Source organism: Monodelphis domestica, chromosome 3 (genome assembly GCF_027887165.1).
Source record: "Monodelphis domestica isolate mMonDom1 chromosome 3, mMonDom1.pri, whole genome shotgun sequence".
Lineage (NCBI taxonomy): Eukaryota > Metazoa > Chordata > Mammalia > Didelphimorphia > Didelphidae > Monodelphis > Monodelphis domestica.
The window spans coordinates 79,275,601-79,524,202 of NC_077229.1; the positions used below are offsets into that span (position 1 = coordinate 79,275,601).

At 40.8% G+C, this 248,602-nt stretch overlaps 2 protein-coding genes and 1 pseudogene across 6 annotated transcripts; 2 read left to right on the forward strand and 1 right to left on the reverse strand.

The window, feature by feature from the left end:
* Positions 1-2,360: 2,360 nt before the first annotated feature.
* CBARP (CACN subunit beta associated regulatory protein) lies at positions 2,361-7,096 on the forward strand. The gene is given in 2 exon segments (XM_056822247.1): positions 2,361-3,768; positions 3,770-7,096. Coding segments are annotated over 2 exon segments (1,713 nt in total). The 5' UTR covers positions 2,361-3,718; the 3' UTR covers positions 5,433-7,096.
* A 5,062-nt stretch (positions 7,097-12,158) lies between these two features.
* On the reverse strand, positions 12,159-181,003 carry STK11 (serine/threonine kinase 11). 5 transcript variants are annotated; one of them, XR_465843.3, is made up of 10 exons: positions 179,535-181,003; positions 117,517-117,600; positions 97,975-98,064; positions 94,663-94,795; positions 94,379-94,515; positions 89,801-89,928; positions 70,030-70,087; positions 50,617-50,810; positions 47,249-47,485; positions 43,874-44,757 (listed from the first exon to the last, which is right to left on the reverse strand). XR_465843.3 is itself a non-coding variant. In XM_056822248.1 (9 exons), the coding sequence occupies exons 1-9, from the start codon at positions 179,822-179,824 to the stop codon at positions 12,341-12,343; spliced, it is 1,197 nt and encodes a 398-aa protein (XP_056678226.1). In that variant the 5' UTR covers positions 179,825-181,003; the 3' UTR covers positions 12,159-12,340. The 5 variants fall into 5 exon arrangements, 4 of the variants coding, with proteins under 4 accessions (XP_056678226.1, XP_007489431.1, XP_007489432.1 ...); XM_056822248.1 differs by lacking the exons at positions 43,874-44,757; positions 47,249-47,485 and adding an exon at positions 12,159-12,423; XM_007489369.3 differs by lacking the exons at positions 43,874-44,757; positions 47,249-47,485 and adding an exon at positions 40,206-40,401.
* On the forward strand, positions 134,021-134,372 carry LOC130458260 (28S ribosomal protein S6, mitochondrial-like; annotated as a pseudogene).
* Positions 181,004-248,602: the final 67,599 nt, after the last annotated feature.

A 248,602-nucleotide genomic window follows, 5' to 3' on the forward strand; every position in this document is an offset into this window, starting at 1 on the left:
TGGGGGAGGGGCTTCTCCACCGCCCTGTGGCCTTCCTCTTGAGGTTCTCCCCCCATGCTTTTGGGGTTGGCCCCTTGATCTGGGGAGCTCGGGGGCTGCCTCTGCTAACGCCTCTCTGCCAGGGACCCTTGAGCCGCCTGAGGTGGAGAAGGATGTGTCTGAGGCTGCCTTTGCACCCTGCTCCTGCTCCCCCTGAAGCCTGGGCAGCACCTGGCTCCCCAAGTCTGGCCTCTGCCGATGGCTCCCTCGAGCCTGTCCTGTCCGGCTGGGCCCTTCCAGCTCTGGCTGACCTCTGGCCCAGGGGGGGGGTGCCCTCTGCCCACTGACTCCTCAGCAGGCCCTGGTCAGGGCTGCAGGCCGGGCTCCCCAGTGGCTGGCTAGGATGGGCCTGTCAGCGGGGCAGGACCCCCATCCTCCGCCTCTGAGGATTTAGAGCTGGAAGGGGTCCCGGGAACCCTGGTTCTGGCAAGCGGGCAGCCTCGGGCGAGGGGTGTGAGTGCCTGTGACAGGGCGGCGGGCAGGGCCCTCACAAACAAGGAGGGCGGCCGTCAGCGGAGCTGCTCAGGCAAGGCTCAGGTCCTGGCACTACTTTGCAGGAGGGGCGACATCCCACCGGGGGCTGGCGGGCGGCTGTCTCTGTGCCTCCCCCACACCGGGTCCAAGCAGGCATCTACACTGGCGCCCCCTTCCTCTCCCTGCAGGCTCTCCCAAGCGCCACCAATTTCAGCGGCAGAGGGCGGCGAGCGAGAGCATGGAGCAGGAGGACCGGAGACCCCCACCAGACGGACATCATCCAGTACATCGCCCGCACGGACGCCGCGGCGGCCTTCCCGCCCCCGGCCGGCCCCACCAGCCCTCCACCCGCTCTCGGCAGGTATTCTTCAGTAGATAAGAGGTGACGGTTGTTGGATGTGGGGGGGACCCCTATGGGAAACCCTGGCTCCCGCGAGGAGGAAAGGAGGGGTGTTTCCCACATCACTGACACTTGCGCTGTTTCTCCAGGAACAGGCTGGCTGGCTTCCAGGGGGTGTGGGGGGAGGGGGGGGTCCGGTGCAAAACGAGGACGCTGGACGAGCCCAAGGGGGGTGCTTCCCCCCTGGGGTCTGTGAAGTGTCTGAAAAAGATGGATCACCCTACTTTGACCCCACTTTCTTTTCTAATCCTGCGTACTGTATGTATTTAAAAACCTCATTGCAGGGGCCGCTGGGCGGCTCAGAGAGCCGGGCCCAGAGATGGGAGGTCCCGGCTCCAGTCTGCCGCAGGACACGGCCCAGCTGTGTGGGCCCTGGGCAAGTCACTGAACCCCACTGCCTAGCCCTGCCCATATCCACGTCCACTATAGAGTCTAAGGCAGAAGGCGAGGGTGGTAGAATAGAAACAAGCGTATTCTGAGAAGAGGCCCATCACCGGCTACCCCTAAAGGCGTAAGAGTCCCTGCCCGTCCTGCCGCTCCAGGATCCGTGCGGCCCTGTGCTGGGCACGTGGGAGAGCCTTCTCCCACCTCCTGTCTCAGGGTGGGGTCGGCAGGCCCCCCTAAAGTAACACAGGGACCTCGATTCCGTCCCAGCCTAGGCTGGCAGGGCCTTGGGGTGGGAAGCCCGAAGGAAGAAGGGCCTGGCTGCACCCCGCCTTGCAGGCAGGCCTGGGCCCCTCCAGTCTGACACAGCTGGGGGAGGACGCTGCCCGCCTCCACAGAGCCAGGGGAGCCCGGACTCTGCTCACTGTAGCAGGCCCTCCTTGGACGGGCACGAGGGATGGCGGTTCTGGGGCTGGAAGAGCCCTCGAAGGCCACTTGGCTCCCTCCTTTTACACGTGGGGAACCTGCCAGGGCCACTCATGGGCTTTCCTCCTGGGGGGGGCGGGCCTCGCTCTCCCTGCTGCACATCCCTGCGCCCTCCTCCCCCTGCCGCTTCCCGCCTGGATCTTCTCCGGGACGATGGCCGCAGCCTCTTCCCCGGCTCCTTTAAGTTTCTTCCCTCAAATTCATCTGCACCGGGCTGGGAGTCATTCTCTCACAGCACAGAGGGCCAGCTCCCGGCCAGCCCTGGTGGGGCATCTTGCTCCCCAGAGGCCCCTCCGTCTCCGGAAGGCTCATTGCCTTCCACTGGAGCAGCATCTCCCACACAGAGCCTCTCTCCCTCTTCCTGCCTGGGCTCCACTTTGTAGCCAGTGGCCTGAGGCCTCCCCCAGCCTGGCCCAGACCTCCCTCCGGTCATCCCTGGGTGCTGGGGCCTTCCGGGACCTGAATGGGAAGCCTGGCTTGAGGGCTGGCCCTGAGCCAGGGGAGTCCCGGACAAACCACCAAGAAGGGTCTGCCTGGGCTCCCTGCCTTCTGGGGGTCTGGATGACCACTCCCAGTAGAACTGGCCTCCTTGGTCACCCTCCGTGCTTTATTGTATGCATGAAATACAGTATTCTGAGGGGGCTCCAGAGGCTTGGCCAGCTCGCCTAGGGGCGAGGCCACCCCAACAGGGCTGCTTTACTCCTGCCCCGGCTTGCTTGTCCGGGAGGATGAGAGTAAGGGTACACACTGGGCTGTGTGATCCCCGGGGAGTGGCCCTGAACGACCCTCCTTCTGCATGGGGGAAAGCACAGGCCAGAAAGGGGAAGGGACTTGCCCAGGGTCACCTCGCCTTGGATAGGCAGCTGCTGCCTCTCCTCCTGGGGTCTCCTCGTGCTTCTCTCCCTCAAAGCAATCAGAACTGTAGCCCTCCCAGGGTTTGCTGCTTTGTAAAAAGACCACTTGCTTCTGGGAGCGATAGGGGAGGCCCAGGATGTTGGACTGAATCAAATCCTGCTTTAGACTAGAGCAAAGGAGCCCCACTTCTCTGTAGCCTAGTTTGCCGGCTCCTCTGAAAGGGGCAGAATGACAGGCCTGGGCTCCCAGGCTTGTCTGGGGATCAAAGAGACACAAATGTACAGCGTTTTGCCAATCTTTGAAGGGGGCTACAGGCTGGGATGGAGCCCAGGTGACGCTTAGTGGCAGGGGAAAGCTGAACCTGCGGGGAGAATCATCGTCTCTAGGCCGGCCCCTAGGCTCGGGCTGTTTTCATATGTATATGCGTGTGTATAGGAATGGGCGAGGTGGGGAGGGGAGGGGAGCTGGGTCTGTTTCCAGGTCTGTAAAATGAAGGGGGTGTAACCGCCCCGTGACCCCGCGGGCTCTCCCACCCCAGACTTGGCAGGTGGTTAACAGAGGGATCCAGTGGCTGGCGGGAGTGTAAAAGGAGGCTCAGGAATGGCCATGGCTCGGCCCAGGCCCCGTCTGCAAAGGACTTGGGCGTCTCTAAAGTTTCTCAGGACTAAGGACGGCAGTCTGTATTTGAAAGGCCCCCTTAGGGGGTTTCCTAAGGCTCTAAGATGGAAGGTGCCTCCCATCTGTCAGATGGGGATGCCGAGGCTCCAAAAGATGGGGCGATTTAGAGAATGAGTGGTAGGTGGAGCACCGGTGCCCAGGTAAGGAGCGTGGGGCGGGGGGAGGGGAGCCGCGAACCGTGTGAGCGGAGGAGGTCCGATGACCCTACCTGGCTAGCAGCACCTCTAACAGCCTGGGCTATATTGCAGGCTAGAGCCCCCGGACGTGCCGGGGACAGCAGCAGCAGCAGCAGCGGCGGGAGCCGCCGGAGGAGTCCCCGAGTCCCCCAAGAAAGAAGCAGCAGCAGCAGCAGCAGCAACGGGGTTGAGGCAGCAGCAACAGCAGCAGCAGCAGCAGCAGGCCATGTATCGGGACATCTGGAGCCTGCGGGCCTCTCTGGAGCTGTACGCAGCGGGCGTCCGACCAGAGCAGCGGCAACGACCAGGACTCGGGTCCGGAGCGGGGACAGCGCGGGCTCCGCTGGGGCCGGCCCCGGGGGGGGGCCTCCCGCCGCCTCACGAGCCTGGGCGAGACGGAAGCGGAACGGGAGACGGAGGCGGAGGCGCAGACGGATCGGCCCGGGCCCGGGCCCGGGGAAGGGGGTGAAGCGGGTCCCCGGAAACTGCTGCAGATGGACAGGCGGCTACGCGTCCATCGAAGGTCCCGGACGTGGCCGGCGACGACGCTACCCCCGGCCACGGCGTCCGAGAAGCGCTTCTGCTTCACGAGCGCATGGGCGCACAGGCACCGTGTTCGACAGCTTCGAGGCCGCGCTGGCGGCGGCCGAGGCAGAGGCCCGGGCCGGGCCCGAGGCCGAGCCCCAGGCGGAGGCCGAGCCGGAGGCCGAGGTGGAGGCGCTGCGTGGGGCGCAGGGGCTGCTGTTGCTGCGGGCTTGGCCCCCGCACGGGCAGCTGCTGCTCCCGGCCCCCGCCGCCGCCGCCGCCGCCGCCGCCGGCAGCCCCCGGCCCCTCCGTGGCCGCAGCTCCCGCCTGCCGCCCTCCGCCGCCTCCTCGCCACCTCCGTCTCCTCCTCCAGCGCCGCCATCCCCGCCGCTGCTGCCGTCGTTCCCGGGCCCGGGCCCGGTTCAGTTCCGGCCCCGGCTCCGGCCCCGGCCTCGGATCCGTCCTGGCCCCGCTGCCCCGGCGCGACTACAGCATCGACGAGAAGACCGACGCGCTCTTCCACGAGTTCGTGCGCCATGACCCACAGTTCGACGAGGGCCCGAGGCCGCGCCACCGCCTCCCGGGCTCACGCGCGCAAGCAGTGGCAGAGGACGCGGCAGCACAGCGACCCCGGCGCCCGAGCCGCGCCCCCGAACGCCCTGCCGCCGCTGCAGCCGCCGCCGGGGCCACCCGTCTCTCCTGCAGCCGCAGCCCGCGCCCCACGTGGGCCGCTGCGCACGAGCGTACCCCGCGCGCCCCCTTGCGGCGCGGAGACAGCGGCCCCCCCGGATGCCCGCGCTTTCCACAGCCCACTGCCCCGAATCGTGAGCTCCGGCGACGAGGAGGCGGCCGACGAGCCGGGCCCAGGCCCGGGGTCCGCTCCCAGGCCCAGGCCGCGCGCGCTCGCGCTCCCCGCCCCGCGCCGCCGGCCTGCGCCGATACAGGCCATAGCCGAGGAGGAGCCCGACGCCCCTGGGGGCCCTGACCTGCTGTTGGTGGATAAGGTGACTGCGGGCCTCGAGGACCGGCTCTTCCCGGGTTGGAGGACGGAGGCCCGGGGACGGCACCGAGCCCCATGCCCACGGCCCTACCCCGGCCGCGGCCAGCACTGTCGTGGTGGCAAGCGGCCGCTCCCACGTCCCCGGACCCCAGCCCCGTCTAGCGGGCACGAGGACGGAGCAGGGGCATCCGCCCCACGGGCCGGACCTGCCGGGCTCCGGATCCTAGTGGCCTGGGCCCCACGGGGTGCAAACCCTCGGCCCACGCGGGCCCCTTCCCGCCCGGCCCCCCGCGGCGCTGGTGGCAAAGGGGGAGGGGCGCGGGCTGGCCCCTCCAGGCCATACGGCAGGCGGAGCTGGACGGGCGAGGCCCGATCACGGCAGGTGTCCAGGGCACAGCCCGACCCACAGGCCTAACGGAACTGGACCGATGCGGCCCGGCCCCCCGAGGCCAAAAGTTTACCTCACAGCGTGTTCCCGGTGTAGCTGCCCCCACCGCCCTCCTAACAGCTCCATTTGCTTTTATTGGGTTTTGGGACGAGCAATAACGGCCTTTTAAATCCCCGTCCCCCCTCCGCCCCCATTGTTTCGTGGGGTCGGGGAAGCCCCCCACCCCTGCCCCCCATCGCTGCTGTTGCTGCTGGGACTGACCCCAGCGCCAACCCCAGCCCAGAACCTGTCCCACCGGGGCTGTGAGGACTGGTCCTGGAGCTGCTTGTTGCTGCTAACCCTCCCCCAATCCTAAGAGCACCCTCCCAGACGAATCAGCCCCGAGGCCTCCTCTAGAGCTAAGGCGCCCCTCCCTGACTTTTCTAGTCCAAAGGGCCCCGTCACAGACCGGCATGTCTCCCTGCTCCTGGCAGAACGTCTTTGCCAGCTGTTACAGCCCCACCCTCTTCTCCCCATGCCCCCCTCCTCCCCAGCTGCTGTGCCAATTCTGCGCCTCTTTGCCAAAATGGAATTAGAATGTCAGAGCTAGAAGGGTACCTGGAGGTCTCAAGTCTAGCCCCACCATCGCCTCCGGTACAGGGGAGGAAACCCAAAGTCACCCGGCTAGCCAGGGGGCAGAGCCAGGACCCCCCATGGCCGGGTGTGGGAAGGGAAGGCCTTGTCAAAGGCTCCCTCTGCCTGCCTCGGGGCCCCACAGCACCTTCACTGGCTGAGCTAGAAGGGCCAGACTGGCCCCCCAGCCCTTTCTTAGAGGACCACTGGCCTGGCCCCAGAGAAGAACCCAAGGGGCTCTGTTCTGGCCAGTTGGGATCAACTGCTTCTTTCTCACTCACTAACCCGAAAACAGTCCAAGGAAAAAGGTCCTCCTGGCGGGACAGGACCTGCTGCTGCTGCTTCTCTTTCCTCACCAAACTGGTCTGAAGGGTCTGCCCTCATAGCCCACCCTTAGGGACTGGGGGTGGGGGGGTCACTTGCCTGACCGCCAGTGCCAATCTTGGGCTCCAGTGGCCTATTTGTTGGAGGGTCTCGTAATCCTCTGCCCCCTACCCGAATTGAATGAACAAAGTTATTTTTTGTTGTTGTGTTAAGTTATTATTTATTGCTTCCTAATCGCCCCTCCTCCCTTCCCTGGTGTAGCCAGCCAGGTTTGTGTTTTTCATGGGAAGAAAAAAAAAACCCAACAAAAAAAATTGTAAACCTGTTGTTATCTGTAAGACTCCTCTGCTTTTGTGGGGTGAGGAGGGACCCTGTCCCATCTAACTCCTCTCCCTGGGGATGTCCTCCACTCACTCTGCCTGGGGGCCCCCCCTTCCTTCTCCTGCTTCAATTTCTGCATGTGAACAGACATTTCGCAGGGCCCCATTTTGTTTCTTCTTCCTCTTTAACTGTTTGTGAGTCTCCGTTGTTCAAAGCACTTGAAAAATAATCTCTGTTCGTTTTTTAAAACTCGAGTAAACAGACGGAGGTTAAGAGTTTTTCTAAGCTTTAGTGCCTGGCAGCCCACAACCTGGCTGCCTGAAGTTCCATTCTGCCCTCCCCCCTGCCCCAAGTGCTCTGGGCCCAATTTGTGTACGTCGAATGCTGGAATTTTTTTCAATTGAGTTTATTAAAAAAGATCACTATACACTGTTCCCCGGGGTTGTTGCTTCTGTGTTCCACAGGTCATGGGGAGAAGGGGCAGGAGGAGAGTGGGGCTGTCGGGGCTGGCGTTGCCCTGGGTGGCACAGCAAAGACATGGAGACAGGACCTGGAGGAAGGCCTTCCCCAGCTGGTGTTTCTTCTTTGATAGGCCTGAGAGCCCGAAGCTCATCTGGCCCAAACGCCTTTATTCAGAGGGGAAGGAGGCTCGTCCTACTCGGAGCAGGGAAGCCAGTTGCCCCCCCCCCCATTGTCTGACTCCAGTGAGTGCTAAAGAACGGAAGTAGTTTTATGAGGTCAGCAGTTAACTCCTATCAGGTGAAACGCTTGGGGGGTGGAGAAAGAGAGTTCTAGAGCTCAGGTCCTAGTAACAAGAACTCTGCTTAGGGATGCTTGGAGAATTTGGGCAGCAGGTGGTTAGGGGCCTAGAGGAAATGCCTCTTTGGTCTTTTGGTAATCTGTCCCTAATTAGGGTTCAGGAGGGAGGACATCATAAGGTCCCTCTTAATCCCAGAAGGGAGCCCTTCCATTGACAGGGAGCTCACTTTCGCTGAAGCAGCTGTCTTCCATTCGATGTTGGAAAAACCTTCCTCATATAAAATGGAAACAAGCTTCCCCTGTCACTTCCTCCCGTGAATCCTGATTTTGCTCTCAGGGCCAAACAAAGCAGTAGGCTTGTTCCTGAGGACCCCAAAGAGATAAAGATCCTTACCTAAACCACCTCCCCACCCCAGTTCTCCCATTCAACTCCCATGAGGCACAGCCTTCTCTAGAAGTGGAGAGGCCTCTGGGTCTCCAACACCCACCTGGTGCCACCCAAGGATGATCAAGACCCTCAGTAAAGGGGGGGGGGAGGGTCATACAACTAGATGAAGAGGAAATCGAAAAAGACCCGGAGGCTCTGCTGGGTGGTCTCCTTAAGGCCCCGTTGTGAGGGATACACTGGGAAAAAGTCTTGTCCTGATGCGGTTCACAGCCTTGGCGAGCTGGAGGGCTCTTAGGACACGGAGTGCAACGGTGAGGCCCAACCAATCGTTCTACAGATGGGAAAACAAGCCAGAGATACGGAGGGACTTGTCCAAGGTCACATTGCAAGGAAGTAGCAAAGTCACGCTGAGAACCCAGGTTTTGTAACTTCCTGCTCAAGGCTCTTTTGTGCCGTAAGAACTTGGGAGATAGAAGATAGGAGAAGGCTAGTAATGGTGAGTCTGCCCCACAATAACCCCTTCCAAGAATTCCCAGACAGCGCCGAGGACCATAGCTCAAATCCACCTCTTTGTTTTATTTTCTTTAAAAAAAAAAAAAAAGGGTAGCCATTCAAAATCTCCCTCTTGAGCCCTGTACAGCATGCAGCGCAGTTTGTTTGTTTGAATAGGAGAGGTTCATTTCTTTAATACCTGTTTCTCTTTTGTGATTTGTTTAAACACCACAATGTGTGGGAGAATCTAATATATCGCAAAGTAAAAACAAAAAATAAGGGGGAAAAATAGATACCAGTAGTTTAAAACATAAAGTGCATTATGATGGCTTTGCACAGAAGTTGTCCACCTTTGGAAGGGCGGGGCAGGCGAGCACTCACTGGACAGCTGGTCTTGGCTGGTAGGAAGAAAATAGGATGGACGGGCAGAGAGAAGAGCCATCTCTTCTCTGCTCTCCTCCCACAGTTCCTTCCTGACGCTTCTCCTCCCATCCACCTTGGGGAAGGGGGGAGCAGGACAGGAGGAAGACACTGAATTGGGGGGTGGGATTGATTGGCAAAAGGCGCGTTCCAGCAGAAGGGTGTGTGTTGGGGGGGGGGGTGCAGCTGGGAGAGGGGAACATCTGGAAAGGCCTGTGTCCAGGTCCCATCTGCCCTCCTCTCGGGCTCCCGAACAACCTGCAGCTCGTCCTCTCCTCCGAGTCTGAGAACTGATTTGGGTCGGAGTGGAGGTTTCATTTGCCGGGGGAGGGGGGGGTCAGGTGAAGAAATGGGGTGCGTCCATGGTGAGAAGAGACACAGGAGCGCAGAATGGCCTGGGATGCTTCAATGGCCCACGGAGCCACAACACAGGATGCTGAGGGAGAGAGGAGCAGAGGTTACGATGGCTCTGGGAGGAGACGGCACAACCAGAGCTCCCCAAATCCTCACAGGGCAGGGAGAACACAACCAGCCAACCTCAGGGGGCCGCATCAGTGTGCTCATCATCATCCTTGGCCCAGCGGGAGGGAACTGAGACCTGGAGAAAAGGTCAAAGGACTCCTGAATTTCCTTTACCTTAGAAGGGAGCAGTGATGTCAGCCTCCACCAGAAATGGGGGCATCAATCTGCGTAAGGATCCTGCGGAACCTTCCTGTTGATTCAGTTTTAAAATACTACTATGTTCCTTTTCAGCTATGTAGTTTGGACTAGAAGGCCAGTGAACGACCACATGACTTTCAATTCTGTAATTCTGAAAGCCTGGGAGGATAAAGGATTTAGGGATTAGAGAAGAAAGGAAAAGTCAGTTCTGGGCTAGATCTGGGTGTGAAAACCAGCGAGTCACTCAACCTCCTAGGGCCTCAGTTTCCCCAACTGTAAAGTAAGGGGGCTGGATTCAGTGGTCTCTCAATTCTCAGGATTTAGGGGTGGAAGGGACCTTCAGAGATCACCTCACCTAAATTCTTTCCCATTTGCAGACTAGAAAACGGGAGAGCTCTGGGGAGGAAGGAGACGGTGCCACAGGAGTGAGGGACCAGGGACAGCTGGGACTGCTCTTGGCTACGTGGGAGCATGCACAGCTCCCCCCAAAACCTCAGCTCCCTTTAGGAGTAGCCCCAAGCCCAGCCCCGCCTCTCTCCGAAGGAGCAAGGATGAGAGAAAAGGAAATAGAGCAGGCTGGCGATGGAGATGGGGGCATCTGATCCCAGGTTCCTGCTGACATCTTTGACTGCCTTAGGGGGTGACCTCACTGCAGCTCCATGAATTAAACATGAAATCCTTCAGCTCACAAGGGGCCCTCCTCACTGAAATGGAGTGGGAGATGCATGGGGGTGGGAGGAGGGCTGGGGGGGGGGGGTGCTCTGGCACTTTCCCATCCTACCTATCTGGTTCTGATTCCAGAAGATAAGAGCTGCTAAGCTCTGGGAGGCTGTTGAGTAGGGAGGAGGCGGATGCTGGAAGAGAGAGGCCAGGGGGCCTGGGGACGAGGAGGAGGGATGAGTCCACTGATACACGGATGGAGGACGTGCTCTGAAGCATGAGTACCGTGCCTTCCTGCCCAGCAAGGGAGAAAAGAGGGGGCTAAGGGTTCTGGTGTGGGACCATCAGCTGGAAATGTGACCGGGAGCACCTCAGAGGGAACAGAATCTCAGGCTTTCTGGGGAGATGGCAAGGGGTTGGGGGTGAGGCAGGACTCTGAGAAGCCCCTGGGCTCCCTGCTTCCTGGAGAAGGTAGTGTGAGCCCCATTCCCAGAACCTCAATACAGAAGATTCCCTTTGAACGGCTGCTAGAGCTTTTGTCAAAAGACAGACACAGGTTTTCTGGCACCTTTCAGCTGGCTATATTGCCAAACCAGAAAACCTACTTCCTGGGATTTAGAAGATTAGGAAGGGGCAAAATCCAGGTCATATGGGGCCCTTTTGCAAGTCTCTTCTCCTCAATAGGAAGGGGTAAAAAAGGGCCTCCAACTCTGGCTTGAAGAGCCATTACCTAAATTTCAGCTATTATGGGGAGAGAGAGAAAGAGGGAGACAGAGAGAGAGAAAGAGAGAGGGAGAGGGAGAGAAAGGGAGAGAGAGAGAGAGAGAGGGAGAGACAGAGGCAGAGAAAGAGAGAGAGGGAGAGGCAGAGAGAGACAGAGAGACAGAGAGAGACAGAGAAGAGAGAGAGAGAGAGAGAAGAGAGAGAGAGGGAGAGGAGAGAGAGAGAGGGAGAGAGACAGAGGCAGAGAGGAGACAGAGAGAGAAAGAGAGAGAGAGAGAGAGAGAGAGGGGGGAGAGAGAGGAGAGGAGAGAGAGAGAGAGAGGAGAGAGAGAGAGAGAGAGAGAGAGAGAGAGAGAGAGAGGAGAGAGACAGAGGCAGAGAGAGACAGAGAGAGGAGAAAGAGAGAGAGAGAGGAGAGAGGGAGAGAAGGAGAGAGAGAGAGAGGAAGAGAGAGGGAGGGGGAGGAGGGGGAAGAGAGAGAGAGAGAGGAGAGAGAGAGAGGGAAAGAGGGAGAGAAATACTGAGATAGAGGAGTGGGAGGGAAAGGAAAAAAGAGAGAGGAGATGGGAGGAGGAAGAGAGAAGAGGGAAGAGAGGGGGAGACTGAGGAGGGAGGGAGACAGAGGGCAGAGGGACCCTGCAGAAGACATTCAGAATCAGATATGGAGATGAGACCCGAGAACAGAGAATTCTAGAGCTGGGAGGGCCCTTATGCCCAGACTGTCAGACTGCTCATTCAGGGCTCTTTCCTCTCCAGGCTGCCTCCTTTTGGGGGCTGGGTCACGATCGCTTTTACAGTCTGAGGGGTGGGGGAAACCGGGCATGTCGGTGGCCATTGTCCAGGATGAGTCAGCCAGGCCCCTGCTGCTGGGACAGAGGAGGAGCAGGCAGAGGCAGCAGTAAACACTCGGGCTGTGATTAGATGCCTGGTACTCTGTCATCCACCCCCAGGCTCCCACCCACGCAGCTAGGCACAGTCATCGTCAATGGGTACAAAAGCAACTCCTGGACTGGGGGGGGGGTACCAATATCTTCCAGTTCTGGCTTCCCTGCTGGGAGCTGACAGCCCTCCCCAAGCACGGAGGATGGGAGCAAGCCAAAGGGCAGCTAAGCTGTCTGCTGGTGGATGGGCACCCCCTCCTGGGCAGCAGATCCACCTCCAGTCCTTTCTAGGCTGACACAAGCCAGCCCTCTCTGGTATCTTCCAGGTCCTAAGACCATTTCCCCTTCTAACCGACCTCTCTCTCCAGCAAGTGTTACTTGTCCATCCCCTCCAAAGGGACGCCTGCAGGGCTACTCCCAGGACGGGGGCTGCAGGAGGACCAGGCGGGCTCCGTGCCAGGAGGGGTCAGAGTGTCCGGGGAGCTGCGCAGACCCTCCCAGGAGAGAGTCGGGGCCGCCCGACTCACCTTTCCAGCCCCAGCCCAGGGGTGGGGGAAGGTCACTGCTGCTTGCAAGCTGATAGCCGGCGGATCTTGCTGCTGGCGGAGCAGGCCTTGCGGGAGGGGTTGGAGGAGGCGCCTGACCCTCCGCTCAGCTTTGGCTTTGGTGCTCAGCTGTGCCGTCTCGGTGCCGTTTCATGCACACCATCTTGGGGGGACCCCCGGCCGCCTCGGTTCTGACCATTTTGTCCAGCCATCCTCCTCCTCGGGGACCTGTCCTGGGAAGGGAAGAGGGAAGGGTGAGGACGACGGCGAGGCTTCTCCTAACAAGAAAGGCTGGGTCGGAGAGAGGGAGCTGGCTGCGAATCCTGCCTGGGCCATCTAACAAGAGATCGGGGCAATTCTCCAGGGAGGCCGAGTTACCTCATCTGAAAAATGGGACTCATGGTGCCTAGGTGCTCTGCCAGGGCTGTTATGGGAAGCTAATGAGATCATGAGTCTGAGGCGCTTTGTGGTTACCCTCAACTTCAGCTATCCTCGTTACCGAGGAGGAGGTGCCTGGGGCTGAGGAATGCTGAATGCAAGAAGAGGAAAGTATCACATCACCCGATGGGAGACGGAAGGAGTATCTGCCAGAGGGGGCTCGGAAGCAGGGGCGGCCTAAGAGACTTAGGGTCAGGGGAGACCCGACGCTGAGCAATCTCACATGGATTTCATTTTTATATTTCACATCAGTCCTTAGTTTCCTGCTTCCACTAAGTCCTTCCTCTTGACAAAGAAAGGAAACACGTATTATTAATTAATCTGTCAGGCACTGTGTCAAAGCACTCTACAAATATATTATTCCCATTTTACAGTAGAGGAAATGGAGTCAGATTGGGGGTGAGTGACTCGCCCAGGGTCCCATGGCTAATAAGAGTGGATTATCTGAGCTCATTGTTGATTGTTGTTCTGTTTTTCTTAGTCATATCAGACTCCCACAGCTAGGATGTATGTGAGGCTGGGTTGAACCCAGGGCTCTATCTACCGTGACACTCTGGCTGCCTGAGAAAAGCTGTAAATGGAGAGGGGATGCACTTGAGGGCTCTGTGAAGTCCTTTCCCCAACCTTGGATTACTGCCTAGGATTTGGGCAAGGCCAACAAGCATACCGATCCTATCTGATGCTGTGCCTTCCTTCCCCCCTCTGTGGGGTCTCCATCTCCAGAAAGGGGAGGAAGGTGGGTTCCTTATTAGTTCTGACAACAGACTATTATTTTTTTAAATAATTCAACCGCTTCCCTTATCTGCAAAATGGGAAATAATAATAGCACCTCCCTCCCTGACTGGCTGGGAGGCTCACATGAGATCACCTTTAAAGCATTATTACACCAATGCTAGCTGTTGGGTTGTTATTGCTCAGATTCTCCCCGTCTTCCATTACATTCACGTGCCACCGTTTGGTCCAGTCATTCCCCCATCAGTGGCCTGGTTTTGTTTCCAGCTTGTTTTTTTCTCTCACAGAGCCCTGCTCTGACCTCATCCACTTGCACGGATTCAATGATCATCCCTCAGATTTCTTTGTCTGGACCTGACCTCTCTCCTGACCTCCAGGCCCCCAGCTCCAGCTGCCTATTGGACATCTTGACCTCAACATGACCAAAATAGAACTTGCCTGATTTTATTGTCCAAACTCGGCCTCTCAATGACTGGTCAGTGGCCTGCTCCAAACCTAGGAGACAGCCTGGATTCCCCGATGTCTTTCACCCAAACATACACCAGTTGTGGCCAAGCCCTTTTGATTTTACCTTCATGACATCTTTTCTTCCATTCACAAGGCCACGTCCCTGATGCAGAGCCTTGACCGCATTGCCCCCTCCTACTTGGCACAAGTCTCTGACTCCAGACTATCTACCGATTCCCTAAAGTGCAGGGCTGACCAGGAGGGTACCTGGCACAGTCAGGTGCTTCATGAATGCTTATTGACCGATGGATGTCACTCCCTTACTTAACAAACATCAGTGGCTCCCTAGTATCACATCCAATCTTCTAATTGGCTTTGAAATTCTTCATAACCTCCCCTGCCCTTCATCTCTCTGGTCGTCTCACATTTAACATCCCTCCCTGAAAAACGCCTGGGATCAAATACAAAATCCTCTGTCTGTGGTCAAAGCTCCTTGCAACCAGCCCTTCCTACCTTTCTAGTCTTCTTACACCCCACTTCATATCCTTTCACTGATCCACAGACACTGACCTCCTGGCTGTTCCTCTCAGAGGACTCTCCAGCTCATGCTCCGGGTACTTTCACTGGCTGTCCCTCATGCTCCCAAACTCTCTCTCCCCATCATATTCCCATCCCTGGATTCCTTGAAGTCCCACCTAAAATCCCACCTTGGACAGGAAGCTCTTCCCAATCCCTCTTAAATCTAGTGCCTTCCCTCTATGGATTATTTCCAATTTACCCTGTCAAGAGGCAGCCGTGGCTCAGTGGTTTGAGCACTGGGCATGGAGTCAGGAAAACCTGGTTTAAACCTAGTTTCAGAAGCTTCCTAACTGTGTGACTTTGGGCAAGTCACTTAACCTCTGGCTGACCGACAAAAGGATCCAATGGACCTATTAGAGAAGAAATTGCCAAGAAAACCACCTGGATGGCTATGGTGCATGGGGATCATCAAGAGTTGGACACAACTGGAAAAAAAAAGTAACTTGTTCATAACTAGCTGTTTGCATGTTGTCTCCCCCATCAGACTGGGAGCTTTTGGGGAGCAGGACCTGGTTTTTTTTTGCCTTTCTTTCACCCCAGGGGCTTAGCATAGAGCCTCTGCTCCCCCACTGCTTATACGTATGTATGTACCTGCTTGGGCAGGTTCCTTGAACTTCCTGTGCCTCAGTTTCCTCATCTATAAAATGAGGGGGTTGGACTGGATCACTTTTCAGGGTTTTACCAGATCTAAATCTATGGCCCTCATTTCTCCATTTTGCCCAGTCCCTGTTGCCCTGATGCATTAGGGATGCAGCTCCTGGGTAAAAGCAACAAATACACAGCTAACAGCAGTGGGTTCTCACCCTCACTGCCTCTCTCCATGCCAAAGCCCTCTTCCATCTTCCCATCTCCAAGGAAGTGTCACAACGGCATTCTGAAGATGTGCGGCATGAGGGGACACCTAGGAGTTCAGTGACTCTCCTAAGGTCACACCACTACATTTACACCTCCAATGCTTTTTTGACACATGTATTCTTTATTTTTTTTTTGGTGCAGTTTTCTCTGGTTACTTTCCCTATCGCAGAAATCATTCATTTGTTTTATTCATCCATTTAACTAGCATTAGCTGAAGATACAAATTTAGACACCCAGGAAGTAAAGCAATTAGCTACGCCTGAACTCCTGGGGTGTTGGGGTGAGACTAGATTTAGATAGAGGGAGATAAGAAAAGATCAGAACTCAGGGGAGGGGGATAAAAAAAATCATAAAATGGATACAAAAGAGCCAAAGATTTTGGAGAAATGGGATCAAGAACCTTGGTAGGTAGGTGCTATTATGATTCCTGTTTTATTAGTTGCAGAAACTGAGGCAGAGGTGAAGTGACTTGCCCCAGGGAACACGGATAGGAAGTGTCTGAGCCAAGATTTGAAATGAGGTCTAGCCTTGGGCCACTGGTCTCTGGGGGCCAGTTTGAAGCCTGGGGCCAGGAAGTACAGGGGAAGTGAGGCCCAGGGTTTCTGGACTCAAGGAGGGACAGGAAGAGATGATTTTTCTCTGCTGGTAGCCTCAGACCCCTGTGACTCTGCCCCCAGGCAATTTTAAGTTTTAGAAGCATGTCATGAATTTCAAAAGCATGTCAAGCTCCCCAGGTCCTTCAGGAGTGAGTCACTAAGAGCCCCAGGGGAGCTCAGGCAGCAGGGGGAGCCCATCTGTGACATCCTGAGATTTTCAGTGACGATCACTGTCCCTGGGATCGAGCCTCCCACTGGAGAATGATGGCCCCCCCTGCCTGGCACCAGCCTGCTCAGAGAGCAGGGCAAACACAAGAGAGGAGAGGGTACATTGATGGACTGCCTTATGCGACTAACCTCCCAAAGACTACCCAGTCTAGGATTTTGTATCCAACAGGGCCAGTACACAGTGGCAATTTATATAGTGGAGGGACAGGACCAATGACTTGGCTAAAAGCCCCCCAATTTAGGGAGACTCTCTCAGATATACAACGTTTCCTTGCAACCTGGATACAGCTGCAAGGGGAGAAATACAAAACGTAAATAGTCAGAGTGGGGGACTCGAGTACACTGTGTGACCCTCAACACGTCTCTGGGCCTCATCTTTTCATCTACAAAAAGAGGATGTTTGATCTGAAGACCTCAAAGGTCCCCCTTCCAGTTCTAAGCCTGCAGTTCAAAGAATAAACCCTCATTCCTCACATCTCGAGTTAACCACTCCAGGCCTTCTGTAAAAGAAGAATCAGACTTAGCAGACCTGCTTGCAAGGTTTTTGGTGCAAACCATGCTTTGTGCTTCAAACAATTAATCAGCATGTATTAAATGACTGCTGTATGCCAAGGCTTTGGCTACAGAAAAAGACTAAAGGGAAACAATTCTTGCCCTCAAAGAATTTACATGTACTATGTAAGAGGGGAGTTATTCTTACCACTTCTGTAGCAGCACTTTGAGAGCTACTGCAGCATACTGGCTGTGTGTAGGTTCTTAACCCCCAATATGCCAGGCAACTTTCAAAGACTAAGTTGTGTTGGAATTGGGAAATTAGGAGGGAATTCTTCACCTGGAAGTTTCCTACATGGGGGGGAGGGAGAGAGGGAGAGAGGGAGAGGGGGGAGAGGGAGAGAGAGAGAGAGAGAGAGAAAGAGAGAGAGAGAGAAAGAGAGAGAGGAGAGAGAGAGAGAAGGAGGGAGGGAGGGAGAGAGAGAGAGAGGAAAGAGAGATGAGAGGAAAGAGAGAGAGAGAAAGAGAGGAAAGAGAGAGAGAGAGAAAGAGAGAGGAAAAGAGAGAGAGAGAGGGAGGAGGGAGAGAGAGAGAGAGAGAGAGAGAGAGAGAGAGAGAGAGAGAGAGAGAGAGAGGAAAGAGAGAGAGAGAGAAAGAGAGAGAGAGGAAAGAGAGAGAGAGAGAAAGAGAGAGAGAGGAAAGAGAGAGAGAGAGAGAGAGAGAGAGAGAGAGAGAGAGGGAGAGGGAGAGGGAGAGAGGAGAGAGAGAGAGAGAGAGAGAGACAGAGAGAGAGAGAGACAGAGAGAGAGAGAGACAGAGAGAGAGGGAGACAGAGAGAGAGGGAGACAGAGACAGAGAGAGAGGGAGAGGGAGGGAGGGGAGGGAGGGGAGGGAGAGAGAGAGAGAGAGAGAGAGAGAGAGAGAGAGAGAGAGAGAGAGAGAGAGAGAGAGAGAGAGAGAGAGAGAGAGAGAGAGAGAGAGAGAGAGAGAGAGAGAGGAGAGAGGAGAGAGGGAGAAGGAGAGAGAATATGTGTGTGGTTACTATTATTTTGTTAAATATTTCCATTTAATCTGGCTGGGGTCATGGTCAGGGGTGTTTGACAACTCTGCCCTTCATAGGCACCACAGATCCAATCCCTATTCTTATTATGGTGACCATTTTACTGATGAAGATGATGCAGTTAAAATGGGATCACAGAACATAGAATTGCAGCTAGAAGGGACCTTAGAACAAGGAATATCAGGGCTGGGAGAACCCTAAGAACCCAGTGTTGGAGTGAGAAGGGCTCTTGGGACACAGAATATCAATGCTGGGAGGATCCTTAGAATAGACAATGTCAGAGCTGAGAGAGTGCTTGGGACAGAGAATGTCAGGGCTGGAAGGGCTGGCTCTTAGAACAGAATGTCAGGAATGGAGGGACCTGTTGGGATCATCTAGCTCAACTCCTTGAAGCTAAGAGGGAAAACAAGAATGAGGAATTGAGTTTATGGAGCCTGTCGGTGGCTTGGGTGATATCCTGAGAATTCTGGATTTTTTACTTTTAGCTCAGACCTTCCAGGCTACATTACTTCTTCTCAAATCTCAATTTCATTTGGCAAAGATGAGCCATGACTTCGCTCCCTGATGAGGTGCCGTTGACCAGGATTTAGTAGGGCCTTGGTGACAGTCTTGACTCTGCCACTAATTTATTACATGACTTTGAGAAAAGTTTCTTCTCTTTAGGCTTCAGTTTTCCCACTTAACTATTTAAAGAAAGGGGATTCAGATTTGATATAAATGGTTCTTTTCAGTTCTTATATTCTTTGATTCAGGATAGTAAAAGAAGACTAGAGCAAAGAATATGCAACTCTGGCTTGAAGCTAGGCTCAAATGCTCACTGCTTTCATGAATTCATTCACCCATCACAGAAGGAAGGAAATGAACATTTATTAAGTGCCTACTATGTGCCAGGCACTGTGGTTATCTCTTTACAAATAACTCATTTGACCCTCACAACTAGTCTAGGAGAGAGATGCTATTATTATCCCTATATTACAGTTGAGGAAACCAAGAGAGATTAAATAGTTTGCCTGGAGGTACCCAGCTAGTAAGTATCTGAGAGTGGATTTGAACCCAGATCTTCCTGATTCTTGACTCTTCCAGCACTCTTCATCATCTAAATTACCTTGGAGTCACATGGAATTAAAAGATCACAAAGTCCAGCCCTTTTTTGACATTATGAAACTTCCTCAGGCATTCATGCAATCACCAAACATGTATTAAGCACTGAGTATGTGCCAAGCAATGAAGTTTAGAAAATGTGCCCAGGAGGCAAATATTTAGCTGCAAATGAGTCTGTGGGGCTCTGGATGGCAGATTAGGAGTAAGGAAGAATGAGGTCCCTAGACTGAGATTGAGACAAGGTTAGGAAAAAAAACAAAAAAAAAACCAGAAACAGAGGCCCAGGGGGTAAAATGATTTGTCCCAGGCCACAGACAGGCCGAATAGCCAAGCTGGCATTCAGATTCAGCCACCTGTGTTGAAATGCAGAGTCCTTTCCAAGATACCTGCTATCCTCTGTGCTCAGCTGAGCAAGGTGTGTGTGTGTGTGAACCTCGGAGCTAGCTAAGGAAGCTGGTGGATTCTGTCACACAAGACAAGCCCCCCCCCCCCTCCAGCGCCCCGTGACTGTCACTCACACACGTGCCAAGAGGGAGTGATAGTCACCCCCCTCAGCACCCACCTCTAGTCATGTGACAAGCTGGCGTTAGTCACGGTAGAGCTTTTGGGGAGGGGAGGCCCCTTCTTCAGACCCACTGCTCAGGGCTCAGGGGCCCCTTTCTCCCGGGGCAGGAAGAGAAGCATCATTTGTGCTCAAGACTGGCCCACAGGCTAAGAGGGCAAGGTATGGGCTGCTAGTCTGTGCAGGCAACATTGCCTAATTTGGTAAAAACCGAGGCAAGTAACATTCTCTCTATACTGTCACCTCAGGAGGTTATAGGAAGACGGCTTGCTTCAGAAGCTGGTGAATGGAGGGAGGGGACCCCGCCAGACCAGTTTCCCTACCCTCTAAATTTCAGCCAGGATATATATATATATATACACACACACAGCCAAATCACACTGATTCTACTAGACCTTCGTTTTCCCATCGATTAAATGGGACAGTAACCCTTGCACCATCTTCTTCCCAGGGGGCATTGAGCTATTATTATTCCTATTCTTGCCTTGGAGACCCTAGTCGTACCATTTACTTCTCTCTGTTCATCTCAAACCTACCAACTCTTCAAGGCCTGGCTCTATTTCTATTCCCCTCCGTTTCCCAGACCACTCAAAGGATATGAATAGGCAAGAAAGAAGAAAAAGAAAAAAACCCAAGCTCTCAACATTTCTCTGAAGAAATGCCTCAAATGGCTAATAATTAGAGAAATGCAAATTAAAACAATTTTGAGGTTTTACTTCACACCCATCAGATTGGCAAGGATGATAAAAAAGGAAAATGACAATTGTTGGAGGGGCTGTGGGAGGATAGGTACATTACTACACTGCTAGGGAGCTGCAAATTGATCCAATAATTCTACAAAACAATTTGCATAAGAAGTTTTTAAACTGGGATACTTTTTTGACCTCTTAATATCATTTTACCAGGCTTCAAAGAGATCAAAGAAAGAGGAAAAGGGACCACAGGCACACAAAAAATATATATAGCGCCTCTTCTTGTTATCACAACAAACTGGAAACTAAGGAAGTTCCCATCAAACGGGGAATGGCAAAACACCTTAAAAAAGGGTGAAGAGATGGAGATGAAGAGAAACATGGGAAGACTGACATACAGCTGGGTCCTGATTATTGTGATGAATGAATCTTTGAAGTGGTCACATGCTTTTAAACTAGAGTTATTTGAAATGATAATGTGAAGTGCGGTACTGGTTCCAGCCCAAATGAAACATACACATTTCAAATCTGAATAATTCAACTGAGTCAGGAGATATTGTTCAGGTCACACTAATTGGAGACTGATGAAGAGTGAAGGATGCAAAGTGGAGAGACCCATTTCCCCAATGACAGAGCATTGTAGAGAAAAAGACCTTTGAAAGAATTATGAACCCTGATCAACCCAATAGTCAGTCATGACTTCAGAGGAGCAGTGATGAAGCTGGCCACTTGCTCACTTCCTGACACCGAAATGGGATTATATTTTTGGATATAGACAATGTGGGATTTTGATTTCCTTGGCTATGCATGATGTGTGTATATACACACACTCACACAATATATATACATTTATGTATATTATTAGCATCTATGCAGTGCTTTAAAGTTCACAAAAAACTGCATAATGTTATCTCACTGGATTCTCCCATCATCTCTGGGGGATGGGTATTATTTTACAGATGAGTAAAATGAGGCAAATGGAGATTATGTGACTTGCTCAGGGTCACACAGCTAATAAATGTTTGAGGCAGGATCTGAATTTAGGATTTCCTGACCCCCTGCTCATTGCTCTACCCACTGTGTTACCTAGCTGCCTACAAGTATTTTATCTCTACTTACCTACCTACCTACCGATGATATATATAACCACACATACCTATATACAAATAAATACGCACATATGTGTTTTATGTATGAATATATTTGTATAGACATATACAGTAGCTTTTTTGGGGGTGTGGAGGTAAAAGAGAGAAGGGGGCAGGATTAGATTTGCAAAAAAAAGAAAGAAAAGGGCACTGAAGCATTTAAAACTCTACAGAAGAGACAGAAGGAAGGTCAGAACAAATCTCAGAGAAGCAGGAGTGTTCTGGAAGTGACATGCTGCTGAATTTATGATATACAGGTTGTCCCAAATGTCTCAGGGACATTCTAGGCTTTAATAGACCAAAACTACACTATGACTTTTGGCACAGCCTGTACTTAAAGGGAAAAGCAAGCTCTGTAAGAACTTTGTTTTCATATCCAGTCCCCTTTATTCTACTTTGTATGGGGAAATGCTCATTTTATTTGGTGTGTGTTAAGTTCAGTATTAAAAAAAAGAAAAAACAGCATAGTATTCTCTGACCACTGCAATTCTCAGTGGTATCTCCCTCCTGGGGACTCCAGGCACTCCTAGTTAATTGGTATAATAAATGCATGAGCCAATGTCTCCATTCCTCCTCTGCCTGCCTTCCAGGGCTACTATGAGAGCTAAGAGAATACATTGTACCTTCTGCTCTATGGCTGCCGCCACCTTCCACCTACTCTGTACTTATCTCGTGTGAACTGATTTACTTGTGTCCTCTCCCTCCCTGGAATGTAAGCTCCTTGAAGACAGAGGTTGTTTCTGCTTTTTCTTTTTAGTGCTGTGTCTGGCTTCCAGCAAGGACTTAATAAATTCTTGCTAATTGATGTAGTTTCAAAAACCAAAACCCAATGCCACTTGTTTATTTTTAACATTCCATTCCAAAAATTGTTTTTGAGTTCCAAATTCTCTCCCTCCCTCCTGCCCCTCCCTTCTCCACTAGGAAGGCAAGCGATAGATCAAAAATATGTGTGCAATCATGGAAAAAATATATTTCCACATTAGTCCTATCATAAAAAACCCCAAGAAAAATAAAGTGAGAATAATTTGTCCTGCGAGTTCATCAGTTCTTTCTCTGGAGGTGGATTGCCTTTTTCTTGTTGAATGATTTATAAAGTATTCTCTAAACCACGAAGTGCTCTAAGCATAGGAGGTGTCCTCGTCCGTGAATCAATCTATACTCACTAATTAAGCCTGTTATGTGCTAGGCGCTGAGCTAGGGACTCCCTTCCAAGGGAAATACAGTCATCTCCCAAGTCTTTGACCTAAGGGACTAGACTTGAGTCTGGCAAAGTTATAGCTAGGAGGCTGTTAGAAGGTGCTGCCTTCTGGTGGCTATCAGGCCCTGTAGATGCTACACCCTCACTCCTAGATACTCTGTGATCATGCACATATGGGGTTCTATCTTGGTGGAGGCAGCCCAGGCTCATCAATGGGCTCTTTTTAGCCTAATTCACCCCGGGAGGCAACATGGAGTTAGAGATTGCCTGACCTTGTCACTGTCACCAGTATTTCTCCAGTCTAGATCATGCTCACTGGTGGATAGCCCTGCCCAGGATGTAGTGATCTAGAATGTCCTCCTTTCCTCTGGACACAGCAAGGGCCCTCTATGCTGGTGGTCCATGAATTTGTATATTGGTAAATATTTTGATAACTGTATTTCAATATAATTGGTTTTCTTTGCAATCCTATTTATTTTATGCATTTAAGAACATGATTTTGAGAGGGAAGGAAACAAGCATTTATTAAGCACCTATTCTGTACCAGGCATTGTGCTAAGCAACTTACAAATATTATCTTGTTTGATCCTCATAACAACTGTATAGTTAGAATTTTGAACCCTTGGACTTCATCCCCCAGAAGTCCTTCAGTATTTCCCAGAATCCCTCTCCTCTCTCCACCACATGGTCATGTTTGTTTGTATACAGTTTGGGGGCTCCTCCCTCTTGCTTTCTTTTCCATGTGGGAGGTTGGTGAGCTCTCTCTGTTTCTCTAGCCTTTTATTTTCCTTTTGTTTCAAGATAAATATAATCTTATAAATATAATACGTGGAGTATTGGATATTAATTTTTAAAATTTACACAACCCTATAAGGTAGGTGCTATTATTATTCTCATTGTACAGTTGAGGAAACTAAGGCAAATAGCTATTAGTTTGAATGTGTCTCCAGGGTCAAGATACAAAAGACTTCTTGCTGAGGCCTCTCCAAAAGATGGTGAGCCCAGATGACAAGAGTCCCCACTTTACAGTGCCACCGAAGTGGAATCTTTGCTGTGTGGATTGCTATGGCCTTCAGGTCTGTGCTTTGTGATGGAATGGACAGAATCCTTGTGGCTGGAGGCAGGTTTTCAAGATCCTGGTGGACACTTTAGGATCTGAGGGTCAGGTAATTTAAATTATAAAACAGTATAAGAATTGAGAGGTTGGTGCAGCATAGATGCAGAGAGGGATGGATGGCCTCCGAGTCCTGCTTCTGACACATGCTAGCTGTGAGATCAGGGCCAAAGTTATCCAGTCTCTCTAATCTGGGCTTCTTTTTTTTGGCTCTTTCCAATTTGCCAATTTTCCTTAATTGCCAAATCCATCAGTCTTTTCTCACTTCTTTATTCTCTCTGTACTGTCACTGTCTTCTCCCTGATATTCTCTTCTCTCTCCTAGGTCTCCCCCTACTCGTCTGCTCATTCTTTTGTCTCCTCTCCTAGATCTTCACCCATGTTGTCCCCACTAACTGGAGTGTGTCCCCCATTGGGGAGTGTCCTGGGTTCTCACTCTAATCTTAAGTGATCTCATCAGCTCCCTATGGGTTCAATTATTCTCTCTGTGCAAATGACTGCTAGACCTAAATATCCAGTGCTATGGCTGTCCTGAGTATCTGTCCAAATCGTCTATCAGATATTTCAAAATGGATGTCCTGTAGTCAACTCAAACTCACTGATCCCAAAATAGAACTCATTATCTTTCCTCTCTTTTCAACTTCCTATTACAGTGGGGTGTGTGCTATCATCCTTCCAGTCACTCAGGCTCACAACCGTGGTGTCACCCCAACTCCTCATGCCCATTTCCCCCCACATACCCTATCAATTGTTAAATCTTTTTTTCTGCTTTCCCAGCATTTCCCTTATATGTTCCCTTCTATCAGCTCCTACAACTATCACTCTAATTCAGGCTCTCATCATCTCTTTCCCAGACTAAGGTCTTCTTATCTCAGGTCTTCTTGCAGCCCATTCTTTCCCCTTCTACTCCCACCTAACTCAAAATATAGGTATGAAAATGTCACTGTCCTACTCAGTAAAATTCCATGGCTTTTTATTACTTCAAGAATCAAATAGAAAGAGTCCTTAATTTGGCCATTAAAACTCTTCTTGCCTCGGTCTCTTCCAACCTTTTGGATCTTCTTCTACTTGATTCTCTTCCAAAGAATTCTAAAATTCAGCCATATCGGTTAATTTGATGTTCCTCCCTCTCTCCTGCCTCCATGCCTGCCTAAATGCTAGGATTCCTCACCTCCACTTCTTAGCTTCCTTTGAAATTAAGCTCAAAGCCCTTTTGAGGTCTTTTCCAGTTTGCCCTCCTGCTACAGATTTTGTCTTTAAGGTTATTTCATTTACTCTGTAAGTCTCTGGTGTGTACCGATTTACATGCATGTTGTTTCCCCCCATTAGAATATATAAGCTCCTTGTGGGAGGGACTATTTTTGCCTTTTTTTTTATCCTCATTACTTAGAAGACTATATTGTTTGGTTGGGCCCAACTCTCCATTATCTCATTTGAGGTTTTCTTGGCCAAGAAACTAGATTGATTTGTCATCTGCACTTTATCCACTGGTTGGACTGGATGGCCTTTGAGGTCCCTTGCAGCTCCTAAATCTGTGATCCTATGATTGCAGTGGGTTGAAATGTGAGTGGGTGTTGGGGAAGTGGCAAGTAAACAACTGTTTCCAGATGTCTGGCAGCGCAGGGGAAGACAGAGAAGGCACGGTGTCTTATCCATGACAAGTGTTTCATCAAGGATGGTCGAGTTGCTATTAGGTGGAACAACAATGTGAAGCTTGCTGAATTATGGCAAACTGGTCGTGTTGCTAAAAATAACGGCTGGACATTTCTGAAGTCCCTCGAGGTCTGCATTCTTTGACTGGGTCCTGAGAATAAGCAGGGACTGTTATCATCATCCTGATTTAACAGGTGAGGAGACTGCTCAGAGAGGCTGAGGGAGGCCTAGGACCCCAAAGATAACTGAAGCAGGGTTCGAACCTATGCAAATCTAGCTCCTCAGGACAAAGGAGATGGGGAGGAGGAAGGGCTAGAAGATTGAAGATGTATTTGAGAGTGTGCAAGATTCACTTGGGGAAGACTCGAGACTGTGATCAAAGGGAGTTTGTTTTGGTCTCAGCCCTCTTAATGACTAAGTGGGGGAGGATGGGGTCTCTATTAAGGAAAAAGGGGGAAAAAAACTCACAATGGTGGAGTGTTAATAAAACATGAAAGGGCCTTCTTGGCTCTGCCATCCAGTGATCTAAAGACCCTTTCAGCTCTGCCATCCTGGGTTCTAAAGGCCTTCTTGGCCCTGCCATCCCGGGGTTTAAGGATCCTCCCAGCTCTGCCATTCTAATGGTCCCCTTCACTCTATAATTTATGAATTATCATTGCTGCCACACTTCTGGACCTTTCAATGTAATTACCCCATGTAGCTTCTTTCACTAACACCTGAGTTTCCAGCCCTGCACTTACTCCTCAGTTTAAGCAAAGGCACAAGTAAACTAATGATTTGTGAGCTTTCTATTTCCTAAACCTCCTAATTTTAGTGCCTCTGGGTAGTGCAATTCATCTTTTGCAATATGATCTGCCTTCCAAAGCAAGAGAATCATTGTGGAGATAGAGCTGGGGGTGGGCCATGGGGAGGACAGAAGGGGGCTAAACCGCAATACCAGAGTCTCTACAGCCTGCTCTTCGGTAGCATGAATGTTCACCCCAGACATAATTGGGGCAGCAGTCCTAAACAAGCCATTTGAAGACTCAACTGCACATCATACCTTACACATCCCTAACTTATCAGGCCAGGGAACTCTGAGCAAATTTGCCTTCCCTCTAGCTTCAATTTTCTTATCTACACAATGGGTAGAATGAATGCTATGTCCCCAGGGCAGACTAACCTAGGGATGCTTACTGTAACTTCAGTAAAATGGGTTCCCAACTGTTCTTGGCAACTTATTACAGGGTGACCCACATGAGACATGCTGAGGTTTTCCAGATTATCGTTAACCACACTTTGATAACAGTTTTGGGTTTGCAACATCCTTTTCTTTTCCCATTATATAGGATTTATTTTTTATTTCTAAACCCTTGCTTTCCATCTTAGGATTTATTTTTTATTTTTAAACCCGTGCTTTCCATCTTAGAATCAATACTGTGTATTGGTTCTAAGCAGAAGTCTGAGGATTAAGCAACTTACCCAGAGTTACATAGCCAGGAAGTATCTGAGGGCCACATTTGAACCCAGGATTTCTCATCTTTAGGCATGGCTCTCTATCTACTGAGCCACTGAGCTGTCACTCCTTCCCCCCATATGATTACTAAAAGTATGACCTATGTGTGATTTTGGGTGAATTACCTCCCTGGGTTTCAGTTTCTTTATCTGTAAAACCAAAAATCTGATCACCTTTAAGTTCCCTTCTATGCTCTTATTAGTATCACTATCTCCATTTTATGGATGAGGAAACTGAGGCTTATAGAAGAGACTTGTCCAAGGTAATGGCTAAATCTCTAAATCCCTTTCGGCCTCAGTAATTCATCACTCTGCTCAATGTCAGCTTTGGGATTCACTAAAGGAAAAACAACAACAAGACACCTATAGATAGAGCTACAGATCTATACAGATACCATCCATTACCTACCCCACAAGATTATTGTGAGCCAAATCTATTTTTTTTTTAATTGCAAGGGACTCCAGAAATAGGGGCTTTTATGATGACGCTGATGCCAGGAATCTTTTCTGAGAAAGGAAACAGGAGGAAAGAAGCGAGAGAAGAGCCAGTTTCATCGGCTCAGCCCTCTCTGGTGAGAGCAGACCAGGCTTGATTAACGAAAACATAGAATTTAACACTGAAAATAGGCTTTTTGCACCCGTCACTGCAGCCCACACTGGAGCCTGTGACCCATTGTGCCTCATCTATTAAAATCCCCATTATCCTGCCTCTCCATTAAGGGCTGCATATTGCTAAAGACCAGCAGCCCACACCCGACACTGCCGAGGCTGCCTGGGGCCTCGCTGCTGCTCAGGGACAGACGTCAGTTTCGGGGGGCCCCCCCTTTCTTTCTCCCCAGTCACCCCGCTCGAAGATTCTATCCCCTTTCAACACAAAAGCTGTTCAAAATAGGACCTCTTCTTACATAAAGGACTTCAAAACGGCCTGATTCACCAGCTTCAAAGCACACGTCTTGCTTGCACGTAAGGGATCGTCGGCTATAAAAAGCCACCTTAGTAAATACTCGACACCCTTTATTTTTAGTTTCAGGCTTTTTAATGCGCCCCATCTTCCTACTCTCCCCTGCCTCCCCTCCCAAACACCGGATCCAAGCACGAGTCAGGGAAAGAGAAGGAAAAGATGCAATACCTGGACGCTTTTGTTTTGTTTTTTTGTTTTCAATGTGGTGGGGCAGCCTGCCTGCTTGGGGGAACTGCAGGGTGAGAAAGGAGACCCTCTCCTATGTAGACAGAGGCCTAGAGAGGAAGAAGGGGCCTGCAGAAGAGCCAGGCTTGAGAGCAGGGGTTCCTCGATCCCCGGGCCGGTGACCTCCTGAACTCTGCCCCAGGCACAGGGCTCTGTTCATGTTCCATTTACAGGGTAGGAGATGACTGGGAGAAGCAGGCCTGGGATCTTGGGACAGATACGGAGTTTCCCAGATCTCTGGGCTCCAAGGCCAACTTTTCCAGAAATGGAGACGGAAGAGAAGTTCCTTGGCCAAGACATAGGTCGAATCAGTTCCAGAGCTGGGGCTCAAGCCCAGGCCTAGACAGAATCACCGAAGGCTGGGACTCATAGAGACCTGTGAGAGCATCAAGGCTAACCCTCTCGTGTTAGAGATGAGGGATCCAAGGCCCACAGAGCCACACATGGCCAAGGGCAGGACTCGAGTCTCCCCAAGGCCAGAAAACATTCCTCCCTGAGAAGGCTTTGATGCTTCCAGTCACCTCAAATTTCAGGAGGTCTTCCCTGCCCCATGTCAGGGAAACTTAACTCTTTGCTTCCTTTTCTCTGGTGTGGTGGGCTCCCACCCTGGGGTCTGGGCAATTCAGGCCAACCATCCCTTCTATCCAATAGGTGAATCTTCTAGTGCCATCCTTTCTGAAGCATCACTCCTTTAAAAAAAAAAAAAGAACCCCTCTCCCCAATCTTCTGGCTTAATAGCAATTCTAGGACAGAAGAGCAAGAAAGGCTAAGCGATGGGGGTGGGGGGGTGGGGGTGGGTAAGTGACTTGCCCAAGGTCACACAGATAGGAAGGATCTGAGGTCACATTTGAACCCAGCCCTTTTTGACTCCAGGCCTGATGGTCTGTCCAGTGTGCTACTGAGCTGCTTCAGTATCACTTCTTAATATAGTACTCGTGACAAATGATCTCTATACAAATACCTCCAGTGACAGGGAACTCACTACCATCTTAAATGTCCTTTCAGACTGAGTACTTTATACCTCAGATCATGGACTACAATTTAAATGTAAGGAATAAAACAAAGCTGGACACCGCCTGATTGTAATGATCAAGCATGGCCCTGAAGAAGAGATGAGAAGATGCATGTGTCTCTTCTTTGGGGAGGTGATGGACTAGGGGTGCAGAATATTGCATACACTGTCAGAACAGACGTGGTCAGGGTTGTAAAACTGGTGAAAATATTTCTCTCTCTGGGGAGGGGACAAAGAAGGAATGTATTTGGAAATGGAGATAATGGAAAATAAGTTATTTGTGAGAATTTAAAAAAAAGTTCAGAATAAACTAAAAGTTCATGTAAGTGCACATCTGTATATATAAGCTTCCTCCACACTGATGATCTGCTCCTCACTGGGGCAAGGAGATGACCCTCAAAGGATAGAGTCCAGCCTGGAGTTAAGAGGACCTGGGTTTGAATATGGTCTCGGACACTTCCTAGCTGGGGAATCTTGGACAAGTCACGTTAACTCCAATGGCCTCCTAGCCCTTACTGCTCTTCCTCCTTGGAACCAATACTTGTATTGATTCCAAGACAGAAGGGTTAAAAATTTAAAAAATTCTGCCGCAGAGTGGATAGAGTGCCAGACCTAGGGATAGAACCTGGATTCAAATCTGGCCTCAGATACTTCCTAACTGTGTGACCCTGGGCAAGTCACTTGACCTCCATTTGCCTAGTCTTGACCACTCTTCTGCCTTGGAACCAATACACAGTATTGATTCTACTGCAGAAGGTAAGGGTTAAAGAAAAAGAAAAAAAGCACATACTGGAAACACAAGGGTCTGGCAGGTCCTACCAAGCTGGATGTCTCCTTATTGGGATTCGCCTAGCTAAAAATAACCATGGTGCCTTGCAGTTTACCAAATGTTTTTGCTCCATACTCAAAACTCTGTGCCACACACAGGGCCAGGATTATGGTTCCTTTCCAAATGTAGGGACAAGGTTCAGAGAGGTTGGCATGGTGCCCAAGGTCACAGAGTAATTAAAGGCCAGTGCTTGGGTTCCTCCCCCCAGGGGCCCCCTCCAGTGCTTCCCGACACCCCGTGAAATTCATCCAGAGCACCTCATGAACCCCCTCCAACCTCTTGCCGAGGTACATGCGTGGGGGCTGTAATCTGTGTTGTTGACGACATATCCACCCAGAAGAAATCATGGAGGCTTGAAATATTAAATACACACACAGAGCTCCCACCTCTGCCTGTGACTCACTCCCTATTCTCACTGCTCAATTGATCAAAACCATTTGCAAGTTATTTTAATGGAATCTTTTCCTGCTGGAAGCCTGCAGGGCTGAGCAGCTCCAGCGCTGCTGGGGGGCTGGCTGAGGAGGGAGGATAAGCAATTCCCGCAGCAAGGTGCCCCTTAATTTTGGTTTATTCACCAAATCGCGAGGCACCCCTGACAGTCTGTTCTTCTTCCCTGGGAGGAGAGGCTGAATCATTAATATTCCCCTCCCCACACGGCTCCTAAGGCCTCTGACAAATGGGCTCTTCTTCCCCAGGAGGGAGGTGTGGCAGCAGTTCCTCTTTTTTATAAAGGATCTGTTTGGCTCAATGACTGGTCTGGGTACCGATGACCGCACCACTGGCCAGCCCTCCACTCCAACTCCAATCTTGGGGGGTCCTGCTTTACTTAACTACTATTACTACTGGTTGGTATGGTAGCACTTTAAGCTTTGCAAAGTAATTTACATTCTCTCATTTCACCTTCCCAACAGCCCTGGGGGCAGATGCTATTATCATCCCCATTGTACTGATGAAAAAACTGAGAGGCAGGGGTTAGATGATTTGGTCAGGGTCTATACCTGTGTCTGAGGCCAGATTTGAACTCGTATCTTCCTGCTTTTAGGCCCAGCATTTTATCTATTGTGTCAGGCATGATATGGATTAAGGAAATCCCAGTGCCTCAATTTCTCCAGCTGTTTTATAAGACCTCTCTTACAGCAGCTGTAAGACAGCAGGAGGCAAATATTCTATCCCAGTTTACTAGTAAATAAAATGGAGACTCAGGTGAGGCTAAATGACTCAAAGTCAATGGACAGAGGTTCAAAGTCTACTCTCCTTTGATGCCCGCTAGACAACTAGATTAACCTTGGCCAGTCTCAGGCCCTCATTATAAAATGAAGGATTTCAACACTAGGGCCTCTGAGGTTCCGTTCAGCCCTAGATCTTAGAGGAGATGATTTAAAGCTAGAAAAGTCCTCAAAGAACACTCAGTCTAATTCCTTCATTTAAAAAAAAAATAGAACCAGAAGCTTGTACCTGGAGAAGAGAAAACATACCTCCTCTGTTTGCAGAAGGAGGGGAAAACTGCCTATACTGAGTCTTGATTGATATGTTAATTCACTTTAATAAAGCACGTTCCCACTCGTTTTTAGTCTTTGTTATACCTGAAGGCTCTTCCAGTTGGGGAAGGATATATTGTTGAATTATGAGAAGAAAGCAAAAAAGATGAGATGAAGAAAATGATGACAAAGAAGAAGAATCTTAAACGAGAATGCTCGGTTGAATCCAGTAAGACAAGAGATAACGGGGATAAACTGAAAGTCTTACCTATTGGTTTAAAAAATCAGCTTCTCAACTAAATTCCAGATGGGAGAGGCATGAAGATAGCAGTAGTCTGAGAAAGAACTTTTGGTGGACTGCAAATTCAATGACCCAACAGTATGACAGGAGAACCAAGAAAAATGCTAATGCAATTTATGGCTGCATTAAGAAAAGCACAGGGACAGGAGATCCTGAGTTCCAATTTGACCTCAGACAATTCCTGGCTGTATAACCCTGGCAAATCACTTAATCCCCATTGCCTAGCTCTTATTGCTCTTCTGCCGTGGAAGCTAAAGATTTTAAAAAAAGAAAGAAAAATCTAGAGCATCGGATTAGAGAAACGAGAGTCTTGCTGCATTCTGCTTTGGTCAGATCTCATCTGGAATCATGCATTCAGTTCTGGGTGTCACATTTTAGGGACACCACTGAGAAGCTGGGGGCTACCTCCCAACCAGAAAGGTGAAGAACTTCAAGATCATGTCCTTATGAATCCTGGCTAGAGGAACAAGCAAAGGGAAAAGCATGCATTTAAAATGTCATATGGAAGAAGGCCAGGGATTGGTCTGTTGGGCCCAAAGTGAAACAGGGACACCTCAGGAAAAGATGCATTCCTTCTCTCTGAAGGTCTTCTTGAGCCTGAATAAGCTCATGACGGGATCAGCTAGTAGAGCTAGAAGAGACCTTCAAAGCCACTGGAACCTAACCCTCCTTTTGTAGATGAATAAACTGGGCTTGGAAGGTGTGAAGGGATTTGCCCAAGTTCTCACACTCCTCTCTGGTCATGCCCTCCCCAACCCGGTGATTCTGGACCTGCCCAGCCCCTCCATCATGTTCTTCATGGCCCATTCTGAACCCATTCACCCCTTCCACTGTGTTCTGAGGAGTGTCCACTCCAGAGGCAACAAACTTGCTTTTATCTTTGACTTTTTTTTCCCTTTCCTTCCCCTCATTTTTCTGATTCTAAGACCTGATTCTCTCCTGATAACAGGCTTCCTGGCTGCACTTTTACTCACTCTCCCCAACTCTGGTTAGAGTTGGGATGTTCCTTGTGCCCTATTTTGATTTCCAGCTTCTCTCCCTACTACCATCACTCAATAAACCCTCCTCCTCGAGTCTCAATCATCAGCCACTCATACTCTCATCTCTAAGTTTTCGGGACACCAGCCACTCTTTGTTCCTCCTATCTGACCTCTCCTTTGGCTTCTTTGCTGCATCTTTAGCCTGGTCACTGTTATCCAGTGACACCACCTTCTGTTTTTTTTTTAATTCTTTTTATTTTTTAACTATTATTTTCTGCCTTAGAATCAATATTATGTCTTGGTTCCAAGGCAGAAGAATAGAAAGGGCTAGGCAATGAGGGTTAAGTGATTTGCCCAGGGTCACACAGCTGGGAAGTATCAGAGGTCACATTTGAATCCAGGACCTTGATTTCTACCCACTACCCAGCTGCCCCTGTCCTCTGTTTTTCCTAAGTGAGGGACATTTCCTGTGGCTGTCCTTCATGCCCAGAATGCTCTCCCTTCTCATTTCTGCCCCCTAGTTTCCCTGGCTTCTTTCAAGTCCTAATTAAAATCCCACCTTCTAAAGGAAGCCTTCACAATCCCTCTTTTCTCTTTTTTAAACCTTTACTTTCCATCTTAGAATCAATATACAATGTAAAGAGCAGTAGAGCCAGGCAATGGGGGTTAAGTAGCTTGCCCAGGATGACACAGCTAAGAAGTGTCTGAGGTCGGGTTTGAACCCCAGACTTCCAGTCTCTAGGCCTCATCCTGCTCTATTATCTCCAATTTAAGTGGTATATAGCTTATTTGTACATATTGTTTGTCTATTCTATTAGACTATGAGCTCCTTGGAAGCAGGGTTTCTTCTTTTGCTTTTTTGTATCCCCAAAACTTAGCACAGTACCTGGCACATAGTAGGTACTTAATAAATGCTTCCTGACAGCTGTTGTCCACCAGCCCCAAGGCTACTCCTCTTCTTCCTTCAATGAATTCAGGGCCAGGCTCACAGTCTTTCTTTCCTCAGTTATGCCAACCTTGTGCCAGGCATTGTATTGAGTGCTTTTTACAAATATGACCTCATCTGATTTTTTACAACTCTGTAAAGGAGATGCTACTACTATCTCTGTTTTAAAGTTGAGGAAATGAAGACAAATGATGTGCCCAGGGTCACCCAGCTAGTAATTATCTGAGGTCAGTTTTGAACTCTTAGCCCAATGCTTTGTCCACTGCAAAGCCAGCTGCCTCTCATAGTGACACTCCTTCAAATACCTTAACCCGGAGTTTCTCAACTTATTTCATGTGAGCTATTTCTCTACCCTAATTCAGCCACGCACAAAGATGGTCACAGTCTTGCTATGCAATCAGTCGCAAATGTACTACTTCCATGTTCATGAATGCTGAAATTCCTTTAGCTGATCACAATCTATCATCATTCCACCTCTCTCTGCCTTGCAACTCTAAACCCTATTCTTGCAGCTTACCAGGACTCCCGAGGTCTCCGCCAGGCCACTGCCCTCACACTAGTTTTACTTTCTTTCTTTTCTCCATCTTGACCCCTGGGTGAACCAGCTCAATTCTACACTTTCCTCTTCAGGCCCTTGTCCCTTTATGTGGTGTCCATCCTGCCTTCAATCACTCCCACCACTTGCTGTTTCATTCCTGCACACACTGCTGAAGGAAACTGGAGAAAAGTCCCACAACCGTTCTGACAGGGTCCACTATAAATTTAAATTGCATTAACTTTCACTGGGCCCTGGCTGTGGCAAGCCAACCTATTTTTACCTTCCTAATTAACTCACTATCTCACTCGACACAGCTGGCTCTTCCAAACTTTTCCATCCATCCTCAAACCTCCCATGGTTCCCCCTTCTTCTACCCTCTTAGTCAAGAATCTTGACTCATATTTTCCTTGAAAAAAAAAAAAAATTAGGGGTCACTCTGAAAGCTCCCTCCTCTCCCATCCCTCAAGCACCCTGTTACAATCTCCATTACTCTTGTGTCACATGATGAGCCGGCCCATTTCTATGTACAACTGATCGTATTCCATCGTCTTTTCTCCAGCAGACTATTTCCTCGATTATCACATGGGAGCTAATCTTCAATCTCTCTCTCGGCTGCTTTCTTACTGCCTATAAACTTGCTCGAGTCTACATTTTCCTAAAAAAAAAAAAAAACAAAAACAAAAAAAAACTCCAACCCTCTCCTGTTCCATCCACTGCCTGTTGCTTTTGCCTTCCATCTCCTCTCCTTTTTGTGTCTAAACCCCTTAGGAGGCCCTCCTCATCAGGTGCCTCTATTCACTCTTTTAACATTCTACAGCCTGGCTTCTCCCATGCAACTGAAAAGTGCTCTCTCCAGTTACTAAAACCTTTTAATTGCCACATTCAGTGGCCTTTTATCAGTCCTCATACTCTTACTCTGCAGCCTCTGGCCATGCCAATCACCATCTTCTCTTTGCTACTCTCTTCTCTCTCCCTACAGCTGTTTCTTCTGTCTCCTTTGCTAGATCTTCTTCCAGCTGGATTCATTAGTTCATTCTCCCACCCCTTACCCTCCCTTACTTTCCATCTTAGAAAAGCTCTAAGAGAGAAGAGGAAGTTCTAGGCAATCGGGGTTAAGTGACTTGTTAGAAAGCATCTGAGGTCCTATTTGAACACAGGTCCTTCAGACTCCAGGCCTGATGCCCCATCGCTACTCCCAATCATACCCTTTAAAAAAGTAACGGTCCCTCAGAATCCTGTCCAGTCCCCTGAACTCATAACCAAGGTGTCGTCCTTGTCTCCCCCCTCTTTCGACCCTCATAACCAATTTGTTGCCAAGACCTCTTGATTTTACTTTTATAAATCTCTCCAACATTATCCCTGCTCACTACTACCTCAGCAGGACTTCAACACCTAGTGCTGAGATTAGTCGAACAATCTGTTTATTCATCTCCCTGCCATGGTTCTAATTCAATCCATTTTCTGCAAAGCTGGTGAAATGATATTCCTAAAGTGCAGGTCCGACCATGTCACTTCTCTCTGCTCCATTCAATAAATTCCAGTGGTTCTTGATTTCTTCCAGAATCAAAGATAAAATCCTTTGTAAGCTGTCCCCCAAGTCTTTCCAGTCTTCTTATATCCTACCCCAATCTGCAAATCCTGTGATCCTTGTGCTTTTCTGAACAAAACACTCCACATCTCCTGACTCAGGACATTTTATCTGGCTAGCTCTATAGGTAGATGCTCTCTCTCCTTGGAATGTCTTCCTAGGTTTCTTCAGACCTCAGTTAAAGTTTTTATGAGGTCTTTCCCCATTCCCCTTCATTTTAGTACCTTTCCTCTGTTGACTATTTCTAATCTGTCCTATTTATAGCTTGTTTTGACACAGTCATTCACCATTAGACTGTGACCTTTTTGAGAGTAGGCTGTCTTTCGTTTTTCTTTGCATTTCTAGCATTTAGCACAGTGCTAAATAAATGTTTATTACCTGACTGACTGATAGCCAAGATTAAGGAAATGGTAACATAGCACTTAGCTACCACCCTTGATGATTTCAATTCACTGGTACAGAAAAAAATGGCAGATGTGATGGCTGAGCTACTACTGATAATATGCAAAACAGGAGAGGCACCACAATACTGAAAAAAGGCAAATATCCTAATTTTCAAAAAGAAAACAGATTCTACAAATTATAGGCCTCTGACTTTGATTCCTGGGAAAATTCTTGAAAGAATAATTAAAAAAAAGAACACCTTTACCTTCTGTCTTAGTATCAATTCTAAAACAGAATATCTAGAGCTAGGCACTCAGGATTAAGTGACTTGACCAGGGTCACACAGCTAAAATGGATTTGAGGTCATTTGAACCCAGTGCCTACTTGTTCCAGGTTTTGCACTTTATTCACTATGCTACAAGCCTGCCCCTTGAAAGGATCATTAAAAATATGGTTGCTGAAAGTGAAGAGATAATTTCTAAGATTCAACATGGTTTATGAATAAACATACCAGACTAATTGAATTTCCTTTTTTAACTAAGGATTTTAAAAAATTATTTACCAGGATTGGTCAGTATTAGATGAAAATGCCATCAATATGGTTTACTTAGATTTTAGCAAAGCTTTTGATAGAGTATCTTATCATTTATCGGCTAGGTAGTACTATATAGAGTATTGGATCTGGAGCCAGAAAGTCCCAAGTTCAGATATGAACTCTGATACTAGCTGTGTAACCCTGGACAAATCCCTTAACCTCTATCTACCTTAGTTTCTTCATCTGCAAAAAATTGGATAACAGTATCAACCTCCCAAAGTTGTTGGATCAAATTCTGTATTTTAAAGCATTTTTCAAATCTCAAAGGCACTATATAAACATCAGCTATTATTACAATACTGTACTTGTGGTCAGCTGTGGATTTGGTGATAATACAGAACAGGTTGGTTATCCAAACTCAAAGAGGAGTTTTTCATGGGTCAGTGTGGCAGGAGGCCTCCTAGGAAATGCTCTAGAGTAAATTTTGGCTAACTATGCCCCAATGCCTATTCCTGTGCGGCTTGTGACTTAAGAAACAAAAACAGGTAGGCAGGTAGGGGCTGGATTGGAGGGCAGGTAGTGGGTTGGATTTAGCTTACAGCCCAGACTAGTTTATAATCTCCAGATTGACATTATTATCAATGGCCTGGATAAAGGCATAGAAGGCTTCCTCATTAAATGTGCAGAGGACACAAAGCTGGAAGGCACAAAGGGCAAAGAATAAACATCTACATAGAACTTATTATGTGCCAAGCACTGTGTGAAGCACTTTTCAAATATTATCTCATTTGATAACACAATGGATGACAAAATTAGGATCTCGAAGGGTCCTAACAGACATGGGTACTGGGCTGAAGCTAGCAAGTTGAAATTCAAATAGGATAAATATAATGGCTAGCACTTTTAAGTTTTGAAAAGCACATTACATAGTACCCAAATCCATCATCTTGTACTTGGGTACAAAACACTCAACTCCCTAAATACAGGATGAGGGGGGCACAAATACACAGCAGTTGTCCAGAAAAGAATCAGAGGGTTTAATGGACCACAAGGTCAGTATGAGTCAGCAGGGTGACTGATGTGTTGGCCAAAAAAAGCTAATGCAGTCTTGGGAGGCTAATGCAACATTAGGAGTGGCATGGCTTCCAGGAATAGGGAAGTAACACTCTTACACTCTGTCCTTTTCAGACCTCAGACGAGTGTATTCAGTTTTGGATATGATGAATTAAAAAGGGGCACTGAAAAGTTGGGTTGTCTTTTGAAGAGAAACTAGGATGATGAAGGACTCCAAGTTCATTCCATATGAGGAATGGTTAAAGGAACTGTATGTGCTCACCCTGGCAATGACTCAGAATGAACACAATAGCTGTGTTCAAGTATTTGAAGAGCTGTTACGTGGAAAAGTCTAGACTAGCTCTGTTGGCCCCAAAGGGAAACAACCAGGAACAGTGAAGTAGAAAACAGGTCTATTTCATCTGGTTATCAGGAAAAACTTCTTAGTACTCAGAAGGGTCCCAAAGTGAAATGGGCTGCCTTAAGAGGAAATGGGTTAACCATCCTTGGAAATCTTCAGCCTTACTAGCCACTTGGGAGGTATATTTTAGTGGAGATTTTTTCAGATATAGGTTGGACTAGATAGATGCTGAGGTTTCTTCCAAGTCTCAAACTCTGAAATTCTCTAATTTTGGGAGGTGGAATGGACCTTAGCAACCATATAGTCCAGTCCAATCCAGAAAAATCCAATCCAAATCCAGAAAAAGGATTTCTATAACAACAGAAGTCCACCACCAGGCTTTGTTTCAAGACCTCTAAAATGACAGGGAACCTGTTACCTCCTGAGGTAACTCCTCTCTCCAGTTTTGAATAGTTCTAAATTTTAGGAAATTTTCTTTAATATCAAATCCAAATTTGCAATTTTTTTCTACTCTGGGGCCTATTTAGGCCAAATCCTTTTTCTATACTATAGGTATTCTAATATGTGAACATAGCTATCATTTTATCTTCTCTAAGCTCGAGTCTTTCTGTCAATTTTCACATGACATGGGATATTCTGTCCATTAATGGTTGCTTTGAAATGGACAAGCTCCAGAATAATAATGTTTTAAACTAGTGTCCCAAACTGAACATTATCCTCTAGATGTGGTCCAACAAGAGCAGAGATCTACATAAAAAAGGTTTTGAAAACTTCAAATTCAGTGGTTTAAAAAATTTTTTATTAAAAAAAAAAATTAAAACCCATACCTTCTTAGAATCACTCTAAGATAGAAGAATGGCAAGGACTAGGTAATTGGGGTCAAGTGACTTGACTAGCCATATAAGCCAAGAAGTGTCTGAGGCCCCAGATTTGAAGCCCAGGCCTGGTACTGTGTGTGTTTATTTCACAGGTAGGTGTAGACGGTCTCCAGCTCTTGAGATCCTATGTGAGTTCTTGAGTAGAGAATGAGTTGTCAGCAAATTGCAGTGGAGAGAGTCTCATGGGCCTATGGCTGTTTTATTCAGTACTATTATCAATAATATGAATGAATGTCCATGATGCATTGTTTACAAAATTTCAAACAAACTGTATGTGTATGAAGTGTTAATATGCAATATGAGAATGTCAATATTTTTTTTTAAAAATTAAGAATATTCTGGGCTGAAATTTGATAGGAATAATTGTAAAATTCTAGATTTGTGTTGAAATAATCAATTACACAGGTATGGGCCAAGGAAAGGTATGTTTTAGTTGACTTCAACTTCAATGAGTGAATAATGTTAACTGGCAGCCAAGAAAAGCTAAAAGGATCTTAGACTATATGAAGAAACATAAAAAGGAGAGAAGTAATCATCTTTAATCCATTGTGATTAGGTCACACCTGGAATACTATGTTCCATTTTAGATATGGCATTTTAGGAAAAAATTGAAGAATGTCAGAAGATGGTAATCATGATACTGAGAGAACTGAGACTGTGTCATAGAAGGATTAGATGAAGGAATTAGGGATGCTAGGGAAAAATGAGAATTATCCCAAAGTAGAATGTGTTGGATTGGGAAGACTTTTTTTTTCTTGCCCGAGTCTTCAAGTGGGAGTTTGATAACATTTGTAAGGGATATCATTCTTATTCAAAAAGATAACTTCTCCCCTTTGGATCTGAGATTCAGGTACTCCTGACAAATGGCCCTTTCTTTGGTCTTTGCCAGAAGGCCTCTAACAAGTTACTCAATAGATGTAATCTATTCCTCTTCTCTTCACTGATATGGTTAAGTTCTGACCAGACTATTGTAATAGCTTCCCAATCTCTATGCTTCCCGTTTCTCCTCTCTCTATTCTACAGTGGTGAAATTGTTATTTGTAAATAAAATATCCGACAATAGTCACTCCCTTGATCAAGTGTCTCCAGGAGCTTCCCACTGCTGCTAGAATACACATTCTAGTTGGCAACATATAGATCTACCCTTTCTAGTCTTCATGCCTTCTCCATTTCTATCAAGCTGGCCTTCACAATTTTGGGTAAGGCCTCTCCTAAATTTAGAAAGCACTCCCTCTTAATCTCTTCCTTTTAGAATCTTGGATCATCCTTTCATAGCATGTCAGGTGCCACTTCCAACATCAAGGTTCTCCGGAAGCCTCCCGTTGTTAAAATTGCTTTTAACATTTGCATTTATTTATGAACATATTATAGCCTTCCCAACAGATAAGCTCCATGAGGGCAAGAACAGACTATATTTTTATAATTTGTATCTCCAGAGCCTACCATGGTGCATTCATGTAGTAAAGACTTAATAGGATAGCTCCAAAGGTTGGGTGCTCTTTCTTTTCACTGATCCTTTATCTATTTCCTTGAAACATCTCTCCCCCTACCCCTACCCCACTTGTTCAGACTACCAGGTCCTATCCCAAAACAAGTCTAATTCCTTTTTATCATGACAGTTCTTCAAACATCTGAAGACAATAATCATTGTAGCTTCCCTCTCCCTTCATGTTAAATATTCCAAGTTCCTTTAAATCAGTCTTAGAAAAATTTGAGTACTCAGTCCTGGATGTCTTCCTCTAGGCTTGCTCTGCCTGTTACCAGAGTAAAGAAAAAGGAACAATGAATAGAAGGTACAGGAAGCAGAGATCAGCTTAGAGGTTATGCACTGCCTAAAAGTGATATTACCTTATGGTCAAAAAAATTTAGAGCTGGGACAGTAGAGGCCAGGTATTCTCCTCTCATTTTACAGATAAGGAAAACAAGGCCAGAGGTTAGGGTTACACAGTTATCAAGTATCTGAGATGAGATTTATACTCAGGTCTTAACTCCAACTCTAGCATCCTACATACCATACTGGCTCTCACAACCCACACTTTGAAAGGGAGTGGCTTAAATGGTTCAAATAGAGGTTGGAAGTCTGCTAGTGTCTGCTAGGAGTTGGATTTGAGGATCTCTTAAGTCCTTAGATGGTGTTTCTATGCCAAATCTCATATAATCAATTCTCAATTACCTGTATTCAGGGAAGAGAAGAGTAATAAAGATATTCTGCAAATGATGCCTACTGGGCTGAAGGAAGCATTAGAGGATGCTGGAAAGTGAATTTACATTCCTAATTGTATTTTACTTAGGCTAATAGAATTATTTTATATTTCCTAAGCATTTCCCAAGAATTCTGGATGGAATTAGGGGGAAGCCAATCTGGTATTAAAAAATCTGTCACAGATATAATGCATGAACAGAAAGCTGAGGATTACTGTGTGTGAAGTAAAAAGCAAGTATTGTCATCTTTGTTTCTCCCTGACCAGTTTATATTTTAGGTTCTCTTGGCACAAATTTTACAAAGTTCCCTCACCTGTATTTCCTTTAATCCTCATAAGGCAGGCATTATTTACCCCAATTTGTATATGAGGAAAATGGAATTAGAAGGTAAACTTCTTGAGGATGAGAACAACTGTGGTTAGGGTTAGGGTTAATGTTAGTTTGTATGAGGGAGGAAAGGTTAATCTTTTTTTTTGTTTGTTTATGGGATTTTCTTGATGCCCACTTAGTTAATGAATTAGAATCATAGAACTTATAACTTGACAGAACCTTAGAACATCTAGGCCCATGTTGTCAAACCTATGGCACTCATGCCATGGAGGGCTGCTCCTTTCCCCATCTCCATCACAGCCAAGGACATTTTTTCCACATCACCAATCCCTCTGCTCAGCAGCCCAATGAGTGTGTTTCCTTCCTACCCTGGCTGAGATAAGGGGGTGGCTCACATGTGGTATGAGGATTGCAGTTTGGACACTGGTCTCTAAAAGGTTCGCCATCATTGATCTAGATTAACCCTCTCATTTTACACAGGTCATGCGTGTTAGTAATTTGACCGAAGTGAGGTGTACAGCAGAGATCTGAATTCAGGTACTTGAGCTTCAAATCCAGTGTTTCTTCTACTATCATTCTCTTGTTTTCTTAATGCCTTTTATTTTCTCATCACAGTTTCTGGATGTTCTCTACACTCTTGCTCATTAAGAGAGCCTTTTACTTTAGTAAACAAAACACATTGTGATAGCATATGCCACATTATGTTCCCACAGCTCCCTCCCCGCCTCCCCAGATTAAGGGAGGACATATATATTTCCTCAGGGCCAGAAGTAGTCATTAAATATAGTGTACAGGTTTCAGTGATTTTCCCATTTATGTTGTGGGAACCATTGTGTAAATAATTTTTCTGGTTCTACCTTTACCCTATATTATTTCACAGACATCATTCCATGTTTCTCCAATTCCTCATACTTGTCATTTCCACTTGAGAGCAGATGCTTTTTTTTGCCATTATTTGTTGCCTCAGCACTCAAACAATCTCTGGCCCATAGTAGATGCTTAATAAATGCTACCCGATTAATTTCTTACAGTGCAGTAATTCTACCAAATTAAAATACCAGTATTTGTTCAGCCTTTCCTCAAAAGAAAGACACCTGCTCTTTTAACAGTTTTGAGGCTATCACAAAAAGTGTTACTCTGAGCATTTTGTTACAATGGAGACCTTTCTTTGACTTTTTGGGGCATGTTCCCAGTAATGACATCTCTGGGACACAGGGATAAAACTTAAATAATCCATGAATAAAGGGCTTCAAAAACCAAAGCAACATGGACTTTAGAATGTCTTGCAGAAATTGGGTGAAAGGCAAAACTGGGAAGTGACATTCTTCACATGATTCAAAATTGTTGGACCGATTCCTAATTCCACCAACCATGTATTAGTGTGCCCGACTTCCTACAGTGCTCCAACACTGACTATTTCTGTTTTTTTTTGTCATCTTTGCCAAATTTGCTAGGTGTGAAGTAAAACTTCAGAGTTGCTTTAATTGTGTGCTGCCTAATTAAAACAGAGGTTTTCCAACGTCATTGGGACTACTTCCACTGTAGCATGCTGCTTTTTCAATTTTATAGTATCAAGGATTTTCTCCTCCCACACTGTTTTCCCCTTTCTGCCCTTCTAACTGGCAGCTGATTAGCTCCAAAGTTAACACAGTTAGGGAGCAAAGGGACTTGAACCAAAGGGCACATCATCATTGCCACCAACTCAGTACAGGTCGTTTTAGATGGGATCTAGTCATATTATAGTATCTAAAGGAGTTAGTAGACAGAGGATTCCAAACCCCAAAGCAACATGGACAAGCATGAATGGCCTGCAGAAATTAGGGAAAAGAAGAATTTTGTAATGGAAGCCCAAAGCTTCTACTTCAGGGAAAGATAAGCTATCTAATTAATCTTCCTCCAAAGAACTTATCCTACAATATGCTGTGGACAAATGTAACTGATAAAATTTAGGGCAGAGGGGGCAGCTGGGTAGCTCAGTGGATTAAGAGCCAGCCCTAGAGACGGGAGGTCCTGGGTTCAAATCTGGCCTCAGACACTTCCCAGCTGTGTGACCCTGGGCAAGTCGCTTGACCCCCATTGCCTAGCCCTTGCCACTCTTCTGCCTTGGAGCCAATACTCAGTATTGACTCCAAGACGGAAGGTAAGGGTTTAAAAAAAAAATTTAGGGCAGAGAATCATAACACTTAAAACTAGAACCTCAGTGATCACTGAATTCTTGAAGCCCTCTTTAAAGAAGGGGAATATATTGCCCAAAAGAGATGATCTGCTCAAGTTCCTACAGGGTAAATAGCAGGGCCAGGAATCAAATCCAAGCTCCCTAACACTAGATTTAGTGATCATGTTAAGTGTAGAGACTGCTTGAGAACAATTGAAAATCCCATACATGTGCTCAAATCTTCGTTCTGATTTTGTAGTCAAACAACCCTTGGATCTACTATTTGGCTACCCAAACTGGGATATGGCTAGAAGAGGCTCACCAAGACTCCAGCCACATTCACCTCCTGAGTCAGCAAATAGGTGTCACACTTAACAAATCAATCTTTCCAACTGGCTGGGGAAAGGAGAGGACTGGTTTACTGAATTTTTTTAAAACCACATGACCAGACAAAACTGAGTTTTCCAACCCTACAAAACTGAGGATAAAACCTTGAAAACAAAGTAGGAGGCACAGATTAACCAGACAGTTTCCACTAATCTCATTATAGAGCAAAGCTGGTGTTCTGCTTTTTATTTTTTTCATTTTTATTTTTTTTGGGGGGGGGTGGGGGTGGTGTTGTGAAGTTGTGAAGAGAAATGATGATGATGATGATGATTACTCCAAATGATTAGTCTGGAAATCACCGAGGGTTAGAGAACCAAGCTGCCCAGGATCTTAGGATTTAGATCCAGAAAGGTATCTTTGTTCCTCATGCTAAGGCCAGGAGGGAAAAGTGATTTCCTGTGGGAAGTCAGGGAGAGCTTAACTGTTTGTATGCTGTCCCCTTCATCCGGATGCCCTCTTCGAAAGCAGTGACTATGTTTTTGCCTTTCTTTGTGCCTCTTGCACTTAGCCCAGTGTCTGGCATGTGGTGAGAGCTAAATGCTTGTAGACTTACAAACTTGACACCTCAACTGGTTCATCTCCTCTGGTCTTGTTTACCTCTGAGGGGTTTTGGTTATCACAGTAGAAAATGGTGGGCAGAGAGGAAGAATATCCAGACCAAAGAATTGGGTTTGTTTCTTTCCCCATCCCATTCCCCAAAAGCTCAGGAAGAAAGCAACAGAGGAAAGAGTAGATTCAGAGAAGACAGGGGTTCCATGGGCAACTGGAACCAAGATTCTAACTCCATATCTTTCCCTTATAACATGGTGTCTCTTGTGTCTCCAGTTTGCAGAAGAGCATAAAAGCTAAAAAATGTCTCTAATTTTTCTCCTCTCATCCCTGTGGTAAGGGGGGTGAGGGTAGGAAAGGCAGCATGAAAATGATACTTAGGAGTTCCAAACATCCTTTCCATTTCCTATATGCCTGCCCCTCCTTCCTGTGGAATTTCTGTTTTGCTCTTTCAAATCAACACTCCTCAGTCTTGTTTTTCACAAATCTAGAGCAGAGAAAAAACAATCACATAATAAGAAAACTTCTTTTGGGGGATAGGGAAAGAAAAAAGCCTGAGTGGATTCTTCCTGTCACTGGTCTCACTTTCTCTGGGTTGTCAACTTTCTGTGAAAGGATCACACCCTCCTATAATCTGTTTCTATATCTATATATCCCCCCTGCTGCTTCTTTCTTTCTTTCTTTCTTTCTTTCTTTCTTTCTTTCTTTCTTTCTTTCTTTCTTTCTTTCTTTCTTTCTTTCTTAACCCTTACCTGCCATCTTAGAGTTAATACAGTTCCAAGGCAGAAGGGCAGTAAGGGCAAGGCAATGGGGATTAAGTGACTTGTCCAGGTCATGCAGCTAGAAAATATTTGAGGTCACAACTGAACCCAAGACTTCTTCCTTTCTATAGCTGGCTCTCAATCCACTGAGCCTACTGCACTAACCCTACTGCTTTTTTACAAGACAAATCCATCAGGAGTTACTGTAGGGACTTTAGGTCTGCTATTGAGGGTTGTCTTGTCTAGGTTGGACTAGATGATCTCCTAAGTCCCTTCTAGCTTTCAGATTCTATGGCACAGGGAAGCATAACACTACCTTTGGAGAAATGCTAAGACTTTAAATGGTATTTGGATAGAAAGGGGGAAGGGCCCAAGATAGAGCAAGAAGTAACACTGGCCATCTGCTACTAGTTCACAGATATATAGTCAGTTCTGCTGTAATACTGTATTATGCAAAATCGAACAATAAAACCATAATGCGTATAGGGTGAGATGGAATTTAGAGTCACAAAGCTCAAAAAAACAACAACAACAACAACAACAACAACAATGACATATTAAAAACAAAGATAGGAACCTAATAAAGATTCAGTAGCACAGTTTCAGACATGTGGGAAAGAAATCCTTCAATACTACAACAAACAATGGCCCAGTCTGCAGTCTTGGGCTATGATGCCCCTCTAGCTGCACAACTGAGGGGCCTCCAGGTGGAAGTAGGTAGGAATGGTACAGACCAACTCTCTCGATACATAGCTTCAATTGCACCAGCAAACATACAAGATGGCATTTTCTACCCTGGAAAAGACCTAACGTTTATCTACAGATGTGGGAAGGGCTTATGAGTTATTGTGAAATGATGGCATTTTCTGTATTCTCAGTGTTTCCTGTTGAAGAAATCATGTAGAAATAAATTCAAAATTTGTGTGATACTTCAAATTTTCCTCAACCACATTGGGGCAAATTCACATTTCTGAAACATGAGCAACCGCAGAATTGACTGTTATCTCACAATTTCTATATTTTCAAGTTGCATTTTCTGTTTTCCTTCACTTCACTACTAAATCACAACATTAAGAATGAGAAGGAAAAAGCCTGGAAATAGAGGTCCAGAATAAGGACAGGCCTTACCCAAGGTTGCCTAGCTAGTAAGCACCACAATCAAAATCCAAACTAGGGTTATTTGTAAAATCTTTCATAAAAAGTATAACCTTTGACTCAGGTGAGATAAAGCAAAGGTTTCTGTCTAGACTTAGGCTAAAGAAGAAGAATCAGCAACTAGTCCAGAGTCTAGGGTCACAACAGTTGTAAAAATGGAGAGAGAAGGGCCACTAACCTAAAAGACTATTAGAGAGTGAAGAAATATCAAGAACAGTGACTGGGGCCATGAGTGTGTCCCTATTTTTGCCTGTTTCTTAAGGGTTTAGTTTTAACTTCAACTCTGAGGAGCCAATGTGGTACCTACCTAATGAGCTTGATCTCTGGGGTCTTAAGGGTGGATGTGCCAATCATTTGTCTCCAGACACAGAATGGTGTATACTTTTTATACTACTGAATTGAAGAAACCATTATAGAGCCCCCACCTCCCCCATAATGTATAATGTAAATATTACTGTAAGTAGCTGTAATAAACACTGTAAACAGCCCAGATCACAGGAGTCCATGGTAAGGTAGGAAAGGGAATAAGAAGCCAAACTCAGATTGGATGTCGGTATTATAGGGAAATGGCCATCTCTGGGAACCTTGACTCTGGTTGGGATGGTGTCACTCAGGCAATTTTCTTCTTTGTTAAAAAGAACAAAATCCAAGCAGCCTAAAGTGAAGCTCTCATTTGTCATCCTCCCTGGCATTATGGGGAATGCTGTTCCTAGTCCATTCCTCAAAACATTGAAATATTGACTGTCAACAAAAATACCACTGTCCTCAGACTGTAGCAATCATAAACTTATCTTAAAGAGGGACTAAGGATAGTAAGACAAAAAAGAAAAAGAACAACTGTAGGCTTTCAACCTATTGCCTGAAGTGCTTTTTGAGAAGCTTCTGGCGTCTGGTCAATCAACCTGGCCAGCATTCTTACTTGAGTGACTGACTGGTCTATTTAAAACAAAAACAAAAAAGATACCCAACAAAATTTGAAAAGAAAAAGTGGTGTCACTATGGAAAGAAATCCTTATATCAGTTGGCAGATGGGGGTCAATAGAACAGAAGACCTTTCCCCACCCATAGACGTTCCGCTTGCTCGGTGACACTCGAACCCCGGGCTGACCACACGGCACAAGCTGCTCTCCCCAACTACAGGGCTTCCACGGTAGCTTGTGCAACTATGCTAAGCCTTTGCCTCCTCTCTCATTAGACTGTCGTCTGGTGGCTGAGCTTCCTCTCGAGAAAATTCTGATTGTTCACTCTTCTGTTCTGTTCTCGCCTCTCTAAGCCCTGTCTCAGAGGTCTCCTCGTCACCTAGGAAATGCACAGGGAAGCAAACAGGACAGGTTGGTTAGAAAGGAAATGGTTTTGCCAGGCAGTGGCATGATGGGCCCTGAGCCAAGACCTCTGGGGCCATCTGCTTCAGGCTGTTACCTGTGGCTTCTGATGAACAGGAGGTAAAGGGGGAAAGATGAGACTTAATCATCTTTTCACTTCTCTGTGCTCCTATCCTGAGCTTTCAGGATACTATGGGCTTGGCTCCAATCCACCTGTTTATAGTAGTATTCTTTTCTAATGTTTCAGGGACGAGGATATATTCCTGCAGGAGCAGGAAGAGAGGGAAAGCAGGTGGTTTGAATAATTCAGCTTTTAGCCAGAGAAAGGTATTAAATGGATTTGAATGACCCCTTGGGGAAGGTTTAAACTTATTTCTCACTACTGAGTCTCCCTACCAATTACAATGAGCTACCCAAAATAGCAATCATCTTATCCAAACTTCAAATGGTTATGCTCCACTCCATTTTTTTTTATCTATCATAAGGGATTTTTCCTATCTTTCCTCTTTTTAAAAAATATTTAATTCAATGCCTATTTCGCCAGCTACCAGTTTAGAACTTGATGCATTTTCTTCATCAATAGCGTTGGAAATCAAGACCACTGTTTCTCAGAGAGGCAGAATTCTAGCATTTAAGTTTAAAAGTATGTTAGTGAGCCACATAGATTCCAAGGTCTTACCCAGGCATACCAGATCTTACTCTATAAAGATCCAGAGAACAATTTGAGGAAAAGAACTGAGTTGCTGCAGAGCAAAACTGTAGTCTAATTGAAATCTGAGAAGACTTTAAAAGACTCATAATTTATTTCATCAGTATGGAGACTCTCCCTGCTAAGGCAGAGTCTGAAGCTTAGTGAGCTGGTTCCATGAATCCCTATGACCAGCCATTGTGTGTGGGTCAACCCATCAGCCTCCTCAATGACCAACACAGTCTGTTGCTACATTCATATTGGGTAGGACATGACAAAGCTTATGTGTTCTTCTAGAACCTAGGTTCCACTCCATATTTCGGTGAGCCATCGAAGAAGACTCTATCTAAGCCTCTAGAAAATTCAGGACACAGTTATCACGACAACAACTACTCTGAATGATGTCTTCCGAGGACCTGCCTAAATAGAGAACAACATCAGCAGGCTGGCCTCAGAGTAATTTTTTCACTTTAGTCCTCAAAAACCTATTCCCAAATTAAAGAGAATTATAATCTGTGTTGGTAATACAAAATTTCAAGGGATTCTGTATTTCCTGTGATAAATACAGAGACTCTTGAAATATTGTAGAGAATTATGAAGATATTATGAAGTGGTCTTGGGTACTTGTAGGTCAGGTTAGTGAAGTACAAGCTTTGGAAGGAGATGAGCAAGGCTCTGGATCTAGTCCAGAGATAGGTGGTATGACTGCCATGTTAGGTCAGAATTTCTTCATCACATTGGGCAAAAGGTGCTGAATTCTCTGACCCTAGAAATTCAGCAACCATACCTATTGCCTTTTAAGGTTTATTAAGTACTTTGTGCATTACCACTCTGGGAAAAGGAGAGAGTGAGGAATCAAAGGACCTACCCAATAGGCACACTAGCTGAGTGACCTCAAGTAAATAATTTAATTTCCCTGGGCCTCAGTTTCTTCATTTCCAAAATAAAAGGGTTGTACTAGATCAGTGCTGGCAAACCTTTTAGAGACAGAGTGCTGGGCCCTGTCCCCGCCCCCCACACCCCGAGTATCATACTCCTTCCCACCTTACCCCACAAAGGGGAGGGAGAAAGTGCTCTCACTGGGCTACTGGGCCTCTCCCTCTCTCCCCTCCCTTAGGTCACAGGGGCTTCCTGGGTGGAACTGTCCAGAAATCAACATTGTGCCTTCTATTTGTCTAGAAACAGCATCTGGGTCTGGGAAAGCCACACCACTACAAAGTGGCTCATCACCCTATTTTCAAGAATTCTCCCAAATCTGTGAGACTAAGAAGGAAGAGAAATAGTGATTAAATTCCAAAAAGAAACTCTTGGGATGGTTTTTCTAGAGCTGCAAATTCTTCTTCACTATTTATTACTAAGGGAGGGAAATGACTAGTTGTAAGGAAACAGTTCTAGAATAAGGTTGGTGATCTATGAATGATCAGTTCTGGGTAAGGCAGTTGATAAGTTAGTAGTCGTCTGACATATAAGTTCATTCCCATCTTCCCCATGATCCTATGATCCTTACCTATCAGAGAGAATTCAAATGAGGAGAGGGGAAGATTTGTTTGCTTGACTGTGTGTGTGCATACATGAAAATGAATGTATGTGTATTTTTTATGAAAAGTGGTGAGAAAATGTCTTGAGAGAGGAAATTCTACAAAAACTAAAGAGAGCTTGACTAAAAGCCAACCAGAAAACTATCCAGATGACTAAAAAGATAATTACAATTTCTTATGAACATGGCAGGTGCTCTCTACATAGTAAAGGCAAACTTGGCTTCATGCCTGAGTCAGACTGGCAAACTGGCTGAGGAACGAAGTGTACGGAACAACTGGATCCCTTAGGAGTCAACAATGTCTGGCAAACCCCTCTTGGACAAAAGGTCTTCTCTGACTGCATTAGCTGTTAGGGGAACCATGAGGGGAAAGAGTATGATCCATCTGTCCTGAAGGTGTCCTGTACCCAAAATAGGAATGTCAATGAGATGGAGGCCTAAAGACTCTCTAGTCTACCAGTTACTAACTAGAAGAGTTGCTTCACCCTGGGCAACTACAAAAGCAGGGGGTGACTACTTAAAAATGGTGAGTATTATTGATAATGATAATGAACAATCAGGCATATTGATACTGTGCTTACTGTTTATAGAATACTTTACATCTATTATCTTATTTGTGCCTCACTAGATAGAGCTTTGATAGGAAGGTATGCAGAACCTGTTATCCCACTTTCATAGAATAGGAAACCCAAACACAAAGAGAGAGCTTAAACACCTTGCCCAAGGTTGTAACTTGGGAAATAGCAGTGAGGACTGGAACCAAGTCAGCTGTCTAACTCCAAATCAAGTGCTCTTCCTGCCACAACACAGTTTCCATTCTGAAATCCTTCCCAATGATCTTTCTGGACTGATTTTGGAGCTTTCTTCCCAATACCCAACTTACCTGGTACTGTAAAATCCTGAGTATAGATGATGTCATCCTCAATGTCAAAGAGGTCATCGTCCTCTTCCTCATTGTAGCCATGCAGATCCTCCAGATAAGGCACCACTGTCATACTTCGCCACCTGTCCTTGGTTTCCGGGCTGGGAGGAATGGGAACCAGGGCCTCTGCCTGGGGGTGTTTCTTACGAAACCAGCTGCAAGAGCCCAAGAAATGATCAATTTTGGTAAAATTGGTGGGGTGGCCATGACCCCCATCTAATCCCGCCTTTTTTAGAGTTGCTGGTGTAGACTGCCTCTGTGTGCTTTTGATGATTTTCAACTGCCCTGTCTCCTATTATTCTGGCTTTTAGTCAAGGGAAAGAAAGAATTCCTGCTCTCGTCTCTTCCTTAGCAGGCTGATGTTTAAACACCAAAAAGCCCCAGTTTTCAAAGCCCTGCCTGATAATCAGAACCAATAAATAAAATACCTGACTCCTGGGCATCTGGAAATCAGGTGCCCATTCTATTTCTGTTATTGACGAATGAGGTAGAAGCTAAGGGCCACTGTAGTCCACCTAGGACAGTACAAGCAAACAGGCAAAGAATCAGATGCTTGTGAACTTAGCTTTTTAAAGTTCTAAATCAGAAGGGTTCAACTGTGAGACTCTATAAAAGTCATTGAACCTCATGGGCTCCCAGCTCTTTATCTTTGCGCGCGCGCACAAGATTCCATATACCAAATGTAGGTTCCTATACTGAGGTTCCTAAGTTACTTAACATGGATCACTCTTAAAACATCTTAATTTACAGAGAGCCTCACTGAAGCTAAATGAAATTTTATAAGTAAAATTCAATAGGAACAGACCAATGGAAGGGAAGAGCCAGCAAAAGAGGAACTTTACTTCAAGCCTCCCCATTCTGGAGCAGCTGGGTTTCGGTAAGACACTAAGATATAACTATTAAGCAACTGAGAAAGGGCCACCAGGTTACCCTGGAATGAGGCACAAGGGACATGAGTCAATAGGACCTGGGATAGAGCCCTAGCATCAATACTTCCCAGCTGTGTGACCATGGGCAAGGCTCTTAAAAACTTAGTAGCTTTATCAGTAAAACAGATATAATACTGGCACTACTTCATACTGTTATTGTGTGGAAAGCCCTCTGTAAATCATAAAGATTTCTTGAAATGGAAGCTATTATTAGGGTGAATGCCTAAAGCAACTCTCCAAATGTGTATGTTCAGGGGCAGTGCAGTTTCTTATAACAATGAAATCACAGGTCCCTCTCTACTCCCCAGACTAGGAGGAATTTTTTCCTATATTTTAGTAGACAGTTAATTGGGTTCTTCTGTTAAGTCTTTCCTCTGTCCACTATAGTGGACATTTGTAACACTGAAATGTGATAGCAGTCAAAAAGACTATGTAATTACCATCTCTATGCTGACTTCTCAAATCTGCCTAGCTTTCCCCCAAACTCTGCTTACTTTTAGTCTCCAATCTCCAACTGGATAATCCACCCAAAGTGGATGTCTGGTGGATTTCCATATATCCAAAACTGAATTCAATATATTCTTTTCCCCAAACCCTTCCCTCTTCCCACTTTCCCTATTACTGTAGAATGCAATCTCATCCTCCCTAAGGTTTGAAATCTAGGGGTCATTCTGGGATCTTTACTATCATTTCACTGCCTTCCCCTTTGTAGTATCTCTCCTTTATGCCTCCTTCTCTCCCCTGATGAGGCAACCACTCTGGTGCAGGTCTTCATCACATGAAGCCTGGGATATTACAATAGTCTGCTGTGGGACAGCCTCTCCGCACTCTATTTCATTCCCCCATCAAAGTGGTTTTCTCTAAAGTGCAAATCTGACCACATCACTCCCCAACTCAGTAAACTCCAGTAACTCCCTATCATCTCCAAGATCAAATACACAATTTTCTATTTAGCATTCAGAGCTCTACAACTTAGCTCCCCGCCTAACCTTTCCAGGCTTCTCATATTTTCCTCTCTGCTATATACTATTTGATCCAGGGACATAAGCCTCCTGGCTGTTTTAATGTGTAAGAAAATTTTTTTTGTTGTTTTTGTTGTTTGTAAACCCTTACCTACAATACTATGTATTGGTTCCAAGGCAGAAGAGTGGTAAGGGCTAGGCAACTGGGGTTAAGTGACTTGCCCAGGGTCACACAGATGGTAAGTGTCTGAGACCAGATTTGAACCCAGAACCTCCCATCTCTAGGCCTGGCTCTCAAATCCACTGAACTACCCAGCTGCCCTTCCCCACCCCCGGGGCTCTGGGTATTTTTTATGACTGTCTTCATGACTGGAATATTCTCCATACTCATCTATGCCCCATGGTTTCCTCTGAATGCCAACTAAAATCCCACCTTCTACATGAAGTCTTGTCCAACCTCTCTTAATTCTAGTACTTTTCCCTTTGTTATTTTTCATGCATATTTGTTTACTTATGGTCCCCTCCATTAGACTGTGAGCTCTTTGAGGGTAGAGACAGTCTTTTTTCTTTTTGTATCCTCAGCTCTTAGTATACAGTAGATGCTTAATGTTTATTGACTGACAAATGAGGACAGAATGAGGCCACACTGAGTCAAGATCTCTCTGTGTGCATCACTTTAATACAGACACTATAGTATAGGAAAAGGAGACTCAGGGTCAGGGGACCTAAATTTCAATCCTAGCTCCAGTATTTAATAGCCATATGACCGTAAGCAAATCATTAATCTTCTCTAAGGTTGAGTTTTTTTTTTTTTTTTAAATATATTTTATTTGGTCATTTCCAAGCATTATTCGTTAAAGACATAGATCATTTTCTTTTCCTCCCCCCCCCACCCCCCATAGCCGACGCGTAAGTCCACTGGGCATTAGATGTTTTCTTGATTTGAACCCATTGCTTTGTTGATAGTATTTGCATTAGAGTGTTCATTTAGAGTCTATCCTCTGTCATGTCCCCAAGGTTGAGTTTTTTTAAATGTAAGATAGGACTAATACTACATATACGTTTTCTCTCACAAGACCACTGTGAGAGAGAAAGGCATGATAGAAAGGAGAGTTGTTGCAATTTTCTGAATTTAAACTGAGTCACTGAGCAGTCATGCCTGACTGTCCATTAAGTAAAATGTTTTTTCTTCTGCATAGTCACACCTGACTGGATAGTGCTAGTTGCTTTATTCTTTGTCCTCAACCCTCCCTGACCTCCCATAGAACACCCCTATTTAACAGCATTATATGTTATGTGATTCTAATTTTCCATCTGTCCAGCTAAAGATTTGAACACTATGGGGTTTTTTAAACACCTTTCACATTACAATCAATATTATGTATTAGTTCCAAGGTAGAAGAGTGATAAGGGCTAGGCAATGGGGATGAAGTGACTTGTCCAGCGTCACACAGCTGGAAAATGTCTGAGGCCAGATTTGAACATAGGACCTGGCTCTCAATCCATTGAGCTCCTCAGCTGCCCCTAGGTTTTTAATCAGATCAAGTCTGATGGTTTTTGCACAGGTTAGTCTCTCCCCAAGGCCAAAGAGAAGTACCTCTTCTACAATATCCAATGTTTGCTCCACCTGTCCTTTTAGGTTTAGCTACTGGTAACCAAAGGGCTACAAGAAGAACTTCCAGCTTGTAGGGTCTAATTTTAGGGCCTCCTAGAATTGTCTAAAATGTCCAAAAAACACTGAACTGTGAGTTGGGTGGAGTCTGAGTCTGGTTTCTCCTGTTAGGCTCTGCCACTGGTAGCTGTGTGTTTCAGCAAATTGTTCTGTTCCCTTACTCTATCAAATAAGAATAATATAACAACATGCCTATTCTACCAACCTGTCCAGAACTGCTGATTTAATAGGGAATGAAAAGATATCGAACAGAGTGATATGTTAATTACAATATTAAGTAATGGAAAGAAGTAGATAGTCAAAAGCCAGAGTTTCAGAGTTGTAAGGGACTTTAGAGCTCATCTAGCCCAACTTCTACCTTAATAAGCATTTTGAATAGGTGATCAGTCAGTCAATAAACATTTATTAAGCATGTGCCAGGCACAGCACTAAGTGCTGGGAATACAAAAGACAGTCTCTGATCTCAAAGGAGGTCACAATCCAATGGAGACAATATGCAAATAGCTATGTCCAAACAAAATGGAGATAATTAACCAAAGGAAGGCAACAGAATCAAAGGGAAGGAAGGAGAGAAGTCTAGTCTAAGGGATAGAAGAGATAGCCAGGGAAAATGTCAGGGGGCAGGAGATAATGTTTTATTTAAGGAACAGCAAGGAGGCCAATGTCAATGGATGCAAGATTATGGGAGGAAAGGAGGATATTATATTATGAAAGAGTTTTGAACATCATACAGAGGATTTTATATTTCATCCTGGGGGTGATAGGGAGTCTCTGGAATTTAGTGGGCAGGAGGGAGAGAAAGAGAAGGGGAGATGGAGACAGAGACATAGAAACATAGCATGAGTATGTTGGGGCAGGATGACTTGGTCAGATCTCCAATTTAAGATCACTTAATGAATTGAATGGAGAATGGAGGGGGAGAAACTTGTCCAGGTAGGTCAACCAGAAGGCTACTACAATATTTCAGGCACAAGGTGATGAAAGCCTGGATCAGGACGGTGTCAGTGTTAAAAGAAAGAAGGGAACATACTAGAGAAATGTTATGAAGGTAAAATCGAAAGATCTTGGCAACAGATTGGCTATGGGAAATGAGAGTGTATAGTTGAGGATGAAACCTAGATTATAGATTTGGGAGACTGGGAAGATGGTGATACCTTAACAGCAATAAGGAAGATCGGAAAGAGGGAGGATTATGGGGTTAGGATAATTTTGGACATGTTGAGTTTAAGATGTCTAGAGATATCTATATGTCTAAAGGTATCCAAAAAGGTAGTTGGAGGGGGCAGTGAGGTAGCTCAGTGGATAAGAGAGACAGTTCTAGAAATAGGAGGTCCTGGGTTCAAAATCAATCTCAGATACTTCCTAGCTATGTGACCCTGGGCAAATCACTTAATCTAAATTGCTTAGTACTTACCATTATTCTTTTTAAAAACTCTTACCTTCAGCCTTAGAATTAATACTTTGTATTGGTTCCAAGGCAGAAGAGTGATAAAGGCTAGGCAATGGGGTTAAGTGACTTGCCCAAGGTCACATAGCTAGAAAGTGTCTAAGGCAAGATATGAACCAAGGACCTCCCATCTCTAGACATGGCTCTCTATCCATTGAACCACCAAACTGTCCCTCCTTACCATTCTTTTGCCTTGGAACCAATATTTAGTGTTGATTTAAAGATGGAAAGGTTAGGGTTAAAAAAAAAAAAAGAGCTCATTGGTAACTTTGGAGTGATTTTAGTGGAACAAAGGATTTAAGAAGATCATATAGAGTTGAACTAATTCACCAAGGAGTGAAGATGGGGAAGGGAAGATGTATAGTGTTGGGTTGATGCCCTGGGAAAGAAGTGAAGGGCTGAGAGACTAATACAATATAGACAAAAAATAGGGTTTCTCATTGCAAGGCAGAAAAAGTGGTGGAATCGTAATAGATATAGATTGTGATGAGAATTTTAGAGTTCATGAACCTGGAAGCCATTAATTTGTGGGTGATGGCAAGAACAAGTGTATACTACCTTCATGTCTGGCTGAATTGAAGTAAGAGAAATAGGTCATTTGAAATGAGTAAGTTAAATAACTGAAATTAAGGTGTTTGAGGAGTTTCGATATGCATGAAGTCCCCTCAATGGAGGAAAAGGACTTAAAATGACGAGCCTTTCCTTGGCACAAGTAATTAATGGGGGAATTAACTCTTCAGAGGGAACTTGTTTCCAGGAAGCTCTGTTAAGTTCTCTCTTCTACTGGAGATATTATTGAGATGCCTTCCATCATTACCTTCCCTTTCACCTGTCTCACAAAGAGTTGACCCTTCTTGCCAAGGCAAAATCCACCTGTACAACTGAGCCTATTCCTCTTATCCAGCACATTTCCTCTTCTTCCAGCCTTGCTCTCTGGCTAATCTCGCCAAATTCTGGCTGCTTCTCTACTGCCTGAAAAACATGGCTCTGTCTTCTCCAATCTCAAACCACCCTTGTTTGACCCATTCATCCCTGCTAGTGATCATGTTATCTCTCTACACCCTTTCTTGGCTCAATCTGAGAAGTACGCTTCCAATTGTGCCTCGACTTCTCCTAATTCTCTATTGTCTGGTTTCTGATATCATTCAATCGGAACTGATCTCTCCAAAATGACTAACAATCTCTTAATTGACAAATTAAATAGCCTTTTTAATTTTTTTAATCCTTAGCCTTCTTAAACTCTCTGCAGCTGGACACTAGTGATCATCTTCTTCTCAGATCTCCAACTGCCCTTCTCAGACATCTCAAACTGGATGTCTGATAGATGCATTAAATTCAGGGTTCAAAAGGAATTCATTATCTTTCCACCTAAATTCATTCCATCCTGCTCCTCACCAGATTTCCTATTACTGTAAAGGGCCCCATCCCCATCCTCAGATTTGCAAACTATGAGTCATCCTGGACTCCTCACTTTCTCTCACACCTCATATTCAAGCTATTACTGAAGGCAGTAGATTTCACCTTTGTACTATCTCCTCTGACATTGCCACTCCTATAGTGCAGGTCCTCCATCACGTCATGCTTGGATTATTGCAATAGCTTTTTGGTGGGTCTGCCCACCTGAAATTTCTCTTCAATTCATCCTCCATTTATTTACCAGTGATTTTCGTAAAATGTAGGTATGACCATGTCCTTCCTCATCTCAATAAACTTCAATGTTTCCCTTTTGTCTTCAGGATCAAGTCCAGAATTCTCTGCTTTGGTGTTCAAGGGTTATCCTGCTCCTACCTTTCCAATCTTTCCTCACCTTCCACTGAGGGCCACCTTCTCCTCACTGTGGTCCAGTGACACTGGCCTCCTTCATGCCTAGAATACTCTTCCTCTCTTCCTTCTGCCTTCCCCAGTTTCCTTTAAGTCCCAGCTAAAATCTTACCTTTCCCAACCCTACTTAATTCCAATGTCTTGCCTCTTTATTGTCTATAACTTGTTAATCAATATTTGTTTGTTTTTCTTTCCTATTAGACTATAAGCTACTCGAGGGAAGGGACTCTCTTTTGCCCCTTTTTGCAGTCCTAGTGTTTGGTATGACACCTGGCACATAACAGGTGCTTAATAAAGGTTTAGTGACTGATATGTTCAAGGTTTTTTCCTCCTAGTTCTCTCACCTTTCTGATCTTTAAGTCTCTGCAATATCTTCATTCAAGACTCACTTGCTAATAGTGATTTATATTATCCACCAAGGCTCTACTCTTCATCTCTTTTCTCTACTCCCTATATACTACTTGACTTGGTGATCTCATTAGCTTCCAATCATTTCTATAAAGATGATTCTCAGATCTATATATCTAGTCTTAACTTTTCTTCTTCAACAGCCTAATAGACATCTTGAATTGAAGAATCCTTAGACATATTAATCCCAACATGTCAAAAACTAAATTGTCTTTCCCCTAGAACAATTTTTTTCCCTAATCTAACATGGTTTTATTAAAAACACACACACACACACACACACACACACACACACACACACCCAAAAAACTTATGTTCTCTCTTAGAACTGATGATCCATCTCCTAAATCTGAGATTTTTTACTGGCTTTTCTTCACGACTGGAATGCTCTCCCTCCTCTTTTGACTTCTGGTCCCAAATAAAATCCTAACTTCTATAGAAATCCTTCATGGATTTTGATGACCAAAGGCCAACCCTCCTGTGGCTGCTCTCCATTCACTTCAGAATGAAATAATAAAGATGATGTGTCAGACTGCTAGTCTTGGAGGCAAGAAAACCTGGGTTCATATCCTGCCTCAGATGTTATTAGCTATATGGTCTTCAGTAACTAACCTAACCCAAGGCTCTGTTTCCTCATCTGTGAAATGGGAATAGTAACAACACCTTTCTCACAGAGAGGTGGTATTATCACATAACATAAGTAAAATGCTCCACACACTTTAAAACATTATAGAAACATAAGTAATGACTATTATTGCTTGTCAATTTGTTGAGTATCCTTCCCCCAGCATAAATGCCATTTCCCTTTCCTATCAACCTGTGCCCATATGTTCCAAGGATCAGGAACAATGAGCAAAATCTTGTTCTCTCATTCATAATTCAAGTTCTTTTTGTTAGAATGGTAGGTAATGACAACCTTTCTGATGATGTAACTAGGGTTGTTTTAATGCAAGTACCAGTGGGAATTTCTCTTTTACATTCAAGGTTTCAATGGAACTCATTGGATATGGTTACCACTGTTTCCAATATCAAGATTTGTTGTGTTATTTCAGGAAGACAGAAGTTAAAGTTTGGCATTCCTTCAGTATATGTTATAACTTCTAAGTACTGGAAAAATGATCAAGGAGGTAAGGGCACTGGCTAGATTCAGAGTTCAGATTACTGACTTTTATCTACTATAATCAGAGATCCACAATGTCTGACTAAAAGAAACCTCAGAAACTGTCTAGTATTGGGATTCCTAACTTGGGGTCTATGTGAATGTAAAAAAAAATTTTATAACCGTATTGTTTAATATAATTGGTTTCTTTTGTAATCTTATATGTTTTATCTCATGCATTTCAAAACATCATTAGAAAGGGGAAATGACCAGCTTATACAAAAATATTTATAGCAACTTTTTTTTTTGTGGTGACAAAGAATTAGAAATTAAGGGGATATATCAATTAGACAATAGTTGATCAAGTGGTGGTATATGATTGTGTTGGATCACTATTGTACTACAGGAAATGACAATGGTTGTTGGTTCAGAAAAACCTACAATGACTTACATTAACTCATTATGCAAAGTGCAGGAATTAGAACCCGGGGAACATTGGATACAGTAGCAACAATATTGTAAGAATGAACAACTGTAGGGGGCAGCTGGGTGGTTCAGTGGACTGAGAGCCAGGCCTAGAGATGGGAGGTTCTGGGTTCAAATCTGATCTCAGACACTTACCATCTGTGTCAGTGTGGGCAAGTCACTTAACCCCCACTGCCTAGCTCTTACCACTCTTCTGCCTTAGAACCAAGACAGTATTGATTCTAATGTGGAAGGTTATGAGTTTAAAAAAAAAAGATCAATTGTGAAAGACTTAAGCTACTCTGATCAAGACACTGATCCAAGATAATTCCGAAGGATCCATGATGGAAAAGTGCTATCTACCTACAGAGAGAGAACTAATGAACTTTGAATGCATATGGAAGCATATTTTTAAACTTTATTTTTTTGTTTGTGTTTTCTTCTGCAACACGGTTAATATGAAAATGTTTTGCACGACCTCACATTTATAATCAAAATAAAATTGGTTGCCTTCTCAAATAAAAGGGAGGGGAGGCTGGGAGAGAATTTGGAAATTTAAATTAAAAAAAAATGTTTGCTTTTAAAAATTTTTACTTGTAGTTGAGAAATAGCTAATGAAATAGAAACAAACAAATATCATTAGAATTTCATGGACTTCACCAGATGACCAAAGAGGTCCATGCCACAAAACTATTAAGAAGCTCTTGATCTAGTCCAACTTCTAATTTTATTGAGGAAGAAATGAAACTTTAGTGTGTTGGCCCCAGAATTGGACCAGCACTGCAGTTACTTGATTTGGAGTGAAGAGCTCTTGCCATTCTAATAAGCAGTCTCTATCATTTACTTTCCTCACTCACTGAGATGCTAGTAGTTCAAAGTATTTCCATCTTTATTTGTACAGTTAGATAGAAGACCTGGGTTTCAATTCTAGCTCTAATAGAGGGTGACTATAGGTAAGGAACATCTTTATAGAGCAGAAAGGGATCTTAGAGATGGACTAGTCCAAGGCCTCACCTTATTATTTTTTTTAAACCCTTACCTTCTGTCTTAGTGTCAGTTCTAAGACAGAAGAGCTGCAAGGGCTAGCCAACTGAAGTTAAGTGACTTGACCAGAGCTAGTCAGAGGCCATATCTGAACTCAAGACAAAGGCCTTCACCTTAAAGATGCAGATATGACACTGAGGTCCAAAGGACTTTATTGACTTATCAAGGTCAGAGAGTACCAGGAGAGCCAGGATTTGAACATGAGCCTTCTAAATCCAAATCTAATAATATTTCAATGATAGCATACTTTCAATTTCCTTCTGAATCTCAGTTTTTATATTTGTAAAATGGGGATAATAATCCCTACATGTAATTCCTAGTTATTGAAAGGAAAAGGTTTTGAAAATAGAAATTTCAAATTAGTATCTGTGTAATTCCCCTGGCCCTGAAGCCCTAAAAAGAGGAAAAGCACAATTTTTTTCCTTTTAAAAATTTCATGCCATTTCTTCCTTTTTAGAAATAATGAGTGAAGCTGATTACAGGAATGGAGGACTTCTGGAAAGAGACTCCCAGGGAACCAGTAAAGGACAGGGAACCTAGGATATGGGAGCAGACCCTATTTCTCTGGCTTACCCTCTTGTCTGATTTAAGCAGGCCAGTTAATACAGAGCCATCTGGGCTGTTGAAACCATTCATTCATGTCCTCTTCTGGGAGAGCTCAAATATTTCCATATGTATTTATGTTAATGAAGATAGCACTGACTGAGAGGGAGATTTAATTAACTATAAAGAGGCCAGTAGGAGGGATATTCTCAAGACCAAAAGAAGAGATTCAAATGCTTGGAATCTATACTGTTATTTACTGGGAAGCTTCATGCTGGCCTACAGCACCAGTGACCTAAACCAAACTGTGAACTCAGTGTCAGGGGAAAGCTTCTTAGAGCCTATGGATTTTGAGGGCGATAAAATGTGAATCCCACATTGCTATGACCTATCCTCAGGGAATCTTCTCTGAACAAATCAACTCTCCTGTCCTTCCCAGGCAGGCCTCTGGAGAAAAAAAAAAGGGAGCATAGCCTGTTTCCTTTTGTATTTGCCTTTCTGCTTAACAGGCTTGCTTATCAGCTCACCTAGAAACCATGGTACCTTGCTGGATACCATGGTGACAGGTACCATAGAAACGAGGCCTGTGGTTCACTCAAAAAGGAGACAGTACATTAGCATTCACTCAAGTGAATCAGGAAAAAATGGTCAGTTAAGAGTTTGTCTATTCTCAACCACCAGTCCTCAATGGAAGACAGCCTCTGAAGAGCATAGGGTAGGTATTTCCAGTAGTTTATTTTTTTGTCTACAAGGGCCATTAGCTTCTTGGAGACTAGACACAGGCTGTTAGTGGTTCCATAGGAAAGCTGAGCTCTGGAGGAGGCAAAGTTCCCTTAGGTCATTTCCATCAGTTTAGCCAGAATCCAAAGTTAATAGTTAAGGCATAGCCCTTCTCTACCAAAGTAATTGTAGGGGGTGCTGGGAAGGAAGAGGATTTTTACATCAGTCCCTAGGAGGTAATCATTTTCTGCCCCAGAGCTTATATTTGTTTTCTTGCTAAAAGTGTTTTAAAGAAGTCACAGTGACAAAATGATAATATTCTGTCTCCTAAGTTTTCAATGGTGAACATTGCTGAAGTCAAAGCTTACACAAAATTCACTACAATCAGGGCTGGTGGGATTTGAAGAGTAGATGTCAAAAGGACTTGAACAGCAGGTGAGGGAGAACGAAGGAGGAAAAGAGATGCTCCAAAGAATACTCATATGAATTTCATTTTTGAAAAAAAAAAGTAGTCATATTATACAGGAAATAGAGCCATCTTAACCTTCAAACCCTCACCTATCACAAGGCTTTGCAGCAAGCTGTAGAAGCAACTAAGTTAGGAAGAAATTTCAGAATGCCATTGGTAGAAGGCCCCTTAAAACACATTCAATGTTCAGTGGGCCATTAGAACATAGAAAATCAGAGCTGGAAGGGCTCCTGCATCATCTAAATAGATCAAGATCTTTATTTTACAGAGAAAATAAAGCTCAGATTAGAAACTGACTTTCACATATCTCTAGTAGATCGATTAGAATCCCCTGTCTCTTGACTATACTTATCCCCCACTATATTTTCCAGTAAGTATTAAAGTGACTATACTAAAATTAACCCTTTAGCTACTGAGCTGGGTAGGTAGAAAGAAATGGAAAATAAGACTATATAATGGTGGGTAGGAAGGTGTTACACACAGGCCCCAAACTCCTACTACTCCATAGAGCCAATTAAATGAAATGGTACCCAGTCAGACTGGTGGCTCAACAAAACCATAGGGTATCTTTGTTCAAAGAGTCATAGGAACTGAAAAACCTTCCAGATGACAAGAAATGAAATCTTGCCAGGGAGGCAGGAATGGCAAGAGAAATCAGCATTTAATAAGCACTTTTCATCTGGCAGCTCATACAATTATTATAAATCAAACCCATATTCTTTTTAACATCAGAACTTCTCTATTCCTTTCAAGTCATACTTGCTCCTACTCTACAGCAAAGAAACTCACTACAGAAGCAGTGCTTGGAGCCCCTGGTACTTCCAAGTGGGACAAGGAATATTAATCTAGCAATCTTGCAGAAAGCAGACCTTTAGCTGTGTACAAAACTGAACCCTTAATAAATAATGGAGGTTCCTAGCTCTCTGTGAGTCAACTAAGATTTTGTCTTCATAGTTCCAGGTTAACCGAACTAACCTGGCTATATGTAGAGATCCTGAATAGTACTTTTACTTCAACTCCTCATCCCCCAACATGCTCCCTTCATGGTCTTCTTAAGCAAAGACTCTAAGTCCCTGGATTATAAGTAAGATCAAACAAAGGCTACTGTTCACCCATCCTTTGGCCCTTTGCCGCTCCCACCATCATTAGCCTCAGCTGTTAGGAGGTAAATCCTCCATCATCACAACTTCAGCAACTGCTTTCCAGCTGCTCTCTCAGCAGTACCTACTCCAAGATCATAGACAAAACTCATTTACCAAAGAGCATAGTTTGTGAGCAGGTTGAAGGGTCAATATTTAAGGATAAAACCCCGCCCCTCCTCTGGGCCCAAACAGGGAAATCAGATCTAAGAGGCAAAAAGAAAAGGGCAAAGATGACAGATTTGGAACTGAAAGGGCCCTTAGAGATCATTCTACTTCCTTTCTTATCGAACAAATGAAGAGTTGAAGGTCAGAGAAGTGATTTGCCCAAGGTCAGCCAACATCATATCTGGCACTAGAAGTCTTGGTTAGATCAGTATTGTTTCCTCCAAGAACACCTGGCATAGGATCCCAGACTAGCAGAAATAATCTGATAGAGAGGGGGAGGGGTTCATCTCTGGTTTCAGGTGATTACAGGATTGTAGGTGGAGCATGGGTAGCCAAAAGGCTTTGGAAAGAGCCCAGCAATTACTAAGATCTGGAAACCTTACTGGGTCATTCCCTCCCCCAGCTTAATGTGAACAAGCAGCACAGGCCTGCCTGCCCATGACTGAGAAAATGAAGGGGACACAAAGGCAAGACTGGAAACAGAGACTGATGGTGGATCTTGCCTCACTCTCATCACTTTCACAATATAAACAAAATAAAGAATTTTATTTGGCAAATGAAAACTGGGCATCTAAGCTTTTTCCCCCCCTAAGCAGCCCATTTCAAACAAAACCACTAAATGATTCTTTGAGCTAAAGCAGCATTGTCTAGACCAGTTAAGCTTGCCTAATCAAAAATTCTAAAAGCTAAAATGATTATCCACTATAGAATCATGGGTAATTTACCTTTTCCTTAAAAGGAGCAAGCTGCCCAATGTTTGGTCTATCTGCCAACCAGATTACCCCAACTGCCTCACAGAGGGAATTTCACTCTCTAAAGCTGCCAATTTAGAGGAGCAAGGGGGAGTAGAGGATCTGAGGACTGTGATCAACGACAGTCATAGATGTAAGGAGCCCATCTTGCTTCCCTGACAAGGGTTCAAGGTCTTACTTCCCTCTTTGAGAACTGATGCATAAGAGAACAGGAGTTTAGTGAAGGAGGCAGGGCAAAAGCATGAGACCCTTGACATTCACAGCAGCCAAATCAGTTTTGAGACTGAGGGAGGAAAGAGAGTCCTTGAAGCCCAGGTCAGGAGGCAGGGCTACTTTCCTGAGCACCTCAGCCTCTAAAGGAGATGTTCTGGTAGGAAAAGCAGTTTCTGCAGTAGCAGCAGCTGTGCCCAGTGAAGGGGAAAGAGATCCTGTCCTTCCAAATGTGTGAGGTTTCCAGTCCCTGGGGCCAGCAGTTCTGTTTGCACTCTTCTACAAGCTCTGCCTACATGTAGAGTCCCTAGGGCCTTGGCTGGGAAATGTTGATGCAAATTTTTTTTTGCCATCAGGCAGGAGAAAAGAGATGTTGGAATCAGAGTCACAGACTTTTTTCTCCTGGTAAATAAGATGGATAACAAACTTTAATACTTGAAAATGTGAATCAAATAATTTTAATTCCACCTGCCAGATTCACCCCCTTCCCCTCCCTAACCACTAACTAGCTACAAACTCAGTGGGTCTCACATTGATGTTCTAGAGGAAGCCTAGAGGCTGGGGATCAGGTGAAAAGAACTGAGGATGTTTTAGCCTGAAGAGAAAACTGGTCGGGAGGGAGTGTCACAATCACTGTCTTCCAGGATATTAAGAGCTGCCATATGGAAGGAATTATACTGATTCCACTCAGCCCTGGTGGAGCAATTGTTTCAGGGAGTCAGATTTAAGCTCAATATACGAGAAAATAATCAGAACCCCAACAACAAGGAAATAGGCTGCCTGGAGGGGTAGTGAGCTCCCAATCCCTGAATGTTTTTCAGCAGAAGCTGGATGATCACTTTTCAGGAATGAAAGAGAATTTCTGTTCAAGGATGGGCTGGTGATGCTGCCCTCAGAGGAGTCTTCCAAATTTGAGATTCTAAAACTCTGGGGATTGCCAGAGTGCAGTGGAAAGAAAACAATTGGAATCAAAGGACTTAAGCTTTAATCCCATCTATGTTTAAGTGCCCAGCTCCTTATTACCTACATGACCTATGGTAAAACACAACCCCCTCACCCCCAGTCTCACTTTTCTTGGGTATTGGACTAAATTGCTTCAAAGGCCCCTCACAGCTCTGTATTATGATTTTAAATTATCTTACCTTAATGGAGAAAATGAAAGGAAAAGGAGGAGGTATAAATACTTATTTCCTTTGTTCATAGTCTCTTAGGTTAATTAGACAGAATTTTAAAAATAAACTTCAGGGTCATTTAGTCCAAATGCCTCATTTAAATAGGAAGAAACTGTTGCAGATAGATGAAGTGACTTGAGCCAGAATTTGAATCCAGGCTCTTAGATGCCAAAATCCAGTCCACTTTCTCTAAGGGATCACATTGCTTTACAACCACCCTATCTCTCCGCAGGCTGTCCTGGCTCCCCTGGAGACAGTGATTGGTCCTATCAATGTTCAAAGGACAAAAGAAAATGGGAAGAACAGCAAAGCTGAGAATTTGAAGAGGAGATCTTCAAACAAGACAATGATTTAGGGTTGGACTAAAGCCACTGGTTTTAATAGTGACATGCTCTAAAATTGTGTAAACTATTTAAAACTGAAGCCAGATCAAAAAAGGGGAAGGAGAGAAGAGACTGGGTCAACAGGGGATGAGTACTTAGGGGGATGGCTTCCAAAGAAATTAAGAAGCCGAATTAATTCCTCAAGGGAAACCTCAAAACTCTAGGGGCAAATATAATTCCCCACTCCAGGAAAAGCAATAAGCTCTTTCCATATGTCACTCCCAGACCATACTAGAAGCCTTGCTTTAGGGCATGGTAGCTCACTGAACCAGCTTCTGAGAGCCATTAGGTTCTGGATTCCATAAATCATTAGGCCTGGATTCCATCTGAGGTTCTGCTGCTAGCAACCAGGATGACCTTGGCATTTAACTTCTCTAGGTCTCCATTTTTCTTAAGGGAAGATCTGACCAGGGTTTTCCCCAATTCACTCAATCCTAGGGGCTTCCTCTGGCCTGTGGAATCAAATAAAAACTCTTTTATTTAGTTTTCAAATTCTTTCCCCCCTTTCCCATCTTCCCCACTGCCACAAACAGCCTGGTTGGTCTCTCCAACAATCAGGGATCCTGACTTTAATGCAGCCCCAGCTTTGCCCCTTTCTCAAAGCACTCCCACCTTTGCCTTTGCACTAACTGGCTAAGATGCTGGAAATTTCCTCTTTCCACTGGCCCACCTCACAGAGAGTGTGATCCTTTCCTTTTAGATGCAAATCAAACATCATCTTCTACGTGAAGCCTATTTTAACTTGCCTCCTCCCCCATCAATTGCGAAGGCCTGACATCCAACACCTGCACATATTGAACTACTTTGTATATATGTGTATTGATTCATTTTATATTTATGTTGTATAGACTTTGTTATATATGGACTTTATTGTCTCTCCTATTAGAATGTAGGTTCCTTGAACAGGGATTCATTCTTGTATCCCCAGCACCTACAACAATGTCTTACACATAGAAGGTACTTAATAAATACTTGCACTGATTTCCTTATCTATAAAATGAAAAGATTAAACTAGATCCAAGGTTCTTAGCTTTTTTGTGTGTTATGGATTCTTCTGAAAATCTGGTGAAGTTTATGGATTCCTTTGTCAGAATATTGTTTTGAAATGGATAAAACAAAGACTAAAAAAAAGGACACAATTATATTGTAAGATAGTTATAAAATAGCTTCCCAGATCTCTGGTTAGAGACTAGATGATCTTTAAGGCCCATTTCAGCTCTCCGTCTTATCTTATGAATGTGAGCCTATAATTCAATTTGATAAATATCTTGAATGAAGAAGGCAAAGTGAAGGGGATATAAACAGCTTTCCATTCTTCTGGGGGAGAAGGGGCCGGGACACATATATACATATATATAGGTAAGGAAATATAAGATGATTTTGAGAAGGCAGCAAGGACAACAATAGAGTTTACTACCAAAGGCAGCATGTATGCTGGGGCAGTTAGTAAGCATTTATTAAGTACCTACTATGTGACAGGCCCTGAGCTAAGTGCTCAGGATACCAAGAAAGGCAACAGAGTCCCTGCCCTCCAGGGGTTTACAGTCTTATGGGAGACACAAGTAAACAGCGCTTATGAAGAAATTATATACAGAATAAAAAGGAAATAATTAACAGAAGAAAGGCACTAGAATTAGGAAGTGTTGGAGAAAGGCTTCCTATAGAAGATAGGATTTTAACTGAGACTTGAAGCCAGGAAAGGTAGTAGGTGGAGATGAGGAAGGAGGATATTCCAGGGATATAAGTCAAGGCTCAGAAGCACATTGTGGAATGCTAAATCTAGGGAATAACAAATCAGTTGATCTGTTTGAACACAGTTAATGAAGATGGGTAAAATGAAATGCCTAGAAAGGTAGGCTGTAGCCTATTGATGAAAGGCTTTAGATGCCAAATTGGGCAGTTTTTAGTTTATGATAGTGGTAGCAGATATTTAGGGAACAATTCTGAAAAGGGGAGTGACATGGTGACATATGTAGAGAATGGATTGGAGAGAGAAGTTAGAAGCAAGGTAACCAGTTAGGGGGAGAACTTGACCAAAAAAAATGGCTAAAGATCTGAACTAGTACACTGGTCATTCAAACTGAGGGAAGAGATCATGTGCAAGTAGAAATTGCAATCTGGCAATGGATTTAATTTAGGGATGTGGGAGAGGGAAGAGCTCTGGATGATTCATTCATAAGCTGTGAACCTCACTGACCAGAAAGGTGGTATTTGAAATAGAAACCAGGATCTCTGGAGGAAAGCTGGGTCTTCCACTGTTATAGTCTAAGGAGAGGGACAGAGTGGGGAAGGGTGAATAAGGAATTCCATTTTAGACATGTTGAATTTGAGATGCTAATGGAAGACCCAAATAGATAACGGCAAAATAAGAGCTCATGATGTTAGGGCTGTCTTTACAGATTTTGAAGTCATCTGCTAAAAGATGATAACTGAAATCACCAGAACTGATGAGATCACCAAGAGACATAACAGAAAGATCTTCCAGAAGGAGAGTTTAGGGAACATCTAAGGTCAGGAGGAAGATATGAAAGGGGATCCAGGATCCAATTAAGAAAGCTAAGGGATAAATAGGATGTGAATGAGGAAAGATCTGTGTTGGATCAGTAATATAACCTTTGAAATATCCTACTGTAATCTACTTTTCCCTAGCTATTAGTTTTGACTGACTTTGTGTTAAAGAGCAACTGGTAATTCAGTATCTTAGTACAAGTTTCCCTTCCTATTTAAACAATCCTCTCCTGATTTTTTGTTTATTTTGAAATTAAAACTCTCCTTTCCCCCCAATGACCACTAAACATAGAATGGGAAATGTTAGAACAAATCCAATCACCTGGTGATCCATATCCAAAACATGTATAAAACCATATTATTTCCATCCTATAGGATCTGGGAAATCCCAAGACTTTGGCTTGATTTTATTCTTAGCTGTGTGGCCTTAGATAAGCCACACCATTCCTCTCACCCTGGACTCTGCCTGTTAACTCCAGGGGCCAGAGAGATGATCACTCTAGGTTCTTGACTTGGTTAATTTGTGCCTGCTATATCTTCCACATTTCAAATTCCCAGGGTCTCAAGATGTGGAAGGGGCAGGTCCCTCAACAGAGATCCCCTCTAAAACATTTTTAAGAAGTGGGGGGGGGGGTCATTTTGCTTTCCCCTGAAACTCTTTTGTGACTAATAATCTGCCACTACCTAGGCCAAACCATTACCCTCCTGGGGGCTTGCTTTCCTTGGCAGGCAGTTTTTCACTGAAGCTCAAACTATTGCTCTGCAATGTCTACTTATTGCTCCACGCTCTATGCTGGCAGTCTCTTCCAGCTATAATACTGTATGATTTACGTCCTGGGCTAAAGTCCCAGATAAATCACTCATTAGCTGAATGACCTTGGGCAAGTCATATTCCATCCCAACCCTCCCACCCTGAGCTTAAGTTAAGTTTCCACATCAGTAAAGTAGGGTCACTACTTATGTTAGCTTCTTTACAAAGTTGATATAAAGATGAAGTGAGATATATATTCCATAAAGTACCTTTTAAACATCAAGTGACATAGAGATGTTAGTTGTGATATTTCCATTTGACATTTTCTGATTAGAAATTTAAAATACCTAGTAGAAAGCCCCAAATATATAAAACAAAAAATGTAAGGAAGAAGGGTAAGAGTGGGGATGACATACATACATATACATATATATATGTGTATATATATATATATATATACACACACACATACATATAAAATCTGAAGGTACTATTAAGAGAAGCAGAAAACTGACTAAGGGACTTCTTTTTTTTTTTTAAACCCTTACCTTCTGTCTTGGAGTCAATACTGTGTATTGGTATTGGCTCCAAGGCAGAAGAGTGGTAAGGGCTAGGCAATGGGGGTCAAGTGACTAAGGGACTTCTACATGTACATGGTCAATTACCAAGTAGAGGAGCCTAGGAGAAAGCTCAAATTTGTAGGAACACTCACTTGTGCTGCCGTATCTGCTGTATTGAAAATCTCTTGGATGGTTCATATTCAAGCATGCCTGGAAATGGGGGAAAAAACCATTAAGTTGTAAGTCTGAAGCGAAGAGAAAAGAACCCCAAATATGCTATCCTTTCCCCTTATCAACCCCCCAAAGTACTACCACTCCTGTTCTGATGAGGCACCCCAGCAATTAGAAAAGGCAGCATTTCATAGTGAAAGGGTCCTGGGAAAGGAGTCCAGAGAACTGAGACTTTGCATGATACCCGGCAGATTATTTAACCCCTTAAAGGACCAGAGTCATTATCTATCAAGGAGTTTCATTCCCAACTTCACAGGGGTCTTATGAGGATAAAATGATAGAATTTACAGGAAATGCTCAAAAATTGTGGCAGGATCTAAAAACTTATGGTGTAAAAGTTGCCTTGCTCTCTCTTTCCAAGTAACTGATCCTGATTTTCCCAGTTTTTAGTCCTCTCCCTATTTGCTATGCATTTGATTTTCAGTATCTCCTGTATTCCTTCAGGAATATGTCTTCCTCGAGCAGATTTAGAGGCAGACGGGACTTTAGAGGCCATTTAGTTCATTTATAAATGAGGAAACTGAAGCCCAGAGGGATAAAGGACTTTCCTAAAGTCAAATGGGCTGCCAGAGTTTCAAGGACCTAAGGCTCCCTTTGATTCCCAAACTTGGGCTTTTCACACTACATTATGCTTCCTCTCAAATGGATATTACTACTTTCTACTGATAGAATATAAGCTCCTTGAGGGCAAAAACTTTGATATTTATTTTATAACTTTTTAAATCTACATGCTAGATACCATGCTAGGGCCTAGTACAGTGTCTGGCAAACAGAAGGCACTTAATAAAACTTCATTAATTGTTCACTAATTAATGGGTTGATTTAGCCAAAGAGGCTCATCATCAGAAGGCTGGCCACAGTGATTCTGGAATTGTATTATAAGATGTGAAAAGATAGAGGAATGAGCTTATAGATCTTTGAGGGCGGATATGATCATTTTCCTCATAATTTTGTCTTAAACTCAAGAAGTCCTAATCTACCTGGCTTTTGAGCTCACAGGTAAGAACTAACATGCTAGTTGAAGTATACAGAAACTTGGGTCTCTGACTTCTTGCCACCTGAGGGACACACCTATGCAACATATGAATTAAACTCAATTCAGTTCATCAAACATTTATTGATATCTACTATGTACCAGGCTCCACTGTAGAGAACACTAATAAGATTACAACACACATTCATTCCAACTTTCATGAAGTTAATAATCAAGGTACCCCTTACTGATGGCCTGGAAGACAAGAGGTCCCATGGGAATTTCCAAACTGTATGACTGAAAATCTGTTACCCTAAAAAATAACTACATATCCCAAGACCCCACTGACATCCTGTCATTACATACTTCCTGTAGACAGAGGATAAATGGTGTGGGCTTTGGAGGCTCCCTCTTTCTGATGTAGAATCAGCATTGATGGTGGTGAGTGGGGGTGACTAAAAAATGAGTAACCAGCCATGGGCATATGGTCTTTATTTTGTATCTTCTTTATTCCTTGATTTCTAATGATCATTAATAAATCTCTTAAAATATATTATTGAGATTTAATTTTAACTTTTACATTGATGGCAACCACTAGTCAGAGAACCTCTCAAATTTTTAAGATAGCCCAGATAAAATTTTTTAAGCCACATTTCTCCTGCCAAGGCTTTTTGCCCACCCCACCCACCCTCCCAAACTCCAATTCTCTTTGGAGCTTCTTCGTTTTTCTTTTACTACTTTTTGCCTGGTTGCTTGCTCTCCCTCCTGGCTGGGCTATTTTTATGGGGAGGACTCTTGGTGAAAAAGAAATAAACTGCTTCCCTCCTCCAACTGCTTGAGTCCTTCGTTCCTTGTTCTGCCTAGCTACTGACTCTGGCATTGCTGATACTGATTCTTCCTGATCTTCTGGACCCAGATCGATCACCTGGTCCCAGTTCTTGGCCTCCAGAAATCCTCCTCCTGATATCCAGCTCTGATCCTAAATTGGCCTCTGCCCTGACTGCCATTGCTGCCCCTGCTGGGCTGATTGCTGACACTGAGAAGCTAGAAGTCCTTGGAGTCATTCCTCAGGGCAGATGGTAAAAAAAAAACAACTAGGGTGTCTTTTTCCTTAGGCAATGATTGGCCTTCTAACTCCCTCTGGGGAAACTAGCATTTTACCTCAGGGGGGACGGGAGAAGGAAGAGAACAAACAGGAAATTGATTACAATCATGGTGTATTCTATGAAAGAGCACTGCACTACCTATTTCAAACAGCTTCTTGCTTTAGGATGTTTTTTCTTTCTACCACTGATCCTTTCAATTATCGTGCCTGAGATTCAGGAGAGAAATTCATCCCCCTACAACCCTTTGCCATTTGGGCCTGCCCAGTTTGAGATTCTTAAAACCCATGTTCTCCCCCACTATAGGAAATCCCACAGTGCTGACAATAGGGATCTGAATTTTAGAAAATTCAAGATTCCTTTTTTTTTTTAAATGAAAGTCTGTATCTTATTGTATTTTGCTGATTATTTTGTTTAAGATTTGATTTTTTTTTGTTTGAAGTTAATATATTAAATGTATTTTATACTGTTCTGTTACACTGAATCATTTTAATCTACTGTGTTTTAACTATATTAGATATATTCTGTTACCTTTCTGACTACTTATGACTATTGAACAAAATATTGTAAAAGCCCATAAATAGCCTTCCCCCCCCCCCCCATTTTGAATTTGTTAATTGTCACATAGATGATGGATGAACTCAACCTGGCTAACAACCTTTAGAGAATTTAATAAGCTAAGAATTTAATTGTAATGTTATGGGGTCTTCAGAAAAAATTTTAATTAACTAGTGGTTTCTGAATGGATGAGTTTTTTTATATTTATATTTTAAAGAATGTTGTATTAAAGGTAGAGAAACAAAGAAATGTTCCTATCAAGGTATTTCTATGAAGCTGGAAGCCAAAAAAGAGCTCCAGCAAAATTCTTCAGTTTAATTTACTTCCACCAGAACAATCTAGATTTCTTGGTGATGTTCTAAATCCAAATAAGTTTTACTTTGTTTAAAAATATACTTGCCAAGATTGAAAGATTTGCTACATCTGTAAAAATTGTGACAACTATCCATCAGTTCACAGGGTTTGATTTTTTTTTTTGGTCATACAGCAACTTATATGAAATATGATAGTGGGTTTGTTTGCTATTGTCATTAAATGGGCTGTTATAATTTTGGGTATTTTGATACTTTTTGAATGTGCATTACATGTTATACTATTGTTCTTTATAAAAAACTGTTACTTTGTGAAAATCATTTGCTTATATTTACAGTGGATCATGGTCAGGTTTGAAGAGGAAATGGATCTCATTTTTGGTGAGAAACCTTTATATTTTACATTTCCTTAGCTGACAGAGTGTCAATGATTGTAAGCTATATATTTTTGGTTTTTAAAACTCTTTTATTATTGTTTTTGCTTGCATGTGCAATATACTATTTAAGTTTCTTCTTTCCATTTTGTATTTGAAGCACATGTCACCAGCATTGAAATTTCCTTTAACTTTTTAGATTTTGCAGTAATATAAATTTAAAATATATTTGCTATAATGTCAATGCATGCCCCAAAAGCTTGAGACTATAAAAATGATGCCACTGTTTAAAAAAGAATTATGGGACTTCACTTAATGATTCTGTCTGGTTCCAGGACAAGAGAATACACAAAGAGCCATTGCACAGTGCCAAAGAAACACAAAGCTAAACTGCATAGTGCCAATCGAGCACAAGGTTGAAGAGACCAACCAATTCTGGTGGGATTGATGTAATTTTGACCCAAGATAAGAGGACTTGAACTTATTTGGGGTTCGAGGTTGTGGATGTTTAATATGTATTAAAGGCAGGTCTTCCTTGTCCCACATTCTACCAAGTATCTCAAATTTGGCTCCTACCTGGCGTCTATAATCTAGTCCCTTTTCTGTCTTTCACAGTGTGGCAAACTTTCTATAGTCCTGGCTACTGATTGGGTAAATGCATAATTGCTTAAATCATTTTAATTGGGCCCTGATTCAAGGACCTGTTATGGATTTATTTTTCCTTTACTTAGAATTTTTACACATAAGAAAGACTTTGATAGTCTATATTTCATCCAAGACTTATTTTTTTAATTTGGATTTTTAAAAAATATTTTTTTATTTCTCTTGCCAATTGATTCATATACCTCATAACTCAGCCATGCATCCCTAAGTGATCCCTGTGTTTTTCAACATCCTCTTAAGGAGGGGAATGTATTATTATTATTATTTTAAATTGCAAATTTTAAATTCTTTTTTAGAGTAATTTTAGGTTAAGAATCATGGTACCTCTCCAAATCCAGAAAATGAACTCTTCTTAGAAGGCACAATGAAGGTGCCTCCACAGACCACAAGCTACATCAAGAAGATCCAGAATGAACTTTGGGTGTGGTTGATTGAACTGAAGGTTGATTGAACATTTAATTTGAATGTATACTCTTATGCCAAAAGTGGACTTCCCCCAACTGGGTTTTTGTCAATGTGCCTAGCAATTATTGGTTTCGTTCTCTTTTCCTTTTCTCCTCAAATTATTGCAATTTCAAAGTTGGTATGTTTACAAGACCCACTGGAGAGACTAATCTTCTGTGAGTCTCAGGGGGGAATGTATGATTGAAAACCTGTTACCCTAAAAAAGAACCACATATCCCAAGTGCCCACTGACTTCCTATCATTACATACTTCCTGTAAACAGAGGATAAAGGGCATGGGCTTTGGAGGCTCCCTCTCTCTGATGTAGAATCAGTATTGATGGTGGTGAGTGGGGGTGACTAAAAAATGAGTAACCAGCCATGGGCACATGGTCTTTATTTTGTATCTTCTTTATTCCTTGATTTCTAATGATCATTAATAAATTTCTTAAAATATATTATAGAGATTTAATTTTAACTTTTGTAAAAAAGACATTTACTAGGTGTGTCCTCAGGTAACTGACTTGCCATATCTCAGCCTTAGTTTCCCCAACTGTAAAAGGAGGACGATAATAACACCTAAGAAGTTTGGTTTTTTTTGCTGAAGTTCAAATAATATGTGTAAAGTGCTTTGCAAACCTTAAAGCAATATATCAGCTATTATTATTATTAATACTTTGGACTTGAGAGTAGGGGAGACCTGGGTTGACACATTTCAGACATCATGTGACCCAAGGCAAATAATTTAATATATATCTGCTCAATTTCCTCATCCATAGGGGGATTCAATTTGATAGATTCTAAAGTCTCTTCCAGATCTTTGTTTTATCAGTCAAAATTTTATCTTATCAGATATATTTTGGCTCAGTGGATAGAATGCCAGGCTTAGAGATGGGAGTTCCAGAGTTCAGATCCTGGGTTCAAATCTGGCCTGACACTTCCTAGTTGTGTGGCCCTGGACAAGTCACTTAACCTCCATTGTGTAGTCCTTACTGCTCTTATGCCTTGGAATCAATACACAGTAATGATTTTAAGATGGAAGGTAAGGCTTAAAAAAAATGGGTCAACAAATATTGAGTAAGCATCAGTTTTGTGTCAAGTACTTTGATGGATGCTAGGAATACAAAGACAAAAGTAAAACAACCCCTACCCTCATGGAGCTTACAGTTTGTTGAGGATGTATGTACAGTCAAGACAGCTAAGGTAATTTGTTAGGGAAGTCACTATAATAGGAAGTAGAATGGGGAGGAAGATCAAATAAGGTTTCATGTAGAAGGAGTTCACCCAAAGGGCAAATCCTGCCATTAGCTCTTGGGACATTCAACCACAAGCAGCAGGCTAAATTAGTGTCCCATAACTGGACCACTAATGGAGAAGGTGATGTTTGAACTGAACATTTATCTCATGTCAGGAACCCTGGATTTGAGTTCTGGCTCAGCTATTTAAACAGCTGTATGACTTTGCATAAGTAACCTTTTGGGCTTGAGTTTTCTCTTCCGACAGAAAGGGATAATACCTTTGAGGGTCCCATAGTTTACCTCTACTTAACAATCAGCTATTGAATCCTCCAACGAAGCTACCTTGCTATTGTTTCCCATGGCTGCCACGATTCTCCCCACCTAAACCTTTACATATACCCTAAACCTCAAGAAACTCTGCCTTTAGTCCCTGAGAAGCTAATCTACTTATCTCTGGAATACTTGTCATGGGAATCCAACCCATTTATTCTTGTCTGAGTTGAGAGTAATCTACCTCACTGTGTCTACTAGTTGGTTCTAGACATCACCTCAGCATCCCAAGCAGATGTCTACCTAGGCCTTCTTGTCATCTAGTCTGCCATCAGCAGACTCTTCCTGCTTTCCACTTCTTCTGAATGTATTTTCCTGTCCTGTCAACTCACCAACTGACTCCCCAGACCAACACTTTTATATATGGTCTTTTTAAAAAAGACGTTTATACCTAGGTTTAGCATGTGGTAAGTTTTTAAGAAATGTTTGCTGACTAATAAATGCTTTTTAATTTATTCATTCATTAACTGTGAGAAATGCACTTTTGTAAACCTTAAAGTTGCTTGAGAAATGCATGTTCTCATTATTTTTAAAGTATACTGTATCACAAATATAGCCAAAGTACAAACTCCTCTCCCACAACAAGCTAGTTAAAGGGCAGAGTCTAGCTTTCCTCATCTCCTGCACTCTCTAGCTGTATGAATATTGAAAAATTGTCCTGCATCCATTCCTCTTATCTTTCTATTCATTCTTTCTTGATGACTGCATTAGCTCCCATGGGTTTCATTACCATCTCTATGCAGAGGGCTCCTACATCTACAGATCCAGTCCTTGTTTCTCTCCTGAACTCTCAGGCCTACTTGGCCTACTGCCTCTTGGACATATTGAATTAAATGTATGATAGTCAGCTTAAAATGAACAGGTTTAAAACAGATATCATCTTTTCTCTTTCCCAAATCACTCCCTTCTGAAATTTTCTATTTCTAAGAAGGGTGCCATCATAAAAACAACTAAATAAGGGTACCACAATCCTTCTAGTCACCTGGATTCACAACCCTGGAGTAATCCTTAAAAAGCTTTCATTTGTCCTTACTCTACACATCCAAGAAGTTGCTAAGTTTTATGCCATTCTACCTCCACAATTCTCCCAACCCACTCACACAGCCACACCCTACTACTTTAGGCTTTCATCACTATTCTTCACCCAAATACCACTAGTCTATCAAAAGTGCCTGATATCTAATCTAGCATCCACACAGCTGGATGGTCTGAGTCTGCCACTTTTCTGTTCAAAAAAGCTCCAATGCTTCTCTTTTCTCCTTGGAAGAAAATACAAACTCTTTTCTTTGGCTTTTAAAATGCTTTATAATAGGGGAAGTAGGTTTTTTTTTGTTTTTGTTTTATTTTAGAGGCCTTAACCTTCCATCTTAGAATCAATACTGTGTATTGATTCTAAGGCAGAAGAATGGTAAGGGCTATGCAATGGGGGTTAAGTGACTTGCCCATGGTCACACAGCTAGGAAGTGTCTGAGGCCAGATTTGAACCCAGGATCTCCTATCTCTGGGACTGGCTCTCAATCCACTGAGTCACCCAGCTGACCCCTGGGAGTAAGTATTTATTAAGCTTCTTCAGTGTGGCAGGCATTGTGCTAACTGCCTTACAAAATATTATCCTCATTGGACCCTCACAACAATTAGATGCCTTCTTTTCCACCACTTTCAGGTGAGGAAACTGAGATAAATAGAGGTTAAGTGACTTGCCCAGGATCATATAGGCAATATCTGAAGCTGAATTTGAACTCAGATTGTCCTGATTGCACCAATGGTCAGTGCACTTAGCCCCCTAGTGGTCTCCAATAAGACACAATTTCAAGCTTACCTTTCCAGACATACATTATTCAGCTTCACACACTTTAGATTGCAGGCCTACTTGGCGCTATCTTCACACTTTACATCCCATTTCCATCTCTATACTTTTCCACGGGGTCCATTCTTCTTCCCTTACTCCCTTCAACCTCAGAATACCAAACACCATTTTCTATATAAGGCCTTTCTTGAGACTGGGGAAGGTAAAGGGTCTCCTGAACAAATTACCTTTCATTTTCTTTGAATATGTTTTATATTTATATATCATTTCTCCACACACACACCCTTCCTTGAAGTCAGTGACTATTTGGACTTTGTAGTTCCCGAACCTAGCACAGTACTTGGTACACAGTAGGTGCTTACTAAATGCTCCTTTACTGAGTGATATAGGCAGATAGCTCTCTAGGAAAGAAAACAATTATCTTTTAAGAAAACAGTTATTTGTTGTCCCTCCATCTCCCTCAAAATAAGCCTATGCTTTTCTGACCCTTATCATAAGTATATGAAGCAAATCCTGCTGCTCCAAGGCATCCTGGGGAAGGGCTGAAGAGTGGCCCTGGGGCAAAAGTACCAAGCTCCAGTACACTGTCTTGGCCAGACTTCTCAGTATTCAGAGGAGCACCAGAGAGGAAGGAAATGTCCTCCTCATCCCTGTCTCAATGTCTGTATGACATTTGGCCACCATCACTGCTACCTCCTTCAAGGACTGACAAAGCCAACAGCAAAACAGGATCAGAGGTAGGTTGAGGGACTTCAGAAACCAAGAAGAAAACAATATGCCTTATTCTTGAATGATTCTCACTGATAGCAAAGCAAGTGACTAAAGGAATATGAGTAGTTTTTAATATAAACTACAAAGGAGTAGAACTGCCTCACGGGCAAAACAACCCTTGTTTCATCTGGACTGCCTTACCCACCCAATACTAAAAGCCAGAGGAGGCCTGAGAAACAGGATGCCAGAGACATGAGAGATAATACTCCTTCTAAAGATGAAGGAAGTGAAACACAGAAAAGTGAAGGGGCTTCAATATGTCAAAGAGTACTTCAAAGGACAGAGACAAGTAGGACAACTTGGAAAGGAATGTTTTTTTTTTTAAACCTTTACTTTCTGCCTTAGAATAGATACTAAGTTTCAGTTCCAAAGCAGAACACCAATAAGGCTAGGCCCATGATGGTGAACCTATATAGCACATGTGCCAGAGTGTTCTCTGTGGGTATGTCCACCATCCCCCATAGAATTTGTTACTAGAAAGGCAGAGACTTGGGGAGAGCTGCTCCCCTCCCCCTCTCCACTGTGCCTGATGACATTTTCCCATATCCCCCACCCCTCTGCCCAATAGCCCAATGGGAGCACATGGGGTGGGGGGGAAGGTTGGTGGCTCACAAACAGCAGAGTTGGAAGGAGGGGCAGAGAGCTTGGGCTACTCTTCTCCTCCTCTTCATCTATGCTAAGGACATTTTTTTTCACTTCACCTGACCCTGTGCCCAGCAGCCCAATAGGAGTGTTTTTTCCCTCCCTTATGTGGGGGTGGGAGGCAGGACAGGGTACATGCAGCACTTGGTTGGGGGGAGGGGCTAGCAAATATTCCTTCCTGATGATCCCCTTTAGGAATTCAAATTAAAAACCATCTTTGATAGTAGTAACTGTAATTGTGATATTAAGTCAAATTTGACACACCACTTGGTAAATGTTTACCTTCTTGGAAGTAACATATGTTGTTCAACTTATTATGAATGTATAAAATATATAAAACTTTTTGTTTTAAGTAAGTTCTACAAAATAAGAATTCTTTTAAAGCTCTCTTTAAAGAACATAAAAATCTTTTTTGTCTGTTCTATTTTATATCTGGAAATGTTCATTTTGGGTATGTTTGTGAACTTTAGTATTTTAGCAAATTAAATTAAGAAAAGAAGACAGATGACTTGCACTCAGTCCCAAAGGATGTGAGTAGTAGATCTGGTCTAGAGCCAGACATTCAACAAGGTCCTTTCTAAGTGCTTCTCAGACCTCTCTCAAGGCTTCCATCAAAGGAACAGACAGTCAATCTCCACTACCCACCCCCAATTTGTCTGATCACCTGCTTTACATATCTCATCCATCATTTGTGCTTCCAAATGCAATTCCTGAAGACATTACCAGAACATGAGGCAGAGGAGCTGGGTAAAGAGGACACATTTCTGAATTTTATAAGAGATTAATAACACCAGCTATGTATAGATCTGGTATGCAGAGGAAAGTCATTGTTCTCAGACAATGTAAAACAATTGCTGAACAAAGCAAAGAGATGCAGCCCCCAAAGTTGAAATTTTTAGTGGCATTGGTGATTAAAGGGGAAAGTTATAGGTACCAATTGAGCAGAATGCTTAAACTGCCTGGCAAGAGATTAAACAACTCCAGGAAATTGAAATACCATACATGAGACATTAGTAGAAGAGAGCACACTGCCAGGGAGCAGAAACAGAACTGAGAAGAAATAGAATCTTGTGGCAAGGGCACCAGGGTGTCAACAAGGAGACCCAGGTCTGTAGGTTGACTCTCATATTTGCTATGCTAAATGTGAGCAGCAGCTGTTCTTGGAGATTCACCTGCCCCATGAGTCAAATGTAAGATAATATTTGTATGACAGACTTTAAAGAATTGTTGGAAGAAAATACTATGTACTCTTCAAAGCACTGAAGAATCATGAATTACTGGACCCTATGCAGAGGCTAGGGAATAAGGCAAATAAAATCATCCCTGCCCTCAAAGGGCTTACAATCTACTGGATGGGGTTGGGGGGGGGGGAACACCATGTATACATATGAGTGAATATTAAATATAGTATGTGCTACATGCTTAATCAAAAATTTTGAAGGAATTTAAGTGACTTGCCTAGGTCATAAAATTAGATAACAGCAAAGCTGATATTCAAACCCAGGTTCTGATTCCAGATCCAGGATACTTTTCGCTATACTTTGTTGAGTTCTCTCTATTATCTGTGGTTTCTTCAGTGTGGTTATTATTTCCACTGATGCAATTTATTGTTCTACTACAATGCAGCAGACAGTTATTATGGCTAAAAAATTAATTGCCCTATTATCAGTTTGTCATGAGCCTCTCTGAAACGTGTTAGATTGGTCCTTAGACAACATAGAATCTATCATTGGGTCCATATTCAAAGCCTTTCCATCTTCAGAGACCCAGCCACAACTTGCACTCCACTGGCATGGCCTTCAAAACCAAGTGTCACTGAGTCTCAACATAACAATATATCAGACTAAGTCCTATATATATATATATATATATATATATATGGGGGGGAGGGAGGGAAGTGTGTGCGTGCTATTAAAGGAGACAATGCAATTTTTGGTGTAAAAATAACTATTGCAGAGTTCTGTCCTAACAGAAGATAAATCTTCCACCTATCCTGAAGTGCTTCTAAAGAAACCTGACTTAACTGTGAATTTCTGAAGGAAAAATCCAGGAATAACTGGTTTCTGTTGACATGCTCCCCCCAGTTAGGCACCAGAAATGTTGATGATTGCAGTTCTCTGCTCCATTTCTTCTGAGGTTACTGCTACTACTACTACAACTACAACTACTACTACTACTATTAATATAAGGGAGGTGAGAGGGGAAATGTTTTTCTTCTCTTTTCTCAACAGTAGGATCAGTTATGAAGCTTCTCAGTCCCTTTCACTACAGAACTTTTTTTTATAAATACAAATCGGCAGCTTGCCTCCTTGAGAGAATGAGGGCAGTAGGATTTTAAAACAAGTGGGGGAAGCTAGGTGGCTCAGGAGATAGAGAGCCAGGTCTACAGATGGGAGGTCCTAGGTTCAAATCTAGCCTCAGACACTTTCCAGCTGTGTGACCCTGGGCAAGTCACTTAACTCCCTTTGCCTAAGCCCTTACCACTCTTCTGCCTTGGAACTAATACACAGTATTCATTCCAAGATGGAAGGTAAGGGTTTAAAAAAAAAAGAAAAGAAATGATACTTAGTATTGACTCCAAAACTGAAGGCAAAGGTTAAAAAAGAAAGAGAGCTGGGGAAGACTCTTTAAAAGAATGAAAAACCTAGCATTAGATGAAAGGAAATATGGAAGGGGGACAGGAAGAGAAGAGCAGAGGGAAAATGCAAAGAGAGAAGTGAATAATAATAACAAAAAGTTTTAAAAAGCATCACTGAAAGGCCCATTCTAGGCCTTTTTTGCAATCATTCATAGGCTAGGCCAGCTGTCAATAAAATGATTAGACAGTAAGATAGTGCTAGTATAATGAATGGGTCACTGAAAATTTTTCTCAGAAACTGGGCTAGTGGCCCATAGCACCACTAGAAAGAGGGGAGTCAGACTTCCTTTGTCATATCAGGGAACTTTCCCCTCCCCCTTTTATTCAGAATTTAAAATCCAAATAGGCATTTCCATATATACAGAATAGCAGAAAAAAGAATTGTACACACAACTGCAGATCTCTTATTATTTCAAGGTTGCTTTTCTTTGTTTCACCCATTTCCAAGAACAATTTTGGGAATATGCACTTCATGTTACTCCAAATTACATCAAATACAAAGCACAAGAAAGTCAGGGCACAGTTGAATTTTACTGAGTCCCCTTTTTGAGCCATGCTTCTTGACATCAGAGACCAGAGCCTATAGATATTTCCTTCCTTAAAAGTCCAGAATCTTATTCATTATCAGCTTCTGCTTGGTCTCTGCTTTTCATGGCTGCAGGAAAGGAGTTGAAAGATGGAAAGGAATAAAATAGGTAAGTAGAAGATGAAGAAGATAATCCATGTCTAAGAGGAATCCTGAAAGTTTTAGGGGCTCAAGCCATAGCTTTAGATCATCCAATCTTAAGACAAAAGGAGGCCCATCCAACTCTCAGTTCTTTATCAACACAGTCCTTCAAATGTAGTTTTCAAAAGTGTTTTCTGGAATCTCAGCCTAGTGTGCAGCAGCCATCAACCAGTGGCTTGGAGAATATTTCAGGATTCAACTTTTAGTGAAGAGGTTGATATGAGAAGGGAAGGGAGCCCTTCTGTCTCAGAACTGGTTCAGACACAAAATAAGAAGCAAGGGGCTTAAGGGTAAGGGGGTGCAAACATTAAGGATTAGAGATTTATTGAGTTCAATTTCACTGGTACAAAAACTGTGGGCAGAAATACTGGAAACCCAAGTTTAATTTGCTAAGTCAAGCTGATTCTTTAGCATTAAGACCAGAAGCCAACTCTATCTACCGAGGAAGGGGTCAAGTTAAATCCATTAGAAGACATACTAAATTATTTCTAAAGTATCTTGGAAACAAATCTTTAATTTTGGAGGGGCTTGCCAAGTCTGGATTGACAATCCAACAAGGAGGCAGCCTATTACAGTGGGGAAAGTCAAAAAAGAGAAAGAAGCAGCAAGAAACAAAGGAGAAAAGGATAAATCTGGCCATTTCCTTCAGCTATGAGGAGCTTCAGCTAAACACTGGGTAATTTTTAAGAGTAAAGAACTGCTTTAAAAGAAAATCGGTCCAAATAAGCAAAATAAGAACTTATAATTCTAGGTTTGGGTTCAAGGAGCCAAGTCTTGCATGGATGTGCCTCTAAACTATGTAGGCCTAGCACAAATCTGTTTAACATGTTTATTTTATAATAAGGGATTAGTTTACTGCTAATGGCTGTTCCTGAGAGTGCTAAAATAGTGTTAGTTAAGGGTAACAAATTCATCTTAAGGGTTTTTTTAAAGCCCACTTTAAGGGGGGGTGAGGAGATCTTACTAAATTCAATCCAACACTCCTTTCAAGAGTACTGAACAATTAGGTACCATTTACTATCTCCTAGGACTACTTTGGTGCCACCATGTTCTGGAAAAAGAACTTTTACCTCCAACTTTCACACTTCTCTTCACTCTTTCCTTTAGATCCTGATCCAACAGCTACTATCATTACCTGTAATACTATTCCTTGAGATTTTTCTGGAAGCAAAAAAAGGCCCTGAGCAATGGTATTCTACATGTCTGGAAGGGTTACTTCCATTCTCCTGGTCAGTGAGCCATGCTCCTCCTGTATACCCCGAGTCATCTTGGAATCCTCATATATCTAGTCATTACACCATTAATGCCTGACATTATCTTCAAAATGTTGTCATTTAAATCCATCTCTTTATTTTACCATTTGTTCTACCACCACCTGATACAGTCCCTAACTCATTCAGACAAGGAAAATCGCCCAAGTGGTCTCCTAGTCCTCCTCTTATCCTTCCATACCACTTATATACTGAGCTTAATGAACAGATCTGATTGTATTATTCTATCATTCCAGGATCCTCAATAGCTTCTCAATGCCTACCAAATCAAGTCTGAACTCCGCCATTTCTTTATAACCTAGATCCAACCTATATTTCTTTTTATTTGTAGTAGTAGTCTCTTTTTAATAAAAACCTTTACCTTCCGTCTTGGAATCAATACTGTGTATTAGTTCCAAGGCAGAAGAGTGGTAAGGGCTAGGCAATGGGGGTTAAGTGGCTTGCCCAGGGTCACACAGCTAGGAAGAGGCTGAGGCCAGATTTGAATTTAGGACCTCCTATCTCTAGACCTGGCTTTCAATCCACAGAGCCACCCAGCTGCCCCCCCCCCCCATATTTCTAATCTAAGATTCTACTATTATTCTTCATTTCCTTTACATTGTAGCAAAACTGCATTCCACATTTCTTCTGACCACATCCTGAACTTTATTATATCTGTTCAAGTTATTTCTGAGGCTTAGATTCTACTTTTCTCCAATTCATCTTTTTGGCATCCTATCCAACCTTTAAGGGTCATTTCAAAAAACTACTTCTTCCATGAAAACTTCCTGGAGCTTCCAGGTCAGAAATATTCTCTTCTACATTTGATCCTGAAGAATTTTCTAGTTCTCTTATGCACTGACAATTTGTATTACACATCACATCTCTATGACTTCACTGAAACCTTCTGGAGGATATGAACTAGATTTTCTATAATTTTGTATCTCCTCAGTGCTGAGTACAAAAATTGACAAATGTTGCTTTTGAAAAACTATCCATTTACATATTTTCAAGAGTATATAAACAACTTCCACATTCAGGCAAATATGATCCACAAATTATGCACACTCATAACTAATGCTATAATGTCTATGAAACTGGCCACTATCTCAGAGACTTAAATTATATTCTCCTCTCTGCCAGCAATGTTTTGGTCGATAACCTAACACAGAGCTATTTCTGGCATAGGCTCATGCAACTATTTATGAAATAGTGTTAGCTTGCCAATGTAAAACTATAAACTTTTGCCAAAGAACCTGAAAAGGTACTGAATTAACCATTTAGTGGCTAGGCATATTGGGGCTAAGGAAGTATGTTGTTGCTGTATTAGATATATAGAAGGTCAGTTTTCAAAAGCACCACTAAACCACAGAAGGAAAAGAACCATCTGCCACAGGCCAAACCTCCCTTGAAAATCCCTCTGGGAATTCTAGGGGAATTGCTAGTAAATGCAGAGAGCACCACCTACTGCACCATTCTGGACATGCAACAGAAAAAAGAATTAGTTCAAAACACCTGCAGGACCAATCCTGCTCACCTCAGAGATACTGAGCCCAAGAGCATGCAAGAGAATGCAAGTCCTTAATTCAGCTAGATGAAATCCAAATTCCTTGTTCAATACTGAATTTTAAGATCTAAAAAAAGCAAAACATCCTTTTTCTTCTCTAAGAATAAGTACCCCATCTCCACAATCTGGTTCCAGTTTGGAAATCCAAACCTGGCTCTCCCACTATTCTCTACTTACCGCATATGCTCCAATCCCAGTTACATTAAATTAACTGCTGCCTCCCCAGCTTTATATCATAGGATGTAGAATGAGAATATCAGTGATTATCAAGTCAGAACCCTCAGAGAAATAAAGTTAAAAAAAATTACTCAATCACCTAAGTCTAAGCAGAATAGCAAGGAAGAAAACTAAGATCCTTTTATTCCTACTTTAGTGCTCTTTCCCTTCGACAAAAGAGCCTAGGGTGTTCTCTAGACTAGTAATACCTTCTCTTCCATTGCCAGTGTTTGCTACTGACATCCTTAATGTCCCTATTTAAATAAATGCTACTTCCTCCTCTTCTAAGCTTTCTCAGATGCTTCCCCTCCTTCTGCTCTTCATCTGAATTCACAGCACAAGAGGCAAGGTGACATAACAGTTATTAGACTTGAAACCAGGAAAACTGGAGTGTCTATTCAGATACTTACTAGCTGGGTGACCTTGGTCAAGTTAATTGAGGGTTAGTTTCATTATTTGTATAATGGGAATAATAGTCCTTATAGTACCCACCTCACATGGTGGTTGTGAGGCTTGGAATTAGTTAACATGGGCAAAGATTTTGCAAATTTTACATATAAATAATATATTTATATATAATATATAATAATACAATTAAAAACAGTTGTCATATAAATGTTAGCTAATATTATTTTGACTTTCTACTTCTTTTCTGCATTTAACATATTCCAATATATATATATATATATTTATGTACATGTCTCACGATGCTTACTTGTTCAAGGGACAGGCTTTGTCTTATATATCATGGAATCAGCCCTAACAAAAAGCACAGTGCAAGTATTTGTCAAGTGTATGGTCCAATTTTATATTCTGTAGTAGGACAGTCTTATCAAGGAGAAAACCAGACATCTAAATTCTCCTGCTATCAGGAGTTACCTGAATTGACTCTGGGCCAACGGTCACTGGAGTCCAAGGACTGCCTGGGCCAATATCCCAACCATTCACCAAGACAGCATCCCTTTAACTAGTTTTGACTCAAGTAGTTAATTTCTCCCTAAACATCCCTGATGCATTATGTAATATCAAGCCAAAACCTTAAGAGAACTTTTGGAGAAAAATGAGTACCTTGTAACAAAAAATTATCCTCAAGGCCTAAGAATTCTCTTTGCTTAAATAGTACTAACATTTTCCCCTTGATCTTCAGAGCAAGATTATAAGTATTACAAGTAAAAAAAAACAATCGACCAAAACAAACAAATCTATAATCATTCACTAAATTAATTCCTCATTTGTGTTTTCAACAATGTACCAAACACTTTTTTTAATTATGGAAGAGAATAAAGTAATTTTTTTTTCTGCAGAAAGTAGAGGTATCCCTAAGAAATACTTCTCTGAGCCTGCTTTTGACCAATAAGCAGGAACTGTTTGTTAAAGCTGAAATAATAGATGTCTTGGGGGCAAGAGTGGGGAGTGACCACTCTACCTTAAGAGGTACTGTCAGATAAAGAAGAGAAGGAAAGCTTAGCTTAGTTGAAGAATTCTAGGTTTTGGGTGAGTGGTTTTCAAAGCATATAGAAAAAGGCTACATTATAATCTTATTCCTCAAAATTTTTACATGGAAAATCAGACCAAAAGAAATGGGAAGTTCTTGAGAATGATGTTCTGAAGACACAAATTCCAGTGAATGGCAAAAGGAAGAGCTATCCACAGAGACTGATGTAAACACAGTGAACTCATTAACTTAGATATTCAAAAGATGGGCAAATAAGATGAAAGTAAGGGCAGGTAAGGAACACTAGGTACTTAAAACTAGTACAGATCTGTAAGATGAGTATCAGAAGCATTAAATCTCAGAATGATGTGAGGTCAGAGATGAATTTTAGGGACAAAAAAAAACAACAATTATTGTTTATCTGAGATATGGTGCATTATCCTGATAGGCCACACTCAACATTTATTACATTATTTATTTATTACATTAAATCACAGGATTCAAATAGAGAGTCCACAATGAGTTAAGAAATTCAAAATGAGGGCTGAACAATACAAGTAAAGGTCTGAGCTGAGAGAAAGTCACTAAGGCTTTGGGGTGAGCTCAGACCTGGCACAGAATCACAGAGTGGGAAGGGACTTCAGAGGTTATCTAAGCCAACTAATACTGGAAAAGGATCTCCTACTGAAATAACCCTAACAAATAGTCAACTAGCCTTAGTCTTATATCTTATTATGGAAAAGGCATCACACCAGCAAGGTGGCACAAAGGACAGAGCACTAGGTCTAGAATCTGGAAGGCTTAAAGAGTTCTTGTTCAGACACTCACTAGCTATATGACCCTGGGCAAGTTGCTTAAATTCTATCAATCTCAGTTTCCTCGACTGTCAAATGAGGACGATAATAGCACCTATCTCCCAGGATTGCTGTGGGGATATCTCAGGAATGAAATCTGTAAAGCATTTAGTACAGCGTTTTTAACACATAAATGCTTGTCCTTCCATCCTTCCTCCCTTTTCCCTTCCTTAGGATGTTCATTCCACTTTTGCAGAATTCTAAATCATAGAAATATGGAGTTTTGATAGCCAACAGAAACTTTTCTTTACATCAAACCCAAATCTTTTCTGCAACTTCCACTCCCAGCTTCTGATTCTATCCTCTAGAGCAGGGGTGTCAAAATCAAATAGAAAAAAAACACACATAATAATCTTATCTATGTTGTATTTTCATTCATTCATTCATTTCCCAATTATATCTGAATTTGGTTCCCAGCAGTCAGGGTGTGTTTGACCCTTGGCGCAAGAGCTAAATGGAACAAGTGCAAATCCCTCTTAGACAACACAAGCCCTACAAACACCTTGAGACAGTAATCCTCTCTTTTTCAAGTTAACAATCCCAGATACTTCAACTGGTCCTTGCAGGGCAGGGTTTTCAGTCTTCTCTCCATCCTGGTCACCCTTTTAGACATATTTCAATTTGTCAATGTCCTTTCTAAACCAAAAACTATGATGTTTTAGAGAAGGAAATTAATGTCAAGGGAGAATGAACTTATTCAAGATCATTCAGAGAATGTATGGCAGAGCCCTTGCTCTTCTTTCCCAATTCCTTTCTCTCCTAACTTCCTCCCATCCTAACCAGGACAATTTGAAAGACCCTTACTTTTTGCCTTATACTTTCTCCCTAAGATTCCAATGAAACTTCCAGCTTAAACCTAGTTGCCAGTGTGATATAATTGATACCCAAAGCTAGAAATTTCTGCCAATCCTAAAGATAGCTGATTTAGAGAATGCCTGTCAGGGTAATGAAATGTTTCTAGAAAAAATTCTAGATGACCCTAAACTAATTCTCTGCATGGATTTATCTATGGAGAACTTTAGGGATTTTTGAAGTTACCAAAGAAAGCAGTGGTGATTTCTGGATTTTGGTAAAGGAGCACCGGCCCTTTGAGTTTAAAATATATTGAGTACCGATGTTAAGAAGACAAAGAACCAAAAACCAGTTGGGTGTGCTGAGCCCATTGAAAGCTGAAATAGAAAGTCCTCTCATAGAAAGAGGGTGGCAGAAACAGAATGAACTGGATTATTAACTCTTGGCAGCCCTTCAGATAGAGGCCTTGGAAAAAAGGAGAAATTTTAAAAGGACTATTCACATTTCCTGCCATTTTTTCTTCTCAAATTTTAAGAATCATCACCTCATTTTCTGAATGTCTGAGCATCAGCAATAGACACTCCTTATTTCAAGGATCTCTGGCTTTGGTAGGGTAAATACTCATACTATGCTTTAGTAGGCGGTCTTCATAAATTACTACAGCTAAAAATATATCTAGTAGCCAACAATCTGGTGATGAGTCCCTTTACCTCGCCTTGTTATTAGACCACATATCCACAAAGGCTTGTACTCAAAGTCTTTTCACCTGAAATCCAGCCAGAATTTGTACTTCCTTGCTGCCCTAGTCTTTGAAAATCCTGGGAAACTTCTGAATTACAATGAGGCCCTGGAAGAGAACTTTTGAATAAAGTTGCCAAGTGGAAAAGTTTGGTTTCTCCGATACCAGAATTGCTTAGCTCAAAATATAGACAAAGGCTGATTTGATAACAACAATTTCAGAAGAGTTCCTATCCCCCCTCCCCCCATTAAGCATCCTTACCTTTCAGCAGGTCAGAGAGTGGTGGACCACAATCACCTGGAATTGTATAATCCCCTTTCCCGATGTTTTCAAATAATTTATAGATGTTGTCCCCTTCAAAGGGGTAAAGACCTGTTGTAATGTTGTATCTTGAGTTGAAAGGAAAGAGAGAGAAAAAAACATGAGTTCACATTTCAGTATACTTTTTTCACTGCTCTAGGATTTTCCAAAGGTTCTTAAAATTTTGTATGTTTTGGATCCCTCTACTAGTCCTATAAAGACCATGAACCCTTTTCCTTTCTTGGAATAATGTTTTTAAATGCATAACATAAAACATAAAAGGTAACAAATAATATATAAAGGAATACAGTTGTCAAACAAAATCATAAATTCCAGGCTAAGAAATTCTGTCCCCACTCATTTCTCTGGCACTTGTCCCAACCATGTTACAACCTGCTCTACCTCATTATTACACTATTGTTTACATGAGTGGATTTGTGGTACAGTGGACAGTACAATAGACTTGGAGTCAGGAAGACCTGACTAGCCTCAGACCTTGTCAGACCCTGGAAAGTCACTTAACTTCCTTCAGCCTCAGTTTTCTAATCTGTGAAATGGAGCACTTACTTCCCCGAGTTACTATAAGGATAAAATATTCGTAGAAATATTTGTAAAGCACATCGCAAACTTTAAAGTGCTAAGTAAATGCTATTATTCTTTTTATTTTTATTGTCACCATCATCAGTCCTTGCCTTACCAGTCCTACTTCTGCCTCTAATTCAGGCCCTCATTACTTCCCATCTATGGTTCCATGATCCCATCTGTATAGCTATTCCCCTCAATGAAACCAAACAAAATTCATTCTTGTTCCTACCTATCCTTTACTGTTCTCAGTCATAGCCTCCTATGATATATACTGTGACCTATGTTATTACAATGACTCTTAAACTGTTTCATCCTCTAGGCTCTGCCTCTCCCAACCCAATCTACCTCATAATGCCCTGATTAACCTTTCTACCACAACCTTATATGGCTCTAAGACAACAATTCTATTCTACAGAGCTTTAAGCAAATAATTCTTTCAATGACTCCTCAATCAACTAAAGGTTGAGATACTTTAGCCCAGCATTCAAGGTCCTCAATAACTTAATTATAAACCAATCTTTCACTGTTCTCTCATACAGTATTTCCCACTTCATTATGGGACAAATTATAGAAGTTGCCATTGAACCAAATATGTCTAATATTTTCCCAACTCAATGTCTTTAAAACATATCATGTCCCTCACCTTTACTCCACTCACACAGTTACTACCTTAGTTCAAGCTTTTATTTCCTTATGCCCAAGCTATAACAATAGGCTCTTAGGAATCTCCAAGCTTCTAGTCTCTTCCTTCTCCAAAGCTTTTATCACATAGCTTCCAAAATAGTCTTTATATGACAGCGCACAGGTGTGAGATAATTTCACTCTCATATATAAGAACCTTCAACAGCTCCCTATTGCCTCTGAAACACAATACAAACACCTTTGCTTGGTATTTAAAACCCTTCACAATCTGGCTTCAGCCTACCTTTCTAGACTTGTTTTGAATTCAACTTTATTCAGTCCATGTCAAATGAGTCTACTGGCCATCCCAAGAAATCCATAATCCATCTTTCTAGTTCTGGGTCTTCACACATTGAGTCTGGCAAGTATTACCTCCTTTTTCCACCTTTAAATCCCTTAGCTTCCTTCAAGGATCAACTTATGTATCACTCCTAAAAGGAGGTTAGTTATTAGACCTCTCTCCCTGCCTAAATGATCATATATCCCATTATCTGTTTACATATTACTCCTCCAAAATGAATATGAGCTCCAGAGTGTTTGTCCTTTTCTATCCAACTCATCTAGCACAATAATTTCTACAATGTAGGTGCTTAATAAACCTTTGTTAGTCTGAATATTTATTTTTCATGTCTTGAATGCTATCCCCAACCACCTGCTGAAATCTAGCCATTCATCAAAATTCAGTTAGAGTGCCAGGTCTTCAATGTAGGAAGCATTCCCTCATTCACCCCAAGTAAAATTAATAATAATTTCTCTCTAATCTAATCTCACAACACTTGTATTTCTTGCTATACATACAAACACATAGATGGGGGAGGGAAGAGGGAGAGAGCTATCTTATTCCATCCTTGCCATAGTATAATTTCTAAGAGGGCAAGGATCATGTCTTATTCCTACACTAATTCCCACTGTGCAACTTTGAAACCAAATATCTACTAAATGTTGAAAGAGTTCCTTAATGTTTTTAAGCCCTCAGGAATATGAGAACACTGCTAGATAAGTTGATGAATATAGTTTCCTCTCTCTAAATTTAATCTTTGTTTGCTCCTTATAACTTTGCTTCTATCACATTAATCTTCTGGAATCAGTTATAAGTAGTTTCTAGAAATGTCAGCAGCAGCAAGGTGGTACAGTGGATAAAGCACTAGGCCTAGAGCCAGGAAGATCTGAGTTCAAATCTAGCCTCAGACACTTATTAGCAGAGTGACTCTGGGCAAATAACTTAATTTCTGTTTGCCTTAATCCCCTGGAGAAGGAAATGGCAAACCATAACAATATCATTGCCAAGAAAACTCAAATGGACAGCATTGGTGTGCAGTGGTCCCCAGGATCATGAAGAGTCAGATATGACTGAACAACAACAACAAGAAATGTCACTAGACTCTCTCAACCTACATACAACTTTGAGAAGTTGTAATGTCTACTATGGCTGAATAACAGTTTAAGGCTTCAAGAACACAATAAATTCTGAAGGTAACCTGCTAGTGTGGACAATCCCCTTAGGTATAGTTGAAAGGAGAACAAGATTTAGTAGCAGAGGACATGGACGTGACCTTAAGAAAGTTACTCCCATCTGTGTAGAATGAGGGATGACTTCTAAGGTTCCTTTTGGCTCCAAATCTGTGTTCCTCTGACCCCTTAATTCATGTCCTACCACCTTGTTTGATTCTTTAATCTAGCCCTTGGACTAATGAACCTAGAGTTCCTAGTGATCACAGTTTAACAAGTTGCATCTTGATTATTCGACTGTTATCATATAAGTGACAAAGCAGTCAAGGTTTTCAGGGCTACAGATATATTAAATAATGAGAGATGAGTGTTTTGATAAGCTTGAGTAGTAGTTGGTTTAGTTCTCAGTTGGGTATGAAATATATTGATAAAGCTACTTTAATAATTTTATTTGCACCAGCTGGGGATGATAAAGGCAAATGAGGGCACTCTTAAAAAGGCTGTCTCAGCAAAAAGACTTGTACAAAAATATTCATAGCTGCGCTCTTTGTGGTGGCCAAAAACTGGAAAACAAGGGGATGCCCATCAATTGGGGAATGGCTGAGCAAATTGTGGTATATGTTGGTGATGGAATACTATTGTGCTAAAAGGAATAATAAAGTGGAGGAATTCCATGGAGACTGGAACAACCTCCAGGAAGTGATGCAGAGCGAGAGGAGCAGAACCAGGAGAACACTGTACACAGAGACTAATACACTGTGGTATAATCGAACGTAATGGACTTCTCCATTAGTGGCGGTGTAATGTCCCTGAACAACTTGCAGGGATCCAGGAGAAAAAAACACCATTCATAAGCAAAGGATAAACTATGGGAGTGGAAACACCGAGGAAAAGCAACTGCCTGAATACAGAGGTTGAGGGGACATGACAGAGGAGAGACTCTAAATGAACACTCTAATGCAAATACTATCAACAAAGCAATGGGTTCAAATCAAGAAAACATCTAATGCCCAGTGGACTTACGCGTCGGCTATGGGGGGTGAGGGGGTGGGGGGGAGGAAAAGAAAATGATCTATGTCTTTAACAAATAATGCTTGGAAATGATCAAATAAAATATATTAAAAAAAAAAAAGGCTGTCTCAGGCTTCAAGGCCCAATTGCATAGCCAGCATTCTATAAACAAGTCAGTAAACTGGACACCTTCCAATTCAATTAGCTGTGCCTGAAGAGGAAGTGAAGAGCAGTTAATATATAGGCCTGACTTTGCATAAATACTCTTTGAATATAACACCCTACAACAGGGCCCTGTCCCTTTATAGGCTAAATTCCACCTTTCCCCCCAAATCTGCTGGGTTAATAACTTAGGCAAGTAAGTCCCTTCACTTCTTCTGGGGCTCAATTTGGCCTGTTAAATAAGACGGTTGGGAACTTGATTTCCAAAAGTCCATTTTCTCTATATTCAAAAGATACTTTTAACATAGCATTTTGAATCTCTAGCTCCTAAAAGTCCAGGACATCCCCCAAGATACTCTGAAAGATTCCATCCAATCTGACCTTCCCCGAGGTCAAAAGGTAAGAGGTAAGACTTGCCTTTCAATTGTCCTCCCAGCCTCTCCTCAAGTCTCCCTCCTCTTTTCCTATCCAAAACAGCACGACAGGTTCATGGATTCAACCTCCAAGATGAAAGGGCCCTGCAAAGGGCATGTGATTCACCCTCTCACTCAGTGCAAGAAGCCCCTTTACAACATTCTTGATGGGCTGTCATCAAGCTCCTATTTGAATACTTCTGCTATCAGGGTGATGGGAACAACTTAAGTCACTTACAGTGTGACCCCAGCTGACCAAATGTCCACTTTAAAGCCTGAAAAGGTGTCTAAGCCATTGGCTATTTCTGGTGGCTGGAATGCTGGTGACCCTTGGCTCGTTCTGCATGTATCATCTTCTGCAAAAGGATGCAATGCCTATACCAAAACATATTAAAAAAAAAAAGAAAGAAAAATTAACATGGCTCTGCTATACCATGTTTACAACTGTGACAGGAAAGGTGACACTTTCTATAAGGATAGGTCTGGAGACAGCAGGTCAAAAATAAACACACATATACGTACCTCTGCTACTCCTAAATCAGATATTTTTAGCGTCCCATTGGTTGTAAGCAGTAGGTTCCCTGGTTTTATATCCTTGTGGACAATTCCTTGGCTATGCAAATATTCTAACCCATCTATAAGCTGACAAAAGTACCTGCAGAGAATGCAAAGCATAGAAAGAATACGAGAGCATCAGGGAAATGAAGTACATTCAAATCAAGGTTAAATAGACCCATTTGGCCCCAAAACATACACAATTATATTAGGGAACACTGAATAAGAGTTCGTGAAATTTACCCTTGTTTCAACCCTTGTTTTGATGCTAACCAACTAGGCTACCTTAAGAGAACAAATGCTCATGTCTTCAAATATGGACTGAGAGTTAAGAGACTTGGATTTTAGTCCTGTTTCTACAATGAATTCTCTGTGTGACCATAGCTAAGTCCCTTGGTTTCTTCATCTGTAAAATGAAGGGCTTGGACTAAATGAACTTTAAAGTTTGTTCCAATTCCAAATTCTACAAATGTCTGAGCTTTTTCTGAATGAGGGGGCCGACCATGATGATCTAGAATTGTGCTGGCAAACAATGTCACAAGTGCCAGAAGGGCTGCTCCCTTCTCCCTCTCCATGTGCACTTTAGTACATTTCTCACATCACCTGACCCTCTGCCCAGCAACCCAACAGGAACACTTTCTCCCTCCCATCTGGGGTTAGGGGGTGACACATGCTTTGTGAAGGTGAAATTTGGGCACTTGGCCTCTAAAAGGTTCACCATCACTGATCTAGAAGATCCTTCCTAGCTCTCTGATGTTTTATGTCATATAATTCCTTTTAGTGTCCCTCCTACTTTTAAAAGTTCTTTCCATCAGATGACTACAAAAGGAGTGGTGGTAGTGCAGCTAAAGGAAACAGTTTCACTAAAAAAATAAATAAAACAGTACACACTCATTTTGTCACTTTCAACTTTGGTCCTGGTACAAAGGAAAGTAAAATCTTCTAAATATCTAAGCACCTCCATTTACCCATCTCCTTTTTCAAATATGCTTATGGGTTTCTGCCTAACCTCTTGCCCAGTGATGGTGAACCAATGACACACAGAGCATTTTCTGTGGGCACACCCTGTGGCCCCCCCCCCCAGTTAATTACTAGATAGGCAAAGGGACTCGGGCAGAGCTTCTCCCCTCCCTCTCCTCACCACACTTGACATTTTTTCACATCCCCGCCACTCTGCTCAGAAGCCCAATGGGAGTGCATAGGGGGTAAGATGGGTGTCTCACAGGCAGCAGAGCTGAAGGGGAGCAGAGCACTTGGTCTAGGCCATTCCTCTCCCCCTCATCTCACTCCCTCTAGACATTCTTCACTTCACCCATCCCTCTGCCCAGCAGTCCAATGGGAGTGCTTCCTCCCTCCCCTGTGTGTGGGAAGGGCACACCATCTCTAAAAGTTTCACCATCACTGCTCTAGTCCCAAGGCTAAGTAACTATCTTCTCCATATTTTTAAAGACATGGAGAAGAGGGGGAGGAAGGAGGGAGGTAGAGTGCATATATGTGTGTATGTTGGTGGGGGTTAGTGTTCTATGGACAAACAAATCTAAGAAGGGTTGTAGTAAAGAACAATTAAGAGCTGTAGTGAGTGAAACTGGTTTAGGATTGATGGCTGAGTATTTGTTGAGACTGGAAATTCCATTGGTGGCTATTCTCTATTGGGGACTCTGACATTCTGGACATCAAAGTTTTCTCCTTTTGTTCACAAAGTCTTCCAAGTTAAAGGACTTCAATGGCAAAGCCTAAGGACACAATCTTCCTTGCCAAGAGGCTGTTTGCTTTGAAGAAATTCAGGTGGCTCTAATCCAGCTTCCCAGTGAGTCACAGCAAGTTCCCTCAAAACTTTCCCTAACTCCTTGTCAGAGGAATGGGATAGGTAATGAAGAAGGAACCAGTCTTAGAAGCACTGATATAAGATCAAAGAGACATTCCTTGAGAGCAAATTAGCTCTAATTATACATCAACCATCAAGTTCTTGAACAAAGTTGGAAAATGGGTAGGAATGGTCATGTTAAAGGCTATTTAGGACCTCACATGCCAAAATTGAAATGCTGGAAGAAGACTTTGTTGATATCCCCAAGAAATGCAAGAGGACTTTTAAAAGTCAACAGCTTCTATTCTCCAGCAGGAGCAAAGAAGTATCTTTTGTCTTTTAATACTTCCCCCAAAACAATTATTCTTTCTCCCTAGGCATTTGCCCATGACCACTTTGCTCTTGCACAAAATTAAAGGAAGATGGTTGTTTTTCCCTTCAAATTCATCTGTCATAAGCTAAGGATGTTAAGGATCGAAGACTGACAGAAGAAAAAGGGAATACAATTGGGGGAAGCAAGGGAATAGGATGGTATAATTTTTTGTCCAAGTTTAATTCTCCTGACCCTTCTCCTCCAGTCAAAAGGTCAGCAATTCATCACCAAGATTCTTAAATCCCTACTTGCTGTTTGAAGGCCTTGATGATAATAGTTTTCTTTCATTTGGATTAGTATAGCTACATGAAGAAACATCAGAGAAGGAAATTCCTATTTAGTGTCAGGATTAAGTTTTTCTTTGCCTCTAACTAGGAAAGGCCAGGACATGGGGTGAACTTGGTAGGGGAGATGGCTTCATGATAAATCAACAATTTCTAGCCCTGTCTCTTGACAGGGCAGAACACATACAGTGTAGAGCATTTAAAATCATGCATTACTGCTACTTCATTTTACAGATGGGGAAACTGAGGCTTATCGACTTGCCTAAAATACAACTTGTTGGTGGCAAAGTTATGAATCAAATTGAAATCCTCTGAATCTAAGTAGTCCAGAATCCCAGTGTTCTTTCTACTACACCACATAAAAGGCAACAAAGCCAGGATTACAGGACAAACATATAAGGAGTAGGCTGGGAAGAATCTACAGCCCTGGTCTAAAACCTTGGATCCTTAAGTCTTTACTGGACTTTGCTACTTACAAAACCATGGAAGACATATGTACTGGAAGTTCCTGCCAAGATATATAATATACATAGACACATATATACATACACACACACATAAGTATATGCATGTATATGTATATAGTTAAATTAAACTGACAAAGAATACATGAAGATCCCTGGCCCAAGGACAGTAAATGGAGAGAGATGCTATTGCTTGAAGGAACTCCCTCTCCCTCCCAAGTACAGCCAGATGAGAATGTGCTTCTTGGGAATTTGGTCTTCAAGAGGCTTCAATGACATATACTACTTCAGGAAAAGGGCTTCAACTGAAGGTATAGAAGTGGGAGGGGATAGAGGGACTGAAATCAGACTTACCCGTGAGCCTGAAAGACTGGAAATCTTTTCTCTGGAACGCTGTCCAGCATCTCCTGCATCCCACACACACAGTATTCCATCACCATATACGTGGGGACATAGTTAAAGAAAACAAAGGGGCAAAGATCAAACCAACCCAGGCAGTTTGTTACTGATACAAACCTTAGGCTGTAAGTAGCTAAAGGAGATGTCATATATTTCAACTCCAGGGACTCCTAATGGGTACCAAATTTTTGTTTTCAACTAATTTCTTAGAAATCTTCATTCAAAATGTTCTTAGTCCAATTAAAGAAAACATTAATTATTCCCATTCTCTATAGCTTCTTCCAAGGAACTATGCCTTCCAAATAATGCTCTCTTCTCATATGCACCTTCAACTGAATCAAGTCTCACTGAAGCTGAAAAACTTTCTTTTAACCATTCCAGTCTATCCATCTACTATTATCAGTAGCTCTCCTTCACTACTAAGCTTCCTGAGAAAGCTGTCCAATATCCAATACTCCATGTTCTCTACTGAATCTCAACCATATGCAAAAATCCATATGCACTCTATCGAATCTGCTCTAAGGTCACTAGTGACCTTCTGAGTGCCAATCCCAATCAATGAATATTTACTAAGTGCTTATTATGTGCACTATGATAAGTGCTGGGGATATGTTTTTTATAAGCCTAAGATTGGGGGGGGGGGCATTATATCTGCACTTCTAATTATTCTCTCCTACTAGATACTCTCTTCTTCCTTCAACAGAAGAGCTTTTTTGGTCCCCTCCACAAGTTCCTCATCATCTTCCCAATCCCTTAATGCTGGTATTTTCACAGGGCCTGTCCTTAATGCCTTTTTCTCTATACAATGTCCCCCTCTACCAGGACAGACTCCAATAGCCATGCTAGAAACTGAGCTGGGAATATATGGAGAACAGACTAAAGAAGCCTAGCTAAATCCAGAGAGACTCATCACCAATAGGTTGGCAATTTGTGTGTCAATTCTTTGGACATAGCAACCTGTGGAAGAAAGAAAAATACAAATTCCTACACAATCCATTTCTGCTTCTGCAGTGACAGTGGATAGAAAGGAGAACTACAAATCTTATAGTTTGGAAAAAGTTCACCAAGGAAATGACCAATCTATTTATCAACATCAGTTGCAGAGGATGAAGAAATAAATTTTATATGGGATGTCAATGTAGAATTGCACAAAGAACAAAAATGTTCCACCAAAAAGGCTGCACAGAAGTAAGCTGGAAACTATGGGTCAGGAATAAGAAAAGAATCTGAAAGTTTGCTGATCACCTGCAAGCCTGTTATCTATGCCATGAATATTCTGTCTCTCTTTGAAATCCTTACCTTCATACTTAGAATCCTTACTACTATGGGTTCTAAGGCAGAAAAGTAGTAAGGACTAGGTAATGGGGGTTAAGTAACTTGCTCAGGGACATACAGCTAGGAAGTGTCTGAGGCAAGATTTGACCTCAGAAGCTCCTGTCTGCAGATGTGGCTCTAGATCCACGGAGTCACCTAGCTGCTCCCATAGTAAATAGTAAGTAGCTTAAAAATGAAAAGGGGGGGGGGCACTAGGTAGTTCAGACCCAGGAGGTCCTGGGTTTAAACCTAAATTTATACACTTCCTAGCTGTGTAACCTTGGGCAAGTCACTTAATCCCCATTGACTAGTCCTTACCACTCTTTTGCCTTACAACCAATACACAGTATTGAGCCTAAGATGGAAGGTATGGGCTTAAAAAAAAAATGAAAGGGATTTAAGTTTGAAGATAAAAGATAATTCCTTATTAATTTAGAAATCATTCCTGAATTAGCCATCTAAGTACAACCAGACTACTCACTAAATTTGTCAGAGTTTTCTCTGACATCAAATTTCATCAAAATGAAAAAAAAAAAAAGAACTAGGATCTTGGGAGGTAATTACTCCAATGGACTTAGGATTTCATTAACATGGCTATTTCCTATAATAATACAGATGATAACATATCCAAAATCTGCCCACCCTATGTGACTCTTGTCCTCATCCTCCCACAAGTTCACCACAGTGGATCCATGTAACCAGCTGGGACATTCCTCATTTTCTACTAATACTCTGAAGATAGCCAAATCTTTATTGCTCAAACAGCCTATTTGTACCTGCCATAAACCTCTCCAATTCTCTTCAAGGGGAAAAAGAAAATGAGTATTACTCAAAAGAAAATGGAGGGAAAAAAAAGAAATGAAAATGGAGAGGTGCACAGAGTGTTTGAATGGGCTGTATAATACATAAGAAACTGTTAAGTTGTTTCAGTCATGTTTGACTCTCTGTGACCCCATTTGAGGTTTTCTTGACGAAATATTGGAGTGGTTTGCCATTTCCTTCTCCAGCTGATTTTTAAAGATGAGGAAACCAAGGCAAAAAGAATAAAGTGACTTTGCTCAGGATCACATAGCTAGTAGGTGTATGAGGCCAGATTTGAACCCAGGAAGATGAGTTTTCCTGACTGCAGGCTTGGTGCTCTAGCCACTGCAACACCTAGCTATATAACAGATAAGGAGCTATTAAAGAGAACTGATGAAAAGGGTGTCAGAACTACTAAGATCAACAAGGATAACAGATGGATCACATGACCCGAGCATGATAAGCAGTGAATAGCCTATGTGCTCTCTGGGGTTATTAAAGGAACTCTGCAATTGCTCATTCTCCTCCTCTAGCTTAATTGTACGCCTAATTTGTGGTCTATTTACACTATCTCAAGCATTCATACTGACAAACAAAGTTTATAGATTTTTCCATCTATTTAGTTTTTCCTGTGTGAATGGTTAAACCAAACTCTTCAGTTATTTGAAGTCTCAAGGACTTAATGTAATCAGTAGTTATTTCCAAAGAGTTCTGTAAAATCTCATTAATCCACAGGGAATCCCTGTTGGATTGGCATATTATCTCCCTACTTTATTCCTCCTCTGATATTAATGGACAGGAAGTAATCAAATAACATTATCTGTCATCTTTCAAGGAACTTTAATTTTGATACATGGATGAGAGTAAAATGGTGTTTTGCACTATGAAATCAAATGCTTATTTACAATCAATGAACAAAAAGGCACAATGAAATCTTTTATTTACTCTTTCAGCTGATTTATGATAAAGATGTGGCACAGTGGGGAATATTGCTTTTGAAAGTCTTTTTTGTACTAATTTCTTTACTGAGAATATAATATGTTTGATATGTTTGTAGATTATCTTCACAAAAATTTTTATAAATATAGACATATAGCTGATGGCAGATAATGTTCTTTAGGTGGCCATTCTTTCATATTAATAGAGTACCAGTTTTTTTCCATGCCTTTGTCATCTTCTCTCTTCAGATGTCTTGTGAATTGATCCCTTGATGTCCTTACCAACTGTTACCTCAAACACGTATCTCCTCTGTAAGGATATCTATGATTGTGATGTTTGAGTCTTAATGGTGAAAACAGTTGTTTATAGCAATATTTGTAGAACTTTTTCAACTTTCTTCTCTGTTATCTCTCTATTTTCATCTTTAAATTCCATTATAACTTTGCTTAATCAAATCTTTCACTAACCTCCCTCCACTACTTCTATTTCATCCTCTTTACATCATACCTCCCTCCCACCCAAGAACTTACAAATACATTTCTTTACAAATCAAATTGCTAAGAAAATGTTAGGCTTCTTTAGTCTCCTCATTATGGAAAATGATGTATATCTGTTAAAATTCTGCAAGAAATTAATGTAGTCTGTGTCCATATCCTTTCTTCTCGCCATGGCCCATATTTGATCAAAAACTTATTTAAATGGGTCAGCCTAGAGTTACAAATGCATATAATACAACTTTAAAAACTATTTTTCCTTGCTCTGTAATAACTTTGATCTTTGCTCTAAGAAGTCAGTATTATGTCTACAGACAGTTGATTCAAGAATGACTCTCACATGAGTAACAAGAAGTTTTATCTCTATTAAAATACAATCAATTTCACTTTTTGTGATGACAGCTAATGCTATGATGTTTGGCATCATCTGAATCATGAAAGTATAAATCAAGGAAGTATTCATGATTTAGAGGAACTAAGGTTTTACAAGTCTTTATAGCCTTTTTAATTCCTTCTTTCTTTTTTTTTTAAACCCTTACCTTCCATCTTGGAGTCAATACTGTGTATTGGCTCCAAGGCAGAAGAGTGGTAAGGGCTAGACCATGGGGGTTAAGTGACTTGCCCAGGGTCACACAGCTAGGAAGTATCTGAGGCCAGATTTGAACCTAGGACCTCCCGTCTCTAGGACTGGCTCTCCATCCACTGAGCTACCCAGCTGCCCCTAATTCCTTATTTCTAATGTATTTCTCACCATTCTTACCAATTCCCACCTTTGAACTGGAAGTAATAGAGTAGCAAAGCATATTTTTATTTTCATCTGGAAAGTCCCATCATACTCTTCATTAAAATTTCCCTAAGTCTACAAGAAATGTTGGGACATCATTAGCTTCAAATATTTTCACATTGATTTCTTTGCAAATAGTTATCAAGTACAAGATGATAACATGTCTGATGAAAGAATGTTTCTTATTGTTTTTAGATACACTATACGGAGGCAGTGGTGCAGTGGATAGATCATAGATCTGGAGTCAGGAAAATCTGAGTTCAAATTTGACTTCAGATCCTAGCTGTGTAACATTGGGCAAGTTCCTTAATCTGTTGGCCTTAATTCCATTAACTGTAAAATGGGGATTAGAATAGCACCTAACATACACGGTTGCTGTGAGGATCAAATGAAGATAAAATGCTTAGCATAATGTCTAACACATAGTATGTGCTATATAAATGCCTTTCCCATTTCCCACTAAGAAACCAACTCTGCCAACTTCTTTGTTTACATTTATGAAGAAAACTTGTGAGCCATCTTTCATTTAGCTAAATTTTCCTTTATTCTCCTGGTTTACTTTATGGTGAGAAGGTCAAGTTTGTGATGAATCAGTTCCTCCAGCATTATAACTACTCAGTAATTACTGGACATGAGTCTCATATTTACAATGAGCTTAGACCTCATTCTTAGAACCAACTTTAAGATTATGAAATCTAAGAGCTATAATTATTAACTGTCTTTAAAAACTTGGTAATTTTAACACCTTTTAATACCTTTCTCACCATTTTGCCACTGTCATTACCGAAGCAGAGGTGGGTGTCATAAGGTTGAAAGCCTTTGTTTCATAGGTTGCTATGGTCAAACAATTCTTCTCATCAAGTGGCAAGTCTACTGGTAAAAAATATATGGCATACAATTTTAACAACCTAAACTTGACTTATTAAAAAATGTCACTAATGCTAAAAATGTGAAAGGGTTAATGGAAAGCATTAATTAAAATAAATTCATATAGATGTTTAACTGATCCAAATCAGCTAGCATAATATAAAGAGATCCAAAGAACTTAACTCTGGCCAGAAAACACCTGATTTCCTTATCATTATGAGATAAGGCAACCAAGAGAAACACCAGTTTGGAATATAAAGTCACTTGCAAAATCTCACTAGAGAATGATGGAAGATTTTAAGTCGTAATGTCTCATAAAAACACTAAAAAGAAGCTGAGGGAAAAACAAATTTAAAGAAAGCTTGGCAAGAGACCCAAATAAGCAAAGATATATACTAAGGGCATTTAAGGTTGAAATTGGGAGGATGAAAAGTGGGAAAGATATGCAAAGATTTTTATACTATAGTCTTTGCACCATGAAGGAAAATAGAACCACATTTGGACTCTAACATGCCAGTACTATATGAACAATGGAAATACTAAAAATATTAACAACAATAAATAGTAACATCATCTTAAGAATAAACAAAACAAATAAGAAGCAGCTAAATTAGAACAAATACAGAGAAAGTAAATTCTTTGTATTACATAATTTTGATTGTAACAAGAAGACAACTCACAAGTTACAATACTGGGAATAGTAGCAAAAAAACCACAACCAAGTGAAAAACTAACTTAAACATTTCTTTTTTTTTTTTAAAGGGAGGAGGGAGCTCTAGACACATATGCCTATTTTTCCAGCTATAAAAATTTTCATGAGTCTAATCTACCAATGCAGGAAGAACATCCTTGTCAATGGTTTTAGAGAGGAAGGGGCAGGCTTTCACAAATTATATTTACTAGTAGACAGTATCTTTACAATTATATGGCTGACTGATGGGTACAGAGGCAAAAATATGTTCACTGAAGGAATCTGACTATCATGGGGCTGATCCAGTATAGAGTACCAACTCAAAAGGGGTTCCCTATACATCGGAAGTTTCTCCAAATGCATTTCTTTACAGATGACTTTTTACTTATTGCTTCAAGCCCAAAACATTTCAGAGATTCCTAAACAAGAACTATCATCATTCAGGAGAGTTTGCTCTGTCTACATCGGAATAAAAAAAAGTACATGAGGGCAAATACATGAGGTGGTTCAGTAGATTGAGAGCCAGGCGCAGAGATGGGAGGTCCTGGGTTCAAATATGATCTCAGACACTTCCTAGCTGTGTGACCCTGGGCAAGCACTTAACCCCCATTGTCTAGTCCTTACTACTCTTTTGCCTTGGAATCAATAATTATATGGATTCTAAGATAGAAGGTAAGGGTTTAAAAAAAAAACAATGCATGAAAGATACCTACATCTCAGATTTAAGAAATTCCTATCAATGAACAGATACCTGGGACAGATACAACAAATAAATAAGGACCTGAGCCAAGAAATGAACAGGGGAAAAAAGTATGTTGGAGCACCTTTGGGTAAGTGCACAGTTCTTTTCATGACTATAAGTTTTTTCTTGAAACAAAGATCCATATTTTTAATACTAATATTTTTCTGCTGATGACAACTGCAAGTTATGGAATACTATAGTCCAGCAGTTCTCAAAAGTGTGGATTAGAGAACCCAGTTTCTTGAGACTCTTTTAGGGAGTTCATGAGATTGAAGCCAATTTCATAATAATACTATGATATTTTAATTTCTAATTTAGAAAATATCAGTAGGTAAAACTCACAGAAACAAAAAATTCTTGGGAGAGACCTCAATACATTTTAAGAGTGTAAAGAAAAGGAAGGAGGGAAACAAGCATTTATTAAGAACTTACTATGTGAAAAGCACTCTGCTAACAAGTATCTTATTTGAGACCCACAACCACCTTGGGAAGTGGGCAATATTATTCACATTGAAGAGACTGTAACAGATAAAGAGTAAGTGACTTGCCTACCTGTGCTCAGATAGAGATACTAAATGCCTGATACCAGATTTGAATTCATGTCTTCCTGGCTCCTGGCCCAGAATTCTATCTAATATATCACCTAGGTCCTGAGCCCAAAAAGTTTGAGAATCACAGATATAAAGAACTGAAGGCTGACAGTAAAGATTGACCAAAGAAACAATGGAAAAGTCTATGATGAATGTGAGCAGGTTGCAATATACCACAAAAAAGCTATTTTGTAGAAGTGGTATAATGTTTAAAACTCTCTATGTATCATCGAGTTCTCAGTTGGGGCTCCAAGAAGCTGTACCATGTGCAGTAACCACACCCATCTGAGCAATAGGGATAAACCAGGTTAAGGATAACTAATGGGCCTCAAACATATCAATGGGTTGGAGGGTCATCTATCCCAGACATGTAAAGACTTTCCCTGGTAGAAGGGGCAGATGAAAATAATTTGTTCTAATGGGCATGAAGGCAACTGAAGCAAGCATTGTGGAGAGCTTAGAGCTTGATTAGACACCAGAGAAACCAAGGTTATTCACGGCATCCTGGGTTATCATGAGCTGCCTTGTCTTTCTGTACCATTTCTGGACTTCAATGGCTCTGGAAGAGTGAGGATGAAGACTGCAACTTTGTACAAAATGCACTTAAATCCAAATCATCACAAGACATACCCTTCAAAAAAAAAGGACAGGGAGCAGCTGGGTAGCTCAGTGGATTGAGAGCTAGGCCTAGAGATGGGAGGTCCTAGGTTCAAATCTGGCCTCAGCCACTTCCTAGCTGTGTGACCCTGGGCAAGTCACTTGACCCCCATTGCCTAGCCCTTACCACTCTTCTGCCTTGGAGCCAATACACAGTAGTGACTCCAAGATGGAAGGTAAGGGGTTTAAAAAAAAAAACAAAAACAAAGGACAAGCCATAACAACAATAATAATGTATGTAAAAAAAAAGACTAAAAAAAAACAGGGCTAATTACATAAAATAACAAAGGATTTCAGATGGATAGTTTACATGTTCTGTTAGCATTCACATTATGTCAGAAAATGAAGAATGTCTCCCAACACGAGTGACTCCTCAGTGGTGAATTTATGAAAGAGTACAGATGAAAATGGGCAGGTCTAGATGGATTATGCTTTGTATCCTTGGAGAGAATACCTCTTCTATCAGATCTGAGATCCATTAAAATGTCTCCTTTGGCAATCTTATTTATTCTCTCTACTTCAACTATCACCTCTATCTAGATTGCATATACAGTGGATTTCCTCAGTTCTGACCTTTTGAATTCCAGATTTTCATTTCCAAATGACTATAGATCATCTCCATCCCAGATGTTCCACTAATTCTTCAAATTCCTTATATGTGAAACCAAGATGATCTTTTTACTACTCTATACCTACTTTTGCTCCAATCAGTTCAGTACCAGAATAACTCCATACTGGAACCATCTCTATGGCATCCCTCTAGGATGGGTATCTAATCCTTCCTCAAGACTCTTTTAACGACAAGGTCACACTTCCTTTCTCCACAAAACAGGCAATTCTATTGTGAAGCAGCTTGGTTATCTTGCTTATGCTGAGCTAAAATCTGCTGCCCTTCAACTTCTACCTATTTATGCTGGTCCTATGGAAAGGTATGGAAATGACAGATGAAATACTTTCTATAAGAAATAGCAAGAAGGGTTTCAGTTTAACTGAAATGTAGTAATATGAAAGAGAGTAGTGTGTAATGAACCTAGAAAGGTAGGTTGTGAAAGTCATTGAGAAAATTATTTTCCTTTGTTAAGATGTGGATTCAATTTGGGAGGTGACAAAATATTAATAAAATATATGAAAATAAAAATGGGTGGTCATGGGGGGGAAAACTACATTTGAATCAACTGTAATTTTTTTAAAAACAAAATGTGGTGCCCCAAACTGAACACCATACCCCAGATGGGGTCTGACCATGACAAGCAAAAGACAGTGTTCTGGACTAAAGAGATCATATGCTTCTTTTGGCAGCCATGCTTTAAGAAAAAAATCATTCCTTCTATTTCAATTCAGCACAGGTGAGACTCGGAGAACCCAAACTAGTCAGTTTCAATGAGAAGGTAATACAGGAAAGTCAGAAATCAGAACTGTTTTTCTTGGATCAGAAGTAAAACATAGACAGTTCCAATTTCTTCCCTGTAGAGGAAGACCAGCTGTTGGCAGTTCAAAGCTGGAGATTGGTCCAGTGGCTTTGTATGTTATTAGTGGCACCTGTCTTTACAAAGGTTCTCTTTGAAAAACTAGGAAGACTTATATGAATTCATGCAAAGTAAAGTGAGCAGAACATAATAACAGCAAAACCAATTGTGAATAATTTAGCTGTTCTCAGCAATACAATGATCCAGGACAAATCTGAAGAACTTATGATGAAAAATGCTATCCACCTCCAGAGAAAGAACTGATGGTGTCTGAATGAAGATCAAAGTATCTTTTTTAGATTTTCTTGGGGGTTTTTGTGTTTTCTTTTCCAACAGATAATATTAAAATAGGTTTTACATGAATGCACATATATAATCAATAACATATTATTTGTCTTTGTGAACCTTAAAAATTCTCAGACCCTACTTCATAGGGTTAGGATTGTAAACCTTAAAAATTCCCCATTGGGACCAATCCCCATTTGGGCAGTGAAAGTAACTTAGATCAGGAATGTGAGAACTCTACTTCACCATATTTAAGCATGCCTTAGGGGAAGATAAAGTTGTAAACTCTTTGCTGAACAATGAAAGTACTGAAACCCATGCTTATAATAAGGCAAAAAGTTCTTAAGCTGTGCCTTTTTTTAGGAATAATACAAAAGGGTGCTAAGTACCTATAAAGGTCAGGCAACTTGTAAACTTACAAGGAGCAAAGAGGTGAGAACTTACTCAGAGATTCTAGTCTACTCAGGTGTGAATTACTCAAAAGATTAGTCTACTCAGGTCTGTCCTTTGAAAAACGTCTACTGTGACTGGTAGATGTGAGAATTTAGGGGAGGAGACATAGGAGAAAATTCCCTTTAAATAGGAGCTCAGATTCATTCAGATGGTCATTCAGATTCAGGCATTGAGCTGGTGGAGTCAGCTGAGATGAAGCTGGCCTGGTGTCACTAGAATCCTTGCTTGGACAGATCTTGTGGTGAGTGATTATGGACTGACTGATCTTTCTCTTAAGGCTTAGGCCTGGGATGGCCAGGGCTGCCCTGGGCCGGCCTATCCTTTTCTCATTATTTCCCTTTTCTCTCTTTCTCTCTTTCTTTAATTCCTCATTGTATTAATTAATTAAAATCTCTATAAAACCCAGTTGACGGGTATATTTCATAATTGGGAATTTTTCCCTGGTGACCAGCTCACATAATGATTTAAAAACAAGACACTGTAGTGAAAACATAATTTCTGCAGTCACAATTTACTCATCCACTCTTATATCTACTACAATTTAAGTCTTCCACTAACTTTAACTATTACAGTTTATGACAACCAACTATTTTAACTATTACATCTTCTCAAGGAGGGGGAAGGAAGAGGGAGAAAATCTAGAACTCGAAATTTAAAAAAACAAATGTTTAAAAGTATTTTTACATGTAATTAAGAAAAATAAAATAAAAACAAAAAATCCAAGGTCCTGTTTGCTTTTTAATAATTTTCAGGCTTTAAACCCACATTCTGGTAAAATGACAGATCAATGAATTATATAATTTATTTAAAGATGCCTTGCAAATAGCGCACCTTCCAAGAAGTGTTGCCCCAAAGCAATCAAGCAATAAGTAACTTCTTCTGTGCCTAAACCTGCTCTGCCACTGAGAAATAATGGTCTACTGACAAAATATACCAAACACTTGAGCTTCCCTTCAGTCAAACTTTTTCATGAAATGACCCACATGACAAATTTAATTAAGATATTATTTCTCCCCAATTCACAACTTCAGGGCTCCTTTTACTTTTAGGAGTAAGTGAAATGGTATTACAATATCACACCCATAGGCAGTTTACATTTCAGAGATATGGAAATAGAAGACATCTTAGATCATTCATCTAATCCAAATCACTCATTGTAAAGAAAAAGAAACTCTGGTAGAGTAAAAGGTCCAGAAAGGTTAAGTAACTTACCTAGGTCACTCAAGAAATAGGAGAGTCAGGATGTGAATCCCAATCCTCCCAATCAGAGGCTGTTCCCTCCTCCATTCCCCCTTTAAGGCTTGCTCCAAGGCCAGGGAGAGAGACTCCAGATCAAGGCACATCAAGAGTCAGTTCTTGCATTTTCTCTAGGGCCCAGCACAGTGCCCTGCTCAGAAGGAGGATGTACTAAAGTGAATGACTGGCTTGTAGTCACCTCCTAGTAGTCAGGGAACTTGGATACTTGTTGGGGATGAACATAGGGGGAAAAGTATGTATGGAAGTCTTCCTTAGCAAGAAGGAACAGAGTACTCTATGTTGGCAGATGTAAATCCTTTTTAAAAAATAAAACCAGGTTGTGCTTAACACAAACCAGCTACAAACCTTCATGACTGGGAAGGATGGTGGTACCATCAAAAATAAGTCTGGAGAAAGGATGGCTTTAGAACATGTACTGAGTTCTGTTTGAGACAGGATAAGTCTGTAAAGTATCAAGCAAGCCCCAATCGATAAATGGTCAAAAGATATGAACATACAGTTTTTGGATGAAGAAATTAAAGCCACATATAGTCATATGAAAAAAAATACTCTAATTTGTTAACTGATTAGAGAATGCAAATCAAAACAATTCTGCGGCATCATCTCAACCCTATCAGATTGGCTAAAATAACAAAAGGGCAAAATGACAAATGTTGAAGATGTGGAAAAGTAGGGATATTAATATACTATTGGTGGAACTATTAACTAATCCAACCATTTTGGAGAATAATCTGAAATTACACTCAGAGCATTATAAAACTGTGTATACCCTTAGACCCAGCAATACCATTGTTGGGTCCATTTCTCAAGGAGATCATGGAGAAAGGAAAAGAATCTGTAGGTTGCAAAATATTTACAGGAGCTCTCTTTCTAAGTGGTAAAAAATTGGAAACTGAGAGCATGTTGATCAATTGGAGAATGGCTGAACAACTTGTGGTATGTGATTGAGGGAATGTGCCATAAGAAATAATGAGCAAGTTAATTTTTTTTAAAACATGGAAAGACCTACATGAAATTATAGAGAAAAATGAGTAGAACCAAGAAAACATTTATATACAACTACAGAATTAATATTTGAAAAATAGCCTGTGAATACTCACATCCAAAGAATGAACTGAAAATTAGAAACACAAAAAACATGATTTATATATTTATATCTACATTTGTTTGGGTGATACCTTCTATGGTGTAGGGAGTGGTAGAAGCGGGGAGCCACCTGGGAATTTTAATGTAACCAAAAAAAACAAATTAATTAAAAAAAAGATATTCATTAAGTAGTTTATACTATACAACTGAAGCTCAGCAGAGACAAGACAATATATGAACCTGCAAATAATATACATAAAGATAATTATATCCATGGAAGCTGATGAGATCATCAAATGAAGAGAGAGAAGAGAATCCAGAATAGAGCCTTGGGGAATTATGACCACAAAGCAGATAGGAGGATGAAAGAGATGATCCCACAAAAAAACAGTGTTACAGAAAACAATGAAGAAGAAAGTGTCCATAGTGGAAGAGGGGTAGGGGGCAAGTCAACAATGTCAAAAACTGCAGAAAAGTCAAGGAGGATAAGGAATGTGAAAAAGCCACTGCAACTCAAGAAGCAAAATGAAGAGCATACTTTTGGACTTGAACAATGAAGGAATACTTTCCTTCTCTATGCATATTTACTACAAGGCTACCACAAGGAGGTGGGAAAAAGAGGTTCTTCTTAATGGAGGGGAAGAAAAAAACTTTTAACAAAATCTTTTTTAGAAGATCACTGGTTTTGTTTTGTTTTTTAATAGTTAAGATAACTTTGGAGCAAAGCAGTTTCATAGAGATTGATGGACTGGAAGCCAGATAATACGGAACTGAGAAGTGAAAGGTGAGGAAACGGACAATAAACATAATCCTTTCAGAATATGGCTCTAAAAATAAAGGGTTATAGGACAAAGAATGGCAGAGTTGAGAAGACTGACTTCATAGCCTACTTTTTCCCCCTTCCTGTCTGTTTCTTTTCTTTTCCCCTTACCTTCTATCTTAGAATCAATACTGTATACTGGTTCTAAGGCAGAAGAGTGGTAATGTCTAGGCAATGGGAGTTAAGTGACTTGCCATGGGTCACATAACTAGAAAGTGTCTAAGGCCAGATTTGAACCTAGAATCTCTCTAGGTCTGGCTCTTAACCCAGTGAGCCAACCAGTCACCCCCTTGCCTCTGGTTCTTAATAGTTTTGACCCTTAGGCTCTCTTCAGTGAAAGGCCAATTTGTGTCTGCCAGTTCCCTGGGACTTCTCCATCCATAGTCAGACAGATGAAATTTTCACAGTAGGAGTTCCTCATCTGCTGAAATAATAAGATCCTTTGGGCATAACGAGTATAATTTATTACTATGTGCAATGTGCCAGAAGCACATAGATTAGGTAAATTATAGTTCCCACCCCCAAAATTTGTTGCCAGCTTACTTTAAACAATTAACATTCTCTAATAGCAATAGAGACTTCTCTATAGGAAGGTCTTCTTCAGAAAACAGGTCTTTACCTGTAGTTGTAGTAAAGTATTGGACAAGTATTTTGCCAGTTGTAGATGTTGACAATGAAAAAGGGAAACCACAGTGGCATCATCTCTCCCTCCTCTTCCCCCTATCAAAATATAAACCTTGGGCATATAACAGACTTTCCCCCCACCCCCAAACATCCTCTAGTGTTAGGATAACTATGAAAGACCTTATCCAGGCAAAAAGTAATCTGACACTTTTATAAAGTTAGTTGCAAAATCTCACTTGGTACCCTCTTTAGTTTTTATTAACCCATAAATGTTTATGTGAGGAAGGCCCTTTTGATAGGAGCTATAATTTTCCTTCTTTATGCATCTTACTTAGGAAAAAATATTCCAAGCAGTAGTGTAATCTAGTAAATTTACAAATTATTAGTTCTGACATGATATTGCTGTAGATGGGACACAGAATTACAATGAAACACCTTCTATTTCAGTGTTTATGAGAATGAGAAAGATCCTGTCTGTATCATTAAAAAATGGACCAGATAACAGTTTGTTCTCAATCTGATTTCTGTGGATTAAAGTAGGAATATGCTGTTCAATTTAGAGGAACATTTGGAGAACTTGGCTCTTCACCATTTCCTTGAGCATATCTTGGCCTCAGCAATTCTTCACTATTTCTTCAGCCTTTCCCTTGGGAATAAGCTGACTCTGGGGGTGCTCAAGGGTTTCAGACTGAAAAGATCTGGTCAAAGCAACAGCAGTCAAGCCACCCCTGACTTATCTGGCATGACTTGTTTTTGTGAACCCTTGATGTCAACTAATGATGACCACTTTATTGAGTGACCACCTGAGCAAAACCACCCTTGACAGTTTTACCAAAAGGTTAATATCAAGGTTAAAGGGGCCACAGTTTACAAAAAGGGGGAACACTTGGCCTATCTAATCCTTTTTAAGGTCCCTAAGTGGTGCAGGTTTATTCAGTACAGTGAGATAGAATTCATTTGTCCTTGGAAACTAAAATTCTTTTAAAGTGGCTAAGTGCTCTTTTACTATCTTTTTGTCTGTTAAAATTTTTAATTCTCTTTTATACTATCCGTTTTAAATGGAGGTGAAATAATACATATTTAGATAAATTTCTGGATGGTATAGTCATGTTTAATTTTTAAGTGAAACGGATAGCTAGGTAGCATAGAGTGCTAGAGTATCAGGCCTGGATTTGGAAAGATCTGGGTTGAAATCTGACCTCAGACACTTCCTAGTTGGTGACCCTGGGCAAGTCACTTAACCCCAATTGCCTAGCCCTGCCGCTCTTCTGTCTTAGAACTGATACTAAGATAGAAGATAAGAGTTTTTGTTTGTTTGTTTTTAATTGGAAACTAGCCTTACCTTCTCGGATGAAAGAGGGGACAGTCTTGGCCCATGTTGTGTTCTTACCTATATCAGAAGCAGAACCCTTCAGGCTTGCTCAACTACATAGAATCACAGAATCTTAAAGTTAGAAGGACCTTTATCCCTACCTGAAGAATATCATATTCTTTACTATGATATCCTGACGATGATTGTCAAGATATATTCTCTAAGCATGGGCAACCAGGTGGCTCAGTGATTAGAGATACAGGCCTAGAGACAGGAGGTGTCCTGAGTTCAAATCTAGCCTCAGGTACTTCCTAGCTTATATGATTCCTGGCAATTCATTTAACCCCAATTGCCCAACTCTTACTGCTCTTCTACCTTGAAAGCAATACCTAGTATTTATTCTAAGACAGAAGAAAAAGGTTTTTAAAAAAATTTTTAAAGAAGACATCTCCTGAGAGCTTAGTTCCCCCTTCCCCCCCTCCCCCCGCCCGCCCCATCCTTGCTCTCTCTCATTTCAGGCCCTCCTTATTTGTTGACCCTGTCCCTGCCATCACTGTCACTATATGTCCCTGGTTTCCCCATGCTCGCCCTTTACTTGACTCAGTTTATTTGAGTTATTGAATTGGTCCTGGAAATAAAGAAAAGAGCAACGGTTCCTTCAAAGGGGCGACTGAAAAATGCATACCCTCCCATAATGGCACCACTGATGTAAACAAATTCTATAACTGGCTCAACTATAAAATCAAAAGCAACTTATTTCAAATTTTCTAGAAACTCTGGCTTTCTTCAAGGATAAGCTAATGAGCCGTTTTCTCTTGGAATTTTTTCCTGTTTCCTATTAGCGGTGACCACTATAAATAATTATATATCTATTTATGTTTTTTATCCCTGCTCTGGAAGAATGTAAGTTCTTTGGCAGAAGGGTGTAGTTTTCATGTTGTCTTTGTAAACCCATCACCTACTACAAGGACAATTGCTAAATATGATGTCATGTTTAAAATGAACCACTATGAGTAACTAACCTAACAGGATCATCCCCAAATATGGTCTTTAGTTACCGAAAAGCATTACTGTTTGTTCTTTCCAAGAGACACAATCCCTCAACTTAAGGGGCATCTAAGGCAGGTATCTTCTTCAGAATGCATAAAGTGGTGTCAATAAGAACACTCAGAAATAACCTTCTCAGGTCTTCTAGAATTTAAAGACAAGACAAAACCTGGAAATAGTTCAAAATTTTGCATTCTAAAATAGTGATGATGAAGAGATCTAGAACACCAGGTTATTTATGCTGACTTAAGAGCAAAGTAATGGAAGACCAAGGAAAAGAGGATATAGTCTCATATTTAAAATTAGACTTCAATCCATTCTTACGGAGAAGACCAATAGTATGGATAACACAAAGCAGCAAATAATTTTAAATGTTTATATTTGGTTTTGGAAATCATTTTATAATTCCTATTAGTAAATATCCCTAATTTTTATTGTTTTGGTTTAAAAGAATGCTAAAATTAGTTTGTATTTTCTTAGCACAAATCATTAGGAGAAGGTGAAGGAGTACAAGGCCTGGTTTTGGGATTAGGAGATGTGGGACAGAATCAGAAGATGGAAAGTTTGCTGCAGATTCTACAAAATTAGGAGTCTACATGTGGCTAATCAGAAATGGCCTGGAAACATGAAATGAAATCAAAACAGAAAATCATTAAATTCAGGAAATTTAGTTCAAGACCCAGAATACCAGTGAAGTAACTGGGTGATTTCAACTACGTATTTTCTTCCTTCTTTAAATTGTTTTCTTATCTGTAAAAGAGAGTTGAAGTAGATTATCTCTAAAGTTCCTTTCCAGCTCTAAATCTCTGATTCTGGATGAAGACAAAAAATCTAAAAGGGATTCAAACTTTAGACATAAGCACGGCCCACAAAACCTCAAAGTTCCCTTCCAATTCAAATTCTAGAATTCTTTGACTAAATGAAAATAAGTCTCAAGAACTAAAAATGCCATTAAGTTTATCCTGATACCTCAAAATTGCACCATTTTGAGCCAGATATTCCATAAGTACTAACAAGTCAAACTTAAGTGTTATCCAGAAAGGTGCCATTTGCCCATCTCCCATGTTCCACTGCCCCCTGTCTCCCAACACACACACCCACTCAAGCCTGAATCTGGATGCAATGACCAATTCAGTTTAAAAATCATTGCTTCCCTGCCAACCAGAGGCAAAGAACGAGCCCTTGGCAGCCAGGCAGGAACAAAGGGGAAGAAGTCAAAGGCCAGATTCAGAGGCCCAGCATTACTGAATTGCCTGGTCAGGCACTAGGTCCAGAGATTTGGGAGAATTAGGTAAGAAAGAGCCAAGTGTTATCACTGTACACAAGTCACTGCACTAAAATAGGTTTTTAAATATTTGGGATGATGTGGCCATCTAGAAAGCTACACAATTTGCTGAGAAAGGGAAAAATGATTGAAGAACAAAAAGCAATGATTAAAGAAAGGGCTATTTGGAGAAAGCAAAATTTCAAGAAATACCCAGGGTTCTTTTTGAAAGGGATAAATTTAAGCTTTTAAAAAGCAAGGTTGTACATTCCAGGTGAATGACATACTTCCAACTACCAAGGTCTTTTTTAGGCCAGAAGTCATTGAAAGCAATGTCACAGGGGATATTCCTGTGAACTAAAAACAAAAATAAGATCTTTCATGAGCCATTGGGCTATGGTTTAGAGAGAAGAAAGAGATGATGTTCAGGGTCTCTTTCAAATTAAAATAAGTCCAAAATAGAGTATTCCAATAATTAGAAAAGTAATGGCAGAAGTTGTTTATACCAAGTAGGACTATTACAAAGGAATCTTCTATAGCTTTGCACAAATGCAGGGTTGGAAATCAGAAATGTAAAACAGGCCACAAGATTAGAATGTAATTGGGAAATAATGAAATTAATAAAAATATGACAATGTAGATAACATGAGTTCCATGATATAGTGCCTCCTACCTTTCTTTCTGAGTTTGACACTACTATTGTAAACCATTAAAAGTAATGGCTGAAAAACAGTCTTTTTCTCAAATGGTTCTAAAAATATCAGAAATCCGGACACACATGTGTCAATGTCCAGTGTCAAGTGAACCCTCTGCCCATAGAAAATTCTGAAAGTCAACAAATGCATTGATACATAACAAGAATCACAGGATCTTAAAAGTAGGAAGGTCTTCTGGAAATCTCAAAACCAGATGTTCTTATTCCTTTTGTAATATGTAATGAAGCCTATAGACCTCTTCTCAAAATAATGTTTTTAAAATGCATAAAATGTAAGTATATATTACTACAAAAGAAACCAGTTATTTTGAAATAGTATCACAATAGTTTTTTAAATGCAAGTTTATGGATCCCAGGTTAAGAATCTTTGTTCAAGTCCAATAGTCCACTACATGTAAAATTCCTTCTTCATAATCTCTAAACTGTGCTTATCCAGTTTCTGCCTGAACATTGCTAGTGAAGAAAAACTCAAAAGGCTGAGTTCCTCAAGTTCATTATTAGGCAACTTGAACTATCATAAAATTGCTTTATACCTGAAATAAAATCTACCACCCTGTCTCTTCTATTCATTTGCCCTAGTTCTGCCTTTTAGAGCCACAAATAAAAGATTTGCTCCTTCTTCTAGATGATAGCTCTTAAAATATATGAAGACAAGTACTGTGTTACCACCACCACATATAAGTATACTTAGATCCTCTATTCTTCAAGCTAAAAAATCACTTTCCATCTGCTCTCATGAAAATAGTTTTAAAAGTCCCCACACGATCCTCTCTGGACAAACTCCAGTCTATTGATGACCATAACAAAGGAAGCCCAATACTCCTGATGGAGACAAGAGTAGAAAATGCTAGGATCATGATCCTATGGCAGTATGATGTAGTAGAAAGAACACTAGCCTAGATTCAGGGAGTCCACTCATGGAGTGGGGACTGAGATGAAATCATGACTCACAAACTGGTAGCTGCAAGACACTAAATCATTTAGCCTTATGGTACCTCAGTTTCCTCAAATGCTAAATGGAGATCATGTTTGCATCATCTACATCAGAGGAAAGGACCTTGGAGGCCTATAAGCATTACAGAAGTGGGAAATAGTTATGACAACCAAATAACTGGTCTTAAAACACTAGTGTCCCCTTTTCATGTGAATGGCTTTCTAGATACATCTGCCCATCCTAGTTTTGTTTATTTTGAAGTGATATGTGTGTGTGCATGGTAAGAGACATTTTAAGAAACATGCCAACCTTCACTGACCAAGCACATCAGGTTACAAGAGGCCCCAAAGGATATATTTTCTGCTTCTCTTCATTATACAATACATCCACCAGCTGTATGACGTTTTTGTGTCGTAACCTCCTCAGTAGCTGAATTTCCCTAGAAGAAGAATGGGGGTAAAAGAAGCTGTTAGTGTGGCTCTCTGCAAAAATGTACGGTCTCTTTTTACCAAAGAAGAGAACTAATTTGGTAAAGTTAAAACTGTATTTTCAGCATCTGGCATTATCTCCCATGATGGCCAGTATTCCAAGAATTTTGATGTAACTAATAAACTAGCCAAAGGTTATAACCTCCAAATACTTACCAGTATCACTGGCAGGAAGGTTTACCTTCTCAAATAATTCTGTGCATTTACTTACTTCTTCTATGACAATGATGGTGAGCCTTTTGGAGACCAAATGCCCAAACTACAACCCTCATACCACATGTGAGCTCCCCCTCCCCCACTTCATCCCAGACAGGGGAAAGAGGAAGCACTCCCACTGGGCTGCTGGGCAGAGGGGCAGGTGATGAGAGAGTGGGGTGGGGAGCAGCCCCCTCCAGTATGTATGCCATAGGTTCTCCAACATGGTTCAAGGATTTATATTTCAATGCACTGGTCCAGTACTAGAGAGAGGTACACTACAGCCAGGAGCACAGAAAAGAACTGAGGTCATTGTCATTTCTAGTACCACAATAAATTGGTACTGTGGTCCTGATATGACAGCTGTCCTTGCCCTAGTAGGGTGTACTTGGAACCTCCAAATGTACACTTTGCAAGCTGAGCCATTAACTTGCCTACAAGAAACATGTGTCCCCTAGCCCCTCCCACTGTTAGTTTTTTTTTTTAATTAATAATGAAAAAAAAAAAAAGCAGAGGGAATAAATAAGTAAACAGGTTTTATTTTTAACTGAAAATGAGCTATCTGTCCCTTAAACAAATTATCATTACCCACAAAGTGACATCAATTTTTCACTTTAGATAGAGTATAAGTCAATAGAAAGAGCACTGAACAGGACAGAGGAGGATGGGAGGCAGAGTGAAATGAGACTTGAATTATGGTTCAATGGGCCAAGGCTCAAATGCTATCTCTGCCACAAACAACAGAACACTGGAAAATCAATAATCTTCTCAAGGGCTCCTCCAATGACCTCTAAGTTTCCTTCTGACTCTGACATTCTCTGTTCTAAATACTACTTCTTAGCTTAAGGTGATAGTGAGTCACTGAATCACTTAAGATCTGGCTAATCCTCTATAGAATGGGGATAATAACACTGACCTACTCACACAAATCATCAGTATTTCTATATATTACCAACAAGGTCCAACAGCAAAACAAACAAAAAAATTCATTTGTAATACTTGAAGACAATAGAAAAACACGGTAGTCTACTTGCCAAAACAAACCCAAGAACTCTATGAACAAGAAAAAACATTTTCTACCAAAAAAGTAAGATCTAAACAAATGGCTAAATCGTCATTGCTCATATGTAGAATCAACTATATAATAAAAATGATAGTTCTATCTAAATTAATTTACTTATAATCAAATTACCAAAAAATTACCCCCCAAAATTTTATAGAGCTAGAAAAAAATTCATTTAGAAGAACAAAAGGTCAAGAAAATCCAGGGAATTCAATGAAAGAAAAATGTGAAGAAAGGTACCAAATCATGTGGTAATCATCAAAACAATTTGGTTGGGGCAGCTAGATGACTCAATAGATAGAGTGCCAGGCATGAAGATGGGAGGTTCTAGGTTCAAATCTAGCCTCAGATATTTCCTAGCCATGTGATTCTGGGCACATCACTTAATGCCAATAGCCTTTACTTTCTGCCTTAGAAATCAAAAGATAGTATGGTAAAAGATTTTTAAAACAATTATGACATCTGGTACTGGCTAAGAAACAGAGAGGTGGATATAGATATACAAAGTAGTTAATAACCACAGTAATCTTAGTGTTTGATAAACCAAAAGATGGAAACTTTTGGGACAAAAACTCACTATTTGATAAAATTGCAAGTAAAACTAGAAAGCATTTTGGCAAAAACTAGGCATAGATCAACATCTCACACCAAATGCTGAGGGAAGGTAAATGGGTACATGATTTAGACATAAAAGGTCATTTCATGAGTAAATGGTGTGTGTGTGTGTATGTGTATGAGTGAGTGAGAGAGAGAGAGAGAGAGAGAAATATTTTACCTACCAGATTTATAGTAAAGGGAAGAATTTTGAACAGATAAGAGATAGAGAGCATTATGGCTTATAAAATAGATATTTTTATTACATCAAATTAAAAAGGGGTTTCATAAACAAAACCAACACAGGCAAGATTAGAAGGAAAACAGAAAAATGGAGGGGAAAATAAAAGCAAATTTGTCTGATAAATTTCTCATTTCTCATTTCTCAAGTATATAGAGAATTGAGTCAAATTTATAAGAATATGAGTCATTCTCCAATTGATAAATGGTCAAAGGATATTAATAGGCAGTTTTCAGAAGAAATCAAAGCTAGCTATAATCATATGAAAAAAGTGTTCTAAACCACTATTATTAGAGAAATGCAAATTAAAACAACTCTGAGGTATCACCTCACTAACAGATTGGCTAGTATGACAGAAAAGGAACATAACAAATATTGGAGGGGAGGAGGAAAAATTGGGACATTAATACACTGTTGGTGGTGCTGTAGATGGTTCCAACAGTTCTGGAGAACAATAAGAATTATGTTCAAACTTCTCTACTAGCAGCATGCAATGATCCAGAACAATTCTGAGGGACTTATGAGAAAGGAACGTTATCTTCATCCAGAGAAAGAACTGTGGAGTAGAAAGGCAGAAGAAAAACATATGATTAATCACATGGTTCTGTGGGGATATGATTGGGGATGCTGACTTTAAATGATCACTCTTCTAATGTAAATATTAATAATATGGAAAAAGGTCTTGATCAATGATACATGTAAAACCCAGTGAAACTGCTCATCATCTCTGGGAAGGGGGGGGGGGGAAGAGGAGAGGGAAAGAACCCGAATCATGTAACCATGGAAAAATATTCTAAATTAATTAAAGAAAAAAAAGAATTGTCCAAAGAGTTATAAAACTATGCATAACCTTTGACTTATCACTACCATTGACTACATTTATACCCCAAAGAAATCAAAGAAAAGGAAAAAAGGAAAATATACAAAAATATTTATGGCAACTCTTTTTGTTGTGACAAAGAATTAGAAATTGAAGGGATGTCCATCAATTAGGAAATGGCTGAATGAGCTGTGATACATGATTGTGAGGGAATACTTTTGTGCTACAAGAAATGACATGTAGGATGTTTCCAGAAAAACCTGGACTTACACGAATGGATGAAAATTAAAGTTAGGAGAACACTGCCCATAATAACAGCAATATTGCATGATGATCAACTATGAATGATATAGCTATTTTTTCAGAAATACTAAGATCTAAGACAATTCCTAAGGACTTCTGACAAAAAATGCTATCTACCTCCAGACGTAGTCTGAAGATCGAAGCTTTTTTTAAACTTTATTGTTTTGGGTTTTTTTGGCCTTTGGGGTTTTCTTTTGCAAGATGGCTAATATAGAAATATTTTGCATGTCTTGTGCAAGTATAATCTGTCAAATTGCTTGTCTTCTCGTAGAGAGAATTTAGAATTCAAAAATTTTTAAATAAATGTTAAAATTTTGTTTACATGTAATTGAGGGTATGACAAAAAATAAAGGTAAAAATAATAAAATAACAACGACCTTGGCTACACACAGGATTGCCACAAGGAAAGCATTTTGGAAACTATTAAATTAAATTAAAATTTGAGTTAATAGTCTAAGACCCTTTCCAGCTCTGACCGTTTATGATCAAGATCTAGTTGTAGAACTATGGTAAAATATTCTTGATAAGAGAGGTAAAGTTTTATGCATTGTTTTATTATCACCCAAATCCTGACAAAATGATTCCAGGGCTGGTGGGGGTGGGGAGGTGGGGAACAGTGCAGGTCAGCTATGCTGATCTAACTTAAAAATTAAAACTCTAGGCAGTATCACTATAAAGCTGGATGACTAAAAGTGGAAGTCAGTCTACAAACTAGATTTGCTTTTACTATAATATTTTTTGTGCCTACAACTCTTCTTTCATTTCAAATAAATAAACCAGATTGATGGATTACATTCCTAACTAGTTTCACTTGCCATTTATTTTTTCTTTTGGTGGGGAGCTGGCAAAGATCATTTCTGTTTTGTTTTAATCTAAATTTCATTAAGGGGTTTTTGAAACAAATATTAAAACACTGCCATCCTAAAAGAAGCAGCAGAACAATTTCCCCCTAACTACTAATTTCTCATTCCAATGTGGACAGATTTAATTGCCCCCTTAGCCAGGAAACTCAGTCATATGTTTTTCTAGCATTCTACACCGCAGCCCCCACCCTCCACCCCAACCCCTGACTCCTTACACCTTTTCTCAGTCTTCTTATACCTATCCTCTATATGTTGCATACAGTAAAACTGCCTGACCTCCCATGCTGTTCCTCAAACAAGACACTCCATGTTATGATGCCTGACATTTTCAATGACTGTCCCTCATGCCTGGAATTCTTACTTTTCTCATCTCTACCTCCTAATTTTCCTATCTAAGTCAAAGTATTTCCTTCTGCAAGAAGCCTTTTCTAATCCCCCTAAATGTTAAGGCCTTCTCCTCTGTCAATTAGTCAATTAGGAGTCAATTAGCTCCAATCTTTTTAAAAGTTTGTTGATAGCTATTTGCATATCGCCTCATCCATTAGACTGTCAGTTTTCTGAGAACAGGGGTTGTCTTTTGTCTTTATAACCTTAGTGCTCAGCAGCATAGAGTCTGGCACATACTAGATTATTAACAAGTGGGGAAGAAAATAAGCATTTATATAGTATCTACTATCTGCCAGGCAATGTACAAAGTGCTTTACAAATATCGTTCATTTGGTCCTCACAAAAACCCTGAGAGGTAGGTGCTGTTGTTATTCCCATTTTGTAGCTGTTGAAACTGAGGGGAAACAGATTAATCGATTTGGCCAATGTTGTACAGTTACAAAGTGTCTGAGCTGGATTTGAACAAAAGTCTTTCCGATTCCACAACCAATGCTTTTTTCTCCGTCAGGTTGATTCACTGACTGATTTCTGGAGAAGTCTCTTTTCCTGTTGACACTTCTGAGTAACTTGGAACAAAAAAGAGAGGAGTCGCTGATGTAGAAATATAAAAGGGGGAGGAGACTGGAGGGAGAGGGAGAGAAATTGGAGAGAGACACACACAGTCACAAGCACCATCTCCATCACATTGCATGAAGCTCAGTCAAGCAAAGGCCACTTGTAAGAAGCAGAACCTGGCTTTAAATTCTAATTTCTATACTTAAAATCCCAAGTACTTTCATCTCTAACATGCTGCCTCCTCTTTTTATACCTCTCTTGGGGTATAGGTATACTAGAATATGCTATTACATCTCAGATCATTGATGTGGATTTAGCCTCAGTCTCCTCCCTCTCCAAACACAGGAGAATTCTGAACCTCCACTTACTGCTTTTAAAAAATATTAAGTAGTTCATCAATTGGGGAATGGTCGAACAAGTTGTGGTACATGATTATAATGTAATACTATTGTGTGACAAGAAACAATAAGGGAGATGGCTGAGAACAATCTGGGAAGACAGACCTATATGAATTGATGCAGAGTGAAGTAAGCAGAGTCAGGGGGTCACTGTAAGAACAATATTGTGCTGATAATCAATTGTAAAAGTCTAAGCTATTCTCAGCAATACAATGACCCATTTTAAAGGAAAGTATAATTTTATCATTTTCTCAAAAAAAAAAAGAAAGAAAAAATTCAGTACTGAGCAAATGACCAATGTTTAGAGTAGCTACACACAGACCTTTGAGGAATACACAATAAATTTAAGTCAAAGTTCCTCAAAGCTAATGTCAAAAGCTGTATGTCTCACAGAAGCAAAGCAGTAATGGAAGATAAGACCTCCAGCAAATCTAATTGCTTTGCTATCTGCATCAGTCAAATACAGTGTGTGTAATCAGCCAGGGCCAAGAACCATCAGGGATTGGTTGAAATCAATCATGTGAAAAGTCAGCTTACTGGTTCAGAATCAATCACAAAATCTGCTTGATAACACGTGACAATCAATTGCCTAGAAGAGCTCAATCAGAAGGGATAGGAGGCTCTCAGAAATAAAATTCTTCCTAGTTTCTGTCAAAAGGTGTCAATTAATCATCTAACCTCCTCAGTTTATAATCTTGAAACTAATAATAATATTATTGTATAATATTATAGAAGATAATTGTTATTTAATATAATTATTAGCTAGGATACTTTTCTCCAAAACTGCCTGGTATTTAACTACTTTGTATTTATTTGTACTCAGTAATTTATATTTATTTTAAATGCATATACACACACACTTGTCCCTCCTTTAAAAATATAAGCTAGGGGGCAGCTGGGAAGCTCAGTGGATTGAGAGCCAGGCCTAGAGATGGAAGGTCCTAGGTTCAAGTCTGACCTCAGACATTTCCTAGCTGTGTGACCCTGGGCAAGCCACTTGACCCCATTGCCTAGCCCTTACCACTCTTCTGCCTTGGAGCCAATACACAGTATTGACTCCAAGATGGAAGGTAAGGGTTAAAAAAAAAAAGAATACAAGCTCCTTGAGAGTTGGTATTATTTCATTTTTTTTTGTATTTGTATCCTCAGCCCTTAACACATAGTATATACTTACTGAATGCTTTCTGAAAGACTGAAATGGCTGGGCAGGTAAGGAAATATGACTACAAAAATGCCACATGATACTTTGATGATAATATAAAGAAAATTAAATGTTCTGAGTCAAATTGGCAAAAAAAAAAGCTAAAGGCAAAAAAACGAGGAATTTTTAAAAATCTATTAGAAAAAAAAATAAATCAAGGAAGGAACAGGTCCAAAGACCTGGATCAATGAGATAGCATTAATGGAGAAATAGAAGGTATAACTACTCATCCTCTGCCAAAAAACTACAGAAAGACAAACACCCTGACTTTCCATGAAAAAAAAAAAAAGAAAATAGTCAATAAATTATCGGCCAATGAACTTGACAAATTTCTGGCAAATCCCTAGAAAGTATTATTTATTAAAGAGATGATAAGTGAAAACATAGAAAAGTAGTGACCAAAAAGAATTAGAATGGCTTCTCCTCAGACAGGTACTGAATTAGACTTATAGAATGGGGTAATACCATACTTTTATCTAGATTTTAACAAATCATTTGTCAGTTTTTTGTTTTTTTTTCTTTGTGAAGAAGATGGCAAGATACGGGCTAGACAATGAAGTTGATAGGCAAGTTCTGGAATGGCTGAATGTCCAGATCCAAAAAGCAGACACTGATTCAATGTCAATGTAGAAATAGGTCTGTAGTAGAGTGCCTTAAGGACCTGTCATTGGTCTTATGGTTTTTAACATTTTTATCAATGACTTGTATAAGGAAAAATTATACTAACTTACAGGTAGTTTGGTGAAATGAAACCAGAAATGTGCTAAAATTAGCTTGAACTGGCTCCCAAGAGCCAACTGTTAAATTTTCAGTGTGAGCATTTACTCCTCAGAATACAAATCAGGGTTTAACTTATTATTCTGTTAATTGTCTAGATTTGTGAAAGTGATGGAAAAAATGTTAATAATGAAGAGTAAACTTAAAAGTGTGCATACACTTAAACTTTTAAAATGCATACTTTTTCAGAGTTGGCTGTTAAACATTTACTGGCACTCCCTGACTGAAACTCAATAAAAGTCAACATTAGGACATGGCAGAGAAAAAAATTAATTCAATCTTGAAAGAGACATGATTTTAGACTCTTCTTTTTTCCTTCAAAAATCAGACTGTTTGCCTTTCTCTGGTTCTGTGGTGCCTCTTCCATTCTTCATGAACTAGGGATGTGAAAGTTCCACTATTTCTGCCCTGCTAAACACATCTGGAATATAGTTCAGTTCTAGATGCCTCGCTCTCACTTGTGGCTCCCAATAGCTGCTAGCGTGTGGCAGCGGCCACACCCCGGGCAACGGCTTCAACAGGCCGGCTAAACCTTGTGAGAGTAGCCATGGGGTCGTAGACCCCTGGTGAACCAGGGCTTTGCTCATCCAGCATGTGAAGACTGCTTCGGCTGAACAGACAGAAGAAACCAATAAGAAGGTTCAATGGCTGAGAGGGCGATGCAGCAAGGCACTGTGGAGTGCTTAGGGCGTGTTGGAGCACAAAAGACCAACACGGCCATCCAATGAAGCTGAGGAAGTCTGCAGGTGTAACAACTTTTTGTGCCACTGGACGGACTGTCTCTGTGCATTGGCTTTTCCACTTAAATCTCCTTCACGCACAAGTGTCTTTGTGCACACTCATCTATCATAGATGAAAACGCACAAAGACAATCGTCATCCTCAGTTACCGAGAGACTACTACTAGATGCCTCATTTTGAGGATATTAATAAGTTGAAGAATATCTCTGGAATGAATTGGGAACATTTAAATTAGAGAAGACTTGGGAAAGATGAAGTATTTGAAGGCTTATTATATAGAAGAGGAATTAAATAAGCATATTTGGTTGAACCCAAGATGAAAGAACCAGGCACAGCGGAAAGAGGTTGTAGAGACATATCTTAAATCAATCTATTAAGAAAATTTCCTCCAAGTCAGAGCTATCGAAAACTGAAATGAAATGAAATAATGTAGATGGCAACAGAAGTCTTCAAGCCAAAGCTGGATGGCCCCTTGTTACTTAGGAATACTGAAGAAAGGATTCCTGTTCAAGGATAAGTTGGATTAGAGAAGCTACTAAAGTCCAGGCCAACTCTCAGGGCAGATGCACAATCAATGTTTATTTGTAGGGTCTTTGGTCCTCAACCAATTATTTTTGTACCAATGACTATATAAATAATTGCAAAAGACTGGCAAGTTTGAAGACAAAAAATGACAAAACCATTAATGTCCAAAAAAACACTCATGAACCTCATTTAAGTACCAAAGTCAGAAGAAATGAAAGGATGGGTGAAAATGAATTCTCATTTGGACTTGTTTTTAGTGATCCTTTTACAAAACATATTATCAAAAAGTTTTTTTAATTGTAGTGCTTTCTCACAAAAAATAAGTGTATTTGCTAAGTGTTTCAAACATTCTTATTTGTAAAATAAAAATTTGATTAATCAAAATATCCAAAAGAACTGAATTTCCTGGAAAAGAAAATTACAATTGCTATGAAGCACTACGTTATAAAAGGGACCTAGTTAACACAATACTATTTCCAATTTATAAAATATATCTTGATAGCTATCACATACTCACTAAGTAAGTTATTTGTAAAATTGTTTCTTTAAGGATTCAATATTCTATTGGAGTGGTCACTCTGCTCAACTGACACAGATTGCAGCATCTTCATTCCTTAGCAAACAGTCATTATAAATAGTTTGGTCAAAGGATATAAACAAATATTTTTTCAAAAGAAGCAATCAATGGATACCTAAAAATGTATTCAAAACCACTAACCATCAGAGGAATTGCAAATTAAAATGTCTCAAACCCATACTATCCAATTGGCAAAGATAATAAACAACTGAAAATGTTCATAAGAATTCCAGAAAATTAAATCACAATTGTTAATCTTTGAATGACACCAGCCATTTTGGAAAACAATTTGCAATTAGGCAAATAAAATGATAAATTTGTTTATATCTTCTGATTTAGTGGTCCCACTACTAGATTTATTCCTCAAGGAAGTTATGAACAATAATTTTTTAAACTGTATGCAAATATTAAAAGCAGTATTATTATTTGTAGTAGCAAAAAGCTAGAAGTAAATCAAGAATCCAAGGACCAGGGAATGGCTGAACAAATTGTTGAATCCTAATTTAATAAATTACTGAACCATAAAAATAATTATGAAGAATTCAAATAAATATGTAAAGATCTGAATGCAGCAATATGGTATGAACCAAATGATTAATATTCATAATTATGATATAAATGAAAACAATTTAAAAGGGAAAGAAAGATTAGAACAATATTGATGTTAACTGAAGAATCTTTTAAAAAGCAGAAAAGTATTAGAACATGAGTCCTATGTTATCAGTTCACAATCACTTTTATAGTATTTTAATTTAATTAGTTTGGGGGATTATATATGGTAAGGGATTCAATTAAAAGTAGGTTAGAGCTATGTACTAACAAAATTTGTAAACAAACCTTATCAAGGAAAAAAATAAAGGAAATGGGGGAAAAGGCTGCAAATCAGTCTCTTAAAAACTGTCATTAGCAGAAATAGTTTCTTTTTTTGAGGAGGGTGATCTATGAAGCATAAAGTATGATAGAAATGTAGGCTATCATTGTTTTTAATCACCTCATTAGCAGTGCTTACATCCTCTGGGGCAAGAGTGAAAAGCACTGGCTAGGCAAAAAGCAGAAAGATAATTCAGCACCAATCCCATTGAGCAACAGCAGAGCAACAATATTAATCACATGTTTCAGTATGTCTAAAACTGAAATTATGACTATTCCAATAAAATTTGACCAAAAAAAATATTCTCTCAGGTACTCATGTCCAGAAGTCATCTTCTGATTCCTCCTCCATCTACCCACCCCAAAACCAGTATCTAGTCATCAAATCTTAGTGATTCATTCTCCCTATTATCTCAAGAATCACTCTCTGGCTTTCTTCTGGGGCCATTGATCCTAGTTTTATACCTAGTAATCTCCTAACTGTCATCCTAGTTCCAGTCTCCAACTACAGTGCCAGATTAATCTCCCCAAGATACAGTTCTGAACATATCACTCCGTGGATCCAAACCTTTATGTATCTCAGTATTAAAAATGTCCCACATGGCTGACCCAACCTATGATATCTCTCCTCAGAGTTATGGATCATGAACATAGTGTACTTGTGGGGAATTGGTCAAGAATGTAACCATCCATGTGATGTACAACTGTGGCAGAATAAATATGGTAGTCAATCAATTTATACACAAGGAACTTAGATGCAAGGAGCTCTATTAGGTGTGAGGAATATGAAGACAAAATCAAACTGTCCCTGACCTTAAAAACTTATAGTGCTTCAAAAACACCTGGCACATAGTAGTTTTATAATGAATGAATAACTGGCTTACCCTTAATTAGGGAAAACAGCATGGACATTGTAAAAAAAAGAGATACAAAATAGACAAGAGTATTGGAAGAATATTAGAAGCTAGGAAATTAGTAAAGACCAATAGAAGATAACAATCAAGCTGAATCTTAAAGGAGATCAGGAATTCAAAGAGGTAAAAGTGAGTGGAGAATGAAAGGATGGCCAGGGAAAAGGCAGAGAGATAGAAGTACAGTAATGTCTACAAGGAAGAAGAAGTAAATACAGATTTTTTTAAACCTATATGTTACAGAAATTCAATTTCACATACAACATTGTCTATTAATTATCTATATTATATTAAATTAAATATATTAATAATCTATTAATCAATTTGATAATTAACATGTCTATTAATATTATTATATTATATTAAATAGCTATATGAATGATCTATTAATGAATCTAATGATTCATATGTCTATTAAAATACTCACATGTGCTAATATTTATGTTAATAGTAAAAAAGAAAACCAAAAGAAAAACAACAAGGATGTCAGTATGACTGGTACACAGTGCAAATGAAGTGAAGTAGTATGAAATTAGGCTGGAAAAGTACACTGGGGCCAGATCACGAAGGATCAAAGGAGTTTATACTTTATTCTATAGAAGAAAGAGAACCACTGGAGTTTATTGAGGAAAATGATATGATCTGGCCTGACCTTTACAAAAGTCCCTTTGGCAAATATGTGTAGGATGATAGACTGAATGGTTTGGAGAAAGAAAGAATTAGGAATGGCAAACGTTCAGGAGAGCCTGAAAAGTATGGGGGCCATATGAATGAAAAGAAGACAGGTGTGAAATGTGGAATTAGAAAGTTTGGGAACTAAATGGATAATTGGGGTGAGATTGAGAATTTTATAATGATGTTAAGGTGGTGAATTAAAAGGATTCTCAGCAAACATAGGGAAATTTAGATGAAGAGTGGGTTTTGGGAAAAAGAACTATTTTCAATGTGTTGAGTGTGAGATGTCTTTGTTTTGTGGGAGTTTAAGTTGATGAACTCAGAGACCAGGGTGTTCAAGAGTACATTCATATTTTGAAATCCCTAAGTATAATAGCAGGGTTTAAGGAAGACTAACTTCTTTGAGAAAAGAAGGAAATGACCTAAAGGTTAGTAGAGGACCAAGACAAAGCAAATATCAAAAGAAGGTAGCTGACTGATGGTGGCAAAGGGAAAACTGAATATAACAAACAAGAAGTGTGCCTAACCAAAGTTAACAAAAAAGGAAAATGACAAATTTGAAGGGGCTATGAGGAATTGGCAACATGATTCCACTACTGAGGGAGCTACAAATTGCTTTGATCATGCTGAAAAGTAATTCTGAACTGTCTTCAAAGTTCCTTAACTATAGCCTAGCAAAACCATAACCAACCAGATCTACAGCCCCAGAGATCAAAGTTAAAAGATGACAAAAAAAAAAAACTTATAAAAGCTTTTCTTGAAATGGCAAAGAAATGGAAACTAAGTCCCCATTAAATGAGTAATGGTTAAAGAAATACCATATTTTAAAAAAAGAAGAGGAGGAAAAAAAGAAATAGTATATAAATGTTTTTGTTGTTCAGTTGTGTCTGACTCTGCATGACCTTATGGAAGAGCACAACAGGCCCTTCTATTCATGTTCATTGCTTCCATGATAGTCATCCTATCCATCTCATTCTCTGTTGCCCCCTTTTCATTTTAATATTTCTCAATACCAGGGTCATTTCCAATGAGTCCTGTCTTCTCATTATGTGGCCAAAGTATTTAAGCTTCAGCATTTAACCTTCCAGGGAAGAGTCTGAATAACTCCTTTAAGTGTTGACAGATTGATCTCCTTGCTGCCCAAGGAATTCTCAAAAATCTTCTCCAAATTATGCCAAAAGGATTCTAAAACTGAGCACACTTTGATCCAGCAATACTACTACTAGGTCTGTATCCCAAAGAGAATTAAAAAAAAAAGGTAAAAGACCTATTTGTATAAAAATACTTATTTCAGCTTTTTGTGGTAGCAAAAAAATGAGAAATTCTGGAGTTCTCCATCAATTGGGGAATAGCTAAACAAGTTGTGTTATAGGACTATAATGAATTCTTACTGTTGTAAGAAATAATGAGTAGGATAATCTCAGAAAAACCTAAAAAGAGTTACATGAACTGTTGCAAAGTAAAGTGAGCAGAACCAAAAGAACATTGTATACAATAACAGCAATATTTTTAATATACTGTGAATGATCTAGTTATTCTCAGCAATACTGTGACCCAAGATAATTCTAGAGACTCATGATAAAAATGCCATCTTCCTCCAAAGAACTGATAAGCATCTCACTGCAGACCAAAACACACTATGTTTCACTTTCTTCCTCTTCTTTTTGGTTTGAGATCTCATCCACAAAATGACTAATATGGAAAAATATTTTTGCATGATTGCACATGCAAAATTTATATCAGGTTGCTTACTGTCTCAGGGAGGAAGGAGAGGATTCAGGGAAAGGGGGAGAATTTGGAATTCAAAAAAAAATTTTAATGTAAAAAAAACACAACTAAAAATATAATAGAACACTTAAAAAAAAAAGTATTCTCTAAAACCACAATTCAAAAGCATCAGTTCTACAGCACTCAGCTTTCCTTATCATTCAACTTTTACAACCATACATTGCTACTAGAAAAAATCCACAGCTTTGTCTATACAGACAAAGTCGGTGAAATGATTCCTTTGTTTTTCAGTAGCTATCCAGAAGTATCACAGATTTCCTTCCTAGGATCAAATATCTTTTAATTTCATTGCTACAATCCTTGTCTGCAGTGATCTTTAAGCCGAAAAATATAAAATCTGACACAGATTCCATTTCTTCTCTCTATATTTTGCCAGGAAATGATGGGACCAGATACCAAGATCTTAGTATTTTTTTTATGTTAAATTTCAAGCCAGGTTTCACATTTTCCTCTTTTATCCTTAACTAAATTATTATTTATTGTGCAATAAGAAATGAAAAAGAAATTTGGAGATTTTGAGGGGAAAGATTTTTGACACTACTGAAATCAAAGTCAACTGAAGCACAAAGTTCAGTCAATCAATTTATTAGCAGAGTGAATTTGCTGATAAATTAGGGTCTCAGCAAGTGAAGACTCCAAATGAGGGCTAACAGAATAGCAATAACAATAACCAAATAACAAGAAAACAACATAGTTGGGGGAAACAATGCAACTGGTTATAAAGTCAGAATCATCATAGGCAAGAGAAACAATATGAATGTTGAAAATTTGGAATGTGAGACTAACAATACAAACTTCTATTTCTGCTTGGAAATTCTGATTGATTTATTCCACCTCCCAGAAAACTGATAGTATATAGATAACAAATTTAATTATACAAGGACAGCTACTGGTATAGAAATAACAGGTTTCTTTTCTTTTTTAAATCTATCTTCTCTCTTAGAATCAATACTAAGTATCAGTTCTAAGGCAGAAGAGCAGTGAGGACTAGGCAATTAGGGTTAAATGACTTGCCCAGCATCACACAGCTAGGAAGTATCTGAGGTCATATTTAAACCCAAGTCCTTCTAATTCCAGGCCTGCAGTGTGCTACCTAGCTGTCCCAGCAGGTTTTTTAAAATTAAAATGATTTATAGAGAAACTAAACTTTTAAACTTAACTCAGAGAGGAAGGCTGAACTTCTAAAACCTAAGAACTTGTGAGGTTAAGACAAAGAAATGTGATTTTAGCAGTTATACAAAATGCCAGTGGTTGGTAGAAAATGGAAATCAATGACAAAATGGAAGTAATTTGATTTTCTCAGATTTGTATTAGATGATGCTAGGTGAAGTGAGCAGATCAGAAAATAATTTATAATAATAACCCTATATAAAATAACAATTTTTGGGGACATTAACACACTGATGGTGGAGTTGTGAATTGGTCCAACCATTATGGAGGGTAATTTGGAACTATGCACAAAGGGCTTTAAAAAAAATGCCTGCCTTTTGATCCAGCCATACCACTGCTGGGTTTGTACCCCAAAGAGATAATAAGGAAAAAGACTTGTACAAAAATATTTATAGCCATGCTCTTTGTTGTAGCAAAAAAATGGAAAATCCATTGATTGAGGAATGTCTCAATAAATTGTGCTATCTGATGGTGATGGAATACTACTGTGCTGAAAGGAATAAAGAACTGGAGGAAGTCCATGTGAACTGGAATGACCTCCAGGAACTGATGAAAGGAGCAGAACCAGGAGAACATTATACACAGACTCTGATACATTATGGTACAATAGAATGTAATAGACTTTTCTACTACCAGCAATGCAATGACCCAGGACAATCCAGAGGAGCTTAGAACACTATTCACATCCAGAGAGAGAACTGTGGAACCAGAAATGCAATGGAAAAATGTGATCCATCACAGAGTGAGATAGGGATAAGACTGGGGTTTTGATGTTAAAGGATTGCTCTACTGCAGATATGAGTAACACGGAAATAGGTTTTGAATAATGATACATATATAACCCAGTGGAACTGCTTATCAGATTCGGGAGGGGGAAGGAAAAGGAGGGGGAGGATCATAAACCATGGAACCATGGAAAAGTATTCTAAATAAAAAAGGGGAAAAAAACAAATTTTAAAAACTTTAAAGGATTTTTTATCAACATAGTGATCATCAATGACTCCACTAGACCAAGAATATTATTTATCTCCTGACAGAGAAGGAAAAAGCTATCTGAAATTTACCATATGTTTTTGGACAATGAATAATATGGGGTCATTAAGCACCAATTTTCCTTTTCTATGTTACAAGAGTTTGTTCTATTTTTCTTTTTTGTTTAAATGCTGGGGGAAGTGAGAAAGAGGGAAAAAATGTCTGTTAAATGAAAATAATAATTTTTTAAAAACCATGAAAAATTTAAGAACTCTGATCTATAATGATTGCAGAAGACCAATGATGAGGCATCTTATCTATCTCTTGACAAAGGCAAAAGGTACAGAATGAGACATATATTTTTGGATATGCCCCTTGTGGAAACTTGTAGAAACAACAAAAATTGGCTACTGATATTTTTTACAAGGATTTTTTTCCTTTGTCTTTCCCATAGGGAGATAGGAAGGTGGGAAAAAGAGAAATCAATTTTTGCCCATTAGAAAAAATGTTAAAATTTTAAAAAGAAGAATATCTAACTTCTCCTAGCTCAAAACTTTTGGGAGGCATAAGAGAGGCAAGGGTGGTCAATGTCTTCTATGGAGAACCAGGTGTCTTATCAGTGTAGAAAGATGCATTCTTGTCCTTATCCTTGTCCTTCCCCACCCTGGAAACTCCTGCTCAACTCATGGCACCCCTTCAGTGTCCATCCACTCTCCTGACATCAGTCTATGCCCATGTGCTTCTAGATGCCTCATCAAGAGCTGGTTTTGATCCTGTAAGCCATGCAGTAGCAAGAGACTGTTATTACTCTGAAGAGCATAATGCCAGCCCTATTGGATAAAGGTACAAAAGTGAGAAATTTGGAAAACCTGGGCAAAAGGTCACTTCCATATAGGATCTCTATATCAATGCCATCATAGAGGAGGATATTTCTTGGTAGATTTTTATACACCAACAACAGTATAATGTAACATTTATCCCAAGACACTGATGTGATCAGGCTGAATATTATGAAGCACTCACTAACCCTTGTAGTAAGAGTATGAAGGCATCATTCCTGTTCCTCTTGAAGATATATCATATTCCAAGAAGAAATGAATAGAAGATGTGGTTGGCTGCAGACTTATTTCTAATTCCTTGACAAAGTATACCATTTATTAGTCAGTTCATTAGTCCTGATATTTAATTGTGTAGGAACTTTCTAATTAACAACTGGCAAGTGTACCTTTACTTTCTGAAAGTTAATAATATATTAACATAAAGTTAATATAATCTAGGACTCTTCTCAGAAGGATGTGATTTGCCTAAGGCAAGTTGCTCAATTATCCTCAGTCCTATGTGATGGCAAAATAACATTTTTTAAAAGTCCTTTTTCTCTGAAAAAAAAAAGGGGGAGGGGTTAAATTGTAACATCAAAAATGTAATCATTGTTGAAAAGTGAATAACACTATCAAATGCATTGAAACTGCCTTGGACTAGGGACCTTTTTCTAGTCAAATCATAATCATACTGTGTAACCAGGAAGAAATCAATGTTTAAAACTATTGAGTAATATTTATAAAAATTCCTTTTGAAGAAGTAATTAGGATGATTTTTAAAATTAAAAAAGATGCAAAGACTGAAATGATCTAAGAGAAAAGGGCATCTTAATAATAGCATGAGAGTTCCAGAGAGTTCAATGGAATCAAAGGGCAATGAAGGATACAGACTATAAAGGAGAATGATTAAAGGAGATACACTGGAGTTAAGACTAAAAGGAAAGCTGGAAGAGGATTTTTTTTTAAACCCTTACCTTCCATCTTAGAATCAATACTATGTATTGATTCCAAGACAGAAGAGTGAGTATAAGGGCTAGGCAATGGGGGTTAAGTGACTTACCCAAGGTCACACAAGCTAGAAAGTGTCTGAGATTTGAACCAAGGACCTCCTGTCTCCAGGCCTGGCTCTTAATCCACTTGGGAGAGGATTTTTGACTAAATCACCAGGATAGATCAGGAGAAGGGTATCAGCCTGCTATAGCCTGGAGAGTAATCAGTCAAACCTTATCATTTCAGAAGAATCCCAACTGCAGGTGACCAAAAGGGCAATGGAATTACATGGCAGATGTAAGAAAGATACTGTGTACCATCAATGACAGTGTCTACATGAGAAATTCCATAAAAAAGGTCATAAAAAAAAGGACCATAAAAGGAGGCAGGTTGTTGATACAGCAAGATGAAGAACAAAGACAAGCCAAGTGCTGTACCAATATTCATGAAATAGTAAAAGAACCAAAGGAAGGCCTGCAGCATGGTAGGTAGAACCTAACATGGCTTTAAAGACAGAGACATGAAATATATGGGATAAGAAGGCAAGGACAGGTTATGATCTCTACTGGTTGAGGAAGGATCTACAAGAATCACAACTCCCAGCTCCAAAAGATATCAACTCAGCTTTCAGTCATCTATTCCACAAAGTCTCTCTAATCCTCTCAGAAAGAAAGTTATTATCCCTCTAAAATATTAATCATATTTTATATTATAATTATTTTTGTATATTTTTTCTTTCTGGCTAGACTAGGAGCTTCAAACTCATGTCTTAGTTTTTTTACCTCCCCCAGTGCCCAGAACAGGAACTCATAAACTTAATGTTTGTTAAATGACTAAAAACCAGGCGCAAACAAATTTATTCTATGAGTACTACATGGAAGGTAGTGGAAGACTGACAAAAAAAAATCAGAAAAGGTGGGTTATTATAACAGAAAATTACACTCAATGAAACCATAGTATGAAGCTTCTAAACAAGAACAACACATTGAACTAAACCATCTCCATAAAAGGAGAGAAGTTAAGCACAGTGTTTATAGAGCCTGCCTACAGCTGATAGACACATCACCACTATAGCAATCATGTACATCTCCACCCCAAAGGGCTGTCTACTCAGGATTACATCAGGAACTTTCTGTTAAATTATGTGCTAACATTGCACATGTGTCATACACATTACCTCAAAAATTAGAGGGCTTTTAAAAAACAATCATAGAATGTCAGAGCTTGTAAGGGGCAGTACACACATCCTAGGCGAAACTTTCTCACTAGAAAGAAGGAAATTGAAGCCCAAAGAAAGAGGAAATGACTTATTTACAGTTACAAAACTGGGACTAGAACTAGTCCTATGTTTTTGTTTTTGTTTTTAACCTAAAACCAAACTAGTTCCCTAAACAGTGCCACGATCTCCTCTCCTAGGGCCTCCTCCCCACATTGCCTTACTCCCAGATAAGGTATTTTAGGGCTAACTCTTGCAAAAAGAAAATTCTCCATTTTAACACTTTGTGGGTTAAATATACACTCATGTCTTGGATTCCCAGTAAGGCACTGTGATTATTTATAGAATGCTGGAGCTATGCCTGGTATTTTACAGCCAAGTGGCACACATCACAGTCCTGACTGCTCCATCAAGCAGATATACACTAAGAACTCCCTATCAAATACATTTCCCTGTCTCCTGAGAGAATTGAGCATTTAAGAGATGTCTATCCCTAGGCCAATGACTTCATTTCTTTGGGCATCAGCTTTGTCTCACCTATATTTTATAAGAAAAGGGCTGGATTTGATGATATCTAATGATACCAGCTCAGGTTTATAAAGTGGTTTAAGGAGCAAAAGTGCTGGCTGCAGGATCACTGAAGCTCTTGAGAGGTGACACTTTTGGCCCAAATCACAAAGCTTATCCATTTGAGGCACCAGGATTCATGCTTAGTTTTCTTGACCTCAAACCCAGACTATAAACTGATGGAGAAATCCAAGATAAAGTCATGATGAGTCATCAGGTTAAGAGAAGGAAGTCTGTGTATCCTGGGTCAAAATTAAGGAGGGAATGGTCTAGTGGCCAGAGAAAGGCTATGTACCAGGGTAAGAAGAGGTACCATGCTCAAATCAGGATACCTCTAGACACATCAGTGACATTATGACAGGAATGGTTGCCAAATGGCAGCTTTAGCACCCACTATCTAGTAGTTCCAGGTCACAGAAGCTGAGAAAGAGACCTGCAGCAGCAGGAGTGGAAAATCCTGGACAGAAAAGTTCTCTTAAGTATAGTGATATCTTGATACACAAGTTTTAATTAGTTCCATGGCCAAGCTTATAACTCAATTTGCTTGTGTATCAAATCAAATTAATCCATTTAAATTAATAGAAATGTAACTAATCCATTCTGCCCCCCCAAATCACACTAATTTTCTGTTTTATATGCTTATAAAATTGAAAATAACAAATAAGTATATTTATAGATAATAAGAAAGAATGTAAAGAAATAAACTTGCTTATGAAATGTTATTTACCTTCAAAGTCAGGAAAAGATGCTGGCGGAGAAGGTTTTCATTTTATGCACGATTGCTTAACATAACTTACTCTCTACATACTTAACGCCACATTTAAATACAAAACTGACCTTACACATTACTTATGATATGTGACTTTATTGCTAAATTTTATTGCTATTTTTTTTTACTTTACTTATCATTATTTTCTTCATTGAATTTTGGTTGTTTTGCTACACTTTCCACAATTTCACCTAAAGGCTGTTTCAATAAAAACATTTCCATAGAAGTTTGTTTCTTCCTCCCTTTCAGAACATTTCAATAACATGTGAAACAAATGTTGTTCCACAAACATGATGCAACTTTTTCTGGGTGTCTCTTTCCAATAAACTATTTAATTTCCCCCCCAAATCCTCAACATTTCCTTAATCTCACTTGTATTGATTACCTCAAGTACCTCAGGCTCCTCTCCACTAATTTCCTGCAAAAAGTCTGTATGCTGCTACTATTGTAACTCCTTCAATTCTTCTGTTGTCAGGACTCATGGTTAAAAGTTAAGAAATGTGCCCCCAAAATTGATAATAAAGACAAAAATAAAAAAAAGCAATTCAATACAGGTGTTCTCATGGCCAGATAAATACTGAACTAAATGGGACAGCCTTATGTAACTTGTGAAACCAAATGTTCGACAGGCTATCTAGTGAAGGGTGGCAGAAGATTCAAATATCCACTCAGACTTAAAGCAAAAAATCCCTATTGTGGCTGCTCCTGTCTCAAATTGGTCAAGACTTAAGGTGCTTGTGTATCAAGGTACCACTGTATAATGATAAAGGAGAGAGTTCTGAAGCAAACAATTATGAGGTTGGGGACACTCCAGACACAAAACTAGAAGAAGAGAATGATTAAGAAACCTCTATAAGCAGAGCCTCAAAGAAAAACATAGGTAGGACACAAATTCAAATAGAATTTCTGGAAGAGATTAAAGCAAGAGTTTTTTTTTTAATGTTTTTATAAATGAGAACGTACTTGAGGAAAAAAATGGAAATAAAAGTTATGGAAGAATCAGAAAGGGAACTAATAGCTTAGTACAAGAGGTACAAAACTTTACCCAAAGGAAAAAAAAACTCCCTAAAAACTTTGGAGGGCAAAATTCAAGCTAATTATTCCATGAGACAACAAGAAATATTAAAGTAAAATCCAAAGACTAAAAATTGGAGAGACATAAGTAATCTCATAACAAAAAAAGAATTGACCGAGAAAACAGGAGAAAAAATTTAAGAATCACAGGGCTACATGAAAGCCATTATGAAATAAGGGGCCTAGATAACCTATTTCAAGAAAACTTTAAAGAAAACTGCCTATATCTCTTAGAATCAGAGGATAAGATGAAAATAAAAATAATCCACTGGTCACTTCCTAAAAGAAAACTCCAAAATGAAAACTCCAAGCAATATCACAAAATCCAGTATTTCCAGTTCAAATGAAAAAATATTTCAAGTGTCAAAAAGAAAAAACTTAAGTATGAAGGAGCCAAAATTAGAAACACACATGATTTAGCAGCTACCACTACAGAGGAGAAGAGAACTTGGAATACAATATTCCAAAAAGCAAAAGATAGTTTACAAGTTTGCAGTCAAGAACAATTCAGACTAGCAAAACGGAATATAATCCTAGAGGGGAAAAAGAACCTTTATAAAACAGAGAAATTCCAAGCATTCCTGATAAAAAAAAACCAGAGTTGCACAGAAACTCAGATAAGTTTCTATAAAACTCATACATAACTGCATAGAAATTCAAACAAAAAAGAAACATAAAAAGTTTTTTTTTTTTTAAATGAACAATAAGGGACTAAACAAGGAAAAACTGCTTACATTCAAATATGGGGTGATGGATGATATGTGCCTCCTCTGAACCCTATATTATCAAGAGTCAAAGAGAATGTCTAACTAAACAAGGCCTAAAAGAACAGAAAGGGGGAGGAAGAGAAATACATTAATGGAAGATGGAGAGAAACATTAAAGAAAATCATTTCACACAATCAGGGTGGCAAGTAGGCATCTATACAAATAAGGTGGAGAGGATGATAGAAGCAGCTAACACTTAAACCTCACTCATTTGGGCTGGTCAAAGAAGGAAAGAAGACATGCACATGCACAGAGAAATGGGGAAAGAGGAATTGGAAGAATTAAGACAGGGATTAGTTCTAAGCAAAAAAAAAAACACCCACCCACCCCCCAAGAATATAGAAATGTTTATAGTTGGGGGGGGGGAGGTTGAGGTAGCAAAGAATCTGCGGAAAACTGGGGAATAGATTAACAAGAAATGGCATATTATCAATGTAATAGACTACTATGAGACTGCAAGAAATGATGAAGGGGATGATTTCAGAGAAATCTGGGGAAGACTTATAAAAATTAATGGATTATGAAGTAAACAAAACCAGGAAAACCATGAATAGAGTTACAACAATATGGTAAAGACAACTTTCAAAGAATTAGGATCATTGTAATGACCAACCACAATTCAGAATTAATGATGAAGCATGCTACCCAAATTCTTGATTAAGAGGTAAAGGACACAGAATGCACGAGACAAATACTTTTTTGGGACATGGCCAATAGGAAAATGTGTTTTGCTCAACTATATATATTTGTAAAAAGATTGTGGGAAGAGGGGAAGATGGATTTTTGCTGATTGAAAAAAATTCACATAATTTTTTAAAAAAAGCTAATTTGGAGTCAGATTGTAAAAGACTCTAAATGTCGGAGGAGTTGTATTTTATACCAGTAGCAACAGAAAACCATTGGAGTTTCTTGGGCAGGGTAATGACATGGTTAGATCTGTGCTTCAGAAACATTAATTTCAAAGTTCTGTGAAGAATGGGGTGTGAGGGTGGGCGGGTAGGGGGCAGCTGGGTGGCTCAGTGGATTGAGAGCCAGGCCTAGAGATGGGAGGTCCTAGGTTCAAATCTGGCCTCAGACACTTCCCAGCTGGGTGACTCTGGGCAAGTCACTTGACCCCCATTGGCTAGCCCTTATCACTCTTCTGCCTGAATCCAATACACAGTATTGTTTCTAAGATGGAAGGTAAGGATTAAAAAAAAAAGAAGAAGAAGAACAGAGGAAGACTAGACTAGAGAGACCAATCAGTGAAATAGTCCTGTTGAGATGAAACCATCCCAACCTAAAGTAGTGACTGTGTGGCAAGGATGAATTGAAGAAATGATGCAAAAAAGAAAAGCACAACCAAGGCTAGGCAACTACCTGGATTCTGGAAATGTAGTAAGGTAAAGTAAAGGGTCTAAAATTGTGAACCAGGGTAGTAGGAAGAAATTTGATGAAGGGTGGGTTTGGGAAAAAGCTAATGAGCTCCATCTAGGACACAATTATTTTAAGATGCCCATGGAGCATCCAGGTAAAGAGGTCTTCTGATGACTATTATTTTCAGTCATGTCCAACTCTTCAGGAACTCTGTTAGGGAGATTTTCTTGGCATTAAGCCACTGAGCTACCCTCCAAGTCATTTTAGAGATGAGGAAACTAAGGCAAACAGGTAAAGTGACTTAACCAAGGTCACAGAGTTAGTATCTAGGTGATCTATCAAAGATCACATTGCTTTCCCTTGATTTGTAAGGTCATTGAAGTTCCAAAATCTGAACTAACAGAAATAGCAGTGAAGAACAGTGTTTCTAATCTTCCTTTTGGTCTGTTGTATCAGGGGGTATGAGAGAAGTATGACTATTACTAAAGGGGGAGACTTCCCCAGGGATATATATCATGTCTTCTAGACCAAATCAGATTTCCATGACTGCAACATGATGAAAGGAATGGAAGAAGAAAAGGTCTAACATAAAGAGCTATTTGTTAACAGTAAAATGGGAGTTCCAAAGAGTATAAGTATAAGAGGAGTAAGAGTTGAAGGAAGTAAGCATGAGGGAAGGGTGACAGATATCAAAGAAAAAGAGTCCCACCTACCCACAGCAGCCTCAAGTCTGAATCACAAGAATTTGGAGAAAGGATTTGCTAGCTGCAGGGCAGGAAATTGTCACACCTTTCCCAATAGCAGGGGGAGATATGCCCTAACCATCAATAAGTCTTCTAGGTACTACACTGAGTCTTGAGAATATAAAGAAATGAAAAAACTGCTTCTTCTTTAGAGGAGATCCCAATCTAATGAAAGAAAACAAACAACTATACCCAAACAGAGATCAGACACTAATATTAAGGAGGATCAGAGGCCTGGGCATGAGCCTGGGGGTGGGGGTGGGGGGAGAAGCTCTAACTACTCACATACACATAACAAACCTCTCCAGTCTTCTTGTACCTCACTTTCATTTAGTCAGCAATCCAGTGGCATGGCAATGCAGTGACATGGGCCCCCTAGGGGGTTGATGATCAAACAAGACTCTACTGTCTCCCCACTATGTTTATTTTCACTGGCCACCCATATACCTGAAACATCTCTCATGCGTTCTCACTTTCTCTTCTTGGCTTCCCTGGCATCTTGCAAGTTCTCTCTTCTACAAAGTAGCTCTTCCTGATCTAAATTAATGCTAGTGATTTCTCTATTGGTAATCTCCAATTTCTCCAGGCTGTTACTGGTATGTACATAGTTGTTTGCATGTTGTTTCCACCATTAGAATGAGCTCCTTGAGAGCAAGGACTAATTTTTATCCTTCTTTATAATGCTAGTGTTTAACACAGTGCCAGACACAGAATAAACACGTAATACCTGTTTCTGACTGATTGAACCTAAGAGGCAGTCTGGATGGTCAGTTGGTAAGTGACAAGGGGGAAACTGAAAGAAAGGACTAGTGGTATTTGAATTCTCACTGGCATGAAAGGTTGCGGATCAGCAAGAGTTCTTCCTGTTTGGCTGACTGCTTTGTGACAAAAGGCAGGTCATACAAAGAACTTTGGTGTAGGAAGCCCTCTTTGAGATTTTCCTAATTTATTTATTTCACAAATGGAAAAACTAAAGCTTACAAGTAAAATTAGTAAGTGAGATTAGATCCAAGGTTCCTTCCAGCTGTAAAAGTCTATGTTTCCATGATTTGCCATTTCCTCCCCCTAAATCTAACCTGCTTTCTCTAAAGCTATGTTGGTACCATCATCTTCCCAGCTAACTAGACTAGTAACCTTGGAATCATCTTCAACTCTTCCCTATCCCCTATCTCACATTTCCGTACCAAGTCTTTGGCAAACTCTTCCCTTCTTCCTAATTTCCCTATTACCAAAGATGACATCATCTTCCCAGTCACCCAGATATCACCCTCAGCTCCGCATTCTTTTTCCCTTTCACCACCATGCAATTGTCAATCCTGTTGATTGATTCTACCTTCAAAGCTTCTCTTAGAGATGGTCCCTTTTCATTTCAGTCAGTTTTCCATCTCCTGAGATGTCTTCTTGCTGCAAGTCTCTCCCCAGTCCAGTTCATCTTCCACTCCACTGTCAAACTAATCTTCCTAGAAGTGCAGGTCTTACACATCACCTCTGCTATCCAATAAACTCTAGCAGCTCTCCATCTCCTCCCAGATCAATAAAATTTTGCTTAGCTTTCAAAGTCCTTCATAACATGGTCCCTTCCTACCTATCTTATCTTCTGAGATCTCACTCTCCTCCACATACTCTTCAATCCAGTAACACTGATTCAGTAACTTGCTGTTCCTAAAACAAAATACTCCCTATTTAGTACATTTTCACTCTCTTCCTCCTCATCTCTGCCTCCTGGCTTCCCTGGTTTCCTTCAAGTTTCAGCTAAAAGTTCATCTTCTGCAAGAAGCCAATCCTCATTAGTGCCTTCCAAAACTACCCTTAATTCATCCTGTCTATATTCAGTGGCACTGGTCTCTCGGTTGTTCCATAAACAAGACACTCCATCTCTTTGGCTATTCCCCATGCCTACTCTACCTAATGACTTCCCTGGCTTCCTCTGTTTCAAATAAAATTCCATCTTTTACAGAAGTCTTTCTCAGGCCCTATTAATTCTAATGTCTTCCCTCTTTTATTTCCTATTTATCCTGTATACAGTTTGCATATATTTGTTTACACACACACACACACACATATATATTTGCTCTCCCCTGTGAGATCCTAGCAGGGATTTTTTTTGTCTTTTTTTATATTCCCAAAGCTTAGCACAGTACCTGGCACAAAAAGTCACTAAGTCTAGATGACTACCCACTTCCTCTGTCAATATATTTTACAGCTCATCTATTCAAAAGTGTTCAGTTGCTTAAATTTAAACTCAAAGATCTCAACAATATGGCCCTGACCTACCTATTTATATTTATATGTTTAATTTTCCATTTATTTATTCTAGCAAAGTAGATTACTTTGTCTCATTATTCTTTTCTCCCCTTCTATAACAGTTTTAGCCACCCCAGAATGCAACTTAGATTGGAGGCACCTTATCACTCTAGAACCCATGGAGGGAATCCTCTCTTCTCTCAACTCCCTTTCAAGGATATACCCTTGGAATAAGGAATAAGGAATAAGAACCTATTCACTCACATGGCTCAGAAGAGAAAGGAATCACTAAGTGCATTCTGTTGAGTTAGACAGAAAACCTCCATTCCTTACTATTATCTGTCTGTCTTGAAGACCTCAGACTATCATCTGAACTAATGAGGATTCCTTGCCATCAGCCCTGAACACTGCATCCTTGGGATTGTTAGGCTTTTCCATCCATTCAGCAACTGAATTTTCTTTTATATGTCATCTCTTTCAAATGTTATAAGAATTCCTTAAGGACAGCTGTCTTGCCTTTTTTCTATCTGTATCTTCAGTGGTTATCACAGTTCTTAGGATACAGTAAATGCCTGATAAATATTCATTCCTTGTCCTAGTCCTGTCTCCTTGTCCCATTCATCTTCTCTGTGCTTATAATAAACATTGTCGTTCAGTCACCTCCAACTCTTTTTGACCATACTGTCTATGGGGTTTTCTTAGCAAAGATACTATAGCATGGTTTGCCACTTGCTTTTCTAGTGAAGAAGGAAATCTACTTTAGTAAATTTCCTTCCTCCAAAGTTCAATTTGGATTCCACCTTCTCCCTGAAAAATTATTCCTCTCTTCCCTACTCCACACTTGCCCCTCACCTCCCAATGAAAGTTCTCTCCCTCCTTAAGTTTTCATAGCACTTCATTCTACCTTATAGCACACTTACTTGGATAAGTCTCACCAGTTACATTAGAAGATCCTTGAGGAAAGGTAAGGTTTTATTTTTTACCTTTTTATCCCCAGTGCCATGCATACAATAAATGCTTGATAATTTTTAAAAACAGAACTGAAAAGAATCTATTTCTCACATCTTTTTCTGGATCACTGGCTCTCATTCATATTAGAAGAATTATGCTTCTGACTTTATATATCACAAATAGTTATAATAAGGATAAAAATCATTGAAAATCATGAAGTGGAGGGAGCAGTTAGGTGGCTTAGCGGATTGAATTCCAGGCCTGGAGACAAGAAGACCTTGGTTCAAATCAGATTTTGGACACTTCCTAGCTGTGTGATCCTAGAGAACTCACTTAATCCTCATTACCTAGTCATTACCACTCTTCTGCCTTGGAACCAATATGCAAGATTATGACAACCCAGCTAAGTAAAAGCAACTTATATTCACATGTTAACTTATATATTTAAAGTATATGAATGTACAGTGTGTCCATAGGACCACTATGTATCAGCAAAGTACCAACATAAGGGAATATCATGCTAACTTGACCATGGCACTGCCATGCCCCAAGATCCACAGTGGCCTGTTCACTGAAATCTCATTTTTTCTAGCTATCATCTTGCAAAATCTCAAATCTTTTCATTTTGTCAAAGATAGGGCTATTTTTAGATTAAACTGGGTTACTGAACTCTCCTTTGACCTGATTGGCAGGCTCACAACCAGATTTTCCAATGTAGAGACTTGGCAAGTTGCAAAAGAGGTCTGATATAAAGGCACAGTCAAATAAAGATAACAATTCAAAACTGGAAAGCACCATCTTGTGAAAGAGTGGGTTCTCCCCTCACTAGAGGGATTCTTCTTCAGGTACAGGTTGTCTTTGTCTCTTCCAACTCTGAACTGCTTTAAAATTGACTTTTTCTTCCAAACACAACTGGAAGGTTCAAGAGGAAAAACAAATGGTTTCCACAAGTAGAGGAGAAAGAATACTGGCTATCAAGTCAAGGATTCTGGGTCCTACTCCCAAATATGTGACTAATTTACCATAGAGACTTAAACAAGACATTTTTCCCCTCTGGGACTTTTTTCCTTAGTTTAAAATATGAGGAAGATGGATAAAGCCAGAGATTCTTAAATTGAGTCTGTGAACTTATTTTTAAAAATATTTTGATAACTGTATTTCAATATAATTAGTTCCCTTTATAATCCTATATATTTTGTTTTATCCGTTACAATTATGATTCTGAAAAAGTTTCCCTAGACTGCCTGCACATGGGTCCAGGACACTAAAAAGGTTAGATAGTCCCTATGGACCTTTCAGCTTTGTGTTCATAATTCTAGATACTTTTAACTTTTATCAAATATCTGTGTACATGATTCAGTTCATGTAGCATAGTCTCTTCCAAAGAATGCTAATTTTGTGATTCTCTAGGAATAGGTTTAAGTACATGAAGCACCTGCTCAAGTCACACAACAATAGTTTCTCCTTTCAGGTTCTGTGATTTGCACACCTTCAAGAGTGGGCCTGCCCAAGGGCAGCTGGGTAGCTCAGTGGATTGAGAACCAGGCCTAGAGAAGGGAGGTCCTGGGTTCAAATTTGGCTTCAGACACTTCCCAACTGTGTGACCCTGGGCAAGTCACTTGACCCCCATGGCCTAGCCCTTACCACTCTTCTGCCTTGGAGCCAATACACAGTATTGACTCCAAGATAGAAGGTAAGGGTTTAAAAAAAAAAAAAAGAGTGGGCCTGCCCTATTTTCTGAATGGATACTCCTTACGGCTCAAAACTAGAGACACCTTAGAGGATGAGAGTCACAAATTACAACTGACACAATGGCAGCATTATTCCCCAATGCATTTGGCAACCTATTAGTAGAGCTTCAGATAAATCACAAAGAGGATACAGTCCTGAAGTATAATTATATATAATAGATAACACTAAAGAAAATCACAATGATGGTAAGAAAATATTTTATTCCAAGTCAACCATTTTCAAATCCCTGGTTTAATATGACCTTGTAAAATCAGGTCACTTCTTTGTTTAGGAAAGCAACAAGAAGCGTAATCTTTGAAAGAGCGTAACACTACCATAAGGTCAAAACCACAAAAAGCTTTTGGTATCAAATATTTAAGTCCTACTTATTTTTAAGAATCCAACCTTCTCAAAGAAGTTTTCTTACAAACAGGCAAGGTAATCAATGAAATAGGACTACTCTAACGTGAAATAAATGCAGGATGATTAGCAAGTTGCTTCCCCTATCTGTATATCAGTTTTCCCTGTGGTAAAATAACTAGGTTCAGCTATATTCTAGTGTCCTTTTTCATTCAAAAACACTTTTTACATACCACAAAATATAGCACCTGATAAGATACTAATCAAAGTCACAGAAAAAGGATCTTAAAGGTGATCTAGTCCAAATCACAGGCTTGCTGCTTTCTCAGATCTTTCAAAATATCTTGTTTCTCTTTATCCCCTGCATTCACGTTCTGATTTATATTGCAGTTATTTGCAGGTATATCCTATCTCTTCACTAACTAGATTATATCACCTTTAAGAATAAGGACTCTTTCTTTACCTGTCTCATGTACTACCACACAGAGTAAACAATTATGGAACAGAATTATGAATTATCACTGTTAAAAATGAAACCGAAGCCAGTTTACCCACACTTTTGTACTTCTTCATCAGATAAGAGTAAGGTAAGGTCAAGAAAATAATCAGGTTGAGTGGAAAATCCCACAGAAGGGAAACCATGAGATTTTCCTTAATCCCTAGAAAGTAATATATTTCAATATACCTATAAATTATTCCCAAACGCAAATATATTCAAGCTAAACTATATGTAACTTGAAATATTACACTAAAGTCTCCTCTCTAAGCAGCCTTAAAGAATATTCAAGTAACCTGGGGGGGTGGGGGGTGTTCCTAGTTCTGCATTATAACCCTAATTTCCTATGTGACCTTGGTCAAGTCACTAGCCCTGAGTTTTTAATTCCTCCAAGTGCATTAATAAGATTTGGATTGGAGAGGAACCACAGAGACCATTTGGACCAAATCACTAGCTTTTTAATATGTGGAGCCTAGAAAAATTACATGGCCTGCCCAAAGTCAAAGAAGTATCAAGTGCAGACCCAAGATTCAAACCCATGTACTCTAAATTCTTAATTCCAATACTTTTTACTACGAGGCTACACCACCTAGAAGTACTGAAGGAACTGGACTAGATGACTCTTGTTTTCATCTATAATTCTGTTCAGAGGGTAATAACAAGGATGGGTTAAGATCAAAGTTGTAACATGTCTTTTTTTCCTGCTCTAAGGAGATACCAGAAGGGCAATCCATTCTACAAAAAAGGATTATTTTAGTTCCCAATTCCCAATGAACATCCAATTTCCACATAACGTGTTTTATAAGTTAATAAAACTGTTGCTCCATCCCTCTGTATTGCTTAAGATCTGTTGACTCATTTATAAGAAAACTGTTCAAAACCCTACCAACTTGCAGAACTGCCAGGATAGTATTTCAGCCTATGTGTTATTTTTGTTTCTGGGACAATAAACTCTGGTGTTTTACAAGAAATGAATGCACTTGTGCTCATAGTTATAAAAACAAAGATTCTCACTGCACTCCAGCCTTCCATTTGCCCATGCTGACTGAAAAATTGTTATCTCTGTTGGCTATAGGAGGGGGGTGGAGGGAAGGGAGGGAAAGAACATGAATCTTGTAACCATGGAAAAATATTCTAAATTAATTAATTAATTAAATTTTTCCAAAGAAAAGGAAAAATTGTTAGCTCTCAACTCTAACATCTTCAAGCTAGCTAGCTCAAATATACCACCACTTAAGACATTTTTTATTCAATCTTCAGCCATGAACACACCTACTGAACACTGTTTTCCTCTGGTTCCTACAAAGTTGCATAGAAATTTAGGGTTCTTTCATGCATCTGAATCATAGAACATCAGAGCTAGAAGAGTCTCTTATTTCACAAATGAGAAAACTAAAGCTGAGAAAGAAAGTGCTTTGTCCAAGGTTAAAAAGATATTTCCAGGTCAGTAGATCCATATCCCACTTCTTGTGAGGTGTGCAGGACATATAATAGAATTCCTATTTGAAAGATCAGGAATAGAAGGCTCAGAGAGTTCCAATAACTCTACTTCTTTCTATAATAGATTCCTGATTTTATACATGTAGATATATATATATTTTTTATCAACAGAGATAAGAATCCCTCTAAAATGTTAATGGGCACCAATTCTAATAGTTCATTTTTTAAAAAACCAATTTTTCATATTCCATCTAGTCAGCCAACAATTTGACTCTTCAAATTTTTGGCACAACTTTTCTCTGAAGTTCCTGCAAGATGCAAGTAAGTCATTTACTGCCTTGTACTTTCTTCATTTGCCACGTTCCAGATCCAAAGACCACATACACCAAAGTACTTTGCTCTGGTATTAACCCAGTTGAACTTGATTTAGTTAGGTAAATCAAAAAAGATTTTGTTTCACCTGAGAGGGCCCAGGATTGGGCATTTGGAGGGTACTGGCTCATGAGGTGTCTTGGCCAGGCTCACTTTGCTCCCCATTTCTCTGTGAATTTCTCCACTTCTCTCTGTCAACAGCCCTGACACTTCTCCCTCCCCACCATCACCCCCAGACAAGTATATACCCCCTTCAGTTCCATTTTGTATGCTATGTTCTTGCTTTAGAATGTTAAACTCTTGGAGGGTAGGGACTGTCTTTTTTGCTTAAATTAGAACCTTATCATTGTACCCAGCAGAAGTAAGCCTTAATTATAAAATTATATAACTATCTCAAAAAATAGCTTAAATTGGTATTATCCACAGATAAATAGTTAAATTAGGCTATAACAAATGTATAAGTAATAAAAGTCCAAAACACCATATATGAGAGAGATTAATGCCAACTAGGACATTAGCCCAGACTTCCTAATGGGACTATACTTTTATCTTTGTATCTCCAGCACTTAGCACAGTGTCTAAAACACAGTAATAAGCATTTAAAAAATGCTGGTTGACTGATAACCAGTCTAAATCCCTACTCCAAATATGAATGCCACTCTTCCCTCCCCCCAAATGTGCAACAATTATGGCCATTCAGCCTCTACTTTAACGTTATTCCAAAGAATTACATTCTAGGTATAGGGAAAAGAGTGAGCAATGGGGCAGATAAAGGGAAGCATCAGGTATTGGGTGAGGGGGAGTTAACTAGTAGTAAAGAGTTCATCAGGCAGAAAAAAAATGTTGGCTCTGGATGGGACTTTGAACATCATCATCAAGCAAAGCATCTGACATTTTGTTCTCTAGGCAATGGGCAACCAATAAAGGCTTTTGAGCAACAAAGTAACTAAAATAAAAATGGCTATTTATCAAAACAAATATGGAACCCATTGTATGCAGTACCCTGAACTACTGAGGGAGGTATTGTAAGAGCTATGAAAAAGTGTTGTGACGTTGGTCTCACTAATATCAACATCAGTGATTTTTGTTACTTACATCTAAGGGGATTTGATGTGGAACTGTTTTTACTCACATGCAATCTCACAAACCACCAAACTAAAGCAATATATTGAAACATATAGGACTATACAAAGAGTCTGAGAATGGCTGGTAAAGCAACTCAGAGCATCTCCAAGTTAGAAGGGATCATATACATGACTAAACAGGAATCCCTTATACCAGTGATAGCAAACCTTTTAGAGACTAAGGCCCAAACTGTGACCCTCACACCACATGTAAGCCCCCTACTTTACCTCATATAGGGAAGGAAGGAAGCACTCCTATAAGGCTGCTGGACAGAGGGGTGGGTCATGTGAGAAATTGTCAGGCATAGGTGGAGAGGGGAAAAGGATGCATGTGCCTTGGTTCACCAACAGAGCACTACAAAATATCCTAAACAAGCAGTCATCCAGAGGTAATAAGAAAGCTATTCCCTCTCAAGGCAGTGCATTTCATTTCTGTACAATTCTAATTTCTAGGAAGCTTTTTTCTATATTGATCTATATTGATAGATACTTAAATCTGCCTCTCTATAACTGTTATTGTTCTTAGTTCTTCCCTCCAGGGTCAATCAAAATAAGTCCAATTCCCTTTCTATATCACCGTTTACAAATACTTGAAGACTATGATTATTCCACTACTAAGTCTTTTCCTCTCTAGACTAAACATCTCCAATCCCTTCAACCATATTCTCTAGGCATATCACCCTGGTTATCCATAGTTTGACACAATCCAATTTGTCAAATCCTTCACAAAATGTGATGTCCAAAATTAAATACAGAAATACAGACATGATCAAACTCTCCAATCACCTTTCAAGTACTTTGCAGACAGAATTTGAGTCTAGCCTAAGAGGAATATCAGAGGTTAATTTCTGTCAATGTTTAAGGCAAATCTTTTTGCTCTTTAAGAAACTACAAAAGCTTGCCAGTCCCACCTTAGTCAATCTTTAGGCAAAAAAACTAATGGGGGTAGTGGGGGGGTGGGGGGTGGCAACTGAGTGGCTTAGTAGATTGAGAGCCAGGTCTAGAGATGGGAGGTCCTAATTATTCAAATCTGACCTCAGATACTTCCTAGCTGTGTGATCTTGGGCAAGTCACTTAATGGGAGCATTGCCTAACCTTTACCACTCTTGAGCCTTGGAACCAATACACAGCATTAATTCTAAGATGGAAGATAAGGGTTATTAAAAACAAACAAACAACTAATTTGGTTCTATAGGCTACTGAGTCACATTGAGAATTTACAACACATTTTTTCATTTCAAGACTCTGAAGGGGGAGCCTCCATGTGGTGTAAATGAATGAATGAAGAATATGAAAAAAGCTGACCTGTGTTCAAATTCCAGCCCTACAACAATAAGGCTTAAACAAGACATTTAAATCCTTTTGGCCTTGGAGGTGGGGCTAGAAGGAACTTCGGTCCCTTTTAATTCTAAAACCCTGTGACTATGATCTTTCCTGCTGATTATACCCCCTTCCCCACCCTCCAAGTACTAAAAATATTATTGCCATGTGTTATAAAAGAAACCATAGGGGGCAGCTGGGTAGCTCAGGGGATTGAGAGCCAGGCCTAGAGATGGGAGGTCCTAGGTTCAAACCTGGCCTCAGCCACTTCCCAGCTGTGTGACCCTGGGCAAGTCACTTGACCCCCATAGCCTAGCCCTTACCACTCTTCTGCCTTGGAGCCAATACACAGTATTGACTCCAAGACAGAAGGTAAGGGTTTAAAAAAAAAAAAGAAACCATACACCTGCTCTATTCCATACACAGTTGACCTGTTTCTCCAGTGCCCTCAGATATTGCCTTAAGGGTTTAAAGAAAAGTATCCATTGCATTCAACACAGAAAAATACAATGATAAGTCGGTGTAAAAAATGAATCTCTTCTGTGTGGAAAGGAAAGAGGAGAGGGAAACAGCAACAATATTTTTTTCTTGAACCAGTCTGGAAAAAGATTAGCCATGACAGTAAATAAAGTGGGCTTGAGAACAACTCTGCCAATTCCTAGTTCTAGATTACTTGCTTACTCTAAACATGTTTCCTCATATGTAAACTTAGGGTACTTCTACTTTCAATACTGAATTCACAGGACTATTATAAGGAAGGAGTTTCAAATCTTCAAAGCATTTAAATAACTGTTATCTATAATTATGCTCTTTCAAAACCTCCTATAAACTACAATAAAGCAATGTTATAAGTGCTGAGTCAGACTAGCTATATTAGATGGCTTTGCAAAAGCTGTTTTCTATAGTAAGACACTATCAGAAGTTGATTAAAAAGTGATCACTATCAAAAACAGAATTTAATAATAAAAAACATACTCAGAAGCAGAAAAAGGAATAGTATTATATTATCATTCTTTGAATTTCTCACCATTCCTCACTCATCTTCCCAATACCCAGCTGATTTGTCACCTTAATGATCAAAGTTGAGCACTCAAGGTACTCAACTATTTGTCTACAACCTCCTTTTCCATCCATATCTCATAACTACATCTCCCTTCCACACTAAATTATTCTCCTCACCCCAACCCATACTGTTCTTTACACTTCTGTTCCTTTGTTCATCCTGTTTCCTGTGCTGGAAATGCCCTCAATGTCCTATCAATACTCTGGCCTCTCCTTCTCCCTCTCCTTTTCTAGCTATCTCCTCCACAGCTGACTCCCTAGAAAGAATTTCTATCCTGGGGCCCTGTTCTCCTGATTGTTCATTGCTTTTCCTGGACCACTACTTCAGGAAAACCTCTCAGCCAAGTTTCACTATGACTTCTTCTAACCATTACCCCCAGTTTCCTGGATATCTCAGGGTCTATGCAACACATTCTTTCCTCTTTACTCCCAGACCTCAATTATGGAACCAAGATCAAATCAATTCTGCCATTGTTCCTGAATAAAGTATATCCATTTCCCCTTTCCCCAATCCCAGAAATTTACTTTTTTCAACCTTTTATTTCTTAGAATCAATGCTGTGTATTGGTTCTAAGGCAGAAGAGTGGTGAGGCCTAGGCAATGGGTATTAAGTGATTTGCCCAGTCACATACCTAGGAAGTGTCTGAAGCCAAATTTGAACCTAGGATCTCCGTCTCTAGGCCTGGCTTTCAATACACTGAGTCACCTAGCTGCTCCCTTCTCTGTATCTTTCAACCAAAGTGCCCCTCCTCTCTGGTTACCATTCACAATATACACTATGTGCACTGTCTCACCCACTAGAATGTAGGATGCTTAGGTCAGCATATATTATTGCTTTTATATCTGAATTCCCAATTAACAATTAGTACAATGTTTGGCAGGAGAAAGTAGAAATCCTTTTTCTTCCATTCATTTATTCTCTTTGTTGACATCTTTCAGAAGGTCTAGCTCACAATCACCACTTTTATGAAGCTTTCTGTGAACTCTGGCCAAGAAATATCTCTTCATTTCATCTCATTCTACTTATGAGTACGATATTCCTATAGCACTCTATTCCTCTTATGCATTTATCAAATATGGGCATCTAGATAGCTAAGTGGATAGAGTACTTGGCCTGGAATCAGGAAGACTTATTTTCCTCAATTCAAACCTGGTCTCAGACACATACTAGCTATATGAACCTAGAAGATAAAAAAAGATAAATAGTTAGCTCTCTCCTCTAGTTTATAATCTGTTAGGCAAACAAATATAGTTTTGTTGTTGTTTAGTCATTTTAGTCATGTCTAATTCTTCAGTGACTCCATCTGAGGTTTTTTGATACTGCAGTGATTTGCCATTTCCTTCTCCAACTCATTTTATAGAAGAGGAAACTGAGACAAATAGAGTTAAAAATTACTTGTTGGGGGTTATACAATTAGTATCTAAGTCCAGACAGAACTCAAAGTCTTCCTAACTCCAGGTCCAGTGCTCTATTCAATGAACCATCTAGCTGCCCTGGAGAAAGGTTATATATATATGAATAATCTACAGAGAGGAGATTTAATCTATGGGAGCTAAGATCACCAAATGAAACAGTAAAGAGGAAGAAGAGGGAACAAGGCAGAGCTTTAGGAAGGGAGGGACAGAGACACACATAATTAGAATCAGCTGGTTGAAAATCTAGCAAAGGAACTTAAGAAAAAGTAGCCAGACAAGTAGGAGAAGAATCAGGAAAGAGCAGTATCACAAAAATCTAGGAAGAAGAGTATCAAGCAAAGATGTTGACTGAGAATGTTAAAGGCTGAAGAGAGGTCAAAAAAGATGAAGACTGAGAAATAAATTTAACATTAAAGAGATCACTGGTTACTTTGGAAAGAATAATTCTGGTAAAACGATGAGGCTGCAGAGTTAAGAAACTAATGGAAGAAAAGGAAGTAAAGTAAAAGAAAAAAGAAAAGGAAGTAAAGGTTCCAGTTGCAGACTATCTTTCCAAGGAATTTAAACATGAAAAGAGAGGCAGAGGAAAGGACAATGCTAAAAAATAATTTTAAATAATAATAATAACAAATAAAAATAATATATGATAAAAACAAAATATTATATTATATAATAAAAATAATAATTTTAAAAGATGGCCATTTTCTACATTTAAGATTTTAACACAAAATAGAGAAATAAATCAGTAAAAGAACAAATATGCTAAACATCCCAATATATGTAGATCAGTAATTAATAAACCTATAGAAAACCTGTAGATGATATTACGAGATATAAGATGAGTAATTTTTAATACATTAAATTTAAAAGGTTTTACACAAACAAAACCAATACAATCAAGATTAGAAGATAAATAAAAACCTGGGGGAAAAATGTTTATAGTAAATGTCTGACAAAGGCCTCTTTTCTCAAATATATAGAGAACTGAATCAAATTTATAAGAGTATACAAGTCATTCTCCAATTGATATATAGTCAAATGATATGAACAGGTAGTTCTCAGATAAAAAAGAAATTAAAACCATCTATAGTCAGATGAAAAAATTCTCCAAATCACTATTAAAACAATTCTGAAATACCACCTCACTATCAGATTGGTTAATATAACCAAAAAGAGAAATTATAAATGTTGGAAGGGAGGTAGGAAAACTGGGACACTAATAAAAGGCTGGTTCAAATTATAAAATTGAAACAACCATTCTATAGAACAATATGAAACTATATCCTATTATTCATACCCTTTGACCCAACAATACCACCTCTAGATCTGTATCTCAAAGAGATCACAGATAGGGGGAAAAGGATCTACTTATACAAAAACAGTTTTAGCAGCTCTTTTTGTGGTGGCAAAGAACTAAAAACTGAGGGCATGTCCATCAACTGGGGAATGACTAAACAAGTTCTGGTATTTGATTGTAATGGAATACTATTGTACTGTAAGAAAACATTAACAGGATGAGTTCAGTCTGAAAAGACTTTATATGAACTGATACAAAGTAAAATGAGTAGAACCAGAAGAATGTTGTATATAGTAGAAAGATACTGTACAATGATCAACTGTGAAGAACTATTATCAGCAACGCAAGGCTTCAAGATAATCCCAACGGACTCAAGATGAAGAATGTAATCCACAGCTAAAGGAGGAACTGTTGGAGTCTGATTATAGATCAAAGCATGCCATTTTTCACTTTATTTCCCTCAAGAGGGTTTTTAATTGTATGTGTGATATGTGATATTTCATGGCACAAGAATATGGAAATATGTATTGTATGACAGCGCTGGTATAACCTATATAACACTATCTACTGGGGGGAGGGGCAGCGTGAAGGAGGAGAGAATCTTAATCTCAAAATGTCAGATAATGTTATAAGTAAATAATAGCTGGTATGTTGAAACCCAAACTATTATTGGTAAGCTATTATAAGTATAATTTATATAACTGTTGGATTTGATTATTGATAGCTGGTTGATAATGATCAGCTGTTATAATCAACTAAAACTGTCAGGAGTTAAACTGATTCACAGTTTGGATGTGGATGGAAGGCTGGAAGCAGTTTAATACAATGCTTATTTATTACTTGTAGAAGTATTTAGAGGAAATAGGAGGTAGGAAACCAGGAGTTAGGAATAGGACAGGAATCTCTTAACCTTATACTAAAATCACTAAATAGATACCCCCCAAAACTAACTGCTTTGTTTGCAGCTTCTTTGTGTCTACCAGTGTAGACCTAACTTAACTACACTCACTGACTAAAGGTTCATTTCTAACTTACTACCCTATGCTAAACAATGTACCTTAAATTTATATGAACTCTTAAGGTATTATATATAATCTTCTATGAAATCAGCCTGACACACACACAGAGACACAGACAATTCCGAAGCTCTTGGCTCAATGTCCTGTGGGGAATAGGCCTTACGAGTCAGACCTATCTCCCTCAGTAACTAGACTCTTAGCTCCATGTAGTAAGTCTTTTCTTCTTCACTTTAAGTCTCTTCTTTTAATTCCAACCACCACCAACTGTCAGAGCAAGAGAGCTCAAACCCCTGTTCTCTCAGACTGCCAGAGAAACATGGAGCCCAAAATTCTTTTTTCACAGAGTTTTGTTTCTCCCCTTAAAGAGCCAGAAGTAAGCTCTCTCTTTTCCTCCTCCTTAAAGGGGACATTGTAAAAGTCAAAAACCCTTTCTCTGACATAAACCCCTGCTCCTAATGAGACAGAGTAAACCAAATAAAATCCTTATCACAACACTAGTGTCAAAAAATGTTTCTACATGTAATTGAAAAAAAAAATTAAAAAGTTAAATATAAAAAATTTAGAGGGGAAGTAACTAAAAGCTATGGCATTTTATGCACGAAATTCATTTAAATGTTGGAAATCATGTTTAATCAGTTGCATTATTTATTACTAAATAACAAACCATTAATTTAAAAAATAAGCACACTAAGATCAACCAAATATTGAGAGTCTAACATTTTCCCAGTTCTTAAAAGGAGCTAACTCAGCTAGGTGGTAATAAAAATCTAAGTTTAGAACTCAGGTCTCTTTACTCTAGTCTATTGATCTATTTTCTCTGGGTTCTGCCCATAAATCAAGTTAAGATGTTTACTTGAATATCTAGTAACAGCTCATTAATATACTGCCTAACACTGTTTGTTCCCAATGAAACCCAATAGGTAGTGTACAGGCATCATTCCCATTTTACTGATGACAAACTGAGGTTCAGTCAGTTGTCAAATGTTCATTAGGTGCCTACTCTGTGTCAGGCATTCTGCTAAGCTTTGGGGATACAAGGAAAGGTAAATAAGAGTCTCTATCCTCCAAGAGTTCACAATCTAATGGGGAAGACAACAAGAAAACGAATAAGTACAGACAAACTAAAGAGGATAACAGGAAATCATTAACAGAAGGAAGGCATTAGAATTAAGAGGGGTTAAGAAAGCCTTCTTGGGGCAGCTGGGTAGCTCAATGTATTGAGAGTCAGGCCTAGAGACGGGAGGTCCTAGGTTAAAATCTGCCCTCAGACACTTCTCAGCTGTATGACCCTGGGCAAGTCACTTGACCCCCATTGCCTAGCCCTTACCACTCTTCTGCCTTGGAGCCAATACACAGTATTGATTCCAAGATGGAAGGTAAGGGTTTAAAAAAAAAAAGAAAGAAAGCCTTCTTATAGCAGATGGGATTTTATGCTATCCACCAGCCGAGAAAGAATTGATGGAGTCTAAATGCAGATCAAAGCATTCTGTTTTTCACTTTATTTTCTTCATGTTTTGTTCTTTTTTTGGGTGATTTGTGTATTCTTTCACAACATGACGAATATGGAAATGTTTTGCACAATTACACATTTGTAACATATCAAATCACTTACCATCTCAGAGAGGGAAGGAGAAAGAAAATTTGGAACTCAAAATCTTGGAAAACAAATGCTAAAAATTGTTTTTACATGTGACTGGGAAGAAAATAAAATATGACTGAAAAAAAGGTGGGAGTTTAGTTGGGACTTAAAACAAGTCAGGGAAGGCAGTAGGCAGAGATGAAGATGAAGAGCATTCCAGGAATGAGGAACAGCCCAAGAAAATGCCCAGAGCTGAGAGATGTACTGAAGAGCACATGATAGGGAACAAGGTATTAGAAAACTAGAAATGTGAGGAGGAGGTGCTAGGTTATGAAAGGCTTTGAATATTAAAGGATTTTGTATTTGATACTGGAGGTGATAAGGAGCCACTAGAGTTTACAGAGTAAGTTGGTTGGGCCTGTGCTATAGGAAAATCAATTTGGTGGTTGAATGGAGGACAGACTGGAGTGAAGGCAGACTTGAGGTAGGCAGACCCACCAGGTTATTTCAATAATCCAGGAATAAGGTGATGAAAGTCTGCCCTATAACAATCAGAGGAAAGAAGGAGGTATATGAGAAAGATGTAGCAAAGGGGAAACCAACAGGCTTTCATGAAGACTAAAGATGGGAGTGGGGAAGAGAGAGTGAGGAACAAGATGACACTTCAAGCCTGAGACACCGGGAAGGTGGCAATGTTCTCTATAATAACAGGAAAATTAAGATGGAAGGGGTAGTTTTGAGAGAAATAAAATGAGTTCATTTGTTTTTTAAAATCTATTCAGTTAATCACGCAACAAATACGTGTTGGGTACTAATTTTATGGAAGGCTTTGAGCTAGGAGCTGTGGGTGATATATAAACAATTAAGACAGTCTGAGGGGCAGCTAGGTGGCTTAGTGGATAGAGAGCCAGGCCTGGAGAGGAGTTCAGTTTTTAACATGTAGAGTTTAAGATGTCTGCTAGAGGAAGTAGCTAAGTGGTTCAGTGGATTGGGAGCCAGTCCTGAAGACAAGGGGACTCTGGGTTCAAATCTGGCCTCAGACACTTCCTATCTGTGTGATCCATGGCAACTCACTTAACTCCAACTGCCTAACCCTTACTGCTTTTCTCTCTTCTGCCTTAGAACCAATACATAGTATTGATTCTAAAATGTAAGGGTTGTTGTTGGGGTTTTTTTTTTTAAATATCTATTAGGTATCAAAATATTGTGATATCTGAAAACAGCAGTTTGCAGATGCAAGTCTGGAGGTCACCAAAGAGGTTAGGCAGGACAAGTAGATTTGAGAATCATCAGCAGAGATGATAATTAAATCCATGATACAGTTGATGAGATCACCAAGTGAACAGTAAAATGAATAGTAAAATGGGGGGGGGGGGGGGGGGAGAAAACGCTCCAGGGCAGAAGAACTCTCTGGGACTTCTATGGTTAAGAGGACATGATCTGAATGGTGATGATGAACCTTTTAGAGACCAAGTGTCCAAACTGTAACCCTCATGTTGCATGTGAGCCACCCCCTTTCCCCAGACAGGGGAGAGAGGAAGCACTCCCACTGGGCTGGTGGACAGAAGGGTGAGTCATGTAAGAAATATCCTCAGGTACAGTGGAGGGGGGAGGGGAGTAGTCTCCTCCAACATGTGTACCATAAGTTTACAAACATGGATCTAGCAGAAAAGCCTAAGAAGGAATGATCTGATAAATAGGAGGACAGCCAGGAAAGAGTGGTGTCCAGAAAATCTAGAGACGAGATTATCAAGGAGAAGAAGATGATCAACAGTGTCAAAGGCCAGAGTGGTCAAGGAGTATGAGAATGGAGAAAAGGTCACTGGATTTGGCAACTAAGAGATCATTAAACTTAGCACAGAGTAAGGCGATCTCTTCATGTGAGACAGAGGTTAAGGAGGAAAAGGAGGCAAAAAGCATCTCAATAATATGAGGTGAGGAAGGGGGGGAAAGGGGGAGCTCAAGGTAAATGGCCTCAGTTTTTCAAATATAAGTTGAGGTTCTCAGATGAGACTGTGGTAGGAGAGGGAGTCATGGGAAATTTCAAGAGAATTAAAAATGTGTGGGAGAGTGACTTAACAAGAGAGGTATATATAACAAGACTATCTCACAGCAGTAATAGTCCAGTTGAAGTTGCATAACAAATTTGTAGTGGACTTAGTCAGAATGTGTCATTTTCTCCACCTCCATTCAGCAGTGCACATTCAGCAGTAGGAGGAAAGGTGGCAGACAGCAGTTATGTGAGAGCTTATGTGATATGCTCTATATCATGAAACAGAACCATGATCTGACCTAGATCTTCAAAGTCCAGTTCCATGGCTTTCTATTATACTAACTACTTTGTTCCCTTTGTTGTATTCCAAGTTCTAACAAATTCCCTCAGGAGGCATAGTAGGTACTTAATATTCATTAACTGAATGACTAGCAAAATGTTTGCTAAACTACATCATAATTTGGACTGATCTCTACCACCCCATTCAAACAGTGAGTCCCTGAGAATCCATTAGCCTAGATCCCACCACCACAAAAAAAAAAAAGGAAAATCAGCTTGATAAATGCTGCCCAATTTCTTCTCTCTAGTTTAATATATAAAGTCCAGGTGCCCATTTTCATCTAAAATTGGTAAACTGGGGGCAGCTGGGTAGCTCAATGGATTGAGAGCCAGGTCGAGGTCCTAGGTTCAAATCTGCCCTCAGACACTTCCCAGCTGTGTGACCCTGGGCAAGTCACTTGACCCCCATTGCTTAGCCCTTACCACTCTTCTGCCTTGGAGCCAATACACAGTATTGACTCCAAGATGGAAGGTAAGGGTTTAAAAATTTAAAAATAAAATAAAAATAAAATTAGTAAACTACAGTAACAGATTAACAAAGCACCCACTTCAAAGAGCCCAGTCTTCCTATATCACATTTGATTAGTTTATGCCACAGATATCTAGGTTCTGGAGGTCAGTTATATATAAAATGTTTTTGATTTCTGAATAGGAAAGAAATAATGATGGCCATGACAGCAGTGAATGACCTTTAACATTACCCTTCAAGGGATGTAAAGCTCTAGTGACCTTCCAAATAATGAAGTGAAGGGTCCATTTAGTTTGCAGGAAGATAGAATTGGAGAGTTGGTGCAAGCAGCTCTAATTATAGTCATATCACTACACTAAAAGGCTAAAGTGGATTAAATGACTAAAGCAACTTAAAGGGCATTAGTGTAGGTCTAACAGATTCCTAGTTGATGACAGGAGACAAGGCTCGTAGCTTATAAGATAGGTGCAAAAGAATAGAGGTATTTGGGGAAATCTGCTCTCCAGAAAACCAAATGGCCATGAAAAAAATAACTAAGTAATTAAATGTCATTGTGAAACAAACAAACAAAAAAAAAACAGTGAAAAAATTGTAAAGCAGTCCAACAGAAATCAGAATTAGACCAAGATCTCACACATATACCTATCTCACAACAAGCTCTAAACAGTTACATAACCTAGTTAAAAGGTGCCACATATCATAAACAAATCAGAAAAGCAAAGAAGAAAATATCTTTATTGAATATGGATAAAGGATGAATTTATTACCAGAAAAGGGATAGAGAGACTGTAGAACAGAATGACAAAGTTGAAGCTTTTGCTCAAACAAACTATGCAGTTAAAATTCAAACAAACTTCATTTTAGTTAGTCAAGCATGAGAGACAGTAAAAAATGTCACTTGGTTGATGATTTGTCTATTTCCCTCCCCCTTTTTTTTATTCTTCATTATAGACAGCTCAGTATGGTATGAGGAAGATATTTAGAAACATAAGTGATACAAAAGAAAAAAATCAACAAAGTCAGTACTAAGGCATTACAAAGTGTTTAAAATGCTATTCATCTGGGCTAGGTTTGTCATTGCTAATTTGGCTCCAGAAGTCACAGATAGGAACTTTCTGTTATGTTGTACCATGAAAATGCTCTCAGTTTCACTGAAGGCTTAGAGAAACACTTACTGATGCAGTATCCAAGTCCTCCATCAATACCAAAAGCTGCTGGTCATCCAAGCCATATGTGATCATCCAAGCCATATGTGACAGAGAGCAAGAAACTGTTCAACTTCCACCATTAAGCTATAAAAAACTGACAGGGTGGGGAAAACATTTCTTCTTGTTCAGAATCATTAGCATTTGGCACTGACTATCTGGTATGTTACTCTGGAAAACCAGTTGTGTCAAGCTAATTCAATCACTACTCTATCTTAGGATATTAAATAGTTGGACCAGATGGCCTCTATGGTCCCTTCCCAATCTAAGATACTAAAAATTCGTTAAGAAATCCATGATTACCTTTAAGGAAACAGAAACTACATGATTATATCTTACTCATAAATCAAGGTTATTCCCCCAAGGCTTCCCTGGGTTTTCTATGCCTCTAAGTGATCTCATAAGCACCCCAGATTTAACTGCCTTTATGCAAAAAATCATCAAAAATATGTATATATCCACCCCCCCAAAAAAATCTATGTATCCAACTTCACCTCTGAGCTATATTGCCAACACAAACATAACTTATATAAAAATGACCACATAGTATTCAAAAAATTAGGTATGATATTGAGAGAATGATAATGCAGTATATAATTTCCATAAAACTTCAAAACTTTCCTTTTAATCCCTTTAGATATTTTCAGTGAGTCACTGAATTGTAAGCTAGAAGAAACTGTCATCTTACTATTAAAGAAACTGAAATCCAAAGATAGGAAGTAATTCCCAGTCACACAAGTGTTTAAGAAAAAAGCTAGAACTAAAATCCAAGGATCCTTGTCTTGCAAAGCATTCTTTCTGCTATAGCATGAAAACCGGAACCAACAAAACTCTTTCTAAACATTGCCCTAAAAAATCTTCCAATTACTATGATTACTAAAGATGATAGCCCCTTGTTTCTTCTGTTATGAAAATCTGTAGTGTTTTAGAAAAAAAAGATGTCCATTTCAACAGGCTTCATCATCTTCTCTCTTTAAGCTTCCTAATTTTATACAATTATCCACAATGAATATTAGCACACAAAAAAGTTTATAGCTTAACATATCTAAGACTCTACATAGGCCCTTTACCAAGTCTCCTCTAATAACATATTGTGGTATGTCCTAACTTCTAACAGGTATGGAGTACAGTTTATGCAATGGCAAGAATAGACATGGGGAGTCCTGTGTGAGGAACAGTAAGGAGTTCTGGCTGGATCACAGGATGCAGGAATAGAAATAAAGTGTAATAAGACTGGAAAGATATTCTGGGCCAGGTTGTACAGGGTTTTAAAAGTCAAGTCACTTATATTTGGGCTTAAAGACAACAGGGGATCATTAGAGTTTACTGAATAGGGGAGTACATGATCAGATCTAGAACTTCAGGAAAATCACTTTGGTACCTCTGTGAAGGATGGACTAGAGAAGAAAGAGACAAATGAAAAAGCTGTTACAATAGTAACAAATAAATAACAAATAGTAACAAAGTGAGAGAAAAAGGGCCAAAAGCAGGGTGCTAGCTCTGTGAATAGAAAAAAGTTGGCAAGAGATACTGTGAAGGAACAAAGGTCAAGATATGGCAAATGATTGGTGAGGAAGGGAAAAGATTCAAATGTAAAAACTAGATTATGAAGCCTGGGGAGAAATAAGGAAATTCAGAAGAGGGATATAGTTAGAAAAGAAAAAATAGCAAATTCTGCCTTAGGATTTTAGATACTTAAATGTCCAGTTTGACTGGACTGAATATCCAGCAGACAAAATTTGTGCCAAGTGAGCTTGAGAGAAACTAGGGCACGATATATAACTACAGGACACAGAAATAGGAACTGAATCCATGGAAACTGATGAAAGATCATTAAGAAATATTTAGAGAGAAGAGGAAAAGGACTAACATGGAGCCTTGAGTTATATCTACAGTCAGGAGCATATAACACTTATATATATATATATATATATATATATATATATATATATATATATATGTATGTGTGTGTGTGTGTGTATATATATATATCTCCCCTATGGATACAGGCCCCTATTGTACTGAATGGTAGAGCAACTGGATCTCATGGTGAGAATTAAGAATAGGTTTAGAGGGGCAGATAGATGGCTTAGTGGAAAGAGAGCCAGGCCTGTGGATAGGAAGTCCTGGGTTCAAATCTAGCCTCAGACACTTCCTAGATGTTTGACCCTGGGGAAGTCCCTTAACCCCAATTGCCTAACCCTTACTGCTCTTCTGCATTAGAAATAAAGATTTTAAAAATATAAAATAAGAATAAGTTTAGGAAGGGGAAAGAATAGGGTGAAATGGAATGACAGGAGATCATGATCACAACCAATCCTGCTTATATGAGAAGAATTCACCACCCTCTTGAAATGGCCCCATTCCACTTTTGGATAGTTCTGAATGTTAGGAGGGTTTTTCCAGACTTTAATCCTAAATTTGCTTCTTTGGAACATTCACCAATTGTACCTGGTTCTGCCCTTGGCAGCCAAATAGAACAAGATTAATCTCTAGATCCACCCCCACAGTTATCACATAACTTTAAGCAAATCTTCTCCAATAAACATCCCCAATTCCTTTAATCGTCATATGACATTGTCTAAAAGCCCTTCACCATCAAAGTTGACCTCCTCTAACCATTCTGTAGTTCATCAATGTCTCACTTTAACTGTGGCAGCCAGAACTGAATACAATAACAACCCAGATATGTACAATATGACTCACCTTTCTAATTTTTTTAATGAAACCTAGGGCTACATTAGCTTTTCAGGTTCCTATGGCACAAGATTAATTTTAAACTTGCATCCAGCAAAACCTCCAGATCTTTTTCAGATAAACCGTTATTTAACTACATCCCTCTTCTTGTTATTTGTAAAGTGGATTTTTAGCAGGACTTTACATTTATGCCCAGAGCTCCAATATATATCAAGATTTTTTTGGATCCTATCATCCAGTGTATTAATCTCTCCTAAAGAGCACAGAGTCAAGCCCAACTGCACTAGAGACCTCCGTCCATGATGACAAATAAACCCCTACCCTTTGGGTACATCAATCAACACAGTTCTGAATCTACTCAGTTCTATTACTGCCTAGTCTCTTGTTTTTTACAATCAGCTAGAATTTAATATAAATTTATTCTGTGTCAAGCATTGTGCTAAGCTCAATACAGATACAAAGACAAATGAAACAGTAACTGCCCTCTAGGAACCTACATTCTGCCAAGGGAAACAATACGGGTATACAAATTTGAACATATGTACAAAGTATGGGATCATCTTTGAAAATGTAACTAATAATAGTTCTACTGCTTTTTCCTTTGAGTGTTAATGGCATTAAAAATAAGCAGTAAACCATTTATTTAGTGCAACACCCATGAAAAACCCCTTTTCCTAGATAGTCTCTCTCCTAGTTTCCATGATGCTGCTCTTTCAAAGTTTTCTTCCCACCTGAGAGATGATTCCTGTTCAATCTCCTTAGCTAGATTATTATCCACGCCCCCCCCCCAACCTAGGCCCTGTTTTGGGCCCTCTTCTCTTTTTTCTCCATTCTCTGTTATTTGGTGATGTCATCATCAGTCCTGTGGTTTTAATACCATAAATTTAAAGCTAGAAGAAACCTGAGAGGTCATCTAATTTAATTATCACATCTACATAGATGACTCCCAAATCTATATATTGGATGGAAATATATATATGCATATATATATATATAAAATATCTATATATAACATGGAAACCTTATGAACTCCAATCCCAATCAATCAAAAAGTATTTCTTAAGCATTAACTCTTCTAAGTGCAGAGGATACAAATAAAAAGTAAAAATATTCCCTGCCCTGAAAAAATTTACATTCTAATCATTCCTGTATCAACAACTGCTAAACTTACCCACCTGGACAGCCTACTAGCATTTAAAACTCAATATATCCAAAATGTAATTCATGATTTCTTCTAAACAGACTTCTCCAAATATTTATTTTTATATGCATTTGCCATCCTTCCAATCACTCAGATCCACAACCTCAAGTCATACTTACTATACTCTTCCTTCCCTCTCAGCCCACACAGCCAATCAGCTTCCAAGTGATGTCAATTCCACCTCCATAACAGATCACTTCTGTCTCCTCATAGTATCTACTTTTAGTACACTTATAAATAAGCCTGTTGCAAAGTTTATATTGTTCTTCCTAATTCCAGTCTATCCCTCATTAATCCATCCACTACACAGCTACTAGAATAACCTGCCTGAAAAAACTATCAGAATGCAAGATCCTATTAACACTAAAATCACAAACATCAAAAAATGCAGAGAAAGTCCAAAAAGACAAAAGCACTCACCTATGTTTTAAAACACCACCACCAAAAAATATAGGTACAGACCTTGGCTTAATCTGATAAAATTATCTAAAACCAAGAATTAGTATTACTTGTCTGTAATAGAGCTATGTTATAAGCTTTTCAATAAGATCATTGGTAAAGCAAGATGTCCAATGTCACTGTTGTTATTTAACACAATTCTACGGCAAAAAAGCAAGGAAAAAAAATTGAATAAGCATACACAAAGAGGAAGCAGAATTATGATTACAGATGATATAGTTTAAAGAGTCCCAGGTTTTCAACAAAGCAATCAAAACCATAACTTCTATAAACTAGAAAGATATGAAAACAACTCATATTACTACCAAAATCCAGCAGATGGAGACAAAGAAATTTTATTTAAAATAAGTACAAAACATACAAAATATCTGATAGTTAACCTACAAAGACAGACTCAGGATTTATATAAATATGACTACATCTTTAGAAAAAAAGGAAGATGAAAAACAATATTTTAAGTGAGGATGCATTAATAGAATATCATTAAAATTGACAATTATGAGGAATAAAAAGAAATGTGAGATAAAATGGTAAAATTTTTAAAGCAAAAGAGCAAACAAAGATTAAAAATGTTTAGGACAACTGTAGTAAAAAAGGAAAACAAAAGGATTCTCACTCTGATCTTAACTTTAGAGTCAAGAGGAATATAGTGAAATATCCACCCCTCCTCTCTGCAGAGAAGTGATAGACTGAAGGGGCAGCAGGGCATATATTGTCACACATAATCAACATGTTTTGCTAAGTAAAAAGTTATAGCACTGTCAGGAAGAAAAAAAAAAGACTGCTAAAACCTAGCATCACAAAACTAGGTTCAAATCTTAACTGCTACCTTGGGAGAGTTGAGGAAAATTCCCCCACCATTCTTAACCTGTTTACACACATGTAAAATATGGAGGTTAGGCTAAATGTTCTCTGATGTTCCTTCGAGCTCTAAATATATGATGCTATGAATTATCCTTCATTGTTACACAAGAGAGTTCTAAAGAGGGGAGACAGTAATCACAAGGGAGAAATACTGATGTTAAACAAAAAGCATCCATAAAACATTTACTTAAAAAGATCATCCTAAAACACAGGTGAGAAGGTACCATACATCCAGTCAAAAATTCTCAGCAACTACCTACTGGTCATTGAATAAAGGTTAAATCTCTTTGTCTGGCATTCAAAGCCACTAGAACAGTGAAAATGCAGTGTTATGGGGGCAACTGGGTGGCTCAGTGGATGGAGTCAGGCCCAGAGAGAGGAGGTCCTGGGTTCAAATCTGGCCTCAGACACTTCCCAGCTGTGTGACCCTGGGCAAGTCACTTGACCCCCATTACCTAGCCCTTACCACTCTTCTGCCTTGGAACCAATACCTAGTATTGATTCTAAGATGGAAGGTAAAGATTTAAAAAAAATTTTTTTTAATGCTGTATTACTATGACACTTTCCCCATTTTTGCCTTTCCTTTTTTTTTAAAACCCTTACCTTCTAATCTTAGAATTGCCTTACCACTCTTCTGCCTTGGAGCCAGTATTGACTCCAAGATGAAAGGTGAGGGTTTTACCAAAAAAAAAGGAAGAAAGAAAGAAATGCTGAGGGGGCAGCTTGGTAGCTCAGTGGTTGAGAGCCAGGTCTAGAGATGGGATGTTTTAGGTTCAAATTGGCCTCAAACACTTCTCAGATGTATGACCCTGGGCAAGTCACTTTACCCCCATTGCCTAGCCCTTACCACTCTTCTGCCTTGGAACCAATACACAGTATTCATTCCAAGATGGAAGGTAAATATTTAAAAAAAAAATAGAAATGCTGAACTTACTCAATATCCCTGTGCTCAAAGTTACCCTACATCTAGAATGATCTTCTCTTGCCTTATACAAAGCACAGGTCTGACCATATCACTTTCCTGAATAAAGTAGCAATAGCTCAGTGGTGGTAGATACAAAAGGTTGGCCTAGGCCTCTTGCAAGAGGATCTAAGTTCAAATCTAGTCTGACACTTAACTATCTGACCCTGTTAAAGTCATCTACCCTGTCTGCCTCAGTTTCCCCATCTATAAAAAAAAAAAGAGGATTATAGTAGCACCTTCTTCACAGGGTTGCTGGGGGGATGATAAAATGAGAGAATATTTGTAAAGTACTTTGAAAACCTTAAAACACTATACAAATATTAGCCATTATCAATAATGCCAGTGGCATCTTTTTGCTTCTAGGATCAAACACAATCTCTTCTGTTTGACATAAAATCCATTCATAATCTGGTTTCGACATATGGTTTTCAATTCACTATTACATATTACTTGTCTATGGTCTAGCTTCTATGGCCTTCTTGCTGTTCTTCACATGACATTCCATTTCCCATCTCCATGCCTTTGAGGCTATCCCCCTCATGTCTAAAATTTACTATAGTGACAATTTATACTGTTTAACTTTAATCTATATTATGTTAAAAGAAAGTTACTAAAATTGTAACACCATTTGACTCACAGATAAGCATACACCAAAAAAGTCAAAATTAGATGGAAAGGTCCAATTATACTATAAAGTACTTAAGATGAACATTTTTTTGTTCTTGCAAAAAACTGCAAACAGAATAAATGCCTGACAATTAGGAAATGCCTAAACAAACTGGGGTTCCAGAATATAACAGATTACTGCCAGAAGAAATAATAAATAAAAAAAAAATACAAAGAGGCATGGGAAGATTTATATGAATTGATGAAGAGCTAGTAAAACAATACACACAATGACAACAATGGAAACAGAAAGGACAAACAAAATCAAAAGGGGACAAACTGTTGTATGATTAAAATTATTTAATTTAGCCCCAAATAATATATATAAGAATATACCTCCATTCCTTTCTTTGCAGAGGTGGAAGACTAAAGAGGTAAAACATAAAGAGTCAAAATTCATGTTGGTAAGTTTTGCTAAGCTGCTTTTTTCTTTCTCTTTTTTTATTCTTTGTGATAAGTGATGGCTGTCTGGGCAGTGTAGGGGGAGATGTATCTGGAAATGAAGATCATGTAAAATCAAAAGATATCAATGAGAAAAAAAATTTTAAAACACTAGTCTCTTTAAAAACTCAGCCTAAATGGGGGTTAAGTGACTTGCCCAGGGTCACACAACTAGAAAGTGTCTGAGGCTAGATTTGAACCCAGGACCTTCCATCTCTGAGCCTCTGGCTCTCAATCCACTGAGCCACCCAGCTGCCCCCGGTTTCTTGTATTTTTAATAAAAATGGGTATTGCATTTTGTCAGGGGCTTTTTCTGTATCTATTGAGATGGTCATGTGATTTCTGCTAATTTGGTAATTGACACTGTCAGTTATGTTGATGATTTTGCTGATATTGAACTAGTCTTGCATTCCTGGTATGGATCCTACTTGGTCATGGTGAATAATCCCTGTAATATATTGCAGTAGTTTCTTTGTTAGTGTTTTATTTAATATTTGTGCATCAATATTCATTAAAGCAATTGGTCTGTAAAAAAAAATAAAAAAAAAATAAAAACTCAGCCTAAGTACTACCTCCTCTCTGAAAACATCTTTGATTCTACTCCCCCAGCTGGCAGTGCCTTCCCAACCCTCAATTAAATTACCTTGTATTTACATGTATATATATATATATTGTATTCCTTCAGTGGGTCTATTTTATGTCTCTATATCCCTACTGCCTGGCACATTAAATATGCTTAATAAATACTTGATATTTTAAAAATCCTACTCATTCTTTGAGAGTCAGTTCAAATGACACTTTATTTTTTTGAAAACTCTTACCTTCCATCTTAGAATCAATACTGTGTATTGGTTCCAAGGCAGAAGAGTGGTAAGGGCTAAGCAATGGGGGTCAAGTGACTTTTCCAAGGTCACACATCTGGGAAGTATCTAAGATCAGATTTGAACCTAGAACCTCCTGTCTCTAGGCCTGGCTCTCAATCCACTGAGCCACCCAGCTGTCCCCTAAAATGCTACTTTCAATGATAACCTTCCCCTGATGGAACTATTTCCTTTCTCTAATCTAATTACTATCCCTATGCTGATGATTTTCAAATCATCCCATCTTATCCCAAACTCTGCTGACTTCTAACCTCATATCTCCAACTGCATTTCAGATGCTTCAAATTAGATGTCCAATCAACATCTTCAATTCAACATGTCCAAAACAAAATCATTATCTTTCCCATTAAGCTTCCCCCACCTCCTACCTTCCCTATTACTGTAAAGAGCAACTCCAGTCTCCCTCAGGCTCACAATCTAGAACTCATCCTGAACTTTCACTCCTCATATCCAAATTGTTGCCCAAGCCTGTCAATTTCATCTGCAATCTCTCTCTCATATGCCCCCTTCTTTCCTCTGACACTACCAGAAACCTGGTCCAGGCTCACATCACCTCGTGCCTGGACTATTGCAATAGCCTGCTGATGGGGTTTACCTGCCTCAAGTCTCTCCCCAGTCCAGTTCATCCTCTATTCAGCCACTAAAGTGATTTTCCTAACGTGCAGGCCTGATCATGGCACTACCACTTCCAGTCAACAAACTCCAGTGACTATCATCTCTAGGATCAAATTAAAAACTGCTCTGTTTACAAGTCCTTCATAACCTAGGACCCTCCTAAATATCCCAGTGTCCTTACACACTACTCCTCCAAGCAAGTGACTGGCCTCCTAGCAGTTCTAAGAACATCTCTTAGCTCCAGGCATTTTTCCTGTCTCTTCATCATTCCTGGAATGCTCTCTCTCCTCCCCTCAGTCTATTTACCTCCCTGGCTTCCCAACTAAAATTCTACCCTCCATAGAAAACCTTTCCCAATCCCTCTTAATTCCAAAGTGTTTCTGTTCAGTGCCTGTTAATTATCACCTCTTTATTCTCTACAGCTTGCTCTGTATAAATTTGTTTGCATGTGGTCTCCATTAGTTTGTAAGCTCTTTGTGGACAGGAGCTGTCTTTTGTCTCTTTTTGTATCCAGCAATTAAACACAGACCCTGGCACAAGAGCAGGTACTTCATAAATGTTTGCTGATAGATTGATTCTAACTTCAAATAGTTCTCTGTATTTATCATGCTATCACCTTCTATTTTGCACTCTAGTTATTGCAAATATTATTAGTTGTCACAGATTGTATATTTGTCATAGACACTGTCCTGTCAGAGGACATATAAGAAAAGAGGAGATATAATAAATAAATACATAACAAATAGCTGACTAACCAGATTAGCTACCAGAGACATAATAATGGTCATTTTTTAGTAGTGTTTTTTTTCCCCAGAAGAATTCATATAAATACAAGCAAAAAGCACCGAATTCTTCCCTCAAAGTTAAGCTCCAAATATGCTTCCTTTTTTGATATGAGGACATTTTCTATAATCAGGCTGGCCTAATAATGACTTATTACATGTGTTTTTTTTGTTTTATTAGAAAAGAAAATCAATAAACATCTATGAAGAGAAAGCCCAATGCCGAGGACTCAGACCATCTGGATTATGCAGAAGTACAGGAAGTGATTCTTAAATTGGAGGAAACAGTACTTAGTTTACATGTAAAACTTGACAGAAGGGGGAGGCTGAACAACATCAAGTCTAAAGAGATTTACTCCACACTGAAAATCTAAATTGGACTTCTTGCCTATTTTATGTTTTCTCTGAAGACTGGTAATAAGGTTCAGTTTGGCTGCTTCTGAAACTCAATATGAAATAATTTGTTGACTAACCTCCCTCCCAACCAAAAACAAAACAAAACAACAACAAAAAACCCCACACAAAGGACTAAAGTCATAAGAATTGTTCATGCTTTGCAAAAAGAAAATAAAATAACTGTACAAAGTATTAGCTTGTCAAACTAAAACAGAAAAACTGAAAAAGAAGGGAATTTAGGATAAGACTTACTAAAATTGTCCTGGGGGAAATTCTAGCTTAATATGTCTGAGAACAAGTCTCATATCATACCCCAGGAATGGCAGGCAGTCTGGAATAATGATGCCAGGTTACTTTTAATTGCCATACTGCCTTAGATTCTCTGACCACCAATAATTTATAAACATAGGATCTTAGAGCCAAAAGAGATCTTACAAATCCTCTAAACTAATGCTCAAATGGGAATATTTATAAAGTGCCTGGTACATAGTAGGCATTATCTAAATGCCTATTTCCTTTCCTATACTACAATTCTCCACCTCCTACCCTTTTTACAGACAAGGAAACAACCATGATGAAGTAAAAATGTCCTGTATAAAATAACACATTGCATTGGTTTGAGAGCCAGAACCAAAGCTCACATCTTCCAACAACCTAATGGGCAGGAAGCTATGTAGATAGCTTTGTAGATATACATAGAACCTATGTAGTTAGGTACAGCAAAAAACAAAAATCAACTAACCATTCACTCAAATATGTAAGTACTCAAGTACTGAAAGTATTGTGCCAGGTGCTAGAAGACAGATGCAGTCTGAATGTCTCAAACTCTTGCCTAAAATAACTCAAGTCCAAGAACTTGGGGGAGGGGGAGGGAAAAGAGAGGTAGGAGGCTGTCAGTCAAGAGCACTTACAGAAAAGCCAACTTTCTACTGCAGTCTATACAATCTAATCAGTCATTACAAGCAGTTTATCTGCACTATATTTCTGAAAAATGTAAAATTCACCTGATGGTCAGGGGATAAGGTAATGCAAGAGTAAAGTACTGATTTATTTTACTTGACCATATTTGTTTACTAGGGAAGGCTCCGATGGAAGAGAGCTGACCAGAAGTGAAAGACAGACAGAAAGAAAGAAGTAACAATAAAACACTTTTAAAAAATATATACAAAAGAAAAAAATTCAGAATGTAACACAATCAGAACAATTTTGTTACCACTCTGTTAAATTTAATAGAAGTTTAAAAACCTGTACATAACAAAAATTTGTTTCATATGTTATTCTTTTGGAGTATTTTGTTCTTTTTGAAAAGTTCATGTTTGTTGCTTACTATGTTCATTTCCCCCAGGAGCAGCTGGGTGGCTCAGGCCTAGAAAAGGGTGATGTTGGGTTCAAATTTGGATTCAGACACTTCCTAGCTGTGTGGCCCTGGACAAGTGATTTAACCCTCATTGCCTAGCCCTTACTGCTAATTGGCCTTAGAATCTGATTCTAAGGCAAATGGTACAAATTTTTAAAAAACCTCCTTCCCCCACCTCCAGAAGTAAGGTTTACTGGGAGATAATCTTAGTTTCAAATCACAAGAAAGTCACTCTATTTCTTCTATAAGGTCCTCTCCCAAGACTTCTTCTATCTAGTTTTTTTAAAATCACTCTTTGTCTTGCTTATTGACTAAAGTATGGTTCTTCTGCTAAGGAGCTATAGGATCTTGGAAAAGTAATCTAACCTGTTTCCTCACCTATAATATGACTGGGGGACGGGGGACCAGAACAGTACACTAGAAAGAGTTTCTAGACCTCTTCCTGTCCCAATAATCTCACTTTAACTATCTTTGAATCAACAGTTATTTTTCCTATACTGTTATTCAAAGTTCTTGCCACTTTCCCTTCAATATTTCCTCTAAAGGCAGCTCCTTCTTCCCATTCTTCTTCATCTTTTGGACCTTAGGAGAAACTCTCTGTCAAAGTTCTTGTTTATTTTAAAGAATAATTCTCCCAGTCTAAAAGTATTGGAACAAACTAATAAATCACCTCCCTGTGTGCTTCCATCTCACACTGTCCATTTAAAGTCACATCTTTATTTCAAAATCATTCCTTCTTTCTGCTAAAGGAAGTGGCAAGACAAACAGTGAAATAACCAGAGATGTTTAAGACCTTTGATAGCTTAAACTCCTAAGGTTGCAGTGGGTTAATATGAGTATAGATTCAAACTAGCCACCTTCTGCTCATATTCTCAAAGCAGAATTTTCCCAATACTGATATCACCCAATGAGAAAAATTAATTAACAGCCTGAATTTGATACACCTCACCCCAGAAAACTACAACAAAGTCCAAGGCTCATTGAAATCTTAATTATAACATTCAAATCCAGGCATCCAGCAATTAATCCAAATATAATATCTGGCTTCACATAGAAAGGAAAAGGAAGCCCAGACCTCTACATTCAATAAAAACTCCTAAAAATCTGATAACGAATGTTAACACCATACTTACTCAGGAAGCCATTGCCAGCTTTAGAGAGGAGATAATTACTCAGCAAGGAAGAGAGCTGCTGAATAGCTAAATTTTGTCACAAGAGTTTTTTGAATACCTAAATAAAATTAACTCCTGTGTTACTATGTTTTTTAAAGTATACAATTTTAAAAGTATATTAAAGACAAAATATTCAAATGGACCAGAGGTACTGCACATTTTAAGTCGAGTACAATACTCTTGAGGCTTGTACCAAAGGTCCCTTACACTTAATTAAAAGAGAGACTATTAGTGTTTAGTTTATTAAAGCTTCTCATTGACAAAGGATCTTTTCTCCTTGCAGCTGGTTCATGCTAGACATAAACTCAAAGAACAAGTTCACCCAGAAACTCATGGCTGAAACAATCACACCCAACTTCTTTACCACTTAAGACCTCTTCAGGGCATGGAGGTGACCCTAAATTCTCTAAGGCCATGAGCATAGCATGAGGCCCCAAAGGCTGTTTGCCAATGTTCAGCAACAGACTGTGATACAATCACCAGTCTAGCTAAATGCAGAGAAGCTCAATCTCAGACCTACCACCAGCTGCTTTGAATTTCTTTGGCCACAGCAACTCGTGTAAACTATCAAAGGTGTAAATTGAATACACAGGCCAATGAAATCACAAGACCCTCTGAAGTATAAAAAGCTGTTATCTACATAAAATTGGGTTCCAACTCCAAATTTTACATCAAGTCATGGACACTGGTTTAAAATAAAAACAGTACCTTCTGTAAATAATAAACTCGAATACAGGACTACAATCCCCACAAGCCTTTGCTCCACTTCCCCAGAATGCCTTGTAATCTCACCTGGGCCGAGATCGAAAAGGTATTTAAGCTGATCCAAAGGCTTTTGAGGGTCTCTTGGACTTCCGTTTTGGGGCAGGCATGGCTTTTTTTCATAATGTAGGTGAGGTTGTGTCTAGGCCACTCTATGGCCTGGACACGTGTTTCTTATCCTGTATTTTCTTTAATCCTTAATCTTCAATAAACCTCTAAAAATTATAATACTCCTTGCAGAGAGAAACTAATTTCTACCTGCCTCAGATGCCTCAGTCTCCCCAGTCTCCCCTAAATTTTAATTGTTACACTTCTCAATATAGACCAAAGGGAAAAATCATTTTTAGTAGCAGATTCCTTCAGAGCATCAGTTGGGTGTGGCAAGAAAGGGACTGAGATCTGAGGGCATGAGTCACAGCCTGCCAAGCAGCTGGTTAGAGGAAGAAGGAGGTGGCAATTTCTAATATTTATAACAAATTTAGGGAACTCAATCAGACACTATGCAAATGGTGTAAGCTAAAGGTTAGGGACAATTCCTGAAACCCAGGAACCTGGTTTGTGAAACTGAATGCATAATATAATGCTATGTATGTATTTAGTGCACTGATGAACTGAGAAGCAACACAGAATAGAAAAAACACTGGATAGGAGCCAGGAGCTCTTGGTTCTACTGCTAAAGTTTCTTTGTTATTTAAGACAAGTCATTTTCCCCTTTTAGGGGCCTCAGTTTCCTCACCTTTAGAACAAGGAAGTTGGACAAGGTTCTAAGGCCAAAGAACTGGTAGAGAATTTAGGAGTCGTCTAGTTCAGTGATCTCATCTGACAGATGAAGAAATACAGGAGAGGTTGATTTATTCAAGAACACACAGATAGACAATGGCACAATTAGGACAGAAGCTCAGGTCTCTTAATTCCTACCCCATAATATGAGACTGCCTTTTTCAGTTCTGAAATTCTGTGATATTGGTGGAAGATCCAAGACCATATGTTTCAGCCTAATCAGGACCTTGGAGGTTTCTCTAGGCCAACAAATCCATCTATCAGATGAGGAAACAGAGGTTCAGAGAGATTCTGTGACTTGTCCAAAGTCCCAGAGTAAGAATCTTCTTGTTCAGTCAATCAGACAGTCATGTCCAACTCTTTGGGACCCTGTGGGCTATCCTGTTTATTGCGTTTTCTTGGAAGACACTGGAATGGTTTGCCATTTCCTTATCCCGTGGATAAAGACAAACAGAGATTAATGTGACTTGCTCAAGATCACACAGCTGCTATCTACTGAGCCAAGTAGCTGCCTCCCCCTATAGCTGGAATAGAGGTCCAAAAATTCCAAAATAATCTCTCCCAACTGTACTACATTCATCAGCATTAACCAGCTCTTCAGTAAGCGGAATTAAATGTCCCACAGAATAACAAAGTTCAGAAATCCTACTTAGTTCCACATCTGTATCCTGTGTAGATCATAAAATGGCTACTTTCCTAAGTATTGTTTCTGAAAGGAAAATATTCACTACAATAACTGAGATCTCCAAATATAAAGCTACCTGCAATTCTTCAACAAGATGACAGCTGCTTCTAACCAGTTACTTGGCTTTTCTTCACAGACAAAGAGCTTCCAAAGTTAAAGGAAGATACTGTACTTCCTTGGTAACCAGAGAAAGCTTTGAGAATGTTTGAATATCTTGGAAACCTAGTCAACTCTGGATATAAGTTATTAGACCTTATTCTCATGAAGAAAGCATAACTATATAACTTTAAAAAGATGCCTACAGTGCTTCTAATTTGACCAGGCAGTTCCAAGGACAATGGGGAAATATCATATATATACATATGATATATACAACCTATGATATAGGCAGGGCAAAGGTTATTTCCATTTTAAAGGTGAGTAAATTGAGATTCATAAAGATTAAGTTATTTACCCAAAATCACACAGCTAATGACTGGCTAAGCAGGGAATGATTCAAGTCTTCTGATTACCAGGTCCAGAGTAATTTCCTCTACACTAGCCTACCTACCTCTAGTCAGGAAATTTGTCACTGATAAAACCTACATAGTTCCTCTGTTGGTGCTGGGGATGATAGAAACCAAGACCACTGAGGTTCCTCCCAAATCTGAAATTCTATGATAAATGGCAGGGTAAAGAATTTGAACCTGTCTTCTAACCTCCAAGGTCAGTGTTCTTTCTGCTATACCCCAATGCCTCTTCTATTCTTTCAAAAATGACTATGCCCACTTAATGCCCAAAAGCATTAAGACTTTTAAATATCTCATCAAAAAATAATTAAATTACCCAACTGATTAAATTTTAAACTCAAATGTTCTGGATAGGCAAAGGATTAACCTATGACACTATCTCTATTTACCACTCCAATTCAAAACACTAGATTTAACAGTGAATAAGGTGAGTTGGAAATACCAAAAGTAGCAAGCAATGTGTCCAAGCTTACAACTCGTGTTATTACTGACACAGGTGACTAAAGTGAAGGTGAATGGACTGGTGAGTGACATAAAAAAAAAAAAGCCTGGAGAGGGAATCTGGCACTGTTCCACCTTATATAAAATAAAAGAGAATAAGGTAAAAACAGACTGAAGGAAAAATGTTATATCAATAAACAGTATGAGAGCACCCTTCTAGGCAAAATATGGGGAAATGAGTACACAAACTGGCTAAACGATCTGTCCCCTCATTTACCATGTCATAGGCTAAGAGCTGCAAAGACTTGCTGGAAATGCTCTAATCCATATCCTTCTTTTATAGCCGAAGAAACTGAAGCCTAGATCAGGGAAACTTGATCAAGGTCACATCACTGAGATGTGGCAGGGTCAGAACCAGAACTCAAATTCCTAAAGTACTTTCAGTGCTCTTATCACTAGACTAATCTTGCTCTCTACATCATGGACATCAGCCCCTTCCCTCAGTTCTCTCTTCCAAACACTGTCCCCAAAGAGCTAAATAGGTTCATTTATGACACTAACAAGAAGATATTTTCTAGTAGCATAGTGGACAGAGCACCAAGCCTGGAGTAGGGAGGAACTGGGTTCAAATCAGACCTCAAGACACTCCCCTAACTGTATGATCCTGGGAAAAAGTCACAACCCCCATTGCCTAGCCCTTGCCCTTCTGTTTTAGAATTTATACTAAGATAGAAAATAAAGGATTAAAAAAATATATTTTCTGTGTTCAAAACTACTTTCCATTAAGAAGGCACATCAGTTTATCTTCCTTTCTTTGGTGTAAAGTCTCACTACAAATAGGAAAGTGTTGAAGACACCCAATCATAGAATGACATGGGGTGAGTAAGATGACATGATTATTATATATTAACAAGAAGTTTACTTTTATATAATGAATTCAACTCAACGCAGCCAATTCCTTTAATTATTCTGCCATTCTACTATATTTAACCCTACCCATACACTTTGTCAAGGTTGGCAAGTACCCTTGAAGCTAATGGACCCAGGGCCCTGATTCATAAAGTCCTCTTCAGAAAGAGGTCAGTGAACAGTATAAACAGCAAAGATAGCAAAATATAAAACAACTAGAATTCAGCGATTCACAATGAGGAAAGGGGCCTAAGAACTAACTCAGTTCAATCCCCTCATTTTACAGAGGAAACGGGCCCAGAAGAGGGCTATGACTTGCCCAAGGTCACTTCCCCACTGAGCAGCCTCAGAGTCAGAAGAACTACAGCCTAAGACTTCTGACCTCCAATTCAGAACTCTTCTTACTCCAGGCAACCTCCCTCACTAGACAGAACTCATCAGGGGTCCTGAACCTGCAGTCATTGATGTTTCTAATGTTACATCATAAGCAAGTCAGAAAGGTCTACGTTTTCCTTCCTGCTGACTGAAAAGCTGGTGCAAATAATTCATTTTGGTAACAGCAGGAGTTCCCTTTAAAACAGGATAAACAAATCAAATCTTGTTTGACCTCAGTAACTGGTGGCATGTCATGCAAAATACTGTAACTACTGGTAGTTTCGAAGGACATCCTGTGAAAATGCAAACTTTCATTGAGTAGAAAGACACATGACAACAAAGTAAGCAGTTCTATAATACAGCAGAGATACGAGCTGGAGAATGAGTGTTAACAGTTTATAGCTTTAGGCTATTGGTTTAACATGAGTGAGTTATGATTATCATCCAGCTAAGGCTAAGATGGTAGTGAATAGGTGGGTTTCTAACATTTTTTCTCTAGAATATGCGATATTTGCTAGCTTGCCAGTTTAGAGATTTAAAAAACTGAAATCTAGTTAGTTTCCAGTGAGCAAGAAGCTTATACTTACTTTTTAACATTCGCCTCCCCATTGGGGATTCTACGCAACTTCTTCTTTTTGAGGATTTTCACAGCTCTCCTACAAAGTGTTTCAGAGTCCAACATCTCCTTCACTTTCCCATAAGATCCTTCTCCCAGCAAATCTCCCATCAGGTATTTGCCAATGAGTTTGGCCCTTTTTCGTCTTGGCTGGTAGATGACCTCAGTGGAGTCTATTCGGTGAATAAATGTGTCCATACCCACAGACATAAGTTCACTTTCTGTAAACATGCCCAACTGCTGTGGTTCTGTCAAATCCATCCTGGATTAAACTCCTTAACCAGGTTTCTTTAGACACACCAGGATCTCTTAAGTCAATCTTGAGTTCTTGGTTTTCCCAACTTTTCTTCTCAAAAAAACAAAAACAAAAACAAAAACAAAAACAGAAAAACCCCCAACTCTTCCAAAGATTGTACTAATGTAATTCAGTAGTCCCTGATTAAGGGTCTAATACACCCCAAATGCCTGGCTCTCAAGCAAAAATGTCAAGAACTTTTGAACAGGCACCTGGCTTATTTTTGACCTGGTCTCACTGTTTTGGCTCAGCCAGGTCTCTTTACTCACTGTTGGCCCTAAAAAGGCCCAGGATGGGTTCTTAAGTGCTAGGTCATCCTCTAGGACTTTAGACCCTTGGACAAATACAGGAGAGTGAAGTCTTTTCAGGACTTTCCATTACCATTGTGTCATGGCTCCCAAATACAAACTGGGATCAGCAGTCAGATCTTGCTCACAGGACTTTTGCACCTTGAATCCCAAACTTGACCCCCTTTGAAAATAAACTGGTGGTTGAAATGTGATTGTTTGAGTTTCTTCTACTGAATATTAATCTCTTGCCCACCCCACCCCCCCAACACACACCCATACACACACACACACCCAGGATTCTATATCTGCCAGAAGTTCAAAACCCTCAACACTTATCAAGGTTTCACAGGGGGCATCCCTCACTCAGTCTTCCAATTCTTCCCACTACTTCCCTCCCAAAGGGTCCCCTACTGCCAGTCCCCAATGGTCAATGTGAAGACACTGATCCAGGGGAGCCTCCACCAAAGAGGTCCTGGAAAGAGATCAGAGAAGTTTTCCCTCCCTCCCACCCACCCCGCTCCAGGGGAAATCCCTCCCTAAGACAAGTAACACCCGGGAGGAACGAGATGGGAATTAACTAACCCAATCCCAGGTTTCTCGGTGCCCCTCCCCCAAAAAGTGACAGGTCGAAGTGACTACCCCTCCAAAAATGAAAGAAATATATTCGGTGGAGGGGGGGGCAAGCTAAACCTGCACAAAAAGTGGGGGTGCTAAAGACGACCTAGTGACCCCAGAAGCCTTTTCAAAATAGAAACAAAGAACAAGTCTGGGGCGCGGGGCTGGGGAGGGGAAGAAGTAAACTTAAAAGGAGGGTTCCCACGCCCGCCCTTTCCTTGGCTCTCGAGAGATCCAAGCGCTGTCTGTTGCCAGTCCCCCTCCACCCGTCCCGGGAAGGGTCCCGGTGGCGGGGGCTGTGGGGGTCGCCGCTGCTCCCTCGCTCCCTCCGAAGGTAACGGGCGGGGGGCGGGGGGGAAGGGGCTGGGGCCTCGGGGCCCCCGGGAGAGTCGCCCCCTCCCCCCAACCCTCCGAGTCCCGAGCAGCCCGGGGCCGGACCGGGCCGGGGCTCGGCTGCCTCTCTGGACCGGGCTCGGTGAGGGCGAGTCCTGCAGCGCAGGCCGCCGCCGCAGCCGCCGCCGCTCCCCCCACAGCCGGGCCCCGCACGGGGCAGCTCTGAGGAGGCCGGGCGGCCCCGGGCCCATCCAACGCGGCCCAGTAGGCACCGGGCCTGCTACGCACGCAAGCAGCGAGGGAGGCAGGAGGGAGCGGCTGGCGGCTGGCGCCCGGGCTCTGTCCCCCGGCGTCCCCGCCTCACTTCAGAGCGCTCCGGGCGGCCGCCTCCCCCTTCCGCACCCGACACGCCGCCGCCATCTTGTTTACCTCCCTCCCCCCGGCCCTCCTTGGCGCCGCCGCCGCTGCTGCCGCCGCTGCCGTACGCCCCGCCCCCCCGCACGCGCCGGGCCGCAGGCGTGAGCGGCCGTTGGCTGGCGTCGAGGGGCCCCCACCCTGCCGCCCAGGGCGATTGGACGGTTTGGACCGGAGCGGGCTCCGAAGCAGGGATTGGCTCCCGAAGGGAACCGCCCTGAGGGGTGGAGTGCGATCTCTGATTGGTCAGAGTAGGTACCCATTCTGAGGAGAGGGCGGGGAGCGGCCCGCAGAGGGGGAGGATGCGAGATAGACACTCGAAAGGGGGAGGGGGGAGGTTAAGGGGAATTAGGGGCGGGGCCAGAAGCCCAGGTCATAAGGCGGATAACTAATGGCCAGTTCTTGGATTCACGGCGTGGGGGTGGATAGCCCTAAAGGCAGTTTTGTCCAAGCCCTTCATTTTACAAATGAGGAAACTGAGGCCCAGAGAAGGGAAGGGAAGTCAATGACAGCAAGGACTCTTAAATCCTCTGACTCCAAATCTATGTTCTTTACACTCACGCCCAGGCTACTTTTCTTTTTTTTTACCGCTTACCTTATATCTTAAACTCAATACTGTGTATTGATTCCAGAGCAGAAGATCGCCAAGGACTAGTCAATGCGTGGGGGGGGGGGGGGGGGGGGTTAAGTGACTTGTCCAGGGTCACACAGCTAGGAAGTGTCTGAGGTCAGATTTAAACCCATTTCTAGGACTTCCCATCTCTAGATTTGGCTCTCTATCACTGAGCCACCTAGCTGCCCCTCAGGCTACTTCTTAGAGCCTTTTCTTTTTAAATCCAGAAAGGCTAATAGATTGACCTATGTATGATTAAATGAATAGCCAACATCATAGACCTTGGGGACAGACAAGTCCAGCCCTTCATTATGCAGATAAGGAACTGAGAACCAGGGGAGATTAAATGATTTTCCAAAGGTCACACAGCTAACAAGTAGCCCAACTGGTATTTGATCCCAGGTTCCCATACTCTTCATCCAGCTTTCTTCCATTGTACCTAATCCTTGGATGGGAATGGGGTTGCCACAGAAATTGAGAGCTCTCTGCTTGGCTGTTGTGTGACCCTCAGCATCACTGCTCTTCCTCTTGGCTTGCCTTGGTGTAGATCCTACTGGAACAGTATAAACCTCCTTTAGTTTATGTGTTTATGGGAATTGGGACAGAAGAGCACCAATGGACAGTGTTTCTGTTAGCATCAGGAAAGCTGGTATTTCTGTTGCATCAGGAGACAGGGAGACCCAGGAATGGGACACTCAACATGCTTACAAGTTTGCCTTAGAACAAGTGAGCCCAACTAAGCCTAAATTGAAAAAGTCCCCAGAAACCCATTCTTCTGTTCTCTTCAATTCACACCAGCTACAGTACAAGGTTTTATCTCCATTGTCACCCTGATCTGCTGAGTTCCCTCTGCTCTTTTCTCTACCTTCCTTTTTTTTGTTGTCTTCTAAACTCCTTGAGAGCAGGGAATGTCTTATTTGATTGCCCAGTGCATAGCATAGTACATGGCCCCCAGTAGCTAAAAAATGTTTATTGTATTATCATATCTAGTACAGCCTGTGTTGAGCTGGTTATTTTTCTTCCTACTTGAAGAGAACCAAAAGTATATCACTAGTAACATCTTTTGACTTAATAATGAATTGGATTTAAGTGAGGCAGAATTCCACAAAGTCATCAACCTCACTCTCTTCTAGGGTCATCTAAGTCCAGTGGCAAGACAAAAAAACAAGACAACTGGAGATGAGTCGTAATGCAATGCATAATCTTGTCTTTTTTGATGTCTAATCAAGCTCTAAGTGCTCCAGAGGGCCTTATTCAGCCATCTTCAAAGCTGTAGGTACAAATTGTTCTCATCCACCCTTTCTGCCAGGAAGTCTTCACATTCCAGGGGAAGACCTTCCTCTAACTCATCAATAGGTCTAAATCCTGTTGGTTACCCTCAACCTGGTTTAGCTGGTCTGCTGAGGTGATTTACTGGGTTGTGACTCGCTACTGGGTGTGCTACAACTTCTTGGAATCACAGGTGAAATTTGGTGGCAGCTAGACACCAAAGGAGGATGAGCAATCCTGAAAATGACTGCAAACTCTCACACCAGAGGTGCTAGTCTTCTATGAACACTGTATATACCCCACAACATTGGACACAGGCAGAGGGAAAGCTCAGAAATCAAAGACAGCATGCTGAGCAGCTTGGCTATTCATCTCATTTCTAAGATTGTCTTCCTTTGCCCCAGTGGTTTGGTTGAATTGACTTTTTGAGGGTGAAGACACACAACTCTGGAGACCACTGCTCTTGGTCATCAGAAATCCTTTACCCCACTTGTGGTTATCAAAGAGAGGTGACTGACAACTGCTAATACAGAAATGTTCGGAAAGAATTTGGGGTTGTTTGGCCCAGCAATACCACCAGTAGCTCTATAACCCAAAGAGATCAAAGAAAAAGAAAAAGGACCTACCTGTACAAAAATATTTATAGCAATTCTTTTTGTGGTAGCAAAGAATTAGAAATTGAGGGGATGGCTCTCAATTGGTAATGGCTGAATAAGCTGTAGTCTATGAGTGTAATGGAATACTATTGTGCTATAAGAAATGACAAACAGGATACTTTCAGACAAAAACAAAAAACCCTTATATGAACTGATACAAAGTGAAATGAGCAGAACCAGGAGAACAATGTACACAGTAAGAGCAATATTGTTATGACCAATTGTGAATAACAACTATTCTCAGCAATATAATTACCCAAGACAATTCCAAAGGATTTATGATGAGAAATGCTATCCACCTCCAAAGAATGAACCAATGAAATCTGACTGCAGATCAAAACATACTTTTTTACTTTCTTTTTCTTGATTGTGGGAGGAAGATGTTGGTCTTTATTTTTCTTTTTCCACATGGCTAATATGGAAATATATTTTACATGATTGCACATGTATAGTCTATATCAGATTGTCTTCTCAGGGAGGAGGGACAAGTGGGAGGAAGAAAATGGGGGTTAAGTGACTTGCCCACTATCAGGCATCAAGGAAGTGTCTAAGGTCAGATTTGAACCCAGGACCTCCCATCTCTAGACCTGACTCTCAATCCACTGAGCCACCCAGCTGCCCCATCAGACTAACTTCTTACATGATATTGGGCACCCAGTATGCTGTAGTCTAAAGAGGGGTAGATTTAGAATCAGGGAAACTGAGTTTAAATTCTGACTAGATAATCTGAGTTTAAACCGAGCCTCATACACTTACTGTATGACTCTGGGCCCTTCACTTGTCTGCCTCAATTTCCCTAACTGTAAAATTGAGATAATAACAGCACTTTACTCCTACGGTTTTTGTGAGGATCAAAAGAGATTATATTTGTAAAGCATAATGTCTGGCATATAGTAGACACTATAGAAATGCTAGCTGTTGTTGTTTCTTCCTATATGACCGTGGGCAGCACTTGTAACTTTGCTGGGCCTCTGTTTCCCCATCTATAAAATGAGATGATTACATGACTCAGAAAGCTTCCCATCCTAAATTTATGAGTCTTTGAACCCTCTCTGGCCTCTGTTTCCTTATTGAGGAGGTTGAACTAGCCTGCCCTAGTCTTTCTCTTCTCTGACCAATATCCTCTTTGTTTAAGAGCCATTATAATTTAACCCTCCCAGCTCTACTGTAATTCAAAAAACATTAGTTAATGCCTACTTTGTGAAAAATTCTGTGCCCAGAGATGGAAATTCACTGTAAAAAAAAAAACAAAAAACAACAACAAAAAATTCTTGGCCCCTAAGAAACTTATATAATACCAGTCTCCTAAGTATTACACTCTACAGGAGAAGCCAGGAGTACAAAGACACTTGCATATGCAAAGGGATCTCTGATTTTATTGATGTGGGAACTCCCTCTAGTGAAGCATATTGCAGCACATTGACTCCTTCCTATACTTTTATCTTTTTCTGCTTACGTGGATGCTTGTCTCTATATTTCTATCCATACTAATGGAGCCACCCCAAACCCTGTTCTTTGGTCTTACTATGACCTCCAATCCCTAAACCCCTCACTCAGTTCTTTCCCAGGCCATCACCCCTGTGCTGGCTACACACACACACACACACACACACACACACACACACACACACACACACACACACACAGAGTTCTCTTTAGTCTCTTGCCCCCTTATCCTTTCATCCCACCTTGCTCAGGGCTTCTACCATCCACTATCTTTGATCCCATACACATGTGGCTGAATGAAAGTAGAGATAAGCATAAAATTGTGCTAATTGTATCTTACACAGCTCAAATTGAGCCCTCACTGCTGCTAGACAATTTTTTTACACCTCTCTAACTCCTAACTCACTATCCCATTCTCTATAGAGACTCTTCCAAACCTTTTCATCCCCCCTCAAATCTCCCATGGCTCCCTCTCTTTCCAGCCTCTCAGCTAAGAACTTTGATTCCTATTTTCCTGAAAAAATTGAGATTTGTTGAAAGTTCCCTTCTCTCTTCTCCTCATCGCCTATCACCCAATGTCTTTTGCCACTATCTCCCCCTTCATCCCTGTCTCACATAAAGAAGTGGTCCTTTCCCATGCCAAGGCAAACCTCTCCACATGCACAAGAGTTCCTATTCAATCAATCAATCAATCACATTTATTAAGCACCAGGCACTGGGCTAAGCACATTCCATTCTATCTTTTCTAGCAGATTGTCCCTCTCCATCATCCCCATCTCCCTTATCTTTAATCTCTCCCTATCTACAGACTCCTTCCCTACTGCCTGCAAATGACTCATCCATCCTTTAAAAAACCTCACTTGGTGCCTCTGTCCCTACTAGCTATCCCATATCACTTCCTTCTCCTGTGGTTAAACTCCTTGGGCAAGACCCAAAGTCATTTTCAGCAGATGACTCGTACTCTTTTGAACTCTATAATCTGGCTTTCATTCACTGCTCTCTCCAAAGTTACCAATTATGTCTTAAACAGCCTTTTTTCAGTTCTCATCTTTCTTGAACTCTCTGCCATCTTTGACCCCGTCAATCGTTGTCTTCTGCTTGATACCCTTTTCTCTCTGGGTTTCTACAACTCTTCCATCCAAGTTCTGTCTGGTCTCTCTTTGGCTGGATCTTAGACCAGGTCACATCTGCTAAAGGTAGGTCTCTCCCAGCTTTCCATCTTGGGCTCTTTTCTCCCTCTATACTATTTCACTTGGTGCTGTCAACAGCTACCATGGTTTCAACTCTAGTCTCCATGCTGGTGGTTCTTAGATCTGCTTATCCAGTCCTCACCTCCATATTTTCATCTCCAGTTACCAATCAGACAACTCCAAGTAGATATTCCATAGACACTTTATGCCCAATATGTCCAGAACCAAACTCATTATCTCTGCCCCAAAGACCCCCTTCTCTTCAAGAGGTGCTCCCAGGGAAGGCTGGAGGGGAGTGACCAGCCTTTGTGAATTACAGATGAAGAATTTCACAGAAGTGACTAAGGGGGCTTAGCTAAGGGGTTTTATCCATCATTCAACAACAAGAAAAGCAGCATTCATCAAGAGGTGTCAGTCAAGATACTAAGGGATGAAAGTGAAAGGAGCTGAGCCCTCAGGAGCTTGTGTGTACATAGATAACCAGATATGTTACGTAAATTCTCTGTGACTGACTGGGCACCCCACTCCTCCCCTTACAGAGGCTCTCCTGTTAGTGATCATCTTTAACTCCTCATTCTCTCCCCCTCTTAACTAATCCCTTGTCACAAACTGTTGGCTCTATCTTTGCAACATCTTTCATATGTGTTTCTTTCTCTCTTCTGACCCTGCTACCACTCTGGTGCTGGCCCTTAGCAACTCACACATGGACTGTTTCTTTTTTTTTAAACCCTCACCTTCCGTCTTGGAGTCAATACTGTATATTGGTTCCAAGGCAGAAGAGAGGTAAGGGCTAGGCAATGGGGGTCAAGTGACTTGCCCAGGGTCACACAGCTGGGAAGTGTCTGAGGTCAGATTTGAACCCAGGATCTCCTGGCTCTAGGCCTGGCTTTTAATCCACTGAGCCACCCAGCTGCTCCACACACATGGACTATTGCAGTGGCCTGCTGGCTGATCTCCTTGCCTCCAGTCTTTCCCTATGCCAGTCCATCCTCTCACCCAATTTTTTTCAACCCTTACCTTCTGACTTAGAATCAATACTATGTATTGGTTCCAACACAGAAGAGTAATAAAGGCTAGGCAATGGGGGTTAAGTGACTTGCCCAGGGTCACACAACTGGCAAGTGTCTGAGGCTAGATTTGAACCCAGGATTTCTTGCCAACTCCTGGCTACCTAGTGTCCCCTAACATACTTCTCTTTCAAAAGCAAAGATCTAACCAAGATGTTCCTAATTCAATAAGCTCCTTATTACCTTCAGAATCAAATAGAAAATCTTCTGTTTGGCAGTCAAAGCTTCCACAATCTAATCCCCTTCTACTTTTCCAGTCTTCTTATAGTTTAATAATATATATATATATATATATGTGTGTGTATATATATATATAACCTGCTATCTAGAAACACTGGTCTCCTTGATTTTTACTAGAACAAGATACTCATCTCTTCACTCCAGGCATTTTTACTGACTGTCCCCCATACCTGGAATACTCTCCCTCCTCATCTATACCTTCTAGCTTCCCTGTCTTCTTTCAAGTCCCAGTTACTATCCTGTTAGGAAAAGAAATGCTAGAACCTTCTTTCTGTGGATTAAATACAATTTCTCCTGTTGGTATTTTCTTTGTACAGAGTTGTTTGCATCTTATCTCCTGCACTAAACTGTAAGCTCCTTGAGAGCAAAAAAATCTTTTGATTTGTCTTTGTTTTCTCCAAAGTTTAACACTGTGCCTTGCTATTAGTAGGACTGATTAAGATGGATGGTGGACTGGTAGACAAGGCGATATATCTATCATTTGTCCTGTGATAGTACATAATAAATGCTGGTTGATTTCACTCATCTGAAACTGCTCTCCCCAAATCATCAAATTTCTCTCGATTGCCAAATCTAACAAACTTTCCTCAATCTGTATCCTTCTTTACCCTTTCCAATTTTTGGCACTATTGGTCACCCTCTCCTTTCATATACGCTCTCCTGTTTGGGCTTTAATGACAATTTATCTTTCTTTTTACTTATCTGACTGCTCCTTCTTCATCTTTTTTAATGATTCATCATCTGTCCTGAACCCTTTTCTCTTTACACTCTCTCACATGGTGACCTCATCAACTCCCATGGGCTCAATTACCACCTCCATGTGGATGACTCCTGGATCTATACATCTCTCTCAAGTTCCAATTCCAAATTGCATATTGCCTCTTTAACATTTTTTAAAAAATCATGCCTTCTGTCTTAGAATCAATACCGTGCATTAGTTCCATGGCAGAAAAGCTGTAAGGGTTAAGCAATGAGGGTTAAGTGGCTTGTCCACTGTAGGAAGTGTCTGAGGTCTGGATTTGAACCCAGGACCTCTCATCTCTAGGACTAGCTCTCTATCCACTGAGTCACTCAGCTGCCTCCTTTTGACTTTTCAAACTGGATATCCTATAAACATCTCAAACTCAGCATGTATAAAACAGAGCTTTTTTTGTTACCTAAACAATCGTAGGCAAATTACTTAGCATCTCTCCATTCCAATTTCCTCAACTGTCACCCAGAGGCAATAGCACCTCCCTCACAAGATGTCATGAGGATAAAATGAAATAATACATACAAACACTTTTTGCAAACCATAAAACACTAAATAAATAGTACCTATCATCAGCATGATCTTTCCCCTGAAAACTTACCTTTCTGCTGCACTTCCTTATTACTTGTCAAGGCCTCCACCATGCTTCTAGTCAAAACTTAGATGCCCAACATTGGAGTCATCCTTGGCTCCTCCCTCTCCTGCACCCCACATATCTGATCAGTTGCCAAACTGTCCTTTCTTTCTCCCTATCATCTCTCACATCTGTCCCTTTCTCTCTGCTCATGCAACCACCACTCTGATTCAGACTTTCCTTCCCACCTCTGCCTTTGTGCTTCTGCAATCACTTCTCAAATGTCTCCCTGCCTCAAGTGTACCCAATTCAAATCCATCCTCCATGCACCTGCCAAAAAGTGGTTTTCCTGAATAGTGGTAGCACTGACTCCCCTCTACTCAATAAATTCCAAGGGGAGGGGGGCAGCTGAGTGACTCAGTGGATTGAGAGTCAGACCTAGAGACAGGAGGTCTTGGGTTCAAATCTGACCTCACATACTTCCTAGCTGTGTGACCCTGGGTAAGTCACTTGACCCCTATTGCCTAGCCCTTACCACTCTTCTGCCTTGGAACCAAGATAAGGGTTTTAAAAAAAAAAGATCTATGACAACTCCAAGGAACTCATGATGAAAAAATGCTATCCATTGCCATAGAAGTCACTGATAGAGTCTGAATGCAGATACATGCCATTTTTAACTTTATTTCCTTCATGAGTTTCTTCTTATATGTGCAATTTGTATCTTCTTTTACAATATGATAAACATTAACGTTTTAAAATTATATAATATACATTTGTATTTATTCTGTATATAATTATATTCATGCCATATCTGGTTATCTATGTACATATAAGTTCCTGAGGGCAGAGGTCATCTCACTTTTAACTCAGCTTTATACTGGACACTCAGTAGGCATTTAGTAAATATTGTCTTTCTTTTTTTTGATTGATGGGTGACTAGCCTCCCTCCTTTTCCTGCCATACTTTCCCTTGATGATGTCCTTAACTCTTCATCAGTAATACACAAAGGCTAGTCACCCACCTCCAACCTTCCCTCCAAACATCTCTTGATGGCGTCTCAAGTGACCTACAACTTCAGTGCTTCAGAAGTTGTGATATTCCATGACTCACAGCCTTCTGGGGTCATCAGGAGAATTTGGTTATTTTGGATTGTTTCTTTTCTTTCTAAAAGGTGGACCTTATGATGAACCTGACGATTTCCTAAAGAGTTGGAAATCTACATGAACTGATGAGGAGCAAAATAAGCAGAACCAGGAAAACATTATACACAGTAACTGCAATATTGTGGAATGATCAAATGTGAACAACTCTACTACTAACAGCAATACAATGATCCTGGGCAATTCTGAGGGACTTAGGAAAAGAATACTATCCACATCCAGAGAAAGAACTGTTGGAGTAGAAATGGAGAAGAAAACATATGATTTACCACTTGTTTATATGGATATATGATTTGGGGTTTGGGTTTCATAAGATTACTCTTTAACAAAAATGAACAATGGAAATACGTTTTGAGTGATAATACATATATAACCCGAATTACTTGTCAACTCCAGGATGGGAGAGGGAAGAGTGGAGGAAGACCACATGAACCATTTAACCTTGGAAAACTTATGTGTAAATTTGTTACCGGAATAAAATAAAGAAAAAATGTTTTTAAGTGGACCTTTGATAGAGGGAGAGGCTCAGGGTAATCAACAGTCTTGTAGAGCTATGGAACTTCCCAAAGGTAAATTAGCCCATGATATGTCTCTCAACTCTTTGTCCATCAATGATAAAGATAAGATGAGTAAGACTGGGATGACAAAAGAGAAGTGGAGATATGAAGTGTGAATCAAACTTTCTTTATCTATTCAATCAGCAACTTTTAATTTAATCAATCCAAAACTGAAAACATCCCTACTTAACACTTTGTTAGCCATCAAGTAAGAGAATTCACAAGTCACTTATTTAAAAAAGAAACTCAATCAGTCAGGAACTTGTGAATCCTTTTGATAAGAGTTTATACCTCCAGAGGATGAGAGTTGTGAATCCCACAGACACTGTCCCCCTGGCCAGTGCTAGGCAATTTGGAACCTGTGATTGGCTGCTGTGAAAAGGGGAAGGGACAAAAAGGACTATAAAAGTCCTGATCTTCTTTGACTAGAGAGTCTTCTGTAGTCTTCTGTAGGTCGACTTCAGTAGTCATCTTCGACTGGTGACCTGCCTCTTGGAGGTGTTGTAAAGGATTAGCTTTGCAAAAAGCAAGAAGTAAAGAGATCCCACAGATCAATGACAGGGCCATCATCCCAAAGCTCTCAGAAGGTGAGGAATGGAACACAGAAAAGGTGCTGGCAGTTGGTGGACTCTGGATGAGAGAGAGAAGCTGCTTTGGCTAGCTGTCAAGATACCCAGAGGGTAGCTGTTTGGTATTTCTGGGGTGGACCCAGAAAAGCCATTGGTTCCCTCTCTTTGGCTGTCCTGATATTCTACCTGGATTTACTGCTGCTGATACAGAGAAGTGGATTCTGCTTTTTGCTGGTGACATCTTACTGGGATTTGCTGTTTGGATCAAAGAAAGGACTCCTGTGTTGTGAGATTTCTTTGGGCCCCTTTATCCTTGCCTCTACCAATCCTTCCTTAACTTTAATTAGTTAGTTTAGTATAATTATAAAAAGTTTAGGATTGTAATATCTGGTGTGGGTTAGAAGTAAGTTAATCCCTGATTCCCTTCCCTTCCTTTCTCCTTATAGTTAAATAAACCTTTTATTTTATACATATATAGCTAGTTTGAACCCTTCTTTTACCACCACCCCCCAATAACAGAGGTAACTTGGGACTTGGACTGCCTCTTGAGTGAGTGAATAGCTGGCCTTCCTTTCCTGGAGGCACATGGGTAGAACTCAGGGTCCTCTGGTCAAGGGTTAATAAACCCTGCCAGGCTGAGACGAGTACAAGAGCAATATTTAGTGTGATAGGCTAGACATCTTCTCTACCCCCTTTTTGCATTTCTCTACTTTCACTCTTTCCACCCTTTTGAAAATAAAAGCTATTAAAAGTCATTTTGACTTGAGCTATAATATTTTAAATCAGTGACTACAATATTAATATTGAATTCTCACATATTTAGTCAAACCCTTAATTTTAATTCCTTACAGGGTCAAGATGCTATAAGAAAATTCTAAGGAAAGTTACTTTCACTGGTGGAATCTTGGAAGATTTCATAAAGGCAGGAACACCAGAACTGACCTTCTATATTCTAATTTTTCTTTCTATGTGGACTTCCTCTGACTTCCCTTTGATGTGATCCTGATAGGCAGCCTCCTTAGGACTTTATTCTCCTCTGCCCCATCCGGATTGAGGCACCTACCCAGATCCCTCTGGGCTCTTGTAGGCTTGGGGGGGGGGGAAGACCCAGGGAGGGGACCCTTGCCTGTCATTTACCCTAGCTCTCATTACCCAGTTCCCATAAAGTACTTCCTCTCTACTGGATGCTGATCTCCCAATGGAGATAACCCAGTTCCATGGTCACTACCACTTCCCAAAAGTCGTTGTTCAGAATTGGCCACTCTTACCAATTGAACAGGTGAGGGAGTCTCCTGCTTTAATCTGATAAAATGGTAGATCACTGGGTTTTCTCATATGCCTTGTCTCTGAATTGAAACACAATATAATTGCATTAGCTTTTTGGTCTGTCACATGCCATTGCTGACTCCAGTCATTAAAACCCCCAAATCTTTTCTTGACAGACTTCTCCCATGCTACATACGTAAAAATGACTTTTAAAAACCCAAATTTAAGATTTTATACTTTTTTTCTACTAAATTCTACTAAATCCAATATGGTAACCCACCAGTTCTCAAAATTTTCGGTTTTAGAACCCCTTTAGACTCTTAAAATTGATTGAGATTTTATTTTATTTTCTATATATTATATATTTTATTCATATATATTTAACATATATTTTATATGTAGGTTATGTCTATCAATATTTACTGCATTATTAATTACAGTATATTTGTATTATTTTTATCAAAATAGTTTTAACTTCATGGACCCTCTAAAAGAGTCTTGGGGACCCCCAGGGGTCCCTGAACCACACTTTAACAATTGCTACTCTAACCTGTCAAGATCTTTTTGGATCCTTTCCTGTGATCATTGTATGTGGTTATTACTGTCCCCATTTTATAAGTGAGGAACCTGAGACTCAGAAAGATTAAGCAATTTGTCTAGGAAGTACTCGAACTGAGATTCAAACTCAGGCCCTTTGGATTAGGCTAGTCTCCATTAACCATTTTTTCTTTAAGAATTTTTTGAGTTATTTGATCAAATGCTTTGCTAAAATTTAGGTAAAGTACGATCTTTTGCTGACTCAATTCCTGTTTTAGCAACTCTACCAAGAGAGGAAAGGTTAGCCTGGCAGGATCTATTCTTGATGAGACCATACAGCCTTCTTGTTGTCTTTTCTAGATGTTCACTAAATATCACTCTAAGGAGATTTCTAGAATTTTCCATAGAAACCAAAGCCAAGATCACTGGCCTATAATCTGTAACTCTCTTCTCTTTTCCTTTTTTGAAAACTGAGACATTTGCCTTTCTCTAATCTTGAGCTACTTCTGGTTTCCATAATCTTGCTGCCGCCTCAGCAATCGCACCTGCCAGTTATTTCACTCCCTGTGAATATAATTCACCTGGACCAAGTGACTTCAATTTATTGTGGAGCGGCCAGGTGCCTTCTCCCCTTTTATTTTTCTCAAGCCTGCTAGTCATGTTTATTCTGCCATTTCCAGGGCAAGGATCTGGAGTTACTCGAGTTCCCTTTCTCTTCAGTTATGGACTAATCCAAATTTTGTTTTGTGAGAAAACTTTGTTCATTTGTGGGAATGCGGAGAAAACCTTATTGCATTGTTTGAACCAATTCCTTGTGGCTGGGAAACTGGACCAACTGTATCAGACCCTGAACCAAGGACCTGAGGTTATGTTGACTAGAAATGCAGGCAGATGCCAAGACTGCTGTAAGGAGTTTTCTCACAATCATACATCTCAAGCAACCCTCTTTTGAGTCTTACCTCAAAATTGGCCCCATAACGATCAATTGGTCATTGTCTCCATGTTCCTTTGATTATTTACAGACACTTGGGGAGGAGTGGGATACCTCCTTTTCCTGAATTCAGAGAATCGCACTTACTCTTTCCCTCCAACCTGGAAAGTCTGTGATATTCCATCCAATTAGAAATCAGATTATAGTTTCCTCTTAATTAATTGCTCTTACTTAATTGTTTTTTAATGTATAAAGTTCTGTCTCCCTCTGTATTTGGGGTCCAGCCCTAAGCTGAGAAGGTGCTTGATTCGGAGTTGTTGGGCATTTGCTTTTTTTTTTTGCAATTAAGCAATTGCTTAATAAATCATTAATTTTTATTATATTATTAATTTATGGATAATATTTTGTTTTATTATTAATTATTGTTCAGTAATAAATTAATATATCATATAATAATTATTAATAAAGAAATTTGATCTCAGAAGATCAAACCTTTGTTTCCTCAGTCATTTCATCTTTTAATCATTCTGTCAGGCAACTTTGCCTTCCCTCTTTTGTCAGTTATCACCATTTTTGTAATATTGTGTCAAACCCTTATATTCATTCTCTATGACCTGCCCATCCTTCTCTCAGTTCTGAATATATCTTTTTAAAGTCCATTTGGGTTCATGAGTTTTCTATGAATACACATCAACCTTTTCAAATAACTCATAGTTTGACTCCGCTGGAATTGTTTCTTTTTCATCTTCAGAATGAAATTTGAAAGAGTTTCTCACTGCTCTTGAATTATATTTGTAGGAATGTAGAAGCAAGAGTTTATTTTATTTCTCAGATCAATTAGTGTAATCATTGTGATATGATCGCAGAAAGTAATAGGAGGAGATGTTAACATTCTAAAACAGAGGAGGCAGTTAGGTGGCTCATTGAGTGAATTGAGAGTCAGGTCTAAAGACAGAAGATTTTGAGTTCAAATCTGGCCTCTGACACTTTCCAGCTGTGTGACCCTGGGCAAGTCACTTAACCCCCATTTCCTAACTCTTACTGTTCTTCTACCTTGGAACCAATACACAGTATGGATTCTAATGTGGAAGGTAAGGGTTTAAAATATGTGTGTATGTATCTATATCTATGAGACTATATAGAATATGTATAGAATACATATATGTGTGTATATATTATATATATCCCAAACCGAAGTTATGCCCTCTTTTCCTTTTCATCGATCAATCAACAAAACACTACAGCACTGTGCTACTGTTGGGGATACAAAAAGATTATAATCTAATAGAGAAAATACACAAACAAATATATGGAAAACAAGCTGTGGGCAGGATAAAGAGGAAATAATTCACAGAGAAAAGGCACTAAAATGAAGAGGGGTTAGAGTGTTCTTCTAGTAAAAAATGGAATTTTAGTTGAAACAAACTAAGTGTGAAAGCGTTTCCCCTGACGCAATTAGCAAGGCTGTTTTCTACTGATTAGCCAAAGCCCAGCCATATCCCTGGTAACCCTTAAAAGATAAGCCTGCGTTCACTGTTGATGTGAATTGAGCCAACCATTCTGGAGAGCAATTTGGGACTATTCCCAAAGGGCAATAAAACTGTGCATGCCCTTCGACCTGGCAATGCCACTACTAGGTATGGACCCCAAAGAGATCACAGAAAAAAATATTTGTAGCAGCTCTTTTTGTGATGGCAAAGAATTGGAAATTGCGGTGATACCCAGCAGCTGAGGAGTGACTGAACAAATGTGGTACATGATTGTGAGGGAATACTATTGTGCTATAAGAAACGATGAGCAGGATGAGTTCTATATTATGAGCTGATGCAGAGTGAAATGAGCAGAGCCAGGAGAACAGTGTCCACAGTAACAACATTATTGTATGATCATCGGCTGCCAGTGACTTGGCTATTCTCAGCAATACAGTGATCCAAGACAATTTCAAAGGGTAGTTATTGGGGTTTTTTTCCTCTGAAGGACTTATAATGAAAAACACTAACCACTCTCAGAGAAAGAACTGATGGAAACCAGATATATACTGAAATATACTTTTGAAAGTTTATTATTCCTGGTTTTGGGGGGTCTGTCTTATTTTGCAACATGGCTAATATGGAAATATGTTTCACATGACTGTATATGTATAATCTATATATAATAGCTTGCCTTCTGAAGAAAGGGAAGGGAAGGAAGGAAAGAATTTGAAACTCAAAATTTTTAAAAACATGCTAACAGATATGAGTCTGTCATGATCTGTGGACTGAAGTTCAGTCTACAGATAAGTTAATTTTTTTCATTAAAAATTTTTTATTTTAATAACAAATTTCCACATAAGTTTTCCAAAGTTCTATAATCCATATTGTCTCCCTCCCTTCTTCCTCCCTCCTTCCAGAGCTGGCAAGCAATTCAATCTGACTTATTCATGTATTGTCACACAAAACATATCTTCATATTCATTTTTATAAATGAATAATCTTATATAACCAAAACTCCAAACATATGCCCAAATAAGTGAGAAATCATATGCCTCAGATAAGTTATTCTTAATAAATGTTTATCAAAAATTTTTAAAGGATGTTAAAAAATTTTTTGTTTATATGCAATTGAGAAAAAAAGGGAAGGTAGGTATAGAAAGAAATGGATAGAGTACCTGGCCTGGGGTGGGAAATACAGAGTTTAAATCTGACCGTAGTCACTTAAGCTGTTTGACACTGAGCAAGTCACTTAACCCTGTTTGCCTCAGTTTCCTCATCTATAAAATGAACGGAAGAAGGAAATGGCAAACCATTTAAGTATCTTTGTCAAGAATACCATTCTAAGTGGAGTCACAAAGAGTCAGACATTTCCTATTTATAAACTTGTTTTATGAGAATATTCCCCCAATGTGTAGAGGACATCTCTTGAAAAATTGAGAAAGGAAAGAGGCACATTCTAGTAGACCACAGTGTTATAGTCATACAAGATATGATAGTCACACAAGTCGGAAGATGTAGAGAATACCTGACTCCACTATGCTCATTGTTTATTTTTAATATTAAAAAAAATCTTGGGGGCAGCTTGGTAGCTCAGTGGATTGAGAGCCAGGCCTAGAGATGGGAGGTCCTAGGTTCAAATCTGGCCTCAGACACTTCCCAGCTGTATGACCCTGGGCAAGTCACTTGACCCCCATTGCCCAGCCCTTACCACTCTTTTGCCTTGGAACCAATATACAGTATTGACTCCAAGACGGAAGGTAAGGGTTTAAAAAAAAAATCTTACCTTCTGTCTTAGAATCATGACTTATTATTAGAAGAGCAGGAAGGGCTAGGCAATGGGGGCTAAGTGACTTGCCCAGGGTCACACAGCTGGGAAGTATCTAAGGATAGATTTGAACCCAGATCCTCTTGACTTCAGGCCTTGGCATTCTATCCACTATGCTACCTAACTGCCTCTGTCCTCATTGTTTATTGACTATAAATTGAGCATTTGGTTGGGTAGGAAGGAAGGAAAAGGAAAGGGAAGGAAAGAAGGACAGAAATAAGGAAGGGAAAGGGAAGGAAGAAAATAAGGAAAACAAGGAAGGAAGGAGGGAGGAAAGGGAAGGAAGCAAACAAGCTTTTGTTAAGCCTCTACTATATATGAAGCACTGTGCAAAGTGCTTTACAAATAATATCTCATTTGATCCTCATAAAATCTCTGGGAGGAAATTAATTAATTAAAAAAAAACCTCTGAGAGATTTACAGTTGAGGAAACTGAGGCAAACAGAGGCTAATTGACTTGTCTACAGTCGTATATATAGCAAGTATTTGAGGCTAGATTTGAACTCAAGTCTTCCTTCCTTAAGTTCAGGTCCAGCACTCTATCCATTGCATGACTTAGCTACTGGTATTCATCAATATGCATTTAATATCAAGAGAATCTCAGGCCCCTATATATTGGGTGGATCCCTCCATGGAGAACCAATGGGAAGACCTGGATAAGAGCTGCACCAGCTGCATTATGGTCTGTACACCCATCTCCTGGGAGTCCCATGGTTATTGCAGGATTGATGTCCTTAAAGTAGAAATAGGATTTCCAAATGCACCAATAAGGAGGAAAGTGGAGCTCTGCATCCTAGGGAAGGGTCTGAACAAAAAGCACTGGGGTCAGAAGGGCAGGGGAGCTACAAGGGTATAGTTTGTCCATAATGGAGCACCCAAGAGATAGAAAGTGGGAAAAGTAGAATGATGCCAGATGGTGGAGGGCCTCAAATGTCAGGCAAAGGAGTTTTGACTTTAATCGGTGGATAATGGGGAGAATCTAAAGATTTCTGAGTGGGAGGAATGTGGCCAGATTTATGCTAGGGATGCTGGTATCTTGCTGCCAGAAGGATGGTTGGGAGATGGAGAAAAGCTGAGGCCAAATGTTCTAGGAGGCTATTGCTATTATAGTCCAGGCAGATGGTAATGAAGGTCTAAGCTATAGAGGGGGCCAGGAGATGGAATGTCAGCTGGAGAACAGAAATCACTTCATGTTTTGTCTTTGCAGAGTGCCTGGCACAGAGTAGGAAGCTTAATAACTGTTGTTGACTGATTGATTGCTAGATTGATTGCTACTTTTGTCCCAGCAGGACAGAATTGAGCTATCCCCAGCCTCCCCTGGCCCCAGAGCCCACTTGAAGGGATCCTCTGCATGTGGCGGCTGCCATCTGTTCTGTACATAATGCCAATGCCTTTGAGTCTGGCGCCTTGCTGCTGCTTCCCGGAACCTGGTCTGTCTTTGGCCCTAAATTTAACAAGTGTGAGGCCACAGTGAGACCAGGGACATTGGCAGATGCCAGACTCCTAAAAATTTCTGCTTCTTTCGCCCTTCTCAGAGAGAGAGAGAGAGAAAGAGTGAGAGAGAGAGAGAGAGAGAGAGAGAGAGAGAGAGAGAGAGAGAGAGAGAGAAATAATAGAAAGGAGACTCAGAGAATAGAGACAGACACAGAAGCACAAAGCCAGAGAAAGGAGAGAAATTGAGGCAAATGAGAAACAAAGAAGGAATGAGAAACAGGAAAAATGGAAAGGAGAGAAGACAGATTCAAAGAAACAGAGATTGAATGGAAACACAGAAGAGAGAAATGAAAGAAAAGAGAAAAAAGAGACAGAGTAAAAGCAACAGGGAAGGAGTGAAGGAGGAAGGGAGAGAGAGGCCCAGGGTTATAGAGGAAGAAAAAGAGACAAAAAATAAATCTATTAAAAAAAATTGGGAGGGTGTTTCAATGGACAGAGAGCCAGACAGTGTTGGGGAACCTGGGTTCAAATGTGACCTCAGCTACTTTCTTGCATTTGCCTAGCCTTTACCACTCTTCTAGAAGCCTTGGAGCTGATACTAAAACAGAAGGTAAGAGTTTCTAAAAAAAAGAAAAAAGATAGGAATGGGATAAAGAATACAAACAAGGCTCCTGCAGACATTCAGAAAGAGCTGAGAGAGAAAGTGACAGATAATAAAAGGTCATAGAGAAAAATAATCACAAGGAATTGAGATCACAAGAAAAGATAAATGGAAGGGACAAAAGGAGATGGAGAAAGAGACAAGGTGGGTATGGACAGAGAGAGAAGAAGGGAGAGGGAGGGATTGGAGGGGGAGGGAGAGAGGGAGGGAGGGAGGGAGGGAGGAGGGGGAGATAGAGAAAGAGAGGGTAGGAGACAAAGAGAAAGGGACAGAAGAAAGAAAAACAAAAACGAGAGAGCTCCAAGGAGGGAAAAGGCTAGAGAGATACACAAACACAGAGGGATGGCAGTTAGAGGAAGACAGACACTGAGTGGGCAGAGAAAGTCCTGGAAGAGGATCCTAGGGGGCAGCTAGGCAATGGATTGAGGGCCAGGCATAGAGGCTGGAGATCAGTGGTTCAGATGTGGCCTCAGAATCTTCCTAGCTGTGTGATCCTGGGCAAGTTACTTACCCCCCATTACCTAAACTCTTACCCTTCTGTCTTGGAAGCAGTACACAGTGTTGATTTTAAGACAAAAGATATGGGTTTAAAAAAAAAAGAGGATTCTATATATTAATTGGGTGTTTCCACTCCCCAGCAAGGCTAGCTCTTCTCCATCTTTGAGTGCTTTCTCCTTCTCAGCCTTAAAAAAAATAATAATAATATTAAGACATTAAAAAGCAAAAAAATCAATTTAGTTACAGAGAAATCTTTCCAAGAAATCAGAGCCTTGAATGCTAGACCTGGAGCTGAGGATTCTCTCCTGAGGGCATTGAGAAAAAGGACACTGGAGGCATCACCTGGCGCTTACCATAACCCAGTTTCACAATAATGAACAAGTATGCCTGCAGGGGCATGGAAGGAAACATACACCTTGACAGCGTCTGCCTTAGGGATACGGGCAGATGGACACCTTTGAGGGATCTCCTTCTCTCACTTTCCATTTTTGCTTCAGGCCTCCCGGGTTGGGGGAGAGGGGCCAGCGCTCAGAGAAGCAGCCGCCTCCATTTACTGCCTAGTTTGGAGCAATCCCATAAAGCCGGCCCTGGGCTCTGCCCCCGCCCCCCCCCCCCCCCGCCCCCCCAAAAAAGCCGGGATACCTTCTCCGGGACCTGTGCTGCTGTTGACTCCAGACACCACAAGGTGGCAGGCTAGACGAGCGGCCAAGCGGCTGCTTACTGCTAGGACGGAGATCAAATCCATCGGTAAACATTGATGAAGCTCCTACTATGTGCCAGCCACTCTACTGAGGGTTAGGGATACAGACGAAGGCAAAAGACAGTCCCTTGCCCTTGAGAACCTCATAATCTAATGGATTAAAAGAGCTGCATCGAGACAGAAACGTCCCCAAAACTGGGGATGAGGCAGGAGAGGAAAGATTAGACCTAGCTAGACAAAAAGGAGATTGCCTGGGAAAGAACAGTGGAGGAATTGAAGCATCCCTTAACCATCCTGGTCCTCAGTTTCCTCGTCTGTAAAATGGAGAGGTTGGACTAGGTGGCCTCTGAAGTCTCTTGGTCTCTAGATTTATGATTTTATGATTGGGGTTTTGTTAAATGTATTTGTTTTCTATATATAATTGTTTGATTGACATTTTGTTACTTACTAATTGTGCAATGACTGGGCAAGTTACTTAATATCCATGGTGCCCTTCATCTGTGAAACCTTCATAGACTCTGCAGGGGACTTATCTTCAATCCCACTGTTACTGCTCAGTTGGTTCTATTAGAGGATCCCTTGGCTGCATTCCCCCCTCAAAGTGTCTCTGAGGGGTGTCTCTGAGGGTTATGGAATTCTGCAGTGTTAGAAGCCTGGGTCCCCATTTCAGTGTGTTTTCTCGAAAATTGATCACCACTAATCAGAGATCTAGTACCATTTAACCAATTAACATTACTTAGCTTTTAAAAAGAAATATATGGAGAAGATATAAGAACAGAAATACAAGGGCAGCTAGGTGTGTCAGTGGATAGAGAGCCAGGTCTAGAGACGAGATGTCCTGGGTTCAAATTTGACCTCAGATACTAAATAGGTCACTTAATCCCCATTGCCCTTCCCTTGCTGCTCTCCTACCTTGGAACTAGCACTTAGTATCAATTCTAAGACCGAAAGTAAGGGTTTTAAAAAATAGAATTGCTGGGTGGAGAAGGAGGAAGAGGAGGAGGGGAAGAAGAAGGAAGAGGGAGAAGAAAAGGAGGAGGAGGAAGAAGAGGAAGAGGAGGAGGAAGAGGAAGACAAAGAAGAAGAGGAAGAAAGAATGGACACAATAAGGACAGAAACATATATTCATGGGTTCAAGTTCACCCCCTAGAGAATGGCTGACTACTGACACTAGCTTTCTCTTCCCACTCAGAGGCCCATAGCCATCCTTGCCTCCACAGGGGATTGCTTCTAATCAAGAAAGAAACGAATTGCCCCGTTGGGTCTCTTTTGCATGTACTCCTGGTTCTGGATGAGCAGCCAATTCAAAAGGAGCACAGCAAGTAGCCTAAAAATAGAATCTCTGCACATGCTCTGAAATTGGGGAGCAGAGCCATTCTATTACCCGTGCCCAGAAGCAAAATGATCCAGCTTTCACATGGGAATGTAGCAGGCACAATTAATAATTCAGAGCTAGCATTTATATAGAGCTTTAAGATTTACAAAGTGCTTTGTGAATGTTGTCTTGTTTGATCCTCACAAGCATCATGTGAGGAAGGTGCTATTATTCCCATTTTACAGCTGAGACAGACAGAGATTAAGTGACTTGTCCAGGATCACACAGTTAGGAAAGGTCTACAGCTGGATTTAAAATCAGGTGTTCCTAACTCCAGGTCCAGTGCTCCATTCATTATACCTGACTAGCCACCAAGAGACTTTAGATGCTTAAAAGATGGGATGGGACTTCCATTGGCTAGTGACCCACTACAATCCCCCACTCTTCAAAAATTTACTGTCTCCAGAAAATGAACTAGAGTATACTTTGAACAGTTGCCTGTGTCCGTAGTCCACAATAGTCCTCAGGGCTTCCAGGAAGGCACCAGTCCCAACCTTTCATAAAGGAAAGAATCTCAAAATAATTCATGTGGCGTAGATATAATCCAGTCCCATATAAACAGGTGAAAACCTCAACTTCCCTACTATATGAATAATCAACAAACAGAAACCATCATAAATTTTACCCAAGATTACTGCTTGTCTAGCACTCAATACGTGTCTGTTCTGGAGCTCAGAAAGGCAACAAAAAGATTAAAAAAAAAACAATAAAAGAAAATCCATCTTCCTATCTCACAAAGAATCTTGTTCCCTATAAAGCTTCTTAGACCAGGTGGAGCTCTCCCAGAAGGGATTTAGAGCCTGGGATCAACCAGAAGAAATTCCCCCATCCTCAGCTAAGAAACCAAGCTCTCTCTTTGTTGAAGGTGGAAGGAAGCGCCACTTTACCCTCTCTTCTTCTTCTAAGACCCTTCCCTCCTTCCAGTCCCTACTGTTCTTGTTTAATGCTATAAAATTCCTTTGAGTCCCTGCAGCAACAGACAGTATATACAATTTTTCTCCAGTGACTCTGAAGCACATGGAGAATATAACTGGGGATCTGGCCAAAGCCTCCAAGTGTCTTTCCACATGGGTCACACAAATTCCTCTGGGCTCTTGCAACATGTGTCAACCAATTTTCTCCATGGAATCTTTTGCCTGGATGATCCAAGTGAAATCCCAGCCTCACCCAAGAATAGGACAAGTAGGCTCAACTAGAGATTAAAGAAACAGGATCTGCTAAACCCTGAACAAGTGTGAGACTCCCAAGAAAAGAGATTAAGCACTTGGGGTTGGTTATTCAGGGTTTCTAGGCCAACAGGCAAACCTTATCCTTTGGACTTGTAATCATTAAGGATCTCACAATCAGGAAAGGATTCTAGGTCGATTTAAAAGCAGAAGAACAGTAAGAGCATTCATCTGTGTTTGTGGTTTAGTCGTGTCCAACTTTTCATGACCCCATTTGGGGTTTTCTTAGCAAAGATACTGAAATGATTTGTCATTCCCCACTCCAGATCATTTTACAGATGAGGAAACTGAGGCAAACTTGCCTAGGATCACATAGCTACTGTCTAAGGCTAAATTTGAACTCAGGAAGATGAGTCCTTCTGACTCCCAGTCTGGCATTTTTATCCACTGTATCATCTAGCTGTCTGATGCTCTATCCATTTCATCCATTTTTAGGCATTCAAAAGCCATACTTCTCATACTAACCTCAATATCAATACTTACAAAAGATTAAGCAATGTATCAGTCAGTATTTAAGCATTCAATCCTGTTAAAGTCATCAATTTAAAAGAAAAGAAAGAAAAAATGTTAATTTTTTCTAATGGATACTCCAAGCCAGGGTACACAATAATGAAAGTCCTGGCTAGGGCTTCCAGTGGTCCCTAAAAATGCAAAAGGCCCATTTTTGACTTTCCAGAAGAGGTTGAATACTTAACCTTCTATAAATGCTAGCGGTCTTCATCCCAACTTCCACTTGAATTGCTGAGTCTAGTTCCCCAGGGAAAGACCAACTAACAACCCTGGAATCTTGTTCTCAATTCTCATGTTCACCAAGGAGTCTGGTCTCAAATGGCAGCTCCCAGCTAGGGTTTTCTGAAGAAAGCTCAGTGGCTTTAGGGGAGCGATTCTTTTTAATGCTGTTGCTCATAAGCCTCATCAATATGCTTCCCACCACAATTATAAATTAGCCAAATTTAATTTACTTTTAGAAAGGGGTATGTTACCATCAAAGTATAATTAGGTGGTAGTTGGCTTAATGGGCAGAGTGTCAGGTCTGGAAGTCCTGGGTTCAAATGTAGCTTTAGATACTTGCTGGCTGTGTGACCCTGGACATTACACTTAACTCTGTTTGCCTCAGTTTCTTCAACTGTCAAATGAGCTAGAAAAGGAAAGGGCAAGCTGCTCTAATATCTTTGCCAAGAAATTGCCAATTAGAGTCATGAATAAGTGGACATGACTAAAAACAGCTAAACAAAATTCTTACTGTGTGCCCTTGGGTAAATTATTTGGTCTCTCTGGGTCTCAGTTTCCTCATCTCTGAAATGAGATGAGACTAGATGACCTTGTCTCTTCCAGGGGGGCAGCTGGGTGGCTCAGTGGGTTGAGAGTCAGACCTAGAGATGGGAGGTCCTGGGTTCAAATGTGGCCTCAGACATTTCCCAGCTGTGTGACCCTGGGCAAGTCACTTGACCCCCATTGCCTAGCCCTACCCACTCTTCTGTCTACCTTGGAGCCAATACACAGTATTGACTCCAAGACGGAAGGTAAGGGTTTAAAAAAAAAAGTCTCTTCCAACTTTATGATGCTATAATCTTTTTATTTTTTTAAACCCTTAGCTTCTGTTTTAGAATCAGTACTGCGTATTGGTTCTAAGTCAGAAAAGCAGTATGGGCTGGGCAATGGGGGTGAAGTGACTTGCCCAAGGTCACACAGCTAGGAAGTGTCTAAGGCCATATTTGAACCCAGTATCCCCCTGTTTCTAGTCATGGCTATCAATCCATTGAGCCATCCAGCTGCCCCATGGTGCTTTGATCTTGTCATAGGTTTTCACCAGAGCAATCCCTCAAGAATAAGAGCTGTTTTAATTTTCTCTTTGTAAAACCCCAACACCTAGCACTGTGCCTGGCTAGGCAATAGTAATAAATGCCTGTTGCCTGAGTATTATAATTATTACAATTAATCCTTCCCTCATTGCTTTATACATAGTTGCCTCTCTCCCAGTAGCCTCTTCTGACATCCCATAAATGATAGTATTCACATAACACTTTCAGATTTACAAGGGGTTTTGCAAATGTGATCTTGTTTGATCCTCACAACAACCTTGGGAGATAGGGACTGTTATTAACTCCATTTAACAACTGAGTAAACCGAGGCAGGTAGTGGTTTAGTACCTTGCCCAGAGTCTTACAGTGATTAAGGATCTGTGGATGAATTTGAACTCAGGTCTTCCTGTTTCTAGTTCCAGCACTCTATCAGCTGTATCACCTAAATTCTTTTTTTGTTTTTAATTATTTGACATCTCTTCCCCCACCCTGAATATGAGGGCTCTAGTGTAGCTCCGAGAGCCACAGTGGTCCTAGTGGTGGTGGGAGCTCATCATGCTTTGCTCTGAGTCTAGCAGAGATTTGAGATCGCTGCTCATCCTGGTGTCCAGTCTCATCCTCCACTGGAATGCTCTGAGAGGCTTGCTCCTGGCCAGACCTAATCCCCAAGGTCCACAGACCGATCTTATCGGTTTCCCTATGCTAAACTGGACTGGAAAAAATTACTCACTGTCATTTTTTCCTTGGATTTCCCAATCACGATTTGTACTGGTGTATTTTCCAGATCTGTTTGGAGGAGGTTAGTGGGGGTGGAGGTGGGGAAGGAGCTTACTAGGCTTCTTCCTTCTTAGTCTTCTTGACGCTGAATCTCTTCTTTTGTTTCGTTTTTTGTTTTTTTTAACCTTAACCTTCTGTCCTAGAACCCATATAAGTATGGGCAGAAGAGTGGTAAGAGCTCATCAGCTGGGGTTAAATGACTCACTCAGGGTCACGCAGCTAGGAGGTGTCTGAGGCTGGATTTGAATCTAAATCTTCCCAACTCCAGGTGTGGTGCTCTATCCACTGAGCCACCTAGCTGCTCCTCTGCATCTCTTCTAATGACTGATAGTTAAAGAGACTCACCCTGGATTGGGAGCTTCAGTGGTAGGAGTTGTTGCCACCCCTAGGTTTACCCCTAGCAACCATTAAGTCCATGACTGAACTAAGGGAGTAGCCTAGAGGGGATGCTTCAAAACAAAACATAGTCTGACCATAAGAATCTTGACACTATGGAGTTAGGAAAAGCTATTATTAGGAATTATTATTATTAGGTTATATATTATATTCTGTTATTTTATATTATATTCTATTATGTTATATTATATTCTATTATTGTTATATTAATTATATTATGTTCTATTCTATATTATAAATGAAAAATATCAGGAGGGACCTAGAAACCAGAATGTGTGCTCTGGAAAAAAGCCTAGAACATAGAATATCAGCCCTGGGAAGGCCCTTACAACATGGAATGCTGGACCTGGAAGGGCCTTCAAAATTATCTGATCTAATCTCCTTGTTGACAGAATGGAGAGTGTGATCAGAAAGGGAAAGCAACTTGCCTGGGGTCCCATGGCCAATCAATGGCAGAGCCAAGACTGGAACTAACTCCCAGCCCATTGCTTTTCCCCCTCCACCATCTTGCTTCCATTCAGCACACATGTATCTAATTCAAGGAAGGGTGGTGAGAGCAGGCTGTCAGCTGGGATTTCACCAAGAGCACTGAACTTCTAGAAGCTTTTATGCTGGGCTTAGAAAAGATCCCCTTCCTGCTGCAGGTTTTTCAGCTCCTGTTCGGGAACAGTTGGCCTCCAATCGATCCTCCTGCCCACTGCTGGGAACCACCCCCTGGCAGGGAAGCCTCCAAGTACTTACCAGAACTGAGATGAGTTCTCTCCAGCATTCCGGGGCTGGTGCCAGGGAAAGATCAAATCAGGAGCCAGGCTTTCAGTATCTCCCAAGCAGATCTTACTTGAATAGTTGGGCAATCCCTGGAAAGGGCTCAATAATAATAATGACAATGATAATAAAAAAAATAATAGCTCCCATTTATGTGTAAGGATGTGTGTCAATGTGTGGAGTTTGGCAGTTAAGGTAGAGTAAATAATGAAAGCATTATTATACCCATTTTATAGGTAATCTCAGGTTTTTTATGTGTTTTTTTAAATGTTTTTTTTTTTATGTGCCATACAATACCTAACAAAATGCCCTTTATCACCAGCTAGGTTAGAGCACTGGGACTAGATTCAGGAAGACCTGAGTTCAAATCTAGCCTTGTATACTTTGCAGCTATGTCACCCTGGACAAGTCACTTAATTCCTGTCTGTCTTAGTTTCCTCAAGTGTTAAATGGAGAGCATAATAGCACCGAAGGTTAACATACAGATCAAAAGAGATAAAATTTATTAAGTCCTTATTCACAGTGCCTGGCACAAAGTAGATACTTAATGCTTATTTCCTTCATTCTTTCCTTTCCTACCTACCAGTGTTGGGAAGAACAAATGAAATATCTGTTAAGTGCTTTGCAAACTTAAAGCACTCATTAAAAGCTGACCATTACTGCTATTATGCACCAGTCCCTCCTTTGGTCTGTCAAGGTAGCATTGAGGTGATATTGCCCAGGTGTCCACAGCTAGTCGTCCCTCGCTATATTGCAGTTCACTTATAGCCTCTTCACTATATCCCGGGTTTTTAAAAATATAGATGTAATTCTGTATCACCAACCACAGCGCTGTGTTCTGAATTCTGGGCACTGATTGGCTCAGTGTTTATAAGAGTGTGAGAAAGGTTAATAAGAGTATGGAAAAGGTTTATAGGAGAGTGGGAAGGGTTTATAAAGCCTTAAATGTATATATTTATATAAATAATAACTATATCAATATATATAAATAATAACATTGCTACTTCATGGATTTTCATCTATCACAGGAGTCTCTGGAACATAACTCCCACGATAGGTGAGGGATCATTGGGTATATATGTGTGTGTATATATATATATACTATATATTATATATTACATATATATTTAAATCCTTACCTTCAATCTTAGAATTGATATTCAATATTGATTCTAAGGCAGAAGAACAGTAAAGGCAACTGTAGTTAAGTGACTTACCCAGGGTCATACAGCTAGGAAGTGTCTGAGGTCAGATTTTCTCTATGTCTGGCTCTATCCACTGAACCACCTAGCTCACCCCAGCTAGTAAATATTTGAGTTGAAATTTGAACCTAGCTCACTTCTGAGACCATCCCATTATGTGATCCTGCCCCTTGTCCCTGAATAATCAGAGTTTCAGAGAAAGAATAGCTCTAACTATTGCTGGATGTCATCTAATATATTTTTTTAATTAATTTTTTTCAGTTATATACAGAAACAATTTTTTGACGATTGGTTTCTAACATTTTAGAATTCAGATTTTTTTGCTCACAACTAGGTGGTAAATAGCCTGATATTATCAAAGTTTTATCTATACTTTCATGCACTGTGTATTTCCATATTGCTCTTGTCCTGATAGGAAACACTTATCACACACACAATAGAAATCTCAGGAAGGAAATCTAGAGGAAGATGGCATCCGCTGATCTGCAGTCAGACTCCAGCAGTTCTTTTTTTGGCTGTGGAGAGCATTTCATCAAGGGTTTCTTGTGAATATCTTAGGAAGTTACTTTGCTGATAATGGTTTAGTCCTTCACAGCTGATCATCATGCAATATTTCCATTATTATGGACATTGTTCTCCTGGTTCTGCTCCGTTCACTTAGGTTTTTCTGAACTCATCCTATTCATTATTTTTCTGACATCACAGTGTCATCTATTACAAATGCTCCATTTTACACACGAGAAAGCTGAGACCCAGGAAAGACAAGCCCACTAATGGCAGCTCTGGGTTGAGAATCCAAATGTCAGATTAAGTGGTTCAGAAGGGAGTTTTCTATAGGCAGAGGTGGCCAGGGGTGTATCTGGTTTTCTCCACAGGACCTCAAGACCAACATGGTGAATCATAGGTATGATGGGGAGATAAGAACTGTGTGTTTTAGTCTCAGATCTTCTACTTACTGGTCATGAGCTCTGAGCAAGTTAATTGTGCCCTCTGGGTCCTGGTTTCCTTCTCTGGAAAATGAGATGTTGATTAGATCTTCTCAAACGTCTCTCCCAGTTCTGATAAACCATGTTCTAATCTAGGGGACCCTGATGGTCCTTGTTCTAAGGTCCATGGCTATGACATTTTATATTCTAAAACCCTTCCCAGCTCTCTCATTCTATTTTTTAAATCTCAGGTCCATGTTCTAAGATGCACTGGGTCATCTCCATGCCTGGAATGAACTCCCTCCTTCCTTTGGACTCACAGGGTCTCTTTCTCTCTTTAAGACAGACCTTAGGCACCATTTTCTGGGTGTAACCTTTCCCAATTTCACCCCCAGTCCCACTGGTTCCCTCTCTCCTAAACCACTTTGTATTTTCATTGACTTTCTGTTTATGTAGTATTTTATATGTCCTTGGCTAAACTTGTCTTCCATCCCATCAGAATGTAAGTTCATGATGAGTAAAAATGTTTTCATTCTTTGGATTTATATCCCCAGTGCTCAGCATAATGCCTGGCATATTTGATTCAGTCGTTTTCAGACATGTCCGACTCTTCATGACCCCAGTTGAGTTTTTCCTGGCAAAGATACTACATTTTTTTTTTGCCAGTTTCTCTCTCCAGTTTATTTTTTTAATTGAAAATTTTTATTTAATTAATTGATTTAGAATATTTTTCCATGGTTACATGAACCATATTCTTTCCCTCCCCTCCTCCCCGCCCCCTGTTACATTTAAGAGTTAGAGGCATAAACTGTGGCATTTAAAAGAAGTGGATGTCATAAACTGTAATAATTAAAATGGTTGAGGTCTTAAACTGTAGTGAGTTAAAATGGTGGAAGATACAAATTATGCTATATATAAGAGAGGGTGAGTAAATTATGACCGCAGAAAATATGTTTCACTACAGTGTCTTGGTTTTAAATCAAAATATAAGGTGGTCGCCAGGGAAATATTCCCAATTATTCAAATACCCAAGTCAACTGGATTTTATAGAGATTTTAATTAATACAAATGTGGAATTAAAGAAAAGAGAGAAAGAGAGAAAAAGGAAATAAGTATGAAGGGCCTTAAGCCAACATGGCCTAGACCTGAGTCTTAAGAGAGAGAGATCAGTCAGTCAGTCTTTTATCACTCACCACAAGGTCTGTCTAAGCAAGGATTCTAGTGACACCAGGCCAGCTCCATCTCAGCTGACTTCATCAGAGAGAGTTCCAGCCAGAGTCCTCCTCAAAGAGCCTTCCAGCCAGAGACTGTTTCAAAGGGCCTCTCTCCAGAGCTTCCAGAGGGACAGAGTCCCCTCAGAGGAGCTCCAGTGAGACCTCCTTAGAGATTGTCCTCCAAGAGCTTCCCTTCTCCAGAGCCTCTCTCAAGAGATTCTTCCCAAGTGATCCTCATCCAAGCTCCCTTCTCAAGCGAATCTCTTTCTTATATAGGGGGTTTTCTCCTATGTCACCTCCCCTAAGTTCTTCCATCTACCAATCACTAGACATTTTCCAAAGGACAACCCATTCTAAAAACACTGCTGGGTCGACTAATCCCTTCAGTAAGTCTGAACCAGAGAAAACACAGCTGAGTCGACTAATCCCCTCAGTAAGTCTGAATAAGTTTTCACCTCTTTGCTCCTGGCAAGTTTACAAATTGCCCGACCTTTATAGGTACCTAGCATCCCATTGTATCAATTCTAAAAACAGGCATAGCTCAAAGAACTCCTTGCCTCACCATAAGTATGGGTCCAAGTACTTTCATTGTTTAGCAAGGATTTTTCTCCCCTAAAGCAGTCTTAAGTACTGGTGGAGTAGAGGTCCTCCCATTTCTGATCCTGGCGAGTTCTCACAGTCAAAATGGGGAATGTTCCTAGTAGGGAATTGTTCCAATTGAGAATTCCCCAATGTGAAAATTTTTAACATTCATAAGTCTGAGAAATTTCAAGATTCACACCCCCCACAGCCTACATGCAATTCCATTGGGTTTTACATGTGTCATTGATCAAGACCAATTTCCATATTATAGATAATTGCTCTCCAGTTTATTTTACAGATGAAGAAACTAACCTGATCAAGAGACTTGTCCAGGGTCACACGGCTGGTTAGTGTCTAAGGCTAGATTTGAACTCATGAAAACTCATTTTTATGACTTCAGTCCTGTACCTTCCCTGTGTACTTGGTACATAGAAGGCATTTAGTACAAATCATTGATTGTTTATTCCTTTAAACTTTTAACATTCTATGTTCTAGGGTCCCTTCTAGCTATGATTTTCTATTTCTGATTTTAAGTTCTAAAGTAGCCTCTGGCAGTGTGACCTTCTGTTTGAGGTCCCTTCCAGGTGAGGGAGTCCACAGACTTTGGATGAATGGATAGCCTCCAGGTTTTCTTTGGAAGGGTCTTTTGATAGGGTCTGGGGGCTGATGGTTAAGAGAAGGTCTAGGAAGTGCCAGTCTAGGCAAAAGCCCACCTCTGCCCCCACTTAGGAGTTTTAGAGATGGTCTCTGACTCCAGTGAGGAGGAGAAGGGTTTCCCCATCTCTTTATCCAAGGGACAGCTAGGTGACTGTAGGGAATAGAGCTCTGGACCTAACGTCAAGAGAACCTGAGTTAATAACTGGCTTCAGACACTTCCTAGCTATGTGACCCTGGGCAAGTCACTTAATCCCTGTGTGCCTCTGTTTCCTCATCTGTGAAATGAGCTGGAGAAGGAAATGACAAACCACTCTAGTATCTGTGCCATAAACCCCAAATGGGATAAAAAAAAAGTCAGATACCTTGGACAATCACTAGCTGTGTGATCCTGGGCAAGTCACTTAACTCTGTCTACCTCAGTTTCCTCATCTGTCAAATGAACTGGAGAAGGAAATGGCAAATTACTCCAGGATCTCAACCAATAATAACCCAAATAGGGTCACAAAGAGTGGGATACAATTGAAAAATGACTGAGACAACAACTCTGCTCCCTCTGCATGTCCTTTGCCATTCATTTTGGACTGGGAGTTGAGCTATCCCATATCTCCCTAGACAGATTCATTGCTTCCTAAACACCATGGACCAATAATGTTTGGGGCTGTTTACCTGGTGGGATGGAAAGGGTACCTGTCTCCCCATTCCATCAACCCAGGGCTCCAAATTCTTCCATTCAGGCCCCGCCTTTCCCGTAGTATACTGTCTCCAGGAGACTTCCATGGAAATAATCCTTGTAATATTGTGATGTTGTTGTCCATTCGTGTTCATTGTGTCTGGCACTTCATGACCTCATTTGGAGTAAGTGACTTGTCCAAGGTCATACATCAAGTTATTATTAATCATAATGTAGCAATATGAAACCCCATTTGTGAAGAGAGGTCCACAGATAGTGAGAGCCTGCCCTTCCTTACATGTGGATCTGGCTCTCAGGGAGGCAGAAAAGACATCTCTAGCCTCTTCTCCCTTTACCCTTCTCCAAGGGAGACTTTCATTTGTGCCAAAGTAATAATAATACCCAGCATCTGTGTGCCAGGCACCCTGCTGGGTACTTTACAATATTTTATCTCATTGAATCCTCACAACAGGCCGGGAGGTAGGTGTTATTATTATCCTCATTTTACTTTATCCAGGGTCACCTGTGCCTCGGGCCATATTTGAACTTGGGTCTTTCTGACTCCAGGTCTAGTGCTCAGTGAATTCTGCCATGCCCATAGATGGAAATGTATATTCAAGCAGGATATAGACAATAGAGAGTTTTGAGAAAATATCATTTTCCATATTTTGCTTACTCAGACAGCTACTACAATCCTCTTGAAAGCAAGATGGAGCTACTTAGGTTCAAAGTTACACTCCATTTCATTACAAACTCACAGATACAGTCATGTACAGGACTCATGTTCCAAGATGCTCTGGGACCTGAGAGACTCACTGAAAAAACGTATTCTTTTCTTTTCTTTTCTTCTTCCCTCCCTCCCTCCTTTCCTTCCTTCCTTCCTTTCTTTCTTCCTCCCTCCTTTCCTTCCTTCCTTCCTTCCTTCCTTCCTTCCTTCCTTCCTTCCTTTCCTTCCTTCCTTCCTTCCTCCCTCCCTCTTTTCCTTCCTTCCTTCCCTTCCTCCCTCCCTCTTTTCCTTCCTTCCTTCCTTCCTTCCTTCCTTCCTTCCTTCCTTCCTTCCTTCCTTCCTTCCTTCCTTCCTTCCTTCCTTCCTTCCTTTCTTCCTTCCTTCCCCTGCGTGGAAACATGTCTAAAGTGAAAGGTTTTGAAGGAAGCCCTGAGGAATAAAGAAGTGAGCTGGTAGAGCGATGGCTGCAAAAGGGGAAGATGATAGCAGCCACATCTCAGCCCACTGGGAGACAGACCAGGGGCCTCAGAGAAGCCAAAGGTTTCAGCTAATCTATCCAAGAGCAAGAACAGAGTGACCACCAACCATGTTGGGAATCCAGCTTCCCCAGGCTTAGGGTCCTCTGGTGGCCTCTTCTTGGGGGAGGTTTCCCCTGCCTTTCCCATTTCCCAGCAGTTGCCCCACCCAGAGTCTTCCCAGCCCTGACCCGCTTGGGAAAGACAAAGCAAGTGGCCAAGAAACCCCCTACTTCCCTGAGGGAGGAGCTGTGGCCTGTTCTGGTGACTGTGGGGACAGTCACATGCAGAGCAGGAGAGAGAGATTCTTTTGTGGGAAGACAGATCTGCCTGCCAAGCCCCCCCCCCCACTATCTCTACCTCCCTCTTTGACCACCTTTACCCTATTCAAGTTGCCCCCAGTAGGGATGGATCCAAATTGTTGTTTGGTTTTTTTTCTCACTTACCCAGTCTATTGCTTAGTGCTGTCAATTCTCCCTGCAAGAATCTCCTCTGTACTCACAGCCACCACTCTAACTCGAGCCTACACCCCCTGCTCACTGGATTATTTCAACAGCCTCTTATCGGGCCTCCCTTCCTCGCGTGATGGGACTCTCATCTCTAACCCAGGTGTCAAAGGAAAACTAATTTTTATTTTTAATTCATTTAATTCATTTAGATTTTTTTCCATCAAAAGAAAATTTCCTTTTTTTTTTGGCCATTATTATAAACTCTATTGGAAAATAAGTTTTACAGTAAGGAAATGTGAAATGAATGCTTCAATTACTATACTATTTTCAGAAATTTTCCTGCCTTGGTTATCACGAGCAATTTCATTGTAAGTAAAGGATAAATGCCAATATAGGCTCTACTTTTTTTTTTTTTAACCCTTACCTTCTGTCTTGAAATCAATACTGCATTCCAAGGCAGAAGAACAGTAAGGGCTAGACAATGGGGGTCAAGTGACTTGCCCAGGGTCTCACAGCTGGGACGTGTCTAAGACCAGATTTGAACCTAGGACCTCCCATCTCTAGGCCTGGCTCTCAATTCAGAGCTACCCAGCTGCCCCCTGGGGGCTACTTTTTAAAGAATACACATTTTTAATAGGAGTAAAGAGTCAATGATTTGAACTTTTTTCATTTGAAAAAGAAAAAATAGAAACATTACTTTAAGAACTATCTTTTTGAAAGGAGACTGGTGGCATATTATAATAAAATTATGAGTATTTCATTCATAACAATTTCTTTTTTTTGTTTTTGTTTTCTTTAAGAGTTTTTATTCACTTCAAAGATGGCATCCTTCTTCAAAATCCAAAATTTAGACAATTGGCAGGCAATTTTACAACTCATGAAATGTACACATCTTACTGACAAAGAAAAACACAGTTCTTTTTTCTTCTAAACATTATTTTATTTGGTCATTTTCAAACATTATTCATTAGAAACAAAAATCATTTTCTTCCCCTCCTCCCACTCCCATTGGCGATGCGTGATTCCTCTGGGTATCACGAGTGTTCTTGATTCGAACCCATTTCCATGTTGTTGGCATTTGCATTAGGGTGTTCATTTAGAGTCTCTCCTCAGTCGTATCCCCTCCACCTCTGTAGTCAAGCAGTTGCCTTTCCTCGGTGTTTTTACTCCCACCGTTTGTCCTCTGCTTGAGGGTAGTGTTTTTTTCTCCTTGATAACACAGTTCTTTAGACCTATGCTTTATTTATTTTTAAATAATAATTTCTTAAAGGTGTAAAATTGGAGATTTCTTCTTCACAATTATTTTCATCATAAAACATGCTTCTTTATTATGTATTTGCTTACATATAAGTTTTTCTTGGCTAAAATACATGCAAATAAACACTATAAAGAGGTAAAATTTTAAAAACCTATTAGCTTTAAGAATGCCCCTTCAAATAAGGCACTCACATTTGGAAATCGAATATAGCAACCAAATTAAATAAGATTTTTAAAAGATGTCTTTTATTAAGTAAAAACAGCTTTTAATACATTATCAATACAAACGGGAAAAATATCTTCTTGGGACTGATATATCAAAGATCTTATAGGTTCTCTCTGTATATTGTACAATAAAGATAATCAATCAGTTTTGAAGAATTATAAAGTGAAATTAAGAGGACGCCGCTGCCTACAAATAACGGTTTACCTGCAGTTTAAATTTACTACATCACACGAGGAAAGAGAATGACAATATTTTATGTGGAACTTTTAAACTTTTATTAGCACCATTCAAAGCTTACACCAGCTGCTCCTCTGGCAACTGATCGGTCAGATAAAGCTTTCGAGCACGTTTTCAGTGCAACGTTTATAGTTGCTTCTCATAAGATACTTGGAAGTCTACGGTTTCATAGCATGTTAAATAATTATGATGTAAAGTATTAACAGGTAGAGAGCAATGTCTCCTGGGAAAAAATGAGGCTTATATTGACTGTGAAATGCATTTAATGAACTGTCAAATGCTGAAGTTTGCAGGCAACAAGCTGGATTACAAAACGGAAGCCTTGTTATCAGGTGACGTCTTAGCTTTCGGTGATGGTAGCTTCTGGGTGTCTCAGCTGCTGTCTTTTCAAAGGAACAAGTTTCATTCTTTCTCTGATGTGTTCTGCTGTCGAAGCCATGTCTCTCGGACTTCCAAAATGTGTTCTGTTCCATCAGGATAAACTACAGGCACAGTTAATCTATCCAAAAGGGATTTCCCAACTGCTTCAATTTCATCAAATTGCTCTTCATCATTATAGCTTCCGACTCTCCTGGATATTCTTTTTTTTGTTTGTTTTTAACCCCTTACCTTCCATCTTGGAATCAATACTGTGTATTGGCTCCAAGGCAGAAGAGTGATAAGGGCTAGGCAAGGGGGGTAAAGTGACTTGCCCAGGGTCACACAGCTGGGAAGTGTCTGAGGCCAGATTTGAACCCAGGACCTCCCAGCTCTAGACCTGGCTCTCAATCCACTGAGCCACCCAGCTGCCCCCTCTCCAGGACATTCTTGCAAAATCTTTTCTGCATTTGAATGAAAGGCAATAGCCATCTCCAACCTTTGTCCTCTCTCTTCAGATGCTGTTGTGAATTGCTTCCACGCTCTGTTCAGTCTAGGAGACCGAGAGGGGCATCCAAAGACTGGCAAAAGACTACTGTGGTCTGCAATGGTTGCCTCCTAATCATAAGTGCTCTGTGCAACATTAACGCATTTTTTCTGCTTTTCCAATAATCCTTTGGTTTCCTGAGCATCACCCCCCAATCTGATATGCGTTTTAAGCAGAGCATCCAGAGGTGCCAGGGTTGGTTCCCTTATAGATCCTATATAACCTTTGAGGGCAGAGATGGTTTCTTTTTTATTTTGAAGCCTCCAGCATCTAGCACAGGGTCTGCAATCTGATAGACACTTAGTTAAACACTTTTTGATTTTGGTTCTTATTGGTCTCAGTAAGGGACCACATAACCTTCTGAAAGGTACTTCCCCTCAGTTTCCTCATCTGTAAAATGAGAATGGAGGATTTAAGGAGCCTTCTGAAGTTCCTTCCCACTCTGACATTTTATGCTCTAAGGCTCATTCTAACTCATATTCTTATTCATGAATTTCCCTTGAAACGATGAATCATAAAACACAATGTCAGATCTGGAAAGAACCTTCCAGTGCTAATTGCTGACATTTACATAGCAACTTAAGGTTTACAAAGATCTTTGCTGTTGTTCTTTAGTCATGACCCCATTTGGGGTTTTCTTGGCAAAGACACTGGACTGGTTTGCTATTTCCTTCTCCAACTCATTTTGCAGTTTGAGGAAATGGAGGCAGATGACATTGAGTGACTTACCCAGGGTCATGCAGCTAGTAAGTGTCTGAGGCTGGATTTGAACTCGGGTAGTTCCAGGTAGTTCTCAGGTAGGTCCCCCTATCTCTAGGACGGATACTCTAACCATACATCACCTAGCTACCCTCACAATATAGTGTGGAGATAAGAGATGCTTACAAATGACACTTCCAATGAAAAAATAAGATGCTACCCCACCCTTTACAGAGATGGGAGGTCCATCAGTGTTGCACAGTGCTCATTTATTCAGACTTTTTGATGCCAATTAAAAAAAAATCTTTAGACTGATTTTTCCCCCTTTTTTGTCTTAGAAAACACAAAGAAGGGATACCGGGGGAAAGTATGATGATATGAAATATACATCAATAAAACATTTTCAAAAAAAGAATACTAAGCAGATATCTGGATTTTGAGATCTGCAGCCTATGGAGCAAAAATAATGTAATAATCACATTAGCCGTCACTAGGGTTTCCTCACTGTTGTGTATTCAGAGAAATCCAGAATCTCAGAGCTACAAGAGAACCCAATATACATGCTTAGAGATGAGAAACCTGGGTTCAAATCTGACCTCAGATACTTCCCAGCTGTGTGACCCTGGGCAAGTCCCTGAATCCCCATTGCCTAACTCTTCCTGCTCTTTTGCCTTGGAACCAGTACACAGTATTGATTCTAAGATGAAAGATAATGGTTTAAAAAATAATAATAAAGTACACATTTGATCATTTCACTCCCCACTCAGAAAACTCCAGTTTCTGCTTTAGGATAAAATTCAAAATCCTCTGGTTAGTATTCACAATCTGTCCCTAACTTATATCTTCAGGCTTCTTTATTCTATTCCCTTTGATGCTCTCTACATTCTGTCCAAAATGGCTCTGCACACAATATTCTGTTTCCCATCTCCTGGTGGCTTATAACTCTTCTCACAGATCTTTGTCCTTCAGCTGCCTTTTTTTTTTAATCCTGGCTTTCCGTGTTCCATTTTAAGGCAGAAGAGCAGTCCTGAGGAGACGGTTGGGATTAAGTGACTTCCCCAGGGTCACACAGCGTGATATTAAAATAACTTTTAAAAGATTAATATAATATTAACTTATGGTTGCCAAGGAATTTACCCAAGAAATTCCTAAAATGAAACACTCAAGTCAGAACGGAGTTTATGGTGGTTTAATCACAACAGGAGTAGGAATGGGAGAGGGAGAGAAGGAGAGAGGAGAAAAGGGGAAAAGGTTAACTCAACCTTCTGGCAGAGCCAGAGGGAGTTTAGACCCCAAGGCCAAGATAGAGAAGAGAATCAGTCCTTGACTCACGTGACCGATCTGAAGGAAAGCTGTCTGTGGGCCTCCTCCCTGCTCAAGCTCCTAGCAGGAACTGGCGCCTAGCCCTGTCCACAGGAAGTGAGCGAATTCTAGAGGCTGTTCCCTACCTCACTTCCTGTGCCTCACACGTGCCAATGGTGGCTCAAGCTTGGCTTAGGACAGCCCAGGTGGGCAGTTAGTTATTTCTGATTTGTCATTGACTAGCACATGCCCGTGTAGAGTGGATGTGCACAATCCTGGGTGCCAGACCAAGCAAGATGGAGATTTTAAAATTCACAACAGATAGGAAGTATCTGAGACCAGATTTGAGCTCTATCCACTGTGCTATCTAGCTGGTCCCTTGCAGCTCCCAATCAAACAAAACCACTGGAACATGTAAAACCCCGTGGAATTGTGTGTCAGATATGGGAGGGGGTGGGAGTAGAGGAAAAGAACGTGAATTATGTCACCATGGAAAAATAATCTAAATTAATTAAATAAAATTTTCTAAACCCCGCCCAATATAGGTATTTTAGAAGAGCACTTGCTTATTTGAAACTATGCTGAAAAGACTTTAAAACTGTGCGAACACTTTGATCCGTCAATACCATTACTAGGTCTTTAGTCCAAAGAGGAAAAAGAAAAAGAGGAAGGACCTATTGACCCACAAAAAAAAAAAAACACGCACATACACATTTATTGCAGCTCTTTTTGTGATAGCACAGAATTGGAAATTGAGGGGTTATCCATCAGTTGGGGGATGGCTGAAGAAGTGGTGGTATACAATTTCAGAAAAATCTGGAAAGACTTTTGAATGGATGCAAAGTGAAGTGAGCAGAACCAGAAGAACACTGTACCTAGTGATAGCGATATTTCTTGGTGAATCACTGTGAATGACTTAATTATTCAAACAAACCCAGAGACTCATGATGAAAAATGCCATCTGCCTTCCGAGAAAGAACTGATATGGTCTGAATGCAGACTGAAACATACTATATTTCATTTTCTTTCATTTCTTCTTTTTTTTCCATTTGAGATCTCTTCCACGAAATGACTAATATGGATAAATAGTCTATACGATTACACATGTCAAATCTATGTCAGATTGTTCTATCAGGGGAAGGGGAGGGCAGGCTGGGAGTAAAAGAGGAAGGATCAGAAGAAGGGAGATCATTTGAAACTCAAAATTTTTTTAATGTTTTAAAATTGTTTTTACATGTAATAGGGGAGAAAATTAAGTATTATTTTTTTTAAAGAGCATTTACTTTGTATTTTTTTCTAAGGCAAAGATGTGTTAACTACTCAGGGTGCTACATCTGGATAGGCCACCAGATGGTGCTTCAAACCCTGAGTTATCAGTTTGAGTAATTATATAGGTACAAGACAAAGCTAACATTTGGGAGACCTGAGCTGCTGAGATCCCTCTGAGTGAGCATGAATAAAATATTTACTTTCCTTACTGTGTCTCCCTGGCCTTTTATCTAATATAAAAACATGATGTAATTTCATCAAAATCCATAATTCATTTGATTGGTATTTATAATAATAAGAATAGTAGTAGCTAGCATTTATATAATACTTGCCATATGCCAAGCATTTTATAATGATGATCCCATTTGACCCTCATAATAACCCTGAGAGGTAGATGCTATTATTATCCCCATTTTATAGATGAAGAAACTGAGGGTAAGTGACTTGCCCAGAGTCACACATATAGTAAATGACTGAGGCTGCATTTGAACATCTATATCCATATACTACATGAACATATGTGTGTATTCATATGTTTATTTATTTATTTACTTGTTTGTTTATACAGGAATTCTCTGCTTACTGTATCACTGGAGGGATGTGGACTATCCTAAGATGACTTGATGATTTCTCACTTGTTTATTTGGATTGACAGGGGCTGGTTTGGTTTTATATAACTATTCTCTTACAAAAATAAATAATATAGAAATATATTTTGCAAGATATAGAACCCAGATCAAAATGCTTTGACAGCTCCAAAAGTGGGGAGGGAAGGGAATTTGGATCCTATAACTTCAGAAAAGTTATAGGGAAATTTTTGGTTATGTGTAATTGGTTTAAAAAATCTTTATAATGAAAAAAAAATTTAAGGGGAAAAATAAGTTTGCTTCATGCTGGACTTCAGTAAAACATTTTAAACAACAACAACAAAAAGAACTCCCTGCTTCAGGGAAAGGGCAGCTAGGTGGCACAGGGGAGGGAGGGCCAGGTCTGGAGTCAGGAAGACTTGAATTCCAATCCAGTTTCAGAAACATACTAGCTGTGTGACCCTGGGCAAGTCCCTTAACCTGGTTTGTTTCAGTTACTCATCTATAAAATGAGCCGGAGAAGGAAATGGCCGACCATTCCAGTATCTCTGCCAAGAAAACCCCAAATGGGATCTCGAAGAGTCATCAAACATGGAAATACTCTGGAATGAAGCTGCAGCATCATAGCCAGGCTGCAAGCTTGTCTCATGACCTGGGAATAGCGACTTAGAGCATCACATCTGGGCAGGCCACCAGGTGGCGCCCCAGCTCCCTCTCTGGACATGGCAGCCCCAGCGAGACTTCTCTCCCATTGGATGTCCCCATTTCCCCTTAGCTTTTAGCTCTTCCCTCACCTTGTGCATCCACCCAAAAGTGGGCACCTGGATTCCAAAGGCATTCTGGAGACCAGCTCCACTTTCCATTTATGTCATAGGATAAAGCACATGTACCAAAGTTGCATTAAAACTCGCAAGTCAATGGGTCCCAGCCACTCTTAGAAAAGCCTAAAATCAGGGACCACTCGGTGGCTCAGTGGCTAGAGAACCAGACCTAAAGATCAGAGGTTTGGGGTTCCAATTTAGCCTCAGACACTTCCTCCCTGCATAAGTCACTCAACCCTGCCTTGCTTAGTTCTTTCCACTCTACTGCCTTGGAACCAATACACAAAATTGACTCTAAGACAGAGGGGAAAGTTTTGAGGAAAGAAAAGAAAGAAAAGGGCAGCTTTTTGGTGGCTGCAAGAAGATGTGCCTTCCTAGGGCACAGCAGCCTTTAGACTTGAATGTGCTTGAATGCCTTCACTAAGGCAGCAGTGCCCCTGGACCCAGAATCAAAATCTCTGCAGGAAAGGAGGAGTGAAGAGTGTCTCTCTGATAACCAGCCTAGCCAGCCAGCCAAAGGCTTTCTGTTTTAGGCATCATAGGGGGCAGGCACCAGAGGATCCAGGTCAGAAGAGCCAGGATCAGGGGACAGCTGGGTGGCTCAGTGGATTGAGAACTGGGCCCACAGATAGTAGGTTAAGGGTTAAAATCTGGCCTCAGATACTTCCTAGCTGTGTGACCCTGGGCAAGTCACTTAACCCCAATTGCCTAGCCCTTACCTCTCTTCTGCCTTGGAGCCAATACACAGTATTCATTCTAAGAAGGAAAGAAAGGGTTAAAAAAAAAAAGAAGATCCAGGATGTGATGATCCTCAGTGATGTCTCCCAGCTCAGACCACTGCTAAGTGCTATCAACAAGGCAAAAGGTAAGGGTTTAAAAAAAAAAGAATATAACTTCCCTGAGGGCAATGGTTATATCCCCAGCATTTGGCATAAAGTAAGTGCTTAATAAATTATATAGCCAAAAAAAAGACTAGAAAAAAAAAGAAAACAGATTGAAAAAAACACAGAAAACTAAAGAAAGCAAAAGAATAAAGTTTGCTTCAGTCTGAAAAAAAAATAAATAAAATAAGCTACAATAAAAAAAATAAATGAATATAGCCATAAACAAAATCAAGAGGCTTAGCACTATGGGTATAATTCTTCACAAACTTAATTGTAATTTCTTTCTTTTTAAAAATAAACCTTTATTATCTGAGTCAATAGAAAGTATCAGTTCCAAGGCAAAAGGGTGTTAAGGACTGGGCAACTGGTATTCATTGACTTGCCCAGGGTCAAATAGCGAGGAGGAAGTATCTGAGGCCAAAGCTGAACTTAGAACCTCCCCACAAACTTTTCTATAGTAGCTACCAAATCCTAGGGATGGTCTTTAGTTCTCAATAATTCTAAGATGAAGATGGCTTCTGTCTTCTTTGGGCTGCACTCATCCCTCACTCTGAAGAACTTCACCACTTTGGGCCACTGATTTCTAGAGGACTTCCAGCCATCACTGGCCTTTCCTCTTTACAAATGATAATAATAATAGCTAACATTTATCTAGGGCAGCTAATGGATAGAGTGCCAGTCATGGAGTCAAGAAGACAAGTTTAAATCCAGCCTCAGACACTTAGCTGTATGACCCTAGGTAAGTCACTTAACCTTGTTTGCCTCAGTTTTCTCATCTGCAAAATGAGCTGGAGAAGAGAAGGAATGGAAAATCACTCCAATATCTCTGCCAACAAAACCCCAAAAGGGGTCACTAAGAGTCAGACATGACCGAAAAATGGCTAAACAACAAAGTATTTATATAATGCATTAAGGATTACAAAACATTTTACAAATATCATCTCATTTTGGCTCATAACTCTGGAAGGTAGATCCTATTTTTACTCCCATTTTACAGATGAAGAAACTGAGTCAGACAAAGGGTAAGTGATTTACTTAGTCACCTAAGTGCCTCAGGCTGGATTTGAACTCAAATCTTGACTCCCCCTCTGATGCTCTGTCCTGTCCACCATCTAGCTGCCTCTAAATACTAATGCTCGCCTCCAGGTTCATATCCCCACTTCTTTTTCCATTAGCTGTAGAAAAGCAGGATTGGGGATGTGCATAGTAGGCTGGCCTGGCTTCAGAATGGTCTGGGACCTCAGGTTCAAGATTAGAATGAAATAAGACATTTCTAGACTAGCTAATTAGTTAACAAAAAGAGCTTTACTTAGCTAGATAGCAGGGGATATCAATCCTTCACACGGCTGGTCTGCTGGTCAACCAGAGCTTCTACTGCTCTGATCCTGTTCTTGCCAAGCACCCAGGAGGTCATATCATTGACCCAAGCCTCTAGTCCCTGGAGCCAACTGAAACTCAAGGATAGTTTGGGTGTCTTTTAAGGAAAAGACTAGGAAAAGAACTTACACATCCACAAATATTTATGGCAGTTCTTCTTAGGGTGGCTCAGAATTGGAAATTGAAGGGATGCCCATCCATTGGGGAATGGCTGAACAAATTGCAGTACATGTTGGTGAGGGAATACTATTGTGCTGTAAGGAATGATAAGCAGATTATCAACAATACAGCGATCCAGGGCGATTCCGAGGGACTTATCACAAAGAATACGATATACCTCCAGAGAAAGAACTGCTGGAGTAGAAATGCAGATGAAAGCATTGGATTTACCACTTGTTTATTTGGGTTCTGGTTTTATAGGATTATTTTCTTTCAAAAATGGCCAATGTGGAAATATGTTTTGTGTGATAAGACATGTATAACCTACATCAAATACCCAGAGGGGGAAAAGAAGGGAGGGAGGGAGAAAAGTTCAATCGTAGAACTTGGGAAAACTTGTGTGTGGAAATTTGTTATTACGTGTAATTGGCAAAAAGAGAAATAAATAAAATATTGTCTATATTTAAAAGGGATGATCAGGATGAATTCAGAAAAACCTGAGAAAGCTTATAGGAATGTGATTCTGGCAGTGCCAGAAGCAGGACTCTCGGATTCTGAAATCTTGTATTTCTCACTCGTTTCAGCATTAGTCAAGCATAAGTGGCAGAATTTGTATTATTAATCGGTTAACCATTCGGTGTTATTAATCACTCATATGGGTTTATATTGTTCTGTTCTCTACACCAGCTTTGTGCTGTTCTGTATTATTAATCACTTTCATTGTTGTGGATTACATTAGTTCTGAGCTCGTAGGCGTTATTAATCACCTATGGGTTATCTACTGTACTATATCCTCCCTCTGTTTCCCTTTTTGATGAGGGCCTTCCAGAAGGGTAGTGAGACCTCTCCTACACTGACAAATAAGGGGGAATCATGGGATGTGCACCCTAAGGGCTCTGGCAGCCCAGGGGAATCCCCCAAACCTGTGCATGTTCCTTAATCCCTTTCTGTTATCCTCAAGTTTACCTATGAGGTGTCAAACCCCAAACCACACCTTTACCTGGATTTGGACCCTTCTCCTTTATCCCATCTTCCTGGGTTTTCTGCCTGTAACACCCAGTAATGCTCAAGGGTGAGGCTATTCTGGGAAATGATGATTTTCCTGGAATGGGAGGTGATAAACCCAGAGATCCTCAATAAATATATAAACCCTGGTCCACACCCAGGGCTACTCCATCAGTCCCAGGACTAATTCTTCAGCACCTGAGACAACTCTACCAGCCCCTAGACCATTTCACCAGCTTAGGCTATCATACTATCTTAAAAATCTCTTCTTCTTGCCCAGAGATGGGAAGTCCTGAGTTCAAATCTGACCTCAGACACTTCCCAGCTGTGTGACTCTGGGCAAGTCCTTTAATCCTATTGCCTAGCCCTTACCACTCCTCTGCCTTGGAACCAATCCAAGATGAGGGTTTAAAAAAATACAAATCTCTTCTCTAAAAAAAATTCTTTCATACTTCTGAGTTGAATGGAGTTTTGAGCCTCCCATTCTTGGGGCTAGACCCTGCTACAAACTTGAACATATTTTCCTATGACAAATTGATGCAAAGTGAAATAACAACAATACAATATTGTAATGATAATCAACTATTAGCTACTCTGATCTATACAAGGGCCTCATGAAGAAAAATGCTATCTACTTCAAAGGAGAGAACTGATGAACTCTGAGTGCAGATTGAAGCATAATTTTTTCACTTTATTTTTCTTACTTGGGGGAGGCAGGGCAACATGACTAATATGGAAATGATTTGCATAATTTCACATGTATAATTGATGTCATATTACTTAAGTGCCTCTTCAATGAGTAGGGGAAGGAGAAAAAAAATTTTTTTAACCCTCACCTTCTGTCTTAGAATCAATACTAGATATATAGGCAATGGGGATTAACCCAGGATCACCCAGCTAGGAAGTGTCTGAGGTCAAATTTGAACCCAGGACCTCCCATCTCTGGACCTGACTCTCCATCCAGGAGCCATTCAGCTGCTCCTGAAAGGAGAGAATTTTAAACTTAAAAAAAAAAAAGGATGTGGGGGCAATTAGGTGACTTAATGGATAGAAAGCCAAGTCTAGAGATGGGAGGTCCTGGATTCAAATCTATGTTATCCTGGACATTCATGTAACCCTCATTGCCTAGGCCTTACCTCTCCTCTGCCTTGGAACCAATTCTCAGTATTGATTCTAAGACAGAAAATAAAGATTTAAAAATAAGTAAATAAAAGAATGTGAAATAAATAGTAACTTTAAAAAAAAAGGAAAAAAGGAGAAAAAAGAACTAGTCTAGGCCACATGGACACTTGATTCTTATCTTTTCTCTCCCTACACCTCCAGTCAGTTGTCCAATTTTTTTCCCCTAGTAACAAAGCTAAAATAGAAGAGCAGTTAAGGCCAGAAAAATGGGGTTAAGTGACTTGCCCAGGGTCACACAGCTGGGAAGTATCTAAGGCCAGATTGGAACCCAGGACCTCCCATCTCTAGGCATGGCTCTCCATCCACTGAGCCACCCAGCTGCCCCCATAAATGATCTTTTAAAACCAAAACCTGAAATCCTATACCCATATAAACATAGATGGCTATTTCTTATGCATGTCAAAAAAGGAAATTCTTGCTCAGATTTGAACTGCAATAGATGATCTCTACGTTCTCTTCCAGCTCTGAGATTCCGTAACTGTTGGAACCATAACTATATACACAGTGACCTCATGTAGCTATGTATGTATGAATGTATGTCCACTGTGTACATATGAATCCATCCATCCATCTATCCTCAGAGCCTACTGAGTAGCTCCAAGGGCTATTGTATATCTATCTTGATGTAGTCTGAAATGTCCCACCAACCCTGCCAAGTAGCTGTAACCAGCAAGAGGACAGAAGCAATAACTAGTTGGTTAGAATGGGGCTACCTCTCAGATAACACAGAGGAGTTGCTTAGATTCACAGTTAGGAGAAAACTCCTCCCATCCATCTTTAGACACAATCTAGGTCCCTCCCTGGGGTTTCTGGACCACAAGGACAGCTGGTTCTGCTTCCCAGTCTCACAGGACTAGGTTCAAGCAGTGCTCAATTTCCACATTCACTGTCTTCCTTAGAATTTGTGAAAAAAAAAAGAGTAACATGTGACTTAAAATTTCCCCCAGAGTATTTAATATATCATTAGCATCCCACTTACATTGAAGTTAGCTCCCTCCACTCCAAGAGGGCAAACAGAGTGAACCATGGGTAAAGCCACACAGACCAAAGTGGATCATGGGTAAAGTAGCATCAGTTCCCTGGAGACAGTAAAAATTTCCCAAACAAATGACTCCTTCCTTAGTAACTCATCTAGATAAAAAGCATTCCTGAGAGCCCCTATCCATTTGAACACTCACTATCTACCTTTATTTGCCACACCTCCTTCCCTTGGCTTAATTAATTACTCTACTAGCCACTCCCTTACTATATTCACTTATAATAAAGTTTGTTTCCTCAGGATAGAGTAGTTTGAGTCAACAATCAATTCTTTGGATGAGACCCAATTAATGTTAACCCTATCAATCTATCTGTCTTTCTGTCCATTCATCCATTTCTCTACCCACCCGCTCAAAATATCTATTTATGTATCATATCCATGCAATCATCCATCCATCTGTCTATCCATCTGTCTATCCATCTACCTATCATATCTATCAAACTAGGTGTGTCTACTTCTCATATCCATCCACCTACCTACCTACCTATGTATCATATCCATCCATCCTTCCATTCATCTTTTACCTAGCTCAGAAAGACAGTGGGACTTCAGACTGACTAAAAAGGAGATGTAAACCAAAACCATTTCTTGTTTGTTGGCTGTCTGTTAAAGTGTTTGTTCTAGTTTGTTAAATACTGAGAGTCTCATTAAGCAACTAGGTGACTCAGTGGATAGAGTGCCAGGTGTGTTCAAATCAAACCCCTACTGGCTACTTGATCCTGGGTAAGTCACTTAACCCTATTTGTCTTAGTTTCTTCATATGTAGAATGAGCCAGAGAAGGGAATGGCAAACCACTCCAGCATCTTTGTCAAGAAAACACCAAATGAACTATTCCCAAAGGGCTTTAAAAGACTGTTTGCCCTTTGATCCAGCCATAGCACTGCTGGGTTTGTACCCCAAAGAGATAATAAGGGAAAAGACTTGTACAAGAATATTCATAGCTGCATTCTTTGTGGTGGCCAAAAATTGGAAAACGAGGGGATGCCCTTCAATTGGGGAATGGCTGAACAAATTGTGGTATATGTTGGTGATGGAATACTATTGTGCTCAAAGGAATAATGAACTGGAGGGATTCCATGTGAACTGGAATAACCTCCAGGGAGTGATGCAGAGTGAAAGGAGCAGAACCAGGAGAATATTGTACACAGAGACTGATACACTGTGATACAATCAAATGTAATGGACTTCTCTATCAGCAGCAATGCAACGATACAGGACAATTCTGAGGGACTTATGAGAAAGATGCTATCCACATCCAGAGGAAGAACTGTGGGAGCAGAAATACAGAAGAAAAACATTTGATCAATCACATGGTTTGATGGGGCTATGATTGAGAATGTAGACTCTAAACAATCACCGTGGTACAATTATCAATAATAAGGAAATGGGTTTTGATCAGTGATACATGTAAAACCCAGTGAAATTGTGAGTTGGCTACAGAGGGAGGGGTAGGGGGAGGGAAGGGAAAAAACATGAATCATGTAACTATGAAAAAAATATTTTAATTTAATTAATTAATTAAAGAATTTCCATTAAAAAAAAAAGAAAACCCCAAATAGGGTCATGAAGAGTTAGACATGACTGAAAGAAAATACTCCATAATGAGTCTCATGTGAAATTTTGTTTCTTATTTTGCATTTCGTTAATTGTCTTTGCTAATGATTATTAAGCTTATGATAAATATTTGTAAATGCCTTTTAAAAAGGTTAAACTATGTCTTCCATGGTTCTCCATTAATCTCTAGATAAGAGTTAAGCTTCTGAGTCTGGTTTTTATGAATCTCCATCTAACTTTCTAGACTCTCTTATGAACTCAACATTCCTGCCCAAGTGAGGTACTTGTGGTTCTAGCACCATTTCCTCTTCTACCTCTACCCCTTTGCACCAGCTGTTTTTCATGCCTAAAGTACTTCTTTTTCACCTCCATCTTTTAAAGCCCTTTGCTTCCTTTCAGGATGATCTCAGATGCCACCTGCTCCTCCTGATCCCTCTAGTCATTAGCACATTCTATTCTCAAATTATATTGCATTTCCTTACTTGTGTAAATGAATATTGCCCCACTAAAGCAGAATATAAGCTCCTTGAGGTTAGGGACTGTATGCCATTTTATTTTATCTCCGGGACCTAGTTTTCTTCATTATAGGTGCTTTGTAAAAATTGAGTCATGGTAAAAATTTCTGCATAGGCTGTGAGGACAGACTAAATGGTGTGGGGATTCGGGAGAAAGGGGGAGCAACTGGGTGGCCCAATGGTTTGAGAACCAGGTCTAGAGATAGGAGGCCTTGGGTTCAAGTCTGACCCCAGACACTTTCTAGCTGTGTTATCTTGTCCTTTGACCTTCCCATTGCCTAGCTCTTACTACTCTTTTGTCTTGGAACCAATACTCAGTATTGATTCTAAGATGGAAGGTAAGGGTTTAAAAAAAAATCAATAAATTAATTAATTATTTGATGGAGTTAAGTGAGGTGGAGGCCATGGGAGGGGGGTGGTAATGGTAAGAGTCCATTGCCAAATTATAGGAGTGTGATCTCGAGCAAGCTGACTCCCTCTCTTTGAGCCTTAATTTCTTTTTCATTAAAATGAGGAACTTGTACTAGGTTATTTAAGGTCCCTTCCACCTCTTGTTCCTATGATCTTATGCCTCAATGACCCTGGAAGTTTCTCCAACCTTTGAGATTTTAAATGTGCAAAGGAGGGCAAGCTCACCAGGTGACTGGGGTGGCTAAATAATAACAGAAAGCATTTCTATAAGGATTTGACATTTGCACTTTTCAAAACTATCTAATTTCTCCTCACAATAACCCCGGGAGGTGAGTACTGTCATTGTCTCCATTTTAGAGATGAGGAAGCCAAGGTTAAAAGACTTGCCCAGAGTCCCATAACTAGCAAATGATAGGGTCTGATTTTGAACTGAGGAGTGAGAAGAAGTCACTAGATTTCCTGAAGGATGTAGAATTAGAAATGGCAAAAGCCATTCCCACCTCTAGGTAAGACTTGGCCACATACTGGAATGTAGAAGCTTGGCTGATTAAGCCAAGCTTCGCTGAAGGAATTGATTTAGCCTCCTCCTTCTTCTTCCATTTCTCCTCCTTCTCCTTCTTCTTCCACTTCTTTTTCTTCTTCCATTTTTTTTCTTCTTCTTTGTCTTCCCTTGGAATTCCCCTCTCCTGGCCCCAGGCTTATCCAAAGGTGAAGGAGGTTGGTTAACGAAAGAATGAGTTGGCTGGAGAAGTGAAACCAAAAGCGGGAAATGAGACTCCAAAACCAAACCCAACTGGGGAATGGGTGCTGCCCATCAAATGAATCACCAGAGAAAAGCATCCTGGAAAAGGGGGGCTTCCATGAGGGTCTGCGTGACCTAGAGTGAAAGGACAAAAGAGAGATCTGTTGTGAGAGATTTTGGGAAGGCGACAGGATTACAAGGATGGTGTCATAGAATGATGTGAAGCAAGACTGACAGGGGTTGACTCAGAATCTTGGAAGGAGAGGGGGATGCTGGGATTCCAAAGGCCAACCTGGGGAATTGTTCCTTGACTCTAAAAGGAGAACCAGCTCCCATACTCCTGCTCCATCCTTTGGAAAGTGGAAACCATTCCTGAAAGAGAATTTAAGAAGAGCCTTAAATCTGCTGAGACTTATAACTCCCCTGTGACACTGTGAAGAACAAGATCTGAGAGGGAGCTGATCAGACCCCTCAGTTTGCCTTTGTGAGGCATCCCTGGGGGAGACTTGATCCCTCCTGAAGCCTGACTTCATATCTATTCAATCTACAATCTAGAGACTTGTTCCTAAGTGGGTTTAGCCTAGATTTAGCTAAGAATAGAAGGGATTTGTCAGGCAAAAAATGCATTCAGAGCAGCATCAACTTTGGTCAAGGACAGAAGAGACTTTCCATAAAAGTCAGATGATGGGGAAATAAGTTAGTTTTTATTAGAGAAAGGAAATAATCCTCAACCCACTTCCCACATTCCATACCCAGTTATCAACGTGATTAAACCTTGTTATCTCAGAGAAGCAGTCACATTGATTACTCACTAGCCTGAGGCAAAGAGGGCAGCCATTTTTGCTCTTTGGCTTTGAAGAGACTACCCTGTCTAACCAGGTTCTGTAAAATCCTGGTCACCCATTTATATCATCCTAACAAGGGCTCTCTTCATCCTAACAGTTTAGTCGCTGGCCTCAGATCAGGAGATGAGACAAGGACACAACACCCACCAAGATGGCTCTATTTCCCTACATGAGTCCATCTGTGATCTCATCCAGGAGCATATTCTTTCACCCATGGCCAATTATAATCCCAGATTTAGAATGAGAAGCCTTGGAACTCTTCTGGTCCAACACTCATTTTCTATATGAGAAAACTGAGATCCAAAGAGGTTATGACTTGTCCAGCATCACTCAAGTAAGTTTCAAGCTTGTATGTGAACTCAGGTCCTCCTTGGACCTCCAAAGCTCCATCCATGCCTTCTCATCCCATGGTCTACATCCTGATCTATGGCTCTTCCCCAAATTCTCCATAGAGTATCTACCCTGTCTGCCTTCACTCCCTTCCCAACTATGCTTCAGATTCTGAGGACTTTACCACCATGACTCCATATCCCCTCCCCCTGGAACTTCCCTCAGCCCCTGGGGACTTCTCACCCAGCAATATCTCTCTGCAATGCTTGGTCCCTTTTTTCTCCCATTGGTGAATTCTTTCAGGGCCTCCATTTTGGGGAGAGGCCCAGATTAGTCATGCTTCATCCCTCTCCTGACCATGTTTCTGACTTTGTCACCATGTCCCCAGGTGGATACACTTTATCCCTCAGTTCTTTTTCTGTGCCATCTTCTCCCTTTAACTTCTGGAGGGCCTTTTTGGCTTGTTTTTGAATCCCTACAGTTTAGTACCATGCCTAGAACATAGCAAGCATTTCATAAGCATTTGTAAATTCCCAACCTCCCTTTGGCTCTTTCAATGTTTCCTAGATGCTCATACAACATCAATGCTTTTCATCTATTATTACCTACTTTTGCCACATGCCAGCTGACTCGCTTTCTCAAATTATATAGGTCTATACTTTCCGTCACTTTCCATGCACAAGTCACTCTTGCTAATATGCTGGAGTCTGTTTCTCCTCACTATGGTATACTGATACTCCATGAGTCACCTGCAGTCATAAGGCTTCTGAGAGCATGGTTTTCATGGCTTGGAGTCTTCCCAGAATCCCTGAATGGTAGAGTTGGGAAGGACCTCAGATGCCATTTTATTTATCCAATATCAGACTGTGAATACCCTCCATAGTAGGTGTGCTTCACCTTTTCTGTGTTGGGGACCCCTTTGGCAGTCAGTCTGATAGAGCCTATGGACTTCTCAGAATCACATTAGTAAATGAAGAAAACAAAATGTATAGGATTATTTTTTTCAGGATCCTACTATATATATTTTCCCCAAAATACAAATAAAAACAAATTTTAATATCCATTAAAAAAATTTTTTTTAGTTCCTCCTTCCCTTCCTCTCTCCCCTCCCTGTTTCCTGACATGGTAAGAAATCTGATATAGATTTTACATGTACAATCAAATGCATAGAATTATAAGAAAAGAATCAATTAAGGGCATTTAGATAGCACAGAAGATAGAGATTCAGGCCTGAACTCAGGAGGACCTGGGTTCAAATCCGACCTCAGACACTTACTAACAATGACCCTGGGTAAGTCACTTAAACCTAATTGCCTAGCTCTTGCTGCTCTTAGAAGTGATTTGTCTTAGATCAATGGCTTGAGACAGTGCCCCCTTCTCTCTCTCTCTCTCTCTCTCTCTCTCTCTCTCTCTTTCTTTCTCTCTCTCTCTCAAGCATTATATTTTAAGTAATGGTTTTCTCTGGTCATATTTTTAATAGTGGTTAAAGAGGGTGTACCTTGATATTTTCAAGGTCTCCTTAAATTTCCACTTCACAAAGGAAGTTTCCCCTTATACCAATCCTTATTGTTCCCTCCCTTCAGTTTTTGTCTGCCTACCTTGGTCCTGCTTTCTGGAGTTCAGCAGATTGAGGTTGCATCCATATATGAATCCTTCAAACAGTGCATCACTGGGCTATAGATATAGCTGTTTATCACTGTCTGGGCAGCATGCCTTTTTCTTCTCCTTGGTTCCCCCCACCCCAGTTGTGGGAGACCTTTGGAGTAAAACCCTGGATCTAGACAGGTGCCCTTGCCAGGAAAAGCAAAACTCCAAAAGTTAGCTTAAAAATAAAGGAGATTTGGGGGCAGCTGGGTAGCTCAGTGGATGGAGAGCCAGGCCTAGAGATGGGAGGTCCTGGGTTCAAATCTGGCCTCAGACACTTCCCAGCTGTGTGACCCTGGGCAAGTCACTTGACCCCCATTGCCTAGCCCTTATCACTCTTCTGCCTTGGAGCCAATACACAGTATTGATTCCAAGATGGAAGGTGAGGGTTTAAAAAATAAATAAATAAATAAAGGGGATTTATTTATTTGAATATAAACCAAATGTAATGGCGGAGGAAGACAGTGCGTGTACAGGTGGAACACTGCCTCCCAGAGGAGATGGGGTCTGGGCTTTTTATACCCTTTAACAACAGGGGCTATAGGATGGGGGGGCAGGGGCAGGAGATGGGTGAATCTGGAATGAGGTAATATGGGTTGTGGGGGATGCATATAAGGGATCTCTGGTGATGGTTTGTGTTCTGATTCCCTGGAGTTCATTGTATTAGGGACCACCCAATGCTTATCAGGGTGGAGCCGTGAGATATATATATATATATATATGTATGTATGTATGTTAAAAGAGGATCTAGGGGAAAGTCCGAGGGGCAGAAAGGAATTTCCTATATCTTTTTTAACCTATAACACTTCTAGAGTTTGAGGTGTCCAGAGGGAAACCCTGAAACCCAGGCCACCCCTACATGCTCTGCATTGTGAAGATGGGATGAACTGTCCCCTGCTCATTTTTAGATTTAATCACCAGAAGCATATGCACCCCACTTTTGGTGATTAAATCTAAAAATGAGCTGGGGGAAGAGTTAATCCCATCTTCAGAGAATGATTGATCCTTTGGTATAATGATTGGAGCAGCAGACATGGTGTTAGGAGGTCCTGTTGTCCACTCCTGCCTCAGATACTTCTCGTTAGTTATGTGGTCATGGTTAAGACCTTTAACCTTTCTCAGCCTCGGTTTCCTCATTTGAATAATGGGGATAATAAAAGCCTACCAGGGTTATAAAGATCAAATGAGATGCCGATGAAAAGAGCTTTGAAAACCATCAAGTCATCTATAAATGCTAGCTGTTATTATTCTGAGTTTCAATATAGTTAGTGCAATGTCACCTGAGAGTTGGAGCTTCCAGAGAACCTCACCATCTAACAACCTCTCCCAGCTCTGATGTTCTAGATTGTAAAGTTCTCTTCAGCTCCTCCCAACTATGATATATCTTCTCTGTTGATCTAGAACTTCCATTTAAGGAGGGTTCCCTCACCTGAGAACTGGAGCTTCCAGAGAACCTCACCATCTAACAACCTCTCCCAGCTCTGATGTTCTAGATTGTAAAGTTCTCTTCAGCTCCTCCCAACTATGATATATCTTCTCTGTTGATCTAGAACTTCCATTTAAGGAGGGTTCCCTCACCTGAGAACTGGAGCTTCCAGAGAACCTCACCATCTAACAACCTCTCCCAGATCTGATGTTCTAGATTGTAAAGTTCTCTTCAGCTCCTCCCAACTATGATATATCTTCTCTGTTGATCTAGAACTTCCATTTAAGGAGGGTTCCTGGGCCAGGGATCTCTCCATTTCTCTCTAGGCTGCACTTCTCTAGATTTCTCCATCATGTGCTCCACCGCAGGGCAGGGGACCTTTCTCATCTCCCCTTGAAGCTTCTTTTTATGATTTTATTCATCATTAGAATGTGAGCTCCCGGGTCAGGTAGGTAGTACAGAGGAGAGTGCTTGAGGCCTGGAGTCAGAAAGACCTGGGTTCAAATGTGTGACCCTGGATAAGTCACTTAACCCCAATTGCCTAGCCATTCCCTCTCTTTTCCCTTAGAATCAGTTGCTTTTTTAAGAAAGGTGTGTGGGGTGTGTGGGTCAGAGCAAGCCAGGCCTTCAGATCTGACCTCAGACTCTTCTAGGCTTTGTAACCCTGGGGAAGTCATTTACCACCATAATTCCCATAGCCTTAACCCTTTCTGCTCTTCTGCCTTGGAGCCAATACACAGTGTTGATTCCAAAATAGAAGGTAAGTAAAAATAAATAAATAAATAAATAAACAAACAAACAAACAAACAAACAAACAAATAAATAAATAAATAAATGAATGAATGAAATAGAAGGAAAGTTAGTTTTTTAAAAGTTTCTTTATTTTTCTTCTTTTTAATTAATTTAAATTAATTTGGTTCTCTGTAATTTAAGTTTCTTTAAAGTCAAAAATTCCATGTTCTATGAGCCGGGTAGTTTGTTGTGTGTGTTTTTTTAAATTTTGTGTGTTTAATATTGTGGTTTCCTGGGTTTGGCTTTCAGACTCTAGGATTGTGAGGTAAATGCCACCCACTCACCTACTACCATGCCCAGGTGTACAACACACTACCCAGGGCTGACAGGGCAGCTTGGCCAGGGCCCCAGGAGTTCAGGACCGGAGAGTGATACCAGAGCGCAGCCCCCCTTTCCCACTCCTCCCCTTACAAGTTACCAGGACAGTATTTTTTCATTCTGAGTGCTTCCAAAGCCCCCAGAGCTGGAGAGCCTTCCCTTTACCCAGGGTTCTGGGGAGAGAAACTTGCCAGACTGGTTCACTTTTGTCCTCCCGTCTCCCAACCAGCTCGATCTGGGCTGGGCAGAGGAAGTAGCCCTGGAGGAAGAGGCCCAGGTTTCTGGCTAAATTGTTTTTTGTTTTCCTTCTTTCTTCTGCCCAGGCAGTGATGGAAACTACCTTCAGGTCTCTCAGGAGGGGAGAGGCTGAGGTGGGGACAGGAGGGGACCCTTCCAGTGAATTCCAAGGAACAGGTTGGAGAAGGGCCCTCCCTGCCCAGCTGGAACAAGGGACCCGTCAGCAGCCCCAGAAACACCCTAGAGCAGCAGCAAGTTTGTCCAGTTTCCTCTGTAGGGCAGGCGGGATAGAGGCACAGAGGAGATGGATCACAGGTCTAGCCAGAGAAGACATTCACTCTTCCAATCCCTGTCATTCTACACTGAAGGAAATAAGCCCCAGAGCATTTAAATCACAAAGGGAATATTGAGTGATGGGAGAGGGGAGAGAAACCCAGCTCCTCTGATTCCAGAGCCAGCATTCTTTGCACTGTATCACCAAGGCAGGCTCTAAAAGAGAGATGTAGCTGGGAGGAGACAGAGAAAGAGGAACATCCAAGAAAGGAGAGGGAGAGGGGAAGAGACAGAAGCTTGGGGGAGGGAAAAGGGAGGGTATGGAGAAAGAAAAAAATAGAGAAAGTTTCTGAGCAGAAGTCCTAGGTTCAAAAAATGGTCTTGCTGCTTTCTGCCTGAACTAATTGATTCTCTCCTTTGGGGCCTCAGTTTCTGCACTTATAATTTTATATGGTTTATAGGTTCACATATAATTTTAAAGGGTTGGTTGTCAACTAGCAAGCCTTAGTCAGATGCCACAAATATCAGTGAATGTCAGGCCCCAGGGATAGAAAACTAAAAATCAAACAATTCCTGCCTTCAAGGAGCTTACAGTTCATTCTGGGAAACAACATATACAAAATAAGTACAATGGAAATACAATTTTTTATTTAGAGGAAGAGGGATTAGAAACAGGAGCAAACAACCAAGAAAGGCCTCAAGAAGGAGGAAGTACTTAAATTGAGCTTGGAAGGAAGCTGAAAGGTAGAGTCGAAGAAGTTATAGTCAGGGGTAGATAGGTGGCCCAGTAGCTAGAGTGCTAGGTCTAGAGTTGGGAGGACTTGGGCTCAAATATGATTTCAGACACTTCTTAGCTGTGTGACCCTGGACAAGTCACTTTAACTCTAGTTGCCTTGCCCCTACTGTTCTTTTTTCCTTAGAACTGACACTTTGTATTTAGATTATTAGTATGGATGCTAAGACAAAAGGCAAGGGTTTAACATTTTTTTTAAATTAAAAAGAAGGGGTAGTCCAGGCTTTAGGAAGAACCAGGACACAGGCTAGGGGATCTCTGATTGCACTTCCAGCTCTTAAATCCCATGAACCTTTGATCCTGAATCCCAGGTCTGCCCTTATGTGATTCTTAATCAACATACTTCTCTGGGAACCTGTATTATCTACAGAATTATTAAATCCTCCCACTGCTGATCTTAGTAAATCACTGCGTAAAAAAAATGAATCATTATTATTGAGTGACTGAAGTAGGCACAAAGAATGACACAGTGAACGAAAGGGAAAGAGAAAGGCAGGGGGAGGAGAGAAAAGGAGAGAAGAGAGGTAGGTGAGGGAGGGAGAGAGAAGGAGAGAAGGAGGGAGGAAAGGAAGGAGAAAGAGAAAAGGAGAGAAAGGGAAAGAGAGGAGAGAAAGAGAAGGGTAGAAAGATAGAGGAAGGAGAGAGGAAAAGAGAACGAGAAAGGACAGAGGGAAGGGGAGAAGAAAGAGAGGGAGAGAGATGAGGGAGGGAGAGAGAAGGGGATAAAGAGGAAGGAAAGGAAGGAGAAAGGGATAAAAGGGAGAGAAAGGGAGAAAGAGAGAGGAGAGAAAGAGAAGGGTAGAAAGATGGAATACGGAGAGAGGAAAAGAGAAGGAAGGAGAAAGAGAGAGAAAGGACAGAGAGAAGGGGAGAAAGAGAGAGGGAGAGACAAAGAGGAAGGAAAGAAAGGAGAAAGAGATAAAAGAAGGGAAAGGGAGAAAGAGAGAGGAGAGAAAGAGAGGGTAGGAAGATGAAGGAAGGAGAGAGGAAAAGACAAGGAAGAAGAAAGAGAAGGGGCAGAGAGAAGAGGAGAAGAGTGGAAGGAAAGGAGAGAGACCTAGAGAGGGAGAGAGAGAAAGGGAAAGTGAAGGAAGGAAGGAAGGAGGAGAAAGAAAAAAGAGGAGAGAAAAAGGGAAGAAGAGAAGAGTGAAAGAGAAGAGGAGGGAGAGAGAAAGGGAGTGAGAAAGGGGGAAGGAGGGAGAGAGAACGGGAAAGAGGGAGGGTGGAAGGAAAGGAGAAGTAGAGAAAAAAGAGAGGAGGAGAGCAATGAGGGAGGAAGAGAGAAAGGAGAAGGAAGGAGGGAGAGAAGGAGAGAGAGAAAAAAGAGGAGAGAAAAAGGGACTAAGAGAGAGGAGAAAAATAAAAGGAGAGAATGAGAAGGAAGGAAGGAGAGAGAGAGAAGGGCAAAAGGAGGGGAAGGAAGAGGGGAAAGGAGAGAGAAAGAGAAAAAGAGTGAGAAGAGAGAGCACTGAGGGAGGGAGAGAGAAAGGGGAAAAAAGGGAAGGAGAAAAAGGGGAGAGAGGAAGAGAGGGAGAGGAGAGAAAGAGAAGTGGAGAAGGAAGGAGAAAGAGAAAGGGAGAGAGAAAAGAAAGACAGAAGAAGGGAGAGACTGCAAGAGAAATTGAGGTGGAGGTTGGGGCATGGTAGAAGAGTGACCCAGAAAGAAAAAGAAAAGCCAAAGAAGTAAAAAAGGCCAGAGGAGGAAAAAAACGGAGAACAAGACAGAAGTAATGATCAGGAGCAAAGAAAAGAGAGGCTCTGAAGAGAGAAAAGAAAACCCTGAAAAAGAAGAGGCTAGCCTTGGGAATCACAAGACAAGGATTCCACCTTTAGCCTTACCCCTGACATATAAGTCACTAATCTATAGCTTTATAGAACTATCACCTAGCATAGTGTATGACATAAAATAGATGCTTAATAAATGCTTTATTGGGAGGGGGGCAACTAGGTGATTCAGGGTTTCCAGAGCCAGCCCTAGAGATGGGAGGTCCTGGGTTCAAATCTAACCTCTATGCGACACTGGGCAAGACACTTCACCCCCAGTGTGTACTGCTTTTCTGCCTCTGAACCAATATGCACTATTGATTCCAGAAGAGATTCTAGGACTCCAGGACTTACTAGAAGATAAGGGTTTTAAAATACATATATAATAAAATAACTGTTTTATTGATTGGTTGATTAGAACTCAGTCTATCTTTCTCATTTTACAAATATGGAAACTAAGGTCCTTGGACATGAGATGACTTGCCCAAGGTCACACAGGTAGTGAGTGGCAGAGGCAAGTTTGAACCCAGGTTCTCTGACACCAACCCATCACCCTTTCCATTAACCCCAGCAGCTTCCACTTCCTATGTGACCTTGACCAACTCATTTTCCCTTGGGTCTCAGTTTCCAAATCTGTAATCTGGGGGTTGGGGGTGGGGTAGTGTAAGGATAGGAAAAAAGTGTCTGGGTGGGGAGATTCGGCAAAAGGGAGGTAGGAAAACTGAGAGTTCAAAAACAAAAGAGAAAGAAAGGCAGAGAGGAGGGGAAGGGTAGAGAAAGGGAAATGAGGAAAAGAGGGCTGAGTGAGGGAGAGGGAGAAAGAGAGGAGAAGGAAGAGGGCCTGGTTATAGGCTGGGAAGGTTTCACAGTCAGCTGGGAATTTAGGGGGTTTTCAAAATGTGAAAAAAACCCAGCCCGCATGCAAAAAAAACCAGGAAGTGGTTCCCCGGCTCGGCCTGGCAGCGTCTTCTTTCCCAGCCCTTTCTGGTGTCTGCTGGGCGATCCGACCTCTCTCTACATGGCTGCAGGGGCTTGGCTGGAGAAAGCACCTGCCAGCCAGCCCAGCCCCAGGATCTCTTCCTGCAGGGATCACAGGCCGGAATTCCCCACCGGAATCATTCCCAAAGACTCCTCTCCAAGCTCACCTGCCTCTGGGAAGTGGGGGCGGGGCTCCCATCTAAACCCACCCCAAAGTGCCCCCTTGGCCCCTGCTCTGTCCCCCACCTCCCACCCCTCTCCCACAGCCAAGGGCTGCCCTAGGCTCTTCTCTATCAGAGGAGCCTCTCCCCCTTCAATTACGCTGGTGGGAAAAAACTCAGATCCCAGCTTGGATATGAGATGAAGTCTGGGGGAAGGCTGGAAATTGTCAGGGCCTCAGGTTAGAGTCTGTGCTCTCGGGCTGTGACTCACCGCGGGGTGACTAAGAGTAAGTCCTTTCTACTCTCTGGACCTAATTGTCTTATAGACTATAAGAGGGTTGCACGGGATGGTTTCTGTTTCTGAGGCTGTCTCCAGCCTTGACAATCTAGATCTTAAGTCTGTGTTTTAAGCTCCGCCCCCTCAGCTCTGACATTCTCTGTTCTAAGGTCCCTCCCAGCTCTGACATTCCCTGTTCTAAGCTCCCTCCCAGCTCTGACATTCTCTGTTCTAAGCTCTCTCCCAGCTCTGACATTCTGGGTTCTAAGCTCCCTCCCAGCTCTGACATTCTCTGTTCTAAGCTCTCTCCCAGCTCTGACATTCTGGGTTCTAAGCTCCCCCCCAGCTCTGACATTCTCTGTTCTAAGCTCCCTCCCAGCTCTGACATTCTCTGTTCTAAGCTCCCTCCCAGCTCTGACATTCTCTGTTCTAAGGGTTCCCTCAGCTCTGGCATTCTCTGTTCTAAGGGCCCTCCTAGCTCTGACTTTCTCTGTTCTAAGCTCCCTTCCAGCTCTGACATTCTGTGTTCTAAGGTCTCTCCCAGCTCTGACATTCTCTGTTCTAAGGTCTCTCCCAGCTCTGACATTCTCTGTTCTAAGGGTTCCCTCAGCTCTGGCATTCTGTATTCTAAGGTCCCTCCTAGCCATGACATCCTGGGTTCTCAAGACCCTCCAAACTCTGACTGTTGTCACAGCATTTGAGAGATGGAAGGAACTTTTGCCATTCAGTCTTTTTTTTTTAATCCTTACCTTCTATCTTGGAATCAGTACAGTGTATTGGTTCCAAGGCAGAAGAGTGGTAAGGGCTAGGCCATGGGGGTCAAGTGACATGCTCAGGGTCACACAGCTAGGAAGTATCTGAGGCCAGATTTGAACCTAGGACCTCCTGCCTCTAGGCCTGGCTCTCAATCCATTGAGCTACCCAGCTGCCCCCTGCCATTCAGTCTTTAACTCATATACAAGAAGAACTCAGCTAGCTGTCTATCTTTCTCATTTTACAAATATGACAACTAAGGTCCTTGGACATGAAGTGACTTGCCCAAGGTCACACAGGTAGTGAGTGGCAGAGGCAAGTTTGAACCCAGGTTCTCTGATACCAACCCATCACACTTTCCATTAATCCCAGCAGCTTCCACTTCCTATGTGACCTTAACTAACTTATTTTTCCTTGAGTCTTTAATTTGATTCCTTTCCAGCTAAAGAATCACAGAATCGTAGAATCTGATGCCAGCCATGCCAAACCAGGCGACATGGTGGGTGACATAGTCTGAGTCTTCTTCACAATAAGTAGACTGGACCAAATCTTGGAGTTGGGCAGATAGAACCACTTTTAAGAGAAGGGCATGGGAAAAATCTCGCAGCTGAGACCCAAGTTATACTACTATTGGGTTTATTTCCTAAGATGACCAGGGGAAAAGGAAAAAGAGCCTATATGTTCTAAAATATTTATAGCAGTTCTCTTTGTGGTGGCAAAAAAAAAACAACTGGAAATTGAGGGGATTCCCATCAATTGGGGAATGGCTAAACAAGTTGTGTCATATGATTGTGATGGAATACTACTGCACTGTAAGAAACTGAAGGAAGGTGCCCTTGTTCTTTTACTATTTCTACCCACCTGGAAACTTGAATTCCATTCCTGGGCCCCTCCTTCCCAGGAGAGTTTTTCCTTTGTCTTTCTGAGGTCCAGACCTCTAAGAAGCTTCCCAGCTGTTCAGATTTCCTGCTCCCCTTCTCCCTCTTCCAGTGAACTTTTAGATATTTTCCTCCATTAAAATGTAAATTCCTTGAAGGCAAGATGATTTTATTTGCTTATATTTTTATCCCTAGTACTTAGTACACAGCCTGGATCATAGTATATTCCCTGACTCTCATTCTCTCTTTCTGTTTCTTTCTCTGTCTTTCTGCCTTTTCCCCTTTCTTTTCTCCCCTGGTTGATTGGTTGTTGTCCTTCTTACTCAAAGAAAATGACATCAATAGTGATATCTTTTAATTCACGCATTAGTTGTATTTTAACTGAGGCAGAGTTGCACAAAGTTCCAAAGTCATGAAAGTCCCCTAGTGAGGCAAAAATCAAGATGACAAGTGATAGGTCAGGATGCAGTAGATGTCTTTGGCAGCTTTGTTGTCTGACCAAACTCTAAGCACTACATAATGCCCACTTCTGCCACCTTCATGACCTTTGGAACAAGTTGCCATCAATTGCCCATTCTATCAGAGGAAGTCTTCACATGCCAGGCTCCTCACTTTCTCTCTTTCTTTCTCTCTCTTGCCTTTTTGTCTCTGTCTCCTCTTTTCTTTCTCCTCTCTTCCTCTCTGTCTCTTCTCTTTCAAATTGTTTCTCTTCTCTCATCCTTACTCTCATTATCTCTCCTTTCCCTCATTCCCTTTCATTTTCCTCTTTCTCCTTCATTTCTCTCTCTCTTTCTTTGTTTCTATCTGTCCCCCTCCTCTTTCTCTTTGTATCTCTCAGAGAGGGCTTGCCAGATGTAGAAATGAGAGAGATTTCAGACATGAAAAACAATCTGAGCAAAGTCCTGGAGGCAAGAGATGAAATATCAAGTTCAAGGAACACCTAGCAGTCCAGGGTCCACTTTGACCAGAACAGAGTATTTGAACAAGAATAATAGGAATAGGAATAGAAAGGCTAGTTGGAGTCAGATTATGGAAGGTTTTAAAAGAAACATGAAGATGCGAACTGGAATGACCTCTAGGAATTGATGCAGAGTGAAAAAAGCAGAACCAGGAAAACATTATACACACATATATATATATACACATATATATTATAATATATATATATATATATTATAGAGAGAGAGATGGATACACTGTGGCACAATCTAATGTAATCTCTACTAGATTTCTCTACTAGCAGCAATTCAATTATTCAGGATAATTCTGAGGGACTTATGAGAAAGATGCTATCCACATCCAGAGGAAGAACTGTGGGAGTAGAAAGACAGAAGAAAAACAACTGCTTGATCACATGGGTGGATGGGGATATGATTGGGGATGTAGACTCTAAATGATCACACTTGTGCAAATGTTAATAATATGGAAATAGGTGTTGATCAGTGACACATGTAAAACCCAGTGGATTTGACTGTTACCTATGGGAGGGAAAGAACATGAATCTTGTAACCATAGAAAAATATTCTAAATTAATTAATTAAATAAAATTAAATATTAAAAATAAAAATAAATGAAACATGAAGAATTGAATTGTATTTCATCCTATAAGAAATAGGGAGCCACAGCAGGTTCTTCACAAAGTAGTGTCTACCATCTGCATTCAGAAGATTATTTTGGCAACTGGGTAGAAGGTAAATGAGAGGGAAAATAAAAGAGAATGGAAGCAGGGAGAAGGAACCTGGGTTAGGCTATTTAAAAAATCCAGGTGAAAGGTGATGAGAGTCTGATCTAGGGCAGTGGTCATGGAAAGAGATGTGAGAGGCAATGAACAGGTAGAATCAAAAAGACTTGGAAAACTACTCGATAGATATGAGTGTTGAGAGAGAAGGATGAGTCACAGCTTACTGTGAGACAAAGAATTTGGGTGACTATAAGGACTCGAACAGAGGTATATAGAGATAGAGAAGTTTGGAAGAAAAATGATTTGGAGGGTATATGGATATCATAGGTTCCATTTTTTTTTTTTACTTAATGAGTTTAAAATGTCAAAAAACCCTATAAAGTGGGATGTCCAGCAAGCATTTGGTAATTCAATACTGAAGTTCAGCACAGAGGTAAGGAATAGATACATAGATCTAGGATAATAATTAACCCATGGAAACATGATATAGACAAATTTGATGACGTGTAAGGAAAGGGAAGATGACTCAAGTATCAGTCAGAGAAGCAGCTAGGTTCAGTGGATAGGGAGTCAGATTTGCCAATGGCAGATCTTGAGTTCAAATCTAGATTTAGATACTTCCTAGCTTTATGACCCTGGGCAAGACCCAGTTGCTTTGTCCTTATCAGTCTTCTGCCTTGGAATGTGTACTTGGTGTCAATTCTAAGACAGAAGATAAACTTTTAAAAAATCAGTCAGGGAAAATTGAGTAGGGTTTTCTTACTTAGTATGTAGGGTTATATAATGATCTGGTAATAAGATATTGTGGCATAGCAGGAAGAAGACTGACTTTAGAATCAGAGGAATTGAATTCCAATCCTGCCTCTATTACTTACTACTATATGACCTTGGGAAAGTCACTTAACCTCTAAGAGCCTTGGTTTCTTTATATATAAAATTATGAGTTTGGACTAGATGACTTCTAAAGTCTCTTCTAACTCTAAGATGCAGCAAAGGGGACCAAGGAGTGGGCAAACAGATAGGAGCAGAACCAAGAAAGAGTAGCATCACATAAGCAAAGGGAAGACAGAGTACCCAGTAGAAGTGGTGGTCAGGAGTGTCAAAAGCTGCAAATAGGATGAAAACTGAGAAATCAAAGAGCAATTAAAAGAGAGTTGGTCATTTTGTAGAGAGAACAGTTTCAGTTGAGTGGGTGGGTCAGAAGTCAGAGTCCAAGAGACTGAGAAATGAATGGTTGCTGAGGAAGTGGGAGCATCAAGACTTTCTAAGGAGCCTGGATGTGAAAGGGAGAAAAGATAAAGGATGTTATCTAGAGGGAATGGCAGGGTCAAGTGAAGGTTTGTTTAAGCATGAGGGAAATCTGAGAATGTTTTCAGATAAGAGGAAGCATGCCACTAGATAGGGAGAGACTATGTGAGAGAGGGAAAGGGAAAGGTTGATGTGATAAACTCCAAGAGGAGACAGGAGAAGACGGGGATCAAGGATATGGATAAAAGTGTTGGCCCTGGCATGGAGAAAAGCCATCTCTTTTTGAGAGAACAGGAGGAGATGGGAAATCCTGTGGAACGTCTTGAAATGTGTCATGATGACTGAGCTCAATAAAATGGGAAGCAAGATCTTCTGTTGAGAGAGAAGGGAGAGGGTTGGAGCTTAGTGGAGGTGAGGAATGTTGGGGTGGATGTGAAGTCCCTTCCCCCAAATCACAAATGTGGTGGGTGAATGTCAGACTTGAAAACCAGTGCCCTTTTTTTTTCTGAATTATACTGCTCCTTGACTCCTGAATAGTACCCAATTATTAAATAAAATAATTATTACTGGGTCAGGTAGGTAGCTTGGATTTGAGAAGATCTGGGCACAAATCAGGTCTCAGACAATTCTTAGCTGTGTGACCCTGGACAAGTCACTTAATCCCATTGCCTTACTTCTCCTCTGCCTTGGAACCAATACTCTGTATCTTGATTCCAAGATAGAAGGTAAGTTGTTTGTTTGTTTGTTTAATTATTACTCTAGTCTATATATCTAGCCCAAGTAAAAAGGCCCAGCAAAAGTCAACCCTCTCATTTGACAGAGCAGAAATGAAATGTTACAGTGTTCTATGTATGTGAGCTATTATGAATCCTCTTTCAGAAAAAAATCAGGTATTTTCCTTGTACCTTGGAAGGGTCTGAGTGACTACCATTGTTTTAGTTGTTAAAAAAAAAAAGACTTTCAGAGATCAAAATCCCTTTTCTTTCCAATGTTGGATAAATCCATTCTTCCCTACCCCAGGCTTGACTAGTTCCTTTGAAATTCCTACCTTCCTCCAATCCTGTGATGATGGATGAAGCCAAATGCTACTCCTAGGCTCACTGCAAAATTAATGAAATAGGTAAAGATTATTTAAAAGCCCTTCCTCCTTTCTTTGCTTCCAGTGTCCTCTCCTGCCCTGTTTTAGGCTCTTTGGGGTATCCATCTTCCAGTTAGGAAATAAGAAAAAAGCCTTCCCAGATCTCAAATTTTTTGTATCACACCTTATGGTTTCTCCTTTCCCTCAGACACTTTCAACCTTGTGTTGTCCCTATTCATTTATGTGCCATTTCTTCACACCTTCCCTCTTTAATCCTTCCCCCTAACAAAAACATTAGATTGTAAGCTCTTTGAACATTAGGACGACTATGCTCTTGAACCCTAGTTCCAAATATAAGGCCTTTTACTCAAGGGCTTAATTGATATTTGAGGGACAAAATGTGATATAGTGGATAAAAGACTGGTCTTGGAGTTAGGAAGACCCAAATCGAAGACTTGCCCAACATCCTTTGTTTTCAGGATTTCATCATCATGCCTTAGTCACCTCCTGACTAGGCTTCTCCAGACCTCTTCTCACACTGATGAGTTCTTACAGGAATCTCCATTTGGGAGAAGGACCTCAGATCATCATCCTTCCTTCATTTTAGCCACCATGACCCCTATACAGGTACCAAGAGGAGAGTGTAAGCTTCTTGAAGTCAGGAACCGTCTTATTGTTTATGTCTGTAGCCCCAGAGCTTAACAGCAAATGTTTATTGACTGACTTAAGTCTGATTTCTTAGTGCTGCCAGATAGCTAAGACTAAGTTATAAATAAGTTGTGGATTTGTTTTTACTGAAGGAGGTTCCATACTGGAAGAAGAAATCACAAATCTAGAAATCAAATTTTTTTCTTTTTTTTTTACTGTCATGCAAAACACACTTTCATATTGGTCACTGTGGTAAGAGCACACTCATACATAACCCCAACCCCAACATAAAACCGTAAATACACTGATGTGAAAGATGACTCCAACAGTTCTTTCTCTGGAGATGGATAGCATTCCCTGTCATAAGTTCTTCAGGATTGTCCTAGATCATTGCCCTGCTGAGAGTAGCCAAGTTTTCACAGTTAATCATCTTCCAATATTGCTGTTATTGTGTGTAGTGGTCTCTTGGTTCTGCTTATTTTGCTCTGCATCCGTTCCTGCAGGTCTTTCCAGCTTTTTCTTTCTTTTTTAACTTTTTCTTTTTGAAAATTTTATTTAGTTAATCAATTTAGAATATTTCCCCCTGGTTACAAGAATCATGTTCTTTCCCTCACCTTTCCCCACCCCCTCCCGTAGCCAGTGCACAATTCCACTGGGTTTTTTTTGTGTGTCCTTTCCAGCTTCTTCTGAAATCATCTTGCTTATCATTTCTTAGCACAATAGTATTCCATTACCAACATGTAGCACAACTTGTTCAATCATTCCCTAATTGATGAACATCCCTTTAATTTCCAATTCTTTGCTACCTCAAAAAGAGCAGCTATGAATATTTTTGTACAAGTGGGTCCTTTCCCCTTTTTTTTATTATCTCTTTGGGACATAGACCCAGTAGTAGCATTACCAAATCAAAGGAAAGTGTCTGAGTGCAAATTTGAACTCAGGACCTCTGGTCTCTAGGCCTGACTCTCAATCTACTAAGCCACCTAGCTGCCCCCTGGATATCTGCTTTCAACAGAAAATAGCAGAGAAGGTGCAATCATTAACCCAAAGGAAATAATTGTTTATGATAGAGTTTCAGGTAGCTTGGGGGAATATTTTTTGGGGAAGGAATGACACTGTATGGGACTAATCTACTCAAGCCTAGGGCTTTGCCATAATATTTTTCTCCAATTTTAATAAAAATCCTTTCCTTAAGAAGAAGTTGAAAGAGTGCTCATTTTGCAGTTATAGTACCTGTCTATTATCTATTACCTTTGCAGCCTTGGACAAATCCCTTAGCCTCCATGAATCTTATTTTCTTCATCTGATAAATGATGGAGTTTGATTAGATGAGCCCTAAGGTCCTTTCCAGCTGCATCTTATGAAACTGACATAGCATCTTTCTTCTCCCTCAGTAGAAGTAGGTGGGAGAAGGAAGCAGGTGGCCACAGGCCTGGGGACCACCCAGGGCTTGCTGCATCAACCTGAAGCAACAAAACCTTTGGCGCTGAGCCAGGACACAAATCTTCCACCAGAAATAGAAATAGTTCAGGGTCCTAAAGATCAGGATTGGAAAGGTCCCATCTATTCTTATTACCTAATAATAACAGTACACATTTCTATTGGGTTCTAGGATTTCCAAAGTTGTTTTCTTAAACCTCTATCTTATATGTTTCTCACAACAATGCTGAGATACCATCAAAATTGGATTTCCTATCAGATTGGGAATCTGAGACTTAGAAAGATAAAATCACTTACCCAAGGTTACACAGTCAGTAGTTATCTGTGATTAAATTCAAGTCTTTCTAAATCAAAGTCCACTGTTCTATCTTCATGTTGCCTCTGATTTACTATGGGATCTGTTAACTTTTGAAAGTACATTCAATGTCCATAATCTTGTTTCATGGAATCACAGATTCTGAGAACTACAAGGGACCTCTGGGGTCATCGGCTTCAACTTTCTCTTTCCTTTCATTGTGTCTCTGTTAGGGAGTTATCCAAAACTTGTTTGAATGACACAGCATAGAAGAGACCATAATGAATTGAGGCCAGGGAAAGGGGAGAATGTCTGAGAATCTAGGTTCAAATTCTACTCTACTACTTACAGCCTTTGGACCTT

Bases quoted from the DNA above. Each gene is read 5' to 3' on its own strand.
- STK11 (XM_007489367.3), bottom strand. From the start codon at position 179,824: ATGGATTTGACAGAACCACAGCAGTTGGGCATGTTTACAGAAAGTGAA. The intron at 117,601-179,534 runs GTAAGTATAAGC...TTCTTCTTCTAG, and splicing joins GGGGAGGCGAATGTTAAAAA to GGAAATTCAGCTACTGAGGA. The intron at 89,929-94,378 runs GTAAGTGACTTA...TTTCAACTCAAG, and splicing joins TGGTCAGCTGGGGTCACACT to ATACAACATTACAACAGGTC.